The sequence below is a fragment of the Carassius carassius genome, chromosome 22 (assembly GCF_963082965.1).
Source record: "Carassius carassius chromosome 22, fCarCar2.1, whole genome shotgun sequence".
NCBI lineage: Eukaryota > Metazoa > Chordata > Actinopteri > Cypriniformes > Cyprinidae > Carassius > Carassius carassius.
In genome coordinates, this window is record NC_081776.1 from 1,026,374 (window position 1) to 1,251,373 (window position 225,000).

The 225,000-nt window shown below is 37.9% G+C and overlaps 9 protein-coding genes and 3 long non-coding RNA genes across 15 annotated transcripts in view; 4 read left to right on the forward strand and 8 right to left on the reverse strand.

Annotated features, from left to right (window-relative positions):
- Positions 1-122: 122 nt before the first annotated feature.
- Positions 123-8,295, reverse strand: LOC132098632 (diphosphoinositol polyphosphate phosphohydrolase 3-beta-like). The gene is made up of 5 exons (XM_059504705.1): positions 7,896-8,295; positions 2,069-2,179; positions 1,902-1,946; positions 1,702-1,789; positions 123-932 (listed from the first exon to the last, which is right to left on the reverse strand). Exons 1-5 carry the CDS (start codon positions 7,989-7,991, stop codon positions 757-759), a joined length of 516 nt encoding a protein of 171 aa, XP_059360688.1. The 5' UTR covers positions 7,992-8,295; the 3' UTR covers positions 123-756.
- A 3,146-nt stretch (positions 8,296-11,441) lies between these two features.
- Positions 11,442-19,027, reverse strand: LOC132098633 (ubiquitin-conjugating enzyme E2 N-like). The gene is made up of 4 exons (XM_059504706.1): positions 18,899-19,027; positions 17,592-17,838; positions 16,807-16,947; positions 11,442-12,206 (listed from the first exon to the last, which is right to left on the reverse strand). The coding sequence occupies exons 1-4, from the start codon at positions 18,926-18,928 to the stop codon at positions 12,160-12,162; spliced, it is 465 nt and encodes a 154-aa protein (XP_059360689.1). The 5' UTR covers positions 18,929-19,027; the 3' UTR covers positions 11,442-12,159.
- Positions 19,028-20,027: 1,000 nt separating this feature from the next.
- Positions 20,028-21,246, reverse strand: LOC132099301 (large ribosomal subunit protein mL42-like). Of its 2 annotated transcripts, none has more exons than XM_059505737.1 (5): positions 20,962-21,246; positions 20,746-20,806; positions 20,476-20,560; positions 20,234-20,397; positions 20,028-20,150 (listed from the first exon to the last, which is right to left on the reverse strand). In XM_059505737.1, the coding sequence occupies exons 1-5, from the start codon at positions 21,038-21,040 to the stop codon at positions 20,105-20,107; spliced, it is 435 nt and encodes a 144-aa protein (XP_059361720.1). In that variant the 5' UTR covers positions 21,041-21,246; the 3' UTR covers positions 20,028-20,104. The 2 variants fall into 2 exon arrangements, with proteins under 2 accessions (XP_059361720.1, XP_059361719.1); XM_059505736.1 differs by having other exon boundaries at positions 20,746-20,809; positions 20,962-21,242.
- A 4,667-nt stretch (positions 21,247-25,913) lies between these two features.
- On the reverse strand, positions 25,914-43,600 carry LOC132098635 (anoctamin-6-like). The gene is made up of 20 exons (XM_059504707.1): positions 43,290-43,600; positions 41,795-41,862; positions 41,413-41,541; positions 40,487-40,555; positions 39,966-40,244; positions 39,779-39,892; positions 38,643-38,758; positions 38,437-38,571; positions 37,610-37,715; positions 37,423-37,483; positions 34,266-34,411; positions 34,101-34,178; positions 33,088-33,319; positions 30,579-30,748; positions 30,396-30,493; positions 29,511-29,641; positions 28,201-28,406; positions 27,908-28,119; positions 27,114-27,219; positions 25,914-27,023 (listed from the first exon to the last, which is right to left on the reverse strand). Exons 1-20 carry the CDS (start codon positions 43,372-43,374, stop codon positions 26,817-26,819), a joined length of 2,748 nt encoding a protein of 915 aa, XP_059360690.1. The 5' UTR covers positions 43,375-43,600; the 3' UTR covers positions 25,914-26,816.
- Positions 43,601-75,351: 31,751 nt separating this feature from the next.
- On the forward strand, positions 75,352-157,627 carry LOC132098636 (myelin-associated glycoprotein-like). Of its 3 annotated transcripts, none has more exons than XM_059504708.1 (5): positions 75,352-76,217; positions 84,136-84,423; positions 84,622-84,709; positions 156,966-157,032; positions 157,112-157,627. In XM_059504708.1, exons 1-5 carry the CDS (start codon positions 76,004-76,006, stop codon positions 157,487-157,489), a joined length of 1,035 nt encoding a protein of 344 aa, XP_059360691.1. In that variant the 5' UTR covers positions 75,352-76,003; the 3' UTR covers positions 157,490-157,627. The 3 variants fall into 3 exon arrangements, with proteins under 3 accessions (XP_059360691.1, XP_059360692.1, XP_059360693.1); XM_059504709.1 differs by lacking the exons at positions 156,966-157,032; positions 157,112-157,627 and adding exons at positions 86,756-86,822; positions 101,995-102,462; XM_059504710.1 differs by lacking the exons at positions 156,966-157,032; positions 157,112-157,627 and adding exons at positions 101,849-101,915; positions 101,995-102,462.
- On the reverse strand, positions 86,456-87,384 carry LOC132098639 (uncharacterized). The gene is made up of 2 exons (XR_009422957.1): positions 87,064-87,384; positions 86,456-86,967 (listed from the first exon to the last, which is right to left on the reverse strand). It is a non-coding gene; the product is annotated as an uncharacterized LOC132098639 (long non-coding RNA).
- On the reverse strand, positions 101,842-108,396 carry LOC132098638 (uncharacterized). Its single transcript, XR_009422956.1, has 4 exons — positions 108,320-108,396; positions 104,596-104,659; positions 102,278-102,317; positions 101,842-102,181 (listed from the first exon to the last, which is right to left on the reverse strand). It is a non-coding gene; the product is annotated as an uncharacterized LOC132098638 (long non-coding RNA).
- LOC132098637 (uncharacterized) lies at positions 133,938-155,003 on the reverse strand. Its single transcript, XR_009422955.1, has 3 exons — positions 154,901-155,003; positions 141,252-141,326; positions 133,938-134,007 (listed from the first exon to the last, which is right to left on the reverse strand). It is a non-coding gene; the product is annotated as an uncharacterized LOC132098637 (long non-coding RNA).
- Positions 157,628-161,167: 3,540 nt separating the features above from the next.
- On the forward strand, positions 161,168-190,594 carry LOC132098533 (B-cell receptor CD22-like). The gene is made up of 11 exons (XM_059504617.1): positions 161,168-161,514; positions 176,299-176,601; positions 176,699-176,962; positions 178,763-179,026; positions 180,816-181,079; positions 182,947-183,210; positions 185,924-186,115; positions 187,499-187,786; positions 187,994-188,081; positions 189,972-190,038; positions 190,118-190,594. Exons 1-11 carry the CDS (start codon positions 161,313-161,315, stop codon positions 190,493-190,495), a joined length of 2,574 nt encoding a protein of 857 aa, XP_059360600.1. The 5' UTR covers positions 161,168-161,312; the 3' UTR covers positions 190,496-190,594.
- Positions 190,595-193,475: 2,881 nt separating this feature from the next.
- LOC132098535 (sialic acid-binding Ig-like lectin 14) lies at positions 193,476-195,372 on the forward strand. The gene is made up of 5 exons (XM_059504618.1): positions 193,476-193,561; positions 193,929-193,987; positions 194,151-194,516; positions 194,651-194,974; positions 195,071-195,372. The coding sequence occupies exons 2-5, from the start codon at positions 193,939-193,941 to the stop codon at positions 195,370-195,372; spliced, it is 1,041 nt and encodes a 346-aa protein (XP_059360601.1). The 5' UTR covers positions 193,476-193,561; positions 193,929-193,938.
- Positions 195,373-196,526: 1,154 nt separating this feature from the next.
- Positions 196,527-204,329, forward strand: LOC132098536 (myelin-associated glycoprotein-like). Its single transcript, XM_059504619.1, has 7 exons — positions 196,527-196,566; positions 197,108-197,371; positions 198,293-198,556; positions 199,553-199,840; positions 200,045-200,132; positions 202,729-202,795; positions 202,871-204,329. Exons 1-7 carry the CDS (start codon positions 196,527-196,529, stop codon positions 203,210-203,212), a joined length of 1,353 nt encoding a protein of 450 aa, XP_059360602.1. The 3' UTR covers positions 203,213-204,329.
- Positions 204,330-212,149: 7,820 nt separating this feature from the next.
- Positions 212,150-225,000, reverse strand: part of LOC132098640 (fatty acyl-CoA reductase 1-like) — a 30,906-nt gene continuing 18,055 nt past the window's right edge. Inside the window, exons 3-12 of the mRNA XM_059504712.1 lie at positions 221,782-221,957; positions 219,631-219,810; positions 218,493-218,670; positions 217,138-217,182; positions 216,127-216,245; positions 215,935-216,002; positions 214,524-214,695; positions 213,400-213,529; positions 213,189-213,316; positions 212,150-212,671 (exon numbers count right to left, since the gene is read on the reverse strand). Of these exons, the coding sequence (XP_059360695.1) occupies positions 212,509-212,671; positions 213,189-213,316; positions 213,400-213,529; positions 214,524-214,695; positions 215,935-216,002; positions 216,127-216,245; positions 217,138-217,182; positions 218,493-218,670; positions 219,631-219,810; positions 221,782-221,957 (1,359 nt within the window). The 3' untranslated portion in view covers positions 212,150-212,508. The remainder of the gene's footprint in view (positions 212,672-213,188; positions 213,317-213,399; positions 213,530-214,523; positions 214,696-215,934; positions 216,003-216,126; positions 216,246-217,137; positions 217,183-218,492; positions 218,671-219,630; positions 219,811-221,781; positions 221,958-225,000) is intronic.

Below are 225,000 nucleotides of genomic sequence, written 5' to 3' on the forward strand. Positions count from 1 at the left end.
ACCTGTGCATGTTCTTGACTGGTTCTGTGAGATTCGCCTGTTAGCATTTCTTTCTTTTCTCTGACAAAATTCACAGTTGTGTTCTTGTCACAATCACCTAAAGAAAGACCTCATAGAAAGAGTTAAGAGCAGAAAAGATTAATACGTTTGCACTGTAGTTAAAAACCATCATATATTATTTGTCATCTTCAGTCTTTTAGTGTATCTACAAATGTTTGTTCTTTAATCAAAGCATAAAATGAGGTTACGACCCTCCTGCCCCCCATCTAATTCCCAGAAATCTCATCGACCGGAATCTCTGATGCTTTCAGGAATCCAGTTATCTGGTCAGGAGCAGCAGTGAAGGGGACTTTTAAAGGGTTGTCTGAGTCTTAAAGGGAAGTCTGGGGTCACGACAGTGCTAATGGACTGAATTCAGAAAGGTCAAATGCTGTAAAAGCCTGACATTCCCTACATCACAATCCCAGAATGCCGAGCTCTGCAGGTGAGAGCGATGGAGGAATAATGGAAGTGCACTTCCATGTAACTGGTTTGTAAAGCTGGTCAATTATTATTATTCAGTTACAACAACTAAAACCGACTTCAATCGTGAAATAAATCATTAAGGCGTTCTTCACCACAAATCCCACATGCTTTGGTTTATCCCAAAGGTGCCCATGAGGTGTTGTGAGGGTCATAAAGCTCCAGGAGATGTGTGTCGGAGGTTTATGTAGACAGAGGAGTGTTGATGTGTGTGTGTTGTGCTGTTTGTGTGTCCTATCTGAAGAGCGGTGTGAGGGTGCTGGGAGATGTTTGGGGCAGGAGCAGGTTTCCGTTGGTGGTGGTGGATGTGCGACTGATCCGCAGGCGTCTCAGGTAGTCGGCGTGAACCGGTTTGTGGCTTTGCAGGACCCTGATGGCCTCGTCGACAGGAAACCACTCACGCTTACGGCCTATAGGACAAAAACTGCAGCATGAGCAAAATACACTGACAAATGCATTAGAATCTTCTAAATAAATGTACTGTGGGGTCTTAAATCATTCTTATAACATGGATCATCATCTAGCAATAGAAATATGTAATTAAATATGATAAAATAATGTAATAAAATTAAATTAAAATTAAGGGAGTTTGAGGGTTAATTTTTTTTTTTTGCAATAAAAGATATGGTTTAAATTTATAAATAAAATAGAATTAAAATATTATAATTGAAATTTGGGTGTTCTGGGAAGTTAAAATATATATAGAGATTTCTTTGGAGATTTTCTTATTATCCTTCATATTTTCCCCAAAATAGATATTTTCAATAAAATTTAATAATAAAAAAAAATTAAGTAAGCAGGGAAAGGATGGGAAGGAAGTTTTAAATATGTATGTCCATTTTCTTGCATAGTTTTGAAATAAAGATTGAATTAAAATGAACTGAATAGAATTTTTTGAGAGGGGATGGGAAGGCAGTTTAAAAATACAATATATTTCAATTGCGTTTTTTTTTTTTGGAGATCTTGTTATTCATATTTGTGCAACAAAGATATGGTTTAAATTACATTAAATAAAAAAATCATTAAATTTAACAAATGCAAATAGATGCATTTTCAATTGTGGTCTTAGAAACCAGTGTGTGTGTGTGTGTGTGTGTGTGTGTGATATGCATTCAGTCTGGAAAGACCCCGAGGCCTGAATCCATCACAAAAGCAGCACCCAAACACACACAAACTCACCAATATTGACCGAATCCTCCCAGGCATCCAGTGTCTCTGTGACCGTCAGCACATACACGTACGTCCGGTGTTTCCGGTCCTGGTTCTGCTGTTGTTGAAAAATAAACTCTTTCAGTATGAGGGACTGTAATCGCCTCATCTCACCATACGTCCATTCAGGAGTCTCAACGGTCCAATCAGGAGAGAGAGAAGAGCCTTACCTCAAACACACCTAGCAAACGTCCTAATTTACCCTTCACACCAGCCTGAGGAAGAGACAGAGATAGAGATCAAATCCACAACAGTCATTCATTTAGCCATGAGACTCCCAAAGTCAGGTAAATAACACCCTGACTGCTGGAAATGATGTTAAATGACAATGTGGCACCTCCTCAAAGACCTCCCGTACAGCAGCTCCACACGGCTCCTCCTCCGGCTCCATTCCTCCACCAGGAACGATCCACTGATCCGGGTTTCTACTGCTGCTGACCAACAGCACCTGCAGAAACCAGCACAGAACTGATTCAGTCTCCGAGAACTGTGGGATAGATGGCCAGAATATTTCTGCTTTTAAAGCCTCTGGTCTGTTTAAGTTTCTGTGGTAAGTGCTTTACTGCAAACACACTTTCCATTACTGTGAATTTGTGCAGTTTCTCCATCAAAACACATTAATCTCGGTTTACACTCAATTATTGGGTTTAATGAAACAGAGAAACAATGTCATGATATTTCGACACAAATTTCGTGATCTGAAGGTGAGCACAAAGTCTACTGTATGTGTATGCACCATACTTTTAGAGTCTGGCCCAGCTTTATTTAAAAAATATAATTAAAACTGTAGTTTTAATTTATATGTTGGATTAGTCTATATTTTCATATTTTATAAATATATCTTCTGTTTTCATTTTAATTTTCCTTAAAGTTTCATTATTTTATTTTTTTGTAATTTGTGTCTATATAGTTCTTTTAATTATTGTTCTTCAATTTTGTTATTTTAATGCATTAAGTTGACCTAAATGAAAATGATAATGTTTCGTTGGAATAAAAGCTGGTACAAAGTAAGTTTAAAGTTTTATTTTATTTCAGTAGTTTTTTTTTTCAAGTTTTTTATGGTTTTAGTTTTAGTTAACGGTAATAACCCTGGTCTGACCAACTTTTTAGAAAATAGCAAGAATAAAATACATCATATTAAAGAGCATTAGAAGGTTATACATCACATAAAACATTAATTACAAGACAGCACAAATTAAATAATGTCTGCACTGCTTTCATCTGCTTACTTTACTCTCTGACACGACAAATAACGAATATTAGGTCTTTAGGAATATTATAAATCACTGGAAAATCAGCCATTTCTTTATTTTTAATTAGTTATTATTATTATTTTTTTATATACATTTGACATTTTCATTCTTCAAACCCATTTCAACCTAGTTTCATTATTAATTTGTTTCATGTTTAGTAATTTAATTATGTGCTTTTGCCATTTTTTTTTTTTTTACTTTAAAAAGTTTTACTTCTTTTTAAATATTACTGTTTAGGTTTAATTTATTTTGTATTTCAGTTTTAAGTTGTATTTTATTTTAAAAAATTCCCAGCTAGTAATTTTAGTGCATCTACTTAAACTTATTTCAGTTAGTTCCAAGGCAAGATATCTAATTTTCATTATTCTTTTTAACAAAAACGCTTTTAATGATAATAACCCTACTGTGAGTGACTTTTGACAGATGGACGCAGTGAAAGTGTGATTGTGACGGCACATCTTGCTCTCTGATTGGCTAATCTTCCAGCTGCTGATTGGTCCTCAGGTGTGTCCTGCACTAAGAGGATTGTGGTGGCCGATGTGCCTCATAGCTGACAGTGAGGAACGGGTCACTTGCTCAAAGAGTTTGTGCTACAGAAACCACAAAAGAAAGCTTTCTGTACACAGGATTAGAATATATGTGGCATCTTGACAGTTATTCTGTTTACATGCAGTGCATTTAAAACACAGTCGTTTTTTGAAACACGTTAGTCTAGTTCTGGTTTCCCACAGAAACCAGGGCTGGTCACACATGACCATAAGCTTAACATAGAAAAGAGCTTATTCTCAACCATTCAACCGACAAAGCAACCATGACCTGTGTGTTCCTGTCACTCTGTGATGAAGTACAATACAATACAGTTCAAGAAAAGTGCATGACAATGAAACCTCTTGTACAAACAGATCTGACAATCACTCAAACACAACAAGTAATTTATGGTCCCATAATTCCACCCTGACAAATCTCATGAAAACACATTTGACCCAAATTAAAAACAAGAATAAAAAGGATAAGCTAGAGTTAACCAGTCATTATAGCAAAATAAACTCTGAAATGGTGATCAGGACTCAGAATTGAGGGGCCTTGTTTCTTACTGCATGGCTGTTTACCAAATAAACATCAGTCTGAAATAACGTACCAAAATAAAGAACGTAAATAAACTAGTTGTTCTGGACTGATACACACATATTTACATTTACTTACACACACACACACATACACACATTATGACATTAGACAATTTTATGACAATTAAGTGCATTTTCAAATTACCATTACTCTATGTTTTCTTCTAATTTTCTAATTTTTCTCAATCGGTGATTCTAGTTATTATTCTAACTTTTAACATTAAGAAATCAGCATAAAATGCAGTACAACAAAATCGGTAATGATGTATTAATAATTCAGAATTAAAATAATGCATCATTCAAAGTTTAATATATCATACCTATAATATATCATACATAATAGAATAACAATTATTTACTTTACATCTATCACATTCTTCACCTCTTCGTAGTCTTAAAGAAAACAAATCTGCTTTTTATGATCCATTGATTCGGGATGGACATAATTAAGTCTGACCCAATTTTATTTTGTTCAGAAATTCATCACATTACTGTAGTAAAATGGATGTTGACATGAAGAGGTTCTCAATGACGCATCAAGGATGTATGTAATCAAAACAAAGTGGGTGTAAAACATGAATCATCAGGTGTTTGATTAACATGACGAAATCACAGCCGCTTAAATCCAGCAGTCAGAACCAGAATGATCAAACACTAAAGTATCATGCTGATTAAGATTTAAATGCATTTACCTAACAGATCTGATATCATTTTTGCATGGCTGTCTGTCAAAACAGGATAAACAGGATTATATTTTAAAACTTCATTTTCATTCCACACGACCAGAGTTCTCTGGTTTCTGTGACTTTGACCTAATGTCACCGCAGCAGAGCACTATGGCCTTATTACAAGGACAAACACCCTGGAGCAACCCTGGGGTTAAGCGTCCTGTTTAAGGACACGCTGGTGCATTTGAGTTGAACTAACCAACCTTAACCACTACACCACAAATACACCCAGGCAAGGAAAATCTCACAACATCATCACTTACTAAAAATTCAGGTGACTACAGTGAACTGTACGGTTGAAATAATTCTTGAATGCATATTTTATTTTAGCAGTGGCATGTCACAGTTGTTTAAAATCTGCTGCATGTTTACAATAACTCTGATTCTAGGAAAACAAGACTGTATTTAATAACAAACATTATGCTAAATGGAGGAAGGCAGTGACATTTGTCCTGATTTCCCAGAACTAGTCTCATGTTTAAAAAGGCATGCATCATTGATTCTGTTATTTTCCTGTTTATTACTGTGAAGCTGCTTTGAAACTATCTCTATTTTAATAGCTATTATTTCGTTTTTTTTATTTTATTTATATTCACTTGATTATTTAAGCTTAATTATTTGCAACATCCAAAAAGAAATCTCAGCTATGTTCTTCAAAACCTATGCGTTTCTTCTGTTGAATACAATATCTTGAAGGATGTTTGTAACCAAACAGTTGTCGGTAGCCATTGACTTCCACGGTATTCCGCAGCAACAGTTTGGTGACAAACATCCTTCAAAATATCTTCTTTTGTGTTTAACACAGGAAAGAAGTTCATACAGGTTTGGGAAAATTTGAGGGTGAGTAAATGACAGAATTTTTATTTTTAGGTGAACTGTCCTTTTAAGGTTTCACCAGTGTTTATAATGCAGAAAGACAAGCTTGTCCATGAGTTAATGTTTTCTTAATTTATGCTTACATGAAAGTGCATTGAAAAAGGAATTTCTCAAAAGAAAAGTATAATGATTAATAATCTTTACTTTTACCATTATTGTGCAGCATTAATTAGTATTGCAAGTTTTAGACACCTGTAGCATCTTATGGTCATGCATTTTTGAACAACTGTAAGTTTTTGTATAAGATAAATGGCTAGGGTGATATTTAAATGTCCTAACACGCTCTCGCTGTTGGTGATACCCGCTGGGGAGAGAGACTATAAAGTGCGCTGAATGGCAGGGATTTTGACTCATGCGCTCACTGATCCTCTGCCCCCTACTTACCCTCCGACACAAAGAACAGCCCTTTCAAACGAGTTCCCCTTCATACAGTGCCAGAACTGTTTGTGGAGCTGCTCTGAGATCAGCGGGCATGAGCGAACACGCCACTGTGATGTTTGAGACAACAGAGTGGATATGAAGCAATCCCAGATTTATACTAGCAATCGCTCACGACAACTCAAACAACTCAGATTCCTCTCTTTGGTTACTTGGAAACAAGAAAGCAACAGAATGAATGATTACCAAGAAAGCAGAAACCTCTGACAATGGACACTTAAAGGAATATTCCGACCAAAAATTTTAATTTGTAGAAAATGTGCTCACCCTCAGGCCATCCAAGATGTAGATGAGATTATTTCCTCGTCAGAATTGGATAAATGTAGCATTTCATCACTTGCTCATCCAAATGGATGCTCTGCAGTGAATGGGTGCAGTCAGAATGAGAGTCTTAATGTCTTGAGAAGCCAAAAGCTGTGTGTTTTAAATCACAAGTGCATTTTTAATGTCAAACCATTACTTCTGGCCAAAATACTAGTCCATAATAATGCTTCCTCCAGTGAAAAGTCAATTTCCTGTTGTGTCTCACATCAAATCTACCTACATATTCATTTAGATCGGTTTTGGCAGGTAAACAATGTTTAATCTGTGAACATTTCTTTCCTGATTCAGATAAGATGACTTAAAAAAACTGCTAATGATGGATTTCTTACAAACACATTCAGCTTTTGTCTTCTCCAGATGTTTACTGATGGACTGGAGTGGTGTAGATTAAAGTGATTTTTTTTTTAATCAGCTGTTTAGACTCTCATTCTGACGGCACCCATTCGCTCCAGAGGATCCATTTGGATGAGCAAGTGATGTAATGCTACATTTTAGGCTGATAAGAGATACTCGGCAAATAACCTTCAGAACAAGAAAATCCTAAAGGAGTCGGATACGATAACAATGCTTTTTTTTTTATGTGATTTTTCAAAAGGTGTCACTGGGTGGTATATGCCATTCGATCTATGTCTTTCCATGCGAGTCCTTTGTCAGAAGCAGATGAACCTGGTATACATGCATAAACTGGGGAAGTTTCAGAGAGCTGCAGTCTGACGTGCTTTTATTGCATAACTGGGCTACTTAGGCCCAGTGACCGACAGTCTAAAGTGCCTTAGGTCATAGGTGACGGGACGAACATGTGTGTGCAATGACAAAAACAGACAGATAAAGGTACATGAAAGGTAAAGGAATCCGGTCTTGTAATGGGTTATTATACTTGACTAATGAAGCTCAATGGGATATCTGCCAGTGAGGTGCTGTGTGACACAGATTACATCTCTGGATGAGAATTAAATGAACAGATGTGCTCTAGATTACACTGTGCAGTGATCTGAACAGTGCATGCTGCAAAAACTTCACTTTCTAAGAATTGATCTCACTGACCCAAGAACAACTGATCTCAGATTACCTCCAGCACTCCAGATGTAAACAATCTGGTGTGTCTGCATAGTGCATTATTTGTTTGTGTGTGCACTGTGACTGCAATTTTCCAAGTCATATCACTTTATGGATCTACGTGTCTATCCATGACTAAACACAGCTCTGATGAACAAGATGAAAAATCACAAGACAGCATACTAGAACCTGATTGATGGCTCTTAGGTATGCAGTAAGTTACGCTATATAGGCTACACACTTTCCAAATATATTTATGTTCGTTTATATTCTGACTGGGCTTCAGTAGAAAGTGCGAGAGCGTGTTGATACACCGATTCATCATCCGAGCCTCATGCCCGGTTTAGATGATATCTCCGTACCTCATCCTCCCGTTCGTTCCTGAAGCAGAGACACGCCGCTCGTCGCTTGAATCCTTCCCGGTCGTACGTCCGCGTCTGGTTCGGTTTGAACTTCATGCTGGAATCCCGATTTCAGTGATTTATCCGCCCGGTCAGCGATGCTCCGTCAACGGCCCGATCTCCGTGAGTCACCACCGACGGCGAGAGGCGGACGAGTACCGAGCCTAGGGGGTTGTGTGGGTTTTCAGTCAAATTTAAACCATTCCTCCGCGTTCAGTCCGACTAAATTCGATTCTTTAACGACAAATCAGCATTCCGCTGTCCATTCCCAGGTCTGAATATCTCGTTTCACTCCGGTATATGCGTGCGTGGTGTGCCGGGTGCGAAATTACCAATGCCAGTACGTTTACGGCTTGGTACTTAATATTAATGAGTTAAACCGCCAGCATTGGAAGTTACCATGTAACGTCAGCATATATTATTCAGCCGCGTTAACCATTGGAAGGTAAAGCCTCGACGTCACCACAAACTGATTAATATACATGAGCGAGACCTCGGCCGTGCTTCCGTCAGGCGCATCCGTGAACTGCGCTCGCTCTCGTCCGTTGCCGCATAACTGCATGGCCTTCTGTCACAAATACTGCAGGTAGATATCTTTGAATATTAATTTATAAAAAGTTGTTAAGACAAGACACATACTTTGAGCATAAGATAATTCACGGTAGACGTTATCCATAGACATAAACGTTAAACAGAAATATAAATCAGTTCTGGCAATATTCATAAAACAAGATTCTAAACAAACGTTCTTTCTGTAACGTTAATAAAATGTTCATTTAAAGTTATTCAGCAGTTTTTAATAACCTTCTTAAAATGTTTGCACAAAACATTATTTATAAATTGTTTATAAAAGTTAGTTATATGTTTTTCATATATATATATATATATATATATATATATATATATATATATATATGTATATGTGATGACTCACTTCTTGTTTTAGAACGTTCCGAGAATGTTCAAAAGTAACGTTCCCGAAATGTTTGCATAATGGAAAAACATGAACGTTTGCTTAATGTTTTCTCTAACTTTTGCATAAACAAAGTGAAAAAAACTGTTTAATAAAACCTGGATGTTTTGAGAAGATTCAGGAGAAACGTTATGGGGAAAATGAACAAAACGTTCTTTGAATATATGTTTGTTTGCCGATTATCTACTTGTGTTCTGACAAAATATGTTGATTTTACGAATAAAAAATACATGGATGCAGAAAATGCAGAATGCATATTAAATCAATACTGTGCACCATTTTCATCCAGCTGCATATACAGCAGTGCATTAAAGCATTTAATGTAAATAAATAAATGACCATGGTAATCCCATTTGTAAATTTTTCTGTAATGTAGTACTGTTAATGACAAACTGGAATGCTGGAATTTGGCATACAGATACCGATCTGATTGAATTATGAGCGATGACATTGTTTAACTTTAACAAGAATAGATTTTGACAACATTTCTTTCTGTTATCACTGTGCAAATAAGATGAAGAAACAGTTTGAGAGAGCACTGAGAACAGTCACGAGTCATTTGAGTGAAATCTAGAAGCACTTTTAATGATAAACACTATTTTTCAAGGTAGGTTTAGTTTTAAAATCATTAGTGCAATTGGCAATTTGACTTAGAACCAAAGAGTTACTGGGGTATAGACCTTTAACAACTTGCCCAAAAATATAATCACCAATAAAATTATAGAGAATAATTGTTCTTGGGCGGATTTAGTGACTAAGGTAAGACAGAAATCACCGCACATGCCTGCAGTCGTCATGTCTTAAATGAGTGAATTACAAACATCTGGATAGTGATGCTCTAAAATCTGTTGCCTTAGCTTACAACCTCAACTCAACATTGGCCAAACTTGTTAAGCACATTAATCAGACAACAGCACAATGGAAATAAATTGTTTCCATCGGCTCAACAGATTTTGAGACAGAACAGAGAAGCATGAATCTGTTCATGGCCTTAATGAAATTACATGGATCTGATCAGAGCAACAGCTGCCACACACTCGCTGAACGTGACTTAATTCACAACTATTGAGCTTCATGAGAGATGTTTTGCAGAAACTTCATAATGAATATGTACGTTTACTGGACAGAAATACTCATCTGTCAGTGCTAAATAGTAAATAGTAATCAGTTCCATTCGTGACCATATACAAACACTCTGACATTATTACAAGCTATGCTCTCAAGGTCTATAGAAATGCCGTAATGGTACCCATTTAGACACTGCAGACATAACAAATGGCTAATTATATATGAAAATATATATATGAAAACAGAGACAAGAGACTGTTTGGATTGCTCTCGATGTCCCAATCCTATAAACAGCCTGCAGACACACACAAACATTCAGGACGGAGAAATGTGGAAGTCAGAAATCACTTCAGCTGCTGCTCAGATGGTTATGTAATGTGCCGTTTGGTAGAAAAACCGAGTCATCTGGAACAGAAGATAGATAAGAGACATGACAGACCCAGCATCCTGCAGTTCTCAGACAGCTTGATTCATAAATCCAGCAATGAAGCTCAGTCAGAGGTCTCAGAGGCTCAAATACAGTGAAAGTTTGAGATTTAAAGTCCCATTGAAAGAGAGACAGAACTTCCTTTATACTGTACTGACGAACTTTTAATCTAAACCTTAAATAATTTATTTGAAATGGGATAATGTAATCTGCATTTGTATTTTAAGCTTATATTTTCATAAAATTCAGCAGCTAAGCAGATACCTAATGTTCATTTTTAATTGCAAACCATGTTTGCTCTGAATTGTAAACCACTACAATCGTCCATGTGTTAGAGCATCTACACATTGGTGCCTCTGCCACATAATTCATAATACTGTAACAAGTGTAATTTAATCAACAAATTCTCTTTTATATGGACACATGGTTCAAAGGGGCTTTTCTATTTTATTTGCAGAAGCAAACTTTCACATTAACACACTAGCAAGGAAATAGAGTCCTGTTTTAGCATAATTCATATAGTCGTTAAGATTAATCACCTGCAGGTTTTGTACGCATGTCATATATACTGTGAAATTATTTGACAAACTGTATTTTCTAGCATCTGCTGATAGGTTTCAGGCTATGATCTATGAAAGTTTGTTTCCACCACAGGGTAAAAAAGGGTTAATTCTGACCTTTTTACCTTTCAATTATGAGTCTAGATCTCACAATTATAATTTTTTCTTGCAATTCTGAGAAGTGCAAATAATGAGAAAAGTCAGTATTGTGAGATAAAAATTGCAATCACTTTTTACTAAATGCAAACTTAGAATTCCACAAAAAAAGCAAAATTCCAAGATTGCAAGCTCAAAATTAAAAAGTATCAAAATTCTGAATTCTCAGAAATTTGAGAAAAAAAAAGATTTCAGAATGATAAGAAAATCTATAAACCATTATCTTTTTTAATTCTGTGGCAGTAACAAGCTTCCATAATCAGATTGAAACCTGTAAAGATAAAACAAAACAAAAAACCCAGAAATGAAGAGAACAAACCAAATAACATAACAAAAAATATTTTTACTAAAACTGAACATTTACAGATTTAATTTCCCCAGACAAGTCATACAGATTCCACTTCAGCCGAAACACAAACCTTTACACGCACACGCACACAAGTTTCGCTTGGAATACAACAACATCAGAGCAGGTTCTGGCAATGATATAGACGGGTTCACAACAGGCGTTTAATGAATTGAAGAGTTTCACAGAAAAGAAAATCACATAATTTTGTCCCTGACCGAGAAGCAGCATGTATGCATCCCACATTTACCAGGCCCTCCCTCTACACCCCAACACATAAAAATAAACACCACTGAACCACCCACCTGGATGCAGGGCCTGGAGCCTACAATCAGTTTCCAGTGAAATCCACTGCGCTAATGACTTTAATAGAGACTGTTCTACACATTTGACAGGGTCCAGTGTAGTGACCACACAAGGGATGCTGGGAAACCCCAGGCCATCACCACACCTCATTTCCTGGCCGAACCCAGAAGCAGAGAGATCATACAGTGGAGAAAGCATTAGTTCTGACCAGGGACACACCAACACTCACCCAAAGGGCTGCAGTAGTTGCTTTTGAATCGTATGTTTTTGTTTTGTTTTGTATGTTTTTTGCTTAGTTTTAATTTGTCTGAGAAAGTGTCCTTTAAATGCAAAAGAAGACAGAAGGAGATTGTTCCACTTCTTACACTTGATGCCACCGCTTCCTTCTTCTAAACATCAATGTTGTTGCCGGCATAAAGCCTGGTCCATGTCCGGGCTGAGAGAGAGAAAAAAAACACAAAGACCCTCCAATCAAAAAATGAAAAAAAAAAAAAAAAAAAAAAATCTTAATGGTGCTAAAATCGGATTCATTATTTTTTATTTTGATTTCTGAGTGAAATGTGTGCTGAACCTGTTTTTGTGAGATTTGCAATATTGAAGCCAATTTCCACAGAAAACAAAAATACTGATTAAATAAATTGTAAGTTCTCACAATTGTAACTTTTTTCCCCTTACCATTTGGTACATATATAAATATATCATAATTCTTATTTCTTGTAATTTAAAAAAAAAGTTAGAATTGTATGTATAAACTTGGAATTGCAAGATAATTCTGAGAAAAAGTAATTGCAAGATTAAAAGTTGCAATTCCCTTTTTTATTCTATGGCAGAAAAAAAAAGATGTATTTTAATAAAGATGTAAATTCAAAGTCAGAATCGCACAAGATTTAAGTTACAAAAATGACACACACAAAAAAAGGTTTCATTCTTTTTTCTTTCTTTTGATTTTTGCTAAGGAAAATTGCAACTTTTTCTTTCTCAATTTAGAGTTCATATCACAATTGTGCAGCTGTATTTTCAGCATCATTACAGTCTTCAGATTCACATGATCTTCAGAAATCATTCTAATATGCTGATTTATTATCAATGTTTGAAACTGTTGGAATGCTTAATGTTTTTTTTTGGAACTGGTGATTCTTTTTTTCAGGATTCTTTGATGAATAATAAGTTAAAAAGAAGAGAATTTATTTAAAATTGAAATCTTTTCTAACAATATACACTACTTTTCAAAAGTTTGGGGTCAGTACATTTTTTTTCTTCATTTTTTTTAAAGAAATTTAAAAATCTATTCAGCAAGGATGTGTTAAATTGTTAAGAAGTTATAGAAAAGATTGATATTGTTAGAAAATATTTATATTTTGAATAAATGCTATTCTTTTTAACTTTTTATTCATCAAGGAATCCTGAAAAAGTATAGTGGATTGGACATTTTTTGGGGAAAAAACCGTTTCCAACATTGATAATTCTAATAATAAGTGAAGTGACATTCAGCCAAGTATGGTGACCCATACTCAGAATTTGTGCTCTGCATTTAACCCATCCGAAATGCACACACACAGAGCAGTGAACACACACACACACTGTGAACACACACCCGGAGCAGTGGGCAGCCATTTATGCTGCGGCGCCCGGGGAGCAGTTGGGGGTTCGATGCCTTGCTCAAGGACACCTAAGTCGTGGTATTGAAGGTGGAGAGAGAACTGTACATGCACTCCCCCCACCCACAATTCCTGCCAGCCCGGGACTCGAACTCACAACCTTTCGATTGGGAGTCCGACTCTCTATCCATTAGGCCACGACTTCCCTAAATCAGCATATTAGAATGATTTCTGAAGGATCATGTGACACTGAAGACTGGAGTAATGATGCTGAAAATTCAGCTTTGCACTACATAAATATATTAATATATATATATAATACAGAAATATATTCGGTGTTCATCTTCAGTTCTCTCTTCACATCAGTTCAGTCAGTGTACTGTTTGAGTAAATGAATTACTCCGGGATATTGGTTTGTTTGAACTCAGAGGGAGTGTCAGCCACATTAAAAAAGTTAACAGCTTAAGTCATTTGTGGATTATTGCGTATTAGAGATGCAAACCGTTTAAAACGATTCAGTTCGATTTGGTGAACTGGTTCAAAAAGATTTGGTTACATTGAATGATTCGTTCACGAACCGGATATCACAAACTGCTTTGTTTTGAACTCTCTCACAACAGACACGGAAGAGAAGACAATGCTGAATAAAGTCGTAGTTCTTGCTATTTTTAGACCAAAATGTATTTTCGATAGGGCTGTCACTTTTGTGAAAAAATCATTTTTGATTTTTAAGACATAAGTGTTGATTGAATCGATTGTAAAATCGATTTTCCATGTCTAAAAAAAAGACATTTCCTTTTTCAACATCAAATAATGGACGAACGTAAAGAGAGCGCTGGAAACGCACAAGTCAGCAATATTTCTTATTTATTGGCATGAAGTTTCGTGCAGAATAACAAACAGCAACAGGAGCGCAACATTCTCGAAAAAATATATATGCAGAGGGGGCGGCTGCCAAAACAAAAGAAAAACATCACTGCAGGCTTCAACCCGGCTCCCTTTATGATTTAGGCAATTCAAATCAATTTTCAATGATTCAATCCATTTCAAACAACTGTTCAAAAAATTAAACTTTAAATGGACTTGAGAACAGGCCATGTGTGTTTTTTTATTAAACGTAAACCGACACTAAGGCTAGGCGGCACTAGGCAGACATAATGAAATGTGCAAAAAAGGCTAGGGCCATTACAAATTTATTGGACAGGAAAACAAGTCGATCAACATTTTCGGGGTTCAGAGCAGAGCGTTTTTTATTCACTATATGTCCAGCTGTTGAGAAGATGCGATCTGACCGCACTGCTGTCCCAGGGACACTCAGGTACAGATGCACAAGTTGGGGTTATTACTGCCAATTTTCCACCACAAAAGCCGGTCGCTGTCAGCTTGCAATGGTTCTTTTCATAACTCAGAATCTCCTGTAACTAGATGCGCGAATGAGGCGAATTCGCGTCTACCGCGGCGCGAGACCTCCAGATGCGTATAACGCGTCTTTACATTGACTTAAAGGGTTAGTTCTAGGGCTGGGATAAACGATTATTTTTTAAACGATTAATCTAGCGATTATTTTTTCGATGCATCGATTAATCTAACGATTAATTTTTCCAGACCGATTCGATTTAGATTATCTCCCCATTAATTGACTACTAACAATTTATACATGTTGATTTACATATCTGAATGAAAAAAAACCATGAATTCCTTAACATTGCAATATATGTTTATTGCTCTTAAAATTACAAAATAAAAGACTGACTAAGAATGCATTACTTTGCACTTGTATAGAGATAGCATTCAATAAAACCTTGAAACCTTGAAAACACATAGCTTACTGAAACAAGCTTACTGAACACATAGGGCCTAGCTTACTGAAAAAAGTTCTTCTTTCAGATGAAAATAACAACAACTTGATGTCTAGCATTCAATAAAAAAGTTCACCCAAAATACTTGTTTAGAGCAATTGAAAGAATACAGTAACCAATGTAAACTTGAGGGCTTTAAGCTAATACAGAGAGTGCTTTTCCAAAAAAAAAACAAAAAAACAAAATTAACAGTGGGAGCCAGCAGCCTGTCATGGAGAAAAAAAAATCTCTGAATGCTCCACTTGAAACTTTGGCGTTCCGCCCTTTTTCTATCGTGTCTAATGATTTTGGTTAATATGCACACAGGAGAGAGAGAGCGAGAGAGAGAAAGAGAGAGCGAGAGAGAGAGAGCAAGACAGCGCTCGTGTAGTTTGAAGACTGTGAGTGCGCGCGTGCAGCCGGGGCTCTCTCTCGTACGCTCCCTGTCACTGTCACTCACCGATCAAATAAGGCTTTGACAGCCGCCAAAAAAAAAAGATCAATGCAGAAAAACCCCTGGATTGGTTATATAACTTTGGACAGAATGTTGATCCAGCCATCACGTATATTCAGCGCACATAAGGTAAACGTTTTGCAAACGTTTTTTAGATAAATAAAAACAGGTCGACGAATCGATGCGCAGATTTTGCGTCGACGTCATCGATGACCTCGGCGCGTTGTCCCAGCCCTAGTTAGTTCGCCAAATTTATGTCATTATTAACTTACCCTCATGTTGTTCCAAACCCGTAAGACCTCCGTTTATCTTTGGAACACAGTTTAAGATATTTTAGATTTAGTCCGAGGGCTCTCAGTCCCTCCATTGAAGCTGTGTGTACGGTATACTGTCCATGTCCAGAAAGGTAAGAAAAACATCATCAAAGTAGTTCATGTGACATCAGAGGGTCAGATAGAATTTTTTGAAGCATCGAAAATACATTTTGGTCCAAAAATAGCAAAAACTATGACTTTATTCAGCATTGTCTTCTCTTCCGTGTCTGTTGTGAGAGAGTTCAAAACAAAGCAGTTTGTGATATCCGGTTCGTGAACGAAACATTCGATGTAACCGGATCTTTTTGAACCAGTTCACCAAATCGAACTGAATCGTTTTAAACGGTTTGCATCTCTAATACGCATTAATCCACAAATGACTTAAGCTGTTAACTTTTTTAATGTGGCCGACTCCCTCTGAGTTCAAACAAACCAATATCCCGGAGTAATGCATGCACTCAAACAGTACACTGACTGAACTGCTGTGAAGAGAGAGATGAAGATGAACACCGAGCCGAGTGTGTGTAGCATCTATAAGCAATACGAATGCTTAACTGTCCCAGATGGAATTGCAATGGAATCAAACAAGTGTTTTTTTTTTTTTTTTTACATTTGGAGAGATGTTTAAAACCAGTTTTTTGCTTTACCATTATGGTTTATGGGGTGTAGAATGATGTGGAAAAAAGTAATTTAGAGCAGTTTAACATAAGGCGGCAACATAACAAAACGTGAAAAAAAGGAAGGGGTATGAATTCTTTCACAAGGCACTGTTTATAAACACATGCACATACATGTAATTCTATAGCAATTAGTGCTGATGAGAAGGTCTCACCTGTTTCAATGGCTTGAGCCTCGTTGCTCTTCCACTGTTCAGCGACATCATTAGCCAGCGGATCATCAGGGTTCGGAGCGCTTAGTAAAGCCTGGATAGAGAGCAGCACTGTTCGGATCTGAAGAGCTGGAGACCATTTATCTACAAGAGAGAAAAGATAGACGTTTGACCATTAACCTTAAAAGCCTAGCGCTTCATATTTGATACATAAAGGCCTCTCTAAACGAACAAAACTTTGATGCACACAATTTACTCCATGCATTCTGTCGTCTGACTGATAGTTGAGTTTTTTGGCAAGTAAAAGGTCTTTTAGTATAATTGTACAAATGGCCATTTTTCAAATCTGATCTTCTGGATCTTTTGAGGAACTTTTGATCCTCACAAGCCTCCAAAACATTTATTGGTTCATCTCTCAATCATCACTGGATTATATAATTGGATAATTTAAATCTCATATTACTATTGCATATTGTATATGTTATAACCGTTATAAAGATCTCACTGGTTTACATCACAAGCATCATATAAATACCAGCATCTCCAAAAAAAGATTTTTGCTCAGTTTGAGCCTCTGGATAAAATGTAGCTGTTTTTTTCCTCCATATTCTCATTATTTCAGACTAAATGAGCCATAAAACCCTGATTGATCAAATACGATACAAAACATGAAACATATGCTAATTTAATTTATATGGATTTTGTCTAAAGGTTTAATAAACTGTCCTACCCAAAAAAAAAACCTGACTATTATTTTATATGCCAGGCTTTACAAACACTATGATCACCTTTCAGGATGTCCAGACAGATCCTGCCCAGTTTGTCTACATTAGGATGGTAGATTTTGGTCATGAATCGGACTTTGGGAGCAGCCATGGGATACTCCTCTGGGAGGAACAGCTCCAGTTTGAATGTCCCGCCTTCGAAAGGTGAATCCTGTGGCCCAGCGATCACCACATGGAAATATCGAGCGTTTCCCTCATCAGGCTCTGCTCTGATTCCAGTCACAGGCTCGGCCAACAAGCGCTGCGTCTCCTATTAAAACGTAGACACATTTAAATCACAATGTCAAAGTCATGGGTTTGAAATACGAATGCATGACCTGATCACATGATCACGTTCAAACCCTGAATGCAATGCAAGTCCCTTCAATGTAAATGCAATGATACTGATTAACTTTATTTGGTTTACAGTTGCATGGAAATAAAATGCATTTAGAAAGCACTGATAGCTGCATTGAATACTTTTGATAAAGTCTGTTTCTAAAATGCTTTAAAAAAAGATACAGAGGCATTTAGTAGCAAGCATCATAAATATTCACAAGTGTGTAAGAAATTATCAGTACTTTTTATAGAGATGTTTTTATGCTCACCTTTCACAATTCATGACTCCTGTGCCGTAATCTGAACAATTATTTGATTTAATACCCGTATATTATTGTGTTATAAATCCATTAAATATAAACCAATGCCGAATTGGCACGTGACTGTGCAAGTGAACTGTGATTGGTCTGTTTAGTTGTCAATCAGACGGTCTAAGTGGGCGGTTCTTAGGCAGAAAAAGATGCAGTGTGGATCTGACTTGCTGACAAACAGATTTCTGGTATTGCGAGATTAGACTAATGTACACATAACACAAACAGTGATGCGTCTCTGTGTACTTAAAATTCGCTAACCACATACTTACGACACAAAGTCTTTATAAAAAAATTCAATGTTCAATGCATTTCCTGTTTGCATGCAATCTCTTATTGCACGGAACTGCTTTCACAAGCACATAGTTCTAGTGCTTTCCAGCGCAGTGCACGAGATCCGCATCTGTAAACACGTTCATGTGTCACGCACCCAGAATCTCTCAGCTGACACTTACATTACTGGCTCTGTAATTAACCAGAATGAGATGATGCAGTTGCTCTTTACATGATAGCTTTTGCCATGTATTTGGTGCGCTGTGCGTGTTTGAAAAAGTGAGCGCGCGGGAGCCTCCCTGCTGCAGCGCAAGTACGTGCCGTTTTCTTTCATTTTTAACGCATCGCTTTTGCAGCGTCTTCAAATACCGCAATGAAACGCACAAGAGAAACAATATGGAGTTATACCTTAATAATCCTGCGAGGCAATCCAGCCATCTTGTTTTATTGATGCGGTTTGCGCCGTGGCCCGGTCCCTACTCCTCGCGTTGAGATCGACAGCGCATGCGCGGAAGTCTTCCGGTAAAAAACGTCATCGTCCGCTCCAATAGGTCTTCTGGGAAATGTAGTTTTTCCATTGCTTGTCTACGATTTGTTATTTTGTGTACATTTCGAATTGTTTTACCCCCCCCCCCCCCCCGCCGCCCTTAAAACATTGTACAATCTTATACATACATTCTTATTTGTTTTAATGAATTTGAAATAAATTACTAATCTTTTTTTAATTGTTCATTATGCATTATTATGCATCTGTTATATTAAATCCTTTCCTTCTTGTTTAATACATTTAAATCCATTATTACTTTTGAAACTTTATATCCCTTTTTATTTATTTCCTTTGTTTGCCATCATCGTCTACCCTTTCATTGTTTTTATTTTCTTGTGGAATGTACATTGAAAGGTGCTATATAAATAAAACGTATTATTATTTCTTATCCATGTTAAGATTATTTTAAAATCCTTAGGTATAGCACTTTTAATAACTAGTTTTGACTGAAATGTGCTATATAAATAAGTTTGAATTACCTAAGTTAATTATTTATAAAGTAAAATACATTTTTAAACAAATTTATTCTGACTTTAAAGAAAATGTTGAATGTTTTATTCTACGCTGAGAAAATCAAAGCAATTAAAATTTATATAAATGTTGATCAATATTTGATTTAACAAAAAATGCCAGTAACTTATTTTGAGTTTCAGCATTCAAGGATTAAAAACATTACATTAAAAAGTCAGTATTTCAATTTATATTGTGAATGTTAACATACAAAATATTTTGAATTAGTTTTTACTTTAATTTTGTTGTGTTCTTTTTTTTAACATGGCTACATTGTTTTCTATTAACTCATTTCATTTTTAGTTCATTTAATGCATCAAGTTAAACTAAATGAAAATACTAAGTTGCTTTGGCATCTAGCTGAAATAAAAAAATCTAATTTTTCAGTCAAAACAAAAAATGCATTCCAAATATATTATGGCTTTAGTTCATTCTAATATGATCGACCATTAAGAAATTATAACACACACATCAAACCAATAGCTGAAGGAAGGGTTTATTTAATATGCAGCGGTTCATGTACAAAGAATATTAGAGAGGACAGAAAAAAACCCAGACTATCGATCTTTTGGAGGATTTGGGTTTCTGCGTCTGGAGTGATACCTAAAACAGAAACACAAACTAGTTCATTGACCTGAAACATGGCAGAACATGCTGTTTGTGTAGAGTACACAATGCAAACTCACTGTCCGACGGGGTACCAGCGGTGTTTGGTGGTGTAAAACATCTTACTGAGCTCTTCTATGGTTGGGGCCTGTTTGTTATTTAAAACCTCTTTACCGAGTCTGGCTTTGAGCACCTGCTCGTGCGTCTCTGCATGATCACTGACCGCGTCCGGCCTGACGATCGGCTAAAACAAACAAAACACACTTATGGGCAAAATCTCCACAAATCGAAAGGATATATATTGAGACACCATCATACACACCTGTGTGAGCTCATAGGGAATGTCGACTGTGGGATGGTAACACACTATTGTGTTTCCATCAGATGTCACAGCGATTTCCACATTACTGGAACAGAAACAACACATTTTAGGTATGCATGCAACATAATAACACATTTTAGGTATGCATGCAACATAATAACACTTTATTTGGAATGCTTGAAACGGAGCATACATTAACTGCTGATGCATCATAATATATTACAACTGAACAATTAAGTGTGCATTAATGAATGCACTGGCATCACTAACCTGTTGTCATTAGTGGATAAACCTCTGACTGTAGATTTGTTGTGACATGACAGAAAAGTTCCTGCTAAAATAATAATAATTAAAAAAAACATCCCTCGTTAGTGAGGTCAGAAAGACTTGAGGTTATACAATAATGTGTTTGCAGGAGTAAAATCGCGAATAATCTCAGATTATATATCAACCAAAATGTGAATGTTTTTCATTAAGATAGCTCACCTCGGAGCTGTCTAATATTTCTGCTGGTGTTCGCTCGGTTAAACAGGTTAGCCAGTCTGCTGATGTGACCCGACGCCATGCTGTCCACCGGAAAAGAAACGAAAGACAGCAACGGAAGTTAGGCTCAATTAAGACACTATTTGCATCATTCGCGGTCTATATCATTCCATTAATCCATATGTTTTTAAATATTTCTTGTGTGTTTAGTTTTGTGGCTGTAATCCGAGCTGTCTTGCAATTCGACACAAAATATGCCCTAGTTATTGAATGAAGTTAAACGAGGAATTCCATTTTTTGAACGTAGAGCGCCCTCTAGCGGAAACTTTACAGAAAGTGCGCTACACAAATATCCCTCCGGGTAGGAAACAATATGTGGCCGTTCAGGTCCTAATGATTAATATTTTACAAAATTACTTTATTTGATCGATAAAAAACATAAGAATAGTAAAGACTGGCAAAATAAATATAAAAATAATCATATTTAAATTGTGTTCACTCTCCGTAGCCTAATGGAGACAGAGAAACACAGGTAAAAAAAAAACTGTAGCATATTTATTTTATTTAAATGTTTTGTGAGAATACTATTTAACAATTATATCCAAATAATACCACCACCATAGGGATTGTTTTTCTCATTAGGATAAAATAAAATAATCAATAAAATAAAATGTATGAATTAGGATAAAATAATAAAATCATTAAGCCAAATAGTTTTCACTAACATTTATGAAATAAATGAAATGTATGAATTAGGATAAAATATTAAAATCATTAAGCCATTTAGTTTTCACTATCTGACACTGAAAAATAATATTTGTAAATTGTGGAAAATAAACATAGAAATTCCCGCAGTACTATACGCCACTGGAGGGCAGCGAACCACTGCCATAGGGATTGCTTTATTTATTAGGATAAAATAAAATAATGGATAAAATAAAATTGATGAATTAGGATAAAATAATAAAATCATTAAGCCAATTAGTTTTCACTATCTGACACTGAAAGATAATATTTTTAAATGGTGAAAAATAAACGTACAAATGCCAGCAGTACCGCAATACGCCACGGGAGGGCAGCGAACCACCGCCATAGGGATTGTTTTATTTATTAGGATAAAATAAAATAATGGATAAAATAAAATTGATGAATTAGGATAAAATAATAAAATCATTAAGCCAATTAGTTTTCACTATCTGACACTGAAAGATAATATTTTTAAATGGTGAAAAAAAACGTACAAATGCCAGCAGTACCGCAATACGCCACTGGAGGGCAGCAAACCACCGCCATAGGGATTGTTTTTCTCATTAGGATAAAATAAAACAATGAGTAAAATAAAATTTATGAATTAGGATAAAATAATAAAATCATTAAGCCAAATAGTTTTCACTAACATTTATGAAAGATTATATTTTTAAATGGTGGAAAATAGACATAGAAATTCCCGCAGTACCGCAATACGCCACTGGAGGGCAGCGGACCACTGCCAGAGGGATTGCTTTATTTATTAGGATAAAATAAAATAATGGATAAAATAAAATTTATGAATTAGGATAAAATAATAAAATCATTAAGCCAATTAGTTTTCACTATCTGACACTGAAAGATAATATTTTTAAATGGTGAAAAATAAACGTACAAATGCCAGCAGTACCGCAATACGCCACTGGAGGGCAGCAAACCACCGCCATAGGGATTGTTTTTCTCATTAGGATAAAATAAAACAATGAGTAAAATAAAATTTATGAATTAGGATAAAATAATAAAATCATTAAGCCAAATAGTTTTCACTAACATTTATGAAAGATTATATTTTTAAATGGTGGAAAATAGACATAGAAATTCCCGCAGTACCGCAATACGCCACTGGAGGGCAGCGGACCACTGCCAGAGGGATTGCTTTATTTATTAGGATAAAATAAAATAATGGATAAAATAAAATTTATGAATTAGGATAAAATAATAAAATCATTAAGCCAATTAGTTTTCACTATCTGACACTGACAGATAATATTTTTAAATGGTGAAAAATAAACATACAAATGCCAGCAGTACCGCAATACGCCACTGGAGGGCAGCGCCATACGGATCGTTTTATTCAATAATGAATTTATGATAAAACGTTTGTTTTTCAGAATGGATCAGTTTGGAATCGTAGAATTATGACAGAATCATTTGTCTCACTAGACATGAATCATTAGACACACAAATAAGGCAACCAACTGGACCTCATCTACACGCACTGTTGCTCTGTGGACAACTCTTCAGTTGCTCCACTGCACACCTCAGACCACTTCCTCATTTCTGCTAACCTAGCACTTACTCCTGACGTGCCTCACACTCCAACGCAGGTCACCTTTCGACGGAACCTACGCTCACTCTCTCCATCTCGCCTATCTTCTGTGGTTTCATCCTCACTTCCTGCACTCTCTCAGTTTTCAGCTCTGGACACGAACAGCGCTACGGACACTCTTTGCTCCACTTTAACATCTTGCTAGGACAGCTTTTGCCCACTGTTGTCTAGACCAGCACGCACTACCCCATCTGCCCCCTGGCTGTCCGAGGTTCTCCATGAACATCGCTCTAAACTCAGAGCTGCAGAGATGAAATGGCAGAAATCAAGAAACTCTACCGACCTCAGTGTGTATCAGTCTCTTCTCTGCAAATGTCTTCACGGCTAAAACATCCTACTACCACAACAAAATTAACAGCTGTTATGACGCTCGGACACTCTTCAAGACTTTCTCTTCTCTTCTTAATCCGCCGCCACCACCTCCTCCATCGACTCTTACAGCAGACGACTTTGCAGTTTTCTTCACAAATAAGACAAGATCCATCAGTGACCAATTCTCCACACCGCAGACAGAGGACAACTTCACAATGACCGACGCACACTCTTTCTCCTCCTTCTCCCCACTCTCAGAGATGGACGTCTCCAAACTTCTCCTGTCCAATCATCCTACTACTTGTCCACTTGATCCGATCCCCACTCACCTCCTTCAAGTGATCTCTTCTTCAGTCATACCTTCGCTTACTCACATTATCAACTCCTCTCTTCACTCTGGAACATTTCCCTCAGCATTCAAGCAGGCTCGGGTAAGCCCACTGCTCAAGAAACCATCTCTAAATCCAGCGCTTCTTGAAAACTACAGACCGGTATCCCTTCTTCCATTCATTGCAAAGGCACTTGAGTGAGTTGTGTTCAACCAGCTTTCTATGTTCCTTGTACAGAACAACCTCCTGGACAGCAACCAATCTGGCTTCAAAAATGGCCACGCGACTGAGACTGCTCTGCTCTCGGTTACTGAAGCCCTGCGACTAGCAAGAGCAGCTCAAAATCCTCAGTACTCATCTTACTGGACCTGTCTGCTGCTTTTGACACAGTTAATCACCAGATTCTCCTGTCCAGCCAACAGACTGAAGTGGCTAGAATGACGGGAGGGCTAGCGCTCCCAGCACCAGAGCCATATCCCAGGATGGCATTGTAGGGGTGCAGGAGGGTTTTAGTTTTCTCGCGTCTCTCAAAAATCTGATCACTAGATCCTGTTTCCCCACTGTGCGCCCGTCAATAGCAGCGTGAAAGGCTGAGATAGCTGCAGCGTAAACCTTAAGCATGGAGGGCATACTGCCGCCATCCATTCGTTCTTGCAGAAAATCCAGAAGGTCAGACACGGGGCACTGACCATTCGATTCACACCATCTCTCAAACACTGTCTATTTACAAGCTTACAGTCATCTCGTAGAAGGGGCTCGCACCTCCGCAATCATGTCCATCAAACGGCGAGACAGCAAACCCAGGTTTACTGGTTCCCGCACACCATCCACACCTCAATTTTCCTTTTCATCTTTTGGAAATACTAGCGGTTTCTAGAAGTTTCCAGAAGGAAACCAAGGCCTGTTCAGTCAGGACGGATCTACTAATAACACTGACACCTTCTCCTCTCTGATTTTGTGCAGCACAAAATCTTCAGTGGAGGGAATGCATACAGATTGGCATTTGGCCACGACATCATGAGTGCATCCCCGCCCAGGGGAGAGCGTGACAGAGAAAAGAACAGAGGGCAATGCATGTTCTCCTCTGTCGCGAACAGGTCTACCTCCGCTTTCCCAAATGGTTCCCACATCAGCCTCACTGTCCCAGGGTTCAGTCTCCATTCTCCGTGAGGAATCCCGTACCTCAAAGGCGTGCAAACATTTGACATGCTAGAATGCGCGAGAGGGAAATCCGTCTTCTTGCGTCTTCTCTACAGCTGTTTTCAGTAGGATACGTAAAAGAGGATGATTCTGACAGTTTATTCCACCAATATGGTGCATTATATAGTGGCTGGGCCATTATATGATGGTAAAAACAACACACAAGGTTTTTCCGAGCTGAGGTCACGCTGTGATGACACATAAATAAATAAAAATGCTAGAGCAACTTTGGTGAGAGATTTGCCAGTTCATTGTAAACTTCATACATAATGACTTTGATCTTTACTTAAATTATGTTTTTTTGGATGTTTAACTTTTGAGAAGCAATGTGAAAATTTTTACTTTCTTAGCAAGCTAATTATCATTAAATTATTATTATCTAAGATTATGAAATTTCCCCCCCTTTGGTCTCACTTTCACTTTTCTCTTTTCATTTGCATATGTTTTTTCACTTTTGTATTCCCTAAGAAAGTGTTTAATAAAAATAATAGTAATAATAAAAATGTATTAAAAAATTGCTATTTTATTTTTTATTTTCTTTTAGTTTAACCTGATGAACTAAAATAAATAAAAAGGGAAAAAATGAATAAAATAACTTAACAAAATTATAACTGTAACAAAAAATGCAAAAATAAAATGTATCACACACATAATATTTTACTGTATAATAATAACACGGTTTACTGTGTATTTTGTGTTTACTGTGTTAACGTGTAAAGTTGTAATATTAAAGCATGAAATTATGTAAACAGTCAACATTGTACATCATCAATCATTTATTTTTTATATATATAAAAATGTGGTCAATATATGCAAACATATGTGTGTATATTTATGTAAACATCATATTTTACAAATTGGTAACAGACTAAATATGGTAATATTCACAAACATACAGAGCACGATTGAAATGTTAGCTGGACTAAAATAATATTAAAATGCTTAATTTATGGCATATTATGCTCACATAATCATGTGTGAAAGGACCATGGTAAAATAATGCTATCAAACCTAATACCATATTACACCTAATACACCTTAATTATAAACACCATATTCATAAGGCACTCCAGATACCATGGTACATGTCCAAAAACATGATATTCAATTTTTTTGTTAGTATAGGTGTATTGCAAAAGGCATTAAGTTCTCTGTTTATTTTACTTTATGAAATATCCATATTGAACTTGATGTGTCAGCATAATACTTCAAATAAAAATATATATTTTCTTTGTTTTATTAGTTCAATATAAAGTGGTTAAAGATCACATATCTGGTTTTGATAATATATAAAATGCCAATATTATATGTAACAATACACACTGAATGGACACTTTAGTGGCCATTCGCAACAAACTGAAAATTAAAATGATGTTTCTCATCCATAAAGAGCCATTTCTGAAAATATTAAACTTAGTGGTTGAAGATCCTTCACCTGTTTTATCTGTCATAATTAAAGCAGTTCATTTAGATACAGATACCAGTACAGTGATCACTTTATACAACATGACAGCTAAATTTAAAATGACTATGCAAACATTCCTGGTTGTGTTTGTTTGAGGTTTAAGCCTGAATTGGAGTCTGGGATGGGGTGTGGTTCATGGATTAAGGTGAAAGACGGTAACAGTTTCAGGTTTGACATGAACTGGCCTTTTAAGGCTTCACAGTTTCAGTTCTAACTCTGGGTCCTCAATCTCGTTCTGTAGATTGTCAGCCATGGGCTTCATGAGCTCCTTGAAGTGTTTGATGTTGGTTTCGTGCAGGATGACTTGCGTCAGGTAACGCTCCCGTTTGATCTGCTCCTTCAGAGCTTCAGGCACGTCTGGGATCACGTAGGCCAGTATGAACTTGGTGAAATAAACAATGTGCTGCGAGGATAAGAAAACAGCATATTTACAACAACAGAACAAACATGTTTTATAAAGTTATCATAAGTTGTCTCATATCTAGTCACTTGCCTCAACCACAATCATAAAAGCCAGTTTGGCAGCAATAACATGCCAATAATAAATGCTGAAGTCATATTGTTTAGGATGACCGGGAGGATACCTGAAATCACGATACCTGAGAACATAAGAGGAGTCATTAATAGACAAGTTATAGTTTAACAATAAAATAAAAACTCAACTTAAGTAACTTGATGTGCTAAAATAACTAAAACTAAAATAAACGTTAATAAAAACTATATAGACATATTTAAACAAATAATAAATGACAAAAGTATAAAAATAAAAAGTAATTCAAAATATGAATAAAAAGTATAATTACACAAACAACACGGGGTCTCATTCACTAAAAACTGCATGGATTATTTATTATTTTGTTTCTTTAAAGCACGAGCAGATACTTTTCTACAGAACTAAAAAGCTCTTTGTTGGTTTTTTTCTTTTCTTCTGAAATCAGGTTGTAAAACTCGTTTTGGTTATAAATAACCTTTCATTGAACTCCGCCTTAAAGACCACAGGACAATCCCTTTTTAACATCTCTTGCCACCTGCCATTATTATCAGACAAGCTTTTGATGTTTACTATGCAAACCTATGGAAGACTTGTGTGTTTGGGTAGTTTTCTATAAATAACATGTTACAGGTCACCTTATAACTTACCAATACTTTCTGTTTACTTTTCAAAATACATATGCATGCTGTGTATTAAACCGACAATCCCAAATAAACATGCAGAAGAATGCTTGTAAAAATGGCAAGCTTAAAATGGCAAGTGCAGTTTTAACTGGTAATGTTTGACGAGCTCACCGGCATGTGGTGATGTTGTTAAACCAGTATGGTGTGATGTCCTCATTCGGCCTCTTCGTCGCACTGAAGTCTGAAATGTTGAAGATAGACAGCGAGTTGTTGATGTAGCCCACCATAGTGTGTTCAGATCCATCTGAATAAGGGCTGGCAGAAAACGCCCAGTAATAAACCAGTCGAGGGATCATGTCAGAAGTGAAGGCAATGATGGCAGCCTGGAGAGGAAAACACCCACAGAGAGTGAACATGACCTCAATCACACAAGATACAAAAACAACGACTTCCTCTCAACCCACATTTGTGGCCACGGCTAGAATCGACACCCCCTGCAGTATGGGCTGCCAGGCGCCGATGTCTTGGGCCTTTTCTGGAACGACCCGCCGAGACTGAGTCGTGAACTTCCAGGCGTCCACACGGATTTCACACAGATTGTTGAACAGCGCCAGGAGAGGAGCCAACGGGAAGGATGCCACGAACAGAGTCACGAAACCAAACTGGATCACTGCAAACACATCAAAAGAAGAAAATGAAAATCTCAGGCCATCCAAGACTTTTTTTCTTTATTATATTTATCTGAAACCGTGACCCATAAAATGCAAGTCAATGGCAACCGTCACTTTCAGATTGATAAAAGCACATACAGACAACACAAAATCAAAATTCACAAAATTCCCTTGGCTCCTGAAGATATATTGAGTTCTAATGAAGTGTAACGATCAATCGTTTCAAGAAATTGAACATTATTTACAACATTATTAACTATAATCCAGAGCCTTAGACAAACGGTCCGGAGTGATGCTCGGTTTGCAAACAAATGATTCTTTTGAACCGGATCTTCTTAGTGAACTAAATAAACCAGGTCATCAAATCAGACTGAACTGTATGAAACTGTTCACAACCCAGTTAGCACAGATCTACAAGTTACTCAATCAAAACTAATTTTCAGACGCCTGACAGTAACTGCATCTCTAAATGAGCCAAAATAGTGGCGTATCTGATCCTGAGATGAAAGAATCATTCAGCGCTTCAGTTCCTCTAATAGTCGCTGAACTAGGAAAACAGCTCGACTCTGACTTTAGACATGTAAAACATCCATGTTTTACATCATGATTGCGTGTTTAATAATATAATCGCATATGTTATGTCATTGCTTGATTACGTAAACAAACTGGTGAATCGGTTATTTGAACCAATTAATTGAAACGAAGTGTCTGAAAGAACTAGTTCACTAAAAAAGAATCAGATTCCCAGTTTGTCTGATTCTTTGGATTAGGGGTGATAATGTTGTAAAGAATGATTGTTTCACTTCATACGACCTCAATATATCAAGACATGGGTATTCATTTTGTGTTACTTCTGTTGTTTTTTTCAAGTGCTGGTAGCCATTGACTATCACTGTATGAATCACCAAAGATAACGGTTATCTCTAAACATCTTCTTTATTGTTCTACTGAATAAAAAAAAAAAAAGAAAAGTAATTACATCTGCGATTGCCTGAGGATAAGTAAATTAATAGTAAATTTTCATTTTAGGTGACATATCCCTTTAACACAACTGTGTTCATATACAACAATGTTTCATAGTTCAGATGTGCATAAAGTCTCACCCATCTCCAGATATTCATAAAACAGGCCGAGCTTTCCTATTGGCTGGAGCTGATAGTCCTGTTCCCAGCGAGGAATCACTTTTTCTGAACCCACCTGGGTGCAGTGTCGAAATATCAGATTCTTAATCCACCTACAAACACCATGCGTTATTAATCAGAGTGGTTTTCAAACTCAAACTAATATTTTATAATAGTTTAAATTTTTACCGTTTCTGTTTTAGTGTTAGTTGAAGTTTTAGTTATTGTGTTGTGTTTTTTCCAATTTTTTCACTTAAAATTTATTTTATTTCAAGTAACAAAACAGTTTTAGTAAACTGTAATAACTAATCAGTGCTGATGGCAAACTACTAAAAATGAGAAAAACCCACAACAAAAGTACAAAAATTTTAACCAAAAACAGAACATAAAAATGGACACAAATTCAAAATTTTACTAAAAACTATAGTTTACTAAAATAATGTGGATAGATATTATTAAACTATAAACTACTTAAATGTTTTTGTTGAGTGAAATAAAGCTTCAATAAAAGCAGAACCCGAATTAAGTTTAAAACACTAAAAATACTAACTGAAAAAAAAACTAAACAGTAATATTTAACAGAAAATTCATATAAGATAAAAAGTAAAAATGAAACAGAAAATATAAAAATAAAAATAATTCAAAATATTAATACAAAATATAATTACACCTAAATAACACTGGGTCTCATTCACTAATAATTGCATTGACTTTTTCATATGTACAGATGTGTTTGAACTTCTAATTTCTGCTTAATTAGAAATACTATATTTGTAAATTTAGAATACAATTTAGCGTGAAAGTTATTGCCGAATAATGATTTTCTGTGACCATCAAATCAGTTTGAGGTTTGTGTGTGAAACTCACGGCATAAGGACTTCCTGTATGTTGTTCCAGATGGCCTTTCCTGTCATGATGATTGACAGCTGTGTGGTCAGTTCAGTCAGGCAGCCACCGGGATCACACTGAACACAATATTGCACATTTCAATCAAGAAATAGAGCTGCATATCAATTAAAGCAAATGTTTGATCACACAGAAATGTCTCACCTCCTCATTGCGGAAAGCACCAAACCAGTAGACAGGCTGTCCCGGATATCCCACCACCTTCCCTTTGAAGAAAGCGATGTAGAAGCAGGAAGAGTAGTAGTTCACAAACTGAAAGAGGAACATCTTCAGCGTCAGGCTGTTCTCGTACTCTGTTTTAGTCCGTGGCAGCTCTGCAGCACACAGAATAAGTGTTTACAGTGAGTCTGGGTTTCTCAAACTAAGCTTTGCGAGGTAATAATTAAATCACAAAATTAACAAATTGCAATAAATGAATAAATAATTTAAAAATTATGAAATATTTTATTTGATACCTGCATCCGATGAGACTGACATTAGAGAATTCTGAACATGCATATCAGTGTTATTATCGTTAACAAAAACTGTTAAAAAAGTTTTTGTTAATTGAAATAAAGCTGAAATATAAAATACAAAATATGAACAAAATTCTAACAAAAATGTGAAATGGTTAGGGATGGGAACCGAAAACCGGTTCTTTGAAAAGAACCGAAACCATGAGCAATTTCTAAGTTTCGGTTCCGAAAACGGTTCTGGTGCAACACGTGCCAAGCGCTGTGAGCAGCTTTGCACCGGTGTTCTGAATATTCGGCCTTTCCCGTAAAGCAGCGGTTCTCAGTTGCAGTCCTCGCGCCCCACTGCTCTGCACATTTTAAACGTTTCTCTTAGCGCTTCAGACATTTGTTCTATTCGAACATAAGTGCCCTGCGAAGTGGACATCACAGGATATTCAGCCATGGTTCCAGTTCGAAGTGAACGTAGCTATATGTTCCAATCAAAGTGCATTGAAGTGTGCAAGACGTGAATTTAAATTGTATTGATTTACAGAGGTATATGATGTCACAGTTGTCCATGTTTAAAGTCACTGCACAGCACAAATCAGTGAATGAATGTTTCGATGTGAGGTAAACTTCAACAGATTTCCCCTGCTCAGGGAGTAGGGAGCAATGAACAATTGGAACACAGTTCATGCATGGAGTTAATTTCTAACGAGCTGATTATCTGAATCAGGTGTGTTAACAAAGAGAAACGTGCAAAATATGCAGAGCAGTGGGGCGCGAGGACTGGAATTGAGAACCGCTGCTGTAAAGGATGTCACGAACCGAATAACAGACACGCCTCCCTGCCTCTTTAATTACTGAGCACATTGATTCCAATGACGCGCATCCACAAACTTGTTGCGCTGTCCCGTCTTTAATTGCCGAACACATTGTTTCTCACGACTGTATGTGCACTCGCGCCTTTGATAACTGCACATCGTTTTGTCTGACTGTACATCTAACGGCAGCGCGCTGCACCTGCCGCCACTAAATTACATTATATTTGTCCCATATTGTCATTAATATACATACTGGCTTCAACTTGTTCCACTAAATAAATACACTGCTATTGTTATGCAAGTATGAGGGTTAGATTATCTAGTGTACAGGTCATTTCAAGAGTGATAAACAAAGTGATAGAAAATATTTATTTTAATGCATTTTAAATGTTTAAAAATGTGGAAACCACTCATTGCATCACACCATCTCCTGACTGCATTATTATTTGTAAAATAGGCACTTAATGGAGAGTGTGTATACATGTTTAAGTTTAACCGTTTATATTTCATTAATTAAGGGAAATTAACAAATGTCTCAGCCCTCAAAAGATTATTTGGCCAACAAGCTTATTCCTACTTGAACAGCAAAACGTTATTGATGGTGTAAAAAACATCAACTTTGAAACACATTCTGATTGATGGACTAGCATTACTCAACGTTACTCACTACCTTCCATCAATGCTACATTCAGTGAAGGTAAAATAGGAAAAAACATAGTTCATTTAAATGAAACCAGAAGCTGAACCAGAAAATTTCTAAAAATACCCCACCCTACTTATAAAGATCTTTACACTGTAATATATGTTGCATTTTGACATTGCCAACCTTTAAATTAAGTTGACAGTAAGTAATAAACAGTATTGAGCATTGAGTATTTGAGTATTGTGCATTTTTCCTTACCACTATTTCTTAATAATTGTTTAATGATTTTAATGGAACTGGAATCAGAACCGGAAACCGTTAGGTGGAACCGGAACCGGAATCGGAAAATTTCTCCATACATCATCCGCCCGGAACTGCTTTCGTTTACAACAGTGAGTGCAAACTAGATTAAATTGGATTTAAATATGCTTATTTTTCTTACAAAAATACGTCAATTCGCAACAGGAAGCCTTTGTTCATCGCCCGGAGCCGTGTGTGACACTTTTTTTATTCTTATGGATGGACGCTCGATGAGTGGCATTAAACAGCTTGAAAGATCAAAGACAATTTTTTATTATAACTCCGAACTAGTTTTGTCTGAAAAAAGAAAGTCATATACATTTAGGATGACTTGAGGGTGAGTAATTTATTGGGTAATTTAAATTTTTGGGTGAACTAACCTTTTTAATAAAAATGAGGAACTCATATAAACAAACCAATGTAAATCAGCACGAGAGAAAGGGGTCCCTTACCGAAGTCTGTGATCCAGATGGCCACTTTCTCGTAGACGCAGTTGAGAATCATGATGAAGATGAAGCTGATGATGGAGGCCGTGATGGATGTGGCCATCTGAGGGGTGATGTACTCTTTGAATGGCTCCAGCTCCTTTCTGTTCAGTTCAGTGCGCAGCTTCGAAGAGAAAGTGATAAACATCGCCAGACGATACACGATCACGCCGACCACCGACGCTATGATCAACAGAACCTACAACAAAACACGACAACATGAATTTACATTTGCAAGCTGTTTTACATGCGTGATGTGAACGCAAGTCATCTCAGAACATGCATTTAGGGCTCCATGAAATCTGTTTTATATTTCCCCCAAGTTCTGTGTCTGTTTTTTTAATTTTAATGGTCAAATTAAATTAGAGTAATTAAAAAGTCAAATTAATTAAAAACAAGAAACTTATATATTTCAAAACCAATTTATTAAAAGTTTAACAATATTTATACAATGTTTTCAATTTATACAATGACTCACAAATGTCTAACAATGTTTTTATAAAACATTTTGAGGGCACTATAAAATTGTAATAATTATTTTATGTTTATTTTTTTTTTTTAACAAATTCTGTGTTTTCCATTAAAAAAATTCTGGATTTCATTTTAATAGTTTAATTCAACTCTAATCCAAAAGCATATGTAATCAGTTTACATCATGAGACGTATACAATACAATAGCAATTAATTTAAAGTTTAACAAAAAAAATGTTTAGGGCCCTATCAAATGTGTTTAATTTTTTTTTTAATTCTGCTTTATTTAATTTTATTACACACACACACACACACACACACACACACGCATTAATTTATTTTTAATTTTTTTTTGACAGGTTTACTTCTAAAATGAAAACATGGATGATAAATTGTGTGATTGTCTATGGAAATCATGTGGCCCTGTATTGTATTATTGTTTTATGTTGACTTTTAGATGCCTTTTTAAATATTTAATTACATGTATGAAAGAGAAAGCACAATATTACCCAGAATAACACAGTGCTGATGCCACACGACACTCTCATGCACTTGCCACAGGCCGTGTAAGGCACCTTCTCTGTTTCCTGTATAAAACAAACACAGCTCTTTGTTAATGTCACAAACCTAAAAAACAATGAGTTCATCTGAACTGCATGTAGCGAAACTCATACCTTTGTAACAGGGTTCTCTCTCTCATAGACACATTTAGCCTCGTATTCAGGTCGAGGCTGTTCCTCCTGCTGAAGAAACTCCACCGTGTCCCAGTCGTGCTCCAGTTTGGCCTGATAGCGCTTCCAGAACTCCAGGAACAGAGTCACTGCGAAAAACAAAACACGTTGCATACAAAAAGCAAGATTTATGCCATGCATATAAATAATGTATAATAAAATTACAGTAATTACAGGAAGGTCCCATTAATGCATGAACAATAAGAAATGAATTTGTTACAATATATATATATATATATATATATTAGAGCTGAAACAACGAATCGATTTAATCGATTAAAATCGATTATTAAAATAGTTGTCAACTAATTTAGTCATCGATTCGTTGCTAAATAACTTTTATTTGCCGTAAGCGGCTCATTTCGTGCATATTTCAAATCTGCGGTGACCAAAGTGTGGCAGTAATGAGCCACCGGAGGTTTTACTCAGCCAGTACAACAGGAGAAGTAGCGAATAGCCAATAGCTGGCCTTGTTTTATGTCACGTGCTTCCCGAACAGCGTCTCTGCAGCCATAGACATCATATGATGTCTATGTCTGCAGCATTCAGCGTGATGTGGGAGTACTTTACATTGAGCCTTTAAAAAAGAAGAGTAACCTGTAAACTCTGCACTACTGCACTGTTTAAGGGGACGTTCACATATCGCGTCTTTTGCGCGCTCAAGTTCGTTATTTCCAACACCGCACCGCATCGAGTTAAAAACATTTAAACTTTTCAGAATGCCGCAACCGCACCGCGGGTCATGTGACAAGAACTAACCAATCAGCTTCATCCTTTCTCGTAACAACGTTAAAAGCTCAGTCAAGATGAAAGGAACAGCTGATCATAGTTGTATATGGATTTCCATTTTGAAATAAATTTAGTAGCAGAGCTACTGCAAGCGATTTTTTTGAGCTACAAATCCATTTATCCTTTGCTGAAATTTCCGCGTCTTCAAGGAGAGAGCAAGGAGGTTGCTTAGCAAAGGCAGACGCCTCAGGGGCGCTTCTGCGCGAGCGCTTTGGAAAGAAGGAGAAAGCGGTGCGCCTAGCGTTTTCCACGCGTTTTAGGCGCGATATGTGAACGGCCCCTAAGACTTTCATTTGTGCACATTCTCCAGTACAATGTTGTTTGCAAATGTTTAGTCGTAAAAGCTGATAACATTGCTTTTTAACAGTTAACATTTAAAGCTTTACAAACATGTTCTGTGATCAGTTTGTCGTTTACCAGTTCAAAATTCAGTCGTGCAGCCTAATTATGACTGAATGAGAGAGGTAAATGTGCACTTTTTTTTCTAAGTATTCACTGCTCTTTTTCACACAGCAGGTTTTTAGTGTGTGTCCTATTTTTTTTCTGGACAACCTTCTGATGGATTTTACTTTAAATTGTGAGTTCCATTCAGGTTTCATGCCATTGGCACTTTTTTTGAAGGATTGTTTACATTTTCACAGCAAAAGCTATAAAGCTGTTTCCCAGTAAATAATAAAATACAATGCACTGCAATTTTATTCTGTTTTATCCTTATTCTTCGTGAAAATATGTTTCTGAAAGATTCCTTAATAAGCTTTGTTCAGGATGTTAAACTACTTTAGGAGCTCTAAGGACTGCCATGGTGAAAACATTATTTGAAATCTCCTTGTGAAATTTGCTAGAGTATGGGTCAGTGTTCTGATTGCAGAAGAGTTCAACAAAATAATTACTAACACAATAAAACAACTCCAGGTATATTTTTGATGAGGATATGACAGTGCAAAATGGTTAAAATCTCTTAAATCTATGCTGAATGATAAAGACCATTTATTAATAATTTACTTGGGGAAAAAATGGAAAAAACTAAAATATAAGTACATAAACCGATTAACCGATTAATCGTAAAAATAATCGACAGATTAATCGATTATCAAAATAATCGTTAGTTGCAGCCCTAATATATATATATATATATATATATATATATATATATATATATATATATATATATATATATATATATAGTTAAATGTATTTTAAAATATACAATTGTCCATTGTTAGTTCAGCTCAGTTCCGTTAAATAATAATAAAATATACAACTTTTTATTTAAAAAAAAGCATTAATAAATGCCTTTGCAACTAAATGAAATAAGTTGAAGTTGAAACAATAAAATTAATAAATGGAAATAAATAAAACTAAAAGAGAACTAAAGCTGAAATAAAAATCAATTAAACCTAAATAATAATAAAACACAAAATTCATAAAAAAATAAATTATAATATGATGATAATAATAATAATGCACAAAAATCCTAAATATTAAATTAAACATAAAAATAAATGCTGATTCAAAATAGTAATAAATACTATAATAGCATTATAGTAAAAATGGAAATATACAATAAATAAATGGTATGAAATATTTGTTTAATGCTTTATTGTCACTGTTAGGTCAAGTGTTAAGAAACTATAGATTTTAATAATATTTTGAATCAGTTTTTATGTTTATATATTCCGTTTTTATTTAAATTTTACTTAAAGTTTTAGTTAAAGTTTAGTTTAAGTTTTGTAATTTTGTTGTTTTACTTTAGTATCACTGAGATACTATTATTATTATTTGTTTTAAATATTTTTTAATTTGTTTATATTTTCCATTCCATAGAATTTATACACACACACACATTTATATGTGTTTATGTAGTTTTTAATAATATTATTTTAGTTTTAGTTTTAGTTATTTCACTTAAAATGAAAAATGCTTCTTTGGCAAATAGTAGAAAGAAAATGTCTTATGTATTTGATTTTATTCAAATATTTTTTTTAAAGGTTTTAGTTTTAGATTCAGTTTTATTTTACTAACCCTGTTAGTTTGCCTTAACTAAGTTAACCAATGTTAATAAACTGAAAAATGCTAACAATGAAAGATGTTTCATACAAAAACAGCAAAAGCTTTGTTGAAACTCAAAACATGTTTATGACATGCAACTAAATGTTGCATTAACAAACATGTATAGTCATGCTGCATGCTTGTTCTTGGCCAGCATATGCTGCAATGTGGAGCTGAAATTTTGTCAGCAGACAAAAAGTTTAGCAATACACCACTGGTATGAGTGCATGGGATCATGTGACCAGCGTATGACATCACTCACCCCAAACAGACATGAAGATGGCAAACACTAACGTCCCATAGTTATCAAATATACACAGTCTCTGTGGAGGAAAACCAACAGTCTCAGCTGCAGAGTGTTTCGCAAACAAAACAAACCTCAGTTAAATCATAGATCAGACACAAAATCCCACAATCCTCCAGAGACGACAATCCCCAATCCTACTCACTTTAGATGACTCACAAGTAGTGTTCAGCCTCCAGTATGGACAGATTTGATCACACTGTGGACACATGATGATTTCTCCACCAATCTCAGGGTCACACACCTCTTTGCTGCTCAAACAAACGGTCAGAATCAGTCAAAGTCACACAGACATAAGCACTGTACAAGAAGGGCTGGAGCATTTGGGGACAATTCTGATAAAAACTGATGTGTTCTGATTTGTAAGTTTATAGGGTTGCACAATCTGCAATAAATATGTTTTTATGATCTAATTTATACTGTGAGTTAATATTATAAATATTGTGTATGAAATATTATTTATAAAATTTAGGTTTCTATTACATTAAATTATGTTTTTGCTTTTTACTTTTTATTTTACTTTTTCTTTGTGTGTGTGTGTGTGTGTGTGTAATTTATTTATTTTAATATTTTCTATATATTTTATTGTATGGAAACATTTTTTGTGATTATGCATATTATTATGTTTATTTAAATTCATTTATTAATTAAAACATTTACATTTTTAAATAGTTTTTAATAGTAATAATTATTTTATGTTTACAGAATAAAACTGACTAAATAAAAACAAAATAATAAACAACACTATTGTAATATTTAAATTAATAAGGAAGTACAGACAGTCCTAATCACACTGTTGTAGTACAGTACTGTTAGCTGTATCATTTATTTATTTTAATCCAATGTAATTTCCATAAATTAATAATACTATTAATAATAATATTTTTTTGCTTTACTAAATATAAATGACTAAATAAAAACAAAACAAAAAAATATTAATAATGCAATATTAGAAAAAAAAGTCTGCTGTACCTCCATGTGCTGCTCTCTCTGGTTGTGTATCCGTATATGAAACAACCGAGTCCGACTGCAGCGGCGAGGGTCAACATGACTGTGTAGAAACCCAACCAGGCGAAATATATGCCGATCTTCTCACCGAAATACTTCCTGAAAGCAGAGGCGCATATTAACAAGCTCATCTTTCAGGAGGTGATCAGAAGACTGCCACACAAACACACCTGATCAGATCCAGCGGCTGCATCTTGTAGAAGCTCTTGGGATGAGCCCACTCATTATACAGCAGAAATCTCTCATTAGGACAGTCGGGCTCTTTAGATTTCACATTAAACCTGCACTGTTACAGAAATCACAAAAACACCAGCAGAAAGCTCATTAATACTCAAGCATCCCTTAATCTACATAAACTACATCCAGTTTAAATGCAGGACAGGGGCCGGCCACAGGAAAATCTTAGGAAAGAAGCCAAGAAATTTCTTTAAATAAATTCCAAGAATGATTCTTAGAGTAATTCTGAAAAAAGAAAAAAAAAACTCTCTTTGTTTTTCCAAAGAATGAAGTGCCAGGATGTGATGTCATCTCATTGTATGGTGACTTGCTGATCAACTGAATGATGAACATTTCAAAGGCCATTTTTTTTTTGTTGTGCTGTCTGCATGCAGATTATTATAATAATCATTATAAGTGTGCACAATTTCACAGAGTGCTTTATTCATACAACATACACTTGATATGTAACATTTAATTCCTTTATTTGGGGTGATAAATAAAATTCTAAACCTCTCTGTGAAAAACTTTCATTATGTCAACAAAATGAAACAAGAATATTGATCCTGGCTTTATCCAGGGTTCAGATTCCTGTTCTGGAAATGCATGCAAATTAGTGAATTTTTAATTACATACTGCCTCATTTGCACATGTAAACAGCACATGTTAACATTTAAAAAAGCTGCAATACAAAACAATGTTCATAATAAACTGTGATCAGTGGTAATTAGGATCATTATGTTCTACCAAAAATAAAACAAAAACAACTAAAAAAAATATATTATCTGATAATATATACATCAATATTATTAATAATTATTAAATAAAAATATAATAAAAAACGCAACAGTAATATTTTATTTTTAAATAAAAATGTATATTTAATTGCAACAACAACAATAATTATAATAATTAAAAAAAAATTTGGCACTCTGCCACTCATTTTCATTTAATTTAACTTCAGAAAAACTAAAACTGGAATACAAATGTATAAAAATGATATAAAAATGACAAAAACACAAAACAAAATTATAACAACTAACTAAAATGAAAATAACAAGCACACAAGACACACACAGGAGGTACTTACATCATGTAATGGATACGCAGCCTTATACACGCCTCCATCCAGCAGCTTATTCAAGCCAAACTTCTTCACACTTCCTTTGACGTCATACGGCGCTCGGCTCAGGATGTAGTACGCCTGCAACCCACAGCATATCAGTAAAACACAGGTGAAGGTTAAGCATGAGTGTTTCTGTGAAATTTTAACGCACCATTCTGCTCCTCAAGGCCGGCGTGAAGAACTGCTCTTTATCCTTCATATAAAAACACTTCAGCTGATCCTTTCGGAAAGGAGCTGTGAAGAAGTCGGGCTCCTTGGGGATGACGTCCTCGCTGGGGTAGAAGTGACGCGTGAAGCAGTTGTACGCGGATGATTGTGGGGCCAGATCATTGGGCTGGATGGGCAGTTTGATGTGCATGACTTCAGCATAAGTGCACAAAACCTCAAAAGGCATGTGTACTTTCACACAGACGAGCTTCTCATCCACTACCTACAAAACACATGGAGGAAATCTCCCATTAGCGCCACAGGAAGGCACACGTGCATCTGAAACAATAACAGTCCTGCAGATCATGTCAACAGGTTCAGACGGGACTAGCAGAATCCTTCTTGAGAAGTCCATATATATGGGAAAAACTGATATAAACCAAGCACGTGGAGCTCACAAACAAAAAGAAATCTCTACAAGGTCTATATCTATTTCTGTAGTTGCTGTGCGGTTAAATGACTTACGGATTTTGTCGCTTCCAATTCCACATGCATATTCATCAGGCTGCCTTCGAAAAACTCTCTGCGTCTTTGCTAGAGAATAATTGAGAAAGAAGAGGAAATGTAGGTAAAACTCACTGATTTTGAGGCGTACAAATGACATTGTTGTAATAATAATGTTGTAAATAATTCACAGATCGATCGTTTCCCTTCATAAGACCTCAATATGTCGTCAGGAGTCACAGGGATTCATTTTGTGTTGCCTGTATGTGCTTTTTTGACTCTTAAAGTGCCGGTAGCCATTGATTTACATTTTATAAATCATCAAGCACCGCAGTTTCAGCTTAAAATCATCTTTAATGTTCTTCTGAAGAAAAAAGTAATTTACATATTGTATGTCCTGAGGATGACCAAATTAACAGTAAATTTTAATTTTGGGTGTACTGTCCCTTTAAGAAAAGAGTTATGTTTGGTTTAGTGATTAAGGTTGTAAGTATAATGCATGTGAATATCTCACAAACATTTGAACATCTTTCAAATAAATATTTTATCTTTTTTAATTCAAAAGAAGAAAATACGGGTAACGTATCACTCAGAAATGTTCTTTGACAAGTTGATTTTTACCCAGTTAAGTCTGCTTAGTATTTATTTTCTAAATGCATATTACAGATATTATGAACATGTTTTTCTTGAATTTGTGACTAAATAATTCCACATTCCGAATGACTTTAGCCATTAACTTCCTTAGCGTAGAAAAAAAATACTATGGAGGTCAATGGCTACCAACTATTTGATTACCAACATTCTTCAAAACAACTTCTTTGGTAAAATATCTTCATTTGTGTACCAATACCTTTAATGTTATTTCTCAGACTACTAGTAAAGGTCTAGCAGTTTCTGTTTGTTAAGAGGTGAATTAAACAAATGTGTGAAAGGGACGTTTGACTTACTTTTCTCCTCATAACTGAGCCTTTTTTATCAGATAAACTTTTAGACTCATCCTCATAGACCAAAACAAAGTCAATCCTTCTCTTTCCATCGTTGAAAAATAGTGAATCTGGGTTACCGTTGAATTCAGCCTGTTAACAGTAAACTGGCGTTACAGAAAGCTCAAAATCTTCTCCATTAAGTGACGAAAAATAACTACAATTTCATAAAAAACCTTAATAAAATAATTGAGTTACTGAATTAATTCAGATATATGTTCCACTAATAAATACTGAGATTTGTAATGAACTTACTGTAGCAATAACTGGGTGTGTGTGTGTGTGTGTTAACTGGGTGTGTTAATATTTCCCTGTTTTTATCAAGGCTGATTGAAAAGAAACAAACCCGTTCCACTTTTGGCACAGCTTGACCTTTAGGCATAGATTTGTATGTTGGCAACTCTTCAGAATAAACTAGGAAAAAGCATATACAAAATATTACAATGAAGAATAGATTTAACAGAACCTCTGCTGTGAATGGGTGCCGTCAAAATAAAATTCCAAACACAGCATTTACTTCTCAAGATGTTAAATGATGAATGTTCAGATGAATCTGCTGTTTGGATTCTGACGGCACCCATTCACTGCAGAGGATCCATTTCTGAGCAAGAGATGCTACATTTCATGCTACAAATCTGTTCGCATGAACAAACAAACTCATCTATATCTCAGATGACCTGAGGGTGAGTACATTCCTTTCAGTTCACAGCTAATGACATAAAGCATCAAACCTTATTACACTCAAACTAATCAAACTTATTCACACACAGCCTGTGAATGCTTTGGTTTAATGTTTACTCACAACAAAGGGAAAACAAACCAGCCAGAGAGCAAAGCATGATGGGAAAGAAATAACTGGAATCAGATGTTTGCTTGGCTGAGGGGAAAATGTCCATAGCAACAAGGAAAATCCATCAGTCCAGGAACATCTGACTAACTTTATGAGGAACGCCTCCACAACACACTCCCATTCCAGCACGTGACATAAAACAGTCCATAAAACACACACAAGTAAATCATCAGCGTGTTTCAGGCTCTTCTGTTTCAGTCTTGTGTATAGTGTTTATCTATAATATATTTTATATATTAACACACATTTTTGTTACTAAAACACATATGGATTCGTAAAATTGAATCACTTTTAATGTTGTTTGGATCATTTTTATACAGTTTTTACACAAAAAAGCAACAGAATAAAAAGCGACATCATTATTTAGCTAACAGGGAATGTTCTCAGAATGTTTCTGCAAAGTTAAGACCAAACGTTCTTCCAGAAAAAATAATAAAACATTTGGTGTTTAAAAACGTTCTCAAGACATTAGAGCAAAAACATCTTTCATTTCATGACGTCCATGTAACATTTTGTTTAAATGTTGCTTGATTCAGAACATTTTTAGAACGTTCCACAATCCAATGTAACATTCCAATGACACGATGGAATGTTCCCTCAACTTTCACATAACCAAGAAAGAACATTCAGAGAGCATTCAAAAATAACGTTTTCAGCAGCGTTATTAGAGCAGATATTTGTTAGGCTAATATGAGTTATGAGCGGATGAATTATGTAACTTGTCTTTCTGGTTAGGCCGTGCTGTATTGTTTTGAGTCTCTCACATATGCAAATATATCCAAGTCATTTGAGTTTGTATTCTCTGGTTCTATGAACGCGTTTGTGCTCGTTATTATCTCTAAAATGTGACTTCTGATAAGCTCAACTGACCAGCTGCGCCGAAAAATAAACTAATATGGTATGGCTCCAGGGTTCGTCCTCTTTTATCTGAATCATGTATGAGGACAAGCTACAAAGACAGCAGAAAACTATTAAAGATGCTGAAACTCACCCACATCTGTCATAACAGTCATCTCCACGTCTTCCTCTGTTTCTGAGTCCAGCTCAAGAATGTCATTGTCTTCTGCTTCACTCATCTCTGAGGCTGTAAAATCTTCCCCAACTCTTCAGAAATCAATAAAGCATGTGGCAGATATTAACGAGAGTCTGTGCAGCAGAGATGCGCGGCAGAAACACAAGATTACACCTTAAAGAAATCACAGAGTGGGAAAGAGAGAAGTGCGTGAAGTTTCTCCTGGCGGTCTGAAGTTGCTGAGCTGCTGAGAGTAGGTGGGGTCGGAAGAGGCTTTTCGAGGTATTAGGCTACTAGACGGTCCTTGCATAAACTTTTTGTGGTTGCACTTGATGTTTTCTAGTTTCCGCTTTTGCAATAATATATGACTTTTGTGTTTGACTTCTTGTTTGTCCATAGTTTTTGTCTATATAATGGTATTTTTTTACACTTGGTATTTGGTGCAAAAAGTCAGAATAGTTATATATATATATATATATATATATATATATTTTTTTTTTTTTCTGTTTCTATGTAATTAATCTCTCTGTTTAAACTATTAATTCGGTCTACAATTTGAGTAAATTATTAACTTGAAGAAAACGCATTTGTGCACTGGGAACCGTTTACGTATCCTCGATTTCACACGGAGGGATTTGAGAGACGACGTGTGCAAAGACACGATTTTTTGCGACTACAAACGTTTGATAAAGGAAACCCGTTTAATGTTGGATCCAATCATCCATGCAAATCAAAATGGAATCTTTACATATAATATCAAAATGCTATCATATAAATATGTTATTTTTAATAAAGTAAAAAATAAAATGATTCACGGATATTATTCTGTTAATGCAGCTGTTTGTAACATGTCAGTTGAAGATACTCGACATTTATTGTTCTATTGCCCTTTTTCTTTTTCATTCTTAGCTTTTCAAATGTATGTAACTTCCCTATTATTATATTGCACTTTTTTGGGGGTAGGCTATTATAGTTCCATCACATACGTTGATACGTTGTTGTTGTTATTCTGTTTTTAATGCTTTAAACTTTACAACATTGCCTGATATTTGCCTTGTACTTGTATGTGATGGAACTATAATAATAATAATAATAATAATATTTTTTTTATCCCTATCAGATATATAATTCTTAAATGTGTATGTTACATTTTTAATAAATGCATTCTTTTTATTAGCGGTCGATTTTATTTAGTAAACGAATGCTGATGCTAGCACGCAAAAGCATCAGTGTGAATCTGCAAACACGAACTATGCAAAAATCACAATTAAAGCAGAAAGGGATTCATATGACTACCCCAAAACCACCCTTACAGAAACCCAGTTCATACCGGGTGTTGTTCAAATGAGATAGCCTAATGCCCATATATAATTTATTTAAACGAACAAAATACAATATATTGTGGACAAACCATTAAGAGAAGGGAGACTTGATACTCCAAATTTATATATTTTATATGGGAAATAAATTATAATTATCTTTAGTTTTGTAGTTTAAGGAATAGGTATGATTAAATATATTTGATTTATCTCATGTGAATTTTCCCATTACAATAATAAAAATATAGCCTTTATAGTCTCATTAAAATCACTTTTACTCTACACAATCACAAAAATAACAGTTTGCTGTCCTCTGGTGGTGAGTGTTATTTATCGTGATGGCAGAAACGGAAGTGCAGTTTTCTGTCTTCTCCACTAGACGACAGAAGCGACTTCACTTTCAGCCGGAAACCTTCAGATTATTGACATGACAAAGGGGTGCTAGTAAAGGGATATAAAGATGGGCATTTACAGCTCATTGACTTTGACTGTATGAATGGAATGTTTAAGATTAATTGGTTCAAATATATTCTAATAAATAATAATAGTTTTTGGTTTTAAGTCCCCAGAAATATAAAAAATGTTGGTGATATTGATTTTTTTTATAAGGTTGTGATTTCTCAAATACAAAACTACGGAAGAGGATTAGGGCCAGGCAATAATAAAAAAAATAAAACCATCTCGAGATTAAAGTCATTATAATGCGAGATTAAACTCGTTAAATTTCGAGAAAAAAATTCGAAATACAATCTTGAGAATAAACTCATTAAATAACGAGAATAAAGTCGTTGTGTTGCGAGAAAAAACTCGTTAAATTTCGAGAAAAAAGTCGAGATACAATCTCGAGAATAAAGTCGTTGTGTTTCGAGAAAAAACTCGTTAAATTTCGAGAAAAAAGTCGAGATACAATCTCGAGAATAAACTCATTAAATATCGAGAATAAAGTCGTTGTGTTTCGAGAAAAAAACTCGTTAAATTTCGAGAAAAAAGTCGAAATACAATTTTGAGAATAAACTCATTAAATATCGAGAATAAAGTCGTTGTGTTTCGAGAAAAAACTCGTTAAATTTCGAGAAAAAAAGTCGAAATACAATCTCGAGAATAAACTCATTAAATATCGAGAATAAAGTCGTTGTGTTTCGAGAAAAAAAGTCTAAATGAAATGTAGAGAATAACGCATTCGACCAGTGTTCATTGCAGCCTACTGATAGAGGATGGCAGAGTTGGATCACTTAGTCAAGCTATATTTTAGACTTTCTTTCAGTAACAAAGAAATACTATCAATTTTAGCTAATTATGACAGAATATTAATTAGCATACGAACTTTAAAGAGAATTTGCCAGCGGCTAGGTCTTTTTAGAAGAAAAAATCAGTCCAATTTGCGCGATGTACTCGCTTTTGTCCAACATGAAATGACAACCAGTGGACAAATGCAAGGTTATCGCTGGCTTCACCTACGCGCGATTCATCGAGGTTTCGTGGTTTCCCAGGATACCATAAGACGCATTATTAAACTTGTTGATCCTCAAGGTGTGGAATTTCGACGAAGGAAACGCTTGAGAAGACGCCAGTACACTTGTGCTGGCCCGAATGCACTCTGGCATATGGACAGCTATGATAAATTAAAACCGTACGGCATTGCCATTAATGGCTGTATAGATGGTTACAGTCGTTACATTCTGTGGATGGAGGCGTACACAACCAACAACGATCCTAAAGTAATAGCCAGTTACTTCATAAAAACAGTTACTGGCATAGGAGGGTGTCCCGAGAGGTTGCGCGCGGACATGGGGACCGAAAATGGTAGTGTGGCAGCAATGCAAAGGTCTTTACGAAGTAACCATGGAGACAGTTTTGCCGGAGAAAGGAGTTTCCTTTACGGAAGAAGCACAGCAAACCAACGAATCGAGGGATGGTGGGGTATCCTCCGTAAGCAGAGCGCACAGTTTTGGATGAACCTTTTCCAGACATTAATCAGTGATGGACACTTTAGCGGAGACTTTTTGGATAAAAGTCTGATCCAGTTCTGCTTCCTTAACCTTATTCAGGTATGTCTTGTTTTAAAATGCCATTTTGTAGACCTACTATAGTTTTATAACCTATGACATTTCTAACATGAAAAAATACTATAGTATTTACTATAGTAAATTCAATTGTAGTATTGCCTACTGTATAGCCTATACTAAAGTATTAACAATTTGTTACTGAATCCAATGCATACTGTAGTGTTAACTATAGTGAACTGACAACTGCATATACTGTAGTATACTTTAGTTTTTACTACGGTAAACTGTAGTGTGTTGTAGTATAACCTATAGTAAAAACTTAGTAGGCTACAGTATTGGGTAAAGTAATTTGTTTATATTACTATAGTTTTTATATTACCACAACAACTATAGAATTACCCCAACAAATTAATTCAAGTACTTTACTATAGTGTGGTTCAAAAATACTATAGTATTTTTTTCATGTGGGTTTACCATGAAAAAAAAACAGTTCCAGACCTATAGCCACTAACAGCCAAGATAAACAATGAACTAGTAACTATTAGGCTAACAATGCCAATGGATTTTAAAACGATTGATATAGTAGCACTTGCTAAACTATATCTTTTAAATAGCTATATAATTACGCATACATCACACTATTGTTCAATATACCTAAAGTATGCTTTATTTCTCTGTACATTTTTATTATTTTGTATTTCTTTATTCTTTACAGGACGAACTTGATGAGGTAGTAAATACATGGAATTCCCACAAAATCAGAGCACGATCTGGAAATGATGCAGCATCAGGACGTCCGATAGTTATGTTCTCTCTTCCAGGATTGCACAATGCTGAAGATAGACTCAAATTAATTGACATGGACGAAGCGGCCTTGTGTCAGGAAGAGTGCACCCCCAAGGGTCAGTTCCCTTGTGATGAAACAGTTTTTGATCTGTGCTGTCTGTTAATGGAGGAAAATGGATGGGATGCTCCTACAGATCCATTCAGTGCAGCTAATCTTTACATTTTGTTGAGAGCAGAAATACAGCAAAATATTTGATGGTCCTTAATCCAAAGAAAAGTTTGTTAGCTGGGCACCTATCTGTCATAACTCATATTTATTTGTCTTTTCTGTAGTTCATGCTCCATATCAATGAAAATTAGAGCAGGTGTGTTAAAATGAGTGTGACTGCTATATCAACAGCAAAAGTTTAATACACAATGCTTACTTAACCCTTTGTAGGTAAACATACCATGTGTCCAAAGTATCACTATATAGTGCATTATGGATTGCACAGCCTTTATTTAGCTAAAGTGCATGTTGCTGTGTGCCATGTTAAAAATAAGAGTATTTGATGTTTTTTATGATACTGAATTACCAACATTATGTCTGATTTATGCACAGTTGTTGTATATGCACATTTCACCTTTAAGAAAAATGTTTATTTAGTACAAATGTGAACAATGAACAGCACTGCTTATGAAGTGCACTGCTTATTGAAACATGAAAACAGCACTGCTTATTGAAACATGAAAACATTTTGAAATTTCAAAATCTGTTAAATTGGCACAAAACTCCTTGGATTTTAACAGAAACATTTTCTAAAGGAACTTTGAGTCTGCACTGAAAATTAACAATAAAATATTTGAGCATACAATTACAAGTATCAGTGTATGTATGACAATAGTGTCTTTTTATCTGTATCTGTATCTTAAAATGTGATCAAGCAGTTAAATTATTAACAATTTACAGCATAATTAGACTGGGATTTAAACTACTTTTTTTTTCAAAAGTATATGCTTGTATAATTGCAATCTTCAAGCTAAGATTTCTAAGGCAACATTGCTAAAACCAAACAAGCAAAGGGAAATGTGTGTTAACTCATCTTTAACTTATGATAAACTTTTGATTTCTGTAACTGAAAATCAAATCAAAATTAAATCAAACAGAAATCAAAATTATTTTTCAGATATTCTGAATGAGGTGGACAACTACATGTTAAACTATGTCCATTACCCAAATGTTGCTCTCCAAAACAGCATTAAATTCAGCACGAAAGTCTGGAAAATTCTCATAGTTCTCACACAGCTGAAGGAACATCCCACATGTACGACCAATAGGGCGCCTTGTGAAATCTGACATCACTGCAAACTCAACAGAGATGCGTTCTGACACAATCAAGTAACATCCTGTGCAGAACCTCAGAAACTTTCCTAGTTTCTCATCATCCATTTCTCTGATGTACCTTTTCAGATGATGTGCCACTTCTCTTTGCTTTGCTGTCATATCAGCAGGGAACTTCAAAAGTCCTAAGACCTTTTTAGTTGTTGGTAAGAGTTTAGCATACATCTCTTTTAGCTCCTCAAAAGTAAGGGTGATTTGTGATTGTGTGATGTCCTTCCAACAGTCTAACACAAACATTGGCTTTTGGACAAGCTCTTTGTGGGAAATCTCCTTCAGAATTTCGGAGAAGTTTTCTGCAGAGACTTTTCTGCGGCATTCATAGCTGTCAAGAACTTCCAACAGTTCATCAAGTTCAACAGAAGAGAAATCCTGTAATGCACGTTGAAGAATTTCTCGTTCTTGGGTGCTTACAAACTGAAGGAAGCACTCTATTAGGTCACTGTATACTGCACCAAAAAGCATCTCCTCCATAAAAGGGGGGGCCATCTTTATTGGAATGTATTGGCAGTCTTTGTAACCTTTCAGGAAAATTCTGCCAACAGCTTTCCAAGAGTCAGCTTGGAAATCATGTCTAATGAAAGGAACTTTCATTGTAGTTCCAAGTGTACAACGATCATAGAATTCTTGCCAGAAGGTACTATATATATCTCGGAGAACCCCTGACCCACAGCCAGCTTCCTCTGAATTGTCTGGCAATAAGCGTTTAAATGCCAGTTGCCTGGTCAAAGTCTCCGGATCAGAAAATTCATTGATCATGTCATGGAGGCAGTTTCCATGATGTATAATGATTTGTTTTGTTTGAATGCCAATTTCAGTGGTTTCTGGAGGCACATAAACTAACGTGTTCTCCAGGTCAGATTCATCTCCTGAGTAAGGGCCAAATGTGATTTCAGGGTCAGAAATATATTAAGTGGGTCATTCACTACATCATCTGCCATGATGAAAACTTCCTCAGCTAATGTAATACTCAGGCCTGGTACCACTGGAAGATCTGTGACAACTGAGGAATCTGCATAGTTGTTAGTGGGCATTGTAGAAAAGTCTGCTAAATCTTCACTATAATCACTTTGTAGTGAGATGATGCTGGTCTCATCATTATTTTCACTTTCAGACTCAATATTTGAAGTACTGTCAGCTGACTCGTTTGGCTTAGTAGCTATGTAGAAGCGCAAATTTGGCAGTTTCACTGCCTCATGTATTGTGCCAATGGAGACATCATTGGGAAGAACATTTTGTCTGAAGTCCCAAACTTCAAATGTGAAGTCACATTCATCACCCTTACAAGAATTTCCATCCGGGAAGAAAAGTTCTTTTCCTTCTTTAAGGATCTCATTGTATCCTGCATTAATGTCCATTGCAACCTTTCTAGTACCCCCTCCTTGTTTTGTTCTGACCTGTTTTGTTTCTTTGTTTTCTGTATGAATCCAGCCAATTTCAATCTGTCGCTTACTTGCTTTGGCTCTGGATTTGGGTTTGGGTTTAGAAGTCTCAGGTCTCTCTTCAGATTGGGGTTCAGTTGTAGATTGCTTTCTCAGTTTCATCTTTTCTCTCAGTCTTTCAAACAGACCCAACTTCCTTTTGGAAGCAGGGTTTTGATTGCGGCAAAAATTGAAAAGAGCAAGTCTATCTCCATATGAGGGAATATAGTTGGCCAGAGCTGAATCCTCCATTAGCAAGATAACATCACTGTCAATCTGTGGATTAAAAAAAATAATATGCCATTTGCCTTTCAAAAGAACAATCAAGGTCAGTTTAAAGGTATAAACTAATGATTTATATTTTTCTAATGCGTAGGCACTGGCAGTAGTCATTATGAGTGTACAGAAAATGTACATTAAATGTATTATTAATGGTTTGTGTTTTATAATTTATCATCAACTAACTGTAAATAGGCTACAACACTACGGGCCAGTTGTACTAACAGCTTGCACCAGAGCTAATCCTCTTTTGCTGTTAAAAATATATTTTACTAAAGACAACGGCTGACCATAACGCCGGTTTCACACTGCACGCGATAGCAGAGCGTAAGCAGCGCAGGAGCAGTGCATATGGTGAGCAGGAGCACCATACGCGCGTTTTGCTTTCACACTGGCAGCGTTTGTCACGCGCGCCTGAACTGCGGGTTTTGTACAGACAGAGTACTCTATAATGGATAAGTTGGCATTGCTTTATTTCGTTTTCAAATACAGTTAAGAGAAAAGACTTGTCAAGAAGCTTATTTTATTAATCATTTAATTATAGCCTATAACTTTTGGTTCATCTTTGTTTTTATTGTTCGGGCAACAAGTTTATTTTTGGACATTTATTTTATTTTTAAATTGCTGTTGATCATTTGATTGACTGTTTAAAACACAATAGATATCATCAATGCACTTTTTGGATAACACTGCGGTGTATTTTGCCCATGATCAATGCATTGTCACTTTTAAGCCTGTTTTATGCTTCTGCGTCGAGTCGACGGCGTACCTCCGCGGACCCCTTTGCGTCGACGCGAACCCCTCTCCAAACCCTCCGCCGGAGCTCGACGCGCACCTCCAAAAAATTGTAACTACGCGTCGAGGCGACGCAGACCCCAAGGGCTGTGATTGGTCAGATTATACATCATTTCTGGAGTGTAGCTTTTCTGGTTTCCCCGGGTTTCCCCCTCCCGCTATAGCGACATTTTTAAAGTGAACACTGCACTGTTTGTGTTCAACGATGGACAAAGTTTTTTATATTTTTATATAGCCTACTAAGTTATTTAAAATAACCTAAGTTATTTATATTTTAATTGTACTTAAAACTTTGCCCTTTGTTCTTATTATCTTATGCTTCCATGTTCGTAGCTACTTATTGTATAGAAATTTGGGGCAATAATTATAAAGTTCACTACTCCAAAAACAAATTCGAATTATACACAAGGTGAGATATTTGACCACACAAATATATTATTTCTGCAATCTAAAATTTTGATTTTATACTGCTCAATTCTTGTATAAAGCCCACAAAAATATATGCATGTATGGGTGATAAACTGTTTTTTTATTGTGTTAATATGTATACATTTACATATTCATTTATCTTTTTTTATCAATCAATAAATAAATCAACGTTTGTTTTGCAAAAAGATTGTTGTTTATTTACAATATGTTCATGGTTACATCATTGATACAGTAATCAATGTCTGCCACGGGACACTACATTATCATGCCATGGCACAGTCATCCATGTGGAGACTTCTTTTTCTTCTGCGATTAAACATTTGAAATAAAATCATTTGTTAAAATACATATGATATGATATAAGGCGTTTATGGATCGCAGTGGAACACGGCACGCACTGTGAATCCGAATTAGATGAGGAACATGCTCATCGCTCTGTGAGGAGAATATCCATTCTTATATGGTTATTTTTATTACTGCAGTATAATTTCGTTAAGTTCTCTGGCTGAAACACACATATAGCTTTGAAAGACGCTGGAACATTGTTGTTCAACGTCGATTAGCTCCAGCTGCAACAACACTGAACACTCTCTCTCTCTCTCTTTCGCTCGCACTGAACCAAAACAAACTAGCAAAGAGATTCGCGAACCCCACACCCCCCTAGCGTTCTGGCGGTGAAATGCACCGCGATGCAACGCAACCCGACGCAGAACTATAAAACGGCCACGACGCCGTAGGAGTGACGGCGTAGCAACGCCGTCGAGTAGACGCAGAAGCATAAAACAGGCTTGACGCCGGTTTCACACCGCAAGCGTCAGCGGCGCGTGAGCAGCACGTATTTTTTTCGGCGTCCATGTTATTCAATGAGTGAATTCACATCGCACGCAGAAGCGGCGCGGCAGCGCGTAGCAGGAGCAGAGCAGGAACAGCAGTGCAGCAATAGTTTCGGCGCCCAGTCTATTTTTAACGCGCCGCTTACGCTGAATTAAAATGACACGCATTGATCATGGGCAAAATACACCGCAGTGTTATCCAAAAAGTGCATTGATGATATCTATTGTGTTTTAAACAGTCACTCAAATGATCAACAGCAATTTAAAAAGAAAACAAATGTCCAAAAACAAACTTGTTGCCCGAACAATAAAAACAAAGACGAATCAAAAGTTATATAAATGAAATGATTAATAAAATAAGCTTCTTGACAAGTCTTTTCTCTTAAATGTATTTGAAAACGAAATAAAGCAATGCCAACTTATCCATTATAGAGTACTCTGTCTGTACACAAGCCGCAGTTCAGCCGCGCGTGACAAACGCTGCCAGTGTGAAAGCAAAACGCGCGTGTCCTGCTCCTGCTCACCATACGCACTGCTCCTGCTCTGCTCACGCTCTGCTATCGCGTGCAGTGTGAAACCGGCGTAAAAGAAAATTTTACAACATTGTGTTCTTATTTTGCCTAATTAACGAAATGTCAATCTTCGCCTTTATAACAGAAGATACAATACAATACAAAAATCTTCAAGATACAGCCTACAATCTTCACATGTATAACGGATTGTCACCTTATAAACAGTCCTTTGTGTGGTGGAATAAGCAATGCTATATAGAAATATATGGTTCGTATCTTAATTTAAATTTTATTTTATTATTTTATTAGTTCATTCATTATGCTAACTCAGCTAATTAAATGTGACGAGCTGGATACTAATTACTAATGAAATAATGTTAAATATTAAATGTAGGCTATTGATTAGAGTTGCCATACACTAAAGGATTTTTCTAGTCATTAATTTAAGCAATTAGGACAAATCGCACGTTTATATTCAATCCTGGGTGCATGTAGGCTATAGCCTATATTCCGCGCTCAAGCGCATGCATAAAACTTGCCGCAAAGCACCAGCAAAAGTAGGCTAATGATATAATAAATGTATCTGAAAAAAATAACGAAGCATTTTAATTGTTTATTAATTAACTAGTATTTTCTAAATCAGTGTAGGCTGCCTGCATACATATCTCCATACATCTCCGCTGTAATGTAGCCTAGATGCGCCTTTATTACGGACAGGATTACTTAATCAGATAGTAGCTACCATATTTGCTTTCGATTGGATTTTTTTTTCGTTGGTGGACATTTTTTTATTAACTTTATAGTTATATTTCTCATGTCTGTGAGGCTTGTCTATACACTGTTTGTCAGTTCATTTTTGAGCGGCGCTCCAATTCACAGAGATCATGAAAGCGCGCCCTGTTCGTTTTATTTTGTTTTACAAAGGCACACCGTTTTCTTGTTGTTGTGAGTTTACACAAATAAAAGTAAAAGTAGTTGCGACTGATGTATTATTCTGTTCTGTATGACCAGAAATGATGGAGTATTTTAAGTTGTTTCCACTGTTGATAGGAAAATGCGAGTGGCACCGGCGCCTTCATCCATGTCATAGTGCGCGTACCACACTCCGCACAAACACTTGGATATGAGCTTCATAATAGCAAACATTTATATAGGTTAATGTTAGAGCGAGCGGCCATGCCAGACAGATAATCCTCTTCATGTTTAACTAATCAAATTCTGTTGCATTTTATTGCGCCAGTTTGAAAAGGGCGGCTGAAACACTTAGCCTACAGATAAACGCCCAACGCTGGTGTTTTTCTTTAAACAAATTCGTTTAGACTTTAAAATAAATATTGTTTATGGGCTAATTAATGCCACAATAATTTGTTTATTTTATTGGCTAATTGTATTTTTCATTTTTGTTTTGCATTGAATACCATTAAATGGGGGAAGTCGTGGCCTGGTGGTTAGAGAATCGGACTCCCAATCGAAGGGTTGTGGGTTCGAGTCCCGGGCCGGCAGGAATTGTGGGTGGGGGGAGTGCATGTACAGTTCTCTCACCACCCTCAATACCACGACTGAGGTGCCCTTGAGCAAGGCATCGAACCCCCAACTGCTCCCCGGGCGCCGCAGCATAAATGGCTGCCCACTGCTCCGGGTGTGTGCTCACAGTGTGTGTGTGTTCACTGCTCTGTGTGTGTGCATTTCGGATGGGTTAAATGCAGAGCACAAATTCTGAGTATGGGTCACCATACTTGGCCGAATGTCACTTCACTTCACTTCACTTCATTGAATATTTTCATTGAATGCATTGAATATTCGCTGTGCACCGCAATACCACCCTCCCATAGAAAGACACGTTAAGAGCCACCTATTTTCTTTATAATAAAAGGAAGGAAAACGCTTAATGTATAATTAAATGCATTGCGTTCATATTCTTTATAACTAAAGGTTTTTTTCTTTATTATAAGGGTGTATTATTCCATTAAAAAAGGACTGTTTATAAGGTGACAATCCGTTATACATCTTGAAGATTTTTTTATTTTATTGTATCTTCTTATAAAGACGAAGATTGACATTTCGTTAATTAATCAAAATAAGAACACAATGTTGTAAAAAATAAACAACTCAGGCTATGTTCTGTTAGATGTGTTTTGAATACTTTTTGTTTAATTATATCTCTAGGTAATGAAGATATAGCCTATTAACAAAAATAAATCTTATTAGGCCTATATAATATATCATATTAAAAAAAACTTAGCCTATATAAAATATATTTTTAAAAAGGGCCTCATTGATTAATTTTGCATGATTGGGGGCTGCTACTATTTGCTTAAGCTTTTTGAATGTGTGATAAAGGCGCGATAGGCTGTCAATTTTATGTGGATAAAGGCATATTTTGTACATGATAACACATGCCCTTATAAGGGCAAAAAAGATGTCGTTTTAACGACATAAGATCTCGTTATTATGAGAAAAAGATGTCGTTTTAACGACATAAGATCTCGTTATTACGAGAAAAGATGTCGTTAAAACGACAAGATCTCGTTATTACGAGAAAAGATGTCGTTAAAACGACATAAGATATCGTTATTACGACATAATCGGGGGGGAAAAATAATATTTATGTGGCAGCAATGCGTCACCGTACTGTTCCAATTTGAATGCATACCTTTTCTTCCTCTAGAAGTGAAAGTATGTCCTCTGAAATACCCCGGCCTCGTAAAAATTCTGTCACAGTGATGATGGACATAATTGTGCAGTCTGCTCCCCCTGGGCCTTTCAAATTGATATTACGTTAGAAAAAGCTTGGTCGTGTAAACGTGACTCGCTTAAACATAGGCTAATAAATGGGTCTAGCTAAGAAGAAAGCAATGTGGAGCTATAACCAGCTCTGTAAAGTGTTCGTTCTTGAACTATTTAGGAACTATTGATACGGTATTACAGTGCACATGGTAGCCTACAAAGTCATCAATAATCAACAAGATACATGCATGAAGTCAAAATTCACTCACTCGCTCGCGTGTCGATGGCTGAAACGCATGTAGGCTCGATTTTATGATGAATGTCGCCTCAAATCGATCTCAAAAATTTAACGCGTTCATTATTTCGACTTTTTTTCTCGAAATTTAACGAGTTTTTTTCTCGAAACACAACGACTTTATTCTCGATATTTAATGAGTTTATTCTCGAGATTGTATTTCGACTTTTTTTCTCGAAATTTAACGAGTTTTTTCTCGAAACACAACGACTTTATTCTCGATATTTAATGAGTTTATTCTCAAAATTGTATCTCGACTTTTTTCTCGAAATTTAACGAGTTTTTTTCTCGAAACACAACGACTTTATTCTCGTTATTTAATGAGTTTATTCTCGAGATTGTATCTCGACTTTTTTCTCGAAATTTAACGAGTTTTTTCTCGCAACACAACGACTTTATTCTCGTTATTTAATGAGTTTATTCTCAATATTGTATTTCGACTTTTTTTCTCGAAATTTAACGAGTTTAATCTCGCATTATAATGACTTTAATCTCGAGATGGTTTTATTTTTGTATTATTGCCTGGCCCTAATCCTCTTCCGTACAAAACCTCCCTCTCAAATTTTCAAAGGTAGTTATTTTATACTGGAAGCTGATTTATAAACAATTTTACCCTTCATAATTCCCCCACTTGGAACAATTGGTATATATATAGATTTTTTTTTTTTTAGATGAGGAAGGTAATTTTATGAATCAAGACTTTTCTGTGTGTTCACAAGCAATTACATTTTATATTAGGCTTTTATGTTGAAAACCAGTGTGTTAAATGAAGCTCTTCATTTACCATCTTGTAATTTACCAAACAAATTAATTTGAACTTAACTGACAAAAAGACACATTTCCAAATCAAGGAACTCAACTTTTTCCCTAAGAGCAATATTAATAATTTAAGAGCCATGTATACTTCTTAAAGTCAAGGAAATACACTTTAAAACTTGTAATATTTATCCATCCTCTGAACTTCTTAGACATAGATTTAGTATTGATCAACAGAGCCTTTCCTCTAAAGAGGATATAACCTTCGGTATGGTCACAAACCACTATGGAGACCAAGGATTTAGTGCAAGTGAACAGTTTATTTACAAGTGGTAATGTGACAAGGTGTTGTTGAGAGGATAACTTCCAGAGCTCTGGAGATAAACACAAGGAGAGTAAGCTTAGGTATGTCACAGTAGATCGCCGTGGGGATATCTGAGGACACAGGAAAGACAGGTTAGTAGAGAGAGGTCGGACACCAGTTCATGGTTGTGAACGGTAGACCGGACACTGGAGTACTGAGTCGGACGTGTCTTTATCCTGGTGAGTGATTACTAGGTGCAGGTGCTCAGTACTCCAGTGATTGGGATCATGCTTGATGGGAGTCAGGTGCAGGTGATTATTGGGGTTGCTGTGACGGAGAGTTCCTGACATTAGACCCTCCTCCAGGGGTGGCTTCTGAAGTCCAAAGCCCTCCCAGTCCACCAGGTATTCCAGCCAGGTAACCCATCACCGTGAGTTCAGGATTTCCTTCACCTGGTAGATGGATGGTTGTTCTAGGATTTCCGGAGGAGGGGGTTCCCGAGGTTCTGGGCATCTGTAGGTGACCTCATTGATCTGCCTCTCGACCGTTAGGGTCTCAGCTTCCTGCATTGCTGATGGAGACGCAGATCCCATGTTGATAGCCAGACTTTGTCCCAGGGATGGTAAACTGGAGTGGCGGCATGTCGAACATCAGCAAAGGGCTTGTGTCTCCATATGGTGCACTGGAGGTGGATGTGAGCTGAGTCACTCACCTGCTGGGACCAGGGAACATAAATCCTCCCTTCTGGGCATCCCAGTGGAGCAGGTTCATGTTGGGTAGCACCTGATGTCCTCGTTCATGCTCCACATGATGGGGCTGACAATCATGGCTGGAGGGAGTATAGGTTCGGGGTTCCAAAGGAGTGACCAGGGAATGCAGACGAGAAAAAGCATCAGCCTTGCAGTTGCGGTTTTCAGGGTGGTAGGTGATGATGAAATTGAATCTGGTGAAGAACAGGGCCCAACGGGCTTGCCGGGGATTCAGTCAATGGGCTTCACAGACATTGCTGATTTTTATGATCAAAGATTACCGTAAAGGGGTGGTTAGCTCCCTCCAGCCACTGTCTCCATTCTTCTAGAGTGAGCCTGATCACTAACAGCTCCCTGTTCCCTATGTCGTAATTCTGCTCCGCTGGGGTCAGTTTCCTGGAATAGTAAGCACAAGGCTGGAGGCATGGAGGCTCACCGAATTGCTGGGAAAAAACGATGTAAAATCAATGTAAACTATGACTGACTTGTGGAGGAATTCCAGGAACACCTCATTCATGAAGCCTTGGAAGATTGAGGGGGCGTTGGAGAGTCCATACGGCATAACGCAGTACTCGTAGTGACCAGAAGGGGTGATGAAGGCTGTCTGCCATTCGTCCCCTTTGCGGATTCGAACGCATCAGGCAGCAGGTCGATGGCAGAGTCCCATGGCCTGTGAGGTGGTAAGTGGGTGGCTGCTGAACACATCCTGGAATGCCACAATCAGGTGGGATCGTTGGAGCAACATCAGGCTCAGGGCTCTTGATGAGGGTGGAAGCCATGTGACACCCTGGAGAACTGGACAAGGAAGAGCGGTGAGACAATGTTGATGGCAGAACAGACTCCAACACTGTCAATGACTGCTCCTGGGCATGTCGACAGAGAGGCAGCTGGAGACGGCATAGGGAGATCAAGTTTCCAGAGGAGCCCGAGTCCACCAGGGCTGAAACAGAAAGTTCTCTAATCTGAAAGAATCTTCGTAGATTGCCATTTGTGCATGGATCCGTGGATTAAGATCTTGAAGATAGGAGCTTAGGTGAATTTCTGCCGGAGGCAAATCAGGGAGTGGATGAAGTAGTGAGTGCTGACCGGAGAAGGTTGCCCAGCTGATCCAGAAGATCTACAGGAGCAGGTGACTGGGTATCCATACAGTTCAGTTTGTTGGTCTGGTCTTCTGTCACAAACCACTATGGAGACGGAGGGGTTCAGTGCAAGTGAACAGTAATTTACAAGTGGTAATGTGACAAGGTATTGTTGAGAGGATAACTTCCAGAGCTCTGGAGATAAACACACGCAGAATAAGCTTAACTATGTCACAGGAGATCGTCTTGGGAATATCTGAGAACACAGGGAAAAAAAGGTTAGTAGAGGTCAGGCACAAGTTCATGGTTGTGAACGGTAGACCGGACACTGGAGTACTGAGTTGGAGGTGTCTTTATCCTGGTGAGTGATTACTGGGTGCAGGTGATTGGTATCGTGCCTGATGGGAGTCAGATGCAGGTGATGATTGGGGTTACATTAAATTGTATATCCATAAAATGCCATTGTTTTCTGTTTTTCGAAAATAATTTTGCTTATATTATAAATCCTTGAGAATTTCAGAGTTGAAGCTGATTATTTAGTTTATTAGAGACGTTTAAAATATTAGAAGACCCTGATAAGTTTTATATTGTATATTGTTTTTTTCTTTTTTCTTTTATAGTGCTCTGTTCTTTAGGACAGTAATTATAGTTTGGTAATGCCTTTTTGTAATTGTGTTAACTGCAAAACAATTGACGACAACACATGCAGAGTTTCAGTACAGATATAGAAAATGACCACAGTTTCTGTTACAAAACAGAATTTTAATGAGGCATAACAGCACATATTGCATCCCATAAACAAAGAAGAGGCAAGCTATTTTATAGAGCTCATCACTATTAAATCTATACTTAATTCTACAGTAATACAGTTACAATGTAAGTATATGGTTAAGTACAAGTTCACCACATGAGCAGCTTGTTTTGCTGACTCTAAAGTATTTTGAGCAAACCTCTTCTGCTTTCGGCTTTTGTCAGTATCATGTGTTAATCCTCAATTTACAATGTTCCTTATTTGAAATAAAGTTTATGACTGTTAAACAACACAAAGCATACTAAGTATTACCGACCCGTTATACATTATATTGATATAGGCTATGATATCTCAAAAAAGTTTAGAAGAAAAAAAAATGTAAATGTTTTCTCATCTTCTGTACATCTTATAGTGTCTTGTGATTCAACACTGAATATTGAGAGATGAGAATTATTCTTAAATCAGCATAAACCCCAGATCTCACAGCACAATTCATGTTTTCAATTTGCAATATATATAAAGAAATGTGTTGAATATTCAGTAGCTTCAGACTGATTTGCATATTTCTCAGCCTGGCTACTGTTACTGAGTTCTGTCTAAAGGAGAAGTGGTGAATCTCTAATATGAGCTAAATTGTGTCGTTTTCACACACAGTTCTCCCTCCGTTCAGTGTAGAAGCGTCAGCTTGAGCTCTGTCTTCAACTCTCTTCTCTGGTAAGACATTTACACACAACACACTCAAACTCACACTTACTCCTGTAGCTTTGAATCAGAGAAAGTATTTTTTTTAATCTAGAGATTTAGAAATAATGAGTTTATACCAGCATAAGAGCTTTAAATTCATGTATAATATATCTGTTTTTGTTTATTCTGCTGTAAGGTGAACGTAAATGATGGAAACATTGGTGACGTTCCTCCTCACTGGATCTCTGATACAAGGTCTCAATCTTAGATTATTCCTCTGTTTAACAAGATTAATTATTATTATGAAAGCACTTTCATGTGACCTTCATGAGATCGTTTACTTCCTTCGATCTGTTTGTCTTTGTTTTAGGTGTTTTGTGTGGCTTTAATATCAATCTGCCGAATAAAGTAGAAGCTCTGAACGGATCCTGTGTTTTCATCCCCTGCACATTTGATATTGAACAACAATATGAAGCTGACCTCACTGACAGTGCAAAGAGAATGTGGTTTAAAGATGGAAACCCTCGTGTTATAATGTTTAACTCCAGCAGCCCCAACACTGGACGGTTAAAAGGAGAAATATTTGGCACTGCTACACAGAAAAACTGCACCACACGCTTCGATAATGTTGATCAGAGTCATAATGGGTCATATTTCTTCAGAATCGAAACCAGTGGTAAATTGAAATATAGCTACACAGAACAATTCTCTAGTGTTGAAATTGTCGTCTTAGGTGAGTGTCATATTGTTCATGCTGCTTCTATAGTGTGACTGGACATGAAAAAGAAATCTACCACTGTACAAAATATATCTTCATTATTTGATATATTAATCCATATGATCTTGTAATATTTGACAACGTCTCTGTCTGTGTTTCAGGATCTCCACCCAAACCTACACTGATTGTCTTTAAGGATCAGCAGAAGGTGATGAAGAGGAAGGTGGAGGTGATTGAGGGAAGTTCAGTGAGTCTGCGCTGCTCTACTAAGATCTTCTGTCCGTCTCGTCCATCATCTCTCACATGGAGCTCGTCTCTCATCGAGAGCGTCACAGAACGACAGTATCAGAGCCAAACTGAGCTCATCTCTGATCTGAACTTCACTGTTTCTCACCGTCACCACAGAGTCACTTTCACCTGCACTGCAACACACCAGATACAGAAGCAGAAAAAAACACACAAGCTGAAGCAGATCACAAAAAAAGAGTCCCGTCTGCTACAAGTTCAGTGTAAGACAGGAATTATTTCAATCTGTGCTGAATGATCATCTATAATTTGTGTTGTAAATCATAAAGTAATCACCTGAATGATTTCTCCTCCACTAGATGCTCCTAAAAACACATCGGTGGAGATAAATCCAGCTGGTTTAGTTCTGGAGGGTCGTTCAGTGACTCTGATCTGCAGCAGTGATGCAAACCCAGCAGTGAACTACACCTGGTACAGAGACACTGAGAGACCTCTGAATCCAGTTCAGACCGGACCAAACCTGACCATCAACAACACCGACCCGACACACAGCGGACGATACTACTGTACAGCTGAGAACAAACACGGCACACAGAACTCATCAGTGCTGCTGGACGTCCAGTGTGAGTGTTACGAGTCTTTACTAACTTTTACATTTAATTAACACACACACACAAACAAAATACTAAGAAAATCGCCTTTGAAGTTGTCGAAATTAATTCTTAGAAATGCATGTTACTAATCAAAAATTAAGTTTTGATATGTGTAAGGTAGGAAATTTACTAAATATCTTAATGGAACATGATCTTCACTTAATATTCGAATTATTTTTGGCATAAAATAAAAATCTATCATTCTGACCTATAAAATGTTTTTTTTGCTATTGCCAATAAATATACACTGAACAAAATTATAAATGCAACACTTTTGTTTTTACCTGACCTCAAAGATCTAAGACTTTTTCTATGTACACAAAATGACTATTTCTCTCAAATATTGTTCACAAATCTGTCTAAATCTGTGTTAGTGATCTCTTCTCCTTTGCCGAGATGATCCATCCTCCTCTCAGGTGTGGCATATCAAGATGCTGATTAGACAGCATGATTATTGCACAGGTGTGCCTTAGGCTGGCCACAGTAAAAGGCCATTCTAAAATGTGGAGTTTTACTGTATTGGGGGGTTTGGTCAGTATCTGCTGTGACCACCATTTTTCTCACGCAATACATCTCCTTCGCATTGATCAGGTTGTTGATTGTGGCCTGTGGGATGTTGGTCAACTCCTCTTCAATGGCTGTGTGAAGTTGCTGGATACTGTCAGGAACTGGAACACGCTGTTGTATACACCGATCCAGAGCATCCCAAACATGCTAAGTGGGTGACATGTCCAGTGAGTATGCTGGCCATGCAAGAACTGGGATGTTTTCAGCTTCCAGGAATTGTGTACAGATCCTTGCAACATGGGGCCGTGCATTATCATGCTGCAACATGAGGTGATGGTAGTGGATGAATGCCACAACAACGGCCCCATGTTGCTATGATCTGTACACAATCCTGAAAGCTGAAAACATCCCAGTTCTTGCATGGCCAGCATACTCCCCGGACATGTCAGCCATTTAGCATGTTTGAGATAAGATTAAATATTTGAGAGAAATAGGCCTTATGTGTACATAGAGAAAGTCTTAGATCTTTGAGTTCAGCTCATGAAAAATGGGGACAAAAAAAAGAGTTGCGTTTATAATTTTGTTCAGTATAACGCCTATGTATACAAATTAAATTACTACAAGCACAAATTAAAGGAAATGTTGAACAATGAAATGTTGTGTTCGTGCCTTGCACCTCCTCTTCACGTGCTGCACTATTTACCACCTGTGACTGTCACAGGATAGCGCTCACGCTTAGTTTGTCTCACTTACACATTTTTTGAGCAGCTGATGTGTGATCTCTCTTTAGTATTCCTGGCCAGTAATGCTAAAGTGAAGCAGTTTTACTTTTCTGTAGTTTTTCAATGGCTCTCAGTCACACCGACGACTGTGCATTTATTGCATGAACAGAGCATAGATGTAAGTGTCTAAATCATACACACAGTTCCACTGAATGATAAAAGTGTTTTAACAATGTAATTAAACCGAATGTACAAAGGGAAGTTTTAAAATAACCACAGCATTAACAGCAACCTTGAAATAAGAGCGAGAGGTTTATCTGATAATCAGATGCATGAAAGTAGTGTTTATTGCTGGGTTATTCTTATTTTGTGGTGGCAAGTAGTGTCCCTCTACTTTACAACAGTTGAAATAAACTTATAGCAATAAATCATAAAATGTTTGTATTCTGTAGGGTAAACACAATTTGTGCTCTGTTACATTTTTGTATTAAAATACATATTTAAAACGAGTTTTGCATTTTTATCAAAATATCCATGCCCGCTGTACCTCAAATAGCTATCACGGAATGTAATTGCAAAAATAATTTTTTTTAACACAAATAAAGTGGTTATACTGGATATATATATTTTATTTAACATGTACAATTTTATTAAATTGTTTTAAATACATATTTTGTTGTATTTAGGAAAAATGTTGTCTTCCCCAAATTAATGTCTGTGGTGTTACAACCAGGGGGGCAGGGTTTCATTTTTTTTTGAAGCACCCTGGTTGCCGCCATTGGCTAGCGGACCCCCACCTGCTGTTAGCATTCCATTGACTCCCAATCATTTTGGCGTCACTTTGACAGTGACTAACTTTACATCTGAGGCGTTTAAAGACTCCATTTGTCCATTAATTATTTCTAAAGAAACACGAAAATGTATAAAAGGCTCCATTACCTTGTATCTTACATTATGATCCCGTAGAAGCAGTTTTTGTAAAAAAAAATAGGCTAACGATTGCGTCATAACCAGCGACTCTCTGTCGCACAGTAGAGAAATTACCATATGGACAGGAGGAGAAGCTCGCAGGCAATCTTCTACTGTCTATGAGGCTATCGGGGGGACGTGGAGGCATAAAGTCAAGAGAGATAATTAATTAGAATACCTACCAAAATTTGCTCCTGTTCACGCGCGCCCTCTCTGCAAGATTCGGTGGGTGATTCAGATTTCTCTTGGCACAGCGATTAGAAGACGTACAGGTTGCTCACGTGACATCTACGTCATCAAGCTCAGTTTGAGTCTGCGCAGTACGCCCGACCCCCAGGAAGTGCTTCTAATTGACTTCATTGTTCTCCGGTTACAATGGATGTAAAAGGGCGAATTCTATTTGGACTACTTCCTGTGTGTAAAGGTCATCACAGGTGCAGATTGATCTGAGAGCCGCATGGGGAGCTCAGTCTTTCTTATAAATTTTCCTAAATTTAGCTCAATTTCTGATAATTTTAATGTTTCACACTTTATTATTGTCTGTGGTTTTATGTTGATAACTTGCAGATGTGACATATTTAAATCTAAATGTTGATATTTACATACTTATTAATATTTTCAAAATTTCCCCAGATCTTAAAATCATCATGACCTCTATTTCAGAAAGGTCTGGGTTTAGGCTGATTTGTCTGTGGTGTTCTGTGTTTCCTGGTAACAACACAGACGCTATAGTAACTTGCAATATGAAGTCTGTGGTGATACTTCAAAATGTAACTGAATTTTATTTCCTTCAGAACCATTTTATATTATAATCTAATGTTTTTAGACTGTAAAATGTTTTAATCTTTTAGAATAAAGACTATAAAGGTACCACAGACCATGTTTCCTTTCTACTTTGGCAGAAATAGGGGCCAAAGCGAAAAAATTAAACATTTATTTTAAAAACTGAAATTTAAATGATCAGTGAAACTGAATCCTTAAAGTAAATTATTTATTAATTATTACCTAAAGTTGCATATCCCTGCTCATTTCAGAACAAAACTAAATTTTACTTTAAATATTGGTAACACCATAGACATAATTGGTTTTCGCCAGTGTTTGATTGAAATCAGTTTAATATGCTATATCCATTAAAATAGAAGCACAAGAACATTTTGATTTTTAAATGATTTTAAATGCATAGCAATACATTTTATTAGAAAAAAACAGACAACAGTCTCATTTTTCTTTCAGAATCATCATTCGCTAATGGAGAAGAAAACTTAAATACTATAGCATTTTATTTAATGAAAAAATATCTGCAGCTATCTGCAGCTAATCTGAATAAAAGGCAGAATGAACTGATTTAAACAATACATTTATTTATTGACAATAAACAATAAATAAATACAATTTATTAATGATGCAGTTCTTACTGACATACGACTTATTATAGTACAGAAACTATAAAGTAAATTTTCTACCTTATTCTGTGCAGAAAATTGAAATAATAGTTTGTAGTATATAAAAAATCATAAAATTGCCATTAGGAAAAAAATAATAGATTACAAATGATTGATTATTGTCCAGCAGTTTATTTTAGGCACCATCCCCCTGTACTGAGGCTAATCAACGACTTGCTAATGACCTGAATGAGTTTTATTGTAGATTTGAAACCCCCAACACCCATTCTGATGATCTCCCTACACAACCATTAACACCTCCTGCAATCCTCCACTCCACACCTCCTGCTCTTCAAATCTGTGAAGATGATGTGCACCAGGTCTTCAAGAAGAACAAAGGAAGAAAAGCACCAGGCTCAGATGGCGTTACACCAGCCTGTCTGAAAATCTGTGCTGACCAGCTGGCCCCCATCTTTTCACAGATCTTCAACAAATCCCTGTAGTTGTGTGAAGTGCCTTCCTGCTTCAAACGCTCCACCATAATCCCCATTCCAAAGAAACCCAAGATAACAGGACTTAACAGGACTACAGACCTGTGGCTCTAACGTCTGTCGTCTTGAAGTCTTTTGAAAAACTGGTTCTGGCTTATCTGAAGGACATCACTGGACCCTTACTGGACCCCCTGCAGTTTGCTTACCGAGCAAACTGGTCCGTGGATGATGCAATCAACATGGGCCTGCACTTCATCCTGCAACATCTGGACAAAACAGGGACTTATGTGAGGATCCTGTTTGTGGACTTTAGTTCTTCTTTCATCACCATCATCCCAACAGCCCACCAGACCAAACTGACCCAGCTCTCTGTCCCTAGCTCTATCTGTCAGTGGATCACAAGCTTTCTAACAGATAGGCAACAGCTAGTGAGACTGGGCAAATAAATGTCCTATTCCACCAACACTGGTGTCCCTCAGGGATGTGTTCTCTACCCACTGCTATTCTTCCTGTACACCAATGACTGCACATCTAAAGACCCTTCTGTCAAGCTCCTGAAGTTTGCAGATGACACTACAGTCATTGGACTCATCCAGGATGGTGACGAGTATGCTTACAGACAAGAGGTTGAGCAGCTGGCTGTCTGGTGCAGTCTTAACAACCTGGAGCTGAACACGCTCAAAACAGTGGAGATGATCGTCGACTTCAGGAGAAACCCCCTTGCACTCCCCCCACTCACCATCATGAACAGCACTGTGACTGCAGTGGAGTCATTCAGATTCCTGCGAACCACCATCTCTCAGGACCTGAAGTGGGACAATCACATTGACTCCATTGTGAAAAAAGCCCAACAAAGGTTGTACTTCCTTCGCCAGCTGAGGAAGTTAAACCTGCCAGGAGCTGCTGAAACGGTTCTACTCAGCCGTCATTGAGTCTGTACTGTGTACTTCAATAACGGTCTGGTTTGGTTCAGCAACAAAATCAGACTTCAGAAGACTACAGAGAACTGTTCGGACTGCTGAAAGGATTATTGGTGCTCCCCTGCCCACCCTTCAAGATCTGTATACATCCAGAGTGAGGAAAAGGGGCATAGAAAATCCCTCACATCCAAGTTACCCCATCTCTGAACTTTTGCCATCTGGCCGGCGCTTCATAGCTGCAAATACCAGAACAGCCAGGCACAAGAACAGTTTCTTCCCCCAGGCAATCTACCTCATGAACAGTTAAATCAGAATCAGAAAGAGCTTTATTGCCAAGTATGCTTGCGCATACAAGGAATTTGTTTTAGTGACATAAGCTTCCAGTACACAGAGACAACAACACACAGACAAAAAAAAAACACATTACAAAAAGGAGAATTAAAAATTGGCAAATAAATAAGTGTATAAACAATTGTGCTATAAATGATAATGGAATAGGATTGAGTGAGATGCAGGAATGTTCTAGGATGGAGGGTTAACAAATAAATATAAGGATATTGCACATTTATAAGTATAATTGGGGAGCATTTAACTGTTCATGAGGTAGATTGCCTGGGGGAAGAAACTATTCTTGTGCCTTGCTGTTCTGGTATTTGCAGCTCTGAGGCACCGGCCAGATGGCAAAAGTTCAAAGATGGGGTGACTTGGATGTGAGGGATCCAGAGTGATTTTCTGAGCCCTTTTCCTCACTCTGGATGTATACAGTTCTTGAAGGGTGGGCAGAGCAGCACCAATAATCCTTTCGGCAGTCCGAACAGTTCTTTGTAGTCTTCTGATGTCTGATTTTGTAGCTGAGCCAAACCAGACAGTTATTGAAGTACACAGGACTGACTCAATGACGGCTGAGTAGAACTGTTTCAGCAGCTCCTGTGGCAGGTTAAACTTCCTCAGCTGGCGAAGGAAGTACAACCTTTGTTGGGCTTTTTTCACAATGGAGTCAATGTGATTGTCCCACTTCAGGTCCTGAGAGATGGTGGTTCCCAGGAATCTGAATGACTCCACTGCAGACACAGTGCTGTTCATGATGGTGAGTGGGGAAAGTGCAGGGGGGGTTTCTCCTAAAGTCCACAATCATCTCCACTGTTTTGAGCGTGTTCAGCTCCAGGTTGTTAAGACTGCACCAGACAGCCAGCTGCTCAACCTCCTTTTTGTAAGCAGACTCGTCACCATCCTGGATGAGGCCGATGACTGTAGTGTCGTCTGCAAACTTCAGGAGCTTGACAGAGGGGTCTTTAGACGTGCAGTCATTGGTGTACAGGGAGAAGAGCAGAGGGGAGAGAACACATCCCTGAGGGGCACCAGTGTTGGTGGAGCAGCTGTTTGACATGAATTTCCCCAGTCTCACTAACTGTTGCCTATCTGTCAGAAAGCTGGTGATCCACTGACAGATAGAGCTAGGAACAGAGAGCTGGGTCAGTTTGGTCTTGTGGGCTGTTGGGATGATGGTGTTGAAAGCCGAACTAAAGTCCACAAACAGGATCCTCACATAAGTCCCTGTTTTGTCCAGATGTTGCAGGATGAAGTGCAATCCCATGTTGATTGCATCATCCACTGACCTGTTTGCTCGGTAAGCAAACTGCAGGGGGTCCAGTAAGGGTCCAGTGATGTCCTTCAGATAAGCGAGAACCAGTTTTTCAAACGACTTCATGATGACAGACGTTAGAGCCACAGGTCTGTAGTCCTGTTAAGTCCTGTTATCTTGGGTTTCTTTGGAATGGGGATTATGGTGGAGCGTTTGAAGCAGGAAGGCACTTCACACAACTCCAGGGATCTGTTGAAGATCTGTGAAAAGATGGGGGCCAGCTGGTCAGCACAGATTTTCAGACAGGCTGGTGTAACGCCATCTGAGCCTGGTGCTTTTCTTCTTTTGTTTTTCTTGAAGACCTGGCGCACATCATCTTCACAGATTTGAAGAGCAGGGGGTATGGAGAGGGGGATTGCAGGAGGTGTTAATGGTTGTGTAGGGAGATGGTCAGAGTGGGTGTTGGGGGTTTCAAATCTACAATAAAACTCTTTCAGGTCGTTAGCAAGTCGTTGATTAGCCTCAGTGCAAGGGGATGGTGTCTTGTAGTTTGTTATGGCTCTCAGTCCTCTCCACACTGAAGTTGAGTCGTTGGAAGTAAACTGGTCTTCCAACTTTTTAGCGTAGGTCTTTTTAGCCACTCTAATCTCTTTGTTCAATGTGTTCCTGGCCTGATTGTACAAGACCCTGTCCCCATTTCTGTAGGCATCCTCTTTGGCCTGACGAAGGTGTCTGAGTTTTACTGTAAACCATGGCTTATCATTGTTGAATGTTAAATAAGTCCTGGTAGGAATGCATATATCCTCACAGAAACTAATATAGGATGTTACAGTCTCTGTGAGTTCGTCCAGATCGGTGGTAGCAGCTTCAAAAACACTCCAATCTGTGATGTCAAAACAAGATTGTAAATCCTGCTCTGTTTCGCTGGTCCATCTCTTCACAGTCTTTACTGCAGGTTTAGCAGATTTAAGTTTCTGCTTGTAGGATGGTATAAGATGAACCAGACAGTGATCAGAACGTCCCAAAGCTGCTCGTGGAACAGAGTGATATGCATCCTTTATTGTGGTGTAACAGTGATCCAGTATATTACTGTCTCTGGTGGGACATGTAACATGCTGTCTGTATTTTGGCAGTTCACGGGAGAGATTGGCTTTATTAAAGTCCCCAAGAATGATTAAAACAGAGTCCGGGTGTTGTTGTTCTGTGTCTGTGATATGCTCAGCGAGTTTCTGTAAAGCTGAGCTCACATGCGCTTGTGGAGGAATGTAAACACTAACCAGAATGAGCGAGTGAAACTCCCGCGGCGAATAGAACGGCTTGCAGTTGACAAACTGCATTTCTAGATCAGGACAGCACATCTTCTTTAACACAGTTACATCTGTACACCACCGTTCATTAATGAAAAAGCATGTCCCGCCGCCGCGCGATGTTCCCCACTTATGCCTATGCAATAAAAATGTGCATTATCCTTATCCAATATTTGTTACCCCTCCATCCTCGTTCATCCCGCATCTTAATCAATCCTATTCCATTATCATTTATTGCACAATTGTTTATACACTTATTTATTTGCCTAATTTTTTTTTGTCTGTGTGTTGTTGTCTCTGTGTACTGGAAGGTTATGTCACCAAAATAAATTCCTTGTATGCGCAAGCATATTTGGCAATAAAGCTCTTTCTGATTCTGATTTCTGATTCGAATTTATTTCTTATAGCAAATTCAAAGTAAGAAATAAGAAAATAATTCCTTGTAAATAAATTAGTTAATAAAATAATAATGATGATAATACAAACATACATAAAATTATGACATTTCTGTCACTTCTGAAATGATGGCTATGCCCCTGGTGTGACAGAATGTTATCTTATACTTAATTCTTTTTAAGCTCTTTTTTAAAATCTTGGCTTACATACATTTCTACATATGTCATGGCATCATTAAACCAACATCTAACAATGGAAAAAAAGTTTTTTTTTTCTGTAACCTATGATTCTCTAACCATTTAGGCTGCTGTGTAATTTGCCCCTTGACTAAGCATTTAAAAAATCCTGTGAATGCAGAATCGAATTCTTAAACGAATCAAACCGAATTGAATCGTGAATTGAATTGAATTGAATCATTTTGAATTTGCAAAAATCGTTCTCGAATTGAATTGAAATCCTATGAATCTATGAAATAATAGATGTAAAATATTACTATATACTGTGCCTGCCTATATTTTTTTCTGTTCTTTTAGATGCTCCTAAAAACACATCTGTGGAGATAAATCCAGCTGGTTTAGTTCTGGAGGGTCGTTCAGTGACTCTGATCTGCAGCAGTGATGCAAACCCAGCAGTGAACTACACCTGGTACAGAGACACTGAGAGACCTCTGAATCCAGTTCAAACCGGACCAAACCTGACCATCAACAACACCGACCCGACACACAGCGGACGATACTACTGTACAGCTGAGAACAAACACGGCACACAGAACTCATCAGTGCTGCTGGACGTCCAGTGTGAGTATTAAAGGGGACATCGGATGCAAATTATTTTCTGTGGCAACCGACAGCATTAGATGCTGCACATTAAACAATGTTTCAGCAAAAAAAAAGGTAATGAAAATATTTATATCAATAATTTAAGTCATGACAACTTCTAATGAAATTATGTTCAACCAACAAACTGCACAAACTGAGTTAATCATTGATGGCATAAAAATCAACATAATTGTGTTAACAGAAAATAATCAAAATAATTTTTGCACATAAAATGAAAATTGTCAATGTTTATCGCCAAGTTCCAAACCTGCATGACTTCCCTACTTTTCTGAAAAAGATATTTTGAGAAATGTCTCTTTTCATCCATTCAATGATGCATTGAATAGAGCGCAGTCTCGGGAGTACCCCCCGGCCTGCAAGGGGTGATGGGGGTATGTGACGAGTGGGGCGGGGTCGAGAGCCGTGGGAATAGAGCAAGGCCGGTGGAGTGATTGGAATTGAGCGACACCTGCGCCACTCACCGGTCTCGAGTCCCACGGAGGAGATCGGAAGGATACAAAAGAGGAGTGACGACAATGAAGGACGAGATAGGACCAGGCCTGGGTTTTATTTTGTGTTTGGGTTTTATTTGTGCTTGGCAGTCGTCTGCGAGGGGCTGTCACGCTGTTTTGTGTTTATTTCATTATTAAAGTCTTTATTTGAATGTCCGCCGGTTCCCGCCTCCTTCTTCCCATGAATATGAAGTTTGTAATGTGTTACACCAACATCTAACAATGGGCAATTTTTTTTTCTCTCTCGTTTTTTTTCTGTAACCTATGATTCTCTAACCATTAAGGCTGCTGTGTAATTTGTGAATGCTGTGAATGCACTTCAAGAACACCGATTGAATTGTTAAATTAATCAAACTGAATTTAATTGTGAATCAAATTAAATCATTCTGAATCTGCAAAAATCGTTCTTGAATCAAAATTCTATGAAATAATAGATGTAAATTATGACTATATATTTTGCCTGCCTAGATTTTTTTCTATTCGTTTAGATGCTCCTAAAAACACATCTGTGGAGATAAATCCAGCTGGTTTAGTTCTGGAGGGTCGTTCAGTGACTCTGATCTGCAGCAGTGATGCAAACCCAGCAGTGAACTACACCTGGTACAGAGACACTGAGAGACCTCTGAATCCAGTTCAGACCGGACCAAACCTGACCATCAACAACACCGACCCGACACACAGCGGACGATACTACTGTACAGCTGAGAACAAACACGGCACACAGAACTCATCAGTGCTGCTGGACGTCCAGTGTGAGTATTAAAGGGGACATCGGATGCAATGTTTGCAAAGTTGGAATGTTTTGGGTTTAGGCTGATTTGTCTGTGGTGTTCTGGGTTTCCTGGTAACAACACAGACTCTATAGTAACTTACAAAATGAAGTCTGTGGTGTTACTTCAAAATGAAATGTCTTCCCCTCATAGCCATTTTATTTTTTTTTATATTTTTAGGCTGTAAAATGTTTTAATATTTAGAATAAAGACTATAAAGGTACCACAGACCATTTTTCTTTTCTCCTTTGGCAATTGTGAACAATTAAACATTTATTTAAAAAACTGAAATGCAAATGATCAGTGAAACTGAATCCTTAAAGTAACTTGTTTTTTAATATTACCTAAAGTTGCATATCCCTGCTCATTTTAAGTGAAAGTGACGTGACATTCAGCCAAGTATGGTGACCCATACTCAGAATTCATGCTCTGCATTTAACCCATCTGAAGTGCACACACACACACACACACAGAGCAGTGAACACACACACACACACACACACACACACACACACACACACACAGAGCAGTGGGCAGCCATTTATGCTGCATCGCCCTGGGAGCAGTTGGGGGTTCAGTGCCTTGCTCAAGGGCACCTAAGTCATGGTATTGAAGGTGGAGAGAGAACTGTACATGCACTCCTCCCACCCACAATTCCTGCCAGCCCGAGACTCGAACTCACAACCCTTCGATTGAGAGTCCAACTCTCTAACCATTAGGCCACGACTTCCCCTTTTTAGAACAAAACAAAATTTTACTTCAAATATTGGTAACACTATTTCAACCAAACCATGTTTGTGACGAAATAGGCAGGCACACAGAAGTATATCCGGGGAGGATAGTAGTGGAAGATCAAGTAACCAAGTACTGGAGGAAAAGATGACCAGGAGCAAGAATCTAAATGTTCTTATGCTTTTATTTTAATCGATATAGCATATTAAACTAATTTGAAATGTATAGCAATACATTTTATTAGAAAAAAACAGACATCAGACTCGTTTTCTTTTAGAATCATCATTTAAATTTAAGTCTTTACATCTGTTTAATTTAAGCCTATACTTAATTGTTTTAAGCTGTTTTTTGAAATCTTGGCTGACATAAATTTCTACGTATGCCATGACATCATTAAACCAACATCTAACAATGGAAAAAAGCTTTTTTCCCCCCATTTTTTTCTGTAACCTATGATTCTCTAACCATTAAGGCTGCTGTGTAATTTGCCCCTTGACTAAGCATTTAAAAAACACTGAATCGAATTGTTAAATTAATCAAACCAAATTTAATTGTGAATCGAATTGAATCATTCTGAAATCCTATGAATCTATGAAATAATAGATGTAAAATATGACTATATTTTGCTTGCCTAAATTTTTTTCTATTCATTTAGATGCTCCTAAAAACACATCGGTGGAGATAAATCCAGCTGGTTTAGTTCTGGAGGGTCGTTCAGTGACTCTGATCTGCAGCAGTGATGCAAACCCAGCAGTGAACTACACCTGGTACAGAGACACTGAGAGACCTCTGAATCCAGTTCAGACCGGACCAAACCTGACCATCAACAACACCGACCCGACACACAGCGGACGATACTACTGTACAGCTGAGAACAAACACGGCACACAGAACTCATCAGTGCTGCTGGACGTCCAGTGTGAGTGTTAAAGGAGAGATCAGATGCAAAATTCACTTTTACATGGTGTTTGCATATAAATGTGTCTTAGCAGTGTGAGGAAACAACCTCCCTACAGCGATAAAAATCCTTATTTTTAATCCCCCAAAACAAAAAAGTCTCAAATATCGAAACATTTAAATTTTCGCTCAAGCCTTGCCCATGACTGCTGACAGATGGTCACATATTCGCATATTGCTGCCCTCAGCCAGTTCTGGAGGAACCGGAATGCGATGGAGGAACAGGAACAGGCAGATTAAGTGGTGAATGAAAAAACGGGCTTTAATTTAAAAACATGGAACACGGGATGAATTCTCTGGTACGCCGAAGGAAGTTTGAGGCGGACTGCCACTGGACTAAGAATCTTAGTGACAGGAAATGGGCCAATAAATTTGGGAGCATGTTTATTACATATGGGGCAGAGCGGAATGTTTTTGGTAGAAAGCCACAACTTTTGACCCACGATGTAGATGGCAGGCTTCGAGTGGTGGTGATCGGCCTTAGCATTGGTGCATGCTCCCACCTGGAGAAGAGTCTCTCTGGCTCTTCTCCAGCTGCGATGACACCTCTGGAGAAAAGCGTGAGCAGAGATGACTGCAACTTCGGACTCCAGACTGGAAAAAATGGGTGGCTTGTAACATAAGCTACATTCAAAAGGTGAGAACCACGTGGTTGACACTGCTAATGAGTTATGTGCGTACTCAACCCACGAGAGTTGCTGGCTCCAGTTAGTGGGATTCTGTGTGACCAAACATCGCAACACACTCTTCAGGTCCTGGTTGGCCTGCTCAGTCTGGCCGTTGGTCTGAGGGTGAAAAACAGAAGACCGACTCACTCTCGCACCAATAATCAACAAAACTCTCCAAAATTTGGATACAAACTGGGGCCTCCTGTCGGAAACCACATCTACCAGGAGGCCATGAATACCAAAGACGTGATCTATAACAATATCAGTCTCCTTGGCAGATGGTAATTTAGGCAAGGGGATAAAATGAGTCACCTTCGAGAACCAGTCCACTATGGTCAAAACAACCATGTTGCCCAGGGAGGACAGTAATGAAATTGAGTGCGATGTGGGACCAGGGTCTTGAAGGGACAGACAGCGGTTGGAGCAACCCCACTGATGGGCGATAGGAAGTCTTACCCCGTGCACAGACTGAACAGGCCAAAACATAGATAATTTAGTTTAAAAGGCTCTGCAGAGATTGGGATCTCTGTCATACATCTTTGGGGTGGGTAGTCTGGGCTCACGCTGGTGAGCACTGTCTGCTGGAACGTGAGGAACGAGCGGTGGGGGTAGCGCAGTGGGCGATCTTAAGAGTTGTACCTGAGTGCTTGCATGGCACGGCTAGTTGCCAGCATTTGCTCCTCTTGTTAATCCATGTTGGGGTTGTTTGGGGCAAAAAAACTGCAGTTCTGAAGCTTCGGCTGAATCCATTATGGTCTGATCCTTCTGTCACAATTCACAAGACCGGATTTAAGAGTGGATGCTTAAACAGACAATTTATTGGAATGAAGCCAAACACAAGGAACAAACAAGCAACAGCAGAGCTTGCCGCAGGCTGGTGGTCTCTGTAGCGCAGGGACGAAATAGGCAGGCACACAGAAGTATATCCGGGGAGGATAGTAGTGGAAGATCAAGTAACCAAGTACTGGAGGAAAAGATGACCAGGAGCAAGAAGACAAACGCCAAGTATCTGACAATACAAGACGGGGTAGCACACGCTAATCAGACACACCTACTCTCCACACCCATACACACAACAGTAAACATAGCACAGATGAGACGTGTGTGAGTCTAAAATAGAGAGGTTTAAACGTAAAGTGTTTCAACTCTGGAAGTGTTAAATCACACATACATTGCACTTTTTTTTTCCTCAGATGCTCCAAAAAACACATCGTTGTCAGTGTTTCCCTCCAGCTCAGTGATGAAGGGCAAAGTGACTCTGATCTGCAGCAGTGATGCAAACCCAGCAGTGAACTACACCTGGTACAGAGAGACAGGGTCTCAGTTTGAGCTCCTCCAGACTGGATATAATCACACCTACATCGTGACAAACCCTACACACGGTGCACAGTATGGCTGTAAAGCTCAAAACCAGCATGGCCACTGCAATGCTACAATTCAGCTGGATGTTCAGTGTGAGTAAAAACACAGACCGCAAATTAATTTAATATGATAACCTTAATCTAATCCTTGATAACATAAATACAGTGAATATAGTGAATATAGTGCCATTACTACAGTAACTGCAGCAAAAACATAACAATGCTGTAGACAGCACTAAATGCAAAGTGCATTGTTTATAGAGAAAATAAACGTAAAATGACATTAAAAAGTTGCAACTTTACCATAAAATCATGTAAGGGAATCATACTTTTTTCACACAGTCAAAATATGACTTTCAGCACTGAAAAGACACTAAGGAGACAACCCCCCCCCCCACACACAAAAGTATGTTTAAATGGTATAAACTTTACATATAGCTTAAGTTGAAGACGATTTTATCATATAAACTATATACTACACAGCATGCTACAGTATATGGTGTAATATGTGACATGGTGTGTGCATCACAGAGTAAGGTGGACTAGCTGTGAAAATGAAAAAAGAAAAGCTGTGAAATGGCTGTAGCACTGTGCCAACTGTCGGGTCTCGGGGCTAATCACCTGTCTTTTTGGTGTGTGTGTGTGTTGGGATGGTTTGACAGCTCACCGCGTCTGCCTGTTTGTGTTTTCCCCGCCTCCCTTGTTTCCCCGTTGTTAACCTTAATTGCTCGCCACCTGTTCTCTATGTCCTTCTAATTTTTTCCCCTTTATTATTCCCTGTGTTTCTCTGTCTATTGTCAGACTGTTGTTATTCATACCAATAGCTCCGATCATCTAGCAGCTCTTTGAACTCACCTTGTCGTGTCTTGTCCTCAGGCTCCAGTGTGTTTAGTTGATTCCTCTGCCCTTGTTCTTACAAGCCTTGAGCTCCTAGTAGCTTCCAGCTGTTCATCCCTCCGGTCCGGCGGTCATACGTACTTCTGTGAAACGTGACTCATCTGCTACTCATCCTGTCACTGCGAGTGAAACGTGACTCATCTGCTACTCATCCTGTCACTGCGAGTGTAACCTATGAACCGTGACTCTTCTCCTCTGTTTCGAATAAAGCCTTGAGTTTACCCGCATCTGAATCCAGCCTGCTTTCTCCTGACAGAACAGTCTGACCAGATTATGGATTCAGCGGGATCTGATCCGCTTCGCTCGGCTCTCGTTCAACAGGGAGTGTTGTTAGGGCAGCATGCCACCCAGCTCAACACCACCGCGCAGGATGTGGACGTTCTCAGTGCCCGAGTCTCCGAACTCCTCACACGGGTGGACGATCTTCAGCGAGAGGCAACGAGCCGGGGGCCCGTTCCTCACACCAGCATGTCACACGAGTCCGAACCCCATGCCAACAATCCGCCGGTCTACGATGGCGATCCTAACGCCTGTCAAGCGTTTCTCTCCCAATGCTCGCTGGTGTTTTCTCTGCAGCCCCGGCGTTACGCAAATGAAGAGACCAAGGTGGCTTATGTCCTTACACTCCTCTCGGGCCGTGCCCGCGAATGGGGAATCGCCGTATGGAGATCGCGGGCTCCCTGTTGTGCCACTTTCGCGGATTTCAGTCTAGAGATGGCCAAATTGTTTGATCGCTCTGCTCAGGGTGACGAGGCGGCGGCCCAGTTATCACGACTGTCTCAGGGGAGGAGCTCCGTCACTGACTATGCTATCCAGTTCCAGACTTTAGCTGCGGCATGCGGCTGGAATGAGAGCGCGCTGTGCGCTCGTTTTCTCGAGGGGTTGGATTTCGCCATTTCGGATGAACTCGCGGCCATAGAGCTCCCGCGGGAATTGGATAGGCTCATTAGTCTCGCGCTCCGCATTGAGGGTCGTCTTAGCCGGCGCCGCCAACAACGGCAAACACCCGCCCCGTGGCGCCACCTAGAGTCCTCCTCTGCCAGTTCAGCCGGCCGACAGCCCTCGGAAGAGGAGCCCATGCAGTTGGGTCGTCTACGGCTTACACCACGGCAGAAGCAGGAGCGTTTGTCGTCGGGGGCGTGTCTATACTGCGGCAAGGGAGGCCACTTTGCCCTTCAGTGTCCGTTAAAAGCCAGGGCCCACCAGTGAGGCGGAGAGTCCTGGTGGGCACGGTTCTCAGCTCAAGCTCTCCTGCAGCACGCACTCAGCTGCTGTTCCAACTCTCCTTCCAGAGTCGTTTACACACTGGACTCGCCCTTGTGGACTCAGGGGCTGAGGGGAACTTCCTTTATGCTGCCTCTGCTCAACGTTGGAGAATCCCACTTGTTCCTTTAGTTAGTCCCGTTTCAGCATGGTCATTAGCTGGCCGTCCCCTTACCACCATCACCCACGTCACTCCTAAGATAGACCTCCATATTGCTGGCAGTCATCATGAGCGGATTGAACTGTTTATTATTGATTCCCCTAAGGCTCCTTTAATTCTGGGACACCCATGGTTGCACAAGCACAATCCCCACATTGATTGGGTTAGTAATTCTGTTTTAGCCTGGAGTCAGTCTTGTCACGTGTGATGTTTGGGTGCTGCTTTTTGTCCTGTCTCTGTGTCTTGTGTTCCTCAGGAGGATCCCTCTGACCTGACTGGTGTTCCGGCGGAGTACCATGATCTTCGGGCGGTCTTCAGTAGGGCCCGGGCCACCTCGCTACCTCCGCATCGCCCTTACGACTGTGCCATTGATCTCCTCCCGGGCTCTTCTCCGCCTAAGGGTCGTTTATATTCCCTTTCAGGTCCTGAGAGAGAGGCCATGGACAAGTACATACGTGAGTCACTTCAGGCTGGGCTCATCCGCCATTCCTCCTCTCCCGCTGGTGCAGGGTTTTTCTTTGTTCAGAAGAAGGACGGCTCCCTGCGGCCTTGTATTGATTACAGAGGTTTGAATGACATTACTATCAAGAACAGGTACCCCCTACCTTTAATGTCTTCTGCTTTTGATTTATTACAGGGAGCTCGGGTCTTTACCAAGTTAGACCTGCGCAACGCCTACCACTTGGTGCGCATTCGGGAGGGGGATGAGTGGAAGACGGCATTTAACACCCCTTCGGGACACTACGAGTACTTGGTTCTTCCGTTTGGTCTGACCAATGCTCCAGCCGTTTTCCAGGGACTCGTCAACAGCGTGTTGGGTGACATGATTAATCAATTTGTCTTTGTGTATTTGGATGATATTTTGATTTTTTCTTCTTCTCTCCAATTACACACCCAGCATGTCAGACGGGTTCTCCAGCGGTTACTAGAGAACCAGTTGTTTGTCAAGGCGGAGAAGTGCGAATTCCACGCTGAGTCTGTTACGTTCCTTGGCCATATTATTTCTACGGAGGGGATCAAGCCTGATCCCGCTAAGATTGAAGCTGTTGCCCAGTGGCCGGTCCCTGACTCCCGGAAGGCTCTGCAGCGTTTCCTGGGTTTTGCCAACTTCTACCGGCGTTACATCCGGAATTTTGGTCAGATCGCTGCACCGCTGACAGCCTTAACCTCCACTAAGGTGTCCTTCAGGTGGAACCGGGAGGCGCAGGTAGCCTTTGACATTTTAAAGTCCCGTTTTGTCTCTGCACCTGTTCTGATGGTTCCAGATCCGGAGGCCCAGTTCATTGTCGAGGTTGATGCTTCGGACGTTGGGGTTGGCGCAGTTCTATCTCAGCGTTCCCTCCATGATGGGAAGGTTCATCCGTGTGCATTCTTCTCTCGTCGTCTCAGCCCTGCAGAACGTAACTATGACATCGGCAACAGAGAGCTGCTGGCGGTACGATTGGCCTTGGGTGAGTGGCGTCATTGGTTGGAGGGGTCAGCGCAGCCCTTCTTGGTCTGGACGGATCACAAGAACCTTGAATACGTCCGTTCGGCCAAGAGGCTGAGCTCGCGTCAGGCCCGCTGGGCGCTCTTCTTTGCCAGATTCAACTTCACCCTCTCGTACCGGCCGGGATCAAAGAACACCAAGCCTGATGCCCTCTCTCGCCTGTTCGGTGCTCCGGGAGGGGAGTTTGCGGCCGAGGCCATCCTTCCTGAGGGGTTGGTGGTCGGGGCTCTTTCGTGGGGTATCGAGCAGCGAGTTGAGGAGGCCGGTCGAGGGGTGCAGGTTCCGGGAGAGTGTCCGGCGGGCAGGTTGCCGGTGCCGGCTGCGCTGCGCTCTGAGGTCCTTGAGTGGGGTCACTCATCCAGGTTAGTCTGCCATCCAGGTATTCGGAGAACGTTGTCTGCCATCCGACAGCGTTTTTGGTGGCCTACTATGGCCGCGGATGTTAGACAGTTTGTGTTGGCCTGCCCCACATGTGCCCAAAGTAAGCCTGTCAATCGCCCTCCTGATGGTCTACTGCATCCTCTCCCTATCCCTTCCCATCCTTGGTCACACATTGCCCTTGATTTCGTCTCTGGGCTTCCTCCTTCGAAGGGAAACACTGTAGTTCTCACGGTGGTGGATCGCTTTTCCAAAGCGGTTCATTTTATTCCCCTGCCCAAGCTACCCTCCGCCCGGGAGACCGCCCAACTGGTGGTGGATCACATCTTCCGTCTCCACGGGTTACCGGTGGATGTTGTTTCAGATAGGGGTCCCCAGTTCATCTCCCGGTTCTGGAGGGAATTTTGTAGACAGATTGGGGCCTCTGCTAGTCTGTCATCTGGTTTTCATCCTCAGACCAATGGGCAGTGTGAGCGGGCCAACCAGGATCTAGGAAGAATGCTCCGCTGTCTAGCATTCAACAATCCGAGTTCCTGGTGTCAGCAGCTCTCCTGGGCAGAATACGCCCATAACACCCTTCCTGCGGCCGCGTCAGGTATGTCCCCTTTTGAGTGTGCTGTTGGTTATAATCCACCTCTGTTCCCATCACAGGAACCCGACGCAGCGGTTCCATCCGCCCTGGCTTTCGTCCAGCGCTGCCGTCGCACCTGGGAGAGAGTCAGGAGGATTTTGGTCCAAACCTCTGACAGAACCAAGGCTGCAGCTGATCGTCGCCGGTCCTCTCCTCCTACCTATGTGTGTGGTCAACGGGTTTGGCTCTCTACCAAGGATCTGCCTCTCCGGGCGCCTTCTCGTAAGCTGGCACCCAGATTCATTGGGCCTTTCCGCATCACCAAGGTGGTTAGTCCGGTGGCGATCAGGCTCAAGCTCCCTCCTACTCTTGGTCGGGTTCACCCGGTGTTTCATGTTTCCAGGGTCAGGCCTGTGTTCTCTTCCCCCCTTAATCCTGCTTGCAGTCGCCCCACCCCCCCACCCCCTCGTCTTGTGGATGGATCTCCTACCTATACGGTTAAGAGATTACTCGATGAGCGGCGCCGCGGCAGGGGGTTTCAGTATCTTGTGGACTGGGAGGGGTATGGTCCAGAGGAGAGGTGTTGGGTGCCGTCCCGGGACATTCTGGACCGCTCGTTGATTGAGGACTTCCGGCGGCATCGAGGTAGGCCCCTTCCTAGAGCGCCAGGTGACGCTCCTGGGAGGGGGGGTACTGTCGGGTCTCGGGGCTAATCACCTGTCTTTTTGGTGTGTGTGTGTGTTGGGATGGTTTGACAGCTCACCGCGTCTGCCTGTTTGTGTTTTCCCCGCCTCCCTTGTTTCCCCGTTGTTAACCTTAATTGCTCGCCACCTGTTCTCTATGTCCTTCTAATTTTTTCCCCTTTATTATTCCCTGTGTTTCTCTGTCTATTGTCAGACTGTTGTTATTCATACCAATAGCTCCGATCATCTAGCAGCTCTTTGAACTCACCTTGTCGTGTCTTGTCCTCAGGCTCCAGTGTGTTTAGTTGATTCCTCTGCCCTTGTTCTTACAAGCCTTGAGCTCCTAGTAGCTTCCAGCTGTTCATCCCTCCGGTCCGGCGGTCATACGTACTTCTGTGAAACGTGACTCATCTGCTACTCATCCTGTCACTGCGAGTGAAACGTGACTCATCTGCTACTCATCCTGTCACTGCGAGTGAAACGTGACTCATCTGCTACTCATCCTGTCACTGCGAGTGTAACCTGTGAACCGTGACTCTTCTCCTCTGTTTCGAATAAAGCCTTGAGTTTACCCGCATCTGAATCCAGCCTGCTTTCTCCTGACACCAACGTCTTCATTTACAGAAAATGCTTCTGGGAAGACGGAGAGAGATTTGGTTCCCCTTTTGTTAATGTTTTTGTTACAGACCAACATGTTAAAGCTATGCTACAGCATTTTGAAATGCATGGTTTCGATATATAATTTTATGATACTGCACTTAAACCTGTGAAATTACAAGAAACTGTCATCAGTTCTTCTATAAAGCCAATGCAGTGATCAAACTCTGCTGGCAACCGACAGCATTAGATGCTGCACATTAAAGAATGTTTTGGCAAAAAAAAAAAGGTAATGAAAAAATTTATATCAATAATTTAAGTCATGACAACGTCTAATGAAATTATGTTCAACCAACAAACTGCACAGAGTTAATCATTGGTGACATAAAAAAATCAACATAATTGTGTTAACAGAGCTCAAAATAATCAAAATAATGTTTGCACATAAAATGAAAATTGTCAACGTTTATCGCCTCGTTCCAAACCTCACTTCCCTACTTTTCTGAAAAAGATATTTTGAGAAATGTCTCTTTTCATCCATTCAATGGAAGTCAATGGGTTCCAAAGTTGTTCTCAACATTCTTCAAAATATCTTAAAAAAAAAAGATTTGGTGAGTAAATGACAGAATATTCATTTTTGGGTGAAGACTTTTCATATCCGAGTACTACTGTAGTCAGAAGAGTAAATTGAGTTCTTCAGCACAATAATGTCACTTTCACCAGTGTGGTGTTTTGTAGACGGAGATAACCCTAACTTAATCATTCTGGCTTGTTCCTCTTTTCTATTTTAGCAGACTATTAGCTATTAGTCTATTTTTGTGATGAACACATTTGTGTTCATCTACAGTGATCTGAACTTAAATTTACAGAATTAGATAATGTTAATATACCAACTTACTGAAATACTAAAATATGTTTTGTTATAATATACTAACAACCTGTAACGGTGATTCAGAGATGTTCGGATCCATGTGCAGTACATTATTTACAGAGTAGTCAAACAGGCAATGATCAGATAACAGCGTCAGGTATGCAGGGGACATCCAAAATCAGAAATAGTACCAGGCAAAGGTTGGGGCAGGTGGCAGAGAATCAAAGTCGTTATACACAATCCAAAGTCAAACACGGAAGGAACAAACACAGGGGAAAACCGCTCAGAAATGCCAGACAGAATAAAACAAGACTTCGCACTTATTGAGAGTCCAAACACAGTTTATATAGGGGAGGGGTAATGGGGAACACCTGGTGGTTATTAGCCCTAAGCACGGGATTGTGGGAAATGGAGTTGGGAATGGAAATACAAGAATGCCAGAGTCCTGAGTGGAGTGCCCTCTATTGGAGTTCATGGGCACTCCAGCTGATGATAAACAAAATACCACTATAAAATAATATATTATAATTTAAATACATTTAAATAAGATGACTTGCTCTTTTTCACTTCTAAAAACTGTACATTTAACAGTATTTTACTGTAAAATTACAAGAAATGACCTGTTAGACTTATTATTTGTGTTTAACCAATTAACATGGTTTTACAGTGACAGTTTCACCATAAAAACATGTTTTTTACACTTTAGACACCATTAAAAATTAACAAAATCTAAAGACATATTTTAACAAACAAAAACATCTAAAAATTACAAAACAACAAAATTAAAGAAACTTTAAATTGAAGAAAAAAATATAACAACTGATTCATAATATTAATAAAAACTATTTAAGTGTCTCAATGATAATGAAAACTAAATACTAATTCAATATGAAATTTAAAATTATTATATTGTACTGAATAGCAGCTTTATCATCACAGAAGTGTAAAATACAAATTTAAATACATTAAATATCCTGTTTAAATATGCCTGTTTCTTAGGGAACTTGCTGTTAACACGTTTTTAACATGGTATTTTTAGTGTTTTATCATTAAAATTCTGAACATGTTTTCTGTATCATAACGATTATATTTTCTCTTCCAGTTGCACCCAATATCTCCATCTCTTGCAGTCGAAGCAGTGTAACGGAGTGTGTCTGTGAGGCTCATGGGAATCCCTGTCCTACACTAGAGTGGCGTCTGTCTGGACGTGTGATCACTAACTCTACAGAAACCTCCATCAGTGAGGAGACGTTAGGAAGCACAGGAGTGAAGAGCGTCCTGAACATCCATCAGTCCCTCACAGACACGAACATCCTGCAGTGTTTCAGCACAAACAAATACAGCAGCGCCAGTCAACAGTTTCAGTTCATCCCACCGCCACAAGACACACGTGAGAAACACAACAACAGCTTCAGCTGATTAACAAGAAAGATCAAATGATATCTGTATTGTACTGAAAAAACTAATTGAGAAAATAAATTATTAATGACACTTTTAAAAGTTCAATATATTATAATGGCAATGTCACATCTGAGATCTCCTGAACTATGAAAGACCAACCTCTGAGCAACAAAACACTGTTTTGCAGGTTTCCATCATCCGTCGGTGCTGCTCGGAGCTGCTGTCGGAGCCTCAGTGATGATGATCTCTTGCATCGTGATGCTCTGCTATGAACGGTGGGAACAAAACAGGATAAACACAAAACTGGTGTAATATATGATGAGATAAAGCTAAAGAACACACACACACACACACACACACACACACACACACACACACACACACACACACACACACATACATACATATATTCAACTATTATTGGAAATTATTTCAAAAGTATAAAGCATAAAACAGGGTCATTAACTTTTTTTTGGTACTTAAACATAAATAAAATTAATTATAAAGCACCTAAATGTCAACTGAAATAAAAAGTGAATGAATTAAATGTAAATTAATTAAAAAAAACTATATACATTTAATAAAGATCACAAAAACACACAACAAATTTACTAAATATATATTAATATTATATTAAAAATATTTTTACTTTACACTTAATATCGAATCAGTGTTATTTGATTTAGATCAAGTTTCAAGTTTGTTTTTTATTTATATAGCACATTTAAAGCACGGCTGACCAAAGTGCTGAACAAAGAAAGATAGAACACGACAACCCACAGATTCATACCATAAAGCTCACAATACATTAAAAGCCATAGAAAATAACTAGGTTTTAAGAGATGATTTAAAAACATTTAAAGACTGCCGATCTGATATTAGCTGGAAGTTTGTTCCACAGCTTAGGGCCAGCAACCGCAAAAGCTCTATCCCCTCTGTGCTTTAACCGTGATCTGGGGACAGAGAGAAGTGTTTGATCACCAGATCTCAGATTTCGTGAAGGATTCTATGGATAAAGTTGATCAGATAGATGGCTCGGTGCCAGATTATTTATAGATTTAAAAACATAGGGAATTTTTAACTGAATTCTAAGATGCAGTAACATGAGTAACATGATCAAATGTATGTTGTCCTTTGAGGAATTTATCAGCAGCGTTTTGTACTAATTGGAGATGAGCAATGGAAGATTTAGAAATGCCAAGATAAAGAGAGTTACAGTAGTTCAAGCGTGATGTAATGAGCACATGGATAGCAATCTCTAAATTTTTCACAGAGAGAAAATATTTAATTTTGGCGAGGAGGCGTAACTGAAGAAAACAAGAACTAATAACCCTTTTTTTATTTGTTTATCAAATTTGAGACTCTGATCCTAGAAAACACATAGGTTCTTAATACAGGAAGAAGTAAAAGGAGCAAGGTAGTCCAGATCGATACTTCTGCTCCCTGAATTTTCACTTGGGCCAAAGACTATAACATCGGTTTTTGAATCCTTCAGAAATAAAAGAACTTGAGAGAACCAAGTTTTCACTTCAACCAGGCATGCAAAAAGAGATTTTAGAGCAGCATGTTTATTTCTTTTCAAAGGTAGATAAATTTGGGTATCGTGTGCATAGCAGTGAAATTATACACTATGCTTTCTGAAAATAGAGGCCAAAGGAAGTAATTACAAAGAAAAAGAATCGGTGTGAGAATAGAACCCTGTGGCACTCCACAGGAACGTTTAGCAGGCAATGAAGAAAAATTACCTAATTTGACAGAGAAACTTCTATTTGTTCAATATGATTTGAACCAGCTGAGAACAGTTCCCTGGATGCCCATAAAACATTCTAGTCGAGATAAAAGAGTTTTATGATAAACTGTATTCAAAAGCTGAGGTTATGTCTAACAGAATTAGGATAACAGAGTCAACAGAGTCAGTCGCCAACAAAGTATCGTTAAGGACCCTTAATAAAGCAGACTCTGTGCTATGCAGATGCTTAAAGCCAGACTGGAAAGATTCAAAAATAGACTTAGATGCTGAGTTTTATTAATATTTTTAATCACTTTTCCATTTTTTATGTCAGTTTTAGTTATTTTAGTACATCAGTTTAAACTAAGTAAAATTGTTTACTCAGAAACCTGCTGAAATAAAACAAAGACTTAACAAAATATTTTTTTAATGGTTTTGGTTGTAGTTTTAGTTAACTATAATAATCCTGGTTCACACATTTCTCTGATGAGACTTCACCTGCTTTTAGCTTCATCACAAGGAGGATTTTTAAATCTGATTTAAATTTTATACAAGCATCAATGTTTCAAAGATCTGAAACCTTGTTTTTCAGAAGAAGGAGAGAGAAACCTTCAGAAATCAGAGAAGATGACAGATCTGGATTCATTCTGACTCAAACAGTGAGTTATTCATTCTCAAAGACACCGAGTGCACCTGAATCCCTTCATTATTCCTCCATCGACTTCACAAACGCTGACCCGCCGTCAGGAGAGATCATGGGCCTGTCCTCGCTGACCAGTGAATACGCTGTGGTCCGACACTGTCCTGCAGGAGACACAGACACAGAGAACAACACCTCAACATCTGAGACAGAGCCCAAAAAACCAGACATGACAGCAAAGATCACGGACACATCCTCACCGGCATCAGAAGACGTGATTTATGAAAACACGAGCCATCGCTACAGACAGAAGGAAGCGCTGGTCAGCGCAGATGATGCTGAAAAACAAGACTGAACCAAAACCTTTGAACCTCTGAGCAACAATTTAAGAGATCCTTCATCCAAAAATAACAATTACAAACCTACAGAACTTTCTTTCATCTGTGGAACATTAAAGAAGATATTTTAAGTGTTTATTCCTCATCGTTTTAACAGGATAGATCGCCCAAAAAGGCAAATTTGTTGTAAATGAACTCACCCTCAGGACATTAACGATGAAGATTACTTTATTCTTCAGTAGAACAGTAAAGAAGGGTTTTATCTGAAACGGTGCTGTTGGTGATTCATTAAATGCAAATCAGCAGCTAAAGGCACTCTGAAAGGCAAAAAATTAAATGAAATAAAAAAATAAAAGCACATACAGGCAACTCAAAATGAAGACCTGTGGCTCCTGGCGATACTTTGAGTTCTTATGAAGCGAAACGATTGCTACAAGAAGCTGATCAATATTTACAACAGTATCACCTGTAATCCAGTCCTGCATGGTTTAATTTTAATATGCAGTTTATTATACACCAATGTCCTTTATTTCCTATTCCAATATATATACATTTTTTTTTTTACCCAATTAAGTCTTCAAGTCGGCATGAAATTAAAACTGTATTTTATACATTTTATTTGATAAATATTATTCTGAACAATAAATGTTTCACTTTTTAAACTTGTATTTTTTTATTACCATCATTTAACTTTGCAAGCAACATTATATAAAAACATGCAATAGGAAATTGAAAATTGGTGAGCAAGAAAGCCTTTTACAAAAGAGGAGTTTTAGACATTCAGCATTTATTTATGAGTAAAGAATTTGATATTCAGAACAGTAAACTGAACAAAATTATTGACTTTCGGCATTTACAAATAAAGTTCCTATTACAATAAAATAGCATTAAAAAATAAATGTTGTTATTAAAATCACTATTTCTATATCTAAGCCGATAAAATACCAGTCTGGTGTCCTCTGGTGGTGAGTGTTTCTTGTTGTAATCACAGGAACTGATGTGCAGTTTCCATCTGCTCCACTAGAGACAGAAGCGACTTCACTTTCAGATCATTGACAACATGAAAACACTTTCAGTTTCAGTTCAGATATTACAGATGACAGCTCTGTGACAGACTCTTCATATTACAAAACAAAACACAATTATTTATTGCCTCTATGATGAATCTGTCAAATCACTAAATGTAAATGTTTACAGTATCACACTTACTGTACAGGAATAATTAAATGCCGTAGAAGTGAGCAGCTCGTATTGCTGACTTTAGACACAGAGACCTTACAAACAGACAGCAGTATTCTGCTGAAATCTCTCCTGCTTTCAGCTTCTGTCAGTATCTTGGGCAAGAAAACCTTCCTTATTTGAAGTAAACTGTTAAACTGAATTCAGAACATGAGAAATATTACCGTAACACAATATTGAGATACAGTATAATATCTCAAAGAAGTAAGAAATGCAAAAGATGAGAAAAAGAAAAAAGCATGTTTCCTGCACATAGCGTTCTTGGATTTCATTTTTAATTTGATTCAACAAGTATGACTGAATATGGAGAATTATTATCAACATGAACACTGGATCTCACATGATTTGTTTCCATCAGATATAAAGAAATGTGTTGAATATTCAGTAGCTTCAGACTGATTTGCACATTTCTCAGCCTGGATACTGTTACTGAGTTCTGTCTAAAGGAGAAGTGGTGAATCTCTAATATGAGCTAAATTGTGTCGTTTTCACACACAGTTCTCCCTCCGTTCAGTGTAGAAGCGTCAGCTTGAGCTCTGTCTTCAACTCTCTTCTCTGGTAAGACATTTACACACAACACACTCAAACTCACACTTACTCCTGTAGCTTTCAGATTCTCAAACGTTAAGGTTTGAAACATGTTCAAGATAAGAATGACCTGTTTTTAAAATCTTTAGTAGTGTTCTGTATTCTCATGTAAATATCTAGAAATAAAAAAATCTGAAACTTTAATCTAGAAATAATGAGTTTATACCAAAAGAGCTATACATTCATACACAATAAAATATATTTTTTCATCCTATCAATCAACAATGACCCTCACACACCTGTAGATGATCGATAGGTGCATAGGATAAACAATCAAAAACAGCTCCTACATTTCTGCTTTTTTCATTCTATAAAATGTCTTCATTTGTTGTTTATTCTGCTGTAAGGTGAATGTAAATGATGGAAACATTGGTGACGTTCCTCCTCACTGGATCTCTGATACAAGGTCTCATTCTTAGATTATTCCTCTGTTTAACAAGATTAATTATTATTATGAAAGCACTTTCATGACCTTCATGAGATAAAGAGCAATAAGTTCTGCAGAAGTGTGTTCTGCTTGTATCCTATGATTGTTTACTTCCTTCGATCTGTTTGTCTTTGTTTTAGGTGTTTTGTGTGGCTTTAATATCAATCTGCCGAATAAAGTAGAAGCTCTGAACGGATCCTGTGTTTTCATCCCCTGCACATTTGATATTGAACAACAATATGAAGCTGACCTCACTGACAGTGCAAAGAGAATGTGGTTTAAAGACAGAAACCGTCCCGTTATAATGTTTGACTCCAGCAGCCCCAACACTGGACGGTTAAAAGGAGAAATATTTGGCACTGCTACACAGAAAAACTGCACCACACGCTTCGATAATGTTGATCAGAGTCATAATGGGTTCTATTACTTCAGACTTGAAGCCAATGGTGGATTGAAATATAGCTACATAGGACCTAAATACTCTCAAGTTGAAATTGTCGTCTCAGGTGAGTGTCATATTGTTCATGCTGCTTCTATAGTGTGACTGGACATGGAAAATAAATCTACTACTGTACATTATATACGTTCCTCACTGGATATGATAATCAACATTATCTTGTAATATCTCCGTCTGTGTTTCAGGATCTCCACCCAAACCTACACTGAGCATCTTTCCGGATCAGCAGGAGATGATTGAGGGAAGTTCAGTGAGTCTGCGCTGCTCTACTAAGATCTTCTGTCCGTCTCGTCCATCATCTCTCACATGGAGCTCGTCTCTCATCGAGAGCGTCACAGGACGACAGTATCAGAGTCAAACTGAGATCATCTCTGATCTGAACTTCACTGTTTCTCACCGTCATCACAGAGTCACTTTCACCTGCACTGCAACACACCAGATACAGAAGCAGAACACAACACAAGAGTCTCGTCTGCTACACGTTCAGTGTAAGACAGGAATTATTTCAATCTATTCTGACTTATCTATAATTAATGCTGTAAATCAAAGTAATTGCCTGAATGATTTCTCCTCCACTAGATGCTCCCAAAAACACATCAGTGAGGATAAATCCAGCTGGTTTAGTTCTGGAGGGTCGTTCAGTGACTCTGATCTGCAGCAGTGATGCAAACCCAGCAGTGAACTACACCTGGTACAGAGACACTGAGAGACCTCTGAATCCAGTTCAGATCGGACCAAACCTGACCATCAACAACACTGACCCGACACACAGCGGACGATACTACTGTACAGCTGAGAACAAACACGGCACACAGAACTCATCAGTGCTGCTGGACGTCCAGTGTGAGTGTTACGAGTCTTTACTCATGCAAATATTCTAAATATTTAGAGTCAATTGTTTCACACAATGTAGCATTAACAACCTTTATACTGCATATAATAGATTGTAAAATATGACTATACAGTATATTTTTAACAAACAGACTGGCAACAGAGGATTAGTGGAAACTGGTATTTATTGCGATCGACAAAGATAGACAGTGGGTGAGTAGCAAATGGATGGGGATGGGGTGACCAGAGTAGCCGGTGAAGAGCACACACCTTGGCGATGGAGAGTAGTTTGAGGTACTTAAGAGAAGCAGCACTGAAGAGTAACTGGAGCCATGGGGAATAGAAGGCAGATCGCTTGGAGAAAAGGTAAACACATGAGGTAAGTATTAACAGGACTCAACTCAATTCAACTCAACTTTTATTTTTAAAGCACTTTCAAAACCATTAGAATGGACCAAAGTGCTGTCCATAAGTAGGCTGATCAATAACTCTTAAATACATACAAACATTAATTACATTAAAACAAGACACAAGATAATCAAACAACAAATCACTCACAGTTCTCAGACCTAATCAAACGCCAAAGGCTTGATTAAATAAATAAGTCTTCAATTCCTTTTTTAAAATATCCATGCCTGATGAGGTTTTTAGGGATAGAGGCAACACATTCCAAAGTGCAGGAGCCGCAACAGAAAAAGCGCGGTCTCCACTATGCCTCAAGCGAGACCGTGGGATGGTTAGGGACATATTCAGAGAGGAGTGAAGGTGATGTTGAGACTGATAAGGAATTAACATGTCTTTTATGTACTCAGGAGCTTGATCATGTAGTGCTTTAAAAACAAACATCAACACCTTATATTGTATTCTGTATCTAACAGGTAGCCAGTGAAGGGATATCAATAAAGGTGTTATGTGATCCTGTTTTCTGGTATTTGTTAAAAATCTCACTGCAGCATTCTGGACACACTGAAGATGAGTAACCAGTGATTCACTTATGCCCAGATAAAGAGCATTACAATAGTCCAGTCGGGTTGAAACAAAGGCATGCACAACAATCTCCAAGTCCTTGTACGAAAGAATTGGTTTCAGTTTAGACAATTTTCTTAACTGAAAGAAAGATTATTTCATAACTTGACAATCAAAGCGTAAGTCAGAATCGAAAAATACTCCAAGGTTCTTTACATAACTTTGCATATTGTTGGACAGTAGTCTATTATTTCCAGCCAGAGCATTTCCAAGCTCCTTGTTCCCAAACATAATAAACTCAGTATTGTCCTCATTTAATTGTAAAAAAAAATTGCTAGCGATCCCTTTACCTCAGTCAAACACTTATAAAAATTAGTAAAAGTTGCACAACCATCACACTCCAAAGGAAGGTACAATTGTAAATCATCAGCATACAAGTGATAGTTAATGCTATGCTGCTTAAAAATAGACCCCAGGGGTAACATATACAGAGAGAAGAGAGTTAAACCAAGGATTGATCCCTGAGGAACCCCCAAGAAATAGTAGCGGATGCAGAGACATAATTTCCAATTTTAACAGAACATGTCCTGTCATGCAAATAAGAGGAAAGCCAGTTAAGGGCTAAACAATTGATTCCTACATAATCTCTAAGGCGGTCTATTAAAATTGCGTGATCTAAAGTATCAAAGGCTGCACTTAAATCTAACATCATTAAGGCAACACTTTTCCCGGAGTCAATACTTAACAAAATATCATTTGTAACCTTCAATAATGCTGATTCTGTGCTATGTTTGGTCCTAAATCCAGACTGAAAAATATCCACTATGTTATTTACAATCAAGAAATCTGTAAGTTGATTATGGACAACTTTCTCTAAAATCTTATTCATAAAATGCAATTTATAAATAGGTCTGTAGTTTTTTAACTCATGTGAATCCATATTATGTTTTTTTAAAACCGGTTCAATAATAGCATGCTTAAACCCTGAAGGTAAAGTTCCATGATATAAACTACTATTGATAATCAACAGTATATTAGGACCAATAGTGTCTACAACCTCTTTAAACAATCGCGACGGGAGAACGTCATAATGTGACGTAGTCGGCTTTAAATGCATTATTATCTTTTCCAACTGAGCTAATGTAATAGATGCAAATTTACTTAAACAACGAAAAGGATTAATTATATCGGCTACAACATTGCATACAGGCACAATATTCGACAGAATAAGAACAACCTTATCAATAAAATATTTTTAAAAACTATCACACAGATCCTTAGATGAGGAAGGAAAATAATGATTTAAAATAATTGACTCAATACTTTATCTATAGTCGAAAATAGTACCTTCGGATTATTTGCATTATGTGATATAATTCCCGAAAAAATATGAAGATCTAGCGGCTCTAACAGCGTTTTGATAGTTTGATAGAGATTCTTTAAGAACATCATAAGATATCTGCAATTTATCTTTCAGCCACTTAGGCTCTGCAAGCTGACAAACCCGCCTCAAATTACGTGTTACATCATTTAACCATGGTCGTTTTTTTACTTTTTGACATCTAATTTTAGAAGGGGCAACATTATCCAAGATTCCAAAGCAAACATGATTGAAAGAGTCCACCAATTCATCAGGTCCCACAACTGACAATATGGTAGGCTCAATATGAAGGGCTAATTCAGTAAAAGCAGTTGAGAACACACTAGATGTAGAAGTAGTGATAACCCTGGACAAGAATGATGGAGGCTGATGACAGTCATTTGTTGTAGAGGTAAAATTAAACCTAATAGGCATATGATCCGAGATGGCCATTTCTTCAACACAAATATTTTCTATCATTATCCCCAAAGAAAAGACCAAGTCAAGTCTGTGGCCATGATCATGTGTTGGTGCGGAGACATATTGAAATAAGTTAAATGAATCAACTGAATTCAAGAATTACTTGGTCATGGATTTACCAGGACAACAAACATGAATATTAAAATCCCCCATAATCAAAATCCTGTCAACAGATGGAACAACCACAGATAAAAACTCACAAAATTCATCAATAAAATTATATAACCAGGAGGCCTATATATCAAGGCACAAATCACTGGCGAGGGCAAGTCAATCTTCATTAATTGAACTTCAAAACTCTTTGAACTTTCAACAGGCATTAACTTGCACTTCATCATGTTATTAAATATAACAGCCAAGCCTCCACCTTGACGATTACTTCTCGAAGTACTTAAATAGCTACATCCCCTTGGTAAAAGCTCAGCAAGAGGACTCGTATCAGCGTCATTTAACCAAGTTTCAGTGATAAGAAGAAAGTTCAGCCCATACGTTACATAATAGTCATTAAGGATGAATGTTTTGTTGACAACTGAGCGTGCGTTTATCAAAGCCATAAGCACTGTGGTCGACTCAACGGGCCGATTAGAGGAAGAAACAGCACTGGAGTCCACTCTAGTAACTTTGCAGAGGAATGTTCCACTGATCTGTCACGAGATTGGACAAATTATGAACCCAGGTGTGTGCTTATATAGTGCTGGGGAGATTGGTGATTGAATAGTGAACAGGTGGAGGTGATTAATATTCAGGTGAGGGAGTCCAAGTCTCCCAGAACCAGTAGTCAACAGCAGGGATGTCGGAGGGGTCTCCAGAATACGGCAAGAGACGGGGCTGGTAACCGAGTACGCACTGAAATGGTGTAAGACCAGTGGATGGTTGGTGGAGGGAATTCTGGGCGTACTCGGCCCAGCCCAGGAACTGGTTCCAGGAGTCCTGGTGGCCATGGCAGAAGGTCCGGAGGAAGCGACCTACTTCCTGTATCTTCCTTTCTGTCTGACCGTTGGATTGTGGGTGATAACCTGAGGAGAGGCTTACAGTCACACCTAGGAGTGAGAAGAAAGATTTCCATACCCGGGATATGAATTGTGGTCCCCTGTCCGAAACGGTGTCCTCGTGGAAGTCCGAATTGATGGAAGACCCAATTGAATAGGAGCTCTGCCGTTTCGAGGGCAGTGGGTAGACCCTGTAAGGGGATGAGCCGACAGAATTTAGAAAACCTATCAATAATTACCACGATACATGTATTACCATCTGAGGGGGGTCGGTTTGGGATGGGTAATGGGTGGAGCTTGCCAGCGGGTAGATGTCGGGGACTTTTTGAGATGGCGCAATCAGTGCAACTTCGGACAAATCTTCTCACATCTCCTGCCTTGTTGGGCCGCCAGAAGCGGTCTTTTAGCAGCGAGAGAGTTGCATCTGCCCCTGGGTGGCCAGGGCCTAGGGAGGTGTGAGTGGCATGTATAAGCGGGGTATGCTGTGTCCAAGGAACATATATGAGTCCGGGGGGACAGCCCGGTGGAACAGGAGGAGGGACTTCGGAGGCGACTGGTGGAGAGGTCCATTAAATTGGGCTGGCTATGAGTTGAGTCGGGCTTACAGTCTCTGGCTTGTCTGTACTTTCTTCCGATGTGTGAATTCGGGAGAGGGTATCAGCGTTGGTGTTGCGAGGAACTGGTCGATAGGAAATAGTGAAGTGGAATCGGGTGGAAAAATAGGGCCCATCGAGTCTGGCGAGGGTTTAGACATTTAGCCTCTCGGCGGTATTGTAAATTCTTGTGATCAGTAGATACAGTGAAGGGATGTACTGCTCCTTTGAGTTAATGTCGCCACTCCTCCAGAGCCAATTTGATGGCTAGTAGCTCCCGGTTTCTGATATCATAGTTTTTCTACGCTGGGCTGAGCTTCTGGGAGAAGAAGGCACATGGATGGAGTCGGGGAGGGGTCCCCTGCCGCTGTGATAGTACCGCTCCAACTCCAGTGGTCGAGGCATCCACTTCCACCTCGAAAGGCCTTTTGTGAAGGCTTTGGTGGCAGCTGGAGTCCAGGACAGAGATTTGGGTTTGTTGCGGAAGGAGGTCTGTGATGGGACTGGTAATGGAGGGGGCGTTGACTAGGCCATACAGCATCACCCTTGTCGTGGCAAAATTTAAATCAACTCTCATCAGCATAAGAGACAGACTCATTCTCAGGTATAATTAAAAAGAAAGCTTTTATTCTTTGCAAAGAAGGTCAGACAGTCATACAGCAACACTGAGTTCCTGCAGAGTGAAACCGACCCAGGAAGAGGGCAGTCCTCCACCTTATATCCCTTTGCTGCTTCAAGGTTACAAAGTCTTAGCAGCTGTAAATTTCCACACATAACAAGGAACACTCCCTATGGGCTGTTTCTCACACATTTAGGACTTAGGTGACCCCCTCAGGTCATCCTCAGGCATTGTCCCCCCACTATATGGCCCAATGACCCTCTCAGGTCATTCTCAGACATCTGTTTCTCCCCCAGGTGTCGCCCTCTGAACCCACACAGCAATTTTAAGAAAACACATGCATATATAGGCATACAGAAGCAATGTTAAATGAATTTTTCCACCACACCCTAAACTCATAGTGGCCAGTAGGGGTCACAAATTCAGTCTTCCATTCATCACCTTCCCGGATACGGATGAGATTATATGCACTCCTGAGATCGAGTTTGGAGAATATTACTGCTCCTCTAAGTTGTTCGAGGGCAGCTGGGACGAGGGGAAGAGGATACTGGAATTTGACTGTGATTTGGTTTAGTGTTAAGTAGTCAATACAGGGTCGTAGGCCTCCGTCCTTTTTAGCCATGAAAAAGTTGGGAGGGGCAGGGGATGAAGATGGAACTATATAACCTTGTTTTAGGGCCTCCTCAATGTACTCCTCCATGGCCTTCTGTTCCAGAAGGTAGAGTAGATACATTTTCCCATGAGGCACTGGTGCACCCGGAATCAGGTCTATGGCACAATCCCAAGGGCGGTGAGGAGGAAGTTGTGAGGCTTTGTGTGGGCAGAAGACGTCACTAAATTCACAGTAACGAGGGGGAATTCAATTGAACATTTGTCAACAGGACTTTCGATGGAGGTGGTGTTGATGGGTAGGACTTCTGAAGTTTTCATCGGCGGTGATGGTTTGTGAGGGAAACAGGATGGAAAACACTGGTCACCCCATCGGAGGATTTTGCCTGTTGACCAGGAGATTACTGGATTTTGTTGCACCAGCCATGGTGTAGAGAATGATATCTGCCGTTGATTCTTCTAGAACTAGGAAGGTAATGGACTCATTGTCATACATGTAATAAGCCAACGGTTATTTGAACTGGACCCACAGTGTATCGAATATGCCGGTGGTTAAGGGGTTTTCCGGTGATGGTGATCAATTGGTAGGTGGTTTCTGTTGAATTGGATGGTAACTTAAGCTGGCGGCAGAGGCTCCCTGTGATAAAGTTCCCGGCTGACCCGGAGTCGAGGAGGGCGGTAACTGGAAGAGTGGCGTTGTCAGCTGTAAGTTGTACAGTGGTGGTGAGTGGATTCATCTTAATAGGAGATGGTTTGATATAACTCACCGCTGGCCGTGGTGGGTGAAGGGGGCAAGCCAGGATGTGATGGTTCCCTGAGCCACAGTAGAGACATAGTCCCTGGGTCAGCCACCTCTGCCGCTCAGTAGGTGCCAGACGATGGCTATCGGTTTGCATTGGTTCAGGGTCAGATTCCGGAGGATTCTGGGGTTTGGTCCTAAGATAACGTGTGGGTGGCCGGGCTGGTGAGCATTCTTGAAGGCAGGTTTGAAGGCGATTGGAACATCTGACAGTGAGCTGGATGAATCTTTCCAGACCACATGAATCATCGTAAGCGCCAGGTGGAGGCGCAGCTTGGGATCCAGACCTTGACGGAATTCTGTGAGGAGGGATGCCTCGTTCCAGCCACTGGCCGCTGCTAGAGTTCTGAATTGCAAGGAATACTAGCGTATAGTCATCTTGCCTTGTTTAAAAGTATATAATTGCTCACCCACGGATGAATCACCTTCGTTAGTGCCAAATACCTCCCAGAAGTGAGCGAGGAAATTTTCTAGGGATCGGGTTGCCAGACCGGCTTGTGTCCATTTTGTCTCAGCCCAACACATAGTGGGACCTGTGAGAGATGAAATGATAAAGGTGATTTTTGGTTGTTCATTGGGGTATAATTGAGGTTGGGTCTCAATGGCTAGTGAACACTGGAGGAGAAACCTGTTGCAGTCCTCCGCCGATCCAGAGTATGGCGCTGGTCTGACTACCAGGCTAGAGTAGATGATGTTGGCCGTAGAAGAAGATACAGGATGTTGTGGTGGATGAGCCCTTGCCGAAGAAGATGGGTAGGTGGCGTGAGGTGTCAGTAACCGCCGCAGCGAATCCACCAGTTCCTGGAATGGATCGGGTTTGCTCATCCTCAGCCTTGAGGTCCGATCTTCTGTAACAAACAGACTGGCAACAGAGGATTAGTGGAAACTGGTATTTATTGCGATTGGTAAAGTTAGACAGTGGGTGAGTAGCAAATGGATGGGGAATGAGAACCCTTGCAGTCTGGAAGTACACTTGCCGGATGGGGTAACCAGAGTAGATGGTAAAGAGTACACACCTCAGTGATGGAGAGTAGTTTGAGGTACTTAAGAGAAACAGCACTGGAGAGTAACTGGAGCCATGGCGAAGAGAACGCATATCGCTTGGAGAGAAGGTAAACACAAGAAGTAAATATTAACAGGAGTCAACTCTAGTAACTTTGCAGAGACTGTTCCGCTGATCAGTCACGAGATTGGACAAATGATGAACCGAGGTGTGTGCTTATATAGTGCTGGGGAGATTGGTGATTGAATAGTGAACAGGTGCAGGTGATTAATATTCAGGTGAGGGAGTGTGCGCTGTGATGAGCCTGACCGACTTGTGACAATATTGTGCCTCCCTACATTTTTTTTCCTATTCTCTTAGATGCACCTAAAAGCACATCAGTGGAGATAAATCCAGCTAGTTTAGTTCTGGAGGGTCGTTCAGTGACTCTGATCTGCAGCAGTGATGCAAACCCAGCAATGACCTACACCTGGTACAGAGACACTGAGAGACCTCTGAATCCAGTTGAGACTGGACCAAACCTGACCATCAACAACACTGACCCGACACACAGCGGACGATACTACTGTACAGCTGAGAACAAACACGGCACACAGAACTCATCAGTGATGCTGGACGTCCAGTGTGAGTAATACAAGTCTTTACTCATGTAAATATTCTAAATATTTAGAGTTACTTGTTTTGAACAGTGTAGCATTACAAACCTTTATACTGCATATAACAGATTGTAAAATATGACTATATATTGTGCCTGGCTACATTTTTCCCCCCCTATGTTTTTAGATGCTCCTAAAAACACATCTGTGAGGATAAATCCAGCTGGTTTAGTTCTGGAGGGTCGTTCAGTGACTCTGATCTGCAGCAGTGATGCAAACCCCGCAGTGAACTACACCTGGTACAGAGACACTGAGAGACCTCTGAATCCAGTTCAGACCGGACCAAATCTGACCATCAACAACACAGACCCGACACACAGCGGACGATACTACTGTACAGCTGAGAACAAACACGGCACACAGAACTCATCAGTGCTGCTGGACGTCCAGTGTGAGTGTTACGAGTCTTTACTCATGCAAATATTCTAAATATTTAGAGTCAATTATTTCACACAATGTAGCATTAACAACCTTTATACTGCATATAATAGATTGTAAAATATGACTATATATTTTGCCTGTCTACATTTTTTCCCCTATGCTTTTAGATGCTCTTTTTAGATGCAAGGTTCGGTGCCTTGCTCAAGGGCACCTAAGTCATGGTATTGAAGGTGGAGAGAGAACTGTACATGCACTCCCCCACCCACAATTCCTGCCGGCCCGGGACTCGAACTCACAACCTTTCGATTGGGAGTCCGACTCTCTAACCATTAGGCCACGACTTCCTGTCAGGGCCGTTTAGTCGTCTTCCTAGAGGAGATGGGAGCATCGAGAAAGTGCACTTTGTCAATGTCTCTCATACAGACCAGGCTGAACCAAAAATGGCACTACTGGACCACCAGAGTGGACATCGCCTTCCCGAGGGACTGCGTCGTGACTTCCGTCACCCATAAGGGTGAGGTCAGTCGGAGTGCGCAGCTCCTGCATCAACCTCGGGTTGGTTCTACCCTCGTGCATTTGTTAAAGCCTTGGCTTGGTGAGTTTGCAGGATAGCCATGGCATGCAGAGCAGAGGCAGCCTGGCCCGCAGCACTGTAAGCCTTGGCAGCGAGAGCGGCCGACAGCTTACAGGCCTTGGGTGAGAGGCGCGGACTATTCCTCCCAGTGGCTGCATTTTGCGGACACAAAGTGGACCGCAATCGCACTCTCCTTCTGGGGAATGTCGACGCACCCCTAGCTAGCCCACCATCGAGGGTAGTGAGGACGGAGGAATGAAATGAGCTGCTTCCGGCCATAAAAAGGGGCCATCCACAACTACATCACTTCCCCATGCACATCCGGGAAGAAAGGAACCAGAGCAAAACGCGGTTGTGAGAACTTTAAGAAAGGAGAGACGCGATTACAGCATTGCCATGGTCACACACGCAGTGCGTGCATGAACCATCCACGAACGCGCCTTCAGCGTGCTGAATGCCCAGACACGGAAGACAATGATCGTGGCCGTTGTCAGAAAACAGGAAACGACCGCATCCAGAAGGACCCGGATGAAACGGCGTCTCTAAAAAGACGTGAATCGTCCGTGATTTTTTTTTTTTTTTTAGGAAATCTGCTCTCTAAGTTGAAGCGCCCAGGGGAATCGCTGAAAGGGACACCACTGTTTGCGCTGTACCACCAACCAGAACAGCTTCCCGACACAGCAGATGAATGGCTTTGTGGAGTATAACAGCTTTTATACAACCACTCGGCTCCGAAGCAAAAATCTAATGAGTGGATACACCTGTCGCCCTATTTATACCCGTTGGCACGGGGAGTGGCTCAGGTATGTTAAATCCACTTGCCAATTTTCATTGGCGTTTTCTCTTAAACTCAGAGATGATTGGCCTCCCAAGTGAGACCCCATATGTCGTTCGACATAACTCGTAGTGACCGACAGATAGGGAAACACAACAACAGCTTCATCTGATCAACAAGAAAGATCACAAATGATATCTTTATCCAAATGAAAAATATGTAGCTTAATTGTACTGAAAAAACTACTTGAGATAATAAATTATTAATGCCACTTTTAAAAGTTCAATATATTATAATGGCAATTTCACATCTGAGATCTCCTGAATTATGAAAGACCAACCTCTGAGCAACCAAACACTGTTTTGCAGGTTTCCATCATCCGTCAGTGCTGCTCGGAGCTGCTGTCGGAGCTGCTGTCGGTGCCTCAGTGATGATGATCGCATGCATCGTGATACTCTGCTATGAACGGTGGGAACAAAACATGATAAACACAAAACTGGTGTAATATTTGATGAGATAAAGGCAAACTATATATATATATATATATATATATATATATATATATATATATATATAATAAATGTAAATGTTTTCTAAAGTGTAAAGCATCAAACAGTTATTATACTAAAAAAAATACTTTTTAAAACAAATAAATCTTAACTGAAATAAAATACTAATAAGTAAACAACAAGTAAACAATAAGTTAATAAGTAAACAACATATTAAACTAAAATAAAAAAAAACTAATTTAAATTAATAAAGATTACAAAAACACAACAAATTACTAGAAGTAAAATAGTATAAAATAAAATCTAATTTTTTTTAATTTTTTGTATTTTTAGTTTTATTGCTATTTAGCACATTTAAAATATTTTCACTTAAACCCAAATGAATAGATCATCCAAAAAAATATTTTTTTTTGACTCTCAAATCCATGATTCCCATTCACTTTCATTATATGACTGACAGACTGCAATGGTTTGAGTTAAAAATCTTGGTTTATGTTCTACTGAAGAAACAAAGTCATCTACATCTTGGATGCCCTGGGGATAAACAGATAAACATCAGATGTACATTTTTGGGTGAACTAACCCTTTAAACTAAGTGAAATTGTTGCTTGAGAAACTTGCTGAAATCAATATATAGACAATATATAGACTTTAGACTTCAAAACACTTTTTAAAAAAATGGTTTTGGTTTTAGTTTTAATTAAAAATAATCCTGGATCACACATTGCTCTAATGAGACTTCACCAGCTTTTAGCTTCATGAAAAGGAGGATTTGTGATTCTGACTGAGTTTACGATATATAGAAGCATTTTTATTTTATTTTTTTTGATGATGTGAAAACATGTTTTTCAGAAGAAGGAAAGAAAAACCTTCAGAAACCAGAGAAGACGACAGATCTGGACTCATTCTGACTCAAACAGTGAGTTATTCATTCTCAAAGACATTACAGACAGTCGTTCAGCAGATCTTCACTCATTTTGCTGTTTCTTCTCCATCAGGCCGTTTCTCTGGATAATGAGAGTGAGTCTGTTTACACCAATAAAGGCATGCTGTCATCCACTGCACAGAGTGCACCTGAATCTCTTCATTATTCCTCCATCGACTTCACAAACGCTGACCCGCCGTCAGGAGAGATCATGGGCCTTGCCTCGCTGACCAGTGAATACGCTGCAGTCCGACACTGTCCTGCAGGAGACACAGACACAGAGAACAACACCTCAACATCTGAGACAGAGCCCAAAAAAACAGACATGACAGCAAAGATCATGGACACGTCCTCACCGGCATCAGAAGACGTGATTTATGAAAACACGAACCATCGCTACAGACAGAAGGAAGCGCTGGTCAGCGCAGATGATGCTGAAAAACAAGACTGAACCAAATCCATTGAATCTTTGAGCAACAATTTAAGAGATCCTTCATCCAAAAATAACAATTACAAACCTACAGAACTTTCTTTCATCTGTGGAACAAATAGAAGATATTTTTTCTCATCTTTTAACAGGATAGTTCACCCAAAAAAGCTGATTTGCTCTTAATGTACTCACCCTCAGGCCATTAATGATGCAGATTACTTTATTCTTCAGTAGAACAGTGATTAAGATTTTTTTTAATCTATTTTATTTTCTTGGCGATTCATAAAATGCATTTCAGCAGCTACAGTCACTCTGAAAGGCAAAAAAAGCAAAAAGTTCTAATGAAGCGAAACGATCTGAACAAGAGGCTGAACATTATTTACAACAGTATCACCTGTAATCCAGTCCTGCATGGTTTATTTTTAATATGTATTTTATTATACACCAATGTCATTTATTTCCTATACAAATATATACATATATATTTTGCAATATTTATTTTTATTTTTTCCCATTACATTTTTAATTATAAATTTTGTTTTAAGACATGTAATTTAGCTACATTAAAATGTTTCTGAAAAATGAATAGCCTACAATCTCTAATAATAATAATAATTTAATAAATCTATTTAAAGGGTTAGTTCACCCAGATAGCAAAATTATGTAATTAATAACTTACCCTCATGTCGTTCCAAACCCGTAAGACCTCTGTTTATCTTCTGAACACAGTTTAAGATATTTTAGATTTAGTCCGAGAGCTCTCAGTCCCTCCATTGAAGCTGTGTGTACGGTCTACTGTCCATGTCCAGAAAGGTAAGAAAAACATCATCAAAGTAGTCCATGTGACATCAGAGGGTCAGTTAGAATTTTTTGAAGCATCGAAAATACATTTTGGTCCAAAAATAGCAAAAACGACGACTTTATTCAGCATTGTCTTCTCTTCCGTGTCTGTTGTGAGAGAGAGTTCAAAACAAAGCAGTCTGGATATCCGGTTCGTGAACGAATCACTCAGTTCACCAAATCGAACTGAATCGATTTAAATGGTTCGCATCTCTAATACGCATTAATCCACAAATGACTTAAGCTGTTAACTTTTTTAATGTGGCTGACTCCCTCTGAGTTCAAACAAACTAATATCCCGGAGTAATGCATGCACTCAAACAGTACACTGACTGAACTGCTGTGAAGAGAGAACTGAAGATGAACACTGAGCCGAGCCAGATAACGAACAAAAGACTGACTCGTTCACGAGTCAAGAACCGGTTGCATCGGTTTTCGGATCACCAGTAGTTCTTTTCCGACAGTTCGATTCAATAAACCGATTGAAGAAAAGGATTCACCGGTTCTTTTGCGCTCAACGTAATGGCGTCATTTGCGATGATTGCCCTCCTTTCAAGCCTTCGGTTTACCTGCGCTCATAACACTAGCACAGAATCAGTTCAGAATCAATCACCAAAAGAATCAGTTCGGTTCAGGCGCTCTGTGTGTCGGTCTGCTTCACGCTGAATCACACATGCGCAGTATCATCAGCTCCTCGGTTCTTCTTATCTGGCTCGGCTCGGTGTTCATCTCTCTCTTCACAGCAGTTCAGTCAGTGTACTGTTTGAGTGCATGCATTACTCCGGGATATTGGTTTGTTTGAACTCAGAGGGAGTGTCAGCCACATTAAAAAAGTTAACAGCTTAAGTCATTTGTGGATTAATGCGTATTAGAGACGCGAACCGTTTAAAACGATTCAGTTCGATTTGGTGAACTGAATGATTCGTTCACGAACCGGATATCCAGACTGCTTTGTTTAGAACTGTCTCACAACAGACACGGAAGTGAAGACAATGCTGAATAAAGTCGTCGTTTTTGCTATTTTTGGACCAAAATGTATTTTCGATGCTTCAAAAAATTCTAACTGACCCTCTGATGTCACATGGACTACTTTGATGATGTTTTTCTTACCTTTCTGGACATGGACAGTAGACCATACACACAGCTTCAATGGAGGGACTGAGAGCTCTCGGACTAAATCTAAAATATCTTAAACTGTGTTCCAAAGATAAACAGAGGTCTTACGGGTTTGAAACAACATGAGGGTAAGTTATTAATTACATAATTTTGCTATCTGTGTGAACTAACCCTTTAAATGATAAACTAAGATAAAAACGAGACTGAAACTGATATAAAAGCAGGCATGAGGAACTGATGTGTGTGGAAGAAAAGTGTTTTATTTAACTGTTTGATTAAATGACTTACAGATTGTGTCTCTTCCAATTCCACTCCCAGAGTCATCAGACTTCCTTCGAAAAACTCTCTGCGTCTTTAATAGACAACACATGGGGGGAAAAAGAGAAATCTGGATTAAAATTCACATATTTGACATTGACATTGTGTCTGTATAGTTCTGTATAGTTTAGGGTAACCATATCATAGTGTTTCAAAAGAGGAAAGTAGGGGGCGGAGTTTGTGGGCGGGGCTTCATCTAACAGTTCAGGTAGCATGTTTTTTTGTTTCTTTTCTTATTTAGATTTTATAAAAAAGAAAAAGAAAACAAGTAGAAAGAATAGAAAAACAATAGTTAATGCCAGTGCTAGAGAGTCATTTTTAAATAAAAATAAACCAAGTCAAAAAAACAGAAAGAATAGATAATGCAAGTGTCATTATTTACAATAAAGTGTCATTATTTACAATAAATAAAAAGAAAAGAAGCAGAAAGAATAGAGAATGCTATTGTTGGAGGCTCTTCTTTCTTTATAAATAAAACAAGTAGTTAGAAATAGAATAGAGAGTGCAAATGTTAAAGGGAAGATTTTGAATAACTTCCCTCTAACTATTAGAACTGAGAGTGCTAGGGTCAAATGAAGAGGACAGAGATGTGCTTTCAGCCGTTTCTTGAAAATATTAAAGACTCAGCTGCTTGGATTGAGTTGGGCAGGTCATTCCACCAGGAGGGAACAGTTAATGTAGAAGTCCATGAAAGTTTTATCATAGATGCAAAATGTTTCAATACAAGCATTTCAGTCAAATGTAATTTATGCAATATTTTCAAACCTTTAACCCATTTTGAAAGCCTTAGTGATCTGAAACAAAGAGACGACAACCAGAAGGTGTTTATAATGGGGATGGAGGGAGGGTTGCGAGCCATTTGAGCATACTTACTGAGCAATAGTGCCACGTATATATGTCCTGTGTGTAATTGGAGAATGGTAGTGATTGGAGCTATTTGACAGCTGACCACATCAGCTGGTCGCAGCCTATGACTCCGTGGCCTGACTGAACTAACACTGCCCTCGATTTGGGAAAATCAACCCTTGGCAACAGTTTAAAAGTAGCCAAATTCTGAGGAAAAGACATGGACTTGGCAACCCTGCATCCAACAAGAGCTGCAGGAGTCAGATCTGACTGATCACAGGTTGAGAATAAAGAGAGATGAATAGAATATTTGCTGCTCAACAGATCCTGAGCTCACTGACAAATGTGACCCTGGACCACAAAACCAAGTCTTAAGTCGCTCGGGTATATTTTTAGCAATAGCAAACAATAAAAATAAAAAGATTGATTTTTCTTTTATGACAAAAAACATTAGGATATTAAGTCAAGATCATGTTCCATGAAAATATTTTGTAAATTTCCTACAATAAATATATCAAAACTTAATTTTTTATTAGTAACAATATGCATTGCACTTCATTTGGACGACTTTAATAAAGGCTATTTTCTCAAAATTTAGATTTTTCTGCACACTTAGATTCCATATTTTCAAAAAGTTGTATCTCTGCCAAATATTGTCCTATCCTAACATACATCAATGGAAAACTTATTTATTCAGCTTACAGATGATGTATAAATCTCAATTTCTAAGAAAAGACCCTTATGACTGGTTTTGTGGTCCAGGGTCACAAATATCTGATTTTGTAAGATGTGCTCTCTTTACCACAGGTGGGTAGTAACGAGTTACATTTACTTCGTTACATTTACTTGAGTAATTTTTTGGGGTAACTAATACTTTTCGGAGTATTTTTAAAGATGGGTACTTTATACTCTTACTTGAGTAAATTTTTGGGGGAAAATCTGTACTTTTACTTCGTTACTGTGGGCGACGCTCCTCTCGTTACTTTATCTTAATGCATGTTAGAAATGCTTCAGTTTATTCCAAACGCGCCGTCTACTTTTCTCTGGGCAATGAGCGAAGCCCATTAGTGAATGATTCATTCTTTTGAGTCAATTCTGTTCAAAGGCTGGATCAAACCAATTGGCAAACGAGCGAATTGGTTCATGAATCAGTTTGAATGATTCGTTCAGTTCCCTGTCGCACGCGCTGAGCGTCTGAAGCGGTTCACTCGGAGTTGTAACGTTTAAGAGCATCAGCAGCGTTGAAAACGTGGCTATGGAACTGTACTGAATTGAAAGCAAATCTGCAAAGGCTATTATTTGCTTGCGATGGAGATCCTTATTAGATGAACACTGCGTGTGCTGTCTACTGTTCAACAGGTAATAACTTGGGCTACATTCGATTACAGTACACGATACCACTGTGACATTAGTTTGTTGTACGTGTGTGGCTTATAACAGAGGGGAGTCAAGTTGAAAGCAGCTTCCAAAAGACAAAAAATAGCAGATTAAGATTTTATTAATTTTAATACAATAACACCGGTGCGAGTACGTTCAGCAAGTCATATCATCAGCTGCTAAATTCAGATCTGTGTTTGCTTCCTGGCGCTGCCAGCTTATTAAAGCATTGGCCAATCAGAGGCGTTCAGATGAGTCATCGCTAAAATGCAGGTGCTTCCTTCACTCGCTCAGTGACTGAATACCTCTTTCTGGCGAATTCTCTCGTCAGAAAAAACAAAGTGCAGATGTGTGTATGAATCTTTAATTAAGATATTGATTTCACAGTGTTAACAGTTTCAGTGATTTTAATGGGAGTTTCTGAGACTGATCTTTAATAATGTAAATAATCTAATAATCTAAAATGATCTTTAATAATGTAAATGTTATTTGCTCTCTTTCTGAACAATGAAAGATTAGTAGCAATATGTATATCACATTAACTTTCAATGTTAAATTCTCATTTAATATAAAGTCAGTCGTATTAAAAATATGTTATGGCATGACACCTATATCGGTTACTTAATTAAACAGACAGGGTTTTATAATAAATTACATAAATTGGAGTAAAGGCTGATGAAATATATACATTTATACACACACATATACATTACATACATTTTATCTATATATCTAAATAAAAATAGGCTCAGTATATATGACCCAAAGTAACTAGTAACTAACTACTTGAGTAGATTTTTTATCCGATACTCTTTTACTCTTACTCAAGTAACTATTCAAGACTAGTACTTTTACTTGAGTAAATATTTCTAGAAGTACTTTTACTTTTACTTGAGTACAGTTTTTGGGTACTCTACCCACCTCTGCTCTTTACACAGAGTGTGTGTTGATGGCGAAATCGAAAGTGAAAGTAAACAGCGCAAATATCAAAAACATTTAAATACACCGCATCCTGAGCAGCTCCTGATGCGCCAAAATTATACAATATTAGAATGTTTAAAGGAATTGACACGAAAGCAATGGTCAGAGAAAACAGTCGAATCCTGGACATTTTGGCGATTAAGAAATATCCGCCTGACGCAGATTTGTAGGTCCAAAAAGAGGACATGTCCGGGGAAAAGAGGACGTATAGTCACCCTATAGTTCTAGTATAGTGAAGGGATAAACATAATGCATATAAATCTCACAAGTAAACGTGTGACACAATCTCACAAATAAATATGCCTATTTGCTCTTTTGGAAATCAAACAGAAAAAATATTGGTAAAATATCACCTTTTTTCTTCAACTTTCAAGATTTTTACCCAGTTAAGGCTTCAAAGTCAGCATGAAATGTAAATTCAATTCTATTTTAAAATATTTTATTTTCTAAATATTATTTCGCTATTTCAATATCTCAGCTCATAAAATACCAGTCTGGTGTCCTCTGGTGGTGAGTGTTTCTTGTTGTAATCACAGGAACTGATGTGCAGTTTCCATCTGCTCCACTAGAGACAGAAGCGACTTCACTTTCAGATCATTGACAACATGAAAACACTTTCAGTTTCAGTTCAGATATTACAGATGACAGCTCTGTGACAGACTCTTCATATTACAAAACTAAACACAATTATTTATTGCCTCTATGATGAATCTGTCAAATGTCTAAATGTAAATGTTAACAGTATCACACTTACTGTACAGGAATAATTAAATGCTGTAGAAGTGAGCAGCTCGTATTGCTGACTTTAGACACAGACACCTTACAAACAGACAGCAGTGTTCTGCTGAAATCTCTCCTGCTTTCAGCTTCTGTCAGTATCTTGGGCAAGAAAATATCGCAGTATAATTTCTCAAAGTAGCAAGAAATGCAAAAGATGAGAAGGGAAAAAGTTCAAGTTCAAGTTCATTTATTTATATAGCACATTTAAACAGCCGCTAGACAGACCAAAGTGCTTTACAGAACAAGCATATAAAAATAAAAGCAGCAAAAACAGACATAAGGACATAGAGAACAACTAAGCTAAGATTAATTATAAAATCAAGAAGCAAATGTAAAATAATAAGAACAGTCTAAGATAAGTAATCAATATGCTAACGAGAATAGATAAGTTTTGACCAGAGACTTAAAAACAGAGAGGTTGGGAGCCGTTCTGATCTCTAGAGGCATGGTGTTCCACAGACGGGGCCCTGCCACCGCAAATGCACGCTCCCCTCTACGCTTAAGTCTGACACGAGGGACTACCAGCAGCGCCTGGTCGTGGGATCTGAGACTTCTGGACGGAATGTACGGATGAATAAGTTCAGAGAGATAAACCGGTGCTAGGTTGTGTAAAGATTTGAAGACAAAGAGAAGAATTTTGAAATCTATTCTCTGCCGGACTGGTAACCAATGTAAAGATCTGAGGATGGGAGAGATATGATCATATTTGCGACAATTATGGATGAGTCTGGCCGCAGCATTTTGGACTAACTGAAGACGGGAGATTTGAGAATCTGATATACCGCAATATAGTGAGTTGCAATAATCCAGTCGACACGTGATGAAAGCATGAACTGCCATTTCCAGAGTTATTGGAGTGAGAAAGCCTTTGATTTTAGAAAGTAAGCGAAGTTGGTAGAAACCAGAACTGACTACAGATGAGATGTGTTTATCAAACTTTAAAGGCTGGTCAACAAGAACACCTAAGTTCCGCACTCCTGTAGGTTTAAAGGGAGATAGATTCCCCAAGTCTGGGCATGTGCACTGGGACCTTTCACTCAGGCTGAAAACAATGACCTCGGTCTTATCATCATTAAGGGATAGGAAATTTTGAGCTAGCCATGCCTTCACCTCCTCTAAGCATAGATGAAGAGAGTTTAATGCTGCAGGATTATTGCGCTTGATTGGAATGTAAATTTGGGTGTCATCTGCATAAAAATGAAAAGATACACAGTGTTTCCTAAAAATTGTGCCCAGCGGTAGCATGTAAAGAGAAAATAGAGAGGGAGCCAAAATAGAGCCCTGTGGAAGACCACATCTCAGGGGTGCCATGGAGCTGGAAAAGTTTTCCATCTTTACTAAAAACTTTCTGTCAGTAAGGTAAGACTGGAACCATGACAGGACAGAAAAAAAAGCATGTTTCCTGCACATAGTGTTCTTGGATTTAGCTTTTAATGTGATTCAACATGTATGACTGAATATGGAGAATTATTATCAACATGAACACTGGATCTCACATGATTTGTTTCCATCAGATATAAAGAAATGTGTTGAATATTCAGTAGCTTCAGACTGATTTGCATATTTCTCAGCCTGGCTACTGTTACTGAGTTCTGTCTAAAGGAGAAGTGGTGAATCTCTAATATGAGCTAAATTGTGTCGTTTTCACACACAGTTCTCCCTCCGTTCAGTGTAGAAGCGTCAGCTTGAGCTCTGTCTTCAACTCTCTTCTCTGGTAAGACATTTACACACAACACACTCAAACTCACACTTACTCCTGTAGCTTTCAGATTCTGAAACGTTAAGGTTTGAAACATGTTCAAGATAAGAATGACCTGTTTTTAAAATCTTTAGTAGTGTTTTGTATTCTTATGTAAATAATAAATTCTGAAACTTAAATCTAGAAATAATGAGTTTATACCAAAAGAGCTATAAATTCATACACAATAAAATATATTTTTTCATCCTATCAATCAACAATGACCCTCACACAGCTGTAGATGATCGATAGGTGCATAGGATAAACAATCAAAAACAGCTCCTACATTTCTGCTTTTTTCATTCTATAAAATGTCTTCATTTGTTGTTTATTCTGCTGTAAGGTGAATGTAAATGATGGAAACATTGGTGACGTTCCTCCTCACTGGATCTCTGATACAAGGTCTCATTCTTAGATTATTCCTCTATTTAACAAGATTAATTATTATTATGAAAGCACTTTCATGACCTTCATGAGATAAAGAGCAATAAGTTCTGCAGAAGTGTGTTCTGCTTGTATCCTCTGATCGTTTACTTCCTTCGATCTGTTTGTCTGTGTTTTAGGTGTTTTGTGTGGCTTTAATATCAATCTGCCGAATAAAGTAGAAGCTCTGCAAGGATCCTGTGTTTTCATCCCCTGCACATTTGATATTGATCAACAATATGAAGCTGACCTCACTGACAGAGCAAAGAGAATGTGGTTTAAAGACAGAAACCCTCACGTTATAATGTTTGACTCCAGCAGCCCCAACACTGGACGGTTAAAAGGAGAAATATTTGGCACTGCTACACAGAAAAACTGCACCACACGCTTCGATAATGTTGATCAGAGTCATAATGGGTCATATTACTTTAGAATCGAAACCAATGGTATATTGAAATATTACTACATAGGACCTACATACTCTCAAGTTGAAATTGTCGTCTCAGGTGAGTGTCATATTGTTCATGCTGCTTCTGTAGTGTGACTGGACATGAAAAAGAAATATACTACTGTACAATATATACCTTCATCACTGTATATGATAATCAACATTATCTTGTAATATCTCCGTCTGTGTTTCAGGATCTCCACCCAAACCTACACTGAGCATCTTTCCGGATCAGCAGGAGGTGATTGAGGGAAGTTCAGTGAGTCTGCGCTGCTCTACTAAGATCTTCTGTCCGTCTCGTCCATCATCTCTCACATGGAGCTCGTCTCTCATCGAGAGCGTCACAGAACGACAGTATCAGAGCCAAACTGAGATCATCTCTGATCTGAACTTCACTGTTTCTCACCGTCATCACAGAGTCACTTTCACCTGCACTGCAACACACCAGATACAGAAGCAGAACACAACACAAGAGTCTCGTCTGCTACACGTTCAGTGTAAGACAGGAGTTATTTCAATCTATTCTAACTTATCTTCTATGATTAGTGCTGTAAATCATAAAGTAATCACCTGAATGATTTCTCCTACACTAGATGCTCCTAAAAACACATCGGTGGAGATAAATCCAGCTGGTTTAGTTCTGGAGGGTCGTTCAGTGACTCTGATCTGCAGCAGTGATGCAAACCCAGCAGTGAACTACACCTGGTACAGAGACACTGAGAGACCTCTGAATCCAGTTCAGACCGGACCAAACCTGACCATCAACAACACTGACCCGACACACAGCGGACGATACTACTGTACAGCTGAGAACAAACACGGCACACAGAAGTCATCAGTGCTGCTGGACGTCCAGTGTGAGTGTTACGAGTACTGTAGGGGTGCAGCCTAACGATTCACTCGATTTCTTGATGCATCGATTACAAACCCTGAAGATGCATTGATCTTGAAACATGATTTTTGAATTGAGAATGCGCAGTTTCTGACATTAATCAATTTAAAAGGCTAAGAATCACATGATTTGTGATTTCTATAGCTATTCAATGATTTCAAATATATACACATTAAATTACTACAATCACGAATTAATGGAAACAGTGTTCATGAGCAGCTGATGTGTGATCTCACTTTAGTACTCGCAGCCAGTAATGCTAAAGTGAAGCAGTTTTACTTTTCTGTAGTTTGTGAATGGCCCTTGGTCACACCGACGACATGAGCAGTCCAAGGCTGTGCATTTATTGCATGAACAGAGCCAAAATGTAAGAGTATAAAACATACACACAAATCCACTGAATGATAAATGTGTTTAACAATGTTGTTAAACTGAATATACGAAGGAAACTGTTAAAATAACCACAGCATTAAAAACCACCTTGAAATAAGAGCGTGAGGTTTATCTGATAATCAGATGCATGAAAGTAGCGTTTGTTGCTGGGTCATTCTTCATTTGTGGTGGCAAGAACTTACCCTCTACTTAACAACAGTTGAAATAAACTTTAAGTGAAGTGAAATTCAGCCAAGTATGGTGACCCATACTCGGAATTTGTGCTCTGCGTTTAACCCATCCAAAGTGCACACACACAGAGCAGTGAACACACACACACACACTGTGAACACACACCCGGAGCAGTGGGCAGCCATTTATGCTGCGGCGCCCGGGGAGCAGTTGGGGGTTCGATGCCTTGCTCAAGGGCACCTAAGTCATGTTATTGAAGGTGGAGAGAGAACTGTACATGCACTCCCCCCACCCACAATTCCTGCCGGCCCGGGACTCGAACTCACAACCTTTCGATTGGGAGTCCGACTCTCTAACCATTAGGCCACGACTTCCCCGTAAAAATACCAATAAATCATAAAATGTTTGTATTCTGTAGGGTAAACACAATTTGTGCTCTGTTAATAGTTACATTTTTGTTTTAAAATACATATCTAATTGAGTTTGAGAGATTGCATTTGTATCAAAAGACACCGTACTTCAGAGACCTATCATGAAATGTAATTGCAACAATATAAAGTTTTTAACACAAAGTGGTTATACTGTCAATACACATTTTATTTAACATACAATTTTATTAAATTGTTTAAAAAAATACATATTTCATTGTATTTAGGAAAAAATTTGTCTCCCCCAAATTCATATCTGTGGTGTTACAACAATGGATGTCGCCCCTATAATAAAAGTAATTTCTGTAACCTATGATTCTCTAACCATTAAGGCTGCTGTGTAATTTGCACCTTGTCTAAGCGTTTTAAAAATCATGTGAATGCACTTAAAGAATGCAGAATCAAATTGTTAAATGAATCAAACTGAATCGTGAATTGAATTGAATCGTTCTGAATTGGCAAAAATCGTGCTTGAATCTAATTGAAAACCTATGAATTATGAATCAAATCTTTTCACTGTCTACCCAAAGATTCACAGCCCTAATTAGGAGTCATAATTCATACAAATATTACAAAAATATAAAGTCACTTGTTTTCCACAGTGTAGCATTACCAACCTTTATACTGAATATAATAGATGTAAAATATGACTATATATTGTGCCTGTCTACATTTTTTCTATTCGTTTAGATGCACCTAAAAACACATCAGTGGAGATAAATCCAGCTGGTTTAGTTCTGGAGGGTCGTTCAGTGGCTCTGATCTGCAGCAGTGATGCAAACCCAGCAGTGAACTACACCTGGTACAGAGACACTGAGAGACCTCTGAATCCAGTTCAGACCGGACCAAACCTGACCATCAACAACACTGACCCGACACACAGCGGACGATACTACTGTACAGCTGAGAACAAACACGGCACACAGAACTCATCAGTGCTGCTGGACGTCCAGTGTGAGTGTTACGAGTACTGTAGGGGTGCAGCCTAATGATTCATTTGATTTCTTGATGCATTGATTACAAACCCTGAAGATGTTTCTATCTTGAAACATGATTTTTTAATTTGTGAATAGTCGATTTCGGACATTAATGGATTTAAAATGCTAAGAATCACATGATTTGTGATTTCTATAGCTATTCAATGATTTCAAAATATATACACACTAAATTACTACAATCACGAATTAATGGAAACAGTGTTCATGCCTCTCATCTCTCCTTCACGTGCTGCACTATTTACCACCTGTGACTGTCACAGGATTGCGCTCACACTCAGTTCCTCTTACTGACAGATATTTTGAGCAGCTGATGTGTGATCTCACTTTAGTACTCGCAGCCAGTAATGCTAAAGTGAAGCAGTTTTACTTTTCTGTAGTTTGTGAATGGCTCTCGGTCACACCGACAACATGAGCAGTCCAAGGCTGTGCATTTATTGCATGAACAGAGCCAAAATGTAAGTGTATAAAACATACACACAATTCCACTGAATGATAAATGTGTTTAACAATGTTGTTAAACTGAATGTACGAAGGAAACTGTTAAAATAACCACAGCATTAAAAACGTACTCGGTAACTAACGTAACCTCGGTTCTCTCTAGAAGAGGGAACGAGTACTGCGTCTTAGCTAAGACGCTACGGGAAAAGTCTCTTTTCACGAAATACTGAAGCAAAAAATTATCCTTCATTTAGAATTTTTGTAAAGCGCATTTGCAGCAGTACACAGCCATAGGCGAGACGGCTCGCTCGCTCATTGGCTGCTCTGCAGCAAATGCACAGCCATTCGGGCGCAGGCTGATGCAATATCAGACCAATTAGGACGCTTCGCGCCCATCACGCCACTTCCCGCCAAAACGGGTGTGGCCCGACCCTATAAAAGGAGCTCGAAAAGGCTGACTCACCTGATTTATTTCATCGCCGAAGCGAACCAGAGTGAATCGTACGCACGGCAGAGAACGAAGTACTCGTTCCCTCTTCTAGAGAGAACCGAGGTTACGTTAGTAACCGAGTACGTTCTCTTAAGAGAGTTCTCTCGTACTGCGTCTTAGCTAAGACGCTACGGGAACCCCATGTAAAACGCTGTGCGCGCAGGGATCACACACCCATAAACCTGAAGCAACGCCCAGGATTTACAGTGCACAGTCACCTAAAGGACTTACAGAGAGCCCAGGACAGGATAGGGGGGAAGCCCTCCGTCCCATATCTAGCAGCACCCGTAGATGCGGCAATACAATCATCACACAGTCGAGGCAAGGCCTGACCAATGTGGCAATGCGGGTCTTACGTAATACCGCCCATATAACAGTCGGCAGCACATAACTCTCACGAACTCAGAATTCCCATCAGGGCCCTGATTCGGCTATACCGACAGCAGCCTCGCTTGCAAGGCGGGAACCTCCAGGTTATAAAACCTGATAAATGTAGACGGCGAGGCCCAACCTGCCGCCATACATATATCCTGCAAGGAGATCCCAGTAGACCACGCCCACGACGAGGCGACGCCTCTTGTGGAGTGTGCTCTGACACCCAGTGGGCACTGAAGGCCCTTGGAAGCGTAAGCTAACGCTATGGCGTCAACTATCCATCTGGATAGAGTCTGTCTCGAAACAGCCATTCCCTTGGAACGTCCACTGAACAAGACAAACAGCTGCTCAGTCTGTCGAAAGACAGCGGAGCGAGACACATAAGCTCTTAAAACCCTAACAGGGCAAAGAAGACTCGAGTCTCCATCCTCTCCTGACACCAACAGGGCAGACAGGGTAATAACCTGAGCCCGAAACAGCGTGTTGAGGGACTTTGGCACATAACCGTGCCTAGGTTTGAGTATGACCCTCGAGTCATTAGGCCCAAACTCCAAGCACGACTGGCTCACCGAGAGCGCGTGCAGGTCACCCACACGCTTCACTGAAGCGAGAGCCAACAAGAATACCGTCTTGAACGACAGATGCTGGAGGCTAATCGATTGGATAGGCTCAAAAGGGGGACCCTTCATGGCCTCCAAAACCGTCGCGAGGTCCCATATAGGGACTGACGGAGGTCTGGGAGGATTCAGCCTCCTAGCTCCTCTAAGGAAGCGGATGACCAAATCGTTCCTTCCTATTGACTGACCCAGCGTTGTTTCAGAAAATGCTGCGATGGCCGCCACATAAACTTTGAGCGTGGATGGGGCTCTGCCCTTATCCAACAGCTCTTGCAGGAAGGAGAGAACCTCCGTCACCTCACAACTAAGGGGTGAACGTCCCCGAGCTGCACACCAGCTGGAGAACACCGACCACTTCAAGGCATACAGCCGTCGCGTCGACGGAGCCCCAGCCTGAGTGATGGTATTTAGCACTCCCACTGAGAGATCAGCGAGTAACCGTTGAGCGCCCACACATGGAGGGACCACAACTCCGGTTGAGGGTGCCAAATCGAGCCCCTGGCCTGCGAGAGGAGGTCCCTCCTCCACGGCACTGGCCACGGGGCAATGTCTGCTAACCGCATCAAATCTGGGAACCATGGTTGGTTCTTCCAAAAAGGTGCTACAAGCAGTATTGAACATCTCATTTCTCTCACCCGTTCTATCACCTGCGGAAGGAGGGAGACGGGAGGGAAAGCATAAAGCAGGCGGCACGGCCATCTCCGTGACAGCGTGCTTTCGTTCTTGGAAAAGAACGCGGGGCAGTGAGCGTTTTCGTTGGACGCGAAGAGGTCCACCTCCACCCTGCCAAATCTCTCCCACAACAGCCGGACTGTTTGCGGGTGTAGAGACCATTCTCCCGTGGGAATGTTGTTTCTGGACAGCCTGTCTGGACCCAGATTCTGTAGCCCAAGCACATGAACTGCCCTCAGCGAGCGCAAGTTGCACTGAGCCCAAACCAGGAGGCGTTCCGTCAGCCTGTACAGGTTTCGGGACCCGAGACCGCCCTGGCGATTTATGTAGGACACCACAGACATGTTGTCCGAACGGACTAAGACGTGGTGGCCCTTGATTCGGGGACAACAGCGCGTTCTCCACTGCCAGCATTTCCAGACAGTTGATATGTTGGAGCTTTTCCCGTTCTGACCACAGGCCAAAGGACGGTCTGCCCTCGAGCAGCGCTCCCCATCCCGAAGTGGAGGCGTCCGTCGACACCATCTTCACTTTCGAGGAAGTCCCCAGGCTTACACCTGATTGGTACCAGTCGTTTGCTGTCCAGGGTTTCAGGGCTGTAACGCAGCCTTGATTGACCTTGAGACGCAGTCGACCAGATACCCATACTCCGCGCGGTACCCGCGCCTTCAGCCAGAACTGCAGGGGGCGCATGCGGAGCAGGCCCAGCTGCAGAACCGGAGGTGCTGAGGCCATGAGACCCAGCATCCTCTGACATTCTCTGAGCGAAACAGTTACGCCGCAGCGGAGAGAACTCGCCGCGCGCTGCATGCTCAACGCGCGCTGTGGTGACAGCCGCGCCGTCATGGAACGTGAGTCCAGAGCTAAACCCAAAAACAGTATCGTCTGACTGGGGTTCAGCGAACTCTTCGTCCAGTTGACACTGAGACCGAGTCTCTCGAGGTGATCGAGTAAAACGGTCCTGAGCTCCGCTCTTGATTGAGCCAGAATTAGCCAGTCGTCCAAATAGTTCAGCACTCGCATGCCTCTGAGTCTGAGAGGAGCGAGCGCTGCGTCCATGCAACTCGTAAACGAACGAGGAGCTACGGACAAGCCAAACGGCAGGACTGTAAACTGGTATGCCTGGCCCTCGAAGGCGAATCTCAAATATCGCCTGTGATTTGACGCTATCTGTATTTGAAAATACGCGTCCTTCAGATCTATTGACATGAACCAGTCTCCTCTGCGAATATGCACGAGGAGCTTCCTGGTAGTAAGCATTCTGAAACTGCGTTTCACCAATGCCTTGTTCAGCTGTCTTAGATCCAATATGGGCCTGAGACCCCCGTCTCTCTTGGGCACCAGAAAATATCTTCTGTACAGCCCCCCCCTTCGCTTTGAGCTTGAGACACAGGCTCTACAGCCCCCTTGCTCAACAGTTTTGATATTTCGGCCCGAAGTAGATATATGAAGCGAGGGGATAGCTTCTTGCTGGGTAGTTTGAGACGGAAATCTCGGGCTGAAAGCCACACCCACTGGCCGGGACGGTACCGGGGACCCCCGCGTCGCCTCTGATCCGCATAATGCTGATATTTGCGAATGGCCCGCTGTAAATGCACATGAGCAGCATCCCAAGTGGCCTCGCTGCGCCGAAGCCAGGAATCTACCGTGGGGAGATCGGAGGGCTCGCCCGCCCACGGGAAGAGCGGAGGCTGAAATCCCAGGACACACTGAAAAGGTGTGAGACCAGACAAAGGGATGAAATGACATGATTTAGAAAACCGGTCTATTACCGAGAGGATGGTGGTGAAACCCTGGGACTGAGGGAGGTCCGTGACAAAATCCACGGCGATATGGGACCAAGGGCGTCGTGGTACCGGCAGGGGTTGTAAGAGGCCAGCTGGTTTCAGGTGAGAAGCCTTGACCATGTTACAGGTGGAACACTGATGAACAAACTTGATCGTGTCAGCTCGAAGGGAAGTCCACCAGAAGCGATTGGAAACTAGCTGAGTGGTGGCCGTGATACCTGGATGTCCCGCGCTGGGAGTGCAATGAACCCATTGGAGGACACGGTCGCGGAGCTCGGGAGGAACATAGAGGCGGTCCCCCGGACATTCCGGGGGTGCGGGATGTTTTTGCTGAGCTGTAGAAACCTCCGTGATTATATCCCACTGCACTGGTGCGGCAATGAGAGAGGAGGGCAGAATAGGAACTGGTTCAGAACACTCGTCTTTACTGTCGAACTGGCGTGAGAGAGCATCCGCCTTCCCGTTCTTAGAACCTGGTCTGAAAGTGACTTTGAAATTAAATCGGGAGAAGAAGAGGGACCAGCGAGCCTGGCGAGCATTCAGACATTTGGCGGATTTGAGATACTCCAGATTTCTGTGGTCCGTAAGCACAGTGAAAGGATGACACGCCCCCTCCAGCCAATGCCTCCACTCTTCAAAAGCGCTCTTCATCGCCAGAAGCTCTCGATCGCCCACATCGTAGTTGCGCTCTGCAGCATTGAGTTTACGAGAATAAAAGGCACAGGGATACATTTTAGCTGGATTACCATGACGTTGTGACAGGATGGCACCCACGCCCGTGTTAGAAGCATCCACCTCCACAATAAACTCTCTCTCGGGATCTGGGTGATGGAGAATGGGTGATGTGGTGAATCTCTTCTTCAAACTTTCAAACGCAACAGTGCATTCAGAAGACCAGCGGAAACGTCCTCCTCCTCCTTGGAGCAAAGAAGTGAGAGGAGCCACAACCATGCTGAAATTTCGGATAAATCGGCGGTAAAAATTAGCGAAGCCCAAGAAGCGCTGTAGCTCTTTCACTGACGCGGGTCGAGGCCAGTTAACCACTGCTTGTACCTTGTTGTCATCCATTACCACTCCGTCTGCGCTGATGATGTAACTCAAGAACGAGATCCGAGTCTGATGAAACTCGCATTTCTGTATCTTTGCATACAACTGGTGCTCGATGAGGCGCTTGAGAACAGCTCGCACATCCTGAACGTGCGTTTCAAGGTTGTCTGAATAAATCAGGATGTCGTCAATGTATACAATTACACACCGATTGAGCAGGTCTCTGAAGATCTCGTTGACAAACGCTTGAAAAACTGAAGGACTGTTGGAAAGGCCGAACGGCATGACCCGATATTGATAATGGCCAGAGGTTGTAGAAAACGCCGTCTTCCACTCATCACCCTCCCGAATACGAATAAGGTTGTAAGCATTTCGTAGGTCGAGTTTGGAGAAATATCGGGCCGTACGGAGCATTTCAAGGGCAGCTGGGACCAGAGGCAGAGGATAGCGGTATTTGACAGTTATCTCATTGAGACCCCGATAGTCTATGCACGGTCGGAGACCCCCATCCTTCTTCTTTACAAAAAAGAAATTGGCCGAAGCAGGAGATGTTGAAGGGGTAATGAAGCCTTTGGCAAGCTGTTCTTCTATATATGAATTCATGGCCTCGGTCTCTGGCTGAGATAGGGGGTATACACGACCGCGTGGCGGCATGGTTCCCGACAAGAGCTCAATAGCACAGTCGACAGCACGATGGGGAGGTAAGTGTGAAGCTTCACGCTCGCTGAATGCTTGGGCAAGGTCATGGTAAACAGCGGGGATTTCCTGTAGATTTACGTCCATGGAGGGGCTGTCACTCAATTCAGGACCCTGGACAGCGGGTATGTATTTATTCCGACAATACAGAGACCACTGAATAATCCTCCTCTCAGACCAGGAAATTTGCGGGTTGTGTCTCTCCAGCCAAGGAAACCCCAGAATCATAGGATGAAGTGGTGAGTGAATGGTGTAAAACTGGATGGTCTCCCTGTGTTGCGAGCCGATGCTGACTGTGAGAGGTGGTGTGATGTGCTGACGCTCCCCTGTCCCCAGGGGGCGACCGTCCAATGCTGTCACTGTCACAGAGGGTTCACAAGAGCGGAGAGAAATTTGATGAGTTTTTGCAAAGGTTGAGTCAATAAAATTTCCAGCAGCTCCCGAGTCTATAAAAGCCCTTGATTTTACCACCTGCCCATTAACAATTAACGAAAAATCCACAGTGAGAGATTTTGAAGAGAGTAAACGTGAACTCACCGCAGCGGGGTTACGAGGAGCGGATTTCACCGGGCAGGAAGCCCTGAAATGACCAGCCTGACCGCAGTACATGCATAAATGATTGCGCCTCGTCCTCTTACGTTCTGCCTCGGAGAGATGGGTGTATCCGATCTGCATGGGCTCGGGCTCAGAGGTGCATACCGGGTTGAAACTCAGGCTGGTCCTGGCTGGAGGGCGGCGAGCCCGGATGAGATGATCAAGCCGGATGGTAAGTTCCATGATCTGACTGAGGGTCCTTCCGTCATCACGACAAGTTCTCCCTGCAGCTCCACATTCAATCCCTTCCGATAGAATATTTTGAGAGGATCCTCCCCCCAGCCGGTCTGAGCGGCGAGCGTACGAAAGGAGAGAGTGTAATCCGCTGCTGTGGAATTCCCTTGCCGCAGGGCGAGCAACAGTTCACCTGGATCCTTTCCTCCAGCTGGGTGCTCAAACACTTCTCTGAATAGGGTGACAAAAGCATCATAAGTAATAGACGTGAGCTGACCTCCTGACCACAATGCCGTTGCCCACTCCAGCGCTTTTCCCGTAAGCAGGGTGCAGATGAGAAAGATGCGACCCTCATCGGTGCGATGTTCCGGGGCCTGCTGACTTAGATAGAGCTCGCACTGCAACAAAAATCCCTTGCAAGTGGAGGGTGAACCGTCATACTTTTCGGGTAGGGATAATCTTGGATTTGAGATCGTACTCACGACTGGCAGCGGAGGAGCAGGCGCAGTGGGAGCTGGTGCCTGACTAGCAGCTGCAATCTGCGGGGTTAGTGCCTGAACAGACCTGACAAGTTCCTCTGTGAGCGAGGTTAGTTTAACCAGCTGCTGCTGATGTGAAGCGAGCACCGCAGCCTGGGATGAAACCTCATTGGCGAGATGATGAAACGCTGCTGGATCTTGAGTTGGTGAAGTTTTCTGTGATGAAACGGCGGAGTCAGTTAGATCCATCTGCAGCAGTTTATTTAGGCAGGTAATCAAACAGAGAACAGCAGACATAAACTCAGGCTGGCATCAAAAGGGAACTCAAGCTGACGTTAGTAGAGAACTCCGATAGTCTAAATAATCAGGTTACTGAGTCCAGAGATACTACGGAGAATAGCAATATAGACCAGGGGTAAAACAAACTTCACAAAATAACAAAGAGGAGAGCAGTCCATATAAAGGGGAGAAGACTAGTTGCAGGTGATAATACTTAAGGTAATCAAGATAATTAAGCAGGGTTAGACGGGGATGATAGGAGAGAGGGAGACTGGGAAATGCAGTTCTAATATTCAGGAGAGAGGGATCTGATGCCGCCAGAGGAGGGCGTAGCAGACCGTTCCATGACAATCGTGAATTGAATTGAATCGTTCTGAATTTGCAAAAATCGTGCTTGAATCTAATCGAAAACCTATGAATCATGAATCAAATCTTTTCACTGTCTACCCAAAGATTCACAGCCCTAATTAGGAGTCTTTATTCATACAAATATTACAAAAATTTAAAGTCACTTGTTTTCCACAGTGTAGCATTACCAACCTTTATACTGAATATAATAGATGTAAAATATGACTATATATTGTGCCTGTCTACATTTTTTCTATTCGTTTAGATGCACCTAAAAACACATCTGTGGAGATAAATTCAGCTGGTTTAGTTCTGGAGGGTCGTTCAGTGGCTCTGATCTGCAGCAGTGATGCAAACCCAGCAGTGAACTACACCTGGTACAGAGACACTGAGAGACCTCTGAATCCAGTTCAGACCGGACCAAACCTGACCATCAACAACACCGACCCGACACACAGCGGACGATACTACTGTACAGCTGAGAACAAACACGGCACACAGAACTCATCAGTGCTGCTGGACGTCCAGTGTGAGTGTTACGAGTACTGTAGGGGTGCAGCCTAATGATTCATTTGATTTCTTGATGCATTGATTACAAACCCTGAAGATGTTTCTATCTTGAAACATGATTGTTTAATTTGTGAATAGTCGATTTCGGACATTAATGAATTTAAAATGCTAAGAATCACATGATTTGTGATTTCTATAGCTATTCAATGATTTCAAAATATATACACATTAAATTACTACAATCACGAATTAATGGAAACAGTGTTCATGCCTCTCATCTCTCCTTCACGTGCTGCACTATTTACCACCTGTGACTGTCACAGGATTGCGCTCACACTCAGTTCCTCTTACTGACAGATATGTTGAGCAGCTGATGTGTGATCTCACTTTAGTACTCGCAGCCAGTAATGCTAAAGTGAAGCAGTTTTACTTTTCTGTAGTTTGTGAATGGCCCTTGGTCACACCGACGACATGAGCAGTCCAAGGCTGTGCATTTATTGCATGAACAGAGCCAAAATGTAAGAGTATAAAACATACACACAAATCCACTGAATGATAAATGTGTTTAACAATGTTGTTAAACTGAATGTACGAAGGAAACTGTTTAAATAACCACAGCATTAAAAACCACCTTGAAATAAGAGCGGGAGGTTTATCTGATAATCAGATGCATGAAAGTAGCGTTTGTTGCTGGGTCATTCTTCATTTGTGGTGGCGAGAAGTGTCCTCTCTACTTAACAACAGTTGAAATAAACTTTAAATACCAATAAATCATAAAATGTTTGTATTCTGTAGGGTAAACACAATTTGTGCTCTGTTTATAGTTACATTTTTGTTTTAAAATACATATCTAATTGAGTTTGAGAGATTGCATTTGTATCAAAAGACACCGTACTTCAGAGACCTATCATGAAATGTAATTGCTACAATATAAAGTTTTTAACACAAAGTGGTTATACTGTCAATATACATTTTATTTAACATACAATTTTATTAAATTGTTTAAAAAAATACATATTTCACTGTATTTAGGAAAAAATTTGTCTCCCCCAAATTCATATCTGTGGTGTTACAACAATGGATGTCGCCCCTATAATAAAAGTAATTTCTGTAACCTATGATTCTCTAACCATTAAGGCTGCTGTGTAATTTGCACCTTGTCTAAGCGTTTTAAAAATCATGTGAATGCACTTAAAAGAAGCAGAATCAAATTGTTAAATTAATCAAATCGTTAAATTAATCAAACTGAATTGAATCGTTCTGAATTGGCAAAAATCGTGCTTGAATTGGCAAAAATCGTGCTTGAATTTAACCGAAAACCTATGAATTATGAATCAAATTTTTTCACTGTCTACCCAAAGATTCACAGCCCTAATTAGGAGTCTTTATTCATACAAATATTACAAAAATATAAAGTCACTTGTTTTCCACAGTGTAGCATTACCAACCTTTATACTGAATATAATAGATGTAAAATATGACTATATATTGTGCCTGTCTACATTTTTCTATTCGTTTAGATGCTCCTAAAAACACATCGGTGAGGATAAATCCAGCTGGTTTAGTTCTGGAGGGTCGTTCAGTGACTCTGATCTGCAGCAGTGATGCAAACCCAGCAGTGAACTACACCTGGTACAGAGACACTGAGAGACCTCTGAATCCAGTTCAGACCGGACCAAACCTGACCATCAACAACACCGACCCGACACACAGCGGACGATACTACTGTACAGCTGAGAACAAACACGGCACACAGAACTCATCAGTGCTGCTGGACGTCCAGTGTGAGTGTTAAAGGGGACATCTGATGCAAAAATTGTTTTGCATATAAATGTGTCTTAGCAGTGTGAGGAAACAACCACCCTGCTGTAGAGATAGTAATGTTTCATGAGCAATGCAGGTGTTTTGTAGCTGAATTTAAAAGGGCACATAAGAGTCTTCAATTTAATCTGATAAACTTAATCTGATCCTTGATAACATAAATACAGTGAATATTGTGCCATTACAACAGTAACTGCAGCAAACACATAACAATGCTCTAGACAGCACTGAATTTAAAGTGCACTGTTTAGAGTGAAAATAAATGTAAATTGACATGAAAAAGTTGCAACTTTACCATAAAAGCATGTAAGAGGATCATACTTTCTTTCACACAGCCAAAATATGACTTTCAGCACTGAACCCCCCCCCCCCCCCCCCCATACACACACACACAAAAGTATATGTGACATGGTGTGTGCATCACAGAGTATGGTGATAATGGTAAACAGGTTGATGGTGATTGACTATACAGTCAGCAGTGCACAGGCTGTTAAAATGAAAAAGAAAAGCTGTGAAATGGGTGTAGCACTGTGACAAACATCTTCATTTACAGAAAATGCATTTGAGAAGAGAGAAGGAGATTTGGTTCCCCCTAACATTAATTAGTTTGTAATGTTGCTGTTTGAGCATAAACAATATCTGCAAAGTTGTAGTGCTGAAAGTTCAATGCAAACAGAGATATCATCTTTTAAAATTCTGGTAGTTTAATGCCTACAAAAACGGAAAACAGGCGAAGCCATGTTGTGCTGCTTTAGAGAAGAAGAGAAAACTAGGGGTGCACGTAAAACTTTATGCATATATGAATCACAAATCTTCATTAATGCTTGCACAGGTTCTGAGCGATGCTCTATATTAATATTCTCTGCCTCAATCAGGCTTAAATTGATAAGCAATATAGAGGACGTCATTGTTTACAATATAACCAGAGCATATTCTGAGCTTGAGGGGCGGGATGTTCAGATGTGCTCGAGGCGGTTTAGCCAATCACAACACACTGAGCCAGCTGACCAATCTCAGCCCATCGTGTATTTCTGAGGGAGGGGCTTTATTATAGGAAATAAATTGAGGCGTTTGTCAGAGAAGGGACATATCGGCGTGGAATAATTTAAATTATATGAAAATAATGCGTAAAAAAAAAAAAAAGAAGGATGAACACGTTAGACTACACCCCACAAACACAATCAAACCTAGAAAAAAAACCTTTAAATTTACACTATAGCATTTTGAAATGCAAGATTTTGATATAAATTCTTTAGAAAACTGCACTTAAACCAGTGAAATTAGAAGAAACTGTCAGCAGTTCTTCTATAAAGCCAATGCAGTGATCAAACTCTGGGGTACGAGTCGATATAATTTTTCAATTCAATTCAATTCAAGTTTATTTGTATAGCGCTTTTTACAATACAAATCGTTACAAAGCAACTTTACAGAAAATTATGTTTCTACAATATTTAGTAGTAGCTAGTAGTTTGTGCACGTTTGACAGGATTTTAGAAAAATAAAAATAATAATAATAATACAAGACGTAGTCAGCTAGATGATGAACTATCAATATTATTAATTAATAGTAATTATAGGATGCAGTCACACATGTAGCAATAATTGTTAGTTCTGTTTGTTGATTCAAGGTTAGCATCATCTGGGGTCCTCTGAGGGTCAGCATCATCTCTTCTCAGGTGTTCTGGATCCAGACTGGAGCTTGTGTAAATCCTAGTTACCACGGGATGTAAATCCCGTGGCAAAACATAGAAACAAAATAGAGACATCATTAGCATAGCTGCTGATCCAACAAAGTAAAATTAGTTTAACCCAAGCTAAAGAATAAAAATGCAGATGCAACTACACTCACAATTTAAGAGATACATTATTCGAATGCTTGGCGAAAGAGATGCGTTTTTAATCTAGATTTAAACAGAGAGAGTGTGTCTGAACCCCGAACATTATCAGGAAGGCTATTCCAGAGTTTGGGAGCCAAATGTGAAAAAGCTCTACCTCCTTTAGTGGACTTTGCTATCCTAGGAACTACCAAAAGTCCAGCGTTTTGTGACCTTAGGGTGCGTGATGGGTTGTAGCGTGGTAGAAGGCTAGTTAGGTACGCAGGAGCTAAACCATTTAGGGCCTTATAGGTAAGTAATGATAATTTGTAACAGATACGGAACTTAATAGGTAGCCAGTGCAGAGACTGTAAAATTGGGGTAATATGATCATATTTTCTTGACCTGGTAAGGACTCTAGCTGCTGCATTTTGGACTACCTGTAGCTTGTTTATTGAAGAAGCAGGACAACCACCTAGAAGTCCATTACAATAGTCCAGTCTAGAGGTCATGAAAGCATGAACTAGCTTTTCTGCATCAGAAACAGATAACATGTTTCGTAGCTTGGCAATGTTTCTAAGATGGAAGAATGCGGTTTTTGTAACATTGGAAATATGATTTTCAAAAGACAAATTGCTGTCTAATATAACACCCAGATTTCTGACTGTAGAGGAAGTAACAATACATCCGTCTAGTTGCAGATTGTAATCTACAAGATTCTGTGTGGTGTTTTTTGGTCCAATAATTAATATCTCTGTCTTATCCGAATTTAATTGGAGAAAATTATTTGTATAACACACTCTGTTAGCTTAGATAATTGGGAAGTTTCATCTGGTCTCGTTGAAATATATAGCTGAGTATCATCAGCATAACAGTGGAAGCTAATTCCGTATTTTCTAATAATATTACCAAGGGGCAACATGTATATTGAAAATAGAAGGGGACCTAGGATGGATCCTTGTGGCACTCCATATTTTACTGATGATAAATGAGATGACACCCCATTTAAGTAAACAAAATGGTAGCGATCGAACAGGTAGGATCTAAACCATCTTAGAGCCTGCCCTTGAATACCTGTATAGTTTTGTAATCGATCTATGAGTATGTCATGATCTATGGTGTCGAACGCAGCACTAAGATCAAGTAAGACTAGAAATGAGATGCAGCCTTGATCTGATGCAAGAAGCAGGTCATTTGTAATTTTAACAAGTGCAGTTTCTGTGCTATGATGGGGCCTAAAACCTGACTGAAATTCTTCATACAGATCATTTTTATGCAGGAAGGTGCTCAATTGAGCAGACACAACTTTTTCTAAAATTTTAGACATAAATGGAAGATTTGAAATAGGCCTATAATTTGCCAGTACACTAGGATCTAGTTTTGGTTTCTTAATAAGAGGCTTGATAACCGCCAGCTTGAATGGTTTTGGGACGTGACCTAAAGATAACGACGAGTTAATGATATTGAGAAGCGGTTCTTCGGCTACAGGTAACAGCTCTTTTAGTAATTTAGTGGGTACAGGATCTAATAAACATGTTGTTGGTTTAGATACAGTGATAAGTTTATTTAGCTCTTCCTGTCCTATATTTGTAAAGCACTGCAGTTTATTTTTGGGTGCGATGGATGAAACTGAAGTGTTAGACGCTGTAGAATCTACATTCGCTATTGTATTTCTAATGTTATCTATTTTATCAGTGAAGAAATTCATAAAGTCATTACTATTTAACGTTGGTGGAATATTTGAATCAGGTGGCGTCTGGTAATTTGTTAATTTAGCCACTGTGCTAAATAAAAACCTTGGATTGTTTTGGTTATTTTCAATGAGTTTGTGGATATGCTCTGCCCTAGCAGTTTTTAGAGCCTGTCTATAGCTGGACATACTGTTTTTCCATGCAATTTTAAAAACTTCCAAGTTAGTTTTTCTCCATTTGCGTTCAAGACTACGAGTTACTTTCTTGAGAGAGTGAGTATTACTGTTATACCATGGCACAGTACGTTTTTCTCTAACCTTTTTCAATTTGATGGGGGCAACAGCTTCTAATGTATTAGAGAAAATAGTGCCCATGTTGTCAGTAATTTCGTCTAATTCATGTGTATTTTTGGGTACAAATAGCAGTTGAGATAGATCAGGCAGGTTATTTGCGAATCTGTCTTTGGTGGCTGGAACAATAGTTCTGCCCAGACGGTAACGCTGAGACATATAGTTAATATCAGTTATACGCAGCATGCACGATACAAGGAAATGGTCTGTAATATCATCACATTGGGGTACAATATCTATAGCAGTAAGATCGATTCCATGCGATATAATTAGATCTAGTGTATGGTTAAAACGATGAGTGGGCCCGGTGACATTTTGCTTGACTCCAAAGGAGTTTATTAGGTCAGTAAACGCAAGTCCTAATGTATCATTTGCATTATCAATGTGAATATTAAAATCTCCCATGATTAGTGCCTTATCAACTGTAACTAGAAGGTCTGAGAGGAAATCTGCAAATTCTTTTAGGAATTCTGTATACGGCCCTGGTGGTCTATACACAGTAGCCAGAGCAAGAGATACATTAGATTTCTTTTGCATGTCTGACAGTGTAACATTTAGCAGAAGTATTTCAAAAGAGTTAAACCTGTATCCTGTTTTCTGGGTAACATTGAGAATATCACTATATATTGTTGCAACACCTCCTCCACGACCAGTCTGACGGGGCTCATGCTTATAACAGTAGTTTGGTGGAGTAGACTCATTTAGACCAAAATAATCATTTGGTTTTAGCCAGGTTTCAGTCAAGCAGAGTACATCAAAACTATTTTCTGTGATCATTTCATTTACAATAACTGCTTTGGGTGTGAGTGATCTAATATTTATGAGCCCAAACTTTAAAAATTGTTTTTGTTCATTTACTTTACATTTTTCTGGTTTAATTACGATAAGATTTTTTCTAGATCCTACATTATATTTTGACCTCACTATTCGGGGAACAGACACAGTCTTAATAGTTTTTACAGCACAAGTACTTTTATCATTTAAGCGGGTGGAACAAAACTCATCATAATAGTTATTAGAGAATTGTCTTACTAGTCACATGGAGCGAAGTGTCCTGGAGATGTTGTCAGAGAGCAGCTCCGCTCCGATTCTGCTGGGGTGTAATCCATCAGCGCGAAACAGCCTAGGACGCTCCCAGAAAAGATTCCAGTTATTAACAAATAGCAGTTTCTGTTCTTTACACCATGACAACAACCATTCATTTAAAGCAAAAAGTCTACTGAACCTTTCGTGTCCTCGTCGATACGTGGGCAGTGGTCCTGACACGACGATCGTCGCCGCGGGCGTCGTGCTGCGAACCGTCTCGATCAGGCTGCTGAAGTCCCTCTTCAACGTCTCCGTCTGCCGCAGCGTGGTGTCGTTAACCCCGGCGTGAAGCACGACCGCTCTGGGGCTCTCGTCGACCTTCAGGATCGCGGGTATCTGCGCAGAAACATCGAGAACACGAGCACCAGGCAAACAATGAGTGTGCACTTTACCTTCGGCTAACGTAGCACTTACGTGTCGGACGATGGAGTCTCCGATGATCACAGCGTCGCGTCCTGTCTCGCGGAGGGGAGCGAAGCGGTTCCGGATGGAGATGTCGAAGGCAGGAGGGGGAGAAGTCGTCGCCCGGGACCCGGCTCGCGTCCTCTGCTGTGGATGCACCCAGGGTCCGTGGTGTCCCGGCGTCGCAGTGAAGGACATCTGGGAAGATCGCGTCCTGGGTGCACCGGGCCTGTGCAGAGAAACACACGGAGTAGACGTGGTGGGACTGTTAACAGATCGCTGTATACTTACCCCGGACTTGTGAGCGTCAGCCCGGGATGATTCCAGCGCGGTTCTCCGCTCTCTCAGCTGGGCCTGCCTCACCTCCAGGTCGCGAATCTGCTTTCCCACGGCCTCGAGCTCGAGCTGCACAGAGTGGAGACATTCATCCGCCATTAAAGCAAGTAACAGTGAGTACAGCAGTGGTAATGTGTGTGAATAGAGTATTAGCAATGTTAGCGCAGTTAGCTGCAACCACGCCGCTGATGCTAACGGACTAAAAGCTAATAGCGGACCCGGGAGATCAAAATAAAACTAGTGATAGCGAGGCGCTCTGATTGTTTTTGTTGTAGAATACAATAGAGGATATATTCACACGTTATATAAACGGAAACAATGATGTATACAATTGATTTTTGAGTTAAAAATAGTCAATGAAAAGAATATAGTGACGGAGCTCAAACGCAGTACAGCCGCCAACAACAAACAGGAAGTGACGTCCACACACCCTGTGTGTGTTTTCTGTTTGCAATTTTCTGTTGCAACCAACAGCATTTGATGCTGCACATTAAACAATGTTTTGAAACTAGGTAATGCAAAAAAAACTAGGTAATGCAAATATGTGCATCAATAATTTGAGTCATGACAACTTAATTATAATTTAAGTTGTAGCATAAACAAATCAGTATTAATGTGTTAACAGCTCAAAATAATAAAAAAATAGTTTGCACATAAAATGAAAATTGTCGATGTTTATTGCCCTTTTTCCAAACCTGCATGACTTCCTTAGTTTTCTGAGAAAGATACTTTGAGAAATGTCTCGGTATCTTTTCATCCATACAATGGAAGTCAATTGGGTCCAAAGTTATTCCCAACATTCTTCAAAATATCTTTTTGAAATAAAGTAATAAAGGTTTGGTGAGTAAATGACAGAATACTCATTTTTGGGTGAAGACTTTTTATAACCGAGTACCACTGTAGTCAGAAGAGTAAAATGAGTTCTTCAGCACAATAATGGCACTTTCACCAGTGTGGTGTTTTGTACGTAGACAGAACTAACCCTGACTTAATCATTCTGGCTTATTCCTCTTTTCTACTTTAGCAAACTATTAGCTTACAGCCAGAAAGACTATAAGCAGTAATCAACTTGACATTAAATAAGAGAGAAAGACAAAAGTTAGTTGTTTCCTTAACAGTCCTCTTTGTTGTCTTTTAATACATATAAACATTTGTATTTCAGAGTCAGTAAGACACTTTAAATCTCAAAATGATTCATAAACATGTTGTCAAAAAATAATACACACTGTATAGATCAAATAAACAATAAATAAATAAATAAATAAATTATTGCAACCTTAACCAAATGTTCAGGAATGAAAAAATATATAAAAACTGACTCATAATATTAATAAAAAAGTATTTTAGTATCTCAGTGATGATGAATACTAATTATATGACACTTTAAATAATTAAATAGCAGCTTTATCATTACAGAAGAAATACAAATTTAACCCTTATGTGGTGTTGGGGAGGTTTTCACCCACTAGAGGGTAATGTTGAGTTTTAATTTGGCCACAACTTTCTCTGTGTTTCAGCAAATGGAATGATTTTTGGTGACAAATCTTATTTTAAAACATATTTTGGGGAAATGCTTTGAAAATTTTCAAAAACTCAACAATACGCTGTGGGCAAATTCACTACCTTTTAATTTTGTTCGTTGATGAAAACATCGACTAAATTAAACTGCTGTAAAAATGTATCAGATATATATATATATTTTTCACATTTTATTTGCATAAATCTATTAATTAGCATCAGTCCTGATCAAAACTACTAAATGTTAAAAAAAAAAGATTTTTACTCTTTAATTGCCAAGTTCATAAATTATGTCACTGATTTGTGGAAGAAAAATATGACTTGTTTTCAATATAAAAAGTCATTGTGGAGTGTATTTTTTTTTACCTGTTATCACTTGGGCATGTCAAAGATTAGTAACAACATTGGCTTTGATGCATTGTTAGTTTTTGTGCAGCATTAGATTTGAATTTTTTCTCCCTCATTTGTTGTTCGTGGCTGTTTTTGCCCCATAGACTTCCATTATAACAAAATGTTTTGATTGCAAAGCCATGACACCATAAAATCATGCATTCTTGATGGTTGGTGGATTTCCCTGTTGGGAAGAGGAAAAATGTGTAATTTTTACAGTTGATCGCTAGGTGGGATCATTTAGTTTAGCTTAGTTTCTGGCTTGTATATGGAGTTATATGGAGTATAACAGCATAACCCACAAGGGTTAAACACATTAAATATCCTGTTAGATCTCTTAGGGAACTTGCTTGTTAACATGTTTTTATCATGACATTTTCAGTGTTTTAGCATTCAAATTCTGAACATGTTTTACACTGTAGAGACCATCAAGATCTTCTGTATCATAACGATTATATTTTCTCTTTCAGTTGCACCCAATATCTCCATCTCTTGCAGTCGAAGCAGTGTAACGGAGTGTGTCTGTGAGGCTCATGGGAATCCCTGTCCTACACTAGAGTGGCGTCTGTCTGGACGTGTGATCACTAACTCTACAGAAACCTCCATCAGTGAGGAGACGTTAGGAAGCACAGGAGTGAAGAGCGTCCTGAACATCCATCAGTCCCTCACAGACACGGACATCCTGCAGTGTTTCAGCACAAACAAATACAGCAGCGTCAGCACCAGCCAACAGTTTCAGGACGTCCTGAACTATTATTGTATATGATTTCAAGAGTATAAAGCATAAAACAGGGTTATTATACTAAAAAAACCTAAAATTGTAAATAAAATGAATTCTTTACCAAATAAATGTTAACTGAAAAAAGTACTGCCATAACTAATTTAATTAAAAGTAATAAAAAAAAAACTATTTACATTTAAAGGAATAAATATTACAAAAACACACAACAAAATTACTCAAACTAAAGTAAAAAGTAAAAAAAAAATATTATCTAAAGTTTTTGTGTACTTTTTATTGCTATTTAGCAAATATTTTAAGCAAATCAGTGTTATTTCACCAAGATACCAAGTTTGTATTAATATATTTAATCACTTACATTTTTTATATTATCATATTAAATTGTAATGTTTTAGTTATTTTGCGTTTTGTAATTTCTAGTGTTTATTATGGATATATGTGTGTCTATATATTTTTTATTATTGATTTTTATGTCAGTTTGAGTTATTTTAGTACATCATTAAACTAAGTGAAATTGTTTCCTCAGAAACTTGCTGAAATAAAACATAGACTTACCAAAACTTTTTTTAATGGTTTTAGTTTTAGTTAACTATAATAACCCTAAATCTCTTTATTATTCCTCCATCGACTTCACAAACGCTGACCCGCCGTCAGGAGAGATCAGAGACACAGAGAACAACACCTCAACATCTGAGACAGAGCCCAAAAAACCAGACATGACAGCAAAGATCACGGACACGTCCTCACCGGCATCAGAAGACGTGATTTATGAAAACACAAGTCATCGTTATGAAGCGAAACGATCTGAACAAGAAGCTGAACATTATTTACAACAGTATCACCTGTTATCCAGTCCTGCATGGTTTATTTTTTATATGTATTTTATTATACACCTATCACTCTTTTATTTCCTATTCAAATATATACATTTTTATTGCAATTTTTTATTTAATTTCTTTCATTACATTTTTAATTATACATTTTGTTTTAAGACATCTACTTTAGCTTTATTAAAATGTTTCTGAAAAAGGAATAGCCTACAATCTCTAATAATAATAATAATTTAATAAATCTATCTAAATGATAAACCAAGATTAAAACGAAACTGAAACTGATATAAAAGCAGGCATGAGGAACTGATGTGTGTGGAAGAAAAGTGTTTTATTTAATTGTTTTATTAAATGACTTACAGATTGTGTCTCTTCCAATTCCACTCCCAGAGTCATCAGACTTCCTTCGAAAAACTCTCTGCGTCTTTAATAGACAACACATGGGGGGAAAAAGAGAAATCTGGAATAAAATTCACATATTTGACATTGACATTGTGTCTGTATAGTTCTGTATAGTTTAGGGTAACCATATCATAGTGTTTCAAAAAGAGGAAAAAAGGGGGCGGAGTTTGTGGGTGGGGCTGTGTCTAACAGTATACAGGTGCTTCTCAATAAATGAGAATGTCGTGGAGAAGTTCCTTTATTTAATGTAAAATTAAAATTATGTAATTAAAAATGTTTATCTTCTGAGCACAGTTTAAGATATTTTAGATTTAGTCCGAGAGCTCTCAGTCCCTCCATTGAAGCTGTGTGTATGGTCTACTGTCCATGTCCAGAAAGGTAAGAAAAACATCATCAAAGTAGTCCATGTGACATCAGAGGGTCAGTTAGAATTTTTTGAAGCATCGAAAATATATTTTGGTCCAAAAATAGCAAAAACTACGACTTTATTCAGCATTGTCTTCACTTCTGTGTCTGTTGTGAGAGAGTTCAAAACACAACAGTGTAGCGATATCCAGTTCGCGAAGGAATCATTTGATGTAACCGGATCTTTTTGAACCAGTTCACCAAATCGAACTGACGTTTCCAATACGCATTAATCCACAAATGACTTAAGCTGTTAACTTTTTTAATGTGGCTGACACTCCCTCTGAGTTCAAACAAACCAATATCCCGGAGTAATTCATTTACTCAAACAGTACACTGACTGAACTGCTGTGAAGAGAGAGATGAACACCGAGCCGAGCCAGATAATGAATGAAACAAATTTACTCGTTCACGAGTCAAGAACCGGTTGCATCGGTTTTCGAATCACCAGTAGTTCTTTCGGACAGTTCGATTCAATAAACCGGTTGAAGAAAACGGTTCACCGGTTCTTTTGCGCTCGACATAATGGCGTCATTGGCGATGACTGCAAACCTTCGGTTTACCTGGGCTCATAACATTAGCACAGAATCAGTCCAAATTAATCACCAAAAGAATCAGTTCGGTTCAGACGCTCTGTGTGTCGGTCTGCTTCACGCTGAATCACACATGCGCAGTATCATCAGCTTCTCGGTTCTCGAATCGGACGCGTCTGACAGAAACGGTTCTTGACTCGAGAACGAGTCAGTCTTTTGTTCATTATCTGGCTCGGCTCGGTGTTCATCTTCAGTTCTCTCTTCACAGCAGTTCAGTCAGTGTACTGTTTGAGTAAATGAATAACTCCGGGATATTGGTTTGTTTGAACTCAGAGGGAGTCAGCCACATTAAAAAAGTTAACAGCTTAAGTCATTTGTGGATTACTGCGTATTGGAGACGCGAACCGTTTAAAACGATGCAGTTCGATTTGGTGAACTGGTTCAAGAAGATCTGGTTACATCGAATGATTCGTTCGCGAATCGGATATCGCTACACTGTTGTGTTTTGAACTCTCTCACAACAGACACAGAAGAGAAGACAATGCTGAATAAAGTCATAGTTTTTGCTATTTTTGGACCAAAATGTATTTTCGATGCTTCAAAAAATTCTAACTGACCCTCTGATGTCACGAAGATGAACGGAGGTCTTACTGGTTTGGCACGACATGAGGGTGAGTTATTAATTAAATAATTTTGATTATTGGGTGAACTAACCCTTTAAGTCTTTGGTTCTTTTAATTGTGATGATTTTGGCTCACATTTAACAAAAACCTCAACAATCTCAACAAATTAGAATACTTCATAAAACCAATAAAAAAATATTTTTACTGAACTGTTGGCCTTCTGGAAAGTATGTTCATTTACAGTACATGTACTCAGTAATTGGTAGGGGCTCCTTTTGCTATAATTACTGCCTCAATTCAGTGTGGCATTGAGGAGATGAGTTAGTGGCACTGCTGAGGTGGTCTGGAAGCCCAGGTTTCTTTGACATTGGCCTTCAGCTCATATGCATTGTATGGTCTCTTGTTTCTCCTCTTCCTCTTGACAATAGCCCAAAGATTCTCTCTGGGGTTCAGGTCTGCTGAGGTTGCTGGCCAGTCAATCACACCAACACCATGGTCATTTAACCAACTTTTGGTGCTTTTGGCAGTGGACAGGTGCCAAATCCTGCTGAAAAAATGAAATCAGCATCTTCAAAAAGCTGGTCAGCAGAAAGAAGCATGAAGTGCTCAAACATTTCTTGGTAAATGGGTGCAGTGACTTTGGTTTTCAAAAAACACAATGGACCAACACCAGCAGCTCCCCAAATCATCACAGACTGTGGAAACTTAACACTGGACTTCAAGCAACTTGGGCTATGAGCTTCTCCACCCTTCCTCCAGACTCTAGGACCTTGGTTTCCAAATAAAATACAAAACTTGCTCTCATCTGAAAAGAGGACTTTGGACCACTGGGCAACAGTACAGTTCTTCTTCTCCTGAGCCCAGGTAAGACGCCTCTGACATTGTCTGTGGTTCAGCAAAGTCATTGACACGTCTGTGTGTGGTGGCTCTTGATGTCTTGACTCCAGCCTCAGTCCATTCCTTCACTAAAATTCTTGAATCAATTTTGCTTGACAATCCTCATAAGGATACAGTTCAATCAGGACCACTACCGTCAAGTATATTTATGACAATTATATTGCATACATTTAGTGTTGGCGGTATGGTTATGTTCTGGGCAATGCTCCACACACTTGTCCATGCAGCCATGATTAAACAGAGTGGGGAGAGCAGCAAGACAAACCCCCCTGGGGTACAGAACAGAACCATTATAAGCATACATAATTACAATTCACAATTACATGAGTTGTAAATGAATGTTATAGAGACTGCTTCCAATGAAGAGACTGTAAAGAAAGAACAAAGTTAGATTACAGGTTCAGTTGGTGGAGTTGGGGTTGGATGAGGGAGTTAATTGCAAGCAGTGATGTGATGGAAGAGACACTGAAATCGAAGTCGATCGAAATTCGATCTGAAATCGAAAGTGAAAGTAAACAGCGCTAACGCTCATTAAAAAAAACATTTAAATACACCGCATCGATGGACACTATCCCGGCTGAGCCCTGCCCACAGAGCTCCTCACAGACAGGCCGTGATATATCAAAACAGCTACAAGATTCAGCACCCAAGGACGGCTTTCTGGAAAACAGCCAGGGAAGCCAGGACAACACATCACAGCCACCAGAAACACCAGAGACACAGCCCATCTCACCAGACACATTATCCCTCTCTACAGCATCTCCACTTCTGTGCTTCTCACAGAAAATGGAGGAATTGGTGTATGCTGGTACTAAACTCTCTCACTCATTCGCTGCTAGCCCTCAGATATCAACAAAAAAAACGGCGGGCCCCCCAACCACCAAAGCCTGTGGCCCCTGCTCCTGTGAGGTCTCTCCGACCGCTGCCACAACACCAGGGCCCAAACCCTGTATCTGCTGAAGGTGAACCAAAAACAACTGATGGCAGCTCTCAGTGATATGTGTCGGGTCCCCGCTATAATAACAGCAACTTTCACAAATGCTTACAGAACAAGCGGAACCCAGTGTGCCTGTAGCTTTCTATATTTCAGTTTTATCACATGATAGAAAGTCTAAGGCCTTCTCAAGCCGAAGGGCAAACTCATCTAATCTGCGGCCTATTATGCATCAAACTAAGATTGATGTAAAGACACAAAGCACTGCCATCAAGCTAGCACTTTTAAACATTCGCTCACTAAAAAATAAATCATTTCTAATCAATGACTTTATAACCACAAACAATCTGGATATTATGTTTCTAAATGAAACATGGCTAGAAGACAGCTGCAGTGCAACAGTCCTAAATGAAGCAGTCCCTCCTAACTACACTTACATGAGTGTCTGCAGGACTGTTAGGAGAGGTGGAGGTGTAGCTGCTCTATTTAAAGATGTCTATCAATGCAAGCAAGTGTAATTTGGTCAGTACTTGTCTTTTGAATATCTAAGGATTGTGCTGAAAGGTGCTCCATGCATTCTGTTTATTATTATTTACAGGCCTCCAAAACACTCTCCAGCCTTTGTTGAAGAGGTCACAGAAATTGTATCAATGATTTCCTCAGAGTGTGACTGTTTTGCTATTGCAGGGGATTTTAATATTCACATAGATAATGCAGAAAACAAAACTACAAAAGAAATGATAACGGTTCTAATCACTTTTGACCTGATTCAGCATGTGCATGTACCAACACACAAAGGTGGACACACTCTAGATTTAATCATCAGTAGGGGTCTAAACATTTCATCCATTGTTATTAAGGACGTAGTACTATCTGATCACCTCTGTATTTTCTTTGATATATTGATCTCTGCTACAACTGAATCTAGATCTGTTTCTGTCAGAAGGAGATGCATTAACGAGAACACAAGTGTACTATTTATGGAGGCTATATCTTTAACACCAAGCATTTCTGCATCTCTGTTGATATTCTCCTTGATTCCTTTAACTCAAAAGTTAAGAATGTTATTGATGATATTGCTCCAATAACAGTCAGTAAGAAAACAAACAGACAGAAATCAGTTTGGAGAAGATCGACAGCAGTTCAGACTATGAAAAGACAATGCAGAAAAACCGAGTTGATGTGGCGGAAGACGAAACTTGAAATTCACTATAGCATCTATAAAGACAGCCTTCATGCTTTTAATGTGAAACTAGCCACAGCTAGACAGAATTTCTTCTCAAACCTTATAAACAGTAACTTAAAAATACACTCGTACTCTTTTTGCCACTTTTGAGAGACTGACAAACCCCCAAGTCAGATTCCCAGTGAAATGCTATCAGACAGCAAATGCAATGAGTTTGCTTACATCTTTTCTGAGAAGATCATTAATATCAGGAAGGCGATTAGCACATCCTCAAGTAATGCAGAGGTCAGACAGATTCGGCCACAATATCAAAAAGATACTATGTCTATTTTTGAAGCAATTGATAGCAAAATTCTGGAAGACATAGTGCAGCACCTAAAATCATCAACCTGCTGTCTTGACACACTTCCCACATCTTTTTTCAAAAGCGTGCTTAACTGCTTAGAAGCAGATCTTTTAGAAGTGGTGAACACCTCACTTCTCTCTGGGACATTTCCAAACTCCCTGAAAACTGCAGTTGTTAAGCCCCTCCTGAAAAAGAGCAATCTTGATAACACCATTTTGAGCAATTTTAGACCAATATCTAATCTTCCTTTTATAGGCAAAATTATAGAAAAGGTAGTTTTTAATCAAATGAACAAATACTGTTTCAGGTCATACTTAGAAGGGAGAGGCTAGTATGTGAGTCTAGGAGAGCATAAGTCTAAGTGGACGTCCATGACATGCGGAGTCCCACAAGGCTCAATTCTTGCACCGCTCTTGTTTAGCCTGTATATCCACTAAGTCAAATAATGAGAACCAAATTGCCGATCACAGCTATGCTGATGATACCCAGATTTACCTAGCCTTATCTTCAAATGACTAGAGCCCCATTGACTCCCTCTGCCAATGCATTGATTAAATTATTAGTTGGATGTGCCAGAACATTCTCCAGTTAAACAAGGAAAAAAACTGAAGTCATTGCATTTGGAAACAAAGATTAAGTTTTCAAGGTGAATGCATACCTTGACTCTAGGGGTCAAACAACTAAAAATCAAGTCAGGAATCTTGGTGTGATTCTGGAGACAAACCTTAGTTTCAGTAGTCATGTCAAAGCAGTAACTAAATCAGCATACTATCATTTAAAAAACATTGCAAGAATTAGATGTTTTGTTTCCAGTCAAGACTTGGAGAAACTTGTTCATGCCTTTATCACCAGCAGGGTGGACTATTGTAATGGGCTCCTCACCGGCCTTCCCAAAAAGACCATTAGACAGCTGCAGCTCATCCAGAACGCTGCTGCCAGGATTCTGACTAGAACCAGAAAATCTGAGCATATCACACCAATCCTCAGGTCCTTACACTGGCTTCCAGTTACATTTAGGATTGACTTTAAAGTACTTTTACTCGTATATAAGTCACTAAATGACCAAGGACTGAAATATATTGCAGATATGCTCACTGAATATAAACCTAACAGAGCTTTCAAATCATTAGGATCGAGTCAGTTAGAAATACCAAGGGTTCACACAAAACAAGGGGAGTCCTCCTTTAGTTACTATGCCGCCCGCAGTTGGAATCAGCTTCCAGAAGAGATCAGATGTGCTAAAACACTAGTCACATTTAAATCTAGACTTAAAACTCATCTGTTTAGCTGTGCATTTATTGAATGAGCACTGTGCAATTTCCGAACTGATTGCAATATATTTTCACTGTTTTCTTTTTATGTAAAATCATTTTTTAACTGTTTTTAAATTCATTTGAATTAAATGTTTTAAATATTTTAAAAGTTTTTAAAATTGCTTGTTTTATTTTTGTTATTATTTTTCATCATGATTATTTTACTTTCTTTTATGTAAAGCACTTTGAATTACCATTGTGTACGAAATGTGCTATATAAATAAACTTGCCTTGCCTTGCATCCTAAGCAGCTCCTGATGCGCCAAAATTATACAATATTAGAAAGTTTGAAGAAGTGGACACGAAAGTCACTGCAGCGAAACACGTTGTGGGACCACGCAGCAATGGTCAGAGAAAACAGACGAATCCTGGACATTTTGCAGATTAAGAAATCTCCGCCTGACGCAATTTTGTAGGTCCAAAAAGAGGACATGTCCGGGGAAAAGAGGACATATAGTCACCATATAGTCACCCTCTAGTATGGTGAAGGAATAAACATAACGCATATAAATAAAGTAAACATTTGACACAGTCTCACAAATAAATAGGCCTATCTGCTCTTTTGGAATTCGAAAAAAAATATTGGTAAAACATCACTTTTTTCTGACAAGTTTCAAGATTTCTACCCAGTTAAGGCTTCAAGTCAGCATGAAATGAAAATTCAATTCTATTAAAAAATATATATTCTCTAAATATTATTCTGAACTTTTTAACTTGGATTCAAGTTTACAAGCAGCAATGTTATAAATTTGCTCTTTTAATGCCGGAGTTTTGGACATTCAGCATTAATGAATAAAGAATTGTGCTTAGAATATCGTTCACAACATTGTGGACGTTCGGCATTTATGAATGCCATTCAGATATTTCAAGCTTACACAATTGTGGACATTTGGCATTTGAGTAAAGAATTTGATATTCAGAACTGTAAATTTTCAACGTTATGGATGTTCAGCATTTACAAATAAAGTTTCTATTTAAAAAAAAATTGTTATTAAAATCACTATTTCCATATCTAAGCAGATAAAATACCAGTCTGGTGTCCTCTGGTGGTGAGTGTTTCTTGTTGTAATCACAGGAACTGATGTGCAGTTTCCATCTGCTCCACTAGAGACAGAAGCGACTTCACTTTCAGATCATTGACAACATGAAAACACTTTCAGTTTCAGTTCAGATATTACAGATGACAGCTCTGTGACAGACTCTTCATATTACAAAACAAAACACAATTATTTATTGCCTCTAAGATTATTCTGTCAAATGTCTAAATGTAAATGTTTACAGTATCACACTTACTGTACAGGAATAATTAAATGCTGTAGAAGTGAGCTGCTCGTATTGCTGACTTTAGACACAGACACCTTACAAACAGACAGCAGTGTCCCGCTGAAATCTCTCCTGCTTTCAGCTTCTGTCAGTATCTTGGGCAAGAAAACCTTCCTTATTTGAAGTAAACTGTTAAACTGAATTCAGAACATGAGAAATATTACCGAAACACAATATTGAGATACAGTATAATATCTCAAAGAAGTAAGAAATGCAAAAGATGAGAAAAAGAAAAAAGCATGTTTCCTGCACATAGTGTTCTTGGATTTAGCTTTTAATGTGATTCAACAAGTATTACTGAATATGGAGAATTATTATCAACATGAACACTGGATCTGACATGATTTGTTTCCATCAGATATAAAGAAATGTGTTGAATATTCAGTAAGCTTCAGACTGATTTGCATATTTCTCAGCCTGGCTACTGTTACTGAGTTCTGTCTAAAGGAGAAGTGGTGAATCTCTAATATGAGCTAAATTGTGTCGTTTTCACACACAGTTCTCCCTCCGTTCAGTGTAGAAGCGTCAGCTTGAGCTCTGTCTTCAACTCTCTTCTCTGGTAAGACATTTACACACAACACACTCAAACTCACACTTACTCCTGTAGCTTTCAGATTCTGAAACGTTAAGGTTTGAAACATGTTCAAGATAAGAATGACCTGTTTTTAAAATCTTTAGCATTGTTCTGTATGTAAATATCTATAAATAAAAAAATCTAAAACTTAATTCTAGAAATAATGAGATTATACCAACAAGAGCTGTAAATTCATACGCAATAAAATATTTTTTCATCCTATCAATCAACAATGACCCTCACACACCTGTAGATGATCGATAGGTGCATAGGATAAACAATCAAAAACAGCTCCTACATTTCAGCTTTTTTCCTTCTATAAAATGTCTTCATTTGCTGTTTATTCTGCTGTAAGGTGAATGTAAATGATGGAAACATTGGTGACGTTCCTCCTCACTGGATCTCTGATACAAGGTCTCATTCTTAGATTATTCCTCTGTTTAACAAGATTAATTATTATTATGAAAGCACTTTCATGACCTTCATGAGATAAAGAGCAATAAGTTCTGCAGAAGTGTGTTCTGCTTGTATCCTCTGATCGTTTACTTCCTTCGATCTGTTTGTCTTTGTTTTAGGTGTTTTGTGTGGCGCTAATATCAATCTGCCGAATAAAGTAGAAGCTCAGAAAGGATCCTGTGTTTTCATCCCCTGCACATTTGATATTGAACAACAATATGAAGCTGACCTCACTGACAGAGCAAAGAGAATGTGGTATAAAGATGGAAACCCTCGTGTTATAATGTTTGACTCCAGCAGCCCCAACACTGGACGGTTAAAAGGAGAAATATTTGGCACTGCTACACAGAAAAACTGCACCACACGCTTCGATAATGTTGATCAGAGTCATAATGGGTCATATTTCTTCAGAATCGAAACCAGTGGTAAACTGAAATATAGCTACACAGAACAATACTCTCAAGTTCAAATTGTCGTCTCAGGTGAGTGTCATATTGTTCATGCTGCTTCTATAGTGTGACTGGACATGAAAAAGCAATCTACTACTGTACAATATATACCTTCATCACTGTATATGATAATCAACATTATCTTGTAATATCTCTGTCTGTTTCAGGATCTCCACCCAAACCTACACTGAGCATCTTTCCGGATCAGCAGGAGATGATTGAGGGAAGTTCAGTGAGTCTGCGCTGCTCTACTAAGATCTTCTGTCCGTCTCGTCCATCATCTCTCACATGGAGCTCGTCTCTCATCGAGAGCGTCACAGGACGACAGTATCAGAGCCAAACTGAGATCATCTCTGATCTGAACTTCACTGTTTCTCACCGTCATCACAGAGTCACTTTCACCTGCACTGCAACACACCAGATACAGAAGCAGAACACAACACAAGAGTCTCGTCTGCTACACGTTCAGTGTAAGACAGGAGTTATTTCAATCTGTGCTGAATGATCATCTATAATTAATGCTGTAAATTATAAAGTAATCACCTGAATGATTTTCTCCTCCACTAGATGCTCCTAAAAACACATCGGTGGAGATAAATCCAGCTGGTTTAGTTCTGGAGGGTCGTTCAGTGACTCTGATCTGCAGCAGTGATGCAAACCCAGCAGTGAACTACACCTGGTACAGAGACACTGAGAGACCTCTGAATCCAGTTCAGACCGGACCAAACCTGACCATCAACAACACCGACCCGACACACAGCGGACGATACTACTGTACAGCTGAGAACAAACACGGCACACAGAACTCATCAGTGCTGCTGGACGTCCAGTGTGAGTGTTACGAGTCTTTACTAGGGGTTGACTTCTGATTTTTTAAAGTTGACTTTTCTTTGATTAAAGTCGAGTCGAAATCGACTAGTCGCTGATGACGTCATTAATGAACAAATAAGTCTGGAGCTGTGACAAACCCCTTGTTCACAGCTATGGCATGATGACACAGCGCTGCCCAGATGGCTATTGCTCATAACAGCTCATTTTTATCAGTTCTTTTGCCTTTGTGTCATTTTATTGCTCACTGCTTTCTGCTCGTTTTAGATAAGATATAAATATATAGCACAGTAAAGATTACATGTATATAAATGCATTATTGAGAGCGACTGCATGTGTGAATTAATGCTACACGGCAGCGTCTTTCTAGTAATAGTGACTCCCTTTCCCAATTGCGAAAGTGAAACTAAAAAGGATGTTCACAAGCATTAAAATGCAATTTCAATTCCAGCAGTTTGAGAGCGGTGCGGATCTCTGATGCATGCAAATTAGGCTGCATACAATATCTAGACTGTAATAAGTATGCACACTATAACAGGATGTGTAGTTACAACCATCTCTTAGCTCTGTATCATGCTTGAAGAAAATTTGAGTTTCTGTTTGGGCTTTGATTTGAGTATTGAGAGAGTAGCCTACTTTGTTTATGGTTGCAAAGTGAGTGCTCGGCCATTGTAAGTCTGCAAGACCACAAGTGCACATGTGTGCATTACAGTGCATCAGCGCATTAGATTAGAACAGCAATTAACTTACCTGTACAATAAACTGTTTAGATTGTGCATTCTCCCATTTAATTTCAAGCATCCAGTAATATAATCAACACATTTCTTGTGGAGCTTTCGAAGTATACATTTATTTGTCATTTTAACTGTTTGTTAACGGAGTGTAAATGTGAAAGTCCTTCAAAGATTTATTATCCTGTTGCGCCCTCTATGGGACCAGCGACTAGTTGAAGTCAAGCTTAAACGGTTAGTTCACCCAAAAATAAAAATGTGTCCATCTTCTACTCATCCACGAAGCATCCTAGGTGTATGTGACCTTATTCTTTCAGAATAATTCAAATGGAGTTATATTAAAAATTGCCATTGCTCTTCCAAGCCTTTCAATGGGGTAAGTGGGTGTTTGTTGTCAGAAGTTTCAAATAAAGTGAGAAGTGAAGTGAGTCAGCAGAAGTGAGAAAGAAAGTGTTTATTACATTTGAAATTTGGGTATGTATCTTGCAAAAACCCATGGATTCGCTACAGGGGCCATTATTCACCCCCCAGAACCGTGTGAAGGGCGTTTTATTACAGATGCACGCACTTTATTTGACATCTTCTGAACTGTTGACAACAAACACTGGCTAACCCCCATTGAAAGGCTTGGAAGAGCCTTATAATTTAATATAACTCAGATTGGATTATTCTGAAAGAAGAAAGTTGCACACACCTAGGATGCTTCGAGAGTGAGTAGAAGATTGTCATGGCAGAGCATTGAAGTCGACAAGTCGATTAGTCTGTGCAACCCCTAGTCTTAACTCATTTTTCCACAATCATTAGAATATTAGACTTAAGCTTTTAGGCATTATATATCAAATATGAAATATAACACATGTAATATTATATATATTAAAACAGCAATAATTATGCAGTGTTAATGTGAACTCCTTCAGTATTATTTGAAAAGCATGTTTTTTTTCACTATACATTTCCCACAATTCCATTAGTGTTATTTCATATTGTTAACGACTTAATTATTATTATTTTTTATGTGTAAAAAATTAACCATATATATTGGAATGGCCTGAAGCATTTTCTCCTCCACTAGATGCTCCTAAAAACACATCGGTGGAGATAAATCCAGCTGGTTTAGTTCTGGAGGGTCGTTCAGTGACTCTGATCTGCAGCAGTGATGCAAACCCAGCAGTGAACTACACCTGGTACAGAGACACCGAGAGACCTCTGAATCCAGTTCAGACCGGACCAAACCTGACCATCAACAACACCGACCCGACACACAGCGGACGATACTACTGTACAGCTGAGAACAAACACGGCACACAGAACTCATCAGTGCTGCTGGACGTCCAGTGTGAGTGCTACGAGTCTTTACTAGGGGTTGACTTCTGATTTTTTAAAGTTGACTTTTCTTTGATTAAAGTCGAGTCGAAATCGACTAGTCGCTGATGACGTCATTAATGAACAAATAAGTCTGGAGCTGTGACAAACCCCTTGTTCACAGCTATGGCATGATGACACAGCGCTGCCCAGATGGCTATTGCTCATAACAGCTCATTTTTATCAGTTCTTTTGCCTTTGTGTCATTTTATTGCTCACTGCTTTCTGCTTGTTTTAGATAAGATATAAATATATAGCACAGTAAAGATTACATGTATATAAATGCATTATTGAGAGCGACTGCATGTGTGAATTAATGCTACACGGCAGCGTCTTTCTAGTAATAGTGACTCCCTTTCCCAATTGCGAAAGTGAAACTAAAAAGGATGTTCACAAGCATTAAAACGCAATTTCAATTCCAGCAGTTTGAGAGCGGTGCGGATCTCTGATGCATGCAAATTAGGCTGCATACAATATCTAGACTGTAATAAGTATGCACACTATAACAGGATGTGTAGTTACAACCATCTCTTAGCTCTGTATCATGCTTGAAGAAAATTTGAGTTTCTGTTTGGGCTTTGATTTGAGTATTGAGAGAGTAGCCTACTTTGATTATGGTTGCAAAGTGAGTGCTCGGCCATTGTAAGTCTGCAAGACCACAAGTGCACATGTGTGCATTACAGTGCATCAGCGCATTAGATTAGAACAGCGATTAACTTACCTGTACAATAAACTGTTTAGATTGTGCATTCTCCCATTTAATTTCAAGCATCCAGTAATATAATCAACACATTTCTTGTGGAGCTTTCGAAGTATACATTTATTTGTCATTTTAACTGTTTGTTAACGGAGTGTAAATGTGAAAGTCCTTCAAAGATTTATTATCCTGTTGCGCCCTCTATGGGACCAGCGACTAGTTGAAGTCAAGCTTAAACGGTTAGTTCACCCAAAAATAAAAATTTGTCAATCTTCTACTCATCCTCGAAGCATCCTAGGTGTATGTGACCTTATTCTTTCAGAATAATTCAAATGGAGTTATATTAAAAATTGCCATTGCTCTTCCAAGCCTTTCAATGGGGTAAGTGGGTGTTTGTTGTCAGAAGTTTCAAATAAAGTGAGAAGTGAAGTGAGTCAGCAGAAGTGAGAAAGAAAGTGTTTATTACATTTGAAATCTGGGTATGTATCTTGCAAAAACCCATGGATTCGCTACAGGGGCCATTATTCACCCCCCAGAACCGTGTGAAGGGCGTTTTATTACAGATGCACGCACTTTATTTGACATCTTCTGAACTGTTGACAACAAACACTGGCTAACCCCCATTGAAAGGCTTGGAAGAATCTTATAATTTAATATAACTCAGATTGGATTATTCTGAAAGAAGAAAGTTGCACACACCTAGGATGCTTCGAGAGTGAGTAGAAGATTGTCATGGCAGAGCATTGAAGTCGACAAGTCGATTAGTCTGTGCAACCCCTAGTCTTAACTCATTTTTCCACAATCATTAGAATATTAGACTTAAGCTTTTAGGCATTATATATCAAATATGAAATATAACACATGTAATATTATATATATTAAAACAGCAATAATTATGCAGTGTTAATGTGAACTCCTTCAGTATTATTTGAAAAGCATGTTTTTTTTCACTATACATTTCGCACAATTCCATTAGTGTTATTTCATATTGTTAAAGACTTAATTATTATTATTTTTTATGTGTAAAAAATTAACCATATATATTGGAATGGCCTGAAGCATTTTCTTCTCCACTAGATGCTCCTACAAACACATCTGTGAGGATAAATCCAGCTGGTTTAGTTCTGGAGGGTCATTCAGTGACTCTGATCTGCAGCAGTGATGCAAACCCAGCAGTGAACTACACCTGGTACAGAGACACTGAGAGACCTCTGAATCCAGTTCAGACCGGACCAAACCTGACCATCAACAACACCGACCCGACACACAGCGGACGATACTACTGTACAGCTGAGAACAAACACGGCACACAGAACTCATCAGTGATGCTGGACGTCCAGTGTGAGTGTTAAAGTGGACATCGGATGCAAAATTCCCTTTTACATGGTGTTTGCATTTAAATCTATCTTAGCAGTGTGAGGAAACAACCACCCTACAATGATAAAAATCCTTTCTTTTATCCCCAAAAAACATAAACAGTCTCAATTATGAAGCTGTTTTGATTTTCTGATCAGTATGACATCATATTGCTCAAGCCCCGCCCACGATCGCTGACAGACTGTCCCATATTATCATATTTCTGCCCTCAGCCAGTTCTACGCTGTCTGCAATTTTCTCCACAATCAAGAAGCTGTAGAGATAGAAATGTACGGTGCCCGTAAGTTGACTTGTTCGGTTTACTTAGTTTTGTCGTGGCCACGAAATAACTCATGGGAACGTGATATTATTTTGTGGGAACGTCATATTAACTTGTGGGAACGTCATGTTATGTCGTAGCCTCGAGATGCTATGTTGAGGGAACGACATGTTTTTCTCGTAGCCACGAGTTTAATGCGTAAACAAACCTGCGTGACCATAGCAACCTGGGATTATCAGAGATGGATTCATTCATATTTTATTTTGAATTAAGAAATTATTATATTATTTATCCATATAAAATTTATGCATTTACATTGACATTTTATGTTAATGTCGAGCATTTACAGTACGCTATTATTTACAAAAGTATTCAGAATGTTAAGTAAAGAGATCGAAATTGAAGCAAAAAAAAAAAAAGAATATAAACAAAAAAAAAACAATAATAATAGGCTAATAATAATAATAATGTACACATATTACGGGGGAAAGACTATCAGTTTATGGACTTACAAGACTGGATGGATAAAAAAAGTTTTTATATTTTATTATGCACTTTATGTAATATTTATTTATGATAAACTTCATTTGAATGCTGACAATCACATGTAATACAGCCCGTTAGCCAAAGCATTTAGTTAATATAATAATAACTTAATTCAAAATAAAATATGAATGAATCCATCTCTGATAATCCCAGGTTGCTATGGTCACGCAGGTTTGTTTACGCATTAAACTCGTGGCTACGAGAATAACATGTCGTTCCCTCAACATAGCATCTCGAGGCTACGACATAATATGACGTTCCCACAAAATAATATCACGTTCCCATGAGTTATTTCGTGGCCACGACAAAACTAAGTAAACCGAACAAGTCACCTTACGGGCATCGTAGTAATGTCTCGTAAGCAATGCAGGTGTTTTGTACCTGAAGGTAAAAGTGAACATAAGAGTTTTCATTTTCTCCAGACAGCAGATACACTGAGGACATGACTTTCCTATTATAAAAAACAAAAACAAAAAAAGTCATAATACTAAATACTTGTTACTCTTCTGGACGTCCAGTGACCCTGGAGCACAAAAGCAGTCTTAAGTCACTGGGGTATATTTGTAGCAATAGCCAAAAAACATTGTATGGATCAAAATCATAAATTTTTCTTTTATGCCAAAAATCATTAGAATATTAAGTAAAGATCATGTTCCATATTTTGTAAATTTCCTACCATAAATATATCAAAACTTAATTTTTCATTAGTAATACCCATTGCCAAGAACTTCATTTGGACAACTTTTCTCAATATTTAGATTTTTTGCACCCTCAGATTACAGATTTTCAAATAGTTGTATCTTGGCCAAATGTTGCCCGATCCTTATAAACCATACATCAATGGAAAGCTTATTTATCCAGCTTCAACTCTGAAAACTTTGAAAAACTGATACTAAAGACTGGCTTTGTGGTCCAGGATCACATTTGTAATCAGCTGAGAGTCCAGCGGAAGTACATGGTGATCTGCTGGACGTTCAGTGGGAGTCTAAAATAGAGAGGTTTAAACGTGCAGTGTTAAATCACTCATACATTGCACGTCTTTTTTGTCTTTTTTCAGATGCTCCAAAAAACACATCTTTGTCAGTGCTTCCCTCCAGCTCAGTGATGAGGGGCAAAAAAGTGACTCTGATCTGCAGCAGTGATGCAAACCCAGCAGTGAACTACACCTGGTACAGAGACACTGAGAGACCTCTGAATCCAGTTCAGACCGGACCAAACCTGACCATCAACAACACCGACCCGACACACAGCGGACGATACTACTGTACAGCTGAGAACAAACACGGCACACAGAAGTCATCAGTGCTGCTGGACGTCCAGTGTGAGTGTTACGAGTACTGTAGGGGTGCAGCCTAACGATTCACTCGATTTCTTGATGCATCGATTACAAACCCTGAAGATGCATTGATCTTGAAACATGATTTTTGAATTGAGAATGCGCGGTTTCTGACATTAATCAATTTAAAAGGCTAAGAATCAAATGAACTGCAATTTCTATAGTGATTCAGTGCTTTCAAAATATATAATCATTAAACTACTACAAGCACAAATTAATGGAGATGTTGAACAGTGTTCATGCCTCTCATCTCTCCTTCACGTGCTGCACTATTTACCACCTGTCACTGTCACAGGATTGAGCTCACACTCAGTTCCTCTTACTGACAGATATTTTGAGCAGCTGATGTGTGATCTCACTTTAGTACTCGTTTCCAGTAATGCTAAAGTGAAGCAGTTTTACTTTTCTGTAGTTTGTCAATGGTTCTCAGTCACACCGACGACTTGAGCAGTCCAAGGCTGTGCATTTATTGCATGAACAGAGCCAAAATTTATTTGTATAAAGCATTCGCACAGTTCCATTGAATGATAAATGTGTTTAACAATGTTGTTAAACTGAATGTACGAAGGAAACTGTTAAAATACCCACAGGATTAAAAACCACCTTGAAATAAGAGCGGGAGGTTTATTTGATAATCAGATTTATGAAAGTAGCGTCTGTTGCTGGGTCAACACAATTTGTTCTCTGTTAACAGTTACATTTTTGTTTTAAAACACATATTTAAATGAGTTTGAGAGATTGCATTGGTATCAAAATACGCCGTACCTCAGATAGCTATCATGGAATGTTATTGCAACAATATAACATTTTAAACACAAAGTGTTCTATTTGGACTACTTCCTGTGTGTAAAGGTCATTGCTGGTGCTGGTTGATCTGAGAGCTGCACTCTTTCTTATTAATTTTCTTAAAGTTAGCTCAATTTCTGACAATTTTCACACTTTTTCACACTTTTTCACACTTTAATAGTGTCTGTGGTGTTATGTTGATAACTTGCAGATGTGACATATAAATCAACATTTTAATATGTACATAATTATTAATATTTCCAAAATGTCCCCAGATCTTAAAATCATCATGACCTCTATTTCAGAAAGGTCTGGGTTTAGGCTGATTCGTCTGTGGTGTTCTGTATTTCCTGGTAACAACACAGACTCTATAGTAACTTGCAATATGAAGTCTGTGGTGATACTTCAAAATGTATCTAAAATTTCAGAGCTATTTTATCTTATAATTTAATGTTTTTAGACTGTACAATGTTTTAATCTTTTAGAATAAAAGGTACCATGTTTCCTTTCTCCTTTGACAGAAATAAGGGCCAAGGTGAACAATTAAACATTATTTTAAAAACTGAAATTTAAATTATCAGTGAAACTGAATCCTTAAAGTAACTTATTAATCATTACATAAAGTTGCATAACCCTGCTTAATTACCATAAACCTGACATAATTGGATTTCACCAATGTTTGATTGAAATTATTTAAAAATCAAAATGTTCTTATGCTTCTATTTTAATCGATATAGCATATTAAACTAATTTAAACCCTTTAACTGTCACCCCGTCCCGTATACTGGACGCCTACATTTACTTCACTATATTACAATGAAATCTAATCTAATCTTGACAAACTATATATCGTTGGAAAGGTCTAAGACTCCCAAATATATATTTTACCAATGTTTTTTTATTAAAAATTATGTAGGAAAAGTAATAGATCAATTTATGACAAGAGTTCCTTTGTTAAAAAAAAAGACTTCTTCGTTGCCTTTTTCTCCATCACATTTTTAGAAATCATCAGAAATTATATATCAACTGAAAACTTAAAATCTCAAAATTCATCCTTTAACACCCATTTTAAAATCAGACATTGCATTACCATGTAAATGGTACATCAATATCATGTTACAAAATGTTTTCATTCATGAATTATAAAAATGTAAGTTTGGAACGTGCACTATAAAGTCTATGTTAAAAAAATGTGAGTGTTAAATGCATAGCAATACATTTTATTAGAAAAAATGAATCATCAGAATCATCATTCGCCGATGGAGAGGAAAATTTAAATACTATAGTATTTTATTTAATGAAAATGAAATGAAGTTTTCTCACTGAAAGAGAAGTGATCTCGCGCTCAAAGACGTGCCAGATATCTGCAGCGAATCTGAATAAAAAGCAATGAAAATGAACTGATTTAACGTTAAGAAAATAAGAAATGAATACAATTTATTAATGATGCAGTGCTAATTGACATTATTACAGTACAGAAACAATTATATTTTCTACTTTATTCTGTGCAGAAAATTTAAATAATTTTTTGTAGTATATGAAACCATCCTAAAATTGCCATTAGGTGTGACAAAATGTTAGCCTATACTTAATTCCTTTTAAGCTCTTTAAAATCTTGGCTTACATAAATTTCTATATATGCCATGGCTTCATTAAACCAACATCTAACAAATGGATAAGGTTTTTTTTTTCTTGTAACCTATGATTCTCTAACCATTAAGGCAGCTGTTTAATTTGCCCCTTCACTAAGCATTAAAAAAAAATCCTGTGAATGCACTTAAATAATGCAAAATCAAATTGTTAAATAAATCAAATTTAACCGTATACCGTTTGAATCGAAATCCTATGAAATAATAGATTGTAAAATATGACTACATACTGTGCTTGTCTACATTTTTTTCTATTCGTTTAGATGCTCCTAAAAACACATGGGTGGAGATAAATCCAGCTGGTTTAGTTCTGGAGGGTCGTTCAGTGACTCTGATCTGCAGCAGTGATGCAAACCCAGCAGTGAACTACACCTGGTACAGAGAGACATGGTCTCAGTTTGAGCTCCTCCAGACTGGATATAATCACACCTACATTGTGACAAACCCTACACACGGTGCACAGTATGGCTGTAAAACTCAAAACCAGCATGGCCACTGCAATGCTACAATTCAGCTGGATGTTCAGTGAGAGTAAAAACACAGACCGCAAATTAATGTAATCTGATTAACTTAATCTGATCCCTGATAATAAAAAATAACAAAGAAAAGCTGTGAGATGGCTGTAGCACTGCGAAAAACAACTTGATTTACAGAAAATGCATTTGAGAAGAGAGAAGGAAATTTAGTTGCCCTTTTGTAAATGATTTTGTTACAGAGCAACATGTTAAAGTTACACTACAGCATTTTGAAATGCAAGGTTTCGATACACAACTGCACTTGAACCAGTGAAATTACAAGAAACTGATGGCAGCTCTTCTATAAAGCCAATGCAGTGATCAAACACTCGGGGTACGAGTCAATCTTATTTTCTGTGGCAACCGACAGCATTAGATGCAGCACATTAAAGGGATATTTCACCCAAACAATTAAAATCACCACATGATTTTCTCACCCTCAAGCTATCCTAGGTGTATATGACTTTCTTCTTTCAGACGAATAAAATCAGAGTCCAATCAGACTTCCAAGCTTTATAATGGCAGTCAATGGGTGTTATTTTTCAATAGTCCAAAAGGAGTCCAATTAAGTGTATCCATCCATCATAAAAAGTGCCTTACATGGCTCCGGGGGGTGAATAAAGGCCTCCTGTAGTGAAGCGATGTGTTTTTGTAAGAAAAATATACATTTTAAAAACTTTATACACAGTAATCTCTAGCTTCTGCTAACTGTCGTACGCACATTCACAATAACACCATTCCGGCGGATGACGTAGGACGTAGTGTAAGGTTTATTTTTAGGTGAATTACATCAATTAAGGACTTTTTATAACCGAGTACTACTGTAGACAGAAGAGTAAAATGAGTTCTTCAGCACAATAACGGCAGTGTGGTGTTTTGTAGACGGACCTTATAGTTGCTTAATCATTCTGGCTTATTCCTCTTTTCTACTTTAGCAAACCATTAACTCAAGGTTATGTTTTTGGTTTATTTTGTCACGAACACATTTGTAATCCATCTACAGAGAACCAAACTTAAATTTACAGAATAAATATGTTAATATAGCAACTTACTGAGATACTAATATATATTTTGTTGTTTCCTTATAATATACTGACAACCACCATAAAACACTGAATTATAAATTAAATTAATTAAATTAAATTAAATAAGATGATCCACTTCTAAAAACTGTATATTTAACAGTATTTTACTGTAAAATTACATGAAATGTCCTGTTAGATGTATTCTTTTTCACAGTAAGGGAACTTGCTGTTAACATATTTTACACTTTAGAGACCATCAAGATCTTCTGTATCATAACGATTATATTTTCTCTTTCAGTTGCACCCAATATCTCCAGCTCTTGCAGTCGAAGCAGTGTAACGGAGTGTGTCTGTGAGGCTCATGGGAATCCCTGTCCTACACTAGAGTGGCGTCTGTCTGGACGTGTGATCACTAACTCTACAGAAACCTCCATCAGTGAGGAGACGTTAGGAAGCACAGGAGTGAAGAGCGTCCTGAACATCCATCAGTCCCTCACAGACACGAACATCCTGCAGTGTTTCAGCACAAACAAATACAGCAGCGCCAGTCAACAGTTTCAGTTCGTCCCACCGCCACAAGACACACGTGAGAAACACAACAACAGCTTCAGCTGATCAACAAGAAAGATCACAAATGATGTCTTTATCCATGTGAAAAAGAAGTAGCTTAAAAACTGAAAAAAACTACTGTAGATAAATTATTATGTTCAGTATGTAATAATGGCAATGTCACATCTGAGATCTGCTGAACTATGAAAGACTAACCTCTGAGCAACAAAACACTGTTTTGCAGGTTTCCATCATCCGTCGGTGCTGCTCGGAGCTGCTGTCGGAGCCTCAGTGATGATGATCTCTTGCATCCTGACACTCTGCTATGAACGGTGGGAACAAAACATGATAATCACAAAACCGGTGTAATATATGATGAGATAAAGCTAAGCTATATATATATCATTTGGGATTTTCCTTAGTTGTCAGTTATAATCATCAAAATTAAAATTAAAAGAAATAAACATTTGAAATATATCAGTCTGTGTGTAATGAATGAATATAATATAAGTTTCAGTTTTTGAATGTAATTAGTGAAATAAATCAACTTTTTGATGATACTCTAATTATATGACCAGCACCTGTATGTATATATATATACTTTTTAAAACAAATAAAGTATAAATACTTTTTAAAACAAATAAATCTTAACTGAAATAAAATACTAATACTTTATACTTTAATACTTTATTAAACTAATAAAGATTACAAAAACACAACAAATTACTAAAACTAAAGTGAAATAGTATAAAATAAAATAATAATTTGTTTGTAATTTTGTGTATTTTTAGTTTTATTGCTATTTAGTACATTTAAAATATTTTCACCAGCACCCCCCATTATGGGACTCAAGTTGAAAGTGTTCTACCTAACTTAAAATTGTAACAGTTCCTTACTTCAGTGTGTTACAAACAAATTTTGGTGTCTTTGGAAAGAAGACCCTTTGGGCTTTACTTTTTTATCAACCAGAGTTGATAATGCTCGAAAATATTAGAAGTTATAGACACTGAAGTGACTTGATTTTTTTTTTACCAGAGTGAATTAGTTTTTTATTTGATATAAAAAAACATGAAATCAGTCCTGATGCAAACTAGAAAAGGAATGGGTTGAAAGTCACATGTCTCATGAGTTTCTATTTCAAATCTGAAGGAGATCGCATGAAAAATGAGATTCCTGCAAATATTTTTCTGAGACTGTGTCTAGTCCCCCACTCTCCCCCAAATATAATATAAAAATATTTACCAACTGTATTGAAGGGTTCTACAAACTATTTTATTCATTAAAGGGATACTTTATCCAAAAATGAAAATTTGATGTTTGGCTGTTTACCCCCAGGGCATCCAAGATGTAGGTGACTTTGTTTCTTCAGTAGAACACAAACAAAGATTTTTAACTCAAACCATTGCAGTCTGTCAGTCATATAATGAAAGTGAATGGGAATCACGGCTTTGAGAGTCAAAAAAACATACGCAAACACAGCCAAATTAAACACTGCAGCTTGTGATGATACATTGATGAGTAAAGACACAAAACGATCAGTCTGTGCAGGAAACTGAACAGTATTTATATAGTTTTTTTTTACCTCTGATACACCACAATTTCTGAACTGTCCTTGGCACGTTCTCAACAGCCAGGGCTTGATTCGTCTTCTACTTCTTCTTCTTCTTCTTCTTCTTCTTCTTCTTCTTCTTCTTCTTCTTCTTCTTCTTCTTCTTCTTCTTCTTCTTTTTCTTCTTCTTGCTTTATGGCGGATCGCAGACTTATAAATGTATTATCGCCACCTATCTGTCAAATGGACCATTGACACTCTATCTACAATCTCAATTACGAGTGTCAATGGTCCATTTGACAGATAGGTGGCAGTAATACATTGTCATACAAGACACCAGCAAAGTGAAGAAAATAAAATAGATTAAATAAAATAGATTACTTTCCTGCAAAGTTCTTTTAAATTTGTTTTTTTAAAAGAACTCTGACTGGATTCATCTGAAAGAAGAAAGTCATATACACCTAGGATGCTTTGGGGGTGAGTAAAACACAGCCTAATTTTCATTTTTGGGTGTGCTAACCCTTTAAAATAAGTTAAATTGTTGCTTCAGAAACTTGCTGAAATCAAATATAGACTTTAGACTTTAAAAATGGTTTTGGTTGTAGTTTAAGTTAACTATAATAATCCTGGAACATTAATTGTTCTGATGAGACTGATGAGGATTTGTAATACTTACTGAGATTATATAGAAGTATACTTTTTTATTTGATGATGTGAAAACATGTTTTTCAGAAGAAGGAAAGAAAAACCTTCAGAAACCAGAGAAGACGACACATCTGGATTCATTCTGACTCAAACAGTGAGTTATTCATTCTCAAAGACATTACAGACAGTCGTTCAGCAGATCTTCACTCATTTTGCCGTTTCTTCTCCATCAGGCCGTTTCTCTGGATAATGACAGTGAGTCTGTTTACACCAATAAAGGCATGCTGTCATCCACCGCACCGAGTGCACCTGAATCCCTTCATTATTCCTCCATCGACTTCACAAACGCTGACCCGCCGTCAGGAGAGATCATGGGCCTTGCCTCGCTGACCAGTGAATATGCTGCGGTCCAACACTGTCCTGCAGGAGACACAGACACAGAGAACAACACCTCAACATCTGAGACAGAGCCCAAAAAACCAGACATGACAGCAAAGATCACGGACACATCCTCACCGGCATCAGAAGACGTGATTTATGAAAACACGGGCCATAGCTACAGACAGATGGAAGCGCTGGTCATCGCAGATGATGCTGAAAAACAAGACTGAACCAAAACCTTTGAATCTTTGAGCAACAATTTAAGAGATCCTTCATCCAAAAATAACAATTACAAACCTACAGAACTTTCTTTCATCTGTGGAACATGAAAGAAGATATTTTAAGTGTTTATTCATCATCGTTTTAACAGGATAGTTCACCCAAATAGACAAATTTGTTGTAAATGAACTCACCCTCAGGACATTAATGATGAAGATTACTTTTTTCTTCAGTAGAACAGTAAAGATTTTTTTTTTATCTATTTTATTTTCTTGGTGATTCATAAGATGCAAATCAGCAGCTACAGTCACTCTGAAAGGGAAAAAAAATCGTTCTTATGAAGCGAAACTAACTGAACAAGAAGCTGAACATTAATTACAACAGTATCACCTGTAATCCAGGTCCTGCATGGTTTATTTTGTATATGTATTTTATTATACACCTATCACTTTTATTCCTTATTTTTATTGCAATTTTTTACTTTTATTTTTTTCATTACATTTTTAATCATACATTTTGTTTTAAGACATGTACTTTAGCTTTATTAAAATGTTTCTGAAAAAGGAATAACCTACTGTACAATCTCTAATAATAATAATGATTACTGAATAAGTCTATCTAAACGATAAACCAAGATAAAAACGAGACTGAAACTGATATAAAAGCAGGCATGAGGAACTCTCAGTCTGATGTGTGTGGAAGAAAAGTGTTTTATTTAATTGTTTTATTAAATGACTTACAGATTGTGTCGCTTCTAATTCCACTCCCAGAGTCATCAGACTTCCTTCGAAAAACTCTCTGCGTCTTTAATAGACAACACATGAGGGAAAAAGAGAATAAAATTGACAGATTTTGAGGTTTGTGAATGACATTGTGCCTGTATAGCTCTGTATAGTTTAGGGTGACCATATCATAGTGTTTCAAAAAGAGGAAAGTAGGGGGCGGAGTTTGTGGGCGGGGCTTCATCTAACAGTTCAGGTAGCATGTTTTTTTGTTTGTTTTCTTATTTAGATTTTATAAAAAAGAAAAAGAAAACAAATAGAAAGAATAGAAAAAGATAGAAAATACTTCCCTCTAACTATTAGAATAGAGAGTGCTAGGGTCAAATGAAGAGGACAGAGATGTGCTTTCAGCCGTTTCTTGAAAATATTAAAGACTCAGCTGCTTGGATTGAGTTGGGCAGGTCATTCCACCAGGAGGGAACAGTTAATGTAGAAGTCCATGAAAGTTTTATCATAGATGCAAAATGTTTCAATACAAGCATTTCAGTCAAATGTAATTTATGCAATATTTTCAAACCTTTAACCCATTTTGAAAGCCTTAGTGATCTGAAACAAAGAGACGACAACCAGAAGGTGTTTATAATGGGGATGGAGGGAGGGTTGCGAGCCATTTGAGCATACTTACTGAGCAATAGTGCCACGTATATATGTCCTGTGTGTAATTGGAGAATGGTAGTGATTGGAGCTATTTGACAGCTGACCACATCAGCTGGTCCCAGCCTATGACTCCGTGGCCTGACTGAACTAACGCTGCGCTCGATTTGGGAAAATCAACCCTTGGCAACAGTTTAAAAGTAGCCAAATTCTGAGGAAAAGGAGACAGATCTGACTGATCACAGGTTGAGAATAAAGAGAGATGAATAGAATATTTGCTGCTCAACAGATCCTGAGCTCACTGACAAATGTGACCCTGGACCACAAAACCAGTCTTTAGTCGCTTGGGTATATTTTTAGCAATAGCAAACAATAAAAAAAAAAAGATAGATTTTTCTTTTATGCCAAAAATCATTAGGATATTAAGTCAAGATCATGTTCCATGAAAATGTTTTGTAAATTTCCTACAGTAAATATATGAAAGCTTAATTTTTTATTAGTAATAATATGCATTGCACTTCATTTGGACGACTTTAATAAAATCTATTTTCTCAAAATTTAGATTTTTCTGCACACTTAGATTTCATATTTTCAAAAAGTTGTATCTCTGCCAAATATTGTCCTATCCTAACATACATCAAGGGAAAACGTATTTATTAATTTTTGGTATTTTTTGGTATATTCATCAACGTATTTATTGGTATTTATGAGTAAAGAATTTGATATTCAGAACTGTAAAGTTTACAAAATTATGGACGTTCAGCATTTACAAATAAAGTTTCTTATTACAAAAAAAAAAATTAAAAATCACTATATTAAAATCACTATTTCTATATCTAAGCCGATAAAATAGCAGTCTGGTGTCCTCTGGTGGTGAGTGTTTCTTGTTGTAATCACAGGAACTGATGTGCAGTTTCCATCTGCTCCACTAGAGACAGAAGCGACTTCACTTTCAGATCATTGACAACATGAAAACACTTTCAGTTTCAGTTCAGATATTACAGATGACAGCTCTGTGACAGACTCTTCATATTACAAAACAAAACACAATTATTTATTGCCTCTAAGATTATTCTGTCAAATGTCTAAATGTAAATGTTAACAGTATCACACTTACTGTACAGGAATAATTAAATGCTGTAGAAGTGAGCTGCTCGTATTGCTGACTTTAGACACAGAGACCTTACAAACAGACAGCAGTGTCCCGCTGAAATCTCTCCTGCTTTCAGCTTCTGTCAGTATCTTGGGCAAGAAAACCTTCCTTATTTGAAGTAAACTGATAAACTGAATTCAGAACATGAGAAATATTACCGTAACACAATATTGAGATACAGTATAATATCTCAAAGAAGTAAGAAATGCAAAAGATGAGAAAAAGAAAAAAGCATGTTTCCTGCACATAGTGTTCTTGGATTTAGCTTTTAATGTGATTCAACAAGTATGACTGATTATGGAGAATTATTATCAACATGAACACTGGATCTCACATGATTTGTTTCCATCAGATATAAAGAAATGTGTTGAATATTCAGTAGCTTCAGACTGATTTGCATATTTCTCAGCCTGGCTACTGTTACTGAGTTCTGTCTAAAGGAGAAGTGGTGAATCTCTAATATGAGCTAAATTGTGTCGTTTTCACACACAGTTCTCCCTCCGTTCAGTGTAGAAGCGTCAGCTTGAGCTCTGTCTTCAACTCTCTTCTCTGGTAAGACATTTACACACAACACACTCAAACTCACACTTACTCCTGTAGCTTTCAGATTCTCAAACGTTAAGGTTTGAAACATGTTCAAGATAAGAATGACCTGTTTTTAAAATCTTTAGTAGTTTTCTGTATTCTCATGTAAATAATAAAATCTGAAACTTTAATCTATAAATAATGAGTTTATACCAAAAGAGCTATAAATTCATACACAATAAAATACTTTTTTTCATCCTATCAATCAACAATGACCCTCACACAGCTGTAGATGATCGATAGGTGCATAGGATAAACAATCAAAAACAGCTCCTACATTTCTGCTTTTTTCATTCTATAAAATGTCTTCATTTGCTGTTTATTCTGCTGTAAGGTGAATGTAAATGATGGAAACATTGGTGATGTTCCTCCTCACTGGATCTCTGATACAAGGTCTCATTCCTAGATTATTCCTCTATTTAACAAGATTAATTATTATTATGAAAGCACTTTCATGTGACCTTCATGAGATAAAGAGCAATAAGTTCTGCAGAAGTGTGTTCTGCTTGTATCCTCTGATCGTTTACTTCCTTCGATCTGTTTGTCTTTGTTTTAGGTGTTTTGTGTGGCTTTAATATCAATCTGCCGAATAAAGTAGAAGCTCTGAACGGATCCTGTGTTTTCATTCCCTGCACATTTGATATTGAACAACAATATGAAGCTGACCTCACTGACAGAGCAAAGAGATTGTGGTTTAAAGATGGAAACCCTCGTGTTATAATGTTTGACTCCAGCAGCCCCAACACTGGACGGTTAAAAGGAGAAATATTTGGCACTGCTACACAGAAAAACTGCACCACACGCTTCGATAATGTTGATCAGAGTCATAATGGGTCGTATTACTTCAGAATCGAAACCAGTGGTAAATTGAAGATTAGTTACATAGGACCTACATACTCTCAAGTTGAAATTGTCGTCTCAGGTGAGTGTCATATTGTTCATGCTGCTTCTATAGTGTGACTGGACATGAAAAAGAAATATACTACTGTACAATATATACCTTCATCTCTGGATATGATAATCAACATTATCTTGTAATATCTCTGTTTTTTTCAGGATCTCCACCGAAACCTACACTGAGTGTCTTTAAGGATCAGCAGAAGGTGATGAAGAGGAAGGTGGAGGTGATTGAGGGAAGTTCAGTGAGTCTGCGCTGCTCTACTAAGATCTTCTGTCCGTCTCGTCCATCATCTCTCACATGGAGCTCGTCTCTCATCGAGAGCGTCACAGGACGACAGTATCAGAGCCAAACTGAGATCATCTCTGATCTGAACTTCACTGTTTCTCACCGTCATCACAGAGTCACTTTCACCTGCACTGCAACACACCAGATACAGAAGCAGAACACAACAAAAGAGTCTCGTCTGCTACACGTTCAGTGTAAGACAGGAGTTATTTCAATCTGTGCTGAATGATCATCTATAATTAATGCTGTAAATCATAAAGTAATCACCTGAAGCATTTTCTCCTCCATAGATGCTCCTAAAAACACATCGGTGAGGATAAATCCAGCTGGTTTAGTTCTGGAGGGTCGTTCAGTGACTCTGATCTGCAGCAGTGATGCAAACCCAGCAGTGAACTACACCTGGTACAGAGACACTGAGAGACCTCTGAATCCAGTTCAGACCGGACCAAACCTGACCATCAACAACACCGACCCGACACACAGCGGACGATACTACTGTACAGCTGAGAACAAACACGGCACACAGAACTCATCAGTGCTGCTGGACGTCCAGTGTGAGTGTTAAAGGGGACATCTGATGCAAAAATTGTTTTGCATATAAATGTGTCTTAGCAGTGTGAGGAAACAACCACCCTGCTGTAGAGATAGTAATGTTTCATGAGCAATGCAGGTGTTTTGCAGCTGAATTTAAAAGTGCACATAAGAGTCTTCAATTTAATCTGTTAAACTTAATCTGATCCTTGATAACATAAATACAGTGAATATAGTGCCATTACAACAGTAACTGCAGCAAACACATAACAATGCTCTAGACAGCACTGAATTTAAAGTGCACTGTTTAGAGTGAAATTAAAGTAAATTGACATGAAAAAGTTGCAACTTTACCATAAAAGCATGTAAGTGGATCATACTTTCTTTCACACAGCCAAAATATGACTTTCAGCACTGAAACCCCCCCCCCATACACACACACACAAAAGTATATGTGACATGGTGTGTGCATCACAGAGTATGGTGATAATGGTAAACAGGTTGATGGTGGTTGACTATACAGTCAGCAGTGCACAGGCTGTTAAAATGAAAAAGAAAAGCTGTGAAATGGGTGTAGCACTGTGACAAACATCTTCATTTACAGAAAATGCATTTGAGAAGAGAGAAGGAGATTTGGTTCCCCCTAACATTAATTAGTTTGTAATGTTGCTGTTTGAGCATAAACAATATCTGCAAAGTTGTAGTGCTGAAAGTTCAATGCAAACAGAGATATCATCTTTTAAAATTCTGGTAGTTTAATGCCTACAAAAACGGAAAACAGGCGAAGCCATGTTGTGCTGCTTTAGAGAAGAAGAGAAAACTAGGGGTGCACGTAAAACTTTATGCATATATGAATCACAAATCTTCATTAATGCTTGCACAGGTTCTGAGTGATGCTCTATATTAATATTCTCTGCCTCAATCAGGCTTAAATTGATAAGCAATATAGAGGACGTCATTGTTTACAATATAACCAGAGCATATTCTGAGCTTGAGGGGCGGGATGTTCAGATGTGCTCGAGGCGGTTTAGCCAATCACAACACACTGAGCCAGCTGACCAATCTCAGCCCATCGTGTATTTCTAAAGGAAGGGGCTTTATTATAGGAAATAAATTGAGGTGTTTGTCAGAGAAGGGACATATCGGTGTGGAATAATTTAAATTATATGAAAAATAATGCGTAAAAAAAAAGAAGGATGAACACGTTAGACTACACCCCACAAACACAATCAAACCTAGAAAAAAAACCTTTAAAGTTACACTATAGCATTTTGAAATGCAAGATTTTGATATAAATTCTTTATAAAACTGCACTTAAACCAGTGAAATTACAAGAAACTGTCAGCAGTTCTTCTATAAAGCCAATGCAGTGATCAAACTCTGGGGTACGAGTCGATATAATTTTCTGTTGCAACCAACAGCATTCGATGCTGCACATTAAACAATGTTTTGGCAAAAAAAAACAACTAGGTAATGCAAATATGTTCATCAATAATTTGAGTCATGATAACTTAATTATAATTTAATTTGTAGCATAAACAAATCAGTATTATTGTGTTAACAGCTCAAAATAATAAAAATAATGTTTGCACATAAAATGAAAATTGTCGATGTTTATTGCCCTTTTTCCAAACCTGCATGACTTCCTTAGTTTTCTGAGAAAGATACTTTGAGAAATGTCTCGGTATCTTTTCATCCATACAATGGAAGTCAATTGGGTCCAAAGTTGTTCCCAACATTCTTCAAAATATCTTTTTGAAATAAAGTAATAAAGGTTTGGTGAGTAAATGACAGAATATTCATTTTTGGGTGAAGACTTTTTATATCCGAGTACCACTGTAGTCAGAAGAGTAAAATGAGTTCTTCAGCACAATAATGGCACTTTCACCAGTGTGGTGTTTTGTACGTAGACAGAACTAACCCTGACTTAATCATTCATTCCTCTTTTCTACTTTAGCAAACTATTAGCTTACAGCCAGAAAGACTATAAGCAGTAATCAACTGACATTAACTAAGAGAGAAAGACAAAAGTTAGTTGTTTCCTTAACAGTCCTCTTTGTTGTCTTTTAATACATATAAACATTTGTATTTCAGATATAAATCTCAAAATGATTCATAAACATGTTGGCAAAAAATAATACACACTGTATAGATCAAATAAACAATAAATAAATAAATTATTGCAACCTTAACCAAATGTTCAGGAATGAAAAAAATATAAAACCTGACTCATAATATTAATAAAAAATATTTTAGTATCTCAGTGATTATGAATACTAATTATATGACACTTTAAATAATTAAATAGCAGCTTTATCATTACAGAAGAAATACAAATTTAACCCTTATGTGGTGTTGGGGAGGTTTTCACCCACTAGAGGGTAATGTTGAGTTTTAATTTGGCCACAACTTTCTCTGTGTTTCAGCAAATGGAATGATTTTTGGTGACAAATCTTATTTTAAAACATATTTTGGGGAAATGCTTTGAAAATTTTCAAAAACTCAACAATACGCTGTGGGCAAATTCACTACCTTTTAATTTTGTTCGTTGATGAAAACATCGACTAAATTAAACTGCTGTAAAAATGTATCAGATATATATATATTTTTCACATTTTATTTGCATAAATCTATTAATTAGCATCAGTCCTGATCAAAACTACTAAATGTTAAAAAAAAAAGATTTTTACTCTTTAATTGCCAAGTTCATAAATTATGTCACTGATTTGTGGAAGAAAAATATGACTTGTTTTCAATATAAAAAGTCATTGTGGAGTGTATTTTTTTTTACCTTTTATCACTTGGGCATGTCAAAGATTAGTAACAACATTGGCTTTGATGCATTGTTAGTTTTTGTGCAGCATTAGATTTGAATTTTTTCTCCCTCATTTGTTGTTCGTGGCTGTTTTTGCCCCATAGACTTCCATTATAACAAAATGTTTTGATTGCAAAGCCATGACACCATAAAATCATGCATTCTTGATGGTTGGTGGATTTCCCTGTTGGGAAGAGGAAAAATGTGTAATTTTTACAGTTGATCGCTAGGTGGGATCATTTAGTTTAACTTAGTTTCTGGCTTGTATATGGAGTTATATGGAGTATAACAGCATAACCCACAAGGGTTAAACACATTAAATATCCTGTTAGATCTCTTAGGGAACTTGCTTGTTAACATGTTTTTATCATGACATTTTCAGTGTTTTAGCATTCAAATTCTGAACATGTTTTACACTGTAGAGACCATCAAGATCTTCTGTATCATAACGATTATATTTTCTCTTTCAGTTGCACCCAATATCTCCATCTCTTGCAGTCGAAGCAGTGTAACGGAGTGTGTCTGTGAGGCTCATGGGAATCCCTGTCCTACACTAGAGTGGCGTCTGTCTGGACGTGTGATCACTAACTCTACAGAAACCTCCATCAGTGAGGAGACGTTAGGAAGCACAGGAGTGAAGAGCGTCCTGAACATCCATCAGTCCCTCACAGACACGGACATCCTGCAGTGTTTCAGCACAAACAAATACAGCAGCGTCAGCACCAGCCAACAGTTTCAGGACGTCCTGAACTATTATTGTATATGATTTCAAGAGTATAAAGCATAAAACAGGGTTATTATACTAAAAAAACCTAAAATTGTAAATAAAATGAATTCTTTACCAAATAAATGTTAACTGAAAAAAGTACTGCCATAACTAATTTAATTAAAAGTAATAAAAAAAAAACTATTTACATTTAAAGGAATAAATATTACAAAAACACACAACAAAATTACTCAAACTAAAGTAAAAAGTAAAAAAAAAATATTATCTAAAGTTTTTGTGTACTTTTTATTGCTATTTAGCAAATATTTTAAGCAAATCAGTGTTATTTCACCAAGATACCAAGTTTGTATTAATATATTTAATCACTTACATTTTTTATATTATCATATTAAATTGTAATGTTTTAGTTATTTTGCGTTTTGTAATTTCTAGTGTTTATTATGGATATATGTGTGTCTATATATTTTTTATTATTGATTTTTATGTCAGTTTGAGTTATTTTAGTACATCATTAAACTAAGTGAAATTGTTTCCTCAGAAACTTGCTGAAATAAAACATAGACTTACCAAAACTTTTTTTAATGGTTTTAGTTTTAGTTAACTATAATAACCCTAAATCTCTTTATTATTCCTCCATCGACTTCACAAACGCTGACCCGCCGTCAGGAGAGATCAGAGACACAGAGAACAACACCTCAACATCTGAGACAGAGCCCAAAAAACCAGACATGACAGCAAAGATCACGGACACGTCCTCACCGGCATCAGAAGACGTGATTTATGAAAACACAAGTCATCGTTATGAAGCGAAACGATCTGAACAAGAAGCTGAACATTATTTACAACAGTATCACCTGTTATCCAGTCCTGCATGGTTTATTTTTTATATGTATTTTATTATACACCTATCACTCTTTTATTTCCTATTCAAATATATACATTTTTATTGCAATTTTTTATTTAATTTCTTTCATTACATTTTTAATTATACATTTTGTTTTAAGACATCTACTTTAGCTTTATTAAAATGTTTCTGAAAAAGGAATAGCCTACAATCTCTAATAATAATAATAATTTAATAAATCTATCTAAATGATAAACCAAGATTAAAACGAAACTGAAACTGATATAAAAGCAGGCATGAGGAACTGATGTGTGTGGAAGAAAAGTGTTTTATTTAATTGTTTTATTAAATGACTTACAGATTGTGTCTCTTCCAATTCCACTCCCAGAGTCATCAGACTTCCTTCGAAAAACTCTCTGCGTCTTTAATAGACAACACATGGGGGGAAAAAGAGAAATCTGGAATAAAATTCACATATTTGACATTGACATTGTGTCTGTATAGTTCTGTATAGTTTAGGGTAACCATATCATAGTGTTTCAAAAAGAGGAAAAAAGGGGGCGGAGTTTGTGGGTGGGGCTGTGTCTAACAGTATACAGGTGCTTCTCAATAAATGAGAATGTCGTGGAGAAGTTCCTTTATTTAATGTAAAATTAAAATTATGTAATTAAAAATGTTTATCTTCTGAGCACAGTTTAAGATATTTTAGATTTAGTCCGAGAGCTCTCAGTCCCTCCATTGAAGCTGTGTGTATGGTCTACTGTCCATGTCCAGAAAGGTAAGAAAAACATCATCAAAGTAGTCCATGTGACATCAGAGGGTCAGTTAGAATTTTTTGAAGCATCGAAAATATATTTTGGTCCAAAAATAGCAAAAACTACGACTTTATTCAGCATTGTCTTCACTTCTGTGTCTGTTGTGAGAGAGTTCAAAACACAACAGTGTAGCGATATCCAGTTCGCGAAGGAATCATTTGATGTAACCGGATCTTTTTGAACCAGTTCACCAAATCGAACTGACGTTTCCAATACGCATTAATCCACAAATGACTTAAGCTGTTAACTTTTTTAATGTGGCTGACACTCCCTCTGAGTTCAAACAAACCAATATCCCGGAGTAATTCATTTACTCAAACAGTACACTGACTGAACTGCTGTGAAGAGAGAGATGAACACCGAGCCGAGCCAGATAATGAATGAAACAAATTTACTCGTTCACGAGTCAAGAACCGGTTGCATCGGTTTTCGAATCACCAGTAGTTCTTTCGGACAGTTCGATTCAATAAACCGGTTGAAGAAAACGGTTCACCGGTTCTTTTGCGCTCGACATAATGGCGTCATTGGCGATGACTGCAAACCTTCGGTTTACCTGGGCTCATAACATTAGCACAGAATCAGTCCAAATTAATCACCAAAAGAATCAGTTCGGTTCAGACGCTCTGTGTGTCGGTCTGCTTCACGCTGAATCACACATGCGCAGTATCATCAGCTTCTCGGTTCTCGAATCGGACGCGTCTGACAGAAACGGTTCTTGACTCGAGAACGAGTCAGTCTTTTGTTCATTATCTGGCTCGGCTCGGTGTTCATCTTCAGTTCTCTCTTCACAGCAGTTCAGTCAGTGTACTGTTTGAGTAAATGAATAACTCCGGGATATTGGTTTGTTTGAACTCAGAGGGAGTCAGCCACATTAAAAAAGTTAACAGCTTAAGTCATTTGTGGATTACTGCGTATTGGAGACGCGAACCGTTTAAAACGATGCAGTTCGATTTGGTGAACTGGTTCAAGAAGATCTGGTTACATCGAATGATTCGTTCGCGAATCGGATATCGCTACACTGTTGTGTTTTGAACTCTCTCACAACAGACACAGAAGAGAAGACAATGCTGAATAAAGTCATAGTTTTTGCTATTTTTGGACCAAAATGTATTTTCGATGCTTCAAAAAATTCTAACTGACCCTCTGATGTCACGAAGATGAACGGAGGTCTTACTGGTTTGGCACGACATGAGGGTGAGTTATTAATTAAATAATTTTGATTATTGGGTGAACTAACCCTTTAAGTCTTTGGTTCTTTTAATTGTGATGATTTTGGCTCACATTTAACAAAAACCTCAACAATCTCAACAAATTAGAATACTTCATAAAACCAATAAAAAAATATTTTTACTGAACTGTTGGCCTTCTGGAAAGTATGTTCATTTACAGTACATGTACTCAGTAATTGGTAGGGGCTCCTTTTGCTATAATTACTGCCTCAATTCAGTGTGGCATTGAGGAGATGAGTTAGTGGCACTGCTGAGGTGGTCTGGAAGCCCAGGTTTCTTTGACATTGGCCTTCAGCTCATATGCATTGTATGGTCTCTTGTTTCTCCTCTTCCTCTTGACAATAGCCCAAAGATTCTCTCTGGGGTTCAGGTCTGCTGAGGTTGCTGGCCAGTCAATCACACCAACACCATGGTCATTTAACCAACTTTTGGTGCTTTTGGCAGTGGACAGGTGCCAAATCCTGCTGAAAAAATGAAATCAGCATCTTCAAAAAGCTGGTCAGCAGAAAGAAGCACGAAGTGCTCAAACATTTCTTGGTAAATGGGTGCAGTGACTTTGGTTTTCAAAAAACACAATGGACCAACACCAGCAGCTCCCCAAATCATCACAGACTGTGGAAACTTAACACTGGACTTCAAGCAACTTGGGCTATGAGCTTCTCCACCCTTCCTCCAGACTCTAGGACCTTGGTTTCCAAATAAAATACAAAACTTGCTCTCATCTGAAAAGAGGACTTTGGACCACTGGGCAACAGTACAGTTCTTCTTCTCCTGAGCCCAGGTAAGACGCCTCTGACATTGTCTGTGGTTCAGCAAAGTCATTGACACGTCTGTGTGTGGTGGCTCTTGATGTCTTGACTCCAGCCTCAGTCCATTCCTTCACTAAAATTCTTGAATCAATTTTGCTTGACAATCCTCATAAGGATACAGTTCAATCAGGACCACTACCGTCAAGTATATTTATGACAATTATATTGCATACATTTAGTGTTGGCGGTATGGTTATGTTCTGGGCAATGCTCCACACACTTGTCCATGCAGCCATGATTAAACAGAGTGGGGAGAGCAGCAAGACAAACCCCCCTGGGGTACAGAACAGAACCATTATAAGCATACATAATTACAATTCACAATTACATGAGTTGTAAATGAATGTTATAGAGACTGCTTCCAATGAAGAGACTGTAAAGAAAGAACAAAGTTAGATTACAGGTTCAGTTGGTGGAGTTGGGGTTGGATGAGGGAGTTAATTGCAAGCAGTGATGTGATGGAAGAGACACTGAAATCGAAGTCGATCGAAATTCGATCTGAAATCGAAAGTGAAAGTAAACAGCGCTAACGCTCATTAAAAAAAACATTTAAATACACCGCATCGATGGACACTATCCCGGCTGAGCCCTGCCCACAGAGCTCCTCACAGACAGGCCGTGATATATCAAAACAGCTACAAGATTCAGCACCCAAGGACGGCTTTCTGGAAAACAGCCAGGGAAGCCAGGACAACACATCACAGCCACCAGAAACACCAGAGACACAGCCCATCTCACCAGACACATTATCCCTCTCTACAGCATCTCCACTTCTGTGCTTCTCACAGAAAATGGAGGAATTGGTGTATGCTGGTACTAAACTCTCTCACTCATTCGCTGCTAGCCCTCAGATATCAACAAAAAAAACGGCGGGCCCCCCAACCACCAAAGCCTGTGGCCCCTGCTCCTGTGAGGTCTCTCCGACCGCTGCCACAACACCAGGGCCCAAACCCTGTATCTGCTGAAGGTGAACCAAAAACAACTGATGGCAGCTCTCAGTGATATGTGTCGGGTCCCCGCTATAATAACAGCAACTTTCACAAATGCTTACAGAACAAGCGGAACCCAGTGTGCCTGTAGCTTTCTATATTTCAGTTTTATCACATGATAGAAAGTCTAAGGCCTTCTCAAGCCGAAGGGCAAACTCATCTAATCTGCGGCCTATTATGCATCAAACTAAGATTGATGTAAAGACACAAAGCACTGCCATCAAGCTAGCACTTTTAAACATTCGCTCACTAAAAAATAAATCATTTCTAATCAATGACTTTATAACCACAAACAATCTGGATATTATGTTTCTAAATGAAACATGGCTAGAAGACAGCTGCAGTGCAACAGTCCTAAATGAAGCAGTCCCTCCTAACTACACTTACATGAGTGTCTGCAGGACTGTTAGGAGAGGTGGAGGTGTAGCTGCTCTATTTAAAGATGTCTATCAATGCAAGCAAGTGTAATTTGGTCAGTACTTGTCTTTTGAATATCTAAGGATTGTGCTGAAAGGTGCTCCATGCATTCTGTTTATTATTATTTACAGGCCTCCAAAACACTCTCCAGCCTTTGTTGAAGAGGTCACAGAAATTGTATCAATGATTTCCTCAGAGTGTGACTGTTTTGCTATTGCAGGGGATTTTAATATTCACATAGATAATGCAGAAAACAAAACTACAAAAGAAATGATAACGGTTCTAATCACTTTTGACCTGATTCAGCATGTGCATGTACCAACACACAAAGGTGGACACACTCTAGATTTAATCATCAGTAGGGGTCTAAACATTTCATCCATTGTTATTAAGGACGTAGTACTATCTGATCACCTCTGTATTTTCTTTGATATATTGATCTCTGCTACAACTGAATCTAGATCTGTTTCTGTCAGAAGGAGATGCATTAACGAGAACACAAGTGTACTATTTATGGAGGCTATATCTTTAACACCAAGCATTTCTGCATCTCTGTTGATATTCTCCTTGATTCCTTTAACTCAAAAGTTAAGAATGTTATTGATGATATTGCTCCAATAACAGTCAGTAAGAAAACAAACAGACAGAAATCAGTTTGGAGAAGATCGACAGCAGTTCAGACTATGAAAAGACAATGCAGAAAAACCGAGTTGATGTGGCGGAAGACGAAACTTGAAATTCACTATAGCATCTATAAAGACAGCCTTCATGCTTTTAATGTGAAACTAGCCACAGCTAGACAGAATTTCTTCTCAAACCTTATAAACAGTAACTTAAAAATACACTCGTACTCTTTTTGCCACTTTTGAGAGACTGACAAACCCCCAAGTCAGATTCCCAGTGAAATGCTATCAGACAGCAAATGCAATGAGTTTGCTTACATCTTTTCTGAGAAGATCATTAATATCAGGAAGGCGATTAGCACATCCTCAAGTAATGCAGAGGTCAGACAGATTCGGCCACAATATCAAAAAGATACTGTCTATTTTTGAAGCAATTGATAGCAAAATTCTGGAAGACATAGTGCAGCACCTAAAATCATCAACCTGCTGTCTTGACACACTTCCCACATCTTTTTTCAAAAGCGTGCTTAACTGCTTAGAAGCAGATCTTTTAGAAGTGGTGAACACCTCACTTCTCTCTGGGACATTTCCAAACTCCCTGAAAACTGCAGTTGTTAAGCCCCTCCTGAAAAAGAGCAATCTTGATAACACCATTTTGAGCAATTTTAGACCAATATCTAATCTTCCTTTTATAGGCAAAATTATAGAAAAGGTAGTTTTTAATCAAATGAACAAATACTGTTTCAGGTCATACTTAGAAGGGAGAGGCTATTATGTGAGTCTAGGAGAGCATAAGTCTAAGTGGACGTCCATGACATGCGGAGTCCCACAAGGCTCAATTCTTGCACCGCTCTTGTTTAGCCTGTATATCCACTAAGTCAAATAATGAGAACCAAATTGCCGATCACAGCTATGCTGATGATACCCAGATTTACCTAGCCTTATCTTCAAATGACTAGAGCCCCATTGACTCCCTCTGCCAATGCATTGATTAAATTATTAGTTGGATGTGCCAGAACATTCTCCAGTTAAACAAGGAAAAAAACTGAAGTCATTGCATTTGGAAACAAAGATTAAGTTTTCAAGGTGAATGCATACCTTGACTCTAGGGGTCAAACAACTAAAAATCAAGTCAGGAATCTTGGTGTGATTCTGGAGACAAACCTTAGTTTCAGTAGTCATGTCAAAGCAGTAACTAAATCAGCATACTATCATTTAAAAAACATTGCAAGAATTAGATGTTTTGTTTCCAGTCAAGACTTGGAGAAACTTGTTCATGCCTTTATCACCAGCAGGGTGGACTATTGTAATTGGCTCCTCACCGGCCTTCCCAAAAAGACCATTAGACAGCTGCAGCTCATCCAGAACGCTGCTGCCAGGATTCTGACTAGAACCAGAAAATCTGAGCATATCACACCAATCCTCAGGTCCTTACACTGGCTTCCAGTTACATTTAGGATTGACTTTAAAGTACTTTTACTCGTATATAAGTCACTAAATGACCAAGGACTGAAATATATTGCAGATATGCTCACTGAATATAAACCTAACAGAGCTTTCAAATCATTAGGATCGAGTCAGTTAGAAATACCAAGGGTTCACACAAAACAAGGGGAGTCCTCCTTTAGTTACTATGCCGCCCGCAGTTGGAATCAGCTTCCAGAAGAGATCAGATGTGCTAAAACACTAGTCACATTTAAATCTAGACTTAAAACTCATCTGTTTAGCTGTGCATTTATTGAATGAGCACTGTGCAATTTCCGAACTGATTGCAATATATTTTCACTGTTTTCTTTTTATGTAAAATCATTTTTTAACTGTTTTTAAATTCATTTGAATTAAATGTTTTAAATATTTTAAAAGTTTTTAAAATTGCTTGTTTTATTTTTGTTATTATTTTTCATCATGATTATTTTACTTTCTTTTATGTAAAGCACTTTGAATTACCATTGTGTACGAAATGTGCTATATAAATAAACTTGCCTTGCCTTGCATCCTAAGCAGCTCCTGATGCGCCAAAATTATACAATATTAGAAAGTTTGAAGAAGTGGACACGAAAGTCACTGCAGCGAAACACGTTGTGGGACCACGCAGCAATGGTCAGAGAAAACAGACGAATCCTGGACATTTTGCAGATTAAGAAATCTCCGCCTGACGCAATTTTGTAGGTCCAAAAAGAGGACATGTCCGGGGAAAAGAGGACATATAGTCACCATATAGTCACCCTCTAGTATGGTGAAGGAATAAACATAACGCATATAAATAAAGTAAACATTTGACACAGTCTCACAAATAAATAGGCCTATCTGCTCTTTTGGAATTCGAAAAAAAATATTGGTAAAACATCACTTTTTTCTGACAAGTTTCAAGATTTCTACCCAGTTAAGGCTTCAAGTCAGCATGAAATGAAAATTCAATTCTATTAAAAAATATATATTCTCTAAATATTATTCTGAACTTTTTAACTTGGATTCAAGTTTACAAGCAGCAATGTTATAAATTTGCTCTTTTAATGCCGGAGTTTTGGACATTCAGCATTAATGAATAAAGAATTGTGCTTAGAATATAGTTCACAACATTGTGGACGTTCGGCATTTATGAATGCCATTCAGATATTTCAAGCTTACACAATTGTGGACATTTGGCATTTGAGTAAAGAATTTGATATTCAGAACTGTAAATTTTCAACGTTATGGATGTTCAGCATTTACAAATAAAGTTTCTATTTAAAAAAAAATTGTTATTAAAATCACTATTTCCATATCTAAGCAGATAAAATACCAGTCTGGTGTCCTCTGGTGGTGAGTGTTTCTTGTTGTAATCACAGGAACTGATGTGCAGTTTCCATCTGCTCCACTAGAGACAGAAGCGACTTCACTTTCAGATCATTGACAACATGAAAACACTTTCAGTTTCAGTTCAGATATTACAGATGACAGCTCTGTGACAGACTCTTCATATTACAAAACAAAACACAATTATTTATTGCCTCTAAGATTATTCTGTCAAATGTCTAAATGTAAATGTTTACAGTATCACACTTACTGTACAGGAATAATTAAATGCTGTAGAAGTGAGCTGCTCGTATTGCTGACTTTAGACACAGACACCTTACAAACAGACAGCAGTGTCCCGCTGAAATCTCTCCTGCTTTCAGCTTCTGTCAGTATCTTGGGCAAGAAAACCTTCCTTATTTGAAGTAAACTGTTAAACTGAATTCAGAACATGAGAAATATTACCGTAACACAATATTGAGATACAGTATAATATCTCAAAGAAGTAAGAAATGCAAAAGATGTGAAAAAGAAAAAAGCATGTTTCCTGCAAATAGTGTTCTTGGATTTCATTTTTAATGTGATTCAACAAGTATTACTGAATATGGAGAATTATTATCAACATGAACACTGGATCTGACATGATTTGTTTCCATCAGATATAAAGAAATGTGTTGAATATTCAGTAGCTTCAGACTGATTTGCATATTTCTCAGCCTGGCTACTGTTACTGAGTTCTGTCTAAAGGAGAAGTGGTGAATCTCTAATATGAGCTAAATTGTGTCGTTTTCACACACAGTTCTCCCTCCGTTCAGTGTAGAAGCGTCAGCTTGAGCTCTGTCTTCAACTCTCTTCTCTGGTAAGACATTTACACACAACACACTCAAACTCACACTTACTCCTGTAGCTTTCAGATTCTGAAACGTTAAGGTTTGAAACATGTTCAAGATAAGAATGACCTGTTTTTAAAATCTTTAGCATTGTTCTGTATGTAAATATCTATAAATAAAAAAATCTAAAACTTAATTCTAGAAATAATGAGATTATACCAACAAGAGCTGTAAATTCATACGCAATAAAATATTTTTTCATCCTATCAATCAACAATGACCCTCACACACCTGTAGATGATCGATAGGTGCATAGGATAAACAATCAAAAACAGCTCCTACATTTCAGCTTTTTTCCTTCTATAAAATGTCTTCATTTGCTGTTTATTCTGCTGTAAGGTGAATGTAAATGATGGAAACATTGGTGACGTTCCTCCTCACTGGATCTCTGATACAAGGTCTCATTCTTAGATTATTCCTCTGTTTAACAAGATTAATTATTATTATGAAAGCACTTTCATGACCTTCATGAGATAAAGAGCAATAAGTTCTGCAGAAGTGTGTTCTGCTTGTATCCTCTGATCGTTTACTTCCTTCGATCTGTTTGTCTTTGTTTTAGGTGTTTTGTGTGGCGCTAATATCAATCTGCCGAATAAAGTAGAAGCTCAGAAAGGATCCTGTGTTTTCATCCCCTGCACATTTGATATTGAACAACAATATGAAGCTGACCTCACTGACAGAGCAAAGAGAATGTGGTATAAAGATGGAAACCCTCGTGTTATAATGTTTGACTCCAGCAGCCCCAACACTGGACGGTTAAAAGGAGAAATATTTGGCACTGCTACACAGAAAAACTGCACCACACGCTTCGATAATGTTGATCAGAGTCATAATGGGTCATATTTCTTCAGAATCGAAACCAGTGGTAAACTGAAATATAGCTACACAGAACAATACTCTCAAGTTCAAATTGTCGTCTCAGGTGAGTGTCATATTGTTCATGCTGCTTCTATAGTGTGACTGGACATGAAAAAGCAATCTACTACTGTACAATATATACCTTCATCACTGTATATGATAATCAACATTATCTTGTAATATCTCTGTCTGTTTCAGGATCTCCACCCAAACCTACACTGAGCATCTTTCCGGATCAGCAGGAGATGATTGAGGGAAGTTCAGTGAGTCTGCGCTGCTCTACTAAGATCTTCTGTCCGTCTCGTCCATCATCTCTCACATGGAGCTCGTCTCTCATCGAGAGCGTCACAGGACGACAGTATCAGAGCCAAACTGAGATCATCTCTGATCTGAACTTCACTGTTTCTCACCGTCATCACAGAGTCACTTTCACCTGCACTGCAACACACCAGATACAGAAGCAGAACACAACAAAAGAGTCTCGTCTGCTACACGTTCAGTGTAAGACAGGAGTTATTTCAATCTGTGCTGAATGATCATCTATAATTAATGCTGTAAATTATAAAGTAATCACCTGAATGATTTTCTCCTCCACTAGATGCTCCTAAAAACACATCGGTGGAGATAAATCCAGCTGGTTTAGTTCTGGAGGGTCGTTCAGTGACTCTGATCTGCAGCAGTGATGCAAACCCAGCAGTGAACTACACCTGGTACAGAGACACTGAGAGACCTCTGAATCCAGTTCAGACCGGACCAAACCTGACCATCAACAACACCGACCCGACACACAGCGGACGATACTACTGTACAGCTGAGAACAAACACGGCACACAGAACTCATCAGTGCTGCTGGACGTCCAGTGTGAGTGTTACGAGTCTTTACTAGGGGTTGACTTCTGATTTTTTAAAGTTGACTTTTCTTTGATTAAAGTCGAGTCGAAATCGACTAGTCGCTGATGACGTCATTAATGAACAAATAAGTCTGGAGCTGTGACAAACCCCTTGTTCACAGCTATGGCATGATGACACAGCGCTGCCCAGATGGCTATTGCTCATAACAGCTCATTTTTATCAGTTCTTTTGCCTTTGTGTCATTTTATTGCTCACTGCTTTCTGCTCGTTTTAGATAAGATATAAATATATAGCACAGTAAAGATTACATGTATATAAATGCATTATTGAGAGCGACTGCATGTGTGAATTAATGCTACACGGCAGCGTCTTTCTAGTAATAGTGACTCCCTTTCCCAATTGCGAAAGTGAAACTAAAAAGGATGTTCACAAGCATTAAAATGCAATTTCAATTCCAGCAGTTTGAGAGCGGTGCGGATCTCTGATGCATGCAAATTAGGCTGCATACAATATCTAGACTGTAATAAGTATGCACACTATAACAGGATGTGTAGTTACAACCATCTCTTAGCTCTGTATCATGCTTGAAGAAAATTTGAGTTTCTGTTTGGGCTTTGATTTGAGTATTGAGAGAGTAGCCTACTTTGTTTATGGTTGCAAAGTGAGTGCTCGGCCATTGTAAGTCTGCAAGACCACAAGTGCACATGTGTGCATTACAGTGCATCAGCGCATTAGATTAGAACAGCAATTAACTTACCTGTACAATAAACTGTTTAGATTGTGCATTCTCCCATTTAATTTCAAGCATCCAGTAATATAATCAACACATTTCTTGTGGAGCTTTCGAAGTATACATTTATTTGTCATTTTAACTGTTTGTTAACGGAGTGTAAATGTGAAAGTCCTTCAAAGATTTATTATCCTGTTGCGCCCTCTATGGGACCAGCGACTAGTTGAAGTCAAGCTTAAACGGTTAGTTCACCCAAAAATAAAAATGTGTCCATCTTCTACTCATCCACGAAGCATCCTAGGTGTATGTGACCTTATTCTTTCAGAATAATTCAAATGGAGTTATATTAAAAATTGCCATTGCTCTTCCAAGCCTTTCAATGGGGTAAGTGGGTGTTTGTTGTCAGAAGTTTCAAATAAAGTGAGAAGTGAAGTGAGTCAGCAGAAGTGAGAAAGAAAGTGTTTATTACATTTGAAATTTGGGTATGTATCTTGCAAAAACCCATGGATTCGCTACAGGGGCCATTATTCACCCCCCAGAACCGTGTGAAGGGCGTTTTATTACAGATGCACGCACTTTATTTGACATCTTCTGAACTGTTGACAACAAACACTGGCTAACCCCCATTGAAAGGCTTGGAAGAGCCTTATAATTTAATATAACTCAGATTGGATTATTCTGAAAGAAGAAAGTTGCACACACCTAGGATGCTTCGAGAGTGAGTAGAAGATTGTCATGGCAGAGCATTGAAGTCGACAAGTCGATTAGTCTGTGCAACCCCTAGTCTTAACTCATTTTTCCACAATCATTAGAATATTAGACTTAAGCTTTTAGGCATTATATATCAAATATGAAATATAACACATGTAATATTATATATATTAAAACAGCAATAATTATGCAGTGTTAATGTGAACTCCTTCAGTATTATTTGAAAAGCATGTTTTTTTTCACTATACATTTCCCACAATTCCATTAGTGTTATTTCATATTGTTAACGACTTAATTATTATTATTTTTTATGTGTAAAAAATTAACCATATATATTGGAATGGCCTGAAGCATTTTCTCCTCCACTAGATGCTCCTAAAAACACATCTGTGGAGATAAATCCAGCTGGTTTAGTTCTGGAGGGTCGTTCAGTGACTCTGATCTGCAGCAGTGATGCAAACCCAGCAGTGAACTACACCTGGTACAGAGACACCGAGAGACCTCTGAATCCAGTTCAGACCGGACCAAACCTGACCATCAACAACACCGACCCGACACACAGCGGACGATACTACTGTACAGCTGAGAACAAACACGGCACACAGAACTCATCAGTGCTGCTGGACGTCCAGTGTGAGTGTTACGAGTCTTTACTAGGGGTTGACTTCTGATTTTTTAAAGTTGACTTTTCTTTGATTAAAGTCGAGTCGAAATCGACTAGTCGCTGATGACGTCATTAATGAACAAATAAGTCTGGAGCTGTGACAAACCCCTTGTTCACAGCTATGGCATGATGACACAGCGCTGCCCAGATGGCTATTGCTCATAACAGCTCATTTTTATCAGTTCTTTTGCCTTTGTGTCATTTTATTGCTCACTGCTTTCTGCTTGTTTTAGATAAGATATAAATATATAGCACAGTAAAGATTACATGTATATAAATGCATTATTGAGAGCGACTGCATGTGTGAATTAATGCTACACGGCAGCGTCTTTCTAGTAATAGTGACTCCCTTTCCCAATTGCGAAAGTGAAACTAAAAAGGATGTTCACAAGCATTAAAACGCAATTTCAATTCCAGCAGTTTGAGAGCGGTGCGGATCTCTGATGCATGCAAATTAGGCTGCATACAATATCTAGACTGTAATAAGTATGCACACTATAACAGGATGTGTAGTTACAACCATCTCTTAGCTCTGTATCATGCTTGAAGAAAATTTGAGTTTCTGTTTGGGCTTTGATTTGAGTATTGAGAGAGTAGCCTACTTTGATTATGGTTGCAAAGTGAGTGCTCGGCCATTGTAAGTCTGCAAGACCACAAGTGCACATGTGTGCATTACAGTGCATCAGCGCATTAGATTAGAACAGCGATTAACTTACCTGTACAATAAACTGTTTAGATTGTGCATTCTCCCATTTAATTTCAAGCATCTAGTAATATAATCAACACATTTCTTGTGGAGCTTTCGAAGTATACATTTATTTGTCATTTTAACTGTTTGTTAACGGAGTGTAAATGTGAAAGTCCTTCAAAGATTTATTATCCTGTTGCGCCCTCTATGGGACCAGCGACTAGTTGAAGTCAAGCTTAAACAGTTAGTTCACCCAAAAATAAAAATTTGTCAATCTTCTACTCATCCTCGAAGCATCCTAGGTGTATGTGACCTTATTCTTTCAGAATAATTCAAATGGAGTTATATTAAAAATTGCCATTGCTCTTCCAGGGTGTTTGTTGTCAACAGTTCAGAAGATATCAAATAAAGTGAGAAGTGAAGTGAGTCAGCAGAAGTGAGAAAGAAAGTGTTTATTACATTTGAAATCTGGGTATGTATCTTGCAAAAACCCATGGATTCGCTACAGGGGCCATTATTCACCCCCCAGAACCGTGTGAAGGGCGTTTTATTACAGATGCACGCACTTTATTTGACATCTTCTGAACTGTTGACAACAAACACTGGCTAACCCCCATTGAAAGGCTTGGAAGAATCTTATAATTTAATATAACTCAGATTGGATTATTCTGAAAGAAGAAAGTTGCACACACCTAGGATGCTTCGAGAGTGAGTAGAAGATTGTCATGGCAGAGCATTGAAGTCGACAAGTCGATTAGTCTGTGCAACCCCTAGTCTTAACTCATTTTTCCACAATCATTAGAATATTAGACTTAAGCTTTTAGGCATTATATATCAAATATGAAATATAACACATGTAATATTATATATATTAAAACAGCAATAATTATGCAGTGTTAATGTGAACTCCTTCAGTATTATTTGAAAAGCATGTTTTTTTTCACTATACATTTCGCACAATTCCATTAGTGTTATTTCATATTGTTAACGACTTAATTATTATTATTTTTTATGTGTAAAAAATTAACCATATATATTGGAATGGCCTAAAGCATTTTCTCCTCCACTAGATGCTCCTAAAAACACATCGGTGGAGATAAATCCAGCTGGTTTAGTTCTGGAGGGTCGTTCAGTGACTCTGATCTGCAGCAGTGATGCAAACCCAGCAGTGAACTACACCTGGTACAGAGACACTGAGAGACCTCTGAATCCAGTTCAGACCGGACCAAACCTGACCATCAACAACACCGACCCGACACACAGCGGACGATACTACTGTACAGCTGAGAACAAACACGGCACACAGAACTCATCAGTGATGCTGGACGTCCAGTGTGAGTGTTAAAGTGGACATCGGATGCAAAATTCCCTTTTACATGGTGTTTGCATTTAAATCTATCTTAGCAGTGTGAGGAAACAACCACCCTACAATGATAAAAATCCTTTCTTTTATCCCCAAAAAACATAAACAGTCTCAATTATGAAGCTGTTTTGATTTTCTGATCAGTATGACATCATATTGCTCAAGCCCCGCCCACGATCGCTGACAGACTGTCCCATATTAGCATATTTCTGCCCTCAGCCAGTTCTACGCTGTCTGCAATTTTCTCCACAATCAAGAAGCTGTAGAGATAGTAATGTACGGTGCCCTTAAGTTGACTTGTTCGGTTTACTTAGTTTTGTCGTGGCCACGAAATAACTCATGGGAACGTGATATTATTTTGTGGGAACGTCATATTAACTTGTGGGAACGTCATGTTATGTCGTAGCCTCGAGATGCTATGTTGAGGGAACGACATGTTTTTCTCGTAGCCACGAGTTTAATGCGTAAACAAACCTGCGTGACCATAGCAACCTGGGATTATCAGAGATGGATTCATTCATATTTTATTTTGAATTAAGAAATTATTATATTATTTATCCATATAAAATTTATGCATTTACATTGACATTTTATGTTAATGTTGAGCATTTACAGTACGCTATTATTTACAAAAGTATTCAGAATGTTAAGTAAAGAGATCGAAATTGAAGCAATAATAATAATAGGCTAATAATAATAATAATGTACACATATTACGGGGGAAAGACTATCAGTTTATGGACTTACAAGACTGGATGGATAAAAAAAGTTTTTATATTTTATTATGCACTTTATGTAATATTTATTTATGATAAACTTCATTTGAATGCTGACAATCGCATGTAATACAGCCCGTTAGCCAAAGCATTTAGTTAATATAATAATAACTTAATTCAAAATAAAATATGAATGAATCCATCTCTGATAATCCCGGGTTGCTATGGTCACGCAGGTTTGTTTACGCATTAAACTCGTGGCTACGAGAATAACATGTCGTTCCCTCAACATAGCATCTCGAGGCTACGACATAATATGACGTTCCCACAAAATAATATCACGTTCCCATGAGTTATTTCGTGGCCACGACAAAACTAAGTAAACCGAACAAGTCACCTTACGGGCATCGTAGTAATGTCTCGTAAGCAATGCAGGTGTTTTGTACCTGAAGGTAAAAGTGAACATAAGAGTTTTCATTTTCTCCAGACAGCAGATACACTGAGGACATGACTTTCCTATTATATTAAAAAAAAAAAAAAAAAGTCATAATACTAAATACTTGTTACTCTTCTGGACGTCCAGTGACCCTGGAGCACAAAAGCAGTCTTAAGTCTCTGGGGTATATTTGTAGCAATAGCCAAAAAACATTGTATGGATCAAAATCATAAATTTTTCTTTTATGCCAAAAATCATTAGAATATTAAGTAAAGATCATGTTCCATATTTTGTAAATTTCCTACCATAAATATATCAAAACTTAATTTTTCATTAGTAATACCCATTGCCAAGAACTTCATTTGGACAACTTTTCTCAATATTTAGATTTTTTGCACCCTCAGATTACAGATTTTCAAATAGTTGTATCTTGGCCAAATGTTGCCCGATCCTAATAAACCATACATCAATGGAAAGCTTATTTATCCAGCTTCAACTCTGAAAACTTTGAAAAACTGATACTAAAGACTGGCTTTGTGGTCCAGGATCACATTTGTAATCAGCTGAGAGTCCAGCGGAAGTACATGGTGATCTGCTGGACGTTCAGTGGGAGTCTAAAATAGAGAGGTTTAAACGTGCAGTGTTAAATCACTCATACATTGCACGTCTTTTTTGTCTTTTTTCAGATGCTCCAAAAAACACATCTTTGTCAGTGCTTCCCTCCAGCTCAGTGATGAGGGGCAAAAAAGTGACTCTGATCTGCAGCAGTGATGCAAACCCAGCAGTGAACTACACCTGGTACAGAGACACTGAGAGACCTCTGAATCCAGTTCAGACCGGACCAAACCTGACCATCAACAACACTGACCCGACACACAGCGGACGATACTACTGTACAGCTGAGAACAAACACGGCACACAGAAGTCATCAGTGCTGCTGGACGTCCAGTGTGAGTGTTACGAGTACTGTAGGGGTGCAGCCTAACGATTCACTCGATTTCTTGATGCATCGATTACAAACCCTGAAGATGCATTGATCTTGAAACATGATTTTTGAATTGAGAATGCGCGGTTTCTGACATTAATCAATTTAAAAGGCTAAGAATCAAATGAACTGCAATTTCTATAGTGATTCAGTGCTTTCAAAATATATAATCATTAAACTACTACAAGCACAAATTAATGGAGATGTTGAACAGTGTTCATGCCTCTCATCTCTCCTTCACGTGCTGCACTATTTACCACCTGTCACTGTCACAGGATTGAGCTCACACTCAGTTCCTCTTACTGACAGATATTTTGAGCAGCTGATGTGTGATCTCACTTTAGTACTCGTTTCCAGTAATGCTAAAGTGAAGCAGTTTTACTTTTCTGTAGTTTGTCAATGGTTCTCAGTCACACCGACGACATGAGCAGTCCAAGGCTGTGCATTTATTGCATGAACAGAGCCAAAATTTATTTGTATAAAGCATTCGCACAGTTCCATTGAATGATAAATGTGTTTAACAATGTTGTTAAACTGAATGTACGAAGGAAACTGTTAAAATACCCACAGGATTAAAAACCACCTTGAAATAAGAGCGGGAGGTTTATTTGATAATCAGATTTATGAAAGTAGCGTCTGTTGCTGGGTCAACACAATTTGTTCTCTGTTAACAGTTACATTTTTGTTTTAAAACACATATTTAAATGAGTTTGAGAGATTGCATTGGTATCAAAATACGCCGTACCTCAGATAGCTATCATGGAATGTTATTGCAACAATATAACATTTTAAACACAAAGTGTTCTATTTGGACTACTTCCTGTGTGTAAAGGTCATTGCTGGTGCTGGTTGATCTGAGAGCTGCACTCTTTCTTATTAATTTTCTTAAAGTTAGCTCAATTTCTGACAATTTTCACACTTTTTCACACTTTTTCACACTTTAATAGTGTCTGTGGTGTTATGTTGATAACTTGCAGATGTGACATATAAATCAACATTTTAATATGTACATAATTATTAATATTTCCAAAATGTCCCCAGATCTTAAAATCATCATGACCTCTATTTCAGAAAGGTCTGGGTTTAGGCTGATTCGTCTGTGGTGTTCTGTATTTCCTGGTAACAACACAGACTCTATAGTAACTTGCAATATGAAGTCTGTGGTGATACTTCAAAATGTATCTAAAATTTCAGAGCTATTTTATCTTATAATTTAATGTTTTTAGACTGTACAATGTTTTAATCTTTTAGAATAAAAGGTACCATGTTTCCTTTCTCCTTTGACAGAAATAAGGGCCAAGGTGAACAATTAAACATTATTTTAAAAACTGAAATTTAAATTATCAGTGAAACTGAATCCTTAAAGTAACTTATTAATCATTACATAAAGTTGCATAACCCTGCTTAATTACCATAAACCTGACATAATTGGATTTCACCAATGTTTGATTGAAATTATTTAAAAATCAAAATGTTCTTATGCTTCTATTTTAATCGATATAGCATATTAAACTAATTTAAACCCTTTAACTGTCACCCCGTCCCGTATACTGGACGCCTACATTTACTTCACTATATTACAATGAAATCTAATCTAATCTTGACAAACTATATATCGTTGGAAAGGTCTAAGACTCCCAAATATATATTTTACCAATGTTTTTTTATTAAAAATTATGTAGGAAAAGTAATAGATCAATTTATGACAAGAGTTCCTTTGTTAAAAAAAAAGACTTCTTCGTTGCCTTTTTCTCCATCACATTTTTAGAAATCATCAGAAATTATATATCAACTGAAAACTTAAAATCTCAAAATTCATCCTTTAACACCCATTTTAAAATCAGACATTGCATTACCATGTAAATGGTACATCAATATCATGTTACAAAATGTTTTCATTCATGAATTATAAAAATGTAAGTTTGGAACGTGCACTATAAAGTCTATGTTAAAAAAATGTGAGTGTTAAATGCATAGCAATACATTTTATTAGAAAAAATGAATCATCAGAATCATCATTCGCCGATGGAGAGGAAAATTTAAATACTATAGTATTTTATTTAATGAAAATGAAATGAAGTTTTCTCACTGAAAGAGAAGTGATCTCGCGCTCAAAGACGTGCCAGATATCTGCAGCGAATCTGAATAAAAAGCAATGAAAATGAACTGATTTAACGTTAAGAAAATAAGAAATGAATACAATTTATTAATGATGCAGTGCTAATTGACATTATTACAGTACAGAAACAATTATATTTTCTACTTTATTCTGTGCAGAAAATTTAAATAATTTTTTGTAGTATATGAAACCATCCTAAAATTGCCATTAGGTGTGACAAAATGTTAGCCTATACTTAATTCCTTTTAAGCTCTTTAAAATCTTGGCTTACATAAATTTCTATATATGCCATGGCTTCATTAAACCAACATCTAACAAATGGATAAGGTTTTTTTTTTCTTGTAACCTATGATTCTCTAACCATTAAGGCAGCTGTTTAATTTGCCCCTTCACTAAGCATTAAAAAAAAATCCTGTGAATGCACTTAAATAATGCAAAATCAAATTGTTAAATAAATCAAATTTAACCGTATACCGTTTGAATCGAAATCCTATGAAATAATAGATTGTAAAATATGACTACATACTGTGCTTGTCTACATTTTTTTCTATTCGTTTAGATGCTCCTAAAAACACATGGGTGGAGATAAATCCAGCTGGTTTAGTTCTGGAGGGTCGTTCAGTGACTCTGATCTGCAGCAGTGATGCAAACCCAGCAGTGAACTACACCTGGTACAGAGAGACATGGTCTCAGTTTGAGCTCCTCCAGACTGGATATAATCACACCTACATTGTGACAAACCCTACACACGGTGCACAGTATGGCTGTAAAACTCAAAACCAGCATGGCCACTGCAATGCTACAATTCAGCTGGATGTTCAGTGAGAGTAAAAACACAGACCGCAAATTAATGTAATCTGATTAACTTAATCTGATCCCTGATAATAAAAAATAACAAAGAAAAGCTGTGAGATGGCTGTAGCACTGCGAAAAACAACTTGATTTACAGAAAATGCATTTGAGAAGAGAGAAGGAAATTTAGTTGCCCTTTTGTAAATGATTTTGTTACAGAGCAACATGTTAAAGTTACACTACAGCATTTTGAAATGCAAGGTTTCGATACACAACTGCACTTGAACCAGTGAAATTACAAGAAACTGATGGCAGCTCTTCTATAAAGCCAATGCAGTGATCAAACACTCGGGGTACGAGTCAATCTTATTTTCTGTGGCAACCGACAGCATTAGATGCAGCACATTAAAGGGATATTTCACCCAAACAATTAAAATCACCACATGATTTTCTCACCCTCAAGCTATCCTAGGTGTATATGACTTTCTTCTTTCAGACGAATAAAATCAGAGTCCAATCAGACTTCCAAGCTTTATAATGGCAGTCAATGGGTGTTATTTTTCAATAGTCCAAAAGGAGTCCAATTAAGTGTATCCATCCATCATAAAAAGTGCCTTACATGGCTCCGGGGGGTGAATAAAGGCCTCCTGTAGTGAAGCGATGTGTTTTTGTAAGAAAAATATACATTTTAAAAACTTTATACACAGTAATCTCTAGCTTCTGCTAACTGTCGTACGCACATTCACAATAACACCATTCCGGCGGATGACGTAGGACGTAGTGTAAGGTTTATTTTTAGGTGAATTACATCAATTAAGGACTTTTTATAACCGAGTACTACTGTAGACAGAAGAGTAAAATGAGTTCTTCAGCACAATAACGGCAGTGTGGTGTTTTGTAGACGGACCTTATAGTTGCTTAATCATTCTGGCTTATTCCTCTTTTCTACTTTAGCAAACCATTAACTCAAGGTTATGTTTTTGGTTTATTTTGTCACGAACACATTTGTAATCCATCTACAGAGAACCAAACTTAAATTTACAGAATAAATATGTTAATATAGCAACTTACTGAGATACTAATATATATTTTGTTGTTTCCTTATAATATACTGACAACCACCATAAAACACTGAATTATAAATTAAATTAATTAAATTAAATTAAATAAGATGATCCACTTCTAAAAACTGTATATTTAACAGTATTTTACTGTAAAATTACATGAAATGTCCTGTTAGATGTATTCTTTTTCACAGTAAGGGAACTTGCTGTTAACATATTTTACACTTTAGAGACCATCAAGATCTTCTGTATCATAACGATTATATTTTCTCTTTCAGTTGCACCCAATATCTCCAGCTCTTGCAGTCGAAGCAGTGTAACGGAGTGTGTCTGTGAGGCTCATGGGAATCCCTGTCCTACACTAGAGTGGCGTCTGTCTGGACGTGTGATCACTAACTCTACAGAAACCTCCATCAGTGAGGAGACGTTAGGAAGCACAGGAGTGAAGAGCGTCCTGAACATCCATCAGTCCCTCACAGACACGAACATCCTGCAGTGTTTCAGCACAAACAAATACAGCAGCGCCAGTCAACAGTTTCAGTTCGTCCCACCGCCACAAGACACACGTGAGAAACACAACAACAGCTTCAGCTGATCAACAAGAAAGATCACAAATGATGTCTTTATCCATGTGAAAAAGAAGTAGCTTAAAAACTGAAAAAAACTACTGTAGATAAATTATTATGTTCAGTATGTAATAATGGCAATGTCACATCTGAGATCTGCTGAACTATGAAAGACTAACCTCTGAGCAACAAAACACTGTTTTGCAGGTTTCCATCATCCGTCGGTGCTGCTCGGAGCTGCTGTCGGAGCCTCAGTGATGATGATCTCTTGCATCCTGACACTCTGCTATGAACGGTGGGAACAAAACATGATAATCACAAAACCGGTGTAATATATGATGAGATAAAGCTAAGCTATATATATATCATTTGGGATTTTCCTTAGTTGTCAGTTATAATCATCAAAATTAAAATTAAAAGAAATAAACATTTGAAATATATCAGTCTGTGTGTAATGAATGAATATAATATAAGTTTCAGTTTTTGAATGTAATTAGTGAAATAAATCAACTTTTTGATGATACTCTAATTATATGACCAGCACCTGTATGTATATATATATACTTTTTAAAACAAATAAAGTATAAATACTTTTTAAAACAAATAAATCTTAACTGAAATAAAATACTAATACTTTATACTTTAATACTTTATTAAACTAATAAAGATTACAAAAACACAACAAATTACTAAAACTAAAGTGAAATAGTATAAAATAAAATAATAATTTGTTTGTAATTTTGTGTATTTTTAGTTTTATTGCTATTTAGTACATTTAAAATATTTTCACCAGCACCCCCCATTATGGGACTCAAGTTGAAAGTGTTCTACCTAACTTAAAATTGTAACAGTTCCTTACTTCAGTGTGTTACAAACAAATTTTGGTGTCTTTGGAAAGAAGACCCTTTGGGCTTTACTTTTTTATCAACCAGAGTTGATAATGCTCGAAAATATTAAAAGTTATAGACACTGAAGTGACTTGATTTTACCAGAGTGAATTAGTTTTTTATTTGATATAAAAAAACATGAAATCAGTCCTGATGCAAACTAGAAAAGGAATGGGTTGAAAGTCACATGTCTCATGAGTTTCTATTTCAAATCTGAAGGAGATCGCATGAAAAATGAGATTCCTGCAAATATTTTTCTGAGACTGTGTCTAGTCCCCCACTCTCCCCCAAATATAATATAAAAATATTTACCAACTGTATTGAAGGGTTCTACAAACTATTTTATTCATTAAAGGGATACTTTATCCAAAAATGAAAATTTGATGTTTGGCTGTTTACCCCCAGGGCATCCAAGGTGTAGGTGACTTTGTTTCTTCAGTAGAACACAAACAAAGATTTTTAACTCAAACCATTGCAGTCTGTCAGTCATATAATGAAAGTGAATGGGAATCACGGCTTTGAGAGTCAAAAAAACATACGCAAACACAGCCAAATTAAACACTGCAGCTTGTGATGAAACATTGATGAGTAAAGACACAAAACGATCAGTCTGTGCAGGAAACTGAACAGTATTTATATAGTTTTTTTTTACCTCTGATTCACCACAATTTCTGAACTGTCCTTGGCACGTTCTCAACAGCCAGGGCTTGATTCGTCTTCTTCTTCTTCTTCTTCTTCTTCTTCTTCTTCTTCTTCTTGCTTTATGGCGGATCGCAGACTTATAAATGTATTATCGCCACCTATCTGTCAAATGGACCATTGACACTCTATCTACAATCTCAATTACGAGTGTCAATGGTCCATTTGACAGATAGGTGGCAGTAATACATTGTCATACAAGACACCAGCAAAGTGAAGAAAATAAAATAGATTAAATAATATAGATTACTTTCCTGCAAAGTTCTTTTAAATTTGTTTTTTTACTGGTTTTGACTGGATTCATCTGAAAGAAGAAAGTCATATACACCTAGGATGCTTTGGGGGTGAGTAAAACACAGCCTAATTTTCATTTTTGGGTGTGCTAACCCTTTAAAATAAGTTAAATTGTTGCTTCAGAAACTTGCTGAAATCAAATATAGACTTTAGACTTTAAAAATGGTTTTGGTTGTAGTTTAAGTTAACTATAATAATCCTGGAACATTAATTGTTCTGATGAGACTGATGAGGATTTGTAATACTTACTGAGATTATATAGAAGTATACTTTTTTATTTGATGATGTGAAAACATGTTTTTCAGAAGAAGGAAAGAAAAACCTTCAGAAACCAGAGAAGACGACACATCTGGACTCATTCTGACTCAAACAGTGAGTTATTCATTCTCAAAGACATTACAGACAGTCGTTCAGCAGATCTTCACTCATTTTGCCGTTTCTTCTCCATCAGGCCGTTTCTCTGGATAAAGACAGTGAGTCTGTTTACACCAATAAAGGCATGCTGTCATCCACCGCACCGAGTGCACCTGAATCTCTTCATTATTCCTCCATCGACTTCACAAACGCTGACCCGCCGTCAGGAGAGATCATGGGCCTTGCCTCGCTGACCAGTGAATACGCTGCGGTCCGACACTGTCCTGCAGGAGACACAGACACAGAGAACAACACCTCAACATCTGAGACAGAGCCCAAAAAACCAGACATCACAGCAAAGATCACAGACACATCCTCACCGGCATCAGAAGACGTGATTTATGAAAACACGGGCCATAGCTACAGACAGAAGGAAGCGCTGGTCAGCGCAGATGATGCTGAAAAACAAGACTGAACCAAATCCATTGAATCTTTGAGCAACAATTTAAGAGATCCTTCATCCAAAAATAACAATTACAAACCTACAGAACTTTCTTTCATCTGTGGAACATGAAAGAAGATATTTTAAGTGTTTATTCATCATCGTTTTAACAGGATAGTTCACCCAAATAGACAAATTTGTTGTAAATGAACTCATCCTCAGGACATTAATGATGAAGATTACTTTTTTCTTCAGTAGAACAGTAAAGATTTTTTTTTTATCTATTTTATTTTCTTGGTGATTCATAAGATGCAAATCAGCAGCTACAGTCACTCTGAAAGGAAAAAAAAAATCGTTCTTATGAAGCGAAACTATCTGAACAAGAAGCTGAACATTAATTACAACAGTATCACCTGTAATCCAGCCCTGCATGGTTTATTTTGTATATGTATTTTATTATACACCTATCACTTTTATTCCTTATTTTTATTGCAATTTTTTACTTTTATTTTTTTCATTACATTTTTAATCATACATTTTGTTTTAAGACATGTACTTTAGCTTTATTAAAATGTTTCTGAAAAAGGAATAACCTACTGTACAATCTCTAATAATAATAATGATTACTGAATAAGTCTATCTAAACGATAAACCAAGATAAAAACGAGACTGAAACTGATATAAAAGCAGGCATAAGGAACTCTCAGTCTGATGTGTGTGGAAGAAAAGTGTTTTATTTAATTGTTTTATTAAATGACTTACAGATTGTGTCGCTTCTAATTCCACTCCCAGAGTCATCAGACTTCCTTCGAAAAACTCTCTGCGTCTTTAATAGACAACACATGGGGGAAAAAGAGAATAAAATTGACAGATTTTGAGGTTTGTGAATGACATTGTGCCTGTATAGTTCTGTATAGTTTAGGGTAACCATATCATAGTGTTTCAAAAAGAGGAAAGTAGGGGGCGGAGTTTGTGGGCGGGGCTTCATCTAACAGTTCAGGTAGCATGTTTTTTTGTTTGTTTTCTTATTTAGATTTTATAAAAAAGAAAAAGAAAACAAATAGAAAGAATAGAAAAAGATAGAAAATACTTCCCTCTAACTATTAGAATAGAGAGTGCTAGGGTCAAATGAAGAGGACAGAGATGTGCTTTCAGCCGTTTCTTGAAAATATTAAAGACTCAGCTGCTTGGATTGAGTTGGGCAGGTCATTTCACCAGGAGGGAACAGTTAATGTAGAAGTCCATGAAAGTTTTATCATAGATGCAAAATGTTTCAATACAAGCATTTCAGTCAAATGTAATTTATGCAATATTTTCAAACCTTTAACCCATTTTGAAAGCCTTAGTGATCTGAAACAAAGAGACGACAACCAGAAGGTGTTTATAATGGGGATGGAGGGAGGGTTGCGAGCCATTTGAGCATACTTACTGAGCAATAGTGCCACGTATATATGTCCTGTGTGTAATTGGAGAATGGTAGTGATTGGAGCTATTTGACAGCTGACCACATCAGCTGGTCCCAGCCTATGACTCCGTGGCCTGACTGAACTAACGCTGCGCTCGATTTGGGAAAATCAACCCTTGGCAACAGTTTAAAAGTAGCCAAATTCTGAGGAAAAGGAGACAGATCTGACTGATCACAGGTTGAGAATAAGGAGAGATGAATAGAATATTTGCTGCTCAACAGATCCTGAGCTCACTGACAAATGTGACCCTGGACCACAAAACCAGTCTTTAGTCGCTTGGGTATATTTTTAGCAATAGCAAACAATAAAAAAAAAAGATAGATTTTTCTTTTATGCCAAAAATCATTAGGATATTAAGTCAAGATCATGTTCCATGAAAATGTTTTGTAAATTTCCTACAGTAAAAATATGAAAGCTTAATTTTTTATTAGTAATAATATGCATTGCACTTCATTTGGACGACTTTAATAAAGGCTATTTTCTCAAAATTTAGATTTTTCTGCACACTTAGATTTCATATTTTCAAAAAGTTGTATCTCTGCCAAATATTGTCCTATCCTAACATACATCAAGGGAAAACGTATTTATTCATTTTTGGTATTTTTTGGTATATTCATCAACGTATTTATTGGTATTTATGAGTAAAGAATTTGATATTCAGAACTGTAAAGTTTACAAAATTATGGACGTTCAGCATTTACAAATAAAGTTTCTTATTACAAAAAAAAAAATTAAAAATCACTATATTAAAATCACTATTTCTATATCTCAACACATAAAATACCAGTCTGGTGTCCTCTGGTGGTGAGTGTTTCTTGTTGTAATCACAGGAACTGATGTGCAGTTTCCATCTGCTCCACTAGAGACAGAAGCGACTTCACTTTCAGATCATTGACAACATGAAAACACTTTCAGTTTCAGTTCAGATATTACAGATGACAGCTCTGTGACAGACTCTTCATATTACAAAACAAAACACAATTATTTATTGCCTCTAAGATTATTCTGTCAAATGTCTAAATGTAAATGTTTACAGTATCACACTTACTGTACAGGAATAATTAAATGCTGTAGAAGTGAGCAGCTCGTATTGCTGACTTTAGACACAGACACCTTACAAACAGACAGCAGTGTTCTGCTGAAATCTCTCCTGCTTTCAGCTTCTGTCAGTATCTTGGGCAAGAAAACCTTCCTTATTTGAAGTAAACTGATAAACTGAATTCAGAACATGAGAAATATTACCGTAACACAATATTGAGATACAGTATAATATCTCAAAGAAGTAAGAAATGCAAAAGATGTGAAAAAGAAAAAAGCATGTTTCCTGCACATAGTGTTCTTGGATTTAGCTTTTAATGTGATTCAACAAGTATGACTGATTATGGAGAATTATTATCAACATGAACACTGGATCTCACATGATTTGTTTCCATCAGATATAAAGAAATGTGTTGAATATTCAGCTTCAGACTGATTTGCATATTTCTCAGCCTGGCTACTGTTACTGAGTTCTGTCTAAAGGAGAAGTGGTGAATCTCTAATATGAGCTAAATTGTGTCGTTTTCACACACAGTTCTCCCTCCGTTCAGTGTAGAAGCGTCAGCTTGAGCTCTGTCTTCAACTCTCTTCTCTGGTAAGACATTTACACACAACACACTCAAACTCACACTTACTCCTGTAGCTTTCAGATTCTCAAACGTTAAGGTTTGAAACATGTTCAAGATCAGAATGACCTGTTTTTAAAATCTTTAGTAGTGTTCTGTATTCTCATGTAAATAATAAAATCTGAAACTTTAATCTAGAAATAATGAGTTTATACCAAAAGAGCTATAAATTCATACACCATAAAATATATTTTTTCATCCTATCAATCAACAATGACCCTCACACAGCTGTAGATGATCGATAGGTGCATAGGATAAACAATCAAAAACAGCTCCTACATTTCTGCTTTTTTCCTTCTATAAAATGTCTTCATTTGTTGTTTATTCTGCTGTAAGGTGAATGTAAATGATGGAAACATTGGTGACGTTCCTCCTCACTGGATCTCTGATACAAGGTCTCATTCTTAGATTATTCCTCTGTTTAACAAGATTAATTATTATTATGAAAGCACTTTCATGTGACCTTCATGAGATAAAGAGCAATAAGTTCTGCAGAAGTGTGTTCTGCTTGTATCCTCTGATCGTTTACTTCCTTCGATCTGTTTGTCTTTGTTTTAGGTGTTTTGTGTGGCTTTAATATCAATCTGCCGAATAAAGTAGAAGCTCTGAAAGGATCCTGTGTTTTCATCCCCTGCACATTTGATATTGAACAACAATATGAAGCTGACCTCACTGACAGAGCAAAGAGAATGTGGTTTAAAGACAGAAACCCTCACGTTATAATGTTTGACTCCAGCAGCCCCAACACTGGACGGTTAAAAGGAGAAATATTTGGCACTGCTACACAGAAAAACTGCACCACACGCTTCGATAATGTTGATCAGAGTCATAATGGGTCGTATTACTTAAGAGTCGAAACCAATGGTAAACTGAAATATAACTACATAGGACCTACATACTCTGAAGTTGAAATTGTCGTCTCAGGTGAGTGTCATATTGTTCATGCTGCTTCTGTAGTGTGACTGGACATGAAAAAGAAATCTACTACTGTACAATATATACCTTCATCACTGGATATGATAATCAACATTATCTTGTAATATCTCTGTCTGTTTCAGGATCTCCACCCAAACCTACACTGATTGTCTTTAAGGATCAGCAGAAGGTGATGAAGAGGAAGGTGGAGGTGATTGAGGGAAGTTCAGTGAGTCTGCGCTGCTCTACTAAGATCTTCTGTCCGTCTCGTCCATCATCTCTCACATGGAGCTCGTCTCTCATCGAGAGCGTCACAGGACGACAGTATCAGAGCCAAACTGATCTCATCTCTGATCTGAACTTCACTGTTTCTCACCGTCATCACAGAGTCACTTTCACCTGCACTGCAACACACCAGATACAGAAGCAGAACACAACACAAGAGTCTCGTCTGCTACACGTTCAGTGTAAGACAGGAGTTATTTCAATCTGTTCTGAATGATCATCTATAATTAATGCTGTAAATCATAAAGTAATCACCTGAATGATTTTCTCCTCCATAGATGCTCCTAAAAACACATCTGTGAGGATAAATCCAGCTGGTTTAGTTCTGGAGGGTCGTTCAGTGACTCTGATCTGCAGCAGTGATGCAAACCCAGCAGTGAACTACACCTGGTACAGAGACACTGAGAGACCTCTGAATCCAGTTCAGACCGGACCAAACCTGACCATCAACAACACCGACCCGACACACAGCGGACGATACTACTGTACAGCTGAGAACAAACACGGCACACAGAAGTCATCAGTGCTGCTGGACGTCCAGTGTGAGTGTTACGAGTCTTTACTAGGGGTTGACTTCTGATTTTTTAAAGTTGACTTTTCTTTGATTAAAGTCGAGTCGAAATCGACTAGTCGCTGATGACGTCATTAATGAACAAATAAGTCTGGAGCTGTGACAAACCCCTTGTTCACAGCTATGGCATGATGACACAGCGCTGCCCAGATGGCTATTGCTCATAACAGCTCATTTTTATCAGTTCTTTTGCCTTTGTGTCATTTTATTGCTCACTGCTTTCTGCTTGTTTTAGATAAGATATAAATTTATAATAATAATCCATTAGTGAGAGCGACTGCATGTGTGAATTAATGCTACACGGCAGCGTCTTTCTAGTAATAGTGACTCCCCTTCCCAATTGTGAAAGTGAAACTAAAAAGGATGTTCACAAGCATTAAAATGCAATTTCAATTCCAGCAGTTTGAGAGCGGTGCGGATCTCTGATGCATGCAAATTAGGCTGCATACAATATCTAGACTGTAATAAGTATGCACACTATAACAGGATGTGTAGTTACAACCATCTCTTAGCTCTGTATCATGCTTGAAGAAAATTTGAGTTTCTGTTTGGGCTTTGATTTGAGTATTGAGAGAGTAGCCTACTTTGTTTATGGTTGCAAAGTGAGTGCTCGGCCATTGTAAGTCTGCAAGACCACAAGTGCACATGTGTGCATTACAGTGCATCAGCGCATTAGATTAGAACAGCGATTAACTTACCTGTACAATAAACTGTTTAGATTGTGCATTCTCCCATTTAATTTCAAGCATCCAGTAATATAATCAACACATTTCTTGTGGAGCTTTCGAAGTATACATTTATTTGTCATTTTAACTGTTTGTTAACGGAGCGTAAATGTGAAAGTCCTTCAAAGATTTATTATCCTGTTGCGCCCTCTATGGGACCAGCGACTAGTTGAAGTCAAGCTTAAACAGTTAGTTCACCCAAAAATAAAAATTTGTCAATCTTCTACTCATCCTCGAAGCATCCTAGGTGTATGTGACCTTATTCTTTCAGAATAATTCAAATGGAGTTATATTAAAAATTGTCCTTGCTCTTCCAGGGTGTTTGTTGTCAACAGTTCAGAAGATATCAAATAAAGTGAGAAGTGAAGTGAGTCAGCAGAAGTGAGAAAGAAAGTGTTTATTACATTTGAAATCTGGGTATGTATCTTGCAAAAACCCATGGATTCGCTACAGGGGCCATTATTCACCCCCCAGAACTGTGTGAAGGGCGTTTTATTACAGATGCACGCACTTTATTTGACATCTTCTGAACTGTTGACAACAAACACTGGCTAACCCCCATTGAAAGGCTTGGAAGAGCCTTATAATTTAATATAACTCAGATTGGATTATTCTGAAAGAAGAAAGTTGCACACACCTAGGATGCTTCGAGAGTGAGTAGAAGATTGTCATGGCAGAGCATTGAAGTCGACAAGTCGATTAGTCTGTGCAACCCCTAGTCTTAACTCATTTTTCCACAATCATTAGAATATTAGACTTAAGCTTTTAGGCATTAAATATCAAACATGAAATATAACACTTACATGTAATATTATATATATTAAAACAGCAATAATTATGCAGTGTTAATGTGAACTCCTTCAGTATTATTTGAAAAGCATGTTTTTTTTCACTATACATTTCCCACAATTCCATTAGTGTTATTTCATATTGTTAAAGACTTAATTATTATTATTTTTTATGTGTAAAAAATTAACCATATATATTGGAATGGCCTGAAGCATTTTCTCCTCCACTAGATGCTCCTAAAAACACATCGGTGGAGATAAATCCAGCTGGTTTAGTTCTGGAGGGTCGTTCAGTGACTCTGATCTGCAGCAGTGATGCAAACCCAGCAGTGAACTACACCTGGTACAGAGACACCGAGAGACCTCTGAATCCAGTTCAAACCGGACCAAACCTGACCATCAACAACACCGACCCGACACACAGCGGACGATACTACTGTACAGCTGAGAACAAACACGGCACACAGAACTCATCAGTGCTGCTGGACGTCCAGTGTGAGTATTAAAGGAGAGATCAGATGGAAAATTCACTTTCACATGGTGTTTGCATATAAATGTGTCTTAGCAGTGTGAGGAAACAACCTCCCTACAATTATTTCTGCCCTCAGCCAGCTCTACGCTGTCTGCAATTTTCTCCACAATCGAGCAGCTGTAGAGATAGTAATGTCTCGTAAGCAATGCAGGTGTTTTGTAGTTGAATGTAAAAGTGAACATAAGAGTCTTAATTTTCTCCCGACATTAGATACACTGAGGACATGACTTTACTATTATAAAAAAAAGTCATAATACTAAATGCCACGACATCCAGTGTGAGTACTTTTTAATCTACTGGCCGTCCAGTATCAATACTTGTTACTCTTCTGGACGTCCAGTGACCCTGGAGCACAAAAGCAGTCTTAAGTCTCTGGGGTATATTTGTAGCAATAGCCAAAAAACATTGTATGGATCAAAATCATAAATTTTTATTTTATGCCAAAAATCATTAGGATATTAAGTAAAGATCATGTTCCATTAATTTATTTTGTAAATTTCCTACCATAAATATATCAAAACTTAATTTTTCATTAGTAATATCCATTGCCAAGAACTTCATTTGGACAACTTTTCTCAATATTTAGATTTTTTGCACCCTCAGATTACAGATTTTCAAATAGTTGTATCTTGGCCAAATGTTGCCCGATCCTAATAAACCATACATCAATGGAAAGCTTATTTATCCAGCTTCAACTCTGAAAACTTTGAAAAACTGATAATAAAGACTGGCTTTGTGGTCCAGGATCACATTTGTAATCAGCTGAGAGTCCAGCGGAAGTACATGGTGATCTGCTGGACGTTCAGTGGGAGTCTAAAATAGAGAGGTTTAAACGTGCAGTGTTAAATCAATCATACATTGCACGTCTTTTTTTCTTTTTTCAGATGCTCCAAAAAACACATCTTTGTCAGTGCTTCCCTCCAGCTCAGTGATGAGGGGCAAACCAGTGACTCTGATCTGCAGCAGTGATGCAAACCCAGCAGTGAACTACACCTGGTACAGAGAGACAGGGTCTCAGTTTGAGCTCCTCCAGACTGGATATAATCACACCTACATTGTGACAAACCCTACACACGGTGCACAGTATGGCTGTAAAGCTCAAAACCAGCATGGCCACTGCAATGCTACAATTCAGCTGGATGTTCAGTGTGAGTAAAAACACAGACCGCAAATTAATGTAATCTGATTAACTTAATCTGATCCCTGATAACATAAATACAGTGATTATAGTGCAATTACTTCAGTAACTGCAGCAAAAACATAATAATGCTCTGACAGTACTAATAATGCTCTTACACAGCCAAAATATGACTTTCAGCACTGAAAAGACATGGTGACAGTGGTAAACAGGTTGATGGTGATCGACTATACAGTCAGCAATGCACAGGCTGTTAAAATGAAAAAGAAAAGCTGTGAAATGGGTGTAGCACTGTGACAAACGTCTTCATTTACAGAAAATGCATCTGGGAAGACAGAAGAAGATTTGGTTCCCCTTTTGTAAATGATTTTGTTACAGAGCAGCATATTAAAGTTACACTACAGCTACAGCATTTTGAAATGCAAGGTTTTGATATAAATCCTTTGTGAAACTGCACTTAAACCAGTGAAATTACAAGAAACTGTCAGCAATTCTTCTATAAAGTCGAGTCGATCACCCCATGATTTATTCACCCTCAAGCTATCCTAGGTGTATATGACTTTCTTCTTTCAGACCAATACACTCAGGGTTATATTAAAAAATGTCCTGGCTCTTCCAATCTTTATAATGGCAGTGAATGGGTGTTATTTTTCAACAGTCCAAAAGAAGTCCAATAAAGTGCATCCATCCATCATAGAAAGTGCCTCACACAGCTCCAGGGGGTGAATAAAAGCCTCCTGTAGTGAAGCGATGTGTTTTTGTAAGAAAAATATCCATATTTAAAACTTTATAAACCGTAATCTCTAGCTTCTGCTAACTGTCGTACGCACATTCACAATAACACCATTCCGGCAGATGACGTAGGACATAGAGTAATGATTTTTACCATTTAACATGGTTTTATCGTGACATGTTTAGTGTTTTATCATTCAGATTCTGAAGATGTTTTACACTGTAGAGACCATCAAGATCTTCTGTATCATAACGATTATATTTTCTCTTTCAGTTGCACCCAATATCTCCATCTCTTGCAGTCGAAGCAGTGTAACGGAGTGTGTCTGTGAGGCTCATGGGAATCCCTGTCCTACACTAGAGTGGCGTCTGTCTGGACGTGTGATCACTAACTCTACAGAAACCTCCATCAGTGAGGAGACGTTAGGAAGCACAGGAGTGAAGAGCGTCCTGAACATCCATCAGTCCCTCACAGACACGAACATCCTGCAGTGTTTCAGCACAAACACACATGGCAGCGCCAGTCAACAATTTCAGGACGTCCCACCACCACAAGACACACGTGAGAAACACGTGATCTTCATCTGATCGACAAGAAAGAAAACAATTTATATCTTCATCCATGTGAAAAAGAAGTAGCTTAGAAACTGAAAAAAACTACTTTAGATAAATTATTATGTTCAGTATGTAATAATGTCAATTTCACATCTGAGATCTGCTGAACTATGAAAGACCAACCTCTGAGCAACCAAACACTGTTTTGCAGGTTTCCATCATCCGTCGGTGCTGCTCGGAGCTGCTGTCGGAGCCTCAGTGATGATGATCGTGTGCATCCTGACACTCTGCTATGAACGGTGGGAACAAAACAGGATCATCACAAAACTGGTGTAATATATGATGAGATAAAGCTAAACTCAATAAACTAAAGTAAATAATTAAACACGTAATATTGATTTGAGTTGAAATATTTGAACTCAAAGTTTCCATGAACACAGCAGTTGCTGTGTTTAAAAAAATTTAAATGTTTTAAAATCTTACCAGTCTGCTAGTTATCTTATAATCCATTACAGCATACAAAACAATCATAGCAAAATGGCAGCAGCTGCGTTTGAACGAAACAAGAGTGAGTCCGCAATACCAGGATGACATAATTAAATAATTGTACACCATTTTGAATAGAGTTTTAATATTTGATTAGCTAAACAAACGCAAAGCTTTCACCAAGAAAAACTGTTCCTAGCAAGAGTACAGTGAAGTTACCTTTATTTATATAGGGCTTTAAACAAAAAAGATTGTTTCAAAGCAACTGAACAACATTAATTAGGAAAACAGTGTGTCAATAATGCAAAATGACAGTTAAAGGCAATTCATCATTGAAATCAGTGATGTCATCATTCAACTCAGTTCAATTTAAATAGTATCTGTGCGATCATTTGCAATCAAGTCAATGATATCGCTGTAAATGAAGTGTCGCCAGCTAAGCAAGCCAGAGGCGACAGCGGCAAGGAACCAAAACTCCATCGGTGACAGAATGGAGAAAGGTGACTTCGGAATAAGAGAGAAACAGACTAATATTAGCGTAGATGCCATTCCTCTTATGATGTAGCAAGTACATCGGGTGTTATGGGAAGTGTTCCCGGTTCTGGTTTACCTAATTAATGACGCCTAAGATCCTTTAATGGATTTGGGATTTGATTATTAGAAGCGTATTAGTGTGTTATGTGTAAGCCAGGTTAAAAGATAGGTCTTTAATCTAGATTTAAACTGCAAGAGTGTGACTGCCTCCCGAACAATATTAAGTAGGTTATTCCTATTATTTAGGCACTAAATAGGAAGTTAAGTCAAGTCAATTCACCTTTATTTATATAGCGCTTTAAACAAAATACATTGCGTCAAAGCAACTGAACAACATTCATTAGGAAAACAGTGTGTCAATAATGCAAAATGATAGTTAAAGTCAGTTCATCATTGAATTCAGTGATGTCATCTCTGTTCAGTTTAAATAGTGTCTTTGCATTTATTTGCAATCAAGTCAACGATATCGCTGTAGATGAAGTGAACCCAACTAAGCAAGCCAGATGCGACAGCGGCAAGGAACCAAAACTCCATTGGTGACAGAGTGACAGATCTTCCGCCCGCAGTTGATTTTGATATTGTAGGTATTATCAAATTGCCAGAGTTTTGAGAATGCAGCAAATGTGGAGGATTATAATGTAAAAAGAGCTTGTTCAAATACTGACTTAGACAGCGTTCTAGGTAATTACATGGCAAGTTTTTAGGTCCAATAATTAACACCTCTGTTTTTTTTTTTTAAGAATATAGCAGTAAAAAAATACTCGTCATCCATATCGACTATGTATTCCGTTAGTTTTTCAAATTGGTATGTTACACCAGGCCACGAAGAAATATAGAGCTGAGTATCATCAGCATAACAGTGAAAGCTAACACCATGTTTCCTGATTATATCTCCTAAGGGAACAATGTAAAGCATGAAGAGTAACGGCCCTAGTACTGAGCCTTGAGGTACTCCATATTGCACTTGTGATCGATATGGTACCTCTTCATTTACTGCTACAAATTGGTGGTCACATAAGTACGATTTAAACCATTCACTTCCATTAATGCCAACAAAGTTTATTAGTCTATGCAAAATAATTTTGTGGTCAATAGTGTTAAACGCAGCACTAAGATCAAATAGCACTAACAGCAGCGCAGACTGCTGTTACCCGGATGAGCCTGTGTTATCAGCTTTTACCAGTTGTTATCTAGGGATAACATACCTGTGTCGCGACTGACTAATCAGAATCAAGTATTCCACAGAGCCGTGTAATAAAATACAAATAATTGTACTGAAATAACTAATTAAACTAAAATGAATAAAAATCTAATTTAACTAATAAAGATTACAAAAACACAACAAAATTTATAAAACTAATGTAAAATAGTATTAAAATAAAATCCTAAGTTTTAGTAATTTTGTGTATTTTAAGAATTGTATTGTCATTTAGTACAGTTAAATTAATTAAACTTTAAACTTGATATATTAAGTTATTTTAGTATCACTTTTTTAATATTTTAAATCAGTTTATTTTTATATTATCATATTAAATCATGTTTAAGTTATTTAGTTTTAGGTTATATATGTGTGTTTATTTGTCTATATGGTTTCTTTTTTATTATTTATTTTCATGTCAGTTTTAAATTTCAGTTCTACAGTTTAAATTAAGTGAAATAGTTTTTTCAGAAACATGCTGAAATAAAACATAGACTTCAGAACATTTTTTAAAATGGTTTTGGTTGTAGTTTAAGTTAACTATAATAATCCTGTATCACACATTGCTCTGATGAGACTTCACCTGTTTTTAGCTTCACCACAAGGAGGATTTGTGATTCTGATTTACATTTTATATAAGCATCAATTTTTCAAAGATCTAAAAATGTGTTTTTCAGAAGAAGGAAAGAAAAATCTTCAGAAACCACACAAGATGAGACATCTGGATTCATTCTGACTCAAACAGTGAGTTATTCATTCTCAAAGACATTACAGTCTTTCAGCAGATCTTCACTCATTTTGCCGTTTCTTCTCCATCAGGCCGTTTCTCTGGATAATGACAGTGAGTCTGTTTACACCAATAAAGGCATGCTGTCATCCACCGCACCGAGTGCACCTGAATCTCTTCATTATTCCTCCATCGACTTCACAAACGCTGACCCGCCGTCAGGAGAGATCATGGGCCTTGCCTCGCTGACCAGTGAATACGCTGCAATCCGACGGCGTCCTGCAGGAGCCACAGACACAGAGAACAACACCTCAACATCTGAGACAGAGCCCAAAAAACCAGACATGACAGCAAAGATCACAGACACATCCTCCCCAGCATCAGAAGACGTGATTTATGAAAACACGAGCCATCGCTACAGACAGAAGTGCTAAGTTAAATCTTTGAGAATCTAGAGAAGTCTATAAAAAAGGGGTCAAAAGTTCATTTATGCATTTTTCTTACCAGATCAGCAGTGGAAAATGTACTTGACCTCAGAGTGTTGTTTGTTTTACACATTTATTTTGTGAACACTGTCAGCTTCTTCTGGTGTCACACTTTTACACACAAACCACTTAAAAAAATTTTTTAAAAAGGAGTTTCCCAGAAGGAGCTGCATAATTTATTTTTACAAATGTATTTTATTATACAGCAATGTCTTTTATTTCCTATTCAAAATATATGTATTTTTATGTCTATTTTAATTAAATTTGTAATTATCAGTTGTGTTTTAAGAGATGTACATCAGATTTATCCAATGTCTCTGAAGAAGCAATAGTCTACATTCTCTAATAATAATAATAATACTGGGTTATATTGGGTGCTACTGGGGTTCCTCAAGGCTCAGTACTTGGACCACTTCTCTTCTCCATCTACATGACATCATTAGGATCTGTCATTCAGAAGCATGGCTTTTCCTATGCTATGCTGATGACACTCAACTCTACTTCTCATTCCAACCAGATGATCTGACGGTAGCTGCTTGCATTGCAGCCTGTCTGACATTTCTAGCTGGATGAATGACCATAGCCTTCAGCTCAACCTTACTAAGACAGAACTGCTGGTGGTTCAAGCTAACCCATTTTTAGTCACAACTATACAGCAGGGTTTGTCAACCATAACTCCTTCAAGGACAGCCAGAAACCTAGGAGTTTTGATGGATCATCAGTTAAGCTTCACATATTGCTACAACGGCCCGGTCCTGCAGATTTGCCTTATACAACATTAGGAAGATTAGACCCTTCCTGTCAGAGCAAGCCACCCAACTTCTTGTCCAAGCTCTTGTTCTCTCCAGACTGGACTATTGTAATGCTCTCCTGGCGGACCTTCCTGCATGTACTGTCAAGCCTCTGCAACTGATCCAGAATGCAGCAGCTAGGGATGTCTTCAATGAGCCAAAAACAGCTCACGTTACTCTTCTCCTCATCAGGTTACATTGGCTACCAGTAGCCGCATTAAATCCAAGGTACTGATGCTTGCCAAGACGACCACTGGCACGGCACTGATATACCTTTACTCTCTATTTTAAACTTATGTGCCCTCCAGAAGCTTGCATTCTGCAAGGGAACGACACCTTGTGGTGCCATCCTTAAAAAAAGGGGAAAACCTTGCTATGGGTTCTGTATTAGACTAACTGAGACTTGTCATGGCACTTGTATACTGTTGTTGATCTCTCATTGATCTGATTGCTTCTTTTGTTCTCACTTGTAAGTCGCTTTGGATAAAAGCGTCTGCTAAATGATTAAATGTAAATGTAAATAATACACATTTCAAGATTAAGACTGATATAACTTGATTCTATAAATGTTTTTATAAACATTTGACAGCTTTGACAAACATCTGTGAAAGCTATTTTTTTATTTAAATGATTCATTTCAAGTTTATTTGTATAGTGCTTTTCACAGTGCAAATTGCATTAAAGGAAAAATGTAAGTTTATACATTATATTTAGTTTCTACATTAAATTAACTGTGAGGAAGTAATCTACACATTTATGTTTTAATATTCATTGTGATGTCATTATTTTGATTAAAGACAACAGAAAATGAAGTGGTGATTAGTGATTATTTCTGACTGATGTCAACTTTTGGCTACTTTAAAATCTAATGGCAGGTGAAATTGCAGAATATTTTGTCTCAGAAAACAGGCAACCCTGTTATCATGTCAACAATCATCACAAACACACTGCTAATGTGTGCTATTTAAAGGCTAAACGCACCGAAGAAGTGAAACACACAAATTATAATTTTGGCAACCTGTTTCCTAAAAGAATTAGAGGAGAAGTGCAAAACAGGAAATATTCAGACGAATGAATGAGGGTTTAAACCTCTTACCCGGGAGCATGCACACATTAATGATCTTAAACCTGTTTTTATACTGTTTATGTCTTATATACATGCAGGTACTTTCTTATTCACTTCTGTGTAGATTCATCCTGCTGTCATCATGAATGATCTTGATATTAACACATACATCTTCAAGAATCACAATTGGTTTTAATCCATCCTGACGAACTTTGAAGTTTATTAAATATCATAAACAGCTCATGATCTGAATGGCTAAACTCTGTCTTTCTCTGCTGCCATCTAACGTTAGATACAAGGTTTTACACCTCAAACTCCAAGATAATGTTTGGACATGAGCAATTTTCTTGAAACCGGAAGTTGTGTTAAAGCATTTTATTTAAATCTGCTAGGTTCAGATCCGGACCAACCCACACTTCAAAATGAACGAACACAAGCCAATTCGTTCACCACCAGTTCGTGGAATAATATCCTTATGCTATATTAAAATGTACTGTACAGCCAATCAATAATTAGTCTGTTTTCTGAAGGATTGTAAAGTTAGTTACATGTGCTTAAAGTTAAAGATAAGTTCAGATCTACAGAATAAGCAGCAAAACACATTTTAATTTGGTGTGAACTTAAAAAAAAAGTAAATGTATTTAAGTTTTTTACCTTGAAATATCAGTTTCAGAATCACTCTGATGGTAAAGGGACTCCTAATAAGATGAATAAATGTTTCTTTTTCCAAACGTCTGTTCTGGGAATAATGGTAGGTAGCCTAACGGTCGACCTGGATCACGTGTGCCTTTATTACCAATCACATTACAGCCTTGACGTCATTGAATTTAAATCAGGGCTGTGCGAAACTCACTCGCTGTTTACGGATAGGAATGAATGAGAAGCAAAACCCAGCCATTAGGGAGGCACAAGCCAGTGCACTCTTAGTGCCGGTCCCAAGCCCGGATAAATGGGGAGGGTTGCGTTAGGAAGGGCATCCAGCGTAAAACATGTGCCAAATCAAATATGCGGGTCACGAATAAGAATTTCATACCGGATCGGTCGAGGCCCGGGTTAACAACGACCGCCTCAGGTATCGTTAGCCAACAGGGTACCGGTGGAAATTGGGCTACTGTCGGCCGAAGGAGGAGGAGGAGAGGAGGAAGACGTCTACAGAGGCGACGGGGAAAGGAGATGTGTAGGAGAGTGGAGGTTCGGGTTGGTACTTTAAATGTTGGCACTATGACTGGTAAAGGGAGAGAGTTAGCTGATATGATGGAGAGGAGAAGGGTAGATATGTTGTGTGTTCAGGAGACCAAGTGGAAAGGGAGTAAGGCCAGAAACATTGGAGGTGGGTTTAAACTGTTCTATCATGGTGTGGATGGAAAGAGAAATGGTGTAGGGGTGATTATGAAGGAAGAGTACAGTAAGAGTGTAGTGGAGGTGAAGAGAGTTTCTGATAGGGTGATGATCGTGAAGGTGGAAGTTGAAGGGATGATGATGATAAATGTCATCAGTGCCTATGCTCCACAAGTCGGCTGTGAGATGGAGGAGAAGGAAAGATTCTGGAGTGAATTAGATGAAGTGGTAGATGGTGTACCTAGAAATGAACGATTGGTGATTGGGGCAGACTTTAATGGACATGTAGGTGAGGGGAACAGAGGTGATGAGAAGGTTATGGGTAGGTATGGCCTAAAGGAGAGAAATGTGGAAGGGCAGATGGTGGTAGATTTTGCTAAAAGGATGGAAATGGCAGTGGTGAATACGTATTTTAAGAAGAAGGAGGATCATAGGGTGACCTATAAGAGTGGAGGAAGGTGCACACAGGTGGACTATGTTCTATGTAGGAGATGCAACCTGAAGGAGATTGGAGACTGTAAGGTGTTGGCAGGGGACAGTGTAGCTAGACAGCATCGGATGGTGGTCTGTAGGATGGTTTTAGAGACGAAGAAGAAGAGGAGGAGAGTAAGGACTGAAAGAAGAATAAGATGGTGGAAACTGAAGGAGGAAGACTGTAGTGTGAGGTTCAGGGAAGAGGTCAGACAGAGGCTAGGTGGTGGTGAAGAGGTGCTGGATGATTGGGAAACTTCCGCAGGAGTGATGAGGGAGGCAGCTAGAAAGGTACTTGGTGTGACATCTGGAAATAGAAAGGAAGACAAGGAGACGTGGTGGTGGAATGAGGAAGTGCAGGGGAGCATAAGGGGAAAGAGGTTAGCAAAACAGAAGTGGGATCGACAGGGTGATGAGAAAAGTAGGCAGGAGTACAAGGAGATGCAGCAACAGGTAAAGAGGGATGTGGCGAAAGCCAAGGAAAAGGCATACGAGGAGCTGTATGAGAGGTTGAACACTAAGGAAGGAGAAAAGGATTTGTACCGATTGGCCAGGCAGAGAGATCGAGCTGGGAAGGATGTGTTGCAAGTTAGAGCAATAAAGGATGGAGATGGAAATGTGTTGACTAGTGAGGAGAGTTTGTTGAGAAGATGGAGGGAGTATTTTGAGCAGCTGATGAACGAGGAAAATGAGAGAGAGAGAAGGTTGGATGATGTGGTGTTAGTAAAGCAGGAAGTGGATAGGATTAGTAAGGAGGAAGTGAGAGCAGCAATTAAGAGGATGAAGAGTGGAAAGTCAGTTGGACCAGATGACATACCGGTAGAAGCATGGAGATGTTTAGGAGAGATGGCAGTGGAGTTTTTAACCAGATTGTTTAACAAGATTTTGGAAGGTGAGAGGATGCCTGAGGAATGGAGAAGGAGTGTGCTGGTACCGATCTTTAAGCATAAGGGAGATGTGCAGAACTGCAGTAACTACAGGGGAATTAAGTTGATCAGTCACACCATGAAGTTATGGGAAAGAGTAGTGGAAGCCAGGCTGAGAGAAGAGGTGACCATCTGTGAGCAACAGTATGGTTTCATGCCGAGGAAGAGCACCACAGATGCCATATTTGCTTTGAGAACGTTGATGGAGAAGTATAGAGAAGGACAGAAGGAGCTGCATTGTGTATTTGTGGATCTAGAGAAAGCGTACGACAGAGTGCCAAGAGAGGAGCTGTGGTATTGTATGAGGAAGTCAGGTGTGTCAGAGAAGTATGTGAGGGTGGTGCAGGACATGTATGAGGACAGTGTGACTGCAGTGAAGTGTGCAGTAGGAACGACAGACTGGTTCAAGGTGAAGGTTGGACTGCATCAAGGATCGGCCCTGAGCCCTTTCCTGTTTGCAGTGGTGATGGACAGGTTGACGGACGAGGTCAGACAAGAGTCTCCCTGGACTATGATGTTTGCGGATGATATTGTGATTCGTGGTGAGAGTAGTGAGCGGGTTGAGAAGAGCCTGGAGAGGTGGAGGTACGTGCTGGAGAGGAGGGGAATGAAAGTCAGTAGGAGTAAGACAGAGTACATGTGCGTAAATGAGAGGGAGGGCAGTGGAGTGGTGCGGTTACAGGGTGAAGAGGTGAAGAAGGTGGAGGAGTTCAGGTACCTGGGGTCAACAGTGCAAAGTAATGGAGAGTGTGTTAGGGAAGTGAAGAAAAGAGTGCAGGCAGGGTGGAGTGGGTGGAGAAGAGTGACAGGAGTGATTTGTGATAGTAAAGTATCTGCAAGAATGAAAGGAAAAGTTTATAGGACTGTGGTGAGACCTGCGATGTTGTATGGGTTAGAGACAGTGGCATTGAGTAAAAGGCAGGAGGCGGAGCTGGAGGTAGCAGAGCTGAAGATGTTAAGGTTTTCGTTGGGAGTGACGAGGATGGACAAGATTAGAAATGAGTTTATTAGAGGGACAGCGCATGTTGGACGTTTTGGTGACAAGGTGAGGGAGGCGAGATTGAGATGGTTTGGACATGTGCAGAGGAGGGACATGAATTATATTGGTAGGAGAATGCTGAGGATGGAGCCACCAGGAAGGAGGAAAAGAGGAAGACCAAGGAGGAGGTTCATGGATGTGGTGAGGGAAGACATGCAGGTAGTTGGTGTAAAAGAGGCAGATGTAGAGGACAAGGTGGTATGGAGACGGATGATCCGCTGTGGCGACCCCTAATGGGAGTAGCCGAAAGAAAAAGAAGAAGAATGAATGAGAAGCAAAAAAAAAAAACGGCCTCTGGTCTCCTTTCCTACATACTGCCAAAGCGGAAGCATTATTTTATGCTATATAAAATAATAATAATAATAATAATAATAGTAATAATTTAGAAAATCATTGTAAATGAAGTTTTTGAAGTGTAGAATATTTTACAAGAATTTAAAAAAAAAAAGTTTATTTCAGTGTGTTGCTGTCTGTTTGTAATTATTCGTATTTTTTTTTCAGTTTTTGAAATTTGAAAACTATTGCCTAAACATTTGAAACATATATATATATATATATATATATATATATATATATATATATATATATATATATATATATAACGTATATGTACATAGTAGTTCCGGTAGAGCATTGCACTATCAAGCGCAAGGTTGAGGGTTCGATTCCCGGGGAACACATGATAGGTAAAAATTGATAGCCTGAAACTACTGTAAGCTGCATCGGATAAAGCGACTGCTAAATGCATAATATATATATATATATATATATATATATATATATATATATATATATATATACGTAGCTCAGAGCGTTGAAACTTTCCAGGCATGTTCATGGAAGCACTGATGCCATTTTTCTGTATTCTGGTGCCTTTTAATTAAACAATTGCTTTTGTACCCCAAAACTGATACCACAAGGTTTCTAAAAAATAAACAGCAGCAGCAAAAGTCTAAGTTATTTTGAACCAAAAAATGATGAACATTCAGTTAAATACTAGCTTGTTTAGTGAGAGTATGTGAGCACACAGACCCACCTGAGCAGCAGAGATGCTGAGATCCTTACTGTGTCGCAGGAGTGCAAAAGACGAGTACTGAAAACAGTTTACTTTATATGGACTCTGAACGAGTCAAGTGGAATGGATTTGACTGACGGCGCTCTGAAAAATGCCACAGATATCTGCGCTGAACTAGAGATGATAAAAGTGGATGGGTCCAGTATCATTGGTCTTAAAAAGTGGCTGGGTCTTGTCCTACAAATCACAAAATTTCAAGACCGATATTCTTACTTTCATTTCTGAAACTCAAAAATGTGTTTTTGTCATGTTTGTGTTGATATTGATTCATAGTATGGTGAAATGAAAGATGAAGACGACCAGGAACTTGGTCATTTTCAGTTTATTTTTAGTTTATTTTTTCGACAAGCACAGGATTTATCAAAGTACAGTTTTTCATTCAAGGACCTCGACCGTAACAACACATCATGGAGACAAATGTTGAGCAGAGGAAGGTCAAAACCCATGTCAGCCACACCTGTGGAAATCTTATGTAAAAAGTCTGTTACATTGGAAGAAGGAAACGTTTCAGTAGGGGACTTTTCTTTTTTAAAAAAATCATTGTACAGCAAACCCAATGCAGCTCAATCCCCTCATCTGTACAAACATCACAAATGCTTGAGACTCTAAAGATCAGGTTGGCAGTAGAAGCTTCATTTGAAAGCTCAGCTTGGCTGAAAACGAAGAGTTGCCATTGTTAAGACATAAGGTGTTTGTTTCTCAGAAAAATGGCTGTGTTTTTCATGTCTGGAATGCTCTAAGAGGAGATTTTAGTGTGCGTGTGCTTTCTCTACTGAGACTCATAACGTACAGGAGAAAGAACATCTCAAATCATCTAAAGTAATCGCTCCACTACTGCCAAACGAGCCGAGGAAGACGTGTGGTTACTGCTGAACAGGAATACTGTGTGCAAGATACAAAAGATGGACAACAGAAAGCAGACATGTCTTAGAAACGGTGGTCTAAAAATACAGTTTGGCAATAGACCACCAGGGGAGTGTAGAAAAATGTCCACTCATGAGATCCTCAAATAGTGTCGATTGATCGCAATGCTGTAAGACGTTTTATGAAGTTTGATATTCACCTGCTCGTGCAGTACTAGATTCATTAAACATTATAAATGCACTCGTTTTGGTTCATCTGACAAGCAAACATAAATAAAAGTGCGTCAGCAAGGTAAAAAGCAAACGCTAATAAGCTAGAAAAGTTTCTAGAAGGAAGAAGCACAGGTTGTGCTGCATAGAAGTCAGTGATTGAAAAGCTTTGTGAGGAACGGTTTCAGAGCACTTTAAACAGTGGTCAGTACACCTAAAACAACATTGAAATAGAGACTCCACGCTTTTTACTTCACTTTTCGGTTTTCTTCAAAAAAATATTGAATCACTCAATCTTTTCAATCAATTTCTGGAAATAGATGTTCTTAATCTTAACCAGCCGTTTGATTCACCCTCACAAATATACATTTGTACATTTTTGGTATGTATATCATCTGAAAATGAATATATTTAAATATCTAGAATATTTACAGACTGATGAAACGATCTTATGCCTGTCTCCAGACAGAAATATCCTCATGCACAAACAGAAACATTTACAAACATAAATGAGTGAAACATAAAACCAGTATGTCATAATTCAAAGAAATGTGGAAAAAAAAATGTCATTTTCTATTTGAATATTTTTAAATTGAATTATTAATCAATAAAAAAATGTAAAAAAATAATAATAAAAAACAATATATATATATATATATATATATAAATTGCAATAATTATATATATTATTTCAGATTAATTTCTAAATACAAATGTATTTAATATTTGAAATGTAATTATATAACAGTATTTATTTTTACAGTAATACTGTAAAAGCACTGTATTACAGTAATGAGAATTGACATTAGGAATAATTCTATGCATTAAAAATGCATTCAATTTGGTGGTAGAAGTGCTTAATAGTCATGAAAATGTTACAGTAAACACTTTCAGGAACGATTTTAGTTCATTAAAAATAGGATGCATTTTCTTTATGAATAGACAATTTTTCTCTTTTGATTTTGAGTGTTTCTGATTAAACTGGAGGATATACAGTTGAGCTAATGATGGCTTGGCAAAAAAATGTGTGTGATGTTATAAAAGCAGATCAGATCTGTTGCCGTTCACAGGCTTTTCCCTCCGAACGCAGCGAACTAAACAAGATTGCATGGTATCAGAACCATTAAAAGACAAACACACGCTCACAAAGAGAAGTCTGGAGTCGAGAAGGCTAAAATCCTCAGGAGACACAAAGGCAGTGTCTCTGGATTTTGGATGGCGATGAGAATGTAAAAGAGAAATATTGTAAAATGCATTGCATATATAATCATTGTTCATCATAGTCATTATAAAAAAGGACATCTTTAAAAACATGATATGGAGGAATGGAGTGCGATGAGCAGTTGGTAAGGAAAGCTGAAGTAACACCTGTGTGTGTGTGTGTGTGTTTTAGTGAGAACGGCTGAAGACGTCTCTGGAAGAGGAAGTGCTTGGAGGACAAGGACACACACTTCCTGTCGCTCCGGTCATTGGGTCAGAGTGCTGGAAGCCCTGAAGTAGGACAGGAACTTGAAGCACAAACTCACGACGAAGTACCAGATGTTCCTGGCCATCTGAGAGCGAGCGATGAAGACGCGCCAGATGAAGACCAGCAGCAGCGTGTTGAACGTGTATCGGATGTTTCTCAGCCTGTGAACAGGATCAATGATTCAGTGAAACACCCAACACTTAAACTCTATATATATATATATTTTTTTTTTTTTTTTCAATGATTCAAAAATAATAATTTATATTTTTTAAATTAATACAAAAATCATTTCTATTTTCAATACACTGTTTTATTCTCCGTTTTCTGTTTCTATAGATACATCTATAATATAACAATATATAATTTTTCTATTCCAAAACATGTTATTTTGTCTCATCTTCTAATTTCAAATGTTTCTATAAACATCTTTTGTTAATAATATTATGCAATATAATATATGATAGTAAGAATGCTTGTAATATGCAAGGACGTATTAAATAAATATATACAGTGTATTATAATTAATACAAATGTATAGATATTTCATTTATATATAATAAGCACTACCTTTCAAAAGTTTTGGTTAAGGAATGAACATGTTTAAATTCTGTTCCAGCTGTAGAGCAGCTCTAGAGAAGACTCAGTGGATTCAGTGTAAGTGTGTGTCAGGTGACGTACTTCCTCAGGTGCTGTCTGGCGGCCGGGATGTCAGACATGTCCTCGTTCAGAACGTACTTCTTGGTGCCGATACAGTAGTTCTCGATGTACTCGGGCCAGTTCAGCTGGCGGACGTCAAAGTTGAAGGTCTGAAAGATCACGAGGAAGAGTTCAGAGTTCACACGGTGTCAGTGTGTGTGTGTGTGTGTGTGTGTGTGTGTGTGGGGCGTACCCTCCTGTCCTCGGCGCTCAGCTGGTTCATCAGCATGTTCATGTTGTCTGAGTTCCACTCCCAGTCCTGACTGCTGAAGTACTGCAGCAGACCGATGGCTTTGTGCAGACGGTTGAAAATACGCATCATCCTGAACGAACACAGACATGAACACTCAATGACAATCACACTATCATTGATACATCTGTTCAGATAGATTTTATTTCAGTGATACAATATTTAATAAATTATGTCACCATAATATGTATTATGATTAAATCATATTAGAAATTCATATCAATAGTAATAAAATAATTAGTGGTATTTCTATTCATGTGTTAACAATACATGCATTTTTTATATCTATAATATAGCAAATAAAATAATAATGTATTAAACGACATAAATTAAAAATGTAAATAATCATAAATGTATATTAAGTGTAAATAATTATATTAATATATATTACCACAATATTTTTTCTTTTTTTTCATAGATATTTTAGTTTTATAATATATGTTAATTATTCATATTAAGAATCATAATATAACATGAAAGTATATTAAATTAATAATGTTATAAGAATATTTCTATTTATTTATTAATGTTTTTTAGTTTCTAATTTCTATAGATATTTCTGTTATTTCAATAATATAATATAATATTAAAATTGAACAAAACATGCAATTTTTCTAATGATTCGTTTTTTCATTTTTACTTCTATAATGCAAAAATATGTTATAATTTAAACGTTTGGGGCGAATACGATTTATTCACCAAGGATGCATTATCAAAAGGAATTCATAAATAAAATAAAAAAATCAATTTATCAAAGAATCCTGAAAAAAAAAAACTCTGTTTCCAACATTGATAATAATAATCATGTTTCTTGAGCAGTAAATCATCATATTATACTGATTTCTGAAGATCATGTGACACTGAAGACTGGAGGAACGATGCTGGAAAGACAGCGGAGCATCACAGAAATACATTACACTTTAATATATATATTCACAGAAAACAGATATATTATAATGCAGCCTTGATGAGAGATTTATACCCCCAAACATTCGAGTGAGTAGATGATATAATAACAGACAGGTGCTGTGTGATCAGAACAGTATACGGTCACTGTTTGTGCTCACTGAGGTTTCTGTCCGGACAGTCGCAGGATCAGGTCATAGAGGAGCGCAGGGAACTTGTGGCTCACGAGGGTCCAGTACTGGTTGATCAGGTAATTGGACGTGATGTTGGCGTTTGGCCGACGGAAAGCCTGCTCCAGAGGATTCCTCTTGAACGTGGACATCACGTGATGCTCTGGAAAGCAAACATTATTGTGTATAATACGACGACTAAACCACTGTTTACTGAATTGTGAGGAATACCGCGACCCACAATGCAATGCACTCGAACTCTGTGCAATGCATTGTGTCCAGTGTTCAAATAAGTTATGCAATTATAGTTTATTTTAGACATCAGTCTGGACACCTGAATTAAACAGAGACAATAATACTCTTAATCTAACATTTAGCATTGCATAATATTTCATATGCTTTTTCTGTAAAGAAAAAAAATAGTATTTACACTGTTTTTTATTTTGGTATTTTCAATGATCCAGAAGTTATGCAACCTGGAATTAAACATGCAACAGCATCAATAATACTGTTTCAAACATTTATTGCATACTATATTAAATGCTTTTCTAATTGGATTGTACAATATAAACAATATTCGAGTTGGAAATAAAAAAAAAGTTATTGGAGTTCATTCAGTTTTTCTACTTCAAAATGTAATGTGTTTCTTGCCACTTCTTTGAAATAAGTTGTGAATTTTAATAGCTATTTTTGCATCTACTGTTTCTAACATGCATACTATGTTAAAAGCTTTTTTTTATTATTTTTTATAAAAACTGTAAAATGTGTATGTTACAATACTATACAATTTCAGTCTTTCTACTTTTAAATTGCCTTGTTTAATTCAACAGGTAACTTTTTAATGTAATGTTTTTAATGTTTATTTTTTAATGTATTACAATAACACAATCAAATACAATACCAACCATAACGTGTGTTCAAACATTCATCATCGTACGATGCATAATATTAAAAAAATATATATACGTCTTCAAATGATTGAGAATTCAGTGAACAGAAAAATACCATTTCAGTTTTTCTACTTATTAAAAACGATTTATTTGTCAAATTTGTGAAAAATATGAATAAATGCTACAACACTGTAAATCCAACTGTATTTATTTATTTATTTATATGTATTTTCTATATTTATTCTCTCTCTCTACTAAATTCTGTCTTCTCTACTTTATTCTAATTTCTTCATACATTCTGTATTCAATTTTTAATCATGCACACACAAGTCCTGAACTCGTTGTTGTGTGTGTGTGTGTGTGTGTGTGTGTGTGTTGTTGCACTGTGAGTACATGTGTGTACATGTATGTAATACTGTATGCAACAAAGAGGCTCAAACCCATATTTTTCAGTGTTATATCCAGTATATAGTATGCAGTAGCCATATACTTTAGGAAAGCATGCTACGCACCGATCTCGCCCCAGTGGAAAGGGTTAATGCCTCCGGTGGTGCAGTTGTACACAAGCACAGTTTTCGGTCTGAAATAAAAATACACACATTTCCCACTTATGCAAATACATCACCAGAGGGTTTTTCATGCTATTATTCTCCGTTTAATCTCCCGCTGATCTAGCATAAGCAAATCAGCCAGGTGAAGCTGACCTGTGCACCGCGGTGTACCAGCCGGCCGCCAGCATCAGGTTTATCACCACGTCTACAGGAATCAGATCGGCCACCGCGTCATTACTGGCTCTCATGGTGCGCAGGATGCCCTTCCCAGCCTGCACCGGGACACACACAACACACACTGCTTTCAGAAGAGCCAAACGCAGCACATGCCTCGGTCTGCCTGTGAGCTTCAGGGAGGCTGAAACAGCTTCATGACCTCAGGAAATACAGACTAATTCAAAACGGTGGCAGATTGTTTTCATCACTTTGAATCTTGCCAGGTCAGAGAGTGATGCAAGGAGGTGAAAAATCATTTTTCTGGATGTTAAAACACCTTGTTGTTTATTCATTTCAGTGCAACTTAAAAGCCACCATGATTCTGATTTCATTTACAAATTAAAACGGCTATTTTAATCTTTAGCTCTGTTTAGTCCGTCCATCATAATTCAGCCTGACGTATAAAATAACGGTCAGAAAACCTTTTTTTAATTTATTAAACAGTTTATGGAAACCTCAATATAAAGATGCAAAAGCAAAACATATGAAAATAAAAATATGAAAGAAAATCTTAAAATAAAAGAGAATAAAATCCAAAAAGAGAGAAAATATTTGTAAAACATTTTTTTTATCATATTTGATCCATCAGGCTATTATGGCTCATTGGAGTCTGATATAGTGAGAATATACAGGGAAAAAAACATGCATTTAGCCGCAGATATTTATATGATGAAATTCTGATGCTTGTGAATTTATAAGATCTTTATAAAAGTGTAGCAGATACTTACATAAAATGATATAAATATCAGTCATACACAATTACACTAAAATACCTTTTACTTAATAAAAACATTAAACTATCAATCAGAGGACAGAATGCGTGGAGCATGGTGTGTGAGTTTTGATCATGTTGATCATCTAAAGGTCTTAGGAAGTCCTTCATGTCAGTTTTACAGACTTAAGATCCCTCGGAGGGGGTCAGGACTTCAGATCCGCACTAATACTTACAGCAATGAAAATACCACTCGGTCCATTAAAGTTGTCGATCCAACCCTGTAAAACACAGAAAGAGACAAAGCGGTTGCTAGGGTGCTCTGAACGGTTGCTAGGTGGTTGCTCACAAGTCAAGAGTCAAAACCAAACCAGAGTTATTTTAGTATCAATTAAATTCTATGATAGTTTTTGTTCATTTGAATAAAATCTTATATTCTCTTTTTTTAATATAATTGTAATTTTTTTTTATGTCTATATAATCTTTATTTAGTATTAGTTCTTTTAGTACTTCAAATTGAACTACACACAAATATACATCGAGTTAACCCAAATATTTGTATTATTATATTTTTAAATATACATCTATATAGTTTTTATTTAGTTTTCCATTTTATTTCATTTAGTTTTAGTTATTTTAGTATTTCAAATTAAACTAAATGAAAATGAGAAATGTTGAAAAGCTGAAATAAGATTAGGTTTTGTAACATTTTATTTTACTACAATTTAAGTTTATGTTATTTCAAATTGAGAAAATTATTTTTTAAATAATGTCTAGTTTTTATTATTTTATTTCAGTTTAAATTATTAGTACACCGAGTTAATCCAAATGTATATATTATTTATATACATGTCTATATAGTTTTTATTTAGTTCTTCAATTTATTTAGTTTAACTTTGCCATGGCATCTAGCTGAAATATTTTTTTTATAAAACGTTTGTCATTTTTTTAACATTTTTATTCCAGTTAATGATTATTTTATTTATTTTTGTACGTCAAGTTAACCCAAATATTTGTATTATTATATTTTTAAATATATATATATATATATATATATATATAGATAGATTTTTTTTTTTAGTTTTCCATTTTATTTTATTAAGTTTTAGTTAGTTATTTTATTAAGTTATTTTAGTATAGAAGTTTATTTCAAATAGAGAAAATCTTTTTTTTTTATTAAAATCTAGTTTTTATTATTTTATTTCAGTTTAGATTTTTAGTACACTGAGTTAACAAAATTTATTTTACATTTTTAAATATATGTCTATATAGTTTTTATTTAGTTTTTTCAGTTTATTTAGTTTTAGTTATTAAATATTTTTGTTTTATGTTATCGTGGCAGCTAGCTGAAATAAAGTTTATATATACAGTACATATACATTTTTATATATTATTTCAGTTTACGTTAATTTCAAGTAAAGATTTTTTTTTCAGTGCTTTTAATGAATGATAATAAACAACAACACCAATCGTCTCTATGATATTCTGCTATGTAGAAATGTCTAAGTTTATGCACTCATTCGTCCAGGTTTGAACCTAAATCCTCTGTGTTACCAGCCCAGATCTGTAACCATTAAGCCTCGTCACTCACGGGGAACGGCTCCTGCCAGCTGGCTCCCACGATGGACGGCCGTATGATGGCGATGTTGAGTCTGCTGCTCTCCTGCTGCACCACGCACTCGGCCAGCGCTTTGGTGTAGGTGTAAGTGTTCGGCCGGTCACCGATCAGACGGGGTGTGAGGTCACAGACCATACTGTCATCCATCCACCTACACACACACACACACACGATAAATCACTGCTCTGCTTCAGGGTCAGCACAGTGTGTCAGACAAAACATCCGGATGCTATCTGGAAAATCAGACATGCAATACCCAGTGGCATTGTCCCAGTGTTTTTTAAACTGGGATTCAAGGGAGAAAAGAAAACAATTAGTAAATTGAAATTATTAAATAATACATTTTTTATTAAAATTAACAAATGATTAAATAATAACATATATTCATATACTTAATATAGTTAGAAGAAAATGTAAATTAAGTAATACTTTCATTAAATTAATTAATAAAAAGAAAAAAAGATTATATACATTAAAAATATATTTAAATCAATAAATAACACTTCTAACAAGTACAGCACTATAGTGAATATAAAAAAGCCTAATCATTGAAATGAAAGTATTTTCCAAATATGTTTATATTAATAATATTTACGTTAATTTATTTAAAATTAATAATTAATTAAAAACATTTTTTTTTTTTAAGTATTTGGTCTTCATGCATCAAAATATAAACCTATATATATATATATATATATATATATATATATATACACACACACATTTTAGTTTTTTGTTTTTGTTTAACGATGTAATTCTTAGTTATTTTAGTACATGCACACAACCAAATTACTCAAACTTTAACTAAATAAATAATATTTAATATATATATATATAATAGAAAATATATATGTATAAACCAAAAATATCTTAGCATCTTAAGTATCATACTGATAATGCTAAAATAACACAGTTTTTTAGTTTTATTCTCTGCTTGCTTTTTTTGGGGGGGGGGGGGGGGGGTTTAAGATGTTTTTCAGCATACCATAATTCTGTTGAAAGATATGTCTGATATTGAACACACTGGTCTCTAAGCTAACATGAGCTCATATCTGTGGTTGATTCTGGAAGTGAGTTTGAGATGATGATGATGATGATATATCGCACTCACTCCAGAGAGTCGATGAGTTTCTTGGGCTCGACCGGAGGAGGGTAGATGACCTCGTCGATGTGTCTGCGGTTGCAGTTGGCGTAGGCGGTGGAGATGTGGATGAAGGCCTGCAGGTGATGCATCTGCTGCGCCAGAGAGAGGAGCTGCTGCGTGGAGATGACGTTCAGCTGCAGCGCATGCCTGCAGACACAGCACACAGCATAGAGACAGACACTAAAATAATACATTTATGTGAGCTGAAATCAAATAAGTGTTAAGAACGACAGACAGATGAATCACTGCACTGCTTCAGGGACAGGACAGCGTGTCAGACAAAACATCAGCGCACTGATGCAATATAACTCGTCAGAAAAAAAATGCTAATAAATATAAAAACAATAATTAATTGAAATAAGTCATGAAAAAAATGAAATAAAGAAAAGTTATTTAACATATAAATTGAATTAAATAAAAATAAAAAATATATTAAAATAAATTAATAAAAAAACATTAAGTGATTAAATAAAATACCTAAATGATAGATCTAATACCAGTCTAATAGAGGGTTATAGTTAGACGAAAAAAGTAATAAGGTCATGTAATAGAAACAAATGATACATTTTAATTATTAGGTGTAGAAAAGTTTTAAAAATGTGTTTAAAATAAAGAAAAGAATGAAAAAATTATTACAATACAGTACTGCTAAAGTATGCAAGGAAATTTGGCATAGACCCCAAATTTTTAAATTGTATTTTTAAATAAATAAACATTTGATTAAAATAAAGAACAAAAAAATTATTATGAAAAAATACAGAAATAATACACCTTATAGAACAGTATTATAATGAGCAGAAAAAAAAGCAGTAACAATGTAATATTTTCCAACTACAATACAGAGTCTATGACAGGGTTATTAGAATTAACTAAACTACGAATAAAAATGTGTTACTTAAAATAAAATAAATGTTAAATGAAATAAAATATAACATTTCTAATTTCTCTTTAGTTCACTAAAATTTCTTTAAACTTTAAAAAAATTCACCTTTACAGGCAATTTTTTTTTTAAAAGATTACAAAAACACAAAAAACTATTTCTACTTTAAATTATTAAAAGAATATATATTAATAAAAAAAACTCTGTATTTACAAAATATTTATAACAACTATAATAGTATATTAATGCTACATGTCCGTGATGCTGCTGGAGTGAGAGGACCGGTTCAAACGACTAATGCTCTTAATATTTTTCGTAGGAAAATGAAAAAAAATGCGTTATATAAATATGTTCTGACAGCGCATGTGTGTACGACATGGTTGACAGCGGTTAATACACAATTACCATTTTAGATCACAAACTGTAGCCTTCTTTATAGGTTTTATTTTCAACCTGAAAGCATAAATCTAGGCTATGTCATGACGTTTTCAAAGCACAGTGCAAAACTGACATGTATCCACTGACGCTCTTTAATCAGCAGCAGCGCTAAACCCGGAAGCGCGTATACTTACGTGCCGGCAACCCGCCAAAATAAAAGCCTGCTGATTTTAAGTTTGAATAGGATGACAACGCTTTAATTTCTTTATTTTTAAACGTTTTTATCCAAAGCGACTTAAAATTGGGGAATACATAAAGCGATTCTTCTTAAAGAGGCAAACAAAGAAAGTAGCAGTAAATATTAGCATTTTATTTTCAAGTTTACTATAAAATAAATGTATTTGTATTTAATACTAGGACTGCCTTTTATTTTTAATAATATTATCACACACACTATTATTTAGTTTATTTACTTTTATTTTATTTAAAAAAAAGTGGAATAATATTATAACTTTTATTAATTAATTTTTTATAGTTATATTTAATGGGTCAAGCTATATATCTCTTATGAGAACCAGGCTGAAAAAAAGTATGTGCACCCCTGGCTACCTCACTAAGGCTGCATTTGTTTGATCAAAAATACAGTAAAAAATTGTGAAATATTATTATAAATCAAAACAGCATTTTTAATTTCACTACATAGTAAACTGTAATTTATTTCTGTGATGCGCAGCTGTATTTTCAGCATCATTGCTACAGTCCTCAGTGTCACATGATCTTCAGAAATCATGATTTGATGCTCATGAAATATTTCTGATTACTGGTGTTGTGAATGTGGTTGTATGTTGAGTGTGACTCACTTCAGGGGCTCGTCGAAGCGGATGGTGGCGGCGCAGTGGAAGACGATGTGTATACAGGAAGTGAGTGTTTGTACATCCTCTGGACTTATGGCCAGGCCGGGCTGAGTGAGCTCGCTGCTGATGGGGACGATCTTCTGATGAAAGTCTGGATTATCCTCACGCACGCGGTCGAACAGCTGCGACACACACACACACACACACACGTCACTGATGCAGAACAACTACATCTGCACAAAACATGACAATTATCATATGTTCTCTGTCTAAAGTATTCAGAAATGAAGGCAGTATGTTACCGTTACACTCATTTAAATGAAATAAACACAGTGTTATTCAGAAACATATTGAGAATCACCATTGAGAATGAATAAATAAATAAACATTGCATGACTTCATGATTACAGACCTGTCGCTCTCACATCTGTGTCTATAGAGCAAGCACATGACAATAACATCAATTTATCCTTCATTACATTCTCTAAACTATTATTTACATTTCTGATAAGTTAAAATAAACACTGCGTTATTTGAAAACCTAAAGAGAGTCAACTATGAGAATAAAATAAGTTACAATAATAGGAATTCGGGTAGTAAATGTACTTAATTTATAATTGTCCATATATATATATATATATATATATATATATATATATATATATATATATATATATATATATATATATATAACCTAATAACGCACAGTCCTAAACACAGGCATCATTTTCATACATCTAATTTTTTTGATTTTGTGGAAAATTTGATCGGTACGTTTACACGAGAGACATTATGCAATTTTCTGTAAATGCACATGACAGATCTTATCGAATTATGTCACAGACGTCAGTGTTTATGTAATGGAGAAAACTGCAGACTGAAAAAATAAGATATATTCCTTGACTGTATCCACACATGCATTCAGCACGGCGTGTTTGACGCGGTACATGACAAATGCACTGTGATTTCTGCAATCTGATATCAAAAGAGGATTTGCAGAGACTGGCGTCCTCTCTGACACACGTGTGCTGACTTATGTTACCCACAATTCCTAGGGTCTGGAAGTGGCACATTCCTGCAGCCATAGCCAATCAGAATCATTTCTGGACGTAACATCTGACCCCTCGTGACCTTCAGAGGGACGCTGTGGACAGCTGTTGAGCCTCTCGGTCGAGTCACGCTTCTGAATGCATCGCTATCCAAAAGCAGATTAGCATTTCCAAAAGGAAAGAGTGATTGAAAGACATCCAAATAATAAGTTAAAGTTTGATGTGCAAATGAAACGGCTGAACTGCAAATATTAATCAAAATAGTTTCCTTTACAAATAAAAAAAACAAAAAAACAAAAAACAAAAAAACAAAAAAACAAAAAACAATGCATTAACATGAAAGTGTCATTTATTACTTTTCTAAATTATTCATACATTATGGTAGTTATATAAAACAATTAAATACTGTATTACTTGAAAACCTTGGAGAATCACTACTGAGAAAAAAAACTAAAACTAAATAATATGTTTGAGGTGTAAATGAAATGCCATAGCTGATTTAAAAGTTGACCCAAAAATATTAAATCAATTTCATTTACAAAATAAAATAAATGAAAACATTAAAAAAAAACATTTAATACATTTAAAATGACAAATTAAAAAAAAATAAGAAAAAAATCTGATAAATTTAATTTACAAATTAAAAACAACTAAAGCATGAAAAAATAAAATCAAAATAAATTTAATTTACAAATAAAAAAATAAAAAATAAATTATAAAATAACTTGTATTTAAAAAAAAATTATGAACAATACATTTTCATTTATGAATTATATAAATTTACAAAACAAATAAACCTAATTTTCAAACAAAAAAATGAAAAAATTTTGTTTAGAAAAAAAAACTGATAAAAAAGTCACAAATTTAAATGACAAATTAAAAAACAAAAAGAAAAATCTGATACATTTCATTTACAAATTAAAAATAAAACAAAATACAAGAATTATCAAATAACTTGCATTTACAAAAAAAAAAGATAACAGTAATGAAATTTAAATTATGAATTATATAAATTTACAAATTAAAAACAGAAACAAAAAGATAAATACATTTAATTTACAAAACAAAAAGCAAATGAGTAAATAAAACTAATTTAGAAATAATAAAAAAATTAAACCGAAACAATAATAAATATATATATATATATTATAAATAATCATTTATAGAGCACATAAATCTCATTTAGACATCATATGACAGAACCAGGTTAATAGTTAACAGAGCTGCTTTACAGTCATCAGTGTAAATGAAGAACACATTCATATGCAAATCATTTGAACCTTCCTGACGGACGACAGCTTCACAATCACGTCACAATCCAGTTCTTCCTGACTGTTTTTCCCAGGAATTGATGTGAATTTTCTGGGAGATCAAGGCGTGTTGTAAAGTCTGCTTGCGTGTGGAGGCACGGATGACTTTATTTGCTTTCTCAATGTGTTTGTTTGGACAAGATGTGGTCAAAAGCGTGAGATGTACACATTCACTCCTGTTTCAACGGAAGCACACTTTCTTGCACAATTACTGAGAAATTTACTAATGTCTGTTAGAACCGTTGATACAACAGTTATACTTTGCAAAGTAAACTATACATTTAAAAAAAAGTGAATGTATAGTTTAATAATTAAAAAGCATGATATGATATATGATACATATATTTAGTTAAAAAAATATTGAATTTTAACATTAAAAAAATCTTACATTTATTAATAAAATAAATTAAATATAAAAACAACAACAACAAATTATTAATCAAATAGATTTCATTTACAAATTAAAACAAATAAAACACAGTTTGGAAATTAAAATTGAAAAGTAAAACTGAAGGAAAAAATCTTAATGCTAATACTAATAAAATATTAAAGTAAAACTGAAACTATAAAATTAAAGCTAATTTAAAAAATGTACAACTTTAAAAGTATATAAATACTACAATACAACCAATAATATAATTGTTACTAATATAAGATTTCTTTTGCCAAATAAAGCATGAATATAAAAACTATAATAAAAATAAGTAATCATTTAGAGAGTACATAAACCCCATTCAGACACCATAACAACACATAACAACTTATTTGGCTAATGTCAAGCACAGCAATAAGCAACTCGTCTTTTACAACCAGAGGATTTTCAAATGCAAATTAATTTGCATGATCTGAATACACTTCAACATGCT

Bases quoted from the DNA above. Each gene is read 5' to 3' on its own strand.
- LOC132098632 (XM_059504705.1), bottom strand. From the start codon at position 7,991: ATGAAGTTCAAACCGAACCAGACGCGGACGTACGACCGGGAAGGATTC. The intron at 2,180-7,895 runs GTACGGAGATAT...TGGTTTCTGCAG, and splicing joins GGAACGAACGGGAGGATGAG to GTGCTGTTGGTCAGCAGCAG. The intron at 933-1,701 runs GTGAGTTTGTGT...TTTGTCCTATAG, and splicing joins GGAGGATTCGGTCAATATTG to GCCGTAAGCGTGAGTGGTTT.
- LOC132098633 (XM_059504706.1), bottom strand. From the start codon at position 18,928: ATGGCTGGATTGCCTCGCAGGATTATTAAG. The intron at 17,839-18,898 runs GTATAACTCCAT...ACGTTTTAATAG, and splicing joins TGCCTCGCAGGATTATTAAG to GAGACGCAGCGCTTGTTGGC. The intron at 16,948-17,591 runs GTGATCATAGTG...TCTCTCTTGTAG, and splicing joins CTGTCTGGACATCCTGAAAG to ATAAATGGTCTCCAGCTCTT.
- LOC132099301 (XM_059505736.1), bottom strand. From the start codon at position 21,040: ATGGCGTCGGGTCACATCAGCAGACTGGCTAACCTGTTTAACCGAGCG. The intron at 20,810-20,961 runs GTGAGCTATCTT...TTATTATTTTAG, and splicing joins AAATATTAGACAGCTCCGAG to CAGGAACTTTTCTGTCATGT. The intron at 20,151-20,233 runs GTGAGTTTGCAT...TTTCTGTTTTAG, and splicing joins CGCTGGTACCCCGTCGGACA to GTATCACTCCAGACGCAGAA.
- LOC132098635 (XM_059504707.1), bottom strand. From the start codon at position 43,374: ATGAGTGAAGCAGAAGACAATGACATTCTTGAGCTGGACTCAGAAACA. The intron at 37,716-38,436 runs GTACAGCAGACT...TTGTTTGAGCAG, and splicing joins AGAGAGAGCAGCACATGGAG to CAAAGAGGTGTGTGACCCTG. The intron at 28,120-28,200 runs GTGGGTTGAGAG...TTTCCTCTCCAG, and splicing joins TTCTAGCCGTGGCCACAAAT to GCTGCCATCATTGCCTTCAC.
- LOC132098636 (XM_059504708.1), top strand. From the start codon at position 76,004: ATGAAGGGCAAAGTGACTCTGATCTGCAGCAGTGATGCAAACCCAGCA. The intron at 76,218-84,135 runs GTGAGTAAAAAC...TTTCTCTTCCAG, and splicing joins AATTCAGCTGGATGTTCAGT to TTGCACCCAATATCTCCATC. The intron at 84,424-84,621 runs GTGAGAAACACA...ACTGTTTTGCAG, and splicing joins CCCACCGCCACAAGACACAC to GTTTCCATCATCCGTCGGTG.
- LOC132098533 (XM_059504617.1), top strand. From the start codon at position 161,313: ATGTTTGACTCCAGCAGCCCCAACACTGGACGGTTAAAAGGAGAAATA. The intron at 176,963-178,762 runs GTGAGTGTTACG...CTCCTCCACTAG, and splicing joins AGTGCTGCTGGACGTCCAGT to ATGCTCCTAAAAACACATCT. The intron at 183,211-185,923 runs GTGAGTGTTACG...CTATTCGTTTAG, and splicing joins AGTGCTGCTGGACGTCCAGT to ATGCTCCTAAAAACACATGG.
- LOC132098535 (XM_059504618.1), top strand. From the start codon at position 193,939: ATGATGGAAACATTGGTGACGTTCCTCCTCACTGGATCTCTGATACAA. The intron at 193,988-194,150 runs GTCTCATTCTTA...TCTTTGTTTTAG, and splicing joins CACTGGATCTCTGATACAAG to GTGTTTTGTGTGGCTTTAAT. The intron at 194,517-194,650 runs GTGAGTGTCATA...TGTCTGTTTCAG, and splicing joins AGTTGAAATTGTCGTCTCAG to GATCTCCACCCAAACCTACA.
- LOC132098536 (XM_059504619.1), top strand. From the start codon at position 196,527: ATGGATTCGCTACAGGGGCCATTATTCACCCCCCAGAACT. The intron at 198,557-199,552 runs GTGAGTAAAAAC...TTTCTCTTTCAG, and splicing joins AATTCAGCTGGATGTTCAGT to TTGCACCCAATATCTCCATC. The intron at 199,841-200,044 runs GTGAGAAACACG...ACTGTTTTGCAG, and splicing joins CCCACCACCACAAGACACAC to GTTTCCATCATCCGTCGGTG.